The sequence below is a fragment of the Salminus brasiliensis genome, chromosome 8 (genome assembly GCF_030463535.1).
Source record: "Salminus brasiliensis chromosome 8, fSalBra1.hap2, whole genome shotgun sequence".
Taxonomy (NCBI): Eukaryota; Metazoa; Chordata; class Actinopteri; order Characiformes; family Bryconidae; genus Salminus; species Salminus brasiliensis.
In genome coordinates, this window is record NC_132885.1 from 10,356,516 (window position 1) to 10,644,873 (window position 288,358).

The window sequence follows — 288,358 nt, forward strand, 5'->3', positions numbered from 1 at the left end:
GTCTGGCCTAGGCATGTTTATTACTATTTAATTGCATGTTTATTATTTTAACAATTCAATTATTCCCTTTGTAGAGCCATTTTATGTTTAGTTAAAAGGGTTCTATGGTTAGACCAATTTCCGGTTCCCTGAGTGGGCAAGCACACCACCCACACCTATAAGAGTTTTTTATAAACCCAATTGTCTCCCGAAACTTACCTGAGCCAATTAACCCACCCACTCACTAGGACTCCTGTTATCACTTATTCCCAATATTCCCAACACTAGGAGGTGGGGGCAAGCACATGCCTACTCCGTTATATATGAAGTCAGACACTGCGTCTTTTCAAACTGCTGCCGATGCAGCATTACTAGGCAAATTGTGGCCAGTTGTGCTCTCTCAGGCTCCAGCTGCTGATGGCGAAGCAGCATGTCCCAGAACTAGCGATTCGATCTCGCAATCCTCAGGCCATAGTATCAGCAGCCAACTGCTGAGCCACTTTGAGCCCCACCAATAAGAGTTCTTGAGCAACTCACTGCGTTCTAAAACTACATTCTCCTACCTGCGTGACCTGGGTCAAATGTAAGACCTTCAGCCGAATGCTGTAAATATAAATTACTATAAAAATATATTAGAACACCAACTAATTAAGCACACATTTACTTACACTATATGCCCAAATGTTTGTGGACATCCCTTGCTGACACCGATGTGCAAAAGCACGCAGGTACAACTTGTCTAGTCCCTGTAGAGAAGTATTGCCTATAGAATAGGGCTCTCTGGAGCAGATAAACATGAACCTATTGGCACCATGCCTAATAATAAAGTGTCCTTTGCATGGGCTAGAGGGTAAAGGGTGGACATATTATGAAACCTCAGATACGTTCATCATTAAAAGTCCTATTAGATTTTTCCATTCAGATTGGATTTGGCTATCTTGACTGTTCCCATTCATGATTGTGATTTGAAAATCAGATTTGACTCACTTCAGCCTGGTAATGTGAATGTAGCTTTACTGGTGTCAACACAGAATTAAACTTTTAAATACATTCGCAAGGTTTCTGTTGTCAGCAACACTATGTAATGGCATGATGGGGCTGCTTGTGCTCATGACCTGGTGTGTGATTACAGTATTTGGTGTTTTAGCACAAACAGGCTTAAAAAACACATCTTTACAATGTCAGCTTTGCTTAGAAACTTTATAAGTATTCATTTATTAGACTATTTTTTTCAGATTAATTTCCTCATTTATATATATGGAAGTTAAAACTAAGTTAAAACTGTAAAAAAACATAACAATAATAAAAAAGCATAACAAAAATTCTACTGGCAACCAAACTGTCCCAGAGCATGTTGCTACCACCACCATGCTTAACAGTCTGTACAAAGTTCCTGGGGTTGAATGCCACACCTACATGGCCTTAAAACATCTTTGTCTCATCTGACCAAAAAAAGTTTCCGTTAGTTTTTCATTTAAGTCTTTAATATTATAGTGTTAGATTGACACAGGTTTGACAATTAAAATACTGAATTACCTTTTTCCCCAATTATTCTGCAATAATTATGGAACACAGTATATAATGAATATGTATATGAAATCCCGGAGTGGGTTGTTTGTCCTTAGTGCTGTGTACTTTGCTAACGGCAGGGTGTTCCACCCCTTTCTGGAATTATCTGATAAGGTATGTAGCTGAGGGAAAGCTGCCCACAATCCCACCCAACATTCCAGTGTCCTGCTGGCTAGTGGCGGACAGAGTGGTTTCTGTGCAGGGGCTTTTCAGCTACTCCTCCACGACTGACTTCTTCAACACTCCCTCTCTACTGCTACTGAAGTATCAATGTTGAAAGAACTTTATCTGACTCCTGGCAGCTCTCTCTTGGAAAAGATCAGGAGACAGTCCTTACTTGTGTCTGTGCATATTTGATCAGGATAGGTAATCTCTATACACACGTCTGTGTTTATGGTACGTTATGAACACTTTGTGATTACGTAATGTGGCACTGAAAGGGTTTCTGTGATTCAAGCAAATTAAAATGAAGATAAGCTCCAAATTGTCCAGGAAAACCTTAAAAGGTTAATGTTGCATGGGAAACTACGCTTGACTTAGAATGAGATAGACGGCGTCAAAGGTTGGTATTTCATTTAATCTGGAGAAATCTAAGACTAGATTAAGCTGTATTCGATTACATTACTGCAGCCTTGACTTACATTTGATTAAACACACTGTCTGTGGGCACAGTGTCAAAGACACCTTGTGTTTTTCTCAGGAACTTGCGGCATTTTTGTGTGTTTTTGAAACTGTATCATGTGTAATATTTAGTATATCAGTATAATATCATCTCATCAGAGATAAAACTAAAATTACAATAAAATTACTTCAGGATGAGCAAGTTTAGTACTCGAATGTTGGCATTACATGCTCACATGATCACATTCCCTACAGTTGTGTCCAAACCACAGTCTCAAAGCAATTTCATTTTTGTTTTGCACATTGAAAAGTATTTTGCTTCAGAGAGTTTTCAGTCTGGAAAGTTTTCTTTTTCCAATTTGGAAATCTCAGATATGTGTGCCCAAAGAAGAAGTATAGCATTTGCTCCAGAGGACGTGGGACAAAAAAAAAGTTTGGTCGAAATAACGGAAATAAATTCACAATGAAAATGTCCATCCTTCTTCTTATCCAGGGGCAGTGGTGGCTCAGCGGTTAGAGCGCCAGGCTGTCGATAACAACGTTGTGGTTTCGATTTCCAGGCTTGGCAAGCTGCCACTGTTGGGCCCTTGAGCAAGGCCCTTTACCCTCTCTGCTCCCCGGGCACTGGAGTTGGCTGCCTACCGCTCTGGGTGTGTGTGTGTACTCACTGCCCCTAGTTCACTGGGTGTGTGTGTGTGTGTGTGTGTGTGTGTGTGTGTGTTCACTACCACAGATAGGTTAAATGCAGAGGACACATTTCACTGTGCAGTGTACACTGTACCGTGACAAATACATGCACTTTTACCTTTATCCACTTCTTCCTGGTCAGGTTTATGGTAGGTCCAGAGCCTAGCCAGAATACATTTACTTTTACATTTATGGCATTTAGCAGACGCTCTTATCCAGAGCGACTTACAAAGTGCTTTGCTATTTACCCAAGAAAAACCTCAGCTAGTTAAAATAGACTAATAGTTCAAAGATACCTCTAATGGAATACCCCATGGACAGGGCACCAGTCAATCACAGGGTACCATACACAAGCATTCACTCACAAACTGACACCTAGGGGTGAGTATCCAATTCAGTTTAATTTACATGGGGTCCTGTGGGGTCCTGTGGGCCCACAGTGTCAGCACAGGTAGTGCTTGTGTAACACAGCTCCAGGGGCCTGGGGATGTGGGGTCGATCCCTGCTCTGGTAGGTGCTTTAGCTACTCACCAATTCATTGATGTTATGTACTAATATCTTCAAATTGGCAACTTTACAGAAGATGAGGAAAACCCTTCTTAACTTTCAGTGGACGTCAGTGGTACGATTCCAGTTCATTTGTTTACTGTTTTAAAAATAGTTGTGCACATGCATTTGATGACACTGGTAGCTTAGCAGTGTCTACCACCTGACCAGGACAAAAATATCTAGGGCAACCACAAAGCCACAAAGCGAGTATACTTCTAAATCTTTTCTTTTGCCTAGGTGAATGCAGGTTTGTTTGAACTTGTGTTTTTGACCATACCACTGAAGGCATAAAGAGCCCTCTGTGGCTGTTTTATCATTTTATCATTGTTTGGCCTGCATGCCCCTTCACACATAAGCCAGAAAGAAGCTACAACAGCTCTGAACAGCATTCAGAACCTTATTGAATGTATGGATCCTATGAGACAGGAAATGTATTAGAAATGGTCGCTGGCTACTCAAGCTTTTAAAGGAAAGAAAACAAAAGGAATATTGATCTAAGCGTTTTAGGTCCCAGTTTTATTTGAACACAGTTGTAAAAAGGAAATTCGAATCCCAAACGTGTCATTGATTCACCATGCCATTTAGGAATCAAAAACAAGTTAAAGTGTAATAGACATAAGATACTCTTTCATTAAGTCATCTGTAAAATCCTCTAAGCTCTCTGTGCCATTCAGAAAAGAGGCAAGAAAAAAAGCTCTTGCCTACAGTTACATATTACAGTGTGAGGGTTAAGCCTCACTTACAGCGCAGTAAATGGCAAGAATGACAGCACAAAAGAGTGTGCGCATCAGGTTTCTGCGTAAACCGTGAGATAGAAGATCTCATTTTGCCAATTGACCGATGACCGTGTTTGACTTGAGTCAAAGAAAATTACAGGCCAGGCAAATGTCAGCATTCTTCCCTGATCTGAAGTGATGTAATTTACGCTTTGGACGAACATGCTGTGTCGCTTTCTTTTGTAATAAACCCACCATGTTCTGAGCTGATGCAAGTCTTGGGTTGTGGGCGCAGAAGGCTGTCTGGGGCAGTGGTTCCATGAATGGCATTGTCAGAGAGGCTTTGCTAGGGTTTTGCTTTCAGGACATTACTGACTTGCTGATGCAGAACCCCTCTGTCTGTCAACAGAAGATAATGGGGTACAAAAGACATTAATACAGTCACTTAAAGCTACTTTAATTCAGCGGGCTTGCCTTTGAGGATAAAATGACTGTCCGTGAGACAGATTAAGAATGAGGGTCACTGTATTTTTTTCCCAGAGTTACGGTTGCGTGCCCTCTTTTTGTGCAATAACAAGGCCAGGTTGGCTTTAACACCTCTTTCGCTTTTAGTCTGCTGCATGGGATGGACATAATATGCTGTCTTAGGCTGCTTCCGTCCAGCTCTGTGCCTTTGTGCATTGATGAATGTGGCCTTTATGGTGCATTTTTGTTGACACTTTTTCCGCCGGAGGGATTTCCTAATGCTTGGCAAGGGATTTTGTCGCTTGCACTTGGCAACCAGGAACTCCTACAAAGTCTTTGCTCTTCTGCCTTTGTCGGCTCTCAAAGGCCATCGCGGAGATGGACGGGCAGCAGCGGTCTCATAGGGCGCATCCCATTTTGACTGATATGCAGCTTTGTTGCTGTTTGTGATCATCCGTCCCTAGCGGCATTTCCCGGTTGAGGAGAAAACGGTTGAGTAAAGAAGTAATTAGTGCTACAGGGAAGCATGGACAGATAGGGCCGTCCAGGTCGGACTCCAGCATTTTCATTTTGAGAGAATGCTTTTTCTCTGGGGTGGTAATAAATCCCCTCTTTGACATGCTGCATTTACTCTGAATACACACAGGAAGAAAGCCCCCAATCTTTTTTTTCCCTCTTTGTCTTCTTCGTCTTCTTCTTTCATTTAGCAGCAAATGTTGTAACAAGCTGAGACAGATCAGTTTGGTTGGCTTGTTCATGCCGTTTCAGAAAGGATAGGCTTGCACACTTTCACATTCTGTGGAAAAGGAATTTTCTGCTTATTTACAATAGAACAGCAGGTCTCAGAGGCCTGCGAGAAATACCTAGAAAAGGTAATGGAATTTAGACATCGAGTGCCTGTCCTACAGTCCTGGAACCTACTGTATGCTCATATATCTGTCAGTGGGGTACGAGCGTCCAGTGTGTGTCTGACAATGAATGAAGATCCAGGAGAGAAGAGTTTTTATTGAGTTTTCTTTCTTTCTTTTCTTTTTGTTTTGGAATATTCTTATGGCGGTGGAGCTTTTTGCATTTTGAAGCTTTGGTGAAAACCTTAAGCGGTCAGCAAAAGTCAGTTTATTTTTAATGCATTTTATTTAATTGTCAGATCAAAACCTCAGCATATATGAGCCATTTTTCAGTTTTTATGCTTAATATAGAAGATTTTTACATTGCCATTATGGAGATACAATGTTTTGTTCTGATTTCAAACCTGTGCTTATTTAGTAATTCTAACAATTTTTTACATAGAAACTAAAATAGAGGCGCTACAAATGGTTTTGAGTGATACCATAGAAGAACCCCTTTTAGTTCCACGTCTGCATAAAAAAGATATGAGCATGAACCTTTTAAAGGTCTAAAGAATCTTCATTTAATATAAATATTCTTTATCTATTACACTCACACATGTCTATTAACCCTGATTCCTCATGGACGCTAAAGTGGTTCTATATGGCATTGCCCAAAGAACCCTTAGCAGCGCCTTTTGAATAACTCTAAGCCAAAGTGGCAAAGCCCACTCTGGCTCTTCCTTGATCGAACACAGAGTAGAAATGTCTAAGGAAGACGTCTCCCAGGATCCAGTAAGGATGGCCATCTCTGTACTTCTCATGTGATTGCTTGATGCCACTCTTGCAGTCAGATCCCCTGGGATGGTTCTGTTCAGCACAGAAAGACATGGTTAGACTCAGGACACTGTAACTTACCCTTACTTTTTTGAGTGACCTTATATATGCTCACATGTATCAGTGATTAGTGACAACTACATAACTGTAGGTCAGGAGAGCAGTTTATTGCTTCTCTTTCATGCTCTTTCCCACACTCACCTGAAGTACATATGCAGATGGCGGCAGGTGCAGGTGAGCTCCATTCATGACGAACGTCAGCGTGGGAAGGCTGCTCACTTTACTGCATTTAAAGACGTACTGTGTAGCACAGACACGGAATTGAACAACTCGTAAAGTGTATGTTATAGACTTTATGAACTTTTGGTAAGTGAGAAAGTGGACTTACATCACCACTGCCCTCCTTGTGGGCTCCCAGCATTTTATGGAGAGTGTCCACATACTGTGGAGGGCACTCCAGCATGGACGTTCCTGTGTCCACTATGGCAGTACAACCGTGGCTGCACCAGTCTGTAGACTTGTGGTTCACCTCAAATCTGAGGACAGGTGGAGGCATTTCTAGTTAGCCTAATAGTTAAAACCTTGAAACACACTTGTTTAATGTTCTCCAGAAGTTTTCTGGAGACATTGTCAAATTGATAGACTTTGAATGAAAGCTTTTCTTAAATAACTGGAGACTCTTACCCTTCAAAAACAATTTGCCAGTGGCTGTTTCTCTGAGCAGGAATCCAGTTGATCTGGCCCTGGAAGTGGGAAGGGTCAGTTCCTCCAAAAAGAAACCTCACTCCCTCTCTCATCATTCCTGATCAATGAATACAGTACAAATTTAGAGCAAAGTAATGTTTCCATCCATAAACCTCATGCTTTTAGTGATGATATTGAATATACAGGCTTTTTTGTTTACCCGCTCAGATAGAAAGCAAAGACTGGCTCCTCAATGAGACCCTCTTTGATCATGGTGTCCACAATGGTCTCATCACCAGGCATGAAGGCCAGGCCCATGAGTCCGTCATGCAGCGGTTTAGCGAAGTTACTTCCAGGCTCGGTTTTACTCAGGCCAATCTTTTGATTTTTGACTACCAGATTACCCATCTGCAAATTGTAAAGATGGTTAACAAGCAATGACCATAAAGTGAGCTTGGAGGGGAGTGGGACTAAGATGCCTAGCTTCACAACTGAGCCTCAGTGAATCACTGACGAAGGGAGGTGCCTACCTGATAACCTCTGTAAAAAGCTCGCAATGTACTGGGTGATTAGTGTATTGGTGAAGGGATGGTTATGTGTAACCTACACTGATAGCTGTAGGATCTTGTCAATTTTCTTGTCCCAAGCTCGTCTTGTTTAACCCTTAATTGTTAGGTGTAGGATGTTGTCTGCTTTGTGTAGTTAAACATGTAACGACAGGTAAAAGTGTTGCTGATCGGATCATAAATGGCCACAGCAACACAAGACGGGAGGTGCCTACCTGATAGAGCTTGCGGTGTAGACGAAGGGAGGGAATGGGCTGGGCCCTATTTGGGCCCTATATATAACCTCAGTTGTTAGGTACAAGGTGTTACTTGTTCTTTCCACACTGTATAATTTCCTATTATGTTAAATGAATAAGGAAAAACAGGCTCACCGTGATGGTATCATATCCATAGACACCAGCTAGACTCCCAGTTCCATAACTGATGGAGAATGGTTTGTTATTGGTGTGGTATGTGTGGGACTTTCTTGGGTTGAACAGAGGATGTTGGGCTGCAAGACAAATCAGGAGTTACTTGATGGAGCAATGAGATGCAAAGTTAAATTGGGCTGAATGCGGATGGAACGCACAAGTGTTTCACCCATCTGTAATTAAAGCACATGCTCCATATTGTCATCCTAATCCCCGTTTACAGACAGAACGTGCGGCACCATATGTAACATGATCTGGGGATCTTAATCGAATCAGGGCTGGCCTCTTTATGGCTGCCATGTGGCTGAAATACCATTTAACCCTAAGGAATACCTCACATTCACCACATATCCCGGCCTTATTCACATACAGTCTCTCTTACTGTGCTTTTAGTCTCAGTTTGTACAGAAGAACAAAGCAAAGCGATGCATTGTTCAGAAACGTTAATCTGCAGTTAATCTGCCAGTTTGTGGCATCCTTCAAAAGATCCTAGAGCTTTATCTAGGCACAATTGCTTCAATAGCATGGCTTTAGGTGTTTAGTATAGCGCTTAGGGCTGCTGGTCCCCTTGCGTTCGTTTGTTACTTACAGCAGGCGCTGCTCTTGCAGTAGACAGAGTTGACCCACAGGGTGCTGGAGCCTGTGTCAAAGTGGACATAGAAGTACTGTGGAGGGCTTCCCACACCAATCTTTCCAAAATAGGCCAACTGGACATGAAAGAGATAAAAAATCATAGATTGGTCATAGAAATCAGTGGCAAAAATGTAAGTTAGATGCCAAGATTGAGGATCATAGCATGGTTCTGCATTGAAGTATATGGTCTAAATGGCGGATAGACACCAAGGAGACTGTGAGAGCCAAAGAGAGTCATGGACAAAACATACGTTTTGTTGGTTGACCAGGTCTTCTGAATGCACTGCATTTGTGCTATACTGCGAGTACTTCAGCATTTCCTTCAGGAGACCCCGCTCATCCATGATGGCCTCCTTTTTCACTAGAGGGATTCTGGACACAAGTCATGGTCAAAAGGAGTACAGATCTACGATTTCAAAATCCCGATGTCTGAGATTGTTCATGTCCTCATAAGTTATCTGATGCTCATGTTTCTCCATTCCCTCTAGTCTTTTGCATCTCAGTGTCTGAGCTTTGAGATTTGAGAATTCTGGTGCCTGAAAAGACCTTTCATGCTTCATGCTAATCTTTGCAGACCACATCTTGTTTCTCTTACCTGACGAGTCCCTCAGTGAGAGCCAGAAAGAGCAGGCCGAGTACCACGGTCCTCATCATGTCTCCTTTTCTCTCAAACACACATACACACACACACAACAGCTAGCTATACCAGACATATTTATAACCAAACCTTATCCAGTCCCATTAACGTATTTTCGCATTTGCCTTCAATTCTGTAAACACTTCATGGCGACAAGACTGATATCAAACCAATCTAAGTAGATTGTGTCTGATTCCATATTTGCTTAAGCAAAGATTATTGGACTTTTTTTCTTTGCTAATCTGATGACACCATTTGATATGGTTCCACATCAGAGCAAATCTAATGTATTTTCTGGCACATATTAAGGTTTTGTGGTAGGTCTTATCACTACCACAATCATTTGGCACTGTGTTCTTAAAGATTAGCACTATTGAACTTATATATTTTGCACCTCTAGCTGTTTTTGTGGCACAAATATAATTACGTCCTTATATAAGCTTAAAACAACAATGGTATATTCGACGAGCTTTGCACTTTTGCATCTCATGTGCTCGCAGAGCTTACCCTCTGTGGTAATAGAATCCATCAACCGCAGGACAACTGGACATTCATCAGCATTGCAGCTGGAACTCGGCCACAGTATATCAGCTGAACTCATATACACTGGCATTCAAAGTATGGGCACTCATGGTCAAAATGTCTGCTATTGTGAATAGTTAGGTACGTCGATGAACCGATCTAGCAAAAGGCGTAAAGTTAAAGATGCAACATTTGAAGCAAAATTAGTGCATTATTTTTGTTTTTGCCCCATGCAAAAGTTTGAGCACCCCAAGAGACCCGAGCCAGATAAGGTCTCCCTGACTCCTCTAACCTTGTCTCAATAATCATCAGCCATGGGTTCCTCTAAGCAGCCGCCTGACACTGACTGATGCCCACAAAGCAGGGGAAGGGTATATGTAGCCATGTGCAGTAACTAAGAAATGTCAGGTAACAGGAATGCTGAGGTCAAGTTGAGGTCTGGAAGGAGACTTTCCAAGAGAGGTGCTCATAGGGTTGCTAGAAAGACAATTTAAAACCCCTGTTTGACTGTAAGACCTTCAGTCATGGAGGAGTCTTCAGAGAAAAACCTTTCCTGCATCTTTTTTCCTACTGAAAAAGATGCTTTCAAAGGAAACAAGCTGTGGACTGTGGACTGATGAAGTTAAAATAGAGCTTTCAGGCCACAGTAAGGAAAGATAGTAGGTCTGGAGGAAATCATGTGTTACTTTGAAACTGTAAATTCAGAAAGAAAATAGTGTTTCATCTTTACCTTTATGTCTGTTGGTGATCAGCTCATCATTTACTCACTCACACGCTAGACACATTGCTCAGTAGTGACCAAATGTTGGTTACATAATATTTGCTGTAATACACCTACTAAATCTGACAATTAGCTGATGGGTTGAATAAGGTGTGCTTGAACAGGAAAATCACAGACTGTAGCAGAACCCACAGCTTCCAGGTTCCAATACTGATACCGATACATGAACCTTGCATACCCGCCAATACCCAATCCGACACCACTGTTGAATTAATAAACCATATACATTTTACATTTATGGCATTTAGCTGATGCTCTTACCCAGAGCGACTTACAATGGTATTCAGAGGTGGGCCAATGCAGTGTTAGGAGTCTTGCCCTAAGACTCTTATTGGTGTAATGCAGCATAGCCACCCAGACTGGGAATTGAACCCCGGTCTTCCACATAGTGTGGTAGCTCACTGGCAAGTAGTGGTGATATCTGTTGCACCACACCAACCAATACACCTCACCATGTGGAAGAGACTTAAGGCCCCAGGGTTTGGTACTGGTACTGGAGGAAGGTATTGCATAAGAATACCTTACCTAGAATCTGATATGTGCCTTAAACATTACTTCACTAACTTCTTCACTAACTTGTTATTAACAAAGTAACACAGTTATAAATCAACAGAATTGCGGTTTAGTTTTCACTAAATAACAAATGAGTGCTCTCGGCTGGCCGCCGTCACAAAGGCTGTGGCTTTTAAAAACGGTCACGGGAGATTTCAATCTTTCAATCTAAATTCAGACATCAGATCAGTGCATGATAAAAAGTAATGGAGGTAAATAAAGCAAGCTGACCAGCTGTTTTGTGTTTCCATCTGCGAAAAGAAATGTTCCTATTTTGTATTTTGATTATGAACACAGATCACTGCAACCTCCTGTTATGGAGAGCTGTTTCCTTTCACACAGGTGCAGAATTGATATGCATGTTGGCCTCCAGTTCCTAAACAGTGTGTGTTTGCACAGAAGGCAGGAGGCGATGGTGAGGTGAGGTGAGGTGATGGAGACGGTCATCAGTTGGCCTTGGTTGGTGGTACTATGCTAGTCTTCTGTGTCTGTCTGATAGGGCAGGGTCCACTCTTAAGTAATTGCATAACCTGCATATTAGTTTATTCATTGTTTAGAGTCTTTTACAGTAGCTTTAAGACTAATATTGAAACAGTGCGAATACAATGTGTGATGTGTGGTTTTTCTTTGTTGTGTGCTGCATTTTACAGATAATCACAAATGATGCACACATTATTTAGTTAAAACTAAAAAAAAAAGATTTCAAAAAACAAGAATTAAACAAGTAAACAAAATGCAGCAAACAGTAACCAACAGTGATAAACAAAAACTCAAACCTGACAAACGAAATGGCGAACATAACAAAACCTGGGACTGGGAGAATGTTGGGAGCTGAGCCAGAACCAAAGGGGAGGATGACAGGAGAGGAACCAAAAGGGGGCTAGAACTAAACCCCACAGGCAGCACCTGGGCGATACTGGGGAACCAGCCGCTAGACCAAATGGCAAGGCCGACCAAACTGCAGCGCGACGCTGAGAGTGTGTGTCACGTTGCTGGAGCGTAGGTACCTTGAGCATCCAAACATCAAGCGAACGAGCCTCGCTTGATACGTGAGTAGCCGAGAGACCAACTCCTGAGAGTGGGTAAATCCTGAGCCGTCCTAAGCACACCTGAAATCAACGTGGAACCTCAGGGCGTCCTGGAGGCTCCAGTACGTACAAACTTCTTAAGTACCCCCCAGTCCCAGGTGTAACACATGAACCAAATGAACATGAAACGACTCACTGAACCAAACACATGAACGTAAACAAGGCGGAAGTCCTTATTTGGGCCTGTGGGCGGCGGCGCCCCAGGGGAGGGCGCAATACTGAGTGCCTCCATCTTTTACAGTCAGTAACCCTTTGTGAATCTGCCATTAAGTCTGATTTCATTCATTCAGTCTGATCAGCTGGGTGATATGGTAAAAATATTATTACAATATTTTTCCATACACAATATTTATCGTGAGAGATGTCATCACATCAGCAGTGACAGATTTTTAAACACTTTGTGAAATTTTGTATCATAAAAAAAAAAATCACAGTATGTTAAAATATTGTCATATTGCCCAGCCCTACCTTTAACCCTTCAATTTTCTTCCAAATAGTTGTTGATTAATTGATTTTGTATTTTTTTAATTATTTTATGTATGTTTTATTTTATTATGTAAAACGAACTACAAACAAATCTCTGAATCTTGACTATTTTACAGATAGTCTCAGTGTTGACTTGTCAGCTCCAGTGTCAGGTCTAATGCTCTTAACTACAACAGTAATAATAATAATTCGTTCTGTAACAATAGCCTTACGGCGTGACTGTGAAATCCCGGAAGATCACTCTTTGTTCACTTGTTATGAGCAGGGATGCATCTTTCTTTGCACATGTATTTCTGTCCTCCTCAAACATACAGTAGCAAGCGTGAGTTTGTCTGACGTCTGGCTGTGCTGTTGCTGTATGATACAGGACACACAGACCTTCAATGACCTCTCAGGAGTGAGGGAGAATAAATGAAGGGCTAGATTCCATCTCTTTCGTCTTTCCAGCGTGCGACCACAGAACGTCAAAACATCCAAGTGATGTCTCTCCTCTGTCTTTGTCTCTTTTTAGAAGAGCCTTTGAGGAATTTCGGCTATAGTCCTCGCAATAACAACATCTGCCCTAGCTGGCTCTGCCTCTAAAGCAGTTTGTTCCTTAGAAATGTTTGCCTTTGCTCTCAAGCTAAAAACGAATCCAACAAGATATGGTTTAGAAAGATAACCGGATACGAGATACAGCATGCTTTCTTTCTTTCCTCAAAGAAAGCCAAGTACTTTAGAAAAGTTATAAATAAACTTGAACATAACGGTTCTTCAAAAGGTTCTTCGAGCGATGCCATAGAACCATTTTGGTTCCATAAAGAAAAGAACCTTGACTTGACATTTAAATGGTCTTTACACTAAGGTCAAGTCAAGGTTCCTTTCTTTTTGGAACCTTGGACCCAAGACCTTATGGCGTCGCTCAAAGAACGGCTATAAGCAGCTTTATTTTTAAGAGTGTTAGGATCTACATTTTGAGTCTGAGGACTAACTCTCCAACATCTAGCTTGTTTCATGTCTGGATCACAGCTTATGCGAGGGAGCCAGTAGCAGTACTGACTAGTAGGGTTGCAAAGGGGTAGAATTTTTTTTTTAAATGTCCATCTTTCCATGGGAACTTTAGCTTGGGAACTTTTGTAAATATTTTCATGGAAAGGTTGAGAACTTTGGGAAATTACGGGAATTTATTGGAATTAATAGGAAACTATTAATTAGGAAACTAGAGGAACTATATCATACACTATCATCAATGTACTGTTTTTTGTCAACAGCAGACATGAAGGCATAACAATACATTCCCGTAATTACCTGTTAATTTCCCAACTTTAAAAATTCCCAGAATATTGCAACCCTAGTGAGGAGTGACTGAGCAGCAAGTGTTGAAAGCGGAGGAGCAGATGCTGATCACAGCGAGCTGAAGGTACTGATTCACTACTGCTACACACACTCCCCCTAACCGCACTGTCAACAGATCTGTCGTCTCAATCACCCTCCTGTCTCCGCAAGACCTTCTCTCAGCTCAACATTTGACACAGAGCGGAGTGGAGGAAACGCTTTAAAGAGAGTCATTTTGACAAAGCCTTTTTAGATGCGCCCACACAAACAGGTCTTTCTGGATCAGGAGATTAAGGGCTTTCGGCCTTGACGGTTCACTCTTGTCTCTCATTTTGTCTGTGAGCTCATGAATATTCGGTGCGGTGCGGTGTCAGCATAGCTCAAATAACTTAGGTGATGAATACCAATCAGTGAAGTGTGGGAACGACCGCTTGGGGCCTGCATTCTTTTCACAGGTGTCTTTCATTCCACATGGCACTGGTATTGAATGAGGGCAGCTATAATAGCTTGAGGAACAAATTGGATTGCGTTGCCCATCAGATATCATCTGGGGAGGTAAATGGGACAATATTTGGCTAACAGTGGAGCTTCCCACAGAGGTGACACCCATGTGGAAATTAAGCATTTGCTTTAGATTTATTTTCCTGTATCACTGACCTCAGTGACTTAGATATGATATAATAAATAATGACTTTAAGCAGCATTTAAAAATTGGTACTCCCCCTACAGTTGGGGAGTGTATTTCATTATTACACCACTGCTGTGAATACAAATCGTGCTACCTAAAACGTATCCATTTTTCTGTGTTTGGTGCTGGGTGATCGACAGCAAGTTTTGTGACTAAATGCTATGGCCTCCACACCTTCAGAGGGTGGATACAGATGTGCAGGTAGGTGTTGCCTGGATGCAGATTGAAGGGTTTTTAGGTGAAATGGTAAAAAGGCATGGGTCTATGGCCACAACATGTGAATGGTGCAGTACAGCAAAGTTGATAACTGCTTTGATCGAGTCACAACATGTTAATTTGTTAATACTCATGGAATCATGCTTTCATCATATCATTTTATTGATTTCCTTCTTGAGATAGGGACAATATAGAATATAGAATAAAAGGCCAGAATGTTAAAAACTTCAGGTCAAAAAAAAAAAAAAAAAAGTAAATTAATTTTATTTTGCTTTGGTGCCACGAAGGGATTTAAACCTCAACCTTGTGGTCAAACTCTTTCTCAGGATGCCACTGCTAGTGGTACAGCAACTGTTGCAACCTGTTGCAACTTCTCTGCTTCAGAGTGTGTCTGTAACATTAAGCCAGGGTAGCAAATCCCACTCTAGCATTGCCCTGGTCAAACACAGAGTAGAATTGCCTGAGAAATACATCGCCAAGAATCCAGTAGGGAAGGCCATTTCTGTATTGCTCATGGGAATGGCTAATGCCGCTCCTGCAGTTCCCATTGGAATCTTCGTCCTGTTCAACCACAAGTACATGCAAGGTCATGGAAACATTATTATATTATTATTATTATTATTATTATTATTCCTACATAATACAGGTATACCAGAAGGAAATCAGGACTTTTCCCCTTATTTTACCTGAAGCACATATGCAGAGGCTGGCAGGTGCAGGTGAGCTCCGTTCATGATGAATGTCAGTGGGGGAAGGCTGCTCACTTCACTGCAGGCAAACACGTACTGAAGGTGTAACAAACACAGTTGATCTACATGAATATTATGTGCTTGGATTTTTAACAATAAATAAAAAAGCTGCTATTAAAAAATCAACAAAAAATTCTACAAACTGGAAGATCAACTTTTAATACACAACCAATCCACAGATCATGTGTTGCATATTTCATGAAAAAAAACAACACATCTCACTTGTTAAACATTGCTTGGCATAAAATATAGGGACTGTCTTTCATGGTGAGTTCATGGTAAGGGGGAACCAATTACTTTACATATCCCCGCCCACTCAGCTTACCACAGTTTAGCCCCACCCATCCAAAGCAGGACAGCAATTCAGCAACTCTGTCCTATTCAGACAGAATTAGTTAGTATTAAAATTATTATTATTATTAAAATACATTGGTTGTAAGATTGGTTATCATGTCCTAACACTTTATCAGTGGTAACTTTTTTGGAGGTGACAGTGATGTCGAGATTTCTTATCCTATGTACATTTAGCGAACATTTTACAGATGGCTCATAGCAAAATTACATTATTCCACCTCCCTGTGTAAAACGAATCCTGTCTGAATGGGTCTTTAAAGGAACTATTTCAAAAACAGCCAGTTTAATTTTGAAGGATGATAAAAAGGTTGACATTGCAACCATCTTTGGTACATAAAACCACACAAACCCTGGAATACAAGAACAATGTAGGATGTGGGTCCTTTTCATTGTGGATGAGTACTTGTGGACTTACATTGCCATTCTCGTCCTGCTGGGATCCCAGCATTTGATGGAGAGTGTCCACATACTGTGGAGGGCATAACAGGAGAGAAGTGCCTGTGTCAGTAATGGCAGTACATCCAGACTCACACCAGCCGGTGGACTGATGATTCACCTCAAATCTAAGGGAAGAAACAATTTACATCAACAGTTAAACTTCATTGCTGTCTCTGTTTACTGTACATTCTCATATTCAGAGCCAGGCCTACTAATTTTAAAAGAGACTACATGGGGCTGATCACTTTAATGTGCAGAATGATGCACTGAATGTGAAATATGGTCACTTACCCATCAAAGACTAATTGCCAGTGACTGCTTTGCTGTACGGGAACCCAGTTGATCTGACCCTGGTATAGGGAGGGATCGGTACCTCCAAACACAACCTCGCTGCCACTGTCAGAGTTACTGTTTAATAGTTGCATTAGTTGTATTAGTTTCAAAGCCAGATATACTTTCATAGAGGTAGTATGATCAATTATGATAAATATTCGCTTCTGTGAGCTGGAATATATTTATGAAATCAAACAGTTAATGGAAGAGTTCTTGAGCAGTAATCTGTGAGCTTAGACAAGTTTTGAGTAGTTTTGACTAACAGTGTTGGTCAGCTGGGATGGGAACTGGCTGGGAATTCCCAAGACCATTTTCTATTATCACAGATCTGATGTATGATCCATATATGTGGTTCCTCACTTGAAGTGATGTGGAACACTACGTCATTTTCTTTACCTGCTCAGGTAGAAAGCAAAGACTGGCTCCTCAATAACACCTTCTTGAATCATGGTATCCACAATGGTTCCCTTGTTAGGCATGAAGGCCAGACCCATAAGACCATCATGTAAAGGCCTTGCGAAGTGATTGCCAGGCTCTGATGTGCTTAAACCGATCTTCTGGTTTGTGACATTCAGCTCATCCATCTGTGAAAGGAAAGCGTTAGAGCTTTATGAATAATACACTGCTACTCAAAGCCTTGGTCTTTATTTGCATATCTTACATAGTGGTTTCATACTAGTTCCTAGTACTGCTAGCCTATAGGTTAGTTGAATAAGTCATAGAGTTTAGAATACAGAGAGTTAGACCAGGCTTACTGTGACTGTGTCATAGCCAATGATCCCAGAAACGCTTCCTGTTCCATAGGTGATTGAAAACGGCTGGTTATTACTCTCATATGTGGAGGACTCATTTGGGTTGAAGAGAGGATGATAGCCTGGGAAACAAATGGAAAATTATCCCATAGGCAATGACACTGCAGAGCCCAGGGATAATTGTTATTGACAGCCTAATCTCTTGATCATCTAAGGCCATGTTAATGTAATAAGGACTGTTCTTAGACTAACATAGGACCTGACATAGGAGATACCATTTAACGCTGAAGAATGACTTAAATTCAGCACATAGCATCATTCTCACAGTGGCCACAGTTTGTACTGCACTTAACCCTTTAAAACACCTATGCCAGGGCCGAAAGTGTTATTACAAACTAGTGTTGCACCGCCGATACTGGCACTTATACACAGTATCGGTATCGGAAAGGAAAAAGTGGTATCGGTGCATCCCTAATTACATATCTCTATTACCAAAGAACAGCCCCTCCTGTTTGTCCAGAAGTCCCTGTAGTTACTAAATAATGCACCTTGTGTAATAAACCTTTCTGCATTAGCGGGTTAAAGCAGTGTAGAAGACAACAACCATTACTGATATCCTAGCAAGACATTCAGATGATCCCAAGAGGTTCCCCTGTATCTGTGGTACTCACTGCAGGCATTGCTGTTGCAGTAGACAGAGTTGACCCACAGAGTAGAAGAGCCAGTGTCAAAATGGACATAAAAGTATTGGGGAGGGGTTCCTATCCCGATCTTCCCGTAATAGCCCATCTGTGAATGGCAGAGATATGAATCATTCAACTCACTGGCCAATAGTTTTACAGAACCAGACCATGTTTGTTAATTGTTATGAGGTTTCTAGATACACTGTGGAGCTGCAGATGACTCTCATTTTTTTTCTGCTTTCCTTTATTAAAATAAATAAAACTTCAACAAGTAAAATCTCTAGAATTGAGGAGTTCTGTGTAGCGTGTGGGTAGCATGTGTCATATTTTGGAAATGTGGTAAAAAAACTGATGAACTTACGTCATCCTGGTTGACGAGGCCTTCAAAATACCCTTGCTCTGAACTGTACTGTGAGTGTTTCAGAATTTCCTTGAGGAGCCCCCTCTCCTCCATGATGGTCTTCTTTTTCACAAGAGGAACCCTAGACAGAAGATGTTCACAGCAGAAGTGGACAATTTAACAACATGCTATCCCTATGATGATAAATTATGTACATTTTTCTATGTATATCATGGGAACTGTCAGTGCTTGTACAGAACACTGCCTCATGCTACTCGCTACTGCCCACATCTTGTTTCCCTTACCTGATGAGTCCCTCAGTGAGAGCCAGACAGAGCAGGCTGAGAACCAAACACCTCATCATGTCTCTACACACCTCCGGTCCCACACACACACACTCACACACAGACAGAACCACCTGAGCCAGAAGCATTTATAACCAGCTCTTATCCAACTGCAGTGCCCTGCACAGGCCCTTTCTGACCTTAACCTCAAATCTGAGTGTGTTGTGATGAACGTAGTGTTGACTTTATCACAAATAACAGAGGTGAGCTGCATTAGATTGGGCTTATGTAAACCAAGTATATATTTTATGCATATATACATGTTATCTAAGCTGATAATATGGATGTTGGAGCCAGTTGTGAGTGTATCCCTGGCGTAAGCAGTGGCCGGTGTTATCTTAAGATTACGTAGTCATGTGTGAAGTCATTGAATGTCACCTTCAGTTGAAGCACACCTTAGCTGTCTGTTTAATTCACTACATCAAATGCCGAACAGGCTCAGAAATCTTAAATAGACTTGTTTACTTTGTTTCTGATACTATTAAAATGGGTTTTATAGTAAAGCAAATGTATTTTCTTATTTATATTTATTGTCAAAAAGCAGCTTTACAAAATCAGCAATCAGTAAAAAGACAAGAAATCAACAACCTAAGAAGACATGAAAACCTAAGACCCCCAGTGAGCAAATCAAAAGCCACAGTGGCAAGAAAAAACTCTCTCAGAGCTGGAGGAAGAATCCTTGGGAGGAACCAATACTCACAAGAGGGACTCGACCCGTCCTCCTCTGATTAGAACTATTTATAAATTATTGATAAAAGTCACAGGACCACCAAGACTGTTGTACTGCTCAGGTGTGCAACATAATCCTAATAATCATAACATAATAATCATGGTGTAGTATAACTTAATATAATCGTAGCAGTGATGGTCAGAGTAATGAGTGGAATGATAGTTGATGGTAATATTAATAGTGGCAGATAAGAAGAAAGGAAGAAATTTGCAGTGCATTTTACAGTGCATAATTGGTTCTTTGCAGGGTTCAATGGAGAACCTGTTGTGTGTGGTTCTTAATAGAGCATTTAAACTGGTTCTACATAGCACCAAAAAGAGTTGTTCTCTCCAAGACCAGAACTCTGTCAGTATACTATACACTCTCACCCTGTCCGCATTTGAGCACTCCCTACAGCCTATGTAACACCCATTACACTTAACACACCACAAAGAGAGTTAACATAGAGCCTCAGATAAAAAAAAACTGGACTGTGAGAGCTTTTGACTTTTGATGGTCACTTTTGTCTGTCATTTGCTCTGAGGCCTCATGAATATTCAGACTGCAGTGCTGTGTCCACATAGCTCAAACAGTTTGGGTGATGAATACCAATCAGTGCACTGTGGGGACAATGTGTCTTTCACATCTCTTCTTTTACTGGGATCTGATGTGAGTGAGGCCCGTTATGCCACTGAAGAACCAGTCTGTTTTTCAGCAGTTACATAGAAGTACAGTCATAACAAGAACAATTACCTTCCAGTGTATAGAGACCTAGAGTAGGCACTTAATTCCACAGATGTAACACTGATATGCTATCTAATTGTTCCACAAATAATGCCGAATTTACTTACTTAGAAATGTAATATCACGCTGGTTCATTCGTCATGGAATTTTGGTACAATATAAAGAACAGATGAAAAATAAAAAAAACAGCAGTAGTGGCTTGTTTTGATACTGTCTTAAAACGTATTAGTGCTGCGGTTACACACACACACACACACACACACACACACACACACTTTGTGTAGGTGCTGTTTAATGTAGAATTACTCCATGAACTTTGTTTGTTGAACTTTTGGCTCCCCGTGGCCCCAACTTGGGTCAACAGAGCAGTGTTTTGGGGGACTCTGTATGTGTGTGTTGGTGCTGAAAAGCTTTCTTTTTCATACCTGTGGAACAAGACAGCAATGCACCAGATATGCTTTCACCTATTTTCTCTGGAAACCTGAAAAAGTTAGTAAGGAAAATACACTTCTGTCATTTTGGAACATTTTTACTGGCTCATTCATCATGAAAATTTGACACAATATAAAGAACAGATGAAAAAATGTAAAACAGCAGTGGTGGCAAAGCTTGTTTTGATACTGTCATTAACAGACACCTCATTTTGGATGATTTTTTTGGTTTTATATTGGAGTCATATCAGTATCAACAGTTTAAATAGTTATTGGAATTGGATAGATTTAACTAGAGTGTTAATGCTGGTTGACCTAACGACGGTACTCAAATAATTTTTTTGGATTTTGTTTATTGCACTCTGTACAAAATACATGCTATAGTCATTTGCAGTGTTAATCTAAGTAGTCTAAAGTTCTATATTTTATAAATGTTCATGTACCTTTATTGGCAGATATGTACGTGGAAATATATTGGGACGTCAACACCTTTTATGCTTGAATGTCAGTCTTCATAAATTAACAGTCTCCAACATCAATTACAGCAGTACAGGCTGGTCAATTGAAATGTTATCATATTTAAAATAACAAATGTAAAATCCATTAAACCCAGCATCAGAATAACATGCTGTAACACAGAAAAACACATACCACACATTTCTTCCCAGATGAGGATCTCTGAGATGTTTTTTAGATGGTCGTTTTTGACTAATATTCACCTAAATATCTGTTAAATGCAACAGAATTGCAATTCCTTTGAAATGTTGAATTGAATTGATTGAAAATCAATTCTCAATGATCAAATTTAATCCTAGTACAAGATTCTAATTCTAAACCTGATACTAACTATAACCCTTTTGAGAATCAGCAGATAGTTTGTTAATAGTCTGTGCATGAGAAAATAATCTGAAGATATTTTGACCACATTTTCATAACACATGACAGCAGATTTGCTGATAAAACCTTGCAGGCCTAGCTCTACTTGGATGCGCCCACAGCATATGTTGGTGTGTTTGACCAGAAGACTAAAGGACACTGGTCTGTGGCCACAAGATGGAGGTATTGTTGTAATAAGGCATATCAGTGTCTGCTGCTGTGGTAAAACTACATGCTATGTCCAAATGTTTGTAGACACTGTTTCCAATGGATGCCTTCATCTACTTTAAACTGCACCCATTGCCGACACAGATCTGCAAATGCACACACACAGCTAGTCTAGTAGAGAGTAGAGGCCCTGCAGAGAGGCATTGCTAATAGAATAGGACTTCCTAGAGCAGATAAACATGAACCTATTGGCACCATTCCTAATGCCAGGCGTGGGTTTAAGAAGTGCAGTCCACGCTTGACTAAGACAAGGAGGACACCTTGAGAAATTTGGGCTGGAGTTCTGGGGGGCTTTGAGGCTGATGGGACCCAAAGCCAGACCCCCTTTGCTGGGCAGCGGATGGATAGAATTAGACCATCGGGAGGAGAAGGGGTGTGAATTTTCATCATGAGAAGGAGAGGGGAGAGTAGCAGCTATATAGTGCATAGTAATGAAGAGGAGGAGGTGGGGCGTCGTCCTTCTTCCAAACTGTTAGTTATTACATAACTCCATTTAGAGGGGTATAGAGCCCCCCAGCATTGAGCTGTGGAGCAGTGGAATTGCATTCTCTGGAATGATGGATAGTGCTCCATCCAAAACCTTTGAGATGAGTTGGGAAGTTAAGGATCCTGACCTCACTGACACTCTTGTCACCAAATGCAATCAAATCCTCACAGCAATGCTCTAAAGTCTAGTAGAAAACCTTTTTGTCTTGGACAGTAGAGACAGTTACTCCAACAAAAGCAGGAAACACTCTTTTTTAATCTCTTTGATTTTGGAAGAAACAATGAATTAGCAGGTGTCCCAATACTTTTGTCTATATTGTGGATATACAGGATCAGGCTGATGGATAGATGGATGCTAGTGGCCCTGAACCACTGATTTCTGAACATTCTCTGAAATCATTCTGTTCACTTCAGGTTTGCATCTTCTCCTAGTCATCACATCAATGCTTACAGAAAGCAGATGTCTTCATCTAGACGTGTCAGTTCAGATAAACCAGACCAAGCATTACAGTATTAGCCTCCATTCTTCTGGAACGTTCTGGCAGAAATCCCAAAAGCTTTAGAAGAAGTGTTGCTTTGCTTCTTCACAAAACAAACCTTAAAATAGATTAAATTGCATGACTTTCTTTAAGTGGCTCTTCACAAACAACCCCTGGAATGTATTCTTTTCTAGAACTCAGGACCTTCTCGTTTGTGTGCTACAGGCTTGTACTATGTTCTGGCCTGCGGTTTCTCTTCTCGCATGGGATGGTAATTGTACGTGCAGGTCTCTGCAGGAGGGGCAGAAATATCTAATCCTCTAAAGAGTTCACACGCTCCGCGCCCTACCCCTCCCTCCACGGCCCATCTCTCGCCCACCTCAGAGCTAACGAGACACGGCAGCTTCTCACAGGGCCACTTTGGACTCCATCCCCGCTGCAAAAGGGCCCCCGTTTCACCCAAAGAGCACCAACAAAGGAATCAGGGCTAATTCTTTTGGGCAGGTTTTAATGAACGCAAACAAACATTTCTAAGCAGAATTCGGTGGCTTGTTTTGTTTGACATCACTCATGAACTTTACCTTCATTCAGCAGTTTGGCCTGGTCCCTCCAGAACAATTACAGGAAGACAAGAGTCAGTGTAAAACGTATTAGTGCTGCAATTACACACACACTTTGTGTAGCTGTGTAGTGTATAATTACTCCATGAACTTTAGCTGGCTTCTTATAGACACCAATTGGGCCAACGGAGCAGTGTTTTGGGGTCTCTGTATGTGTGTGTTGGATAGCTTGCTTTTTCATACTTAGGGACCAAAAAGCAATACACCAGACAAGCTTTCACCCATTTTCTCTGGAAAACCTGAAGAAAGTTGGTAAGAAAAGGCACTTCTGCATCTCACAGAGCACACTTAAGCTCCCCATGCTTTTGCATTCACAAGAACAGCCCTCATGCTCATCAGATAGGACACTTTACAGACGCATGAGAGGCACACCTCATCAAGGAGCCCCAACACAGCAGGTTTTGGCCATCAGCCCAAAGCTGTCACCCCAGAGCCGGAATTTCAGGGTGACCTGTGTGAGGTGACCGGGTCCCACGAGGGCCCAGGATGGAGGCGTGGTGTGGCTTTTCCTGTAATAGAATGAGGGGGAGTGAAGCGGGCCAGAGGTTACTAAAGTTAGCTCCACCGGTCTGTTTTGTTCTGCAGCTGAGGTGCTTCCTGCTGTGGACAGTGTGTTTCCTGCACGTGTGTGTGCATGTGTGTATGAGTATAGGTGTGTGTCCTCGGTTATGACACTGTCGGTGCTCTCTTTCTCTCTCTCTCTCTCTCTCTCTCTCTCTCTCTCTCGCGCGCAGTGGCAGATCGCTGCAGGGGGAACAGTGTGTTCTGAGAGAGTGTTGCCATTGCTATTTATATGCTATCTTTTCTCCGGACTTTTGAATGTAAGCCTAGTAGCACATGTTGCAACAGTTGGCTTGGTCTATACAGTAGGTGTAATAAAATATGTTGATATATTGAAGTATCGCGATATTATGTTTTGCAGTACTGTGTCGATTTTTAAAAACACAGTATTGATTTTAATGAATAATTTACATTTAAAGATGGGTGTCAGACAGTGGTGCATTTAGTGTTGTGTTTAAACACTGATCACTAGGTCGCCGTGTTGTACTCTGTCCTCAGATTCTGCTGTTCTTATTGATGGATTTTCTTTTACTCAGATTTGATGTCTATGATGGTATATTTTTTAGACTATGACAGTTTCCAAAAATTAATATAAAAAATCGCAAAATATCGAATGGTATTTTTAGATATTTTTAACAACAAAAGGACCAAAAAAAGTTCATTAGGTGGTAAATAATAATGTTTTTAAGTACCGCGGATAATCATTGATCAGTAACCGCAGATTAACTGCCAAAGTTTTACCATGGCAGTGTGGAATACAGGTTTACTACCCCAATTACTTTTTACACTGGTAATTCACTCATTCTCGACACAGAGCTGCAGTGCAAACAAACCTACTGAGACTGAGCAGATGTCTGTCATGTGACCGGAGTTGACGTTGATGTATAAAACTATTACAGTTTTTAAACATTGTCCCACGAGAGCCATAAGACAACACATCAAGCTCGATCACACATTTGAAGCTCCATTACTCTGGTGTGTGAGTGGAGAGCAGAGTTTTGTTAGTGTGAGCTGTGGGAGTTTCATATAGACACAGAGAAGCCAACCTCAGAACGATGGATTCCACTGGTAGTTTTTTATGTGGAACGGGATGAAAGGAATACAAAATGCAGCATGAGAGAAAGTGTCAAGCGTAGCAGTAACACAAATTCAACTTTCAAACTGGAAGCTAAAATGACTGACTGTCTCACATTTGTTTGCCTTTTTCACTTTTTGCTGATCCAAAAACATGATCCGAACTTACTACGAGTTTTGAGATTCGTAGCACAAGTATTAAATAACATACCTTAAGGTTTGATTTCTGTTTCTGAAATTCTGTTTACTTTATTTACAGCTACTTAACATACCACAATCATCTACAACTTAATATATTCTGTACACATAGAAATATTATATAAAACTACAAACTATTAAACACATATGAAGTAATACAATAATATCATCACATTATAACAATTCATATTTGTACCTGCTTGTACTGCTCTTAAATTATTATTTAGAACCAACAACTTTTGAATGATAGTGTATAGACATTGTTGTTGTTTATCAGTGGCTAATGTTGGTAAGCTGATACATTGGACTAGCTCTAATCACTATTTCCCAACCCTGAAGCTGGCAGAGTTGCTAGCCCTGCCCATGGTATTTATGTGATAATCTAAGGCACTGGTATTGAGTGTCAGCTGCCCTGGAGGGAGCTGTGGGGGAGAGAGTGGTTTGTTTGGCAGCGGCTGTGGTTATAACTGTGGTTAGAAGGAGAATGGGAGGGAGGCTGGTGTTGAAGGCCCTGTGGCAACCTCACAGGCTGAATAACACCCAGGGAGACAGGTGCTTAATGCTGTCTTCTCAAAGCTCCGCCTCACACCGCTTTCCCCAAATGAAAACATGCCTCCTCCTCTCAGGGGCAGTAAATCTCCTACCGTGTAATGGGACATGCTCCTGGAGTGTCCTGCGCCTTGTCCTTCCATGGTCTTGTCATTTAATACAGAGTGGTGAATGTCCTCTCCTCCATATCTCTCTCATTCACTTGCTAGAACACTGCCATGTCTCATATCGTTCCCCTTAAAGTGTTGGATTAAAATGTACCTATTTAAGAGTTGGGCTGAGCTCAAAAGGAACCCACTGTAGATGTCCACTCTTCTGTTGGTTAAGAGGTTCTGACCTGTCTGGCCTTTAAGTGCTATCTGGTTTTGCCCGTGACCTTTTCAACCCCAGCCACTAATCTTTGCCTCAACGCTACAGAGGCGGGAGGGCAGGCTTGCGGAACTAATGCAAATAGGTCGGCCCTCTGCTCATTGGTTTTTAAACTTTACAGCCTGTTACTGGTCCACAGAGCATGTGGAGCTACATCTGCAACAACCCTTTAACCCTATCTTGCCTACTTGTGTTTGCCAGTATATTTGGAGACTTTGGCAGAGGCCCTTTAAAACCCATTGAATAGCTCCTCTAAAAACCTTTTGGAGATACTTGTTTTTTCGACATTGATAAAAAACTTTATGGACAAAAGTATTGGGACACCTGGTCTTTTACTCTGTCTTCTAAAATCAAGGGTATTTAAAAATGTGTATCCTGCTTTTGTGGGAGTAACTGTCTCTACTGTCCAGGTGAAAGCTTTCTACTACACTTTGGAGCATTGCTGTGAAGATTTGACCGAACTCAGTGACACAAGCGTCAATATATTAGATGGCCACCACCACACCTCATCCCCGACGTATCCCAAAAGTATTGGATGAAGCACCATCATTCCAGAAAACACCTTTATACCCCTCTAGCCCACGCCTGGCATTAGATATGGTGCCAATAAGTTTATGTTTATCTGCTTCAGAGAGTCCTACATATAGTGTCTCACATACCCATGAACTAAGTGTGCCATAAAACATATTGGCACCATGCCTAATGCCAGATATTTTAGGATGAGTTGGGAAGTTGAGATGAGATGCTATCAGATCTTCACGCTGCTCCAAAATCTAGTAGAAAGTCTGTGCTAAGGTGTGTAAAAGGGCTAAAATGAGATGTTAATTAGCCATTAAGTGAAACTCAGTTAACACTTGGGGTGAGAAGATTAAGCATTGCCATCAGTTTGTAACGCAGTCACAGTATCTCTTTTATAGACCTGGCCACTGCATTGTCGAGCCTGAAATGAAGAGCCGTCCATCATTCACACCTTTATTTCTTGACCTTTCAGAGCGACACCAACTCGTTTTTCTTATGAACAGCTAGTAAATAGCCTAGGCCTCCGGCTCATGTAATAATCCCAGCCAGTGGGATAGACACTGTCTGTCCAGGGTGCTTTAACACTTCTGTCAATGATCAACATGGAAGTTAAGAGTCTAGGTCTAGACTGGAGCCTTTACCAGGCACTGGTTAAACTTTGACCTCTGAAAAACGTGAAGGAAAGAATTACAATGCCTGCTTCCAGTATGCTGCGCATAGCCCAATCGGCTCCCCTAGGAGAATCCCACAGAAGAGTGTGTCTCTGTGTGTGTGTGTGTGTATTTCCTTTCCACTGTTAACAATGCAACTCAGGAAATATGTCAGGACAAAGCCCAGACTGCCAGGCTCTTGTTCTGGCTGTGTGCTGTCGTGGAGAGAGAGCAGGACTATGGCATTGTCCACAAAAGCCTAACCAAGCCAGTGCCGCGCGTGGACCTGACAACAACGACCAGTGCGGCTTCAGAACAAGGTGCCATCTGACGGACCATCTGAACGGGCAGTGCGATGTCCCTTTGGCTGGTGAGTCTTCTGCTAATCGCTGTAGCACTCCTCAGGAACCATGATGATGTGGATGATCTCGACACGAGTGAGTGACTGAAAATGATAAAGGAAAAGATAAGGCAAGGCATACGTAACCTGCTGTCTCAGGTGTCTCAGGCATGACAGATACATCTCAGGAATGGAAAATATGCTGCTGGAAGTTTTGAACTTTCTCCTGGTCGGATGGTTGGACGCAGATATGATGCGTCTTTGTTCCCACTTGTTTCGAGGGGCTTTTTCTTATTTACTCCAACACAGGTAGCAGATGGAGTAATATATGGGAAATTACATTGCGATGGTGATATATCGGCCCACAGAACACGAGTTCAGCCCCCGAGGCAGTGCTTTTAGGTTTACACAGAGCTTTTCTCCCATATGACGGAAGACAAAAGTGCTGTCAAATAGCACCAAGCCCCGACTTGTTGATGAGGTGTTCGGTGGAATGCCTCTTCAATGAAGTGCACACTGGTGGCAGGCTGCCTGTTTACTGAGCCGGCCAATCAAAGGCAGGCAGCCTGCGAGAACTCTCTGGAACTGTTTTGTTTACTTCTTCTTTCTCGGCGGGAATGGGATCTTTTGCCCGGCAGAAAGTCTGGAGGGCTTTGCCTGGGGACAAACTGATGGCCTGGGCTGATGATGTGCTTAGCTTAGTTTGCATGAAGTTGCCAAGGTTCCCAAATTGAGTTGTGTTTTATGCAAGAGAGTTAGAGTGCTTTCTGTGACCAGTTCAATTACTGAATTACTGACTGAAAGACGAGTGTTTGTTGCCTTGCATACCAAAGATAATGCGAGTTCCTTCTAAATTCGCTAATTATGTTTAATAGAAGAAAGAGATTTTGCTTTGGAAGTACATGGGAAATACTTTGGAAGCCTCTTTACACCCAATAGACAGACTTATATAACTAATTCCAGAAGTACAATAGGGTTGGTCAGTTATAAAAGTAAATGGCTCATACTATGACGCTATAAATTCTTGCCATGTTTGTTGTTTCTAATTGGTCTTATGTAAAAGGGGCAATGCTGTTGCTTTACATAGGGAAGAAAACAGTGAAAGCAAATTGAGAAAATGCCCTCGGGATGTCATGCCGTTGATCTTATCATTTTTTAAATTTTTTTAAAATACAGAACATACATTTTTCTCTTGCTTAATACGTGCATGTTTGGTACTGTGGGAATGTTTTAGGCACCTGTGATATTAGACAGCTCCTTAATAACACTTAGGAAGAAAAGGTAATTTGCCCAGTAAAACATTTTAATTACTATTAATAATAAATAAAAATAACAGAAAGTAGAGGCATTACATCACTGTGTTCATTGAAACATCTCCAAAGCTCTCCTCATGGGACTCCAGTATCATTTATAATTCTCACCCAACACCTGGTTTGGTACATCAGTGCTTAATAATGGTAAATCAGGTGAGCTGCTGATGGAATTGTACAAATCCACACTGTTCTGTCTGTGGCGTCCAGGAGAAATCTGGAGCCACAAGATCTCAACTACGTTGTTCAAAACGAGAAATTCTTGTTGCTGTTTACTGCATTTATTTCCCTGCATCTGAACTACTGTGATCTTGAGTTTTTACAAGCTTATTAATGTAATATTTGATTTAAAAGAACATCTTGCTTGTCTGTTGACTGGCTCTGCTGGAGATACCCTTTATTAAATTAAGCTCTTGAGATAATTGTGTTTTTGTGTTGGTTTCAACTAGACTTGACAAGTCAACTTGCATAAGCAAAATGCAGGAGGAAGCCGTTAATAAACTGCTTGATTGAATTTGGAGGTGTATTAGAGTACAAATGCCTGAAGGAAGAACTGATTCTGCTATTCTCAAGCTTTGGGAATTGAAACAGTGTGGTTATTTTATTGCCACTCCTGACAGTAAAGCTGTAATAAGAATACTGCTCATGACGTCTTTTAGCCATAAACATCCCTGAACTTGTCAGAGGTCACAAACAGAAACAGGACTATTCTTTTAAAAAGTATTAAAAAAAGAAAAGCGTTTAGGGTGACAGACCTGGGGCCAGATTAGGGCTGGGCTATATGGTAAAAATACTATATTACAATATTTAAAGACTTTTTTCGGGATACACAATATTTATTAAAATACATGTAATCAAAGACTAAATACATCAGTAGCAACAGATTCTTAAATACTGCTATTCAGATACTCTCCCACACTAAATAAGAGTGATTTTCATTCAATATCTGCTGCACTTTGTCTAATTAAACCAGTCTAATTACACTGTTTGTAATGAAACCTGCAGCTGATCAGTTTTTATTAGGCACTAACAGTATCCGCCATATGCTTGGAAAAGCATAGTGTGTATCACGATAACAAAATTTACCACAATGCGATAACATATTGTCATATTGCCCAGCTCTAGGCCACATTCACAAAAGTGTTTTAAGACAGAAACTGGGCCTAATTCTCCAATATGTTTTTAAGAATATTTTTAAATTTCTTCTTAAGAAAAGGATGACAGGATGACAGACCTGGGACCAGATTCCCAAAAGTGTCTTTAGAAAGAAACCGGGCCTCAAATTTTCTTTTTGAGAAGAGTCCCGACAAAAGGTCTATGTAAGATCTAGGGATGTCAGGATACCAGAAATTTTATATGATTCTTGACACAAAAAAACAAAACAAAAGAAAACAATCAAGGCCTGCTGGCGGCCCAAAAGTGTTATCACAACCTTCACTTACCAAAGAATAGCCCCATCAGTTTGTACAGAAGTCCCTGTAGTTACAGAATAGTATACCTTAGTGTGTAATACACCTTTCTGTGTTTAGGGGTTTTGGGAACTTCTAAGATGTGGCCCCATGACTCTAGAGTCAGATCTCTAAATAGGTAAGAGCTTTGAAAAGCTGCGGTTGGCTTTGGGATGGCTATTTTGAAGCATCTTGATGGTTTTGTGTTAAGAATGCTCTGAATTCTTGGTCACAGTGTCTGCAGGTCATTCAGGGGGTCCATTTAGCTTTTTCCGAGTCATCTTTATGCACTATTCCAGCCATAGGGGCCTGCAAGTGAAGCGTGGCTGTGTAATTGAGGCATGTCTCCACAGCCAAGTTTGGCCCGAGGTTCTGCCACTTAGCACTGAGTTTTGTGGAAACAGATTGCGGATCAAAATAACTAGCACTTCTGCATGGTCACTGAACTCCATTGCAGAGCGGCCGGCCAAAGCAGTGACCTTTGAAATAGCTTTTGGATGAGAGCTAGTGAAAGGGACATTGTCTGTTTTCCTCTGCTGTGAGGGAGCTTCCTGCTTTGTTCTCTTCTAAAAGACAGCTGATGAAAGTCAGATAAATGCTGGGTCCTGTTTTTTTTATTTGGAAGAACAAAATTTCTTTCTTATATAAGAATATTGATATTAAGCTCATCAAAAGGACAGATTCTCTGGCTCCCACCACTGTCTTCTTGTATAATACTGCAATAGTCACATAGTCATAGTGCTACAGTCTGCAGTTCTGTCCCTGTCACACTATTCTGTTCTCATTGCAGGGTAATGGGATTAGCAATCTCTTACATAAAGTGTTCTGCTGGCAGCTATGCAGAGACTGGATCCCTATGGATGATTGAAGACTATGACTATGGAACAATTTAAATGCACATTTGAAGACTAAGCAGCTCTGACAAAGTTGCGGGTTTAATTTAACCATAAGTAGAGGTGCAACTAAATTAAATGTATCACTGCTGATGATGAAAAACCTGTCTCTCCATTTTTACTTTTCTCCAACCTTTAAACCCTTTAGTTGCACCTATACTATACTATATCATATCTTTTCATAGCATTCATACCGTTTCAGTGATGTTGGTAGCTGTAGCTTGAATATGCAGCGTAAATAACTTCAACGCTTCAAACACTTGAAACACTTCTCTGGTTCCCATTGCGAGACCACCCCCCGGCTCAGTTAACAATAGGAGAGGGATACGAGGGCTTTACTGGTCAGGCTCTTTAATGGCTTTTCATCACCTCGGTCCTTTCTCTTGACTGAGAGGACTGAGCACTGAGTGTTCATTAAAAAGTAGATGATTGCAGGAAAGCCTGGTAGTTGAGTATGGCCTGACCCTGTATGGCCCTGTGAACTTTTCCGGGTTTTGCAGCTGGGAAACCCTTATAAACATCCACAGTGTCACAATCCAGAAAGCACAGTATCTGCTGGGAGTGTACTGACTCACCATTTCACCAGTATTACAATATGAGCGTCCTCCCTGCTGTGAACACATTGGAATCGTGTTACACGAGTAGGTGAAAGTACTGTTAGGAGTCTTGCCCAAAAACTTGTCTGGCTATGAAGTTAAATAGTCTGCCACAGGTAGGGCCGTGTTTTTACCTACTACACTGTACTCTTAAAAATAATGGTGTGACAAATGGTTCTTTAAGCCATGCCATAGAAGAACTCCTTTTGGTTTTATATTTGTACCATGTTTGTAAATGTGTGAGTTTGAAGAAGGTCTGCATTTTAATTTTAAATATCCTTTTGCAAGACCTGGTATTTTTGCTTCTTGACTCCCCCTACAGTTGGAAGAGAATAATTCATGTTTACTCCACTGCAGTAAATACAAATTGTGCTCATGGGTAGCTGTACACATGCATTTCTGGACAAGCTGATACAGAGATACAGAACCGGCATCTGAAGTGATGGAAGCATGTGGGCTGATTTTACGCAAATATGACTTGAGTTACGCAGCGTTACGTAGTTCCGGTGAAAGGTCTTGTGCAGCCAAAGTTTCATAGTACAGTAGCAGCGTTCCAGCCCAGAGTGGGAATGAGAGTGTCACCGTTCTGCAGTTAGTGTACCTTCAACATGATTTTGCTTTAAAGGTTCTTCACACTCACACTATTACAAACATGGTTCTTTATTGAAGCAAAAGTGGTTCAATGAGGGTGCTGTCACTTAAAGAACTATTAGTAGCACCTTTATTTTTAAGAGAACACCATCCACCGAACACCAACGGCACATAGTAGTGAATTAGCATTTCCATTCTTTTCAGTTTTCTCAAATTGATATCAAGGTGGATAACACCATCACATGGAGGTTCAGTTATACCAAAAAGAGCCCTTAGTCAAAACTGCTAATGTAAATACATTTAATCATTGTCGAGTCTGATTTAGCGCTCTTTGGGTAGGTTAGATGAATCAGTGATCCATCCTAGAGTATTAATCTGACATTCTATGGATCAGTTATTGGTATCAGCCCAGTAACTCTATCTATCAGTGCATCCCCAAATGTCAGTTGACTGTGGATATCTTCCTGAATGTCTTTTCGTGGGACAATAGTGTTGGTCTGGGCAAGGCTGCTTCCTCAGACTGCATGACTCTGCATAAGCCTGAGCGGTTGAGTTCCTGCAGTCCTTCTTATTAGTCTCTATTCACTGTTCTTAAAGGGGCCCTGTTCAGGTAGTTTGAGGAAGGGTCCTCAGAGAGCCATCCCATTGCTTTGATAAGACTCTGGCACCAGAGATCCTGGGCTAGAGGAGGTGGTGAGGATATTCCACCCCGCTTTTTCATCGCTCTCAGGCTTTGTACGGGCCTCTTAAAGGCCACACAGAAATGTCCAATTTGCGGACAAAGGAGGCCCAATTAAAGCTTCATTCAGTGGCCAGTGCAGTCCAGGCTACTCCGCTTAATCCCTTTTCTCTTCCTGTGCCTCTTCCTTCTCTATACACTCTGCTTCCTCTGCCTCTTCACTTGACTAAGGCCACAAGGCTAGCTTTCTTTCTTTTTTTTCAAAGCTTGGTTTTATTTAAAAGAGCAAGCTCATATTACCATTCATATCACAGTAATAAAGAGCAGTTTATGAAGCTGATGCTTAGCTCAGGTCCTAAGTATGTTGTAAATGTAAATGGACACCATCTGGATCACTTCATATCTCTTGTTTCTTGCCATTGTGAAACACAGAGACTTCCACCGTATGTACAGATTTATTGACGGTTGAATTCTCAAATTGGCTTTAGGGATCAATAGAAGGAGAAAGGCTAACTGCTGCCATTAATCACCTGTGCTGTGTTGAAGATTTCCATAGAGTCTGTATTTGCAGGGAATAAAGACTTTTGACAATTGGGACTTAGCCTTGAAGCACACATGGTTGACTGGCTTGTGCTTAATGTCATCCCCTTCACAACCACCAGTTTTTATTGCTCCGAAAGCTGAGATTTATCTTGTGCGTTTTACAAACCTCAGAGTGAAATATAACAGTTGTGCCGAGGCCCATTCGGGGATACTTAACCAGCTTAAGTGTGCGCATTTATGGTGCAAACGCACCACATGATGTCATCGAGACCCTGCCAGACCCCCACATGCTTGTATTGACAGCTAAATTATGGGAGAAAATAAGATCTCTGTGGGCTGCTTTTTTCACTCTCATGAAAATACAATCCTCTGTGTTGCCGCATGTACAGAAAACGTGCCTGGGAAGGTCAGCGTGCATGCCGTTTTCATTTCTTGTCAGTGGCAGGTTGCTTATCTTACTCTCAGCATAGTGTTGGCTTGTGTCAACACACACATACACACATGCACAAACACACAACACACACACACACGGGAAAAAAATCTAATTTCACTAAGCACAGACACTCCCCCACATTCTCTCTTTGAGTGCACTGCAGTGCTGATGCAGCTCAAGTCTGTATCCCTTACCTCATGTCTAAGTGGATCACATTTTAATTAAAAGAACAATTGTGCCAAGTTGCAGCAGTAATGACACTGTGTCTGTACAGCATTCCTGATGAGTCAGTAGTACTGACCGACTGGCCGCCAGTCACTAACTGCGGCCCATGTTGACTAGTTTGATGTTTACTATGTAACCACTTAGACCATGTCATTTCTATTGATTGTAAGAGCTGGCCTTCAGATGGTGAAAGTGTGACGGTTTTCATGTATTAAAATACATTTCTTTCCCAGTTTGTTTGGGAAAGTTTGTTGTACGTTGTCAGGGGGGTTTCATGCTACCTGCGCCAAGATTAATTGCATGCCATTCTTGCCTGGCATCTGCTAGACTTCACACCCTTGATGTATATATATATATATATATATATATATATATATATATATATATATATATAATGATGAATGATTGTATTATTTGATTATGATTATATCAGTACACCCATGCATAACAATTGACCTATGAGGTAGACTCCTTAGGTGGAGTCTTTCTTTTTGTCTTGTCTCCAGATTTCTCTAAAGCTGCTTTATGACATAAGGTTGCAAAAAGCTCTGTTCAAGAAAACTTGGCTTGATTTGACCTTTTTGATCTGCTTTGGCTGTTTCATTTCGCAGTGGCTAAGCAGCACCAAATTATACCCGTATATGTTTGTCAGTTGGACATTAGCTCGGGATACAAGTGCCTAGGCTGCGTTTACATTACCAGGCTCAAGTGAGTCAAATCTGATTTTTTTTTGCCTGAAGGTCCAGATCTGATTTCTTTCAGGGCTGTGTGGACATATTAAATCTTTTTAGATAAGACATGAGTCACTCTCATATGTAGTCCTTGATTCTCATATGATCCTTGAAATTTTGTGGGCATGCAACATGAATGTGAATGGATTTCATGCATTTTCATGTCTTTTTTCACAGTTTTGACTCCTGCTGTTGGTGGTGGAGGTAATATGCATGAACGTATCATTGTGCTCATGTGTGCCATTTCAGAAACAGATTCGTCTTCCCATTATAGACAGATACACGTGACTTACATCAATGAATGTGAACTCAAGATTGCCAAATGGGCTGTATCAATGATTTGCATTAGTTCTTGATATAACTACATTGCATGGAAGTAGAGAAACCATCTATCTATGTTTACCACATGCAAAGAAATAAAAATGAACTTTACTTGATCTCTGATTTCACAATCTGAAAGGTCACTAATGCTTCACTAAAAATACCCTCTGTGATCCATGTGCCATCAGTTCATCCAACGCATTGCTATTACTTTATTGCTCATCTGCCAAAGCAGCAGCTTGTGCTGCGAGAATATGAGTGACTGCCAAGCTATGTAGACAGGACCCTATGCCGAAGGGTTGAGAGGACCCTCACGGTAAAGATGTGATGGTTTAACTGCTCGTTTTCTCTCAAAGTCATTATATGACATCACTACTCTCATACATGTATATATATATTGCCCAGCTCTTATCCAGCTGATGTGATGACAGCCTCTTCAGAAGAAAGCCCTTTGAGTTGATGGAAGCTTCTCAGCTGTCTCACGGTTCAACTGCAGACTCTTTTCTTGGATGCTTCCCAAAACATCAGCGTCTATTTTCCTCCAATTCTCCTCCAACAATGACCCTGAAACAATGGCTGCACCTTACGTGCTCACATTTCCCAGAAAAGGGCTGTTTCACCTAAACAGAGCTGAAAATGAAACTAGAAAGCTTTATTTGTGCTTCTGCCGAGCAGGAGGCACAAACTTTCCACACCCTGTCTCGGTGTCATGATGAGAAGCGTTGATCGTTTTGTGCTCAGTGTTTCTGAGAGATGTCATGTAGTGTTAACGCTGCCTTTTGTGTCCGCGAGCATGACCCATAAGTCTGGTAACATTCTCCAACCATGTGCTTTTTTTCCCTATCTTTTGGCATAAAGCGTTTCCTGAAAGCCAGTGGAGGCCAGCAAAACAGGATAGAGATCCACCCTGATCTAGACTGTCTCTCCCCAGCTCCCAGAGCTCAATCGTGTGTTTTTACTGCACACTGTCTTTTCATTTCCCTTCACAAAGGAAAGAACCGCAGCCTGTAGGATTTTATGACCAACACATGTAGAGTCTGACCAAAGAGATGGCATTTGATTGATGAGCCACCGCCGATGGAAAATGTATCCATCTTTTTGAGTTTCTCAAAGGATTTTAGATATAGCACGATAACTGACACTGGTGTCTCATCATTCACATACTGGCTGGTGTTTCGGTTATAGTGTCCACCCTTTGTCTTTCTATATCTTCTGTTCGTTGCAGCACATGGATTGTTCATGGCTTTGGTGATGCTGGCACTGCCACTGGCACAGATCCAGAGCTTCTCTATCTCGTCCATCCACTCCCGTCTAAGGCCTACTGCTGAATTAGTCACGCTCCGTCACAAAGCTTTCCAAAAATCTGTCTCTCAGCTATTGTCTGAGGCTCCCCGAAGCTGCAGCATGTTACAGCAGACCCAAAGAAGTCTCAGCTAGACACAAGCATTCCCACCCCCTTCAGCCCAACACCCTAAACCTAATAGCAAAGGCAGCCGATTCCTCGTAGTTTCTAGAAAACAGGCACTCATGCAGAAGATTAATGGTGTTTGATCGCAGGTGCGTGTCATCTCCTCAACCAACTGTGTCATGATAGCTAGAAGAGGTGTTTAACAATCCGGAGACCAGATTAATGAGATGGACTGTGGAGTTTAAGAGGATCACTGCATGTTCTGTAAAAGTGGAGTTTGCACAGTTTTACAGCAGTAAATTAGACCAAGCAAGGGGGAAGTTTGGGAATGACTTTTACAGTCAAAAAATTACTGCTTGTTCCTCTCACATGTATACAGTGGAGGCTTTAGCACCATACACTCTGGCTGTAGATCATTATAAAAGGTAAACATCCACAAATACTGGACAAATCAGTAAATCAGCAAATCAGTAGGAACTTATTACAACTTAATAACTTAATGATTAACCCCCATGCCATCTTTGTATAGTCTCCAGGGCAAAGGACTACCCCATATTAGAACTGGGCGGTATGGTAAAAATTACTATACTATATCAGCCAGTCTATAACCAGTCTAATTACACTGTTAGTAATGAAACCGGCAGCTGATCAGTGTTTATTAAGCACTAACAATATTCTCCATATGCTTAGAAAATCATATTATGTATCTTGATAACAAAATTGATCATGATACAATAAAATAATGCCATATTTCCCAGCTCTACCCCCTAAAATGCATTTACCATACAGATAGAAGACCATGCCTCAAAGGATGCCATGGACAAATTAATAATCACTCTTGACTCATACAGCAGACGGATGCTGTTTTGTGTTTACACTAATTTAGCTAGTTTGCTGTGTTTCCCCTAATTCAGTGCTGAGTTTTTTTATTATTATTATTTATCCTCTGGACTGTTCTTTGGATTTTCCCCCACATTGTTTCCTGTGCATTTGACCTTGGAATGGTTTACTGGTCTTTGATTTCTGGACTGTCGACTTTTCATTAACCTCTTTAACTCCAAGGACCAGTGGCCAATTCAACACTTCCGTTCCTCACACTTAACCCAACTTTATAATCACACAATTTTGCACAGGTTTTCCATGCAGTTACTGAATAATACCGCTGAGGATTTGGACTTATAACGAGGTTACAGCTCTGCTCTGGCATCAAACTGCCTTTGGCCTTTGGTAAGGAGCCTTCTATATGTTTTTAATGCAGATCATTGAAATGATACAAATGATAGAAGAGCTTAGAAGAGTATATAAAACATCTCATACAACATATCATTCAAAATATAAAGTTGATGATAAAGGGCTAAAGCTAGCCAATAGGACATCATTGAGGCAGAAGCAGAATTGTAATCTCTTAACTACAAAGTCTGGCAGTAAATCATACATTTAGGCGAAGAAAGGGAATTCTGCAAACATATAGTGAGCCACACACATCCACTGCACTTTGCATCCTGTCATGCAGCTGTAAACATCATTGTTGGATATTTTGTGCATTTCTCAGTCATTGCACTGGTGTTGCTCTTGTACACTAATTGCACGGTGCACACCTTATGCATGTTCATATGTTTGTTTGTTTTATTGCCTTTGTAGTATTTCAGTTTCTCTTTGCACAAGGATATAACTTTGAGCACAGTAAACAGACAGCATGTTCCAGTGAGATTTAGTATTCCGGTCTGTTCTCTAGCCTGTAATCCACTTCCCCTCCCCAGGCCTGAAGCAGGCATAACGACTACGAGATGGTCAATATCGGCCTACGGGGATTGTGTTGTCTCTTAGTCTTAATAAGAGCTTTTACTCAGACTGACTGAGAGCTCTCCAGGGACCAAGGACAAGCTGCACAAAAAGCTCTTGTCTATCTTAATTACTGCATGTTCCTCTTTTTGCTCTGGATGGCTTTTGAAGGATTGCATTCTGTGGGACTTTGACCTGTTGGTTATTATGGACATGACCGTGATGTAGTAAAGCTTAATGGCTTTAAATGTGAGCTTAGTTTTATACTGTGAATAGAAGATTTATATCTATATACTTCATATATATATATAAAGGTGCACGTATTTGTCAGTGTACGCTGCACAGCAAAATGTGTCCTCCGCATTTAACCCATCTGTGGTAGTGAACACACACACAAGTGAACTAGGGGCAGTGAGTACACACACACCCAGAGCGGTGGGCAGCCAACTCCAGCGCCCGGGGAGCAGAGAGGATAAAGGGCCTTGCTTAAGGGCCCAACAGTGGCCTTGAATCGAACCCACAACCCTGTTATCGATAGCCCAGCGCTCTAATCGCTGAGCCACCACTGCCCCTCATAGATATATATATCTGAAATCAAGGGTCTTTAAAGAAGGGCTTTGCCATCAGCGGCCAGAGTCCGAGAGAGCACAATTGGCTGTGCTTTCTCCAGGTGGCACTCTCTCTCCCCTCATCACTCTTAAGTTGATGTTGGCTGGCAGAGGCGTCTGTTAACTGGTGCAGTGGAGCTGGGGACTCTGTGATTTCCTATGAGCGCATCGGCTGCCCGGCAATGCCACATTGGCGGCATGAAGGAGTGTCTAGTGTCGAGAGCACTGCTAGTGCTAAGGGGAGCTACGAAAGGGTGAGTGAATTGGCATTATCAAACTGGGAGAAAAAGATAATAATCTGACAAACAAATACAATAAAAATGTATTTCAAACATTGTCAGTAATATGTCTAATTAATTTAAAGCTTTCATAAAGTATATGTGGAGATTTGTTGGGTTTTTAATTGACAATCAGGCTTTTCGGTCCACTTCGGACAGCATTACAGGGGACCAAGTCAGTTGCAAAGATGAATTAACCCACCTGTCCCTTTCTGACCAACGACTCACTTCTGACTTCTATTTTAGTCTCCTAGATTGAGACTCCATCTCAGCTCCTCTGCCGTGCTCCTCATATGTCCTCTTCCACTAAAATCTTAGTCCTTCATCGTTTGCTGGTGGTGTCTCTGAGTTCGTTCTTCAGTGCACCCTCTTCATTGTCCCTGCCCCCTTCATTACTCTCTCTCTCCATCTTTCAGTCCCTCTATCCCCTCCCTCCTCCTGGCACTCCTCACACTGCAGTAGCCGGTGGGTCCCTGTGCGGGATGCTCACAACCTCAGCAGGGGTTCAGCGGACCTGAGGATAGTGTCCAGGTTGGCGCGGTTTGATTCACAGATGCTGGACCTTTTTTATTGAACTGAGCTGTATGTGTTGGGATTCTTAGAACGAAAAGGAAAAGCTTGGTGTGTGGCAGGTATGGCACGTTTGAGCTGGTGTTTGGCAGCGCTCTTCAACTGGTGGAAGTTTCTGTTCTTCTGTTTCTTCCCTTTGAGAGTGTCCAGGAACGAGAAGGTAAGCCTGCACCTGTCCTGCATCAGTTACTTGAGAGGATCTGGTTGAGCATCATATACTTCATGCTCCATGTTCTTTTTGTTATTTCCATTTGTAGGTCTTAAATGTATCTTAGGTGACCTCGTCTCCACCCATCTATCCATATGTTGTTTTCCAATAGTGTTTACCATTACCACTACTGTTTCAGGGGTGTCCAAGCTTATCCGCAAAGGGCTGGTGTGGCTGCAGGTTATACACATCTGATCTGATGTGCTTCTGCTGGGCTGGAATAAAAACCTGTGCAGATAACATTGGACACCACAGATCTATTTGAACTGTGACCTAGTGCTAAGCCGGACCATCGTGGAGCTGTATTCTTTGAGAACATCAGTGTTCAGTGGTTTGTGTTGGTCGATTGCCGCCAATTAAATGCACAATCTAAGATGAGAGAAGGAAGATACAGGTAAGAGAGGAAGATAAGCAGATCAGACATATTTATGAATCTTGATACAATAGCCCAGGATATTGCTAGTCATTGCTGTAAGCAAGGAATGGCGACAGACAGTTAAGGTTACTTGTTTAAAGTGGCAGGTCACTACCAACCCGATGTACGCATGAACGGTTGATGAAGATCCAATGCATTTAAGAGTTAAAGGCTTACTAACCTGCCTACTGAGCAGTTATTCCAACTGTATGTTTCTGATCATCAGCAGATTCGTAATACGCCTGGTGAAATTCCACCAAATGTCAAGTTGGGGGCAGGTTGAGAGACACAAGTGTTATCATTTCAGTGATATTCACTTTATTACTCAGTTAGGGTATACAGCTCAGTGTAGCCTAATTGATAGAGCCAATGAGATTAGCCTCAAAGGAGAGTACTCAACAGCATTGTGTAGATCAATTGCAGTAGCTGTAGTCTCAGGTCTCTCTCTAGGGTACATAGCCTTATCTGTGTTTCACAGTGTTGGTTCACCACAATTTCGTCTTTTCAGAGAAGCTTTGTGTCACTGCTCTGGCACTGTATTTGCCTATTGTGCTTTTGGCTCCTTTTAGAAATGACATGCACTGGAGGGGAGTCAATATAAGGACTTTAAATGATGAGCCGGATTCAGAGCTCTCTGTGTGCTTGCCATCTCCTTATAACCTCAAGCCAATGCCTAACTATGAGCTTATCATGGGTGAAACAGAGACACTGGTGAATTTTGGTGGATATGGTGAATAGCACATTGGGCCAATTCACAGTTAAGCCTTTTATTGTTTCCTGCACACTGGTATAATTTAGCACAGAGGCATTCGAAAATCAAAACATTTAACATTATTAAAAAAATATCCAAAGCAAATAAGTAGATTTGTGTTGTGTTGAATGAATAACAGAGCCGACTTTGCTTGTCGTAGTACATTTTAAAAAACAGCCTTGGATCCATGTATTTTCTCCGTCTTATTGAAATGAAACGTCATGGATATCTGCATCTCTATGGAGCATTTCAGTCTCAGAACCCTGTCACTGGTGAATTATGCATACAAATAGTTTTTGTGTGACTAGAATTTGTGTGTTAGGGTCGTGCGGTATGACGTAATACTGTTCGCTGCAGTATTTAAAAATGTTGACGGGATCTCAAAATGAGAAGGATATTTCAAAATTATGACAATTTTTGTTCTGTCTCTTAATAGTACATGGCCAAACAAGCTCATTTGCCCATTTGCAATTAAGAGAGCCACAAAGTGGGGGCACTGTGGGAGCCTATTGATTAGTGCTGTCACGCTCTAAAAACAGGTAGGGGGACAAAAACAAGCCCACCGTAGCTGCACATTTACCAACATGCTGAGTTTAAATAAAAGCCAGAGCAAGCAAACATGGATTAACCAGTCTAATATCTAGATGTGCTTTAAAACTTTCGAAAACACTCCTAAGACCATTCTCTTGACTCTCTCTGCACTCTCAGGTATGAGGCTTTATCCTCTTACATGTGTGATCTGAGCCTCAGTTAGCTGAAACACAGTCTGGCCTGCTAAACTGCTAACGTATTTAAGCCTCAATAGCTGGCAATGAGTCCAAACATGGCAGAACCTCTCTCTCAACTTCGCTCTCTCAGATACAAGCACAACGTTATAAAAGATGTGTATACCGCCCAACCCAGGTATCTGCATGCCTGTGAAGAGGCCATGTCTGTATAGTGGTATTAATTGCCCTGTGCAAAACTGCGTGGGCATTCGTGTGCCTTCATAGCATTAATTTGGTTGCAGCATGTCTGCGTGATTTTGGTCCTATTTAGGCCGACAGGGTGTCATCAGTAAGCTTAATAGGGACATAGGATATGAAGGTAATAGAGGGAGATAAGTATATCAGACAGATTTATGAGTGCTGATGTAATTGGCCAGGATATTGCTACCTACTGCCAAGGAGCAATTTCTAGAATTTGAGGTGGGTTCATAAAGACGGCCACTCAAACAGCCTCCTACCAGCTTTCTATCATATATCATATTTTGCACATTCATGCTAGGTTTAAAGTCATATGTAATTCATGTTTGCTCATACTAACACTGGTTTCTGGGCTGTGCTGTAATTGTCTTCCTTATCGCGCATTTGAATGTATTCATTAGGTCCTGCGAGAAGGATGCACTCGCACAAAATCTCATCATTAAACTTCACCATTAAGTTCATCATAACCAGGAATACTGACAGCATTGTGACAACTTTGCTGGCATACTGCCAAATAAACTTTCATACTGGGCTTGTTTAAGCGGGTTTTTCAGATGTTCTTCATGTATTGATTGAAATGAACTGTATTAGAGGGACAGAAATAATGAAAGATGGTAGGGAAGGAACAGGAAGCATGTGATTGAGAGAGAAAGGGAGGGGGATTGAGAGAAAGAGATGGTGATGAAGAGAGAGAGGGGGGAGGAGGATGGGAGAGAGATATTGCACTTTCTGTAATTAAAATAATTCAGGCTAGGCTGCTCTTCCATCCTGGCTGTCTGTAGATGCGGCAGGGTAGCAGTCAGAGTATAATCTTAGCAAGCACTTTTCTTTCAGCTTTTGATCAGTCTTCAGATATTGGCATTTTGATCGCAGGCTGTGCTGTTCTCCGCTGTGGTTATCGCTGGGGAGGGCGAAGCACTTTTCTTCTCATTTAACTAATGTCATGGCCCATAAATTTACAGCCCCACCCACACTGAGAAGATGAGGACACTGGAGGACAAAGCCATCCTCTGTTCTTATAGGGACACACTGTCCCTATGTCTTTGTACATCCTTCTGAATGTACTGTTTCTTATGCAGTTGCATCAAATGTGCCCTAGAATGGATAGAACTGTATTTACTTATTTACATGGTTGAATAAAAAGAGCTTGGTGCATGGAAGTGACAAACCCATGAACCTGAAACGAGGTGCTATGCACAAGCTAGGCTAAAAGCTAACCCAACTACAATGTGCAAGACTAAAAGCAAACCCAGTTATGATACTGGCTAGCTAACTGGACACTGGACGCAGAGATGACAGCAGTACTATCTGGTAAAAGTATATAGCGCTGCTACAATACTATGCTGTGTTGTGCTCCTGTGAGCCGTTGCAGTGCCGGAAACCAGCCAATAAAAACATGCTACCACAGACTACATAGACTTCATTACTGTATGCATGATTAAACACAGTTATTACAGACACATTAGTGTAATGTGTTATTGTAATTATAGCAAACGTATAAGGTGTTTTGTCATGTTATGTTATTCTTGTGTACCAGTTCAAGTCACATAGGGTTCCCAGTTCACACACTGGGCACCACTCATCAGAAGATCGTGAGCTTGAATCTTGATAAGTCGACAGCAAAAAGAAGAAGTTGCAGATCATTAATGTATTAGACAAATATACACTGATACTTATGAAAAAAAAAAAAAAAACACAGGACATTATCACCAAACTGATGTATCGGTCAGTTCTTGCTTAAATGGCCACTTTAAACTGCATGTGTTTCTGGATTATAAAAGTGCTCTTGGATTTCATTTCATTTTAATTCATTTTATCAACAATATCTGATTTACATACTGTTCATGCCTCATGCTTGATGTTTCAGCTGAAGCCATGCATGAATTCCTACCTTGCCCCAGTCTAAAGATATCTCCTGAAATCTAATGACTTTGGCCAAAGCAGCTCTGATTGACTGTTGGCAGCTAGAGACACATGCTCCTGAGTAATTACCTGGTATTATGAATCAGGTAACAAAGCAGGATTAGACTTATCTTTGTGATTTAATCCCTCTGCTGTGGATCTAGTTCTGTGGATGAGTCATAGGCTTTTACTCTTTTATAAGGCATTTCGACTCACATCTGGTGAGGCTTTTGCTGCTTTGTGGCTTTTTATAACATTCATAAAGCCTAAAGTTGTCATTTAACCCACGGTTAACGCGGGAGGCCTAATGAGAAACAATGCAATGCAATGGCCGCACAACAGTTTACACATCCGAATGTATTTCCTGAGACCATACGATTGTTGATTTTATTGGCTCGACTTGGCGCTCACTGCCGTGGTATGTGATCTCAAACCACCAGGGTATTTTCACCCTCAGCTCCATTGCAGACCCTTGGACCCTTTGACAAGAGAAGTTTATGATTTTTAGTGACATCATTGCTTTGGTTATGAAAGTTCCTGCTTTGGCGGGAGGGGGGGGCAAGGCCACAGGCTGTATTTGTAAATGTTTGTTTGAGGAGCTTTTTGTAGGCCCTTCTCCCTCCCTCACTCTCTCTCTCTCTTTCACACATTCCCTATTTGAGCCAGGCTTCCTATCTTCAAAGAAGCCATTCAAAAAAATACGTGCCCTCACATGTGAGGCCTAGGTCACGGTGGGTGTGTCTGCCTTGTTTTTCACAGATTGGGGAGAGGGACATGTGGTAAGTGGAGGGTGTGTGAGACAGAGAGAGAGAGAGTGAGTGTGTTGAGAAGGTTTTTTGGCTGAATGACAGAGAAAGTAAAGTTTGTCTAAGAAGGTCCATCAAGTGAGCTACCTTCTGAACATATAAGCAGGATATGACTAAATCTGTATAAGGGGACCAAAACAAATTTTGTCATACACAATAGTTTATGCCTTAAAAGGAAAGACTTTTCAATCATTTTGGAAAGGTTTGCTTCGGACAACTCATCCATAAAGGTCATATTTGTGCAGATGCCGCTGCACAGTAGAGCAGTGCACCACAGAATTTAGTGCCTAGAATCTGTAACCAAGAATAGTCTTCCTAAAGGTCTTCACAGTCAAATGAGGGTTTTGCAACTGAAAAATCAGCTACCTAAAGCAGCTACTGCACTAAACAGAGCTATCTCTCTCCACATACACACACGAGCACGCACACACCTGGACTTTCTGATGACACTGCAGTGATCTTCCCGGGGTAGAACAGCACCTAAACAGTGTTCAGTTTTCAGAAACCTTAAAAAATTGTGTTTTAAGAACTAATATATTTGACCCATGCTTCACTTGTAAGTCACTGTTACCTTTATAGTTAGAAGTTGTGTTCTTGCTAATGATGGAGTTGATGGAGTTCAACACAGTAAACACTGTTTTCATTCTGCAGCTGTTCTCTCAGGCTGTTTTAAAAAGTGCTGGATATTTAGAAAATTAAGTTTATTTAATATATTTATTTAAATATATTAAATAAAAGCACTGATGTTGTAATTACCCATGAACTGAAGTGAATTGCAGAGGAAAAATGGGTTAGGCCTACAAGACTAGGCCTAGAAAAATATAGACCACAGCCTCATTAATTCATCCACAGTTTACACTCTCCCTTGCCTCCCTATCCAAACTGTCCTTCCTTTCTTCCTTCCATTGTTTCTTTCCTGAACATGACCTCTATCAGCTGCAGTTACGCTATCCCCTTCAAAAAGCGCCCTGCTGCACATTGACCTTTGCCCCAAACTCTTGCAGTGGATTACCCCATGACTCTATTTCCATAATGGTGGCACGGACTCCTAATGCATTTGGTTTCTCTCGGATGGAAGGTAGCGCTGAAGGTCGAATGATTACTGATGCAGAGCCATGCTGGATTTGATTAGCTCCGTATAAAAATCGGCCTGTTTTTCAGTGTCCATGCCTCTGGCTTTCCGGAATGGGCCGCATCCTTATCCCCTTTTCCTCTTGCTTATGCTTTGGCACTTTGCCTAGAACCTCATTGCTGACTCCGTCACTACAGATTCAATTTTAGCCAAACAGTGATCACTGAAGCTGCTGTAGGCCTCCTTTTTGTTGCTTTTTATGGGATAAAAGCTCAAATCATTTGCATCTCTGTTGGTGCCCTTACTCAGTGTAAGGCTCACTCACTGTTGTGGTAAAGAAAGGAGGAGATAACATTTATAGGGTTCAAAAGTGACTGTGTCACGTTCTAGGGGTGTGTATTTGCCAAATGAGATATTAATAAATTTGTGTCAATGAAGACTTGCCAAGTAAATATTTTTCCTTTGGTGCAGATTTCAGTGAAATAGTCAATGATAAACAGTCAGAAATAAGTACATTTAAGTGCTACTAATTTTATCCACTGTAAATCAGCTTGGTTTTGATTTGGGTCCAGATCTGCTTGATTTGGTGTATCCAGGTCTGCTGTATGGTGGGTGACCACTAGGGGGCTGCCTTTGCAGTGCTCTGCATGTGATGAGGCTCTTCCACTGTACTATATTATTATTTATTTAATAATAATGTGCTTGCTCTGGAAGGTGTTAGATTATGCTCTGGATTTTGGACAGAACTTACTTTGTATTTGTTTTTTTCCAGAAGTCTGCATTTGTATCTGTCTTCCGAAGGCTCCATGTATTGTGTTTTGGAGCTCTTCACTGTGGCTCTGTGTAACAGAGGTTTCAAGCATGTCCATCTCTCACTGTTCTCCACAGCTGGACTCTAAGCAGGGCTAACAATGCAGAGGGGGGTGTAATGTAGTGGCTCAAGGGCAGTGATCTGAGAGTGTGAAGTGTGAAGGCTGCCATTTGCTGAGCTCCAAGTGTCTGAGCAACTTCCTCATGTCCTCACAAACTCCAGTGCTTCCCCACACACATACACACACACACACACACACACACACACACACACACACACACTCACACTCAAAGTGTTTCTGCTTTCTGGTACATGTGCCAGAGTAGCCACGATACCATGACTGATTTTTTATGACACCGAATCTATCAAACTAAACTATGGCACAAACTGAACATCCTGTGTTATATGGTCTATGAAAATATACCTAGTGCTAAATGAAATACCTTGTGCTAATTGGAGTGCCTCTGCCCATCTGCAGCAAATTATTCTGCATTTGAATCCCCTACAGGGAAAACACATCATCAGCATGGTGCGTAATTGTGTGTAAAGAAGTAAAAGTACTGAATACTAGAATGTTGAATTGTTTGACATGTTGAAAAAGCTCTGAACTTCCCCAAAAAAGCAGCAAATATCACACAGTTCAGGCACCAGAACATGCATCGCTGAACTGCAAATGATGAGTAGTTTGATTATTCTTGTGAATTAAAAGACAAATCATTGACTTACCTGCAGAAAATCAAAGACTTTCCTCGTGCATAGCTGCAGATCTTCTGTATTGCCCATCCAAACCTTAATTGATGTGAAAGGAGCAATAACCAAAGAGGAATAAGTCAAACAGGGCTTACAGACCAAGCAGAGTTATGGAGGTGAGCTGCATCTACAGAACATCACAACCCTGTTCAGACCTTTTCTCCTCCAATGATGAAGCAACGATGAAGTAACCTTGGTGATACAGTTGTTATATCTGGTGCTCTCACCACCGGGACCCAGGTTCGATTCCTGCTCAGGGAATGCAGTGTTTGGGCTGTGGTGGCTCAGTGGTGACTCGCAAGGTTATGGGTTTGATGCCCAGGTCCACTAAACTACCACTGTTGAGCAGTAGGGGTGTAAGAAAATATTGAGGTATCATGCGGTTGTGTTTTGCAGTACTGTAACAATTCATAAAAACGGTATTGATTTTTAATTAACTTTTTAATTTACCTGTAAAGCTAGGTGGCAGACCGCATTGTTGTCTAATTCTGATTGGATAAAAAGTTAACTTTCGGTTAGATGTTATGCAAATGAGGGTGTTTTTATACTTAGTTTTCATACAATTCTGAATTTCAATTAGTTAGACCAGTAATCACTTCTATCTTTCAAGCCACCACTAAACTCTAGGCTATACTCGAGTACAGAGAGTCTACTCAGTCAGTCCTCCTGAACCTAGACACTGTGCTTTCTATCCCTTGCATTTAAGACATCCAGAGTTACTTAAATTTGAATGATACAAACCACAGGTAGGTGAATGTAGTGTTGGGAGTCTTGCCCAAGGACTTTTACTGGTGTATCATGGTGAATGTTCCAGGCTGGGGAATTGAACCCGACTCTGCCACAGGGAATGCGGTGTTGTTACCCATACCTCCCTGTATGATGTTTAAATGTACCCTACTTTCTCTAGCTTGAACATAAAGGCAGCTGCTTTCAGAAAGCATTCGGGTGGCCTCAGCATCTCAGATCATTTCAAGATGATGCTTCTGGCTTCACTTAATGTGTGGTGAGTCATCTTGCATGAGAAAAGGTAAACAGTCCAGATTTTCAGTTTACTCTTTGCACCAGTGTTGACCGCAAAAACACTCATTTCCCACAAGAGACTTTCTTCATTAGTTGATTCATTAATTGATTGATTGGGTAATCAATGTTTAGTGTCTCACAAGAAAGATCTGAGACTATAGAGAAAAAGGGTTTGTGGCTTTGGAACATGTTCATACATTTAAAACACATAAAGACATGAATAGCAATGCACAGGGGATGCACATTTACATACTATGAACCATCGGATCATATCAGAGGTGTATAATCTGTTACACTGTATTCTATGAAATCTACAACTAGGCCCTGATTCAAGTACCATTCAAAGTAGGACTGTCCAGTAAAATAATCTGTGTAGTTTTATTTCAGGTATGATTGTTAAGACCATTTATGATTAGATGAAACAAGGAGTTACAGAGGAATACAGTGTAATAGACATGTGCTGATTTTCAGTAATTAGATATGAATTAGATATAGATATTAATAATGTATTCAAACAAGTTGAAAATTTTTAGATACAAAAATCAGCTCTAGTTTCACAAGCTCCAACTGCACCATCACATTCTGATCTCAGGCTTTTTGGTGTTTGTACAGCTGGCTTTGTGGGTTAGTGTTCTAAGCACCTTCATTGCTCATGGTAAAGGTTGCAGTGCTGTCCTTTCACACTCAAAGTGCCGTGCAAAGAACCAAGGGTTGACCACCCAGCCTGAAGAGAAAAAAAATAAAGTGGTATCCAAAGACGTGATGTTCAGTCCTATATACTACTGTATACTACATATGCACAGTGCCATTAGGATTCATTTTTTTGTTATAAAGCAAGATATATTAAAAATATGTAACCACCATCACATTCCTGTTGTTAGAAATGATAAGACACTATATGTATCATTTTACACTTACACTACTCACAGCAGTTGGTATTGTGTTTTGCTCCTGGGCCCCCCTTATAGCTGGGGAGTCAGCTTAAGGTAAAGCTGCACACGTGCATTTGTTGGCAAGCTGAGAGGTACAGAACTCACAGGACTAAGGCACAAGGATTACAAGGGTTTTACACAGATATGACTTGGGTTATGCAGCATTACATGATCCAGTAGCAGCGTTCAGGCCTGGAGAGGCAATGACAGAGACAACATTCTCCCTATCACAGCCAGTGGAGCATTGGCATGATTCTGAAGCTGCTATTCAAAATTCACAATTTCTGTATAATGTTACTTTAAAATACAGTATTAATACAATGATGCTACCAGAACCTGTGATAAAAGGTAAGGTTATTATAATTAAAATGAAATTGAAATATAACATAGACAGTCTTGGGATCTGTTTAATATTTGGTTATTGACAAGGCTGATAAATTGCTAACCTTAGAGGTTACCTTAAAGACAGAAAGCATATGAAAAGCTTGGGTTTGGGTTTACTAGTTTCACAGGCAGTGGGCCTATTTCTTAGATTATAGACACAAACCTATAAGATTAGTAGATAGGTAATAGACTCATGGTTTTCTGAGCTTTCAGTATGATGAGTTCCGATTTTGATCAGTTGGTCGAGCAGTTTAGTCTGCTTCTACATCACAGAAATGCAGTAATGACATCTTTTCACTCCTTTATACAACAAGTTGACTGTAATGCTTGATGAGTGTTGACTGGTCAAGCGAGGAAATCTGTTTTGCTTGAATTAGAACAGATACAGGTAAACATAAATACAGGAAAAAGGAACAAGAATTTCTTATTTTGAAGAAAGTAGTTGAGATCTTCTGGGCTAGCTCAAAGAGCAAAGCTTGGTTCCAGGTTTCTCCTGGACATCCCCAGCCAGCGTGTGGATTTGTTGCGTGTGGATTTCATCACCAGTATTAAATAATACTAGACTCATGAGGAGAGCTTATTAGTGTTTTACTGCTTAAACAAGGACTTACTGCCCAGGTAAGCTGCTTTTTCAGTCTAATTTCAACTGTAAATCCAGCTGTAGACACGTCAGCATCACTACAGTACAGCTCACCCCCCCATTACATCCCATTTCCTCCGGCTTTGACCCAAGTCACCTCTGAGGCGGCGCTGCTGGAGGAGGTCGCCACTGCTATATTGTATTGCCTCTCATCTGATGATGCTACTGAAAATAGCATGTGGTGAAAGTGCATCCGCAGTGCTCTGTTGGTGTTTGTGTGTGTGTGTGTGTGTGTGTGTATATTTAGCAGGTCTGTTGAGTGAAGTGGGACTCACTTCACTCAATCATAAAAGGATTGATTAGGATGGCAGGGCAAAAGCTCATGCCACTGCCGCCACTCTGGTACCCATTGTAGGGAGTAAGACTGGGATGAGACCCAGCTGACCCTTCCTCACGTCAGGGTTGGGATAGAGGAATCGGTCTGCCTTGACACACAGTACATATTATCTGTCATATTGCCCATGCTATCTACTGTTTATCAATATGTACAAGAGGCTGAAACCGTACTGTACTGTATCAACTCAGCCAGCACTTCCATGTCACTGTTCATTTTAGGAAAGGCTACTTATAAATGTATGATTCATGATAGATACCAGATGACACTTGTCATGTGAGCAAATGGATGTTTTATTATTAGAACAGATTTTTATGACTTTTCACTCTGAATATAACTCCCAGACTCATCGTCCCACCCAGGACGATGTGTTGTTTTTAGAGCATTGCTGCTTCTCAGTTCTACAGATAGGCTACTGGGTCAACTAGCAATCTAGAGTTTGTCAGTTTGGAAGCTTTTCTTTTGGCATCAAAGAAAACCACTACTTTTTGAATGAATATTATTAGCATTTGTTTTAATGAGACTGTTTTACAGAGAAAACTTTTACACAGTACTGGAAGAAAACAAAAGTGTTTAGAGTTGTTTGAACTGAAGCTCTACGTTCCACACTATAATAACTATGTAACATACCTTTTAGTTTAATTGCAGTTACTAAATCGTTTACATTATTTACTCACTAATAAGCCTCACACTTAAAAACTGGTTTATAAACCCAGTATAAAAGGGGTTAATATAGGTCAGGCAGGGGTTAATTGCAGCTGGAGACTGTTTTAATAAAGGTTGTCTTTCTGTGGGATGACAGCAGTACCAGTCTAGGTGGCCAAAAGCTGCACAAATCCATTTATTCAGTCGTTCAGATCAGTCATTATTTACTGCCTCTCGGGACAAAAATTGGATTGCATTCATAATGAGTACCAGCTTAAATAAAAACAAAAAAAAAGGAAAGTTAAAGGAAAACGTTGGTGAAAAATGAAATGAACACGTTTTATCACCCAGGTGCAGTCATTTAGTCAAGCAATCTGTAGTTTGCGTCTTTAGTTTAGAATGGGAGATGTTAGCCTATGTGCCATGTACTCATCAAGGCCAATTGTGCTCTCTCAGGCTCCAGCTGCTGATGGCTAGCAGCAGGACATGGTTTTAAACCAGTGATTCTCTGGTCATAGTGACAGCGCCTTGTTTCGATGGACTGCTCAGTGCTCCGTCTTCTGGGATTTTTAGCAATGGGATGTGATCTCCTCTGAATATTTCCCATCCATCTTCTCTGCGTTTAGTGCTGTTTACTGCACAACAACTCCTTGTCATTTTAGCTTTGTAGAGTAAAGAGTGCTGCTTGCCTTTTGGTTGTGCACACATCTTTGTGATGCTGTTGCACAGAAACCTGTCTGTTATTTAACAAGATTCTATGAAATCTGATTGTCTAATAAAACAGCCAATTTAACCTTATTTAAGGCCCCCGTCAGAACTAGTCCTAATAAGGACACTTACTGGCCCTTACCTCTGTCAGCTGTCCATAGCTTTTAACAATGCTATGAAGAAACTTTCTATTCCTGATGGTCAGGTTACCAAACCAGCTGATGATGAAGGCAGTGTATGTTAGAAATGACTCAGTCAAAGAACTTTGCGACACTAAAGTCATGAAAGTTGGGCAGACTGTGAAGTTGCCAAATAGCAACTTCTCATCAATGACTGTCCCCAAGACACTAGTGGATGGTAGCTCACAACCTCTGAAAGTGGATAGCAGTCTGAGGGGGCTCTAAATTATTATGATGGCCCCTGCCAAGCGGAACCCTGATCCTGGGAATTCTGTGCCATGTCCAGAGGAAGAAACTGGGGGCGCAGGGTTGGGTACTAACGTGGTCACTCTGTTTCCTCAGTGGGCCAAATAAATTAAAGGGCACTGCAAGCGGGTCAGCTTCATCAAGATGCAGAGGAGGAAATACTATGGGATTAAAAGGGAGAGAGACGGACCCACAGGGAGTGCACACACCCACCCCGCCACCTCTATCACCAGCTGCCCAATTTAGGGTTGATGGATGGAGGTCCTAATGAAGTCATTCTCCTTTTACAGCCCTTTGCTCTAGTCTGTTTGCTGTTGGGGTCTGGATGTGTCTTTGATGGTTGCCTTACGGCCCTAAAAAGAAAACACACACACACACACACACACACAGCACAGTTGCAGCATGGTTTATATCTGGGACAGAAAAATGAAGCCAGGCCTGTAGAAGACATTTGCAGATGTTTCAGGGGAGAGAGAGCCATTCGGGACTGAGAGATCGGCCATGAGACCGAGCAAAGAGAGAGAGAGGGGTTTGGGTAAGAAAAAGAGAGAGAGATAGAGAGAGAGCGAGAGAAAGAAAGAGAGAAAAGGTTAATGAAAAATTAAAGTGACATTAGCACAAACATGAGTGAGCACACTTAGAGAACAGTGCAGAATGGGGGAGCCTAAAGAGGGAGGCAGGGGGTAGAAGGAGTGAATGAAAGTAAGAATGAAGAGAGAGAGGGAAAGAGAGAGAGACAGACAGAAAGAGGGGCAGAGGAGGGGCTAAGAGGGGAATATGGGGAGGGGAGAGATCGAGATAAATAAAGGGCCTTGCAGTCACCTCCCCCTTTGCTCCTGTGGAGCTGAGTTGCATGACCCCAAAAGCTTTGTGAGTTTCACTGAAGGGAATAAGAGAGAGAGAGAGAGTGAGTGAGGGAAAGAGAGAGAGAGAAGAGGGAGGGAGGGAAGGACCAAGGCAGACTCTCGGATTGAATAAGAGAGTGAGCGAGAAAGGGGAATGAAAGGAGAGAAGGAGAGAGGGAGAAGCAGCAGCAGCAGTTGATCTGAGTTCTCCACGACGTGTCATGGATTTGCGGGCCAGCAGAGCGGTAATGTGCGGATTGGTCTGGGATTCTGCGCTGGGTCCAGTGGAATAGTGAGGAATCCTGAGCTGGGTCAAGCGGAATAATCTGGAATCCTGCTCCTGATCCGGAGCGATCAGCGTGGTCTCATGATGCCATCCGTGTCCCTCAGCCTGCCGGCTGCGCTGGCTGGGCGAGCGCGCACCTGGGTCTGCCTGTCCTGCATGTTCTGGGTAAGCGCTAATAGAGGGGCGTGTAGAGACCCCTTCAGAGGGGCTGCTTTTCTATACCTATGACATTTCTTGTAGAACGACCATTCTAGCGCAATGTCCTATGCTGGTACTATATCCGGTATATTTTAGCCCATGATGATGTTCGTACTGCCAAACTAAAGTTCTGAACTCTGGGTTATTGCAAAAGTTGCACAACTCCCTTGTTTTACTGAGTGACCACATCAGTCACTTTGGCAGGCTCTCTATCCTCTCTATTGCCGACTCTTTCTCTCGCTCTCTGGGCTGATGGGCCATGGTGATCTCCCCTGACCCCTGCTCTTTTAATTAGCATTCTCCTTTTGTTAGTGAAGTGGAGAAAGATCCCAAATCCCATCTAAAAGCCCAGTGTCTTGTCACTGATTGACTGGATAGAGAAGCTGAACGTTTTCACTGCCCCCCTTTGGGGCTGTGATTAAGGGGTTAGCTCCTAAACCTCTGCTTGCTGCCTCCAGCAGAGCGGGAACCTGCCTGGCAGGATGAGCAAGGGATGAGAGGAACAGGGTTCTGCAGCTGTAGATGCAATCATATAGAAAGGAGGAGATGTAGGAAACAGAAACGCTAAATGAAACAGATGTGATTTATATGCTAACAGGGTCTAGAAGGGAAATCCCTGCGCTGAAGACGGCATCTGGCAAGCGCTTGGTTTGATTGCCTGTCGATGAAAGATGATGTCGAGAATGTAAAAAGGCCTCCTTACCTGTGAGGGAAAGCCAGAAGGTATGGAAAGAGAGTTACATAACAGGGAACAAATAGACAGGACAGCGTCCAGTAGGTCGAAGCAAATCTGAGAACGCATTTCCTCAAAACATCCTGAATTATAAATGAGCTATCTGAGGCTCTTAGGCGAGAAAGACAGAAAACGTCTCCCAGGTCACTTAGATGTGTCCATGAAAGGACCAGCAAGTGACACTGTGAAGCCCTGTGAAGGTTATAGGAACACGCAGGTGAAAGAAGAAGATCCTAATGCATTTGATTTGGAGATAAATTTGTGGATTGTGTTTCTGGGTAAACAACAGGGCAGAGGACAGGTTGTGTCATTGCCATTTGTGTGGCCCGTCGATAAAATCTCCAGTCTGCAGAGCGTTGAAGGTAGCTCTTGGATGGAGACCTCTGAGATGAGGTGTTACTTACAGACAGGCTTTTTGCTACTCGGCCAAAACAAATATTGACCTGCTGCTCAATCCCTAAGTTGTCAAAGAGGTCAAAAAGCTTAATGGGATGATCAATGTCCATTAAACCCACGCTAAATCAATCTAGAGTAAACACATAGGCTCGAGGTCGCTGCAGCACTGCTTTGTTTGGGTTTTGGTCTGCAGACCAGGGGCCCTGATGCCAAGGCTATGTGGAAGGTTCATGTTGCGTTTGGCCCAGGGCTCTTGTCTTACCACTTGTGGAGTGATGGGCCGGTTAACAACAACAAGACTCACAAGGGGGACCCATCCATCCTCCTCTGGTCAATTACCTCTTATACATTACTAATGAATGCTGTAAAGGCACCTTAACACCACATAAGTCAGAACGGTATACATTTGGGCTTGCTTTTGAAGCAATGGTATGACCTAACTGTGTGTTCCTGGTATAGTCTTAATGGTTCTTTGAGCAATACCACAGATGAACCACTTTTTCTGTAAGTGGAAGAACCTTTACATCCTGAGAAAATTCTTAAAGCATTCAAAGGGTTTTCTCCACACGTCGTCTCACATCTCTACTCCAAAAATTGTTCTTTATGAAACCCAAAGTGGTTCTTCTATGGCATCTCTCAAACAGCCTTTTGTAGCATATTTACTTTTAAGAGTGTAGATCTCTTTGTTCTTCTATGATTTTCATTGGCTCAGGCCTTTGAAGTCTTTAACAGCATATTATTTGATGTTGTAATACTTTCCACCAGTAGTGTGGACTCACACTCAGTGATTTCTTTAGTCCCTGGACGTCTGGCAGATTCCTAACTGCAACATCTGGCTTTGGATAGCTAATATGTTAACAGCTGTGTATATGTATTTGTTAGCAACTGGGCTTGTGTGCATTGGTCAAGTATGTTTACAACAAGAATGTGTCATGGTTATTGTTCCTTTCATAAAGGGGGGGATGCATAATACAAATACTTACCTGGCAGAGGTGATACCATGATCACAAATGTGGTTTTCCCAGAGCGAGGCTCTGCCATTGCACTTGGGTTGTGCTGACCCTTGCAAATTCCCCACATGTGGGAATCTCGACTGTAAAAGTTCTGGTAGTGCGTTTGCACTCTCCCTGTTTTCTTGTTTGTTTGTTTGTTTATTATATATATATATATATATATATATATATATATATATATATATATATATATATATATATATATATATATTTATTTATGTATTTTTTGTAATGGGCCAGTGGTGACTCAGCTGTTAGAGCTCCAGGCTATTGATGATAGGGTTGTGGGTTTGATACCCGGACTCTGCAAGATGCCACTCTTGGGTCCTTGAGCAATGCCTCTCTGCTCCCCAGGTGCTGGATTTGGCTGCCCACCGCTCTGGGTATGTGTGTGCTCACTGCCTCTAGTTCACTAGTGTGTGTGTGTGTGTGTGTGTGTGTTCACTACCACAGATGGGTTAAATGCGCAGGGCACATTTCGCTGTACATAGTACAGTGACAGATGCTTTAAAAAAAATAGCAAACACATTGTCCCAAATCTTTCCTTGAGAATCTTTGTATCATTAAAGTAAATCCAAGTCAAGTTTAGGGGCATTTTATTGGTCCATGTATAATGTAGTATTTTGACCTAAGAGCCTAAGAAGGACTAATATTAATATACAATAGCAGTATGGATGGAATGCGACAGGTCAGCCATTTACAGCTGTTTGCTTAGTGAAAAGTGAAACTCTTGAATTGTGGCCCTCAAAAGCTCTGTCATCCCTCTGACTACTTAAAAAGCTGCTTAACCCTGACCAGGTGATTTATGACATGAGCCCCTCTCCAGACCCCCCCAGTGAGGTGTGGTCCGCTACACGCTCCAATGGGCACCTGCCCCCCAATGAGTGCAGCACAGCAGCACTGGAGCTTTAATCTGTAGGATCTCCTGTCCCAGCTTGTTTCCTGGCTGGCCTTCTCCTCCACAGGCTTCCATAGGTCCATCGTATTTCACTCCCTGCTCCACGTCTTTTCCTCCCTAACTTTCCCCATTTTTCTCTCACAGTTTCTCCCTTTAAGCTCTCGTAATCTTTATTTCGCTGTCGTGCCAACTTTTCTCTTGTTTTTCTCCCCCAGTCTCGTCCTCTTTATGTGTCTATGTGCTCTAAACACTCAGGGACCCGTATACGGGTCCACAGTTCAGTTTCTCAGCGTTTTCTCTGCAGGATGTACATGTTCGTTTCATAGTAGTAACGATAATATAGTACAAGTTTAAACAGGGTTTGAGGAGTCTATTGTAAATCTGGTAGTAGCTTTTCATTATGTCTGAAATTCACACAGAATAGACCAATAGAATTGCTCCAAAATGACTTGCAATTAAATCTTTTTTTACATTGAATTCCATCAAAAGTTAAGAAGCTATTCCTGCTACCAGCTATTCTACGTCTGGTTCCTCTCAAAGTTCATCTTGATCTGAGGGACTTTTCCTTGCTGTTTCGTCCTTGGCTTGCTCAAAGTTACTGTTTTGGAAATGCAAGGTTTTTGCCTGATGGCGATGATCTCATACATTTCTGGTCCAGCTTCATGCATACACTATATGGACAGAAGTATTGGGACATTAAAATGAGTTTATTCTGCTTTTGTTGGAGCATCTGTCTCTACTGTCCAGGGAAGACTAGATTTTGGAGCATTGATGTGAGGTCAGGATGTTGGATAATCACCACCCCACCTCATCCCCAACTCTCCAGTTCATCCCAGAAGTATTGGATGGCGCACCAACCATCATTCCAGAGAACACAGTTCCACTGCTCCACAGCTCAATGCCGGGGGGCTGTATACCCCTTTTATAGCCCACGGCTGGCGTTAAGCATGGTGCCAATAGGTTGATGTTTATGTTCTCCAGAGAGTCCTATTGTATTGGCAGTCCTCCCCTTCAGGGATTAGACAAGCTGCATGTGTGAATACTAGCACATCTGTGTCAGCAATGGGTGCAACTTACTGTAGTTAATTAGAGTTCATTAGAAGGGGTGTCCACAAACTTTTGGACATGTGGTGTATCTTACCTTCCATTGCGTGATATTGCGTTTTCCCCAGGTCTATGCGAGTACATGTCTGGGAATGTGAGCATTCGCTTGGCTTGTCTCTCCCAGCGTAACACAAGTGAACAGCGCGGCTGTCTCTTTCTCTCCAGCGCCGCTAGCACACTCCATGTTTGTTGGCTGGAGAGCAGAGGCAGTTCAGAGGCTATGAGATGCATCTGATGCTTTCCCTAAGCAGTTCCTGTCACTCATCAGAAGTTCATTAAAGTCTTGGCACTGTTTCCAGGGGCTTATAGGGGATGCTGGGATTGTGCATCATATGGTTTTCATCATTCCTCAACCTAAGATGATTATTCTCTGCTGCGTGCTTGTTTTCCCTCCGTTGGGGGTGTCATTTGCTGGGACTTCAGAACTGCGCTCATGAAAAATAAAGCCTTTTGTGCACCAAGCGGCACATTTCAAATAAACAAAGCATGAAATAGCCTGTGTGAACAGTCTGCTATCACGAAAGGCTATAAAAGTTGCCGTCCTATTGTTTAATGAGACATAAACTTCTTCTAGGACAAAAACGAGAACTGCGTCCTTTCATTTGAATAGATCGTCCAGAATAGAACCACCATGTGCTTGCCTTGAGAGCCCGAAATGGGATGTCCACAGCAATTGGAGACCTACAGCCGGGCCTTAGCTTTGACTGTACAGATTAGAGCTGCAAGATATTGGAAAATACTGGCATTGTGATATTTTGTTGTTATTAAATATTCCAAAAAATCTAAAAATACAGGCATTCTCACCTGATTTCTCTAGAAGTCAATGATCCAATTATATGATATTAATAAATAATTGGGCAGACATAATCTATCTTTGGTAGATATGTCATAAAAAATTACAACAGTGCAAATTTTACTTTTAAATCAAGCAAGCGTGACATTGCACATCTTACAGTATGACTGTTGAGCATGCATACATTGCAGTGGCGATGCTGAAATGCTATAATATGCAAACCTAGGACAGATAATTGGACAGCTAGCTGAGTGGACAGAGAGCTTGGGAAAAAGATGACCCTTACCTATACCTTGCCTATAGAATTAATGAGGTGCTGAAACCTGTTTGTAATTATGCTGAGAGATGATGGGGTACCCGGGGCTCTAAGTGGGACCTTCTAGGTGGTCCATTTGGGCAGAGAGGCCCCCTTCAAGAGCTCTCTTTGATCTTCTGATGCATGCTGATACGGCCCAAGGTGCAGCAACTCAGCGTTAAGAGATATATGCTCTTACCTGTAGGTTAAAAGCTTGAAAGCTGCGTAATGCAACATTTCGTCTGGTACAGGAAACACAGTGTCTAGACTGGAAAGGGAAAGAACGCCTTGTACTTCTCTTGTGTCTGACATTGATCTGATTCCAGCGGTGGAAGGTGTCTTAACAGACATTTTAAGACTTATTTTGGTCAAATTCTTTCACTAACACCACCTTATCAAGGCTGTTTCCTTACAAGGACATGTTGGTGTTGCAGTGTAATATGAAGCACAGACCACGATGTTCTGAACTCGTTCCACGCTGCAGGTTCTCTAAGTGGTGGAGAAGTATATTGAACATGTATTATTGTTTCCCCCCATTTTTTCTGCCAATTAACCCATCCATTTTTAGCTCCCCCTAGCATCGGCAATGCTTTCGACACGAAGAGGTTAAGGACCTCCTATACGAAACATGCATCATTCTATGACTGTAAATGAAATAGTGTGAAATAAAGGTGGGCGATATGGTCAAAATATTATATACCGATATTTAAAAACATTATCATGACACACATATAAGCAGACAAAATGCAGTAGTAGTGACAGGTTCTTAAAAACTACTATTCAGGCATCAAGTGAAGGTTCTTCACATTCACACATCCCTCTAACATCCCTCTAACAACAGCCATGCTCTTAATGGAAGCAGAAATGCTTTAGTAGCACCTTATTTTAAGAGTGTGTGTTCCTGCATGCAGTCCTTTTATCCAAACCATTTAATCAAGGCCTAATCTGTGATGCCCCTTTCAAATGAAGAAATTCACTGACTGTAGATGAATCATGAATCATCAGCCTCTCTCTGATTCTACTACTATGTTTGCCCTCAGCGCTCACTGATAACTGCACTCAGTCCGTGGATTTACTCTCAGGCACCACAGCACTGATCAATAATGTGATTATGTTCACTTCTCAGTCAGCATGAGGTCAAGTAAACTTGGCACTCGTTCCACACTAAAAGTGAATGAGGCTTAGTAAAAAAAAAAAAAGTGCTTTCCTACCAACGGACGCTTCATCCTCGTTTCCCTCTCGAAATTAGAAACAGCTGCTCAGGTACGTTGGACCTGAATTGGATTTTCATTTATTTATGCTTCTACTTTGGTCACAGAATACTGCCTTTGTGGCTGAGGGAGTTTATTTGAACATGTGCAGCGGTCCCCACTTCAAACCCGGATCAAGCTAACCACTTAATTTGGTTCCTCTCCCAGGAACCTTGGGGTATTGCTTTTTCTTCCTCTGTGATAAATGGCTGTTTGTTGTCCAAGCCCTACTTTGGCTCATGTGATATGTGTTCACTGACCTCGGTCGTAACACGGGGCGCCCGTCCCTGATCGCGTTCGCCAGGTTCTCCAGGTGCTGCTTCCGATGCATTAAAAATGTGGCATGTTCCAGAAGCTTAAGCTGAGAAAAATGATGGTACCTGGAGAACGAGAGCTGCTCGGATTCTAGTTTATGACCCCACGTCCAGTGCAGAAGCTGCTCTAAGTTTCTAAAAGTTTCTTTATTGAGGTTCTGAGCCCTCCTCGTGCAGCTGTAATTGTGGTGATGTAGGGTCATGCTGAAAGCAAGCGATGCTTTATCTTGCAACACCTAAATTACTGGCAGTGAGTGCTGTGCGACCATGTATAGAGCTAAAGAAACGGTGGGAAACCTTCTACTTCTTAGACATGTATGTTTTTATAGTCTCACATTAATTTCCCTGCATTGCCCAACCAATGCTATTGCTTTTCATGGGCCTTTGTGTCACCAGGGCTAAGGAAACAGAACCATGTTTGGTTTTGATAAACATCCATTCTGATTGATACTGAAAAACATGCACCTTTAGTCTAGCCAAGATTCGGGGGTCCATAGAGGTAATATGTGTATTTCAACTTTCGTGAACTGCCTTACATGGCTCCGATTAAGCCTTTGGACACGGTTCTTGTAAACTCTGCCATGTGCCATGAAATACCATTATTATAGCATAATAAATTTGGAGCGCTTTTCTTGATCTAATCACGACTGCTTTGTTTCACAAAACACCACTGTTAAGTGTTTTCCTTTTTTCAGGCCTGAGGCTGCTGTTGCAGAGTATGAAATTACTCTGTAGTGAAGATCTACATCTAGACTGAAGAAGTAGGCTCTAGCAGAAGTTCTCCTACAGTGGCGTGAACTGGGTTTTGATGTGTTTTCTTTGAAATCAGGTTGACGTTCTTGCACCAGTCCCTACTTAACTTGTGTTTGGTTGAGTGACTTTTTGGGCTGACCGCTCTGGCCTGGTTTACTGTAGTCAAGGCTTATTTTTTGTTCTCCCTTTAACCCGTTCGCCACTCTCCTGATCCGGTCTGGGGGTGTGTTAACTCTCCGGCTCCAAAGGGATGGACATACCAACCAAATCTCCCCATTACTGCTCCTGATGGACTGTGAAAAGGGCAGGATTTTCCTGCAGACTTCTAGATGACTGAGTAATTTCCTCCCAAGGATCCGCTCCCTCTGAAGGAAAATGCACCTCAAATACACGTGGGATCAGAGGGAGAAAGGAGAAAGGGATAGAGAGAGAAATTGGAATGCCCGGAGAGCACTTCTTTACTAAATGAAAAGCAGGTGACTGTTCCGCATGAGCCCGGTGGATGGAGAGGTCACATTCCATTCTTCCCTCCCCTGCATGGAGGGCAAATGGAGCGATGATGGCCCCAGACCCATCCCCTCTAACAGTTGTGCAGAAAGTTCCTGGGATATTTTATTAGAAGGTTCTTGAGTGTGGCAAAAAGCGATGGTATAGAACAACCGCAATCAGTGCCCTAAAGATCCATTAAGTGGACAAGTGTTTAAAAATCATCAGCTGAAACTCCTTAAATGCTAGATGTAGGCCTACACTTCAGGTATTGCCCAATAACTGCATTGTACTTGTAAATAACATCAGTTTCATAGGCCCTAAAATAGAGCCCTGTGGGACTCCACAAAACAAGATATACTACTACCAAATTATTAATTGCAGTTTTGCATTAAGAAGAGTATTACTAAAAGAAATATTAACATAGGGTTCAAAAGATTGAGGAATCAAACTGTACCATGTGTTTGCCACAAAGAGCATTGTTCATAGCCTTTAGGAGCAATGTATGAAGTTAAATGTTTTTTTATTGACAACTATACTGCTGAGTATGCCTTTGTACAGTGTCTAATCACTAATATAAGTCTTTAAAAATGGTCAGCTGAAAGGTTCTTAAACTCCTTAAACACTAGATGTAGGCCTACACTTCAGGTATTACCCAATAACTGCATTGCACTTGTAATTAACATTAGTTTCATAGGCCCTAAAATAGAGCCCTGTGGGACTCCACAAAACAAGATATACTTCTACCAAATTATTCATCGTTTTGCATTAAGAAGAGTATTACTAAAAGAAATATTAACCTAGGGTTCAAAGGATTGAGGAATCAAACTGTACCATGTGTTTGCCCCAAAGAACATTGTTCATAGCCTTTAGGAGCAATGTATGAAGTTAAATATGTTTTTTTATTGACAGCTATGCTGCTGAGTATGGCTTTGTACAGTGTCTAATCACTAATGTTCTGTGAATGTTGATTGTATAGTAACAAATCTTTAATGTTGACATTGTAGAGCAGTGGTTATACTATACTATTATATTAGAAGTACTTTCATTTTCTACATAATTGAAGCACATCAAGTGTCCAGTACATATCACCGAAGAAACAGAAATACTATTATTAAATACTAATACTACATTTTTTGGAATACAATCTCAAAACATTAACTTATAACACAGGGCCTTGTCCAGAGGGTATTCCTGCCTTGTGCCTAATGATTCTGGCTCTGCTCAGGAAGAAGCAGATAAGAAGATGGATGGAGGCATAATATAAACTTACATTAAACGTTAAGCACAATTGCACAACTCCTCCTAGAAATGTAGCATTTTGTGGTTTTGTAGGGAGAGCTATGCTATACTGTGTAGCCCAGAACACATGAAGCATTGTCACTGAAGCCTAAAGAAACATTTGGGCCAATACTGGACCATTGCACATACTGTATGATTTGACACCACTCTATTACACTTACCCTGGGACTCTCTCTTTACTATATGGTAGGAGGCGATTTGTCTGGGAAGTGGGCCTAATGTCTTTTTTTTTCTATCCAGGGAATAAATTCTACTCTCACCCCAACACATTCGCATGCTTCATGTTCAGTCCCTCTGGTTGTTTCCCTCTTAATGTGTCTGGTCTAGTGAATAACCTATAGCACCGGCACTTAAATGTGGACCAACTGCACCATTCTCAGGGTGGGAAGCAGTGTGCGTAGGGGCTTTATGGGAGACACCAGGCGAGCTGCTCTTCTCTTATTTCTTGGCTGGTTTCTGGAGGATATATGTATGCCTGGCTTGCTGCTGCAGTGTGTGAATGATAGAGTGAGAGCTTTGCCTGACGGAGGATTAAGGAGTGTGCAGGCTGCAGTGTGGTGGAGCCCTGAGTGATGGAAGTTCTTGGAATGAGGATGGAATGAAGAATAACGCAGGGAATGTTGCTGTGGTGTGCTACAAGTGGTCTGGGCAAGTAAAGAGTATTGCAAAGGAAGAATATAGGTGTTAAAACCCAGGCTTATAATAAAACGTATTATAGTAAAAGGTATCTGTAACTCGCTCTTGTTGCTCCTAAAGTAATTTATTTGACTTGTAAATTCAGCTGGGTATCACTGTTGTTGTCTCCGCTGTGTACATATAAATCATTATGACAAGGCATTGTCAGAGTATCATGAAGACCAATGTCTTGGTGTAGTATGGCCAGATGTTGGCAAGTCTTTTGCAACATGACAATATGTCCTGATATCCTGAGTCAGGGTTGCATAAACAATGAGAAAACTAAATATGGCACAATACTACTTCTTATTTTATGCCAATACTGATGTTGAAGTACTGAGTATCGGTCAAATTTAATGTAGTCCTGAAAATGGTTTTAGTCTGTTTAGTTTATACATAGGAATATGAGTCCCTGAGAGACTGTCAATTTATGCATACATGGATTGTATTTTCCAAATGACTACATAAATATTACATTTTCTTAACTTTCTAAACCCATATATATATATATACTTCACCCTCAATGCTGCATTACTCATATCAATAACATCATCTTCATAGGCCCTAAAATAGAACCATGTGGGACTACATGAAATATGCTAACTGTTACCAAATAATTCATTGTAGTTTGCATGAACAGAATTAATTACAGAAAAATAAACCTAGGGTTCATTGCCCATGTCCATGCTCTTCACTCCTCCCTCTTCATAGCCTCACAATAGTAGATTATGCAATGACTGGGCACAGTTTTCATTATTTCTTTATTCCAATTTGCGTCTTTCCAAGTACTGTGAGAATATCGAGAAGTGAACCATGTATTGTGAATGGAATCCAACTGTGTATCATAACACTCTTAAAGTTAACTAATCATAAAGATAAATGTAGAGTTCATTGGGACCATACGGAATGTGGTGTGGGGGGAATATGGTCAGCACCTAGGCTACACTGATGGAGTTGGGGGGGTCATGGGGGAATTTGCGGTGATGTAGCAGTGGGGCAGTAGGTGGTCTATAGAGTGCATGTGTAGAATAAACACATTCATCATAATAAATCTTCTGCTTCACTCTTCTTGCCTGAGTTCCAATATTCTAAATGTTTGGGCTATGTTGAGTCCCTGGACTGTTTGGACTAGGCCAGATAGCAGCTAATTAGATTCAGATGGAGGGTGAGCTATTTTCTTTAGGCTCTTTGTTTTGCTTTTGTCTGAAATACTCATTGTATAGCCTATGTTTGACTGGGGTTATGTGCTGTTTCGTGGAGCAGAAGGTGCCTGTGCATTGGCCTTGGTTTAAAAAACTGAAGCAGTGGCTTGTAGAAGGTGTACAGAATTGCTCTACCTATGTTCCTGCTCAAGTATACATTCCTAGATGTCTGTAGTGTACTGTTACACCCGTCTCACTTTTAGATGAGTCGGCAGAATTGCGGATACCGGCTTCTGTGACAGAAGATATGAATCTGAGCTATACTGGCGAATGGATAGCAGCTTTCCTCTACAGCCTCAGGGTGGGACTGATGTAAATCCACAGAAATGAGCAACAACATATGTATGGCATATGATCATACACATGCACACATGTTTCCTGTTTGGTATTGCTTAATAGAGTTTTTGATCTGTCAGGGTTTTGAAAGCCTTTAGAGCTCTGGTGCACTCTTCAACTTGGAGTTAATTAGTCTGAATAACTGCCTGATGTATTCAATTGTTTTCAGATTGAGTTCACTAAATCTTCTGAATATGTGGATATGTATATTCATACTTGGACCGGGAGTGCAGAAATCTTTTATAGGACAGTCAGCACTACGGTCATGATTACTTTATTAAATTTGATTAATAAATGACCCTAATAAGTGACCCTTTCTCAAAAAGTTGCGAATTATGGTTTTGGACTACAAGAAAAGCCTGATAAACACACCTAAATATTTTCTGGGTTTGACACTTTAAGTCCTTAAAAGAAAAGTATTTTTGACAAGTAAAGTGTGTTTGGCTCTGATTAGCTGAGGGTCCTGAGTGGTGCAGCTGTCCACAGCCTGGTGTCAAGAGACAGGCAGAAATCACATGATTTAAACTGCGAAAGTTACAAAGCAACCAGGTTAATTTAATTACCTCAACCTAAACATGAACTTAACCCACTAAACCTAAACCTCAATCTAACCTAATCACAGGCTAAACGTAACCTAACCCTTACCCTAACCCTTACTGTAACCCTAATCCTAAACTTAATCATAGTCAAATGTGAAGTTCTTACAGTTTCTGCAGGAGTTTCCATCCGTTAATTCCTTTTGTAGGAGCTCCATTAAGCATGTGTTCACACACCCAGTGCTGGTAGCATAATGTGATGGAGGGGACCTGTCTGGTGGGCTGACGATTGGCAATTATGAAATTGGGTAGAATATCTGATCTAAAAATCGGATTATTCGATTAGTTGTGAAAATAGCATCAAAATCTGTAGATCACTTGATTCCTAATTGCTGGTACATATGAGCAAGGAAATACTGCGCTTGTGTTTGAGAGAGAGAGAGAGAGAGCAAAATGAGAGAGAGAGAGAGAGAGAGAATGAGTGACAACCCTGAACAGCGCTCAATGGTGTTCTTAGATTTCTCCCCTTTCACACACTCTCTCACTAGCATCATTTTATTCAGTTCCCTCGCAAATCAATCGATTATCACCCCTGAGTGCTTCCCCAATAGTTTTCCCATCTCCTCTGGAGTGAATTAACCCCCCATGGGTTCAGGGCCCAAGATCCCATTTCAGAAACTTCATGTGGGGGCTTCCTCCTCATTAGAGAAAGAGAGCGAGAGGGAGATGGAGAGAGAGTGAGAAGAAGAGGAACAGAGGAAAAAGAGGAACAGAGCGAAAAAGAACGCAGAGAAGAGGTCAGACGTGGTCAGACTCCTCAATGTGTCCGAGTGGATGAGGGGTCGGAGAGGGTGGAAGGAGAGGGATGGTGGGGCCAAAGGTCAGGTGGCCCTGCTGGGTAACGGTTTGTGTCTGAAAGAATAGTGGTCTTGTGAAAGAAAACAGAGCGTTTGTGAGGGAGGTGGTTGTTTTCTGAGAGAGGCCAGATCTTCTCAGGCCAGACTGAGGTTCAGGTCTGTGGAAAAGGAGGCTATTTGCTGGGGGTCATGGGTGTCTTTGAGACTCTGTGTGTGGATTATGGGTGGTTAATAGGAATTGGGGGCAGATCATTTGAGGGAGTCAAGCCGCACCCCTCCCCTCTTTACTGCCCAGTGCCACACCTCCCTTTTCAGCAGATGGATCAAGGCACAATGTGCCATTACTACCAGACTCCTGCAATATGGAATATGGTGGGACAGCATATGTAGAGCTCGGGGGTCTGCTGGTACAGAAAAGTGTATAAACGCTCTGCTGGTTTGGGAGAGAGAGAGAGAGAGAGAGAGTCCTTAGAACAGGGATCAACCAGTGTGGACCTGGCCTGTGCAACATGTACCCACAAATAATTTACACGACAAACGTGTTGAGGTGTTTTATGCTCAGTTCTCTGGACACCTGTCTGTCTGCAAGTGTCCTTACCTCTGTTGCATTACTAGATGGTGACGGCTGTTTGAGATGTCACACATTACTTGGCTGCAACCGTCACTGCAATTGTCCTGTTTTATTTTATTCCCTGTTATGTTTGATCAGCCAGTGCTTTCTAATGAACTGGGCCAGATTGAGTTTGGCCTTCCTGGCCAGAGTCCAGATTTCTTCATGAGTAACGAGTGTTTCTGCAGCCTGGGCCTGGTTTCCCAAAAGAGAGCCTGAAGGATAGTGGATGATCGGAAGCTGAAACACGAAGCAGATATAGCAGAAGATGCTTTTTATCTGGATCAAATATATATATATATATACCAACACAAACTGAGCAGCAATATATGAGCTTCTGTCTCTTACTTTACATCTACAAGCTGGGTCAACTAGGTATGGGGTGTCTAATAGAGAGTGGACAGTGAGTGGAGACAGTGTTTAAAAACTCCAGCAGCACATGCACAACACAAGCACAACACACACTAACACACTCACCACCACCATGTCAGTCAGTGTCACTGGAGTGCTAAGAATGACCCACCACCCACATAATAGCTGCTCTGTGGTGGTCCTGTGGGGTTCTGGGCATTGAAGAACAGGGTGAAAGGAGACTGACAGATTATGCAGAGAAACAAATGGACTACAGTCTTGAATTATAGAACTACAAAGTCCTCCTCCTATGGTCAGTGGAGCTGATATAATGGGCTTATACTTTTGTATAGGTAATTCTATTCTGCAGTGACCTAAGCCTCACTATATGCATTTTAGTGCATGCACATTTTGACTAGACAAAGTCTATGTAAAGTTGTTTAGGTTTTCATCAAAGCGAGGCGTGAGCTCACTACACACTGGCTTGAGGGCACAAAATAGTCAAAATGCATGTTACTATGTGACCGAACTCTCAGTATTTTGTGGCACTTTGTGACGTGTATGTGTGCATGTGTGCTTTTGAGGCTTCACATTTATCAGGGCTAGCATATTTGTGTGGTGCAAGTTTGTGCGTTTTGGGTGTTTGGGATTTATGAGGGATTCTGTGTGAATGCACACAGAAAAAAGGGGTTTACAGTTTATGAGTACAGATTTGAGTGAGAGTGTTTCTGTGGCCTTTTGGTTTCCCAAAAGTATGAGTGGGGGAAAGTAAACCTGGTAACCTGGTCTATGAAGCAGTGATGCTAAAGCAACCATGCCTCATCTCTATACTGTAACTTATGACAATGCCATTGGGAGCTCTCTCTCTCTCTCTCTCTCTCTCTCTCTGTGTCTCTCTCTGTCTGGGCAGAAGGAAAACAGTTTGACTAGGTGACTGTATGCAGCAGGAATGTGTGTGAGTTGGGGAAATGGCCCTATCATTGCTGGAAGCTGATCTGCTGTTAGGCCCCATCCTGAATGAGGGGCTGCACCTCGATAGCCTTAAAGCAGCCACTCTAGGCTTTTAAATTCTACAGTTTAACTTTGCTCTGGGCAAAGTCTGGTCTCAGCAGCTTGTGAGTTTACAGACTCTGAGCTAAAAGCATTTTTACAACCTTCTCACTGTGTCTTGGCCTACCCTTGTGTCTTTAAGGAGGTTTACAGTACAGACCAAGCTCAAGGGGCGTCCCAATCAAATGTTTGCCCCTAATCTGACTTCTTTAATATTGAACATCTGATGTTTGTATTTTCACATAAAATATGTCTGTAATAAGGAACTTATGGGGACAAGAAGATAAAGGACTCTTAGGGCTGCAGGCTACCTTGCGCCAGATACCACCAGAGCCAGTAATACTCCTTAACATCTTTATTGCATTATTGTACTTTATAAACCCAGACCGCAAACCTGTAATGGTGGCATGTGGCTTAAACCTATGCCAAGAAACATGATAATTGTTTATTTTCAGCTCAACTTTTGTCACTCATGTTGCTAGCCTTGTTAAATTATATATTAGGGATGTCCTCGTCAAGGTTCTTTGCTCCCCAATCCAATACAGATACCCTAATGCAGACAGCCCCACAACTTGGGTAAGACATGATGTTAATCGCTAGCAAATGCTATCAAAACCACTGTGCTTTTAGTGAACAGTTTCTATAATCATACAGTCTAATCTGATTAATTTGGTTTGTAAATAACTGTAAAAGTTTTAACATTTAAATAAATGTTTTAAACTTTATAGTTCCCAAGTTTATATAAGAGTCACTTGATTGGATTGGGACATCCCTATTATATATCACATAGATTTTAGCTAGAACAGATGGACTTTGTGAAGAGTTAGTTAGCTGATGATAAATGATAAATTCACTGTATAATGTTGAGAGTTTTATTACATTAAATCTTTATGATTACAGTGTATCTGTATTACTCACTTTGCTTATCTGCAGTACAGTGCAGGTGTCCCTCTGCTGGTGTGGAGCAGAGCCTCACCTTTTTAGCTGGTCGCAGTAGTCTTTCTATGCTTCCTTTTTGGGACTCTGTCCAGACTCTGTCCAGAACACAGCACGCAGGCTCTAATCTGACATTGATCCCAATATACTTTTCAGTTTTTTAATCAGATTTTCAATTAAACTTTTGAATGTTTGAAAAGTCTCGCTTATCTAGTAGCATTTTCAGTCTGTGTGTAGTGTGCCATACTGTTGTTTTTTTGGACTTTCTAACAATAACCATCCCACAATGGGTAGAATAGCCCTAATAAAGGATCCGAATTTGATCAGGCTTAATATAGCCAATACAGATCCATTAAAATGCCTGAAGCCTCAGATACCGTTCTCCTAGATCAGATCAGGACTTTGTCACCTTCCAGAGAACAGTTCCTGCCTTAAGTCACTGCACCGCTGCTTAAAGGTGTGTTTTTGATAAATCTCACTCGGTCAGGCCCCTAAACACGTGCACGCTCTCAACCCTGCTCCATCCCCTCTGCGTGAGAGACCACTCCCCTCTCCAGCTCTCCTCGTGTACGAGGGATCGCTCTCCTTCCCTCCGTGTGTGAGTGCTGCTCTTGGCTCTGTGCCCAGCCTGTGTCTTGCTGTGCTGCAGGGACAAGATGGATAGAAAAAAGTGTCCCTGAAGAAAACAGCCCCCACTTTATGTGATGTGTGTGAATGAGAGAGAAAGAGAGAGAGAGAGAGAGAGAGAGAGAGAGAGAGAGAGAGAGAGAGAGAGAAAGAGAGGTTTTCATTAGTTAAATAGGGTTAAGGGAAAGGAGCCGGCCCACAGGGCACAAGCTCACTTCACTTCTAAGACGTGCACATCAGACACACATGCGTCAGGGTTGCCTGGTGTGTTGCTCACTAGTTCTACAGTCTTTCCTCTTACACTGCTGACAATAAAAGTACTGTATTTTTATGGGCTTATGACATATACACAGCTAATAAATGAGATCATCATATCAAATAAATTATAATAATTAAAATAGAAAAATGAATTATCATTATTATCATACCTACTTTATATCACCCTCTATGTCTCAGTAGCTCTCCAAAAACAGATTGCTGTCTGTAGGTCCATCAGGAAATTTCTTTGCCCCCGAGTTCAAAGCAAAAGTCATCAAAAGGGTTGCCAGGTGGCCTTACAGCAGCTTCATGTGCTGATACACACACATACACACACACACACCTGCCTGGAATCATTGTTATTCTATGGTTACCACATCTGAGAGCAGCCACGGAGGAATTGGGAAGGGTGATAAAGTGCACTTTGGGGGTTGGCACACTGCTCCGCTACATTACGGAGGTGAGCATGACAGGACAGAGCTGACGGCTCTGACTTTGCCTCTGTACCCCTCAGCCTGTGAGGTGGGAGGCAGCTGGCTTCATCCTGGCCTTTGATAGACAGACATGTTCCAGACATCCTGTGTCTGGACGCTACTGCCCTCCCCTGTGCACACTAATGGCGCTGTTGAATGAAGGGTGTCACATTTTGAGCGAAACATTTTGAAATGCTTGATTTTCACCTTCTTATAGATTAAATCATCAATGATAGGCTCTTCTGATTTGATTCATCTGGTGGATAATGTTGTTAAGTAAGATAAAATAAAGAAGCTAAACTATCTAAAAATAATAAAACAGTGGTACAATAATAATACTAAAATAATAATACAAATAATAACTAAAAAAGTAGTCAAATCAGAGGTCAGTCCAATGAAATCTAAAGAGCTATCCACATTAAATTGAACATTCACACAGAATTGAATCAGAAAATTGAATCATTACATCCCTAGCATGAACACCGCTCCAGTGGAGGTCCGGGGGGTACCTGTTTGTATTCACTCCCCACCCCACGTCATGCTGTTTCTGGGGTGAGGGGCTGCTTTGTGTGGCTGTGTGCACAAGGAAGGCTGAATGGACCACAGCTCTAAGTTCCCAGGGGCTTAGCATCTCAGCGTGTCGCTGTGTATACATTCCACCCGACCATGGGGGCCGTCGGGCACCCTGTTTCGGGGCTCGGCCTTTGTGCCAGTTTTTGGGGTGCGGGACGGGCTGGCTGAATGGCTGGCAGTGTTGGGAGCTGAACTCAGCGTGGGTGAAGCATTTCCCCTTTTGCTCTTAAGCAAAGCTGTGGGTTAGCCGAGCCAGGCCTCCCTGCTGTTCGGCAGCTCTCCTAGAGCCCGGGCTGCTCTGCAACCTCACACACACACACACACACAAACGGGCATAATGCTGGCATTGTCTTAATAACCGGAAACAATTAGAGTAACGGAGGAGCCCGGCTGCATTGTTTGGCTGATATGTTTATGTAGATGTTTGGGGATAAACAAAGAGGCCAGGCTTGTAACAGTCAATGGCTGAGCTTGTTTATGTTTTTGTGGATCTCATACAGATGATTAAAACCTCACAAAAGCAGGTTTTCTACTTGTGTGGCTGCTGCCAGTGTCTCCGGTCACTGGAACTGCTCATTGGAACATTGCATGCCATGTGCAGGTCTGCTCCTCTTTATTGAAAAAAAAAAATGCCTGCACATGCATATGGTATACAATAGGAGAGCAGCCTTTCTGTGGCTGTTCTTTTTTCCCTCTGTCTGTTTCTCTCTGTCTTTCTTTCTGTCTTTCTTTTAGGGCTCAGCCTGTTGTGTCTGCGTGAATGAAAGAACACAAGGGGCCTGTTTTCCAGAGGCCCCGTCTTTCGGACAGGAGATGCAGACACAGATTGAGACATTTTCCTGTCTTTCTCTCTCTCCTTCACTCTCCCGCTCTCTTTTGGAAATCTTTTGGATGTTGTTGTTGTTACTGTTTATTGTATTTCTTTTTTTTCATTCTCCATTTACATATTCACCAATTTGACCAATGTATGGATATGACAATAAAGTAGCTCTGATTCTGCCTTTGTGCAAGGATTGCTTAGGGGAGAGTGAGGTACAACCGAGCTAGGGATGCACTGTGTATATGAGAGTCATACTGGTGTCTACAGAGACGGTCGATCTGATCCAATTCTCTCATTTTAATGATTGTAATCGTCATCAGGTAATACTGTAAAAAGACCACAAAATCAGACCACAATTTCTATATTGCTGCATCCCCAACACCATGAATAAACATTGTAAATGCTTTATTATGAGGATATTCAATCTGTGAACAATTCAGCCAAAAGCAAATGAAGTGCAAAAGTAATCTCAACTTAGAGTTAACTAACAGACTGAGGCCAAACATGATACTGCATATGTTCATTGAATACAGCGACCTTTCCAGCCTCGAAATATAAAACTACGTATCCCTATGGAGGGATATTGACTTCTCACATTGTCTTTATTAGATGACTTGTATGTGACAGTATGATCAAACTAACCCTGTACTGTAAGGCTGTACTTCTGAGTGACTAGCTCTTGGTGCTAGTATAAATATATTAGCTGTCAGGCTAAAACTTTGAATTTGCAAAATGGGAAATTTTTTTATTGCATTTCTATTGGTCCATTCATTATAAAATTTTGAAATAATATGAAGAACAACTGCCAGATTCAAATATGTTAAAAAAGGTGGAAAAAAATGAAGATACATGTTTTTGCAGGACAGTATTGATTGTGCAGGACAATTATAAATGCTTCAAAATTATATTTGGTTGCAGATACCTGTACTGTAATACATATAATGTAGGTGTCTAATTTTCTAACTAAAAACAAACACCTTCTGTACAGGATACAAACGGGTATGTGTCATTTATTTCTTACTTAAATATGGTGTTAGTGTGGCAGAATATGTTAAATTGAGCAAATAATCAATAAATGCAATTTATGCAATTTCTATTGCAATATTAAAAATATAGGAATTTTTACAGAAGGTCATGGGTCTTACATGGTCTACAATGCATTTTGCATATCCACATTTGGAGTAAAATGAATGATATTAGACAGAGAATCTGCCCCTGGTAGATATGTATGGTATATATGAACAATTCAAATGTATGTTTTTGCATCAGATGCTGATATTTCTGTATTGCTGAATCAGAACTATGGCACACACTCCGCTGGGGCACCGGCGATCAGCCTTCCCATTGCAACCACATGAACTGCCTTGCTAGGTGGCCAAGGGGGCGGGCAGAAGCCACTATGCTTTTCATCAGCAGGGTGAGATTAAATGTGTTCCAGACTTGGCCTCCGGGGTGGGGAATTCACCTTTGCCTCAGCAGTTTACGCTACGCATGCCAGCCTTTCCCTCCGGGACATAGGCGAGTTCCCCCTCATTTATTTATGTTTATGCTGTGGAAACAGAATCTTATAATGGCTCATTGTTGTAATCAGACATAGGGTAAAAACAGCACCCAGCCTCCTGGCATAACGTGTGAGGCTGAGGGTGTTTACATGTGTGTGTGTGTGTGTGTGCAGTGGGCTGGTAGGAGACACTCTGAAGTTGTGCTTGGAGGGTGGGTGGGTCAAGCACTGTCTGGCATGCTCTTTTCTCATACTTTAACCCACCGGCTCCCAATCCTGGTTCTGGAGGAGCCCCTGCTCTGCACATTCTAGTGATTTCCCACTAGACTTTGCTTGATTATTAGCAGATTAGCTGGATCAGGTCCTCCAGGTCCTTTAACCTGCAGCTCCAGCATGACACTTGTTACATCTGTGCTCCTGCTTTCTTTAGTCTGATCTTATAAACTGGTCCTAGTGGATGCTGCAAGTCCTGTTCGCTTCCACACATACACATGGCCGCACCCACGCAGAGGCAGGTGACAGGTGCAGATTCATGGAATGTCTAGCAGTGGAATAATAAAAGTGGTATTGATGTCGCCTTGGCTGCATCCTCTGTGGAGTGGGCCATCTCCGGCCACAGGCCCTGCGGAGCTGCATTAATTGTTTTAGGCTGACTAGATCAGGCTAATCACATTAGAGTAGGGTCAAGGCCCAGCCCGGGGACGTGCTGAAAGGGAGACAGTGTTAGTGCTGCCACAAAGCTGTCAGAATCACATATAGTGTATTTAGGTGAGGAGTGGAAATGAGTGAAATCTCTCTTACTATCTGTCTTTATCTTTTATGTCAGTGAATAAAAGAGGGCTTGCAATTTACAGTTAAAGCTACATAATGTAGCAATTTTACCTTTAAATAAAAAGCTTGAAAATCATGTTGATGGTACGCTGACTGACTGTCATTGTCATTCTGGGCCGAAACGCTGCTACTTTAATGTGGATCTTTACTGGTGGAGCTGCACGAGACTCATTAGACACCAGAGGGCTTTGTGCTGGGGTGGATCAGTCTCGGAAGCCCATGAGAACCAGACATTGTCATTTCTTACTCAAACCTGTGTCTCAGACTGTTAATCTGCATGTGTACTTACCATGAGCCATACAGTTAATACTACACACACACACACACACAGTTCATAGAGGTTGAGGTTCTGTTGGAACACTTTAGGCCTGTATGAGGGCAGACGTCTCAGCCTTGCTGCTCTAGGGTTTCCACATGCTGTGATGAGCTGGTAATTGGCTGGAGTGATGCGGCAGGTCTGGGAATTCTCTCAATGTGCGCCAGGGCACTGTCCCCATCTGAGAAAACCCCTGTGATTTTCCACACTGTGTGCAGAGGCCGTCTACGTACTAGCCGCAGGACAAGTTACAGCCTTGGGGAAAACCGTATTAATGTTTTTTTTTTAAAAAACCATTGCGGAGATGTGGAGATGTGATGATGACTGTGGAAATGAGGAAGCTAATAATGAAACGTTTACAAGGAAACTCAAGTATTGGGCATCCTTCATGGTCAGTTCCTAGTAACACCGCTTATGGCAAAGTATCACAGCTTGTTAGCACTTTTTGAGCAGAAAAGAGTCTGGACTTTAAGGCTTTTTGTAAAACCTATTTTTGCCTTCACATTTTTTGCAGATGGTGTGATGTTTGGTACCAGAATTTGCTGGTATTCAATTAAATCCATTCTTACCTTTAACAGTAAACTGTTCCCCATGCCACGGTCTGTCCATAGCAGGATCAGTCTAGTCCTGTGCTTTTGGACAGGATTTTTTTTTCTCCAAACATACTTTTGCTTATTGCAGCTGAATGTTTTAACTTCACCTGTCCACAGAACTTCTTTCCAGATAATCATGCTTATTTAAATGTCTTTTGGAAACAAATGTTGCTTAATTTGTGTATAAAGGACAATTTTGTGTTTTTATTATTTTTCTGATGACTCTTTCATGAAGGTCACAGTTGTTGCTGCACGGTAGAACAGTGCACCACAGCTCCAGGGTCTGATAAATCTTCCTGAACTTCTTTTGCAGTCAAACAGAGCCTTTGGTTTGCCATTCTAGCCAAACTACTAGCAGTTCTTACAGAAAGTATCCAGTTCTTTTGGACCTCAACTTGACCTTCACCATTCCTGTTAGCTACCATTTCCTAATTACGTTATGAACTGTGGAAATGGATACCGGAAAACATTGTGCTATCTTCAGTTAGCCTTATCTTGGGAATCCTGGGATTTGTGGGAATCAATTTCGCTAACCATGACTGCTGATTAACGGGACAAGGTTTGAGGAGTCTGGCCTTTCCTAAGGATTTTTGTGAACAAGCTATAGATCTAACAAGCTAAGCATCATAGACCTTGGTTCAAACTGCTTGGGGTTCCCAAACTTTTGCATGGTGCTCCTTTTTCTTTTTTACTCTAAAATTGTACCAAATACAAAAACTGCTTGTTTAAAATGCTGACAGTGTTATACCTTCTGGAGATCAGCGCATTGTCAGTGTGCTTAATAATTCACAGTAACAGAAATTGTGAGCAGGGGTGCTCAGTGGGCCTAGTGGTGGGCAGTGGTGGGCAGTGGTGGCTCAGCGGTTAGAGCGCCGGGTTATGGATAACAGGGTTGTAGGTTTGATTCCCGGGCTTGGCAAGCTGCCACTGTTGGGCCCTTGAGCAAGGCCCTTTACCCTCTCTACTCCCCGGGTGCTGGAGTTGGCTACCGCTCTGGGTGTGTGTACTCACTGCACCTAGTTCACTAGTGTGTGAGTGTGTGTTCACTACCACAGATGGGTTAAATGCGGAGGACACATTTCGCTGTGCAGTGTACACTATACAGTGACAAATACGGGCACTTTTGCCAGTGTGAGTGTATGACAATAGTGATAGTAATGATGATGATTGATAAGAGTCTGTAATTCAGGTAAATACTGGCAGAATGAAATGTTTTTCTCTCAGTCTTTCTAAAGTCTTTCTTGGCGAGTCTCTGTGTTCAATTTGCTTGTGACTCCTTTCAGAAGAAATCTAGCTTGCTTGTTTACATTTGCTTGGTGTCCTCTCCGTGGTGCCAACGCGACTGTTTACATGACAGCGTTTCACTGTTCTTTGTCTACTCTGTGCGGTGGTGCGGTCGCAGACGTTTACTAGACGAAGCCAAACTCAAAATGGAAAGCAGCTGAGCAAATACTCAGAGGAAGTGATGTCACCAGGTCTGAGTCACCATAGACATTAGTCAGGAGAGCCATGGGACGAGCTGAACACAAAGAGGGGAACATGATCCCTATTTCCTCAATACTGGCACCATCCAGAAAAACATGAATGCAGTTTAGAAGGAGAAACACTAAGATGTGATCTTAGGAGGAGAGGCCTCCTATAGAGGGTTCATTGAGGGAGGCCCAGCAGACTGTCAGATCAAAATCTACTCCCAAGGCTTACATAGCACACCTGCAGACGGGTCCTGAGTCCCGTTCCAGAGCTGTCTCGTTCTTGGATGGCCTTCCTTTCCCCCCTTCATGCCCGCTGAGGGAAAGGAAACAGAGGGAGGGGGGTGTACCTGGATACAGCTGTGCTAGACTCAAATAAAACGTTTTCAGGAACAGTCTGACCTTTGGAGAAAAAAAAAAGCTTGCTGTGGCCATTGCAGACAGTGTTTATATGCCAGAGTTAAGTGCAGTAATTTAAATTCACAAATATTATTAATATAGATATTAATACATGGATATATTAATATTATATATGTATAATTAATTACTAAATATATTCAACATTTTGATTCTTTCATTTGGTATTTGAGTAAACTGTACACTGTGATATACAGTTAAAAAATAGTACACTGAATATAAAAAAAACATTGACCAAACATACGAATACTGTGATGGCTAGACGACTGGGTCTAAGCATCTCCAAAACATCAGGCAGGTCTTGTGTTTTTTTTTTCTGGTACGCAGTGGTCAGTACTTACCAAAAGTTGCCCAAGGAAGGACAGCCAGTGACCTAGCGACAGGGTCATGGACACTTAAGGTTCATTGATGCAATCCATGGAGGCCCCACCTCCATGACTTAAAGGATCTGCTGCTCAGAAGTCCTGTGGAGGCCATGCCTGAATTGGTCAGATCTGTTGTGGTGGCACAATAAGGACAATAACTCATCCCATAGCTATCAGATGGAACCCCATCACCCCAGAGAACACAGGTACACTGCCTTATAGCCTCAAGCTGCAAGACTATACGCTCCTCTAAATGATGCATAGTATTGTGGATAGTGGCAATGGGTGGACCATGACCCCTTAATACAGAAAGGCTTGTTACACACAGCGTGTATTACTCAGTAATTACAGGGACCTCTGCACAAACTGGAGGGGCTAATCTTTGGTAATAGGAGTTTGTAATAACACGCCAGTGGGCCAAAGGCTGTTAAAGGGGTTCATGTAACTAATTTCACCAAAACATGAAAGTTAAGTCACTAAATAATTGTGACTATCAGGCTAATATTCTGACAGACTAATCAGTCAGTCAGAATACATATTCCTAAGGATAATGGCTATTGTACCTACAGTGAAGGAAACTAGTTTGAGGTCTGAGCTGGTGAGTTAGCAGTGGATAGTGCTGACTCATGCTGTGGTCAGTAGACCTAACGAAATCTAAACAGATATGATGATCCAGCGGTGCTCTGCAGCTGCTGCTCAGCGTGTGCTAACTCTGTCCCAATCCTTTCTCAGTCTGGATCATGCCAGACCTGTCAGGACTGTCTCCAGAGATTTCAGTGCTCTTTGGCGTGAGATGGAAATGGCTGGATCTGGCTGAGCTGATTCCAAGAATTGTCTGTAGTTATGTTGTTTGATGAAGGGAAAACCCTTGTGTGGCTCTGACTTCATTTTAGGAACCTTCAATCTGGATTAGCACATAGACTTGGAGCTCTTACTCTTCAAAGAGCCTGAAAACTAAACTCATGTCTGTTTTATTCAATTTTATTTTGGAGGCTTATGTAGTACGTTCTTTGCAAAATCAGCAATATATGATCTCCAGACTACCAAACTATTGTGTGAAACCTGTGTTAAGAGTAGAATTAGAATCGGATTAGGATTAGGGTCATTTTCTCGGTTTAGATTGATGTAGATAAGTGTTGAAGCGAGCATTGTATACCAGTCAGTCAACCACCAATTGAGTAGGTGCTCCTTGTGCTGCCACAACATATCTGACCATTTGAGGCATGGCCTCCACAAGACCTCTTAAGGCGTCCTGTGGTATTTGGCACAGAGATGTTAGCAGCAGCTCCCTTAGCAGCAAGTCCTTTAAGTTGTGTGGTGAGGCCTCAATGGATGGCCTCAGTGAGCCTTAGTTACTCATGACCCTGTCGTCTTTTCACCAGTTGTCTTTTCTTGGATCACTTTAAATAGGTACTCACGACTGCATACCAGAAAAACCCCACAAGACCTGCCTGATGTTTTGGAGATGCTCTGACCCTGGTCCATTTTTCCTGCTTTTAACACATCACCTTCAAGAGCTGCTTAATATATCCACCCCTTCAGTCACTGTAGATGAAGATAATCAGTGTTTTTCACTTCACTTTCAATGGTACTAATGTTATGGCTGGTCAGTGTAAGCTGTGTATGGGAAAAGTCAAGCTAATACATTTTTAGCTGATCATAATTTAAAGACAAGCAGAGCATCTGCATATCTTCTATGTTGGACCAAAAAAACAAATGACCACTTTTCAAATGTATGTATTTTATTTAAATGTAATTAAGACAAAAATCCACTCATTTGGTGAAATAACTCTGCTGTATTGTGTTCTTTTCTGTAGCCCGAAGAGTTCGAGGCCGTCCACTCCCACACCTTCCGGGTGAAGACATTTAAGAAGAGCAAGCACTGTGGTGTGTGCAAGCAGACGGTCAGCAAAGAGGGGCTCATCTGCAGAGGTCAGTCCTGGACAAAAGGCCTGAGGGAGTTGGGGGGGACTACTGCCTGTCTGAATTCTTGATAAGTGGTAATGGAAGAAGGTCATGATCCGGATGAGAAGCTCTGGTCATTAACCTGATTAAAGCCCACAAACGAGAGCTTTGTCTTAAGACGGAGCGCTGAAGGATGGGAGCAGCAGCAGGTCAGAGAGAGCAGCTGGAGAGGAGCTCCATGCAGGTGTGAGCTGAGACACAGGGTACAGAAAACAGAGTCAATTTCAAAAACAGCCAGAGTGGACAATATTGACAAAGTCAGCAGCGCTGGGTCTGAAATAATGTCAGTGTGGATCGCGGATAGAACTGTGAATGATGGAGGATGCAGGAAGTGGAAATATATAGTTACATGAATTGATTATCTGGAATTATATACAGTTTAATTCATTATATAAATCATATTTAATTGCAGTCCACATTAGCCATTTTGCAACTGTCAGGATTCATAACAAATGTCTGCATAAGACGTAACTTGGGCTACAATGGCTGTTTTTTTGCTTGTTAAGCATGCATGGGGAACTGCTCATAGCTCAGAAGTGTGTAAACCCATGAGTGGGTTTTCATGGCTCTCCACAAGTGGTGATTAGCACATATACTGGCATATGCTAAACGTTCCTTCCAGCTTTAGCCTAATTTGGTGGTGCAGATGCCATTGTGATTATATAGCACCTGAAGTACAGCCAAAGCAATGGAAAGGCAGTCATAGGCTTGTGGTTCTGGACTATTTGAGCTCTGACAGTGGAAATGTGACCATTGTGGTTGACTTTGCTACCCTCTAATCTGTCCCTGTGGATTCCTGCTGGGAACTTGAGGCCTGTTTGTCATCATCAAGGCATAAGAGCTCTCAGGGTGAATACAGATATACAGCAATTAGCCATAACGTTAAAATTAATGTGAATTGCTTTTATTATCTCATTAAAGTGGTACCTGCCAAGGGTTGGGATGAACAAGTTAGGCAGCAAGTGAACACTTCTTTGGTAGTGAACTGGGTTGGTACAGGGAAATGGGAAAGTGACAAGATCTGAGTGACTTTGACAAGGTCCAAATTATGATGGCTAGACAGAGGGTCAGAGCATCTACAAAACAGCAGGCTGGTCTTGTGGGGCTTTTCTGGTATGCAGTGATCAGTACCTACCAAAACCGCTCGGTGGATAGACAATCAGTGACCCAGAGACAGGGTTATGGGTGCCCAAGGCTTTTTGATGGGTATAGGGAGTGAAGGCTAGGCTTTAGGCAAGTAGTATTTCAGAAAGAGCTACTGTAACACAAATTTCTATGAGGTTAAGGCTGGCTATGTTTTGTGGAGTCCATGCCTCGGCAGGTCAGAGCCATGTTAGAGAAAGGAAGAGAGAGAGTGGTTAATTTTACAGATTAAGGAAGACAATGCTTCTTCTTACTTTCTTGTATTTGCACAGAAATGTGATTTGTGAACTTTGAGAGCTATCAGAGCTTTCTTGACATTCAACCTAAAGCCAGCCCCCCCTCTCTTGTAAGTGGAGCTAGGAATGAGAAATGATAGAGTTAAAATGGAGGAAACTAGGTGGTGGAGAATTGTGAAGACTTGTCAAAGACATAAGAGCAAGGTAGAGATGGTTTTTATAGAATATTAGATTGGGAGGAGGGGCTTTAAACATGATACTCCTCACAAATTTCCTTATGAACTTAATAAAACAGTAGATATCCTTTAAATACAGTATTTCAGTTACTTTGCTGACATTTGATGATGTTCATAGACAAAAAGCTCAAATTTGCTGGTGTTTGACACAATCTGTGGTATTTGTTTTGATGAATGCAATCCTTTTGTAATTGGATTAGTTATTTGGATTATTCAGTATAGAACTCCATAGACCTTTTAATAAATGCAACACTTCCCTTTAGCATGTGAAAAGTAGCTGCCTTCTTCTTCTGTTCACAAATGGTAACAGATGTAAAGCTTCCCTGAATAAAAACTATTCATTTTGCTTAAATATTTGTCATCGAAAACGTCATTGGAAACGTCTGGTGGGTCTGATATGACCAGTCCGGGTCCCATGTGGGTCTGTGTTTGGCCTGGCAGTAAAGTAAAGGAAAGAGCAGACCCCCCCACACACCCACCATCCCTGTCTGGCATGAGCTGTACACCGTACACACAGCCTGAGCTAACAGCATGTCACCCCTGCCCTCAGCTCTGTTGTCTCAGGAGGCCTGCGTGGAAAAGGCGTCATTACACCCCGTCTTCCTCAGGAAAACAGCCATTCTGCGGCCAGACACACAGAAGGCCAGAGGTTCCTGCAAAATCTGCTTACTCGCATGTCGTAAAACGTGACATGGGTGTCTATACCTGAGCTGTTTTCAGTGTGATCGCTATCTCTGTATCTTTTTGTCATTTCTATTTAATCCGCTGTTGTGAAAGTTCTACAGTGTTCTAAGACAAACAGCACTGTTATGAAATGCTGTCCCCCCAATGCCAAGTGTTAGGAAAGCAGCAGGGCTGCGAGAGACACGAGGTGTATCAAGCACAGTTAGCTTCAAACAGACAGCCTGCACCCTGCGCATCAAAACATCCTGCTGTGCAGCGTGTGTTCGGAGCTATCTCAGTTCACCACCTCTTTATCAACACTCCATGTCTCCGCTGTGTGATGAGGGAGGCACAAGCAGCAGGGCAGAAACCGTTCTCACCTCGTGGCTCTTTTCTCTATGTCTAATACAAATACAAGAGATATAGAAATTGACTCTATTTTCCTCCCAATTTGAAAGGCTAATTACCCAATCCCAGTTCATGTGTACTCCCCCTGTCACTAGCAATGCCCCCATCTCTAGGAGGATGGAGACTAGCAAATGTGCCAGCCATTGCCTCTTTTTGAACAGCCACTGATGCAGTGTTGCTAGGCAGCCAGCGCGCTCTGAGAAAAGCATGTCTCCCCGGCTCCGATACACCAGCTTACATACACCTGTTCTGACCAACTTTACACTAGGAGTGGTGTGAGGAGGAAGTGCCATCAACCTAACCCTGAGAGAGCAAGGCCTGTTGTGCTTTCTCTGACTACGGCTGCTGATGGCAAGCAGCATGATCCTGGATTCCACCGTTTGGAGCCCCAGGAAAAATCTTCTTAACCCTTTAATGGAAGTTAGTGTCGGAGCATTTCTATTGGTCCATTCATCATAAAGTTTGGACACAATGTAAAGAACTACAACCGGATTCATGTTATGTCGAAAAGTTAAAAACAGCAAAAATGGAGATACAAGGCAACAGCAGCGATAAGTCATTTATAGCAGTTTTGAAGAATCTACCGCTAGGGATGCATTTTGTCTGCATGTCACCTAATATTGCAATAAATGGAGTTCGAATGGCTCAGCAGTCAGATGCGCAAACACTATGGACCAGGGACCAGAGTCCAAGAGAGCACAACTGGCTGCTCCAGGTGGGTAGATGGCGCTCTCTCCCCTCTTCACTCTTTAGAAATGTTGAACGGTACAAGCATCTTTTAGCTGGTGTGGTGGAGCTGGAGACCCTGGCTACCTGGCAATGCTGCATCAGTACCAGTTCGACAAGAACTGCTGGGAGCTGGCCTGGGAGCATTGCTAGTGCTAAGGGGAGTTACGAATGTTGTGGGGTACATATGTTGAGTATTGAGAAATTGTCTTTAGATACCATGAAATAATCTATCATATTCCACCGCTAGATTTAATCAGTGTAAGCTACTTGTTACTTCTGGCTCAAAACATTAAAGAAGCTTACTTCTGACACTGAACATTTCTTGGCTGATCAACTACATTTGGGCTAAAGGGAAACCTATGCATTGAACCGATTGTTTAGGCTTACTTATTACATTAGCTAATGATCTGAACTGGATTTGCTGGCTGAGGTTAGCAAAATCCAGCACACAGATCAACAGGGCCTTGCCTTTAAGCATTCTGATTAGCATAATCAGCATTATCTGTCTTAATTGGATCCCATTTAAAAATTGTGTAGAGGAAGGTAATGATTTTCCATCACATCCAGCAAATCTGTTACTGTCACATGTAGGCTACAGCCCATCAGCGTGGCATGGGTCCACTGAGATCCCTGAGTAGAGCTGGTTAGCACTAGCTGTGCATGGCACTCAGAGCTGTCTGCTTTAACTCTGCTTTAAATGGGAAGCAGCTGCTATCCCTGTTCAATATCCTCCAAGGCCTAACCTCAATCAATCACGGCTGTGTGGAGGACAACTGCATCAAGACGTTCTCTAATGAAAGCTCCCCCACAGGGTGACTGCTGCCTGTGCTGTGGGAGATGTAGAGGAAGTAGGGGGTAGTTTAAGGGTCTCTTTGGGACTCCTGGGTGTACTTTTTTCAGGGTGTGCCATTATATAACAATAGCACTCTCTTTAATTAACAGATTAGGCTTCAGCACTGCTGTGAGTACTGTGGAGCTGTTAAGCTTTGCGTGTAGAATTAAAACTATTGACTGCAGACCTGTTTTCTGAATCACCAGTTGGCATTCTGAGTTCTTGGATGTTGGATGTAGTAGGAAGACAATGTCAAGAGCCTAAAAGAAGAAGCCTAATTTGACTACAAAAGACCATCAGGAAGATTTTGGGAATTTCCCCACTGCGGGACTAATAAAGGACTATCTTATCTTATCTTATCTTATTTAGTGGTGGTGCACTGTTCTACTGTGCAGCGAAACCTTCTCAAATATGACCTTCATTGACGACTTATCAGAAGAAAGCCATTCCTGCATCCTGACCACAGAATTTAACATCAGAAATTTTAAAAGAAACGTCTAACCAAGCCTGCGGCATATTCGATTCATAGGTTAGGTTCAGCAAATTAATAGAATTGTGCTCTAACATTGCCACATATTGTCAGAATTGCCATTTTTCAGCTATTTTGATTATTTTCACATCAACTAAACAGGGTTTCTAAACTTTTGCATGTGACTGTAGCCGTGCTGGAAGCTGACCGGTGTGAAAAGCGGCTCCACTTTTGAAAAACATGGCAGTGTTGGGTGTCATTTAAAATTAGCCATGCTGCATTATCCCAGATAAAGCCGTGCCTCGGAAAAATAAAGAGAGGGAAACTGTTACCAACAGAAGGAAGTGAGAAGCACCTGACCCAGGCTGTGCTTAGAGAAAGGAAGGAGAGATAAGGTGTGTGTGTGTGTGTGTATGTGATAGTGAGAGAAGCGTTAAAGCTTGAAGATGTTTGGGTAATTGAGCCACGTCACAGATTTCAAGGCTTGATCCAGCAGCCGTCGTCACTGTCTTTTGTCCCCTATCTGTCATCACCATCATTCTGTAGCCAGTGGAAGCGTCAAGCAGGCAGCGGGTTAAATATGGGCATGGCTGATGTGTGCAAGAAGCTCGAAAGGCCAATCTGTGCCTGCTTTGGAGGGGGGCCGGGGGGGGGGGTGTTGGGGTTGCTCCTCCTACTGAAGAAGACCAGGTCTCTGTGTCAGAACTGTCTTCTGTCTGGATTAACCCGATTTATGAGGCTGGCCTTTTTATGGAGCGCACAAAGTGAACAATAGGGGCTCATTCTACCCTTTGTGTGGGGCAGTATTTGCTAAAGCTGATATTGCGTGTGCCTGAGTAGGAGTGTGAGAATTTCCTCTGCAGACAGACATGAGCAAACCTGAAGAGAATGTTTGGATGTTTGATATATAAATATATCATTGCAGTCAAGCAAAAACATTGTATATTTATGTTTGTCTTTTTTATTTTTGACTTAAAGTGACTCTGGCAGTTGTTCTTTACATTATATGCATTTTTCATGATAAAGGGACCAATAGAAATGCTCCAAAATTACTAATTGTAATGTTGCCCCTGTAAAGGTGCCCTTTTGGTGATACAAGGTTTCTGTGTGACAGCAACAATATGTACATTTGACCCCTTTGATAGGCAGCGTAAACGTATCTAATGCAAGGACTACAGTACAACACCGGTCATTGCCCCCCCCCCTTCTTTAGTCTTCATCAGGCTTTGTTTACAAACATTTCAGGGTCACGTGCGTCCGTGTTCTTTCCATCACCTGCATGCGCCTCCGTGCTGTTGCCAGGATGTGTTGCTGTGTTCCCTCACAATAGCTGGATGACGCAGTTTGGCCTGTGCAGCCCCCGGTCTGTGAGGGCAGTGGGAGAAGGGCTAGTGTGTGTATGGATGCGGAAGAAGGTTTAATGTGTGCTAAGCTGTGGGACACAACTCCCTGTCACACACCCCCCCCCCCCTCGTCCAGCAACATGAGATCATCTGCTTGTTTTCATTCCTAAGAAGGGCCGTGTGCCTGCTTTCCATTGCCTCCAGTTGTTTTGGCATGTAGAACACATGAGCCTGCATGGATATCATATAGGTGCTCTTATTGAGATGAAACACTGCATGTAAAAATACCCTGTTCTGTGGTTTTATTGGTGTTCCAGCTCAGTAAGAAATACAAACAGCCCTTTCGGTCACCTTCAGCATTATGCAATGAGATATGAGCTGCCTCCAGGAAGAGTAACTGCATAATGTACATGTGTACTTGTGTAAGCGTATACCTATATAGGCTTGTGTCGATAAATGTAAGTAAGATAAGTACATTTCCATTCATGTTCTGAATGTCATTTTCAGTAATAATAATTTGCGATATGTGGTTATACATTTCAGAGGTTTTTGTCTTCACTTCACTCTTAACTTCAGCTTCTGTGCTCTGTTCTTTTGTCTTAATGGGCAGATGTCTTAAGGCTCGCCTATTTATGTATTTTAAAAAGGTTGCTCGGTTGTTGACCCTTGGTGCTCGGTTTAGTATGGAGTCTGCAGTAATGTGACCTTTACAGCCTCAATAACACATGTATCTGGATATTTTTGAAAGTATAGGTGCTAATACCTCCACCATCAACTTTGAAGTCAAATTCCTTAGTAGCAAGTGTAAAGGCCAAAGCAGACCTAAATACAGTGCAAAGCTGAAGCACATTTTCTAACCAACAACACAGATTTCCTAATTGTGTTAAAACTGCAGGCCTCCATAACTCAACATCACACAGGGCCTGTTTATCCCTGGCATTAACACGCAATTTCATGTTCAGGTAGTATCTAGATCTACTTTGGCTGTTTACACTTTTCACTAAAATGTGTCTCCAGTGTAACCACATGAGATCTGGTTTTACTTTCCTGGATTTACTTTCTCAACACGTTCAATTTTTTTGTTTTACTGCCTGTAACCAAAGGTTTCAATCAAGGTGGTATGGCTCTGCGAGATAAATTGTGTAACTTTAAAATGTCATATCCCCAATATGCCAACTTTACAGGAGAAAGGAAAAAAAAAACATTTCAACTTTAAAAAAAGATATATATTTACAGTCATTTTGGAGCATTTCTATTGGTTCATTTATCATGAAATTTTCAAATTCAAATTATGTCAGAAAGGAAAAAAACAATAAAAATGGAGATACAAGCGACAGTATACTGTACTTTCATCCATCAAACAAAAACAATCATTACTCAAATTGTGATGCAGTTTGTCAGTTTTTATACACTCATTCTTACACACACACACACACATACAAAAAGACATACACATTACGCAACTCATTTCTCTTTCCCATAGCGTATTAGAGCGGCCCACAGCTGCTGCTGTTCTCCTTGAATTGAATTAGTGAAATGAGTAGAGGAGATTGATGTTGCTGACTGCTGGCTCCCACTGCTGATGGATCGGCTCTATTTTGACTTTAATATCATTACCCTAATCAACTAGACTGTGTTGCTGTCTACCTCACCACACACTCCCCATTTACTTCAACACTAAATACTGAACTACTTTTGCTCATTCTTTTAGGCTTATTATAGAGAGGCAGTGATAAGAATGTATTACGTCTCCATAATTAGGAGGAAGCATATATCTAGTGTTACCCTTCTGTGCCATGTTACCCTACTGTGCCATGTCCAGTTACATGCCTGATGCATTTGATTTTGAATAAACCTCAAAACTACAGAGGTTTCTAGATACCTAATATAACACTGCCATCTTGTGGAGATGTGCTCAGTTGCAATCACAGTTAAATCTCAGTTTTGGGAGCCATTAAATGTGAAAGTAGCTTATTTTAGACTGTAAACAGTTGAGGGGTAATTTCCATTTCTCTTAGTCTCTTTGACATTGATGTACTGGTGTGATTACCCATACAGTATAATTATGAATACAGTATTTCATGCTGTAAACAAAGCGCAAAATATTTTAAATTGAATTCTGGACAATCACAGGGTCCCGATTCCTTCTGTTTTATACCTTCTGCCTTTAATAAAGGTACAAATCTGAATTCTCCAAGCAAATAGCACTTTTGCCTATACACAGGTCAGTGAAGAGCATAAACTGCTATTAAACTACTATTATACCCATCAGCCATAACATTAGTACCACTGTCAAGTGAAGTGAAAAACATTCATTATCATCATTTACAGTGGCATCTTTCAAAAAGCAGTAAAAATGCAGTAAAGCATAAGGACCTGAGTCACTTTGACAAGGGCCAGACTGTGATGGCTATGATTGGGTCAGTGGGGTTTTTCTAGTGGTCATTGAAAGTGGTCCAAGAGAGGATAACTGGTGAAAAGCTAACAGGATTATGGGCACCCAAGGCTAATTGGTGGAGGTGCAATCCGTGGAGGCCTCACCTCACAACTTGCAGGACTTAAAGGATCTGCTGCTGACATCTTGGTGCCAAATACCACAGGACAGAGGTCTTGTGAAGTCCATGCCTTGAATGGTCAGGTCTGTTGTGGTGTCACAAATGGGACCTACTCAATATTATGCTGGTGGTACTAATGTTATCGCTAATGGGCATAAAATCTCTTTAATTGTAATTTATTGAAATGAATCGTGTAACTTTAAAATGCCCCGAAAATTGAAAGTCCCCTCTGTCCCAGTCCCCTCTGTCCCTGCTGCAACACAGTCATACTAGTATACTTTATATCCTTACAGTATTGTTGAACAAAAAAGAGATTATTTGGGCCACTAGGGGGCAGTACAGGAGAGTGAGTTACAACCAGTATGGGAGTAGTGAAAACCTAATGCATAGTTTGGATAATGTTGTGGAAGCAGCCGTCTGCGGTTAAACCTTGAACATGTTCTTTCAGACGACACCAAAGATGCTCGGCATGCTGAGAACAGTGCCCACTGCTTACTCCTCTTCCCATAAACCTTATCTCATGCCATATAAACGTTTTGATATGCCGGGATGTGCTCGCAGCTGTTGCAGCAGATGCAGTTGTGATTTATGCAGCACCCTGCAGGCCTTTTGGAGTGTGGTTTAGTGGAAGCCTCAATATTCATGCATTATTGCCATGGAATTAGAAGGAGACGCAGCGAATGGAGCCGCACGCTGGTAAATCCAGACCAGATGAGCTTCAGAGAAAATGCATTCTTTGGAGAAATATTCACACAGGATATTTTAGCTCGCCTCACGTTTATTGGAAAAACGTTGACCCTGGATGCAGCTTTACACCTGAGTTAACAGTGAAAATGGGAAGCAGGGGCACTGGGGAAAGGGTGCTGTTGATAGTTTTAAACAATGCCTAGAACAGTGTATTGGATTGGGTACTGTGTACTAGATACAGTGAATCATGAACCGTGCAATGTATTGTGGCACTGTTCTGGGTTTCAGCCCTCAGCTTTCTATGGTGAAAGATATGTAGATAGTAGGAGTGTAATAGTACACAATACATTCATGATTTTGTTCACTTGGGAAAATCAACAAAACATTAGCACCGCTGTTAGGTGAAGTGAAAAACGTTGATCTTCATCTAGGCATAAAAAAGCAGTGAAAAGGACAAGCAGAAGGGTCTGAGTCACTTTGACAAGGACCAAATTGTGATAGCTAGATGACTAGGCCAGAGCATCATCAACACATCAGTCAGGTCTGATGGAAAATTAGAACCTGGTATGGAAGTGGCCTTATTTTAGAAGCTGAGAGATACAGAACCGTCACTGAAAGTGAAATAACAGATGTGAACATGTGAACTGAGAGCAATATTAGAGAGTAGAGTAATATTTTAGGATTGTATGTGAGTGTGACTCGGGTTACGCAGCGGTATGCCATTTTCCCGAGCACTTCCCTGCCATAGTTTTTCGCCATTCTCTAGTCTGAGCTACTCTCCCTATTACAGGTCAGTGGAACATCAGCATCCTGTTATTGTAAGGTAAAAATGCTACATAATGCTGCTTTAAATTCTGTAATAATTAGAGACTTATGAGAGATCTAATGAGAGACGTAAGGCCCACGGACTAGGTGGCCCTCCCATGTTCCAGGTTTCATGAGTAGAACGAGACTGAGGCGTTTGTTGATGTCAGGGACTCTTTTGTGTTCTACAAATAGTCATTATACGTATTTGTCCATGCATGCACATTTCTGTGCTTTTTGGGTGCAAGTGTGTCCCTACAAACCTCTTGTTATTCATGTCTGTGCAGAAGCAGATGTGAGGTCAGTGGATTTTGCTGTAATAACTATCATATTCCCATAAGCTGGTGGCTTGTGGCCAGTGTGAGGAAGATCTCTAAAGTTTCCTGTCTATCACAGTACCACGCAGTACTTTATACACTGATCCAAGAACTGTTTAGAAAGACTACCGGAGGAACGTGTTCAGGTCTAACAACACATAGTAAACATTTACTGTAGTGACATACACAGCTGCCTGGCTACACTGTTTGCTGTGGCGTACTTGTGGCTTGGAGCTCCGGTGCTGGTGAATCACACTACAATGTTGTCTGTGCTGAGCTTGCCAAAGCCCTAAAGCCTGGCTTGGCAGTATGGTACTCAAGGGATGTTGTACATGTGTGGGAAAGTGAGTATGTGTTTGCTATGAGTGTGTGTGCAAAAACTGCCCATTAAAAGTCTGGGCACACCAAGTTTTCTCTTTTTGTCATGTAAAAATGCCAGTCCACACATATTGTAGCCCCCTGTTATGATGTCAGGCCTGGTGATGGGCACCTTGGTATACGTTGAGGCAATTGGGGGTTTGGAACCTTGCTCATAGGTGTTTAATACCACTTATTTATTGGGATTGTTCAATAAGCACAACTGATAATCTCAGCTGACTGGTTGAATCCCCAGACCACAGCATCACGTTACAGACATCAGACTTCAGGCCTTGGGAAAATCACATGAGTAAAATCACTCAGATCTCGCACCGGCAAAACATCTTCATGCAAAACACCTTTAGAGAAGAAGCTAAGCTAAGCTAAAAGCGCCATCTGATGAAGTTTGTGCGATAATTGCAGCTCCGTTATGTGTTTACTACAAACAGTACCGTGTTTTCTCAGCTCTGGCCCATCGAGGCATGGACTCTAAAAGACTTAGCCAGCATTAACCTTTTCAGCAATTTGTGCCTCAGTAGCTCATCTGTGGGATCAGACCAGATTGACCTGCCTCTGCATGCACTTCAATGATCCCTGGGCACTCATGACCCTGTCGCCAGTTGTGTTTTCTTGGAGCACTTTTGGAAGGTACTGACCACTGCATAACGGGAACACCCTACATGACCTGCCTGTCATTTTGGAGATGCTCTGACCCAGTCGCTTAGACATCACAATTTGATTCTTGTCAAAGTGGATCAGATTCTAATGCTTGCCCATTTTTTAATCAACTAGATGAACTAACTGTTAATTTGCTGTCTAATGTGTTTATTCCAGCCCTTGACAGGTAATCAGTTATTCACTTCATGTCTGTTTTGGCTGATCAGTGTTGAACCACACACTTAATTAAATTAAGAAAGCTTATTGTAATTCTTTTGTTACAAAATAATTATAGTAGTATTGAAACCTCCATAGGTGCTACACAGCGTTTTAAGGGTATGGGTAGCATGCATGATCTGACTAGAGATATCTAATACTAAGACAAAGAGATACAGTGTTCAGTATTCCTGTATTTTGTAGGTCCTTCTTTGACTTAAGGTTCTAGATATTCCTAAAATGCTCCAAATGAACTGCATCCCACACATTCTTCACTGCTGTCCACAGACCTCCTAGATTGGTTGGGTTTTTCTTCTCCACAGTCTCACAACTTCTCAGTTGGGTTTAAATCCAGTGATTATATTGTCAGTGACATCACATGAACTTCCTTGCTCCATTACTTAAATACGGCAGTATGACATTTGCCATCTTGACATCTTATTGGCATGTCCAGTCATTTCTTGTGGTCATCCACCAAAAAAGGAGGGATGGATCCCTTCAAACACATCCAAAACATCTGTGCATGTCATCTGAAGATCTGAGCATTTATGGAACTGTGGAGAGGCTTGTAAAACGATGAAAAAGACCAGCTGTCAGTCAAACACTGAACCCGGACTGAGGTCAGTGATCTTTACACGCTCAAAACTTTTGATGGCCAGTGTAAGTGGTCAAACCAGTAGAGCGTGGGTGTATGTGTAAGCTCTAAGGGGGTGGCGTAGCGTGTTATGAAGCTGATTTGAGAGGAAATCCCAGTCCGGGTCTCAGAACGTGCTCTCTGTGTAGCCCGTCCCGGCCCAGCCCTCTGGGACCACGCTGGCCGTTCCAAACATACAGCTTGGGAAATGCCTGCCCACCCTTCTTCCCCTTTAGGAACATTCTTCGAAGCCTGAATCAGATACGAAAACCGTCCTCTGTTCTCCAACCCCCTCTCTTCCCCACCCCACCCCCCATTCTTAACTTGTTTCTCACTCTATCCATCCTTCTCTCCCTCCTTTGCTTCCCTGTTCCAGGCCTGCTGTGTTTATACACCAAAGACCTGAACTTCCTAACAAGGCAAAGCCAGGCACAGGCCCTGCAGTGCACTTTCACACCCAATATGGAAGTCCTGCTCCTTCCCCTTGTTGCTCAGGGCTCATGTGCAAGGAAACGTGTTTTGAGCGTGCACGCGGGAGTGTGTATAGATGGACGTGTGTGTGGCTGAGAAGAGACATGTGCCGGAGAAGTTACGGGAAGTGTTTTCACAGAGCAAAACAGCAGAAAATGAGTTGCATATTATGAAGCCAGGGGTTAATTCCCTGATGTAACGTATTGAGCTTTTGCTCTAAGAGCTTAGCCACTCAGGTCCAGAGACCTCCAGGGGTGTTTTAAGTCTCAGCATTACACGCATTACATCATAATGACTGACTGCTAGCAGGGTGAGTGAGGTGTCAAAGCTGTGAAGTCATAGCGCATGCCAAAACCTGTGGATTTCCTTCTAATGCACAGGCAACAGCTGAGCCTTGAGGCTTGTTAAATGGCTGTCATGCTAGAGCAGTCTTTGCTGGCTTGTCTTCTCCAATAAATCCTGAAAAAAATGTAATGGATGAAAACAAATGCTAGTAGATCGGTGTCCTCTTCATATGTCTTTACCTTCAAATAGCAGGTGGCTGTGAAGTTCGCAGTCAGCTTGTTTTCGGCTACAATAGAAAGTCAAATTGAATTTCCTCACAGAAAACAAAAGTAAATACAGAAGAAAAAAGTCTCAAATATCCGCCAGCTCTGTGATGTCGTCATGGAGGAGTAAAAAAGCATTCCAGTGGCAACCTGTGAAGCTCTGGTAAACTCCATGCCCAGGAGAGTTAAGGCAGTTCTGGAAAATAATGGTGGCTACACAAAATATTGACACTTCAGGAACTTTCACTAAGGGGTGTACTCACTTTCGTTGCCGGTGGTTTAGACATTAATGGCTGTATATTGAGTTATTTTGAGGGAAGAATAAATGTACACTGTTATATAAGCTGCACACAGACTACTTTTCATTGTGTCAAAAGGTCATTTTGTCAGTGTTGTCCCATGAATAGATATACTTAAATATCTGCAGAAATGTGAGGGGTGTACTCACTTTTGTGATACACTGTATATACAAGACATTACAAGAGACATTACATGTACACACACACACACACACACACACACACACACACACATATATATATATACACTGGTATAGTATAATGAAACTCATCTTTTAGCAAGTCCCAACTTAGAAAGTCAGGGTCAGTGCGCAGGGTCAGTCATACTAGAGGGTTAAGGGCTTTGCTCAAGGACACACGGTGATAGCTTAGTGTTCTGACCACTTAACGTTCTGACCAGTGAGCCACCACTGCCCCTATTTTGAAAGTATTTGGATTTCTGTTTTCTGATTCTGTTGGTTCTCCACTGACTGTAATAGGGAGAAAGGCGTCTCTGTCATTGCCACTCCAAGCCCAGCTCACCAACAAATGTATATGTATTGCTATCCATGAGAGGCACACAGATCTTGATTTGTATAAAATTATGGCCTGTATAGGGACACAACCTGACATTATCACACCATAATAATCATTGAAAAAAAATCAGTAGTCTAAGAAAATAACTAAATTGTGCAAACTCTTTGGCTTCCGATCTAAACTAGAAAGAAACTTTGCAGTAATCCTTAAAAAAGAGGGTATGCATAAGCTAAGCATCCTAAGTAAAATATCCAAACCGAAGTGAGGCCTATGTTCTCATTTTTGTAGGACATCCGCGGCCCACATGCATAGCAATATCCATAATCTTAATGTGGCTCATGGCTCTGACCGCAAAAAGACACCAATGGTGTAAAAGTGAATTACTAAATACACATTTTTGCATAATGTTGCTTTAAAAAAGTGCAAATATGAAGTTTTTTTACTGACTTAATATAACTGAAACAGTATATGCAATGAAAAGATTCCTGAGATAATGGCATACCATAGGCTTAGTGAATATAGGCCTGTTTCAGACTGATGATAAGTGCTCTCTTAAGTCGTTCCAGTGATTGCTTTTACACTTTTTTTACAGTATAACTGCCACAACTACTATACACTAAAACTGCCAATCACAACCATTTTATCTCATGAGGAGGTCTGCACAACCCCTCGGCCCACACAGTCACACTCACCCTCCCGGAGACTACAGTATGGAAGCCCAACTCAGACAGGCTCTCCAGCTTGTCTCACGTCTGACGCACTCCCATCTCAACAGGAGACTCATATGCTAATGAAAATATCCTGTGCAAAGCCAAGAAGTATGCACACCCCCTGCCAAAACCCCCTTTCTCCTCTGATCTGCTTTTGAAAGCATGGGAATCTCACTCTGAGAGGATATACTCCCATCCTTTCCTCTTCAGACCAATGACTTAAAAATAATCACAATAAATATTACACACACTTTTAAAATATGTGATTCAGGGCAGGAAGGAGAGATGTTACATAAGATACACCAGCAGGGTGAGGAAGCGGGCTGGCAAAATTACATCTGACCCCTCACATCCTGGACACCTCCTCTTCCAGACACTCCCCTCGGGTAGAAGATTGCGATCCATCAAAACCAGCACAACACGTCATGCTAACAGCTTCTTCCCCAGAGCTGTAGCGCTCCTCAACCACAGTGAACACCTCCCACTGTAAACCTCAAAACATACAACTGAACTGTACCAAACCGGACTGAACAGCTATTTGCACTCTGCTATTTGCACTATGCCTATTTGCACACCTGTACAGATGTTCTCTCACTTTCTGTAAATATTCAGGTCATCTGTAACTTTCTATATATAATATTTGATAATATAATATAATGATTCTGATTCTGATGGTGCTCCAGTATAAGCATACATTTTTAAACCCGATTCATGGAAGCCACCTCTGGAGTTCACCAGCGCTCTTTCACTTCGTGATCTTTTAAAAGGGCTCAGTTGAGTGCTGACAATTTATGACCTACTGGGCCAGGTGTTCTCCCCCAGTGACCTCTATTTGTAACCGTGGTGTGAGAAAGGAAATGGAAGAGATAGGAGGAAAGTGAGCGGGGGAAAGGCTGTATATTCCTCGACTGGCGTGTTTTCTAGAGATTCTCAGGTGAGCTTTCTGTAGCAGCCTAACCCCTAAACGCCTTAAGTACTGGATGTAGGCCCAGACTTCATTACTGTTATAAATTACGTCACTTTAATAGACCCTAAAATAGAACCCTGTGGCACTCCACTAAATCTAGTAAACTAAATCGCTATACAATAGTTTTTGCTTTAGGATTAATTACTGAATCATTACTTAGGGTTATGGGGGCTTAAGGGGTTACATCATCATTCAGCTACATTCACACATCCAGATGTGTAAATGGTGAATGTGAATGCTAGGCTAGATTGACACCTAAAATTAATTAGCACAATTTTGTGCTCTAGGAAACTCCCAGTACAAACAGTGGAAAATTTAACTAGTTAATGCCCTGTAATAAATAGGCCTGTTTCACATTTCATTTTGCCACATCTTTGTATCAGAGTGATGGCAAGAGCAATGTGTGGAGGCCTTTGTCAAAAACTTACTGCCCAAGGCCTAAAGTATAGACTCTCCTCTGTTAAACATGGTGGTGGTGTTATTGCCTGGGCCTGTATGGCTGCCACAGATGTTGGCTCACTTCTCTTAACTGATGATGCAACTGCTGATGGCAGTACCAACGTTCAGGAAAAATACCTCCTCACTTATAGGGCAGCGCTTCATCCTACAGAAAGACAATAACAAAATTCTTGACTGCTCAAGCCAGTCACCTGGTCTGAATCCCATTAAGCATGCCTTTAAGTGGCAATTTAAGGGGACTAGACCCCAAAACAAGCAGGAGCTAAAATGTATAACATATAATGTACAGAAGGGAATTAAAAAATATATGCCTTTATCAAACATTATAGAGGGCCCTGTTTTTCCTACAACAGTACCATTTATGACCACTAGGGTATACAGACTAGTGTTTTATAAATATCTTATGACGGATGCTCAGCCACTGTGGCTTAGCTCGTCAGTCATTGCCCCTCCTTTGCTGCCTCTGGATACGCCCATCTAGCAGTTGATTGTGGGAAGCCAGTGGGAGTGCCTCCAGAGGCATTTCACTACCTTGGCAAGGAAATTCTGGGCTCCTGTAAAGATCCTCTGTTTGTAAAGGCCCTCCCCTGCCAAGGGAATGAAGGCTCAGCTATAGGGAACAGTGTGAGCCCTGTGTGTGTGCAAGGCCGTGTGGGCCTGTGATTGCTGGGCTGGATAGTGTAGGGAGGGGAAGAAGAGGGCAAGAGACGAGAGACATGCTGAAGCTCACTGCCTCACTGCCTTGTCCCATATTGGGGTATCAGCTTCCAGTCTAATCCACAGAAGCTTCATTCAGCTGGAGTCAGACCACTGCTAGAGTGTGAAAGAGGTGAAAACTCACCAGACTGTAGATGTGGGGTTTCTACAGAAAATGCTCAAAATGATCATACATTATTTTGATGACCACATGTAACTTTTATTTAGATGTTCTATACGGTCTGTTTAGATTTTCAGTGGAGTTAGGGCTAGGATTTGGATTAGGATTAAGACCAAAGTTAGGGTCAGGTTGATAGTTTGGGCTATAGACAATCACTGACATCACTGTTTTTATCTGATATGTGACAGGATCAGAGAAACCATATTTACTGTAGAATTCCAACAAGTAAACAGAAATGACGGATGCAATGATGTGCTTCGTACATATCCCAGTATCTCCAGATATGCTTTGGCGTAGCACTGAGTGTATGTTCCACACTTGCATATGGACCTTCAACAAAGGGTCTGAACTGGTCTGTTTTTGAGTGGCATTTCAGAAGATCACTTATGTCTACATGTGAGAATCTGTTCAACTCTTCAGAGTATGAGTGCTCCTCCAGGATCAGTTCTCACATTCATATCTCAATGAATTAGTTTTAATAGACTGAGCAAGCTGATCTCAGTTCAGCACTCTTGAGCAAGGATGCCAGGAACATGTAGGATGGACCCTTGGTTCATAAATGGACTCTGACTTGATCCTTGCGGAATGAGCAGGCTGTGAGCCTGACCGCAGTGTTTGATTAAGGGCAGCCAGAGAGCAGAAACATGGCTGTTGGTCTACCGAGCGCTGGGCAGCATCACGCCACTAATGGCAAATCATATCTGACTGTGACCCAAGAGAAAACATACCGGAGCCCTGCGTATGCAAGAATCCTCGTCTTCTTGCATTGCGCGTAACAATGCTTGGATTTATTGTTTCTGAAATGTGAAAGTCAGTTGTTATGAACATGACGTGTAACTGGAAACCTCTTTGTCTCTCTCTTTCTATCGCAGTGTGCCGGTTAACTTGCCACAAGAAATGCGAGGTCAAGGTAAGAGAAACATTCTTCATGGTTTTCACCACACTTTATTTTAATATGTCATGAAAACGCTACAACTTTATCATGAACACATCTTTATAATTCCACATCAGAACAACGGCGAGGCTGAGAGGGGTTACTGGAACGTTCGCCGAGCTGGCTTCTTTGAAATCTTAGCCTTGTAAAACAACCCCTAAAAAGGTTATTGGTTGTCCAGGTTGCATTACTTTGTTAAACCCGAGGCCGTTTTTCTTTCAAAACCAAACATCTCTTATCACAGAGGAAATTTCTGCTTTGATAATGAGGACAAGCCCTTTGGCACAAGCGGGGTTGCTGCCATTCTCCAGCCATCTTAAAAATCACAAAACAACCGCACGCTGTCCAAGCAGTTGTTTGGATTGGCCAGCGCTGTTCTTGTTCAAGATTAGCCTCTCCAAAAATAAGCCCCTGCACCCTCCTATTGGGATGATGGAGCTGGTCTGAAGTCAGGAGTCATGGGACAGAATGAGGAGTACGAGAGAGAAACAGTGAAAGAGAGAGAGCCTATGAGGGATTGGGGGTTAGAAGACTGGCGTTGTTTAATGGGGAGGGTAGGGTGGAGTGAAAACGATGGAGGGAATTTTTAAGGAATGAATGAAGCAAGAGATGGAGTCGGCCCAGCCCTCTACCCCTCCATCACTCAGGCCCATCTGGCACACATTACTGCAATGGTGTGTGTATGTATATGTGTGTGTTGGGCAGTCTGCCCTACCTACTGCTCGGCCACTCTCTGCACCCACAGGAAATTCCAGAGGTGCGAAGGGGTGCGCCCATGAGCTTACCTACTGTTCTGCAGAAAACAACACCCCTTTCCCACGAATGTGCTTTTATTCACTCAAATACACACCGAGGGCATGGACCTTTATCAAGCTGATGAATTCAAGTGAATCACTCTGGAGTACGTTACAGTCATGATTCCACTGTCGAATTACTGAGCACCTTACTTACAGTTCTCACTAGTGCGACTGTATGTGATACACAACAGTACCAGAAATGGACAGCGATAAAGAGTGCACGGTACTCCCAGTGCAATGCTGTACATCAGTGGTCTTCAACGTTGACCCTGGGGGCCCACTTACTTGCACATTTTAGTGTTTTCCCTGACCCCAGCAAGTGATCTAAGCCAACTAATTGAACTGAGCAGCTGAAGACCACCAGTAACCAGTAACACCAGCTGTTTGGTAACACTTTTTATGGAGTCCCACAGGGTTCTGTTTTAGGGTTTTTGAAACTGATGATAGTTGTGGCAGTGCTGTAAGGGAAGAACTGAGCTGGGGGCCTATTAACAGAGTTTAAGGGGTTAACAAAAGCTTATTGAGTTAGGAGGTGAAACACAGAAATGTGCAGGGCATTGGGCCTCAAGTACCAGCGTTGGGGCCACTGTTGTATAGCATACCAACAATATACCAAAATTATTTACGAGTTGTTAAAGTACGGTTTAGAGAAGGGGATCGTGAAACTGACATGGATCTAAACTCTAACCAAGCCTCCCCCAATTAAACCCCGATGTAACCTGTCGCAAAGCACTGACTAATTTGCCACGAATGTTTGCTAGGACAGAGGAAACTGAGGAAAAGTGATGCAGAGAATCCACACTTCATTGTAGACTGGATTATCCTTTTAATGCTGCAAAGGCTCCTAGACGGTCCACATTTTAGCCATATATGCTGTTAGTTGGGCTGGAGCAAATATCTGGACCATCTAAAGGTCTCTGAGGACCAGTTTGACAATCAGTCGGTGTATCAGTGTAGTGGATAACACTACTGCCCTCCACTGCCCTTGCATTTGATATCCCACCCAGGCAAGCACATCACTCTACCCCAATATGAGTCATATGGCAAGACTTCTAACACCACATTCTACTACCTGTGTAACATGTAACATGATTCAGATGACCCATCTTTCAAATTCTGTTAACGTGAACGTACTCTCTTTATTTATGCTAGTGTAACAGAGTGACTTGGGGGCAGGAATCTAAAAACTTATTACACAATGGCTTTTGAACATGCTTGGCTTCTTGAACCTTGTATAATTATTAGCTTTGCTGTATGTGGTTAAAGATATTTGTGTTTATATATAAACATCAACATAAACATATATATTTGGGGGGAAAATCCTCAAGGGCTTTTAATCGGTAAGGCTAGATGGAGTACAGGGAACCTTATTATCACAACACATCTGAACACAACAATAACCGGGGGGAAAGATTAGATATCTCATCAGGTGAGGAAGCCAAGCTATGCTGAGGAATAATACAGAAAAGGGAAGTGCCCTTCCTCCCTCCATGTGGTCCAGACTGCTGGCTGGGAGTGACCTGGGAGTATGAAAAGGGCGGACAGACCTGTCATGCCGAAACCCTCTTGATTAAACTGCAGTTGTGGCCCCAAAACACCCCAGCCCTTTTTTTAGAGACTAGAATTAACTTCCCTTGCCAAAATTCCTCACTAGATTTCCAGCCTAAGATCCAAGGCTGGGCCCAGTTCATTTTTAAGAAAGAAAAAGATGCTGAATGGCTGAGTGACAGTGTGTGTGATAAAGGCAATGGTGCAAAAGCTGTTCATCCTCTCCTCTCCACTGTATGTCCAAATGTTTGTGGACACCCCTTCTAATGAATGCATTCAGCTACTCCTGAAATCCTCCCAAATCCTCACTCCTCCTCCGAAGTGGACATTAGAGACAGTTACTTCAACAAAAACAGGATGAACTCTTTTTAATACCCTTGACTTTGGAAAAAACTACGAATTAGCAGGTGTCCCAATACTTTTGTCCATAAAAAATAAACTCATTTACATATCCCCACCCATTTAGCATACTACTGTTTAGCCACGCCCACTTATGCTATAGTTCTAAGGAGTATTTCAGGAGTATTTTTTTTAATAAGGCACACTACAAGACAGCCAATCAGAACAGAGTCCATTATTGGCATTCTTAAAGGCACGGTAACTGTTTCATTTAAGGATAAAGAGGAATAAAGCAATTACAACCAATATCTGTCTTAAAGGCTCAGTAAAAGCCTGTTTAATTAACATATATATATATATATATATATACACGTACATATATAAGTAAATATGAGTTATGACTAATTTCGGAAAATGAACTCTCACAAACATTAGCGAAAGGAGGATATGGGCCCGACATCTCAGAGATATAAAATGTTCTTGCAAGAATGTCGATGTGCTCTTTCACTTTGGAATTTTAGCATTTTCCATATTTCAGCCGGACTTCACATCTCGCTGCGGTATAAATCCCCACTTCCATATTTAGATAAGTCTTGCACATGGCCCCTGTCTAACCCCTGCCACTAAAAACAAATGCTCAGACCATTTGTGTGAGACAGACTGAGTTGGTGACTGGCGCTGAGCCTCTGGCAGATACAGAGAAAACTGAACAAACAGCACCTGAGCACAGATATGATCTCATCAGACACACACACACACGTCAGTGTCTTACACTGAAAATAGAAGTGAATAATAAAGTTTGTATAACACTAGAAGATAAGAGGTTAAGGTTGACAAATTTGTGAGCTTAATCTTTTCTGTGCTTGTACTTCAGATTGTGCAAACGTCTTTATATCATTTTAACATTGCTGTTTACACATGCTCTCCGTCTCTCAAGCCTTTTTCTTTATTAGAGAGAAGTGTCTGTGCACAGAGAGTCGGGATACAAAGATCTGCAGTCTCACGCGAAGGTGAAAGGCCTGTAGTGGGGTTCCTGTAGGGAAAAGATCAGAGGACATAATTCTGAGGAGGCAAGCAGGAATCTTGAAAAAGTTACAGGTTCACCTGAAAAATAAATCAATCAATAAATAAACAAATATAATAATAATGATAATAATAATAATAATAATAATAATAATAGCTTACAGGTTTTTGGTGTAACTTATATGATTAGCTAGTCTGTATTCTTTCATTTATAGATGCTGAGCACCTGCTCGCCTTATTGGTCTTCCATCTCACACTCTAGATAAACTGCAACTTGTGCAAAGTGCGACTGCAGGGCTACTTACATCTACAGCACCTCTGATAGTCACCATGTTACACCCATACTTTTGCAATGGTTTCATTCATGCATTTATCTAATCAGCCAATCATGTGGCAGCAGCACAGTCCATAATATCATGCAGATACAGTTCAAATATATAAGTTAAATATTTCTAGAACTGCTGATCTCCTGGGATTTCAGCACAACAATCTCTTAAGTTTACCCAGAATGGTGCAAGAAAGAAATGGTCAGACTGCTTGGAGCTGCCAGAAATGCTGCAGCCACTCTATACAACTGTGGTGAGCAGAAAAGCATCTCAGAGTGAACACCAGGTCCAACGTTGAGGCAGACAGGCTACAGCAGCAGAAGACCATGTCAGATTCTAATTCTGTCAGCCAAGAACAGAAAGCTGAGGCTGCAGTGGCTGCACGCATAGCCAGGTCTGATGAATCTTGATTTCTGCAGAGGCACACAGATAGCAGGGTCAGAATTTGGCACGAACAGCTTGTATCTATGGACCCAACCTGCCTTGTGTCAACATTTTAGGCTGGTGGAGGCAGTGTAATGGCGTGAGGAATGTTTTTGTGGCTCTATTTGAGTAATGTTTCTGACATTGTGCAAATCCTTCACAACTGCAATTTACCATCTTAAAGGCTACTTCTGACACAATAATGCACCATGTCACAAAGCAACATCATCTAATCGTCTAAACATTGTTTTAATGAACATGACAATGAATTCTGTGTTTTTCAGTGGCCTTCCCAGTCAGGAGATCTGAATACACCTTTGGGATGAGGTAGAACAGGAGATTAACAATATGAAAGGAGGAATTGCATGACACAATCATGGCAGCATGGACATGGATTTTAAAGGAATGTTTTCAACATCTGGTGGAATCCTTGCCATGAGGAATTGTGGCTGCTTTGAGAGCGAAAGGAGGCCGTAACTATTATTAGTTTGCCTAATAAATTGCTCAGTGAGTGTATATCAGATATCTCTTTGGTTCTCGTTGCTCTGACAGCCAATCAGAACAGAGCTCATTTGTGTTACGGTGGGGTGAGCTTGGAGAAGGACGTAGATGCAGGTTTTTAATTAAATGAAAACTAAACAAAGCAAACAGAAAACAAGGATATACACACAAGAGAACAAACCAAAGACTGAAACTAACAAAAGGAAACAAACAGGGCCGGGCTGGGCCATGATAATGCACACATGCACAAGACCAGACAAAGGAAGGCTGAAACAAAGGGGTACTTGTACAGAGACTAACAAAGGGACTTACAAGAAACACCTAGGACTAACAAGGGGGGTGTGGCTATAGAGGAGACACAGGTGGAAACACTAATGAATAGGAGGGGCTTGGGAGTACATGGCAACAGAAAACAGAAGCAGACCTGACAGAACAGGGGCAGGCATGACAATTCGTCACATCAGTCCTAACAGTGGCAACAAGGCCTTAGTTTAAGTCTAACGTATAAAAAGAAGGAAGCCAGTACCTCAATGCTAAAACACCACCTTTCTCCTCTTATTATCCTGCATACTTTCCTCATTTCTGTCAAAAGCCTAACTTGCCTTCATCAGCAGTGGGGATGGATACGTTTTGCTGCAAGTTCATTGTAGGTTCATTGCCTATTGGCTTGGAATGCTCCGTGTCGAGTCTGCGGGATTGGACTTGAGTTGAATTCCAAAAAGCTGGGAAAACGGAGTGACAGTCTCTGGGTGATCGTAAAGTAAAGGTAAGCTGGGTTAAGTGAGGGACTAAAATATTCATTAGCCTCACAGCCCCTTACTGAGCCAGAGACCAACAGCAAGGGTCTTCTGTGCTAATACGTCACGGATTTTCTGTGGAAAGTGTTGGAATACTGCGCTGTAGGCCGGCACGGTAAGGTCAGATGGAGGCTGTTGAACATGCCAGGAACTCATTTATTTAAATTAAAACAAGGGAGAAAATGGGCGTTTTGAAACGGCAGCAGTAACTGTGGTTTGTGGAAAGTGAAAGATCCTTTGCCGTTCCTCCGAAAGGCTCGTCTCAGAGTTGTCACTCTAATTTGGTGAAATTGTGCAGAGAAAAATGCTTCCAGCGTATGGGAAACGATCCTCCTCCATCTCTCTGTGGAGGAGCGGTCTCCATATGCTCGCCCTGCTTTATGTCAGAGGCACGGCTGTAACTGTCTTACACATAGGAACCGAATATCTGTATTATGGCTGCTATGTTTGGGTTCCCAGCTATAGTGTGTGCTCTTTCAAACTTCTGCAAATGCTATTTATAGACCCTGAACATTCTGTCCTCCTGTCTCTTTCTCTGCTCCAGTCCTTTTCACATGGCTCAAACACATTGCTTAGGCCTTAGACGTTGACTTATTACTGATAAATACTAGTTGCATGTCAATATGCAGCTATTTAAATTATTACAGTTATGTAATGAATAGAATTTGTTTTGATATCAATGATACCAATCAGTATCAACTGGTCCAGGTCTGTGTTCCAACTTTTTAAATTTGTTTTAATGTAAACAAATACCCAAATGCATAGACAATGTATATGCTCTTTTAAAAAATGGTTTTTGAAGGGTCCTTTTGTGAAGACAGTGGTGCTTGACAGCTTATATAGAAGCTTGACCGCTCAAAAGCCTACTTGGTAGGACGGTTATTCGTCCACCAGATTGGTTATAATCCTGTAGGTGTAGGTGGACTATTTTATGGGTCAAAAAGGTTCTTTAAAGCCCCCAAAAAGGTTCCACTGCCATTATTTGTAAAGACAAAAGGTTCCACTGCCATTATGTGGAATAAGATCCCTTGACTAGTAAAAAACCTAGTACTGTATAGAACCTTTTGCTTGTAGCTGTCATGTCTTAGATATTTCAGCTGTGTTAGCCTGTTAAATCTAATTATGGTCATATTGCTTCTTTAACAGCATGAAGAAACCAGCCAATGTGGTCTGTGCTGTGGGTTGTGAGCAAGGCCGACTAGACGATGGATTTTGGCCACTGCTTTTGAAAAGGGAAGGTGACCAAAGCCTGGGCAGACCCTACAACAATACAGACATATGAGAAATACTGCTAATCACCTCCCATGTCCCATACAGAGCCAGAAGGAGGGCTTAACTTGTCATTCTTCTAAATCTCTCTCTTCCAGTATCTATTCTAGCCATAGACATAAATGTGTGGCATTGTTTAGATTGGCATCCTGCTTTGTACACATTTTCACAGCCATGTCTCAGCCCACTTCCCTTAGCGCCATGTTCCCTGCTTTGCAATAAGGATTTTGTGGACTTGCCCACCACTGTTGAAAGACTTACGACCAACCTGTGTTTATTATTTTTGCCTGTTTGAGGAGCTGTGTTTTACCCCCTGTTCTGCCCGCCGTGCTGAACGCTGTGAGGTGCAGTGCCGCTAGCCAGCAGCCTCCTGAATTGGGCCATTTAGAGGTTCTGAGCATATTTTTCCCTGTGAACGCTGTGTTTTCCTGCTCTGCTTTTTCCCTCTGTGCTGACCCCTGCATGGTGGTGGGTATAGCTGAAGGGAGCATGAGAGCAGTACAGCGGGACAATGCTGGCTCTGCATCCAAAGACGCAGCGCTTCAGGCCAAGAGGAACACGGGTCTGCGGGGTGACTCAAAGCCGGGTTAGGTTCTGGAGCCATGGCTGGGGCGAGGGAGTTTGATTCACTTCTGAAAACACCCCTGCCTACCCCACTCTCCCTTTCTCCAACCGTGACGCCCATGCGGGCCCTGAGTGTGTGGACAGCATGCATGTGTGCAGGGATGTGCGTGCCCTGCACAGCTGGCCTCCTCAGCCAGCCATGCATTTTTTCCGGGTGCTGTCCAAAGAAAACAAGCAGAAACGGCCACTGGTGCCAACTTTGTGCCTCATGTTTTCATCTCAAGATGAGATATGGTGTGAAAACCAGTGCAAAACACCATTGTTTGGGTTCACAAGTTAACCCTAAAGTCACTCTATATATATTTTTTATGTATTTGTTTTTTCTTACCTTCTTTTTCTAACCTAAGAGAAACAAAATGAGATATTTGATGTTATATTTTGTTGAAATTTATTAAATTTCATTGTTGGTAATGCAGCCTTGTTTTGGTATGCAAACGTTTGGGCAAGATAACTGAATTTTGTTATGAGGACTCGTTTTCATCTGGTAACTCTTCCATAAGGGTCAGACTTGCATAGGGGTCACTGCCTAGTAGAACAGTGTACCAGCACTCAAAGGTCTTTGCAGCCAGTTGGAAGTTTAGGTTTGCTTTTCTAGAACTCCTCCTGTTTTCCTGTTAATAGCCCTTTTTTGCATTAAAAACCTGGGAAAAAGCTACCTGATCACTTTGTTGTCTTCTTATACAAAGTTATACAAAGTTTATGTATCGGTATCGGAACTGAAAAAGCCAGATCGGTGCATCCCTAGCCTAAACGTTTATAAGGGGACCTTGTTCTGCTGTGAGTGGACTGTTATCGTGCTAACTGAGCTAATGCCAACCAACCTCTCTCTCTTGATTCACAGCAGCTTAACATTTATAATTATCAGATTGAAAGTTCTGCACTGATCACTTTGTTAACCTGTGAGCAAACTGACCATCATATTTTTCGATTTTAAATAAAGCAATTAGCAATATTATTTAGACGCTATAACGGTATTAAAACCCAACAGGTTTTTAAGCCCCAACAAGCTAATGAAGGTCTGAGACTTTGGTAAATGATATCTCTTGGGGTGCCCAGACTTTTGCATGGCACTGTATGCAGTACAGTGAGAACATCTCCATCCCTGATCAGTCCTGTGCCACTGTCTGTGTGTGTATGTGTGTGTGTGTGTGTTGCAAAGCAGGAAGGCAAGAAGGTGCGGTGAAGCTGGAACCAGTGCATGAGCATGGCTGCTGCTCCAAATTTTTACCCTTCTTCGGCTGGAACCAAAAGTCCAGACATATCCTCTCCTTGCCTGGCACGAGAACAGTGCACAGGCGCTATTTCATCTTATTTACAGCCCGCATGTTTTTGACGCCCACAGACAGCTCTTTATGCGGCTGTCAGGCACGCTCTTTCAGCATGCGTTCTGCTTTATTACAGCCAGCCTTGTTCTCACCTGGGGAGCGAGTGGAGCTGATTTATCTGTCTGTGGCTTCGTGGCTGTCTTTCTCCTCTTACTGCAGCCTTCTTGTGTGGGTTCATGTTTTGATGTTGCCAGGAGGCTGCTGCAGATGTGAATGCAATTAGAACAAATCTGGCATTTTCAGGGGGTTTTGGGTAGACAGACCTCGCCAAGGCGCACATTAACCTTCTGAAGAACGGGAATGTGACGGCTTCTTTATTTCAGTGAAATTGCGACATGCCAGTTTTGAGAAGAGTACAATGTTAATCATCTGTTCTTCACTCTGGAGAGCTCTGCATGTTCCTCAGCCTGTGAGCTGGGGAGGGAGTGAACGAGGGAGGGTGTAGACTGTTGTGCTCGTGCAGGGGAATGTGCTCGTGAAGTTTTGGAGGCTGACAGCGGTGTGGGTTTGAATGCTTGGAAGGAAGTGTGTGCGTGTGTGTGTGTGTGTTGTATGTGGGTGTTCTAAGCAACTGGCCCTCCTGTTGTTGGACTCCTTCTTATGGAGTTATTGGGGTGGTCTACTGCTTCCAAAGAGGCTGTCACAGAAACTGGCACTGGATCCAATCCTAACCATCTTTCAGACCAGAAAAGGTATTTCTGCTATCAGAAATATATTTATTCATTTTATCATTATTGTTTAACCCATTTAAAGTCTAGAATTGTTATCCAGTTGTTGTTTTTAAGGCTTATTATCCTGTAATTATTATTGGATCTTATGCACATGCTTAAAGAATAAGGAGTCGACTCTTTGCTGTTCGGGCCGTTTGTCGCAGTGCTTATCAGATGCTCAGAAGTTCCCTTTTATGTTCCCTTTAACGTGGTTTGTATCTTTCCCGGCTGTATGACTTGCTCTGTAAAACTTCTTGTTAATTCCTAACACATGCATGTGCAATTTGTAGCTGCGATTTTATCTGGTTCTGTCAGTGAGTCTGCAGGCCGACTGCTTGTGTGCAACGTAGTGGGTTACGGCTCATTTGGGCACATGTTCCTGCAGAGAGCTTGTCTTTAGAAGTGGCTTTCTGTTCCTACCCCTCGTCTCTGTATGCGAGCCATGTGGGGAGGAAAGTGGCGGGACAAGTGCTCACTCCTCCTGTGAATGCTCCTGTCTTCTGCTCTTGCCCCCCAGCTGTGCTTTTCGGGCTTGTTTGGCATCTGCTGCTCCGTTTCTCTCGTTCTGGGCCTGCACTTTAGTCAGGGAAAGTTAGTCATTAGGAATGATTTATCAGCTGGGCGTAATTGAGAAGTTGTGCTTTGCTGAAACACGAGGCGATCCCCTTGAGCTGCCCAAGAGGTATAGACCCATCCATGGTCGCCGTTAGGGTTTGAACACATCCAGGGCTGAGCCCGAACTTGTGCTCATGTGTAGCTTGCCTGGCTTATTAGTTGCCTTTTGGAGGTAGTAGCACATTTTAGCATCTTAGTTTCATATCAGGCCTACGGCCCAACAAGTGTTTCTGTATTGACATCAAAACAAGATCAGTCTTGTGCCATTGTTCTTCTCAGCCAGATGTTCAAACTTCATAACACACTGACTAACAAACATCTGTTTGTTTGTTCCTTCTTGGCCTATCTGCCGTTGCATCTTTGATGATGTAATCCCTTTGTTTTTCTGTTTTTGGAAGCATTCAATCAGCTCATTTTAAGAGGCTAGAGATAAATAATGGCTGTGGGAATTCAGACCAAATTTGGTGGTTTTAAAATGCCCTGCAGGTCTAATAGTGGAACTGTCTGCAGAAGCAAAAGCTTAGCATGTTGAACCCACACATCAAGCACTAACTATCCTTCTTTATCCACCGAGTTTCCAGGTGTTTCATCTTTTGTCTTTAAAAGAGCTTATAGACATGTTCTGAAGCCGAAGTCCCAGAAGCCCAGTGCTAATGACACCTTTGGACCTTCGCAGGAGGGGTTCTCGAAGGTCTGAGAAGGTATGCTCTGCTGCACATTCACATGAGGGATTGGAAAATGAAGGAGCTGTTGGCAGTGGGCTTCAGCCTTCAGACTCCACTGTCCCCTCTGTCCTCTGGAGTCCCTCCTCTCTGGCCCTGAGCCCAGGCTTTGATTCGCCTCCATGCTGCTCAGGTTCTCTCGTTCTCAGAAATGGCAGCTCGGCCCCAGTCATCTCCTCCTGCGAAACAATGGCTTCACACAGTGTGCCGGCCCTAAGGGCGTGCCCGTGGACTCTAATGGAGCTCCACTCTGAAAGCCATATCCTGTGACTGTAACACAGCCCTTTGTGAGCAGTTCACTCACCAATTATAGAAAGTAAACAGTAGCCGAGCCTAACGAGATTGGCCCCACGCTCCCAGTCAACGGCAGCCAGGGAGTGTTTGTTATCGAAGTGGGACTGCTGAAATAAAATGCTACTGGGGAATAAAGAAAACCTGTGGAATAACAAGGGTAAACTTCCGATGCCGGTGTTCTCTGCTCCAGTCTCATGACTCTAGAAGGGCGGTTAGATTTCCTGCCGCTCAGGAAACGGTGTGAAACTGTTTGGTTGGGAGTTGAAGGCAGGCAGTGGAGAGGGAGATTTGGAGGGAGATGCGGCGGTCTCGTGTAAGGCATTAGGACTCTGCAGAGCGGGATCAACATTTCGTGTCAGTGTATTTGCCCCGCAATGGTTATAAATCTTATTGGATTACAAGTCACAGGATGCGTTCTGTCATCCAGAACATTGTCTGGTCACATAGCTCAGAACAACACAAGAGGCACGTCAGTCACAAGACAGGTCAGATTGGCTTTCCGTGCCAAAAGAAAAACGAGTCCTGCTGAAAATAAGTGAGCAAATACACGAGCAAATCAAACACACTGTCCCTTCGTGTTTCCTCCCCTTTCATTTGTGAACGTTGATTCAGTTAGACTTTTTAAAAGCAAATATAATTGAATTTTTTAATGCGGTCCCATGATCGCTCATATTAAACTTCATGCTGCTGCAGGTTGTTTTATATCCAGCTCTTTCCTTGCTTTGAGTTCATGACCACTCAGTTCACCTCAAGTCCCACCAGGATCATTTTCGGCCTGAGACACATGAGTCAGATGTTTTAAGTGAACGTTTGCGTGGAATAGAATACCTGAATTTGCGTCCTAGCTCAGGGATGCTTTATGTCTTGGCTGGTTCTGAACAGGGCTGTATTAGGCACAGCTGTTTGTACACTCCATCATGGCGCATGTGGATGTTATGTACATATGAGGGGTCCTGCCGTGAGCAGGGCAGCAGGAAGGCTCTGACCCCAGCATCTCCCCTGCTCAGACCAGGATGGATGATGCAGTTAGGAGGGTGAAAGTAAATCTTCGCTGATTACCTGGGTCGCTTGGACGTTATTTGAGTAACGCGAGCTTTGCTCCCCATGTGCTGGAAGGAAGACCCGAGGTTCCACAATGGAAACAAACAGGACCCTGTCATTTATAAACCGGGACAGCCTGGCAGAGATTTCCTCAGAGGGAAGAGAAGATAATAAACATATAAAAATTTACACAAAAAAACATCATTTCTTTGCATAAAGCTACAGAGTATGCCTTCCACGTGTTGAACTCTGGGCTCTGAACTCTGCATTTAGCTTCATGTTCAGCAAAGTGCTAGCTTGTTTGGCCTAGCTAATTATTTGACACTCATCTTCTTCACACTGTTTCCAAAAGCACATATTGAAAGTCTTTTAGTCGAAAGATCATTCAAACACCTGGAAGGATTACCTATCCTCAGATTCCTGACTATAGAGAATGAGCTGTTGACAGGCCTCAAACTTATTGTCTCCTGTCTATGGACAGTCAGGCAGTTAGACAGTTGCACCACTCCAGAGCTGTGTAACCATCTACATATTTGTGTCCAAGAAAGAATTTACTAGGTAAATTTACTCTGAGCTGTATTTTTATGTGGTGTAAGTTCACAGTCTAACTGTCTGCTCATAACGAGTGAGGAGATTATTAGTTTAAATCCCAGGAAGGGCTCAGCACCTTATTGTCACCTTATTGCCTCCCAATCTGGGGATTATCTGGTATAGAGGATTATTAATGGGGAGGGACACAGACTAAGTCACTTCATCTAATTAAACTAGTCTAATCACACTGTTTGTAACGAAACCTGCAGATGAACATTGTTTAATAAGCACTAACAGTATCCTCAATGTGCTTAGTGTATCATATTGCTCAACTGTACCGCTAAATTACATTCGTAATTACGCTTCTTAAGTACTCTGTAATCTGTTGCAGTCAGTAAATTCAGCAACACAGGTAGGCAGTTCCAGTCCTGGAGGGCTGGAGTCCTGCACAGTTTTTTTCTTGATTTAACTTACCTGTTAATTGCCAGGCTTGGTAGGTCTGTTTGCTGGACTCTGGCCCCCATTGCTCAGCCCTGTACTAACACCACCAAATACTCATTTCTGGTTTGAGCCACACTCACTTTTGATTTGTGGTTCAAAAGAAAGGTATTGAAAGTATTGAGTGTGTTTCTAACTGGCAAACATCTGATCTTTCGTCCAGTTATTCTTGTCTCTGTTATTTGTTCTGCTATCTGGTGTTGAGCGGAGGAGGATGGGTCCCCCATTTTGGTTCCTCTCAGGGTTTCTTCCTCTCGTTCTGAGAAGTGCTGTGTAAATAAATTTGAATTGAATTGCATTGATCTAATGTACAATTACGCACTGAGCTCCAGAGTCATGGCTTGCTGGAGCGGGATCTTCTTAGGTCAAGCCTTGGGCCTCTTGCACATCAATCAAATCATCTTAGTTTCTTTTTTTAATGAGAGAGTCCTTCCTGATTCTAACAGCACCATGGCCAGAGAGCTCTTTGGGTACGTATTGTATCAACAAATGGGAAAGAGAGAGAGTGAAGTGAAGCATGTGTTTGTTTGAGAAAGAGATATACGTAAGTAATGGAAGCGAGTTTATGGGTGGAGGCCTTTAAAGCACGTGCACAGCTGATAAGGGGTGTTGCTTGCTGATCAACAGCACTCGCAGCGCTGCAGCCCATTTGTTCGCATCAATTGTTTGCAGATGGCCGTGTGTCCTTGATCTGGGAAACGAACACAGCTGACTCCAGCCCTGTCCCTTCTGTCAGGTGCACCAGAAGGTATTAGTTTAATTCTCTGCTTTTCCGTGCAATGTTTTTCCATCTTCTGACTCTCAGTGCCACAGTCTTAGATACAGTGGGGAAGACAAACAGAAACGCCCAAACCTTTGGCAAGATGGAGTAATCAAGACGCGCTGGAAAGAATGCACCCAGCAGGCCAAGTGAGTAAGAGCAAGGGCCGCTACTCCCAGGAGTAAGCAGGGAGGAGGAAAGGAAGGGGAGAGAATCGCTGGGGCTAAAAAGAGAGAGGGCGAAAAGAGAGGCGATCACCACCAATTATACACTGCCTGATTGGAAGCAGATGGTAGGAAAAGCAATGACATGGCCAGAGAGGTTATGAAGTGTGTACTTGGAGCTTCTGCTTGGTGAAGCATTTGCTATTGCTTATCGTATCTTCTAACGCCTGAGAAGATCATGGTCTGTTTTTCGTGAGAATTTCATGGTCAGCATAAAGAGGCAGGTGATTTAATGTTCACCAGGTCTTTACAGGAACCTTCACTTTTCTGCTTAAAACCATATGTTCTGATGCAAATAGTACAGTACACTGTGCTGAGGTGCTACAGCGAGATGTTGGAGGGGTGCCATAGAAGAACCATTTTTGGTTCTATAAAGAACTGAAGAAGTTTATGTAAAAGCTTTTGCCAAAAGCTTCACCCTCAGTTTTACCGTTATCTTCTCCTGTGGTTCTTCTGTGACATCTCTCAGAGAAGCTGTTGTAGCACCTTCATTTTTAAGAGTGCATACTTGACTAATCTTGCCCAGTATTATTTACATGTATTGAAGGTAACATATGAGTTTGGGGGAGGTTTGCTGAAACTGCAGAGATAGTTGTACCTAAACAAATTATGTTAAGTATGTGTTTATAGATGTACGCTATCCGGCCAAATGTTTGTTGACACCCCCTCTAATGAATGCATTCAGCTCCATTAAGTTGCACCCACTGCTGACACAGATGTGCAAATGCACACACCCGCACACAAATTTGTCCCTGTAGTTCTCTGTAGAAGATAACAGCCAATACAATAGGACAGCCAAATTCAATAGACAGATGCCAGGCATGAGCTAGAGGTTTTAGTATTGAGCTGTGGAGCAGGCGAAATATGTTCTCTGGAATGATGCTGTGCTCCAACCAGTACTTTTGGGATGAGCTGAGGAGTTGGGGATGAGGTGGGGTGGTGATGGTCATCCAACATGCTGACCTCAGTAAAAGTCTTGCTGCTGAATGCAATCAGATCCTTAAAGCAATGCTCCAAAATCTGGTAGAAGGCCTTTTAATAGCCTTGATTTTGGAAGAAATTATGAATTCGCAGGTGTCCAAATACTTTTGTTTATATAGTGTAGATGTATAGTGTAGTGTATGGTCCTGTCCAGGAGATACTGAAAGCAATAGACTAATAAACTAAGTGCAAAGATCTTAAAGTAGCTGTGTCTTTGCATGACATCTTGGCTGCGTGATGTGTTTTGTGGTTCGCTTGGCTGTGCAGACGCTGAGTTTGATGGTAACCTTCGATATTTGCTCATGTACTTGGGCAGTGCCCTTATCAGCTGAGCTCTGTTTGTGCTCGAGTTGAGAGAAAAGAGGTCAAGAATAGAGTGACTTTGCTGGAGTTCTGTACCAGATCTCAACCTCCACTCCTATTTTATAAATGTTCTTGGATGGGACAAGTGGACAGAAGAACCGTCCAGACTGTCCATTCTGCCGACACCCTGGCCTGCTTCATCGTCCAGAAATGAAATCAACTCCCCTGTTGCAGAATGACTGCGATTTTTCCCACCGCTCCCAGCATGTGTCATCAATCCTCATGGCTCCGCTTCACTGCTGGCCTTCCATTTGGATTGGTGGTGAAGAGCGAGAGAGAGAGTAAGAGAGAGGCTAAGTCTCTGACTCAGCTTTTCCTTCCAATATCCTTTAGAGACTTCCCTCTGCATCTGAGGCAGCTGTGTTAGAGCTCCCGCCCTGAGAAGCCTCAGACCAGCCCAGCATACTCACTTGATTAGTGGCTTGCTAATCAGCACAATTTCTGCAGACTCACACAGCTCAACGGTTAATCCAATACTTAGCAGGACATTTCTGCTTTCTCCAGTCTTCGACTGGGGGGGGGTTTGGGAAGTTTTGGAGGGTTTTTCCTTGCGCAAATCTGGAATGTTCTTCCTTACCGTAATTATTTATCCTTTTGATTACTGGATTTCAGTTCCCGCCTCTCCGCAGTGTCTGCAGGAACACGATATGTGTACCTAGGCTTCCCCCCATCAGGCATTGTGGAGGTTGCTTTTGAGGTGGAGGGTGCTTTGGGGTTACACGTATGTGCTCTGTTGTTTCAAGTGGTAAAGGGGTTTCTGCGGTGAGCCTTGACTCGGCTGGCTCTTTCCGACTGATACTGCGTGATCTGGTTGAAAAGGCCTTGTTGGAGGAACCTTTTTGGCCAAGTGTAATAGAACACTGCATGTACTCCATTTGCAATAACACTGAACAGCTGGATTCACCATGAACCTGCACGTTCATTCAAAAGAGTTATGGAGGAACGTCTCCGCATAAAAGAAACACATCCTGTAAATGTGATAGGACTCACGGAACGGCCGTAACACACGACCTCTGCAGCTTCAGCAGAACAGGCTGTGGGATCCATGCCGTGTAGAGTGTGCCAGAGTGAGTGTGTGTCCTCATCATGCAGCGGGTTGGAGTGCTGTGTGGTTCAGAGCTCTGTGGTGGATCGCCTGCTCAAGAAGCCTACTAAATGTTTATGTATTGTCATCAGCAGATAATCAGATGAAATCGGATACTGGCACCGGACCAGAAACCCTGTATGGGAGTATTACTAAAATGATTCCCATATAGTGCCAAACAAACAGAAAAGGCTTGTCCAGAAAGCCTCATGTTTTGCAAGTTAAACAGACTGTTATGGTTGCACATTGCAAAATAACCACTTGGCAGCACCCTAGCAACCACCGGAGACACCGTAGCAACCACCTGAGATGCTATAGTAACTGCTTAGCCACAAAACACCCTAGCAACCATATAGCACCCCTTAAACAACCGCCTGAAATACCATATCTCCACCTTGCAACACTATATTACATATTAAGCAACCACTTACCAACACTACAACAATCATATGGGGTACCAAAGCAACCACCTAGCAACATCATAGCGAACACTAAAGAAATCCATAGCAACTATCTAGCAACACCATTGCAACCAGTTAGCCAGCACCTAACAATGTCATAGTAATCACACAGCAAAAACAGTTTCCCCTAATGACCAAGCAACAAATATGAGAACCACTGAAGCTACTCAACCAGTTTTCTTTACTTTTCAATTTTAAGTATATGTCACATAGCAACACCATAGCAACCACTAAACAGATCCATACAACCACCTAGCAACACCATAGCAACCAGCTAGCATCACTATTCTGAACACTATTCAACTGCCTAGCAACCACATAGCAACACCATAGCAACCATTTGTTAAATTATAGTATCCTCCTAGCAATGCCATAGTAACCACGTTCCAAAACAGTTGCGCCCTAATGACCAAGCAACAAATACACTTTTGTTAATGACCAAGCAACAAATACAGGAACCACTGACTCTGCCCAACCAGTTTTCTTTACATGGCAGCTTTGTACTGTTCCCAAAATACTTGAATTAAACATAATAATATAAAAATCACATAAAATAGTTTCCTTATAATGAAATGCAATGAAAATATTAATATTATAAATGATGCTGAACTTTTGAACAGGACTGTAACTGTTTCAGTGACACTTCCCTGGTGAGAACAGATGAGTGATAACTCTGGTGTCTGGCCTGTCCTTGGCTCTCCATTCCCTGTGCCATGCTAAGCCTGGTATTTGTTTTTCCTTGCACACTTTAACCACCATCCTGAGGCTTAGTTTGGGCCATAGCAGCGCTTATTACAGGCAGCACCTCGGGGATCATAAAAGATAATAAAAGCCAGGACACAGGAAATATGTCAGACCCATAACACGCCAGCACCTTGCAGGAGAACACTTCCTCATGTAGGAGTGCATGCACTGCTCTCACCACCAAATAGGGCTAAATCACTTTCCTAAACAAAAGGTCCAAAACTGCTAAGTTCAACCTCTTTGTTGATGCACTGATGTATCTTTTCCGTTCTTGAAGAGAGGCGATGGATAGCTTTTACGCTTCCCCTTCTCTTAACCACTCCTCCTTTTCCCTGTCCTTTCATCAAGCTTGTCATTAATAATGGATACAACATCTCATACCATCCAAACATCTGGTGAGCACAACTGCAGGGACACTCTCAGCAGACATCTCGCTTTGAAGAGAACGTCCTCCTTATAATTATTTGGATATTGCCAAACAAAGCGGCTCATGTCTTTTCCATTTGCGAAGGTGTTTTCCTTGAGTGCAGCTTTAAGTAGTGCTTTCTCATACCTGCTATTACAATTGATGACTAGATGCTAGTGCATGTAAAGCAACAGAGCTGGTTGAATGGCAAACCAGCTGCCTGTTTAGGGGGAAATTTAAGATCTGCTTGATGGAACAGAATGTTCTTTTTCACGTTGCCGCACTATTGTTATTGTCCTTTGGTTTCCTCAGCCGCATCTCTGATGTGTTTCTTCACTGCTTTGCTGCCAGTCATTGTTCCTGCAACATCAAACTGCATCACTTCGCTACAGGGTCTTGTTGTCCAGCTGTCAAGAGCTCATAATGAATCTTTTGAAATCCAGTCCTGGAGCATGAACAGGCTCGGAGTTACCTTAAGACTGAGCCGGAGAGTTGACGTGTTGAGGGAAGCAGCGAGTTTTAAGCTGGGCTTTGACGGAAGAGATTTGGGTATTCCGTACTTTACTGTGCATTCTCTTGAAAATAAATGAGCTTCAGTGGGTTCTTTAAGCAATTCCATAGAAGAACCAGAGATGTGTGAGTCGAAGGTTCTTGAAGGAAGGAACCAAAAGTGGTTCTCCTATGGCATCGCTGAGGCATGGGCAGAGGATCGGGTAGCGACAGTACCAAGGTCAGGTTGGAGGTGCTGCTACCCCTCGACCTTTCTACTCCTAGGAGGCTAATGGTGAGTTAGCATGTGTAGCCAGTGTAGATATGGCAGCAAATGTGTAACTTTTGAGTAGCCAGCCTCAAATCAAGAGGCTGCAGCATCAACCAGGGTTAATCCTGAGCTTTTTGGCTTAACTTATTTATATATAGTTATAACAGTTAGTGGAGCAGGCGCCTGGCTGGCTAGCTAGTGTAAGATAGTCTACACTGAACCACCTTCCTGCCTATCAGCACACGACTGTCACATTCAAATGCCTAAAATATCTCATTATCTCTGTTTTGTGATCATCTGTGGGCAGCACAGATAGCTACTGGCTACCCCGATCTGCAGCCTTTGCTCAGTTTGCACGAAGCATGTGCACGACTGCTCAGCACCAAATCAGACAGGGGACTCAGGGGACGAATCAGGTAGCAACAGACCCTTCAAAATCTACTGAAACATGCAGTTGGTTACTGGTTCTGTAAGTAAAGAAAGCTTATTCGTAGTCCAGCTTCTGCAATCCTAAGCAATGAGACAGTTAGCCAGTGCTACAGGTGTTTCTTTAAGAAACTAGGCCCAAACCGCCTTCACGGTTCCCCACTCCTTTTTGGAGGTGGGAGCTAGCGTGTCTTAGAAAGCTGGGGATTTACATGGGAGGGAGAAGTGGGTGTAATTTGAACGGACCCCTCAGCAAGAACTCAACAGAAAGCCCATTGTGTTGTGCTGCAAGCCCAGGCTCTTCAAAGAGCCCTCACAACTCAATGAGGACTCTTAACTCCCCTCTAGAAGAACAGATAGTGTACTCGGAGACCTGCAGCAGGGCTACTAATAGCCGTGTTACACCATTCAATAAATATGATGTTATCTGCTGAGATGCTGTCGGGTTATGTAAGCATGGCGTTTGTAGGTTTTAGGGGCTATTATCTGCTCTTTCATGAGAAACTCTACTTTAGAATTTAGTAATTAAAGATAAACCAACCCTCAGTTGTGGTTGTGGTGTGTATGTCATAACTGACAGCCTGATAGTAAAGTCAGATGAATACAGTACGTTGGGCTTTTACAATCTGTGGGCATTAACGCATGAAAGTGAGATCTGTCTTTGCAGTGCTCAAAATGACTTTGTAATTGCTTTTGATATTACTAGACTGGTCTAGACTGGTCATAAACAAAATAATAAATCAACGTCTAACTGAACCACAAGCAGTACAAGTACCTGTCTGTGTTGACTATGGCAGCAATTTACACAGCCTCCTCTGAAACTACTGCTTCAGTTTTGCATGGGCGCTACAGTGGCTTGCAGAAGATTGGGCAACAATGAAAAGAAATACAGTTATAAGAATATGAGTAAAAGATCTTTTATACATTTGTAAAGTTTTAAACAAAAAAAAAATATTTTTTTACTTCTGTTTTAGAGTCAAAAATGAAAATGAAAAAGTATGAGCACCCCAAGGGTTTTAAGCTCCTGGATAACTTCTACCAACATATCAAACCTTGATTAGCTTGTTGATGCTATGGGTTATTCTAGTGCTGGGCAGTTAATCGAAACTGACATTCAGAACCTCAAATCGACATAATCCTGCCCATGTTGGCTATTTTGATTTAAAGATTTTGTGTTAATACATTTTTAAAATTCCCTAATTACTTTACTTTACACTGTGTGTTTTCATGCACTCTCCCTTTATAAACATACTACCACGTGTGTAGTTAGGTGACTCCACCCCGGCTGGAGAATTCAAACACCGAGCCAACAGCTCTAACAGTTTTTATAATCACTCATTGATCATAATCAAAGTAAAATGTTGAATTAATCATGATCCTGATTTCAGGACATATCCCACAGCACTAGCTTGTTAACTCCTCATCCGGAAAGGCCAAGTCAGGCACATTTCTAAGCTTTATAAATACTCTGACTCCTTAAACCTTATCCCAGCAATTGGTAGCCTTGTGCACCTCTAAGCAGCTGTGGAGCCTTCTGAACATGAAGATAATTGATGCCCACATAGCAGGAGAGGGCTGTAGGAAGATAGCAAAGCTTTTTCAGGAAGCCATTTCCTTAGCTTGTGATGTAATCAAAAAACAGGCAGTTAAAAGGAACAGTGGAGGTCAAGTTGAGTTCTTAAGGACCAAGAAAGCTTTCAGAGAGAACTCGTCATATGATTGCTTGAAAGGCAAATCAGACCCCCCCCCCCCAGCAAAAGCACTGTTCTACTGTGCAGCATCACCTGACAACCTTCATGGATGCTTCATGGAGGCATCAGAATAGTACCTTTCCTACCTGAATACACATTTTGCATGCCACAGTATGACCGTTCATTACTATTAGTCATATTAGCCCTGTAGCTCCACTGCAAATCACTAGTCACACTAGTCATGTCTCGGCCGATGGACTACTCACACTGTTTACATTTAAGCTTCGGAGTTGTGCTCTACTCGCCACATTTAAGGGCTTTACCGTGGGTCTGTCAGATCTCAGTGTGGCTCTGGAGGAGCGATAGTTGTGTGTGTGTGTGTATGTGTGTGTCCTCCTCCGATCCACAGAGCCCATGCCGAGTGAGCTGCGAGCTTGTCAACTCATGTTTAACCTGTAAGCTGAGAACTTGATAACAACAAGAGTAGAGGAGGGTGGAGGGCGAGGAGAGAAGGAAGGAGAAGGAGGAGAGTGAGGAAGAAGGGGGGGGGGTAGTGTGGGTGTATGTATAGGGGAGGAAGGGGGTGTTTTTTTTGTCTGTCAAACTCAAGTCCAGCCCACACGCTTGCTCGGGAATTTTAGTTGTATGCTTCTTTTTTTTTGCCCACTCCCCCTGCTCACTTACATGAGGCAGAGAGAGAGAGAGAGCAAAAGAGGGAGTATGTAGAGCGCAGAGTCAGAGCGTGAAAGAGTGCGAGAGGGAGAAAGTGTGTAAGAGCGTGTGTGAGCGAGACAGCAAGAAAGAGAGAGGGAGAGAGAGGGAGGGAGGGTGGAATAAAGAGTGAGGGAAACAGCCTGCAGCCAGACCTTCCAGTTTTCCAGATTTTCAGGCAACTAAATTTTCATCTGGACAATTCTTAGAAGCAGTCAGAGAGCTACACGCTCAGACACACGCAGACACACTTCTCTCCTCTAGCTGGATTACCTTCCTCTGTCTCTGCGAGAGGTGTGTATGTGTGTGTGTGTGTTGCTTCTGGCAGAAGCAGCAAAAGGTTGAGGCTGCTGTTTGCGCTGCCCTGAGGAGAATGTGGCAGTAGAGCAGGATTTGCTAACACACGCTCCTACACACACACATACAGACACACACGCGCTCGCCTGTCGGAGAAGAAGAATGGCCACGGCTGTATTTCAGGTAAGCAGAGTGGTGGTAGTGTGTGTGTGTGTGGGGGGGGGGCGTCGGTCGCCTGCGGTCAGATCTCTCTCTCCTCAGATATGCATGGAATCCTTAACCCTTTTCGCCGCAGCGTGCCGGAGGACAGGAGCAGCTTACACTTTGCTTGTTCTTTGTATAGAAACAGAGAGCTGGTGTGTTAACTGTTCTCAGATGGTGTGTGTGTGTGTGTGTGTGTGTGTGTAATGGAGGGGAGAGGACAGGCTGGATGTGTGTGATGCCGGGGCAGGGAGATCCGAGTGGCTGAAGCTGAAGAACAGAGATGTACAGTGAGAGGAGGCGCTTTTCCCATCGCTCAGTAATGCTAAAATATCTGCAGTGCTTTTGAGGAACTCTAAGAAATGGAGAAGTGCGTTTCAAGGGATTGCTTGATTGCTTTGGTGCTTGTATCCTGGCTTTACACGTGCACCGTAGAAATGAACCAGTAGGAATGTCGTGAAGCAGTTCAATTCAGTTTTATTTATGTATCTACTTTCACAACAGACGTTGTCCCAGAGCGGCTTTCCAGAAATCCAGGTCCAGACCTTTAGTGAGCATGCTGAGGGTGACAGCAGGAGGAAAAACTCTGTGAGAAACTGTAGGAACCAAGACTTGGGAGGAGACCTCCATCATCCACCTTGTGTTGAGACCAGATGGCAGAAATGTGATAAACAGATGACCGTTATAAATAAACAAAGGCATTTAGATTAGGCAGAGAAGAGATCTGAGATAAACCAGTGACCGATGTTGGACGTCTATCGAACACTGCCAGGAAAGGACTGTCAGATAGAGATCTGGTGGACTTGTAAATGTGTTCAGTTGTTAAATTGCTTACATTGTTGTACACTCAGAACAACTAAACCAAATGTTTTCTTGGTCTGGCTCTTTTTGATTGAGTGGACATGTGTGTGGAATTCATTAGAATTCAGCTTCATGCTGCAGTGTATTTTTTTGAGTATATCTTTAACATCTTGGTGCAGTTTAGCCCAGCAAATGATTAGCCATGCTGTGATGGAGGTCCTATTAAAGGAGGTTTGGCTTTGAGCTTAAGTTGTCTGGATAAACCCTGGAAGGAATGCTGCTTTGCGAAATACCACCTTGATGGCTTTAAATAAGACAAATGAGATTCAGATCAGACAGAGGAAAGATCTGAGACAAACAACTCGTCTTCCAACACTGGAAAAGCCTTTCCGACATGGACCTGGAGGACTTATGAATGTGTTCCGTTGTCCAAGGACCGCAAACTGAGCTCTGCAAACTGAAAACACTGTCTACCTTTCTAATTAGGAAGCTATTCCGACTGCAGTTCAGTCCAACAGATAACTACTTATGTCAGCGTATGTCAAATACTCCCCCCCGTGAGGAGTAGCTACTGAGATAGCTGTGTGAAAGTGAGAGCGCTGTCCCGCAGTGAGGTTACTCTGATTTGTGACAGCAGTGTCTGACCGTGGCCTCACACGCTTCCCTTTCTACTGTAACAACTGTGGCTGACAGCATGACAAAGCTGCTGTAAAAGGCTGAACAATAGCCGCCCCCCCTGCGGCACACCGTCTGCCGCTGGTTCTCTCGAAAGTGTGTGTATGTGTGTGCGTGTCTTTCTTTCTGTCGCACAGACGGCTCAGACAGCCCACTGTCTGCATGTCATTCACGTGCAACAGCCTCCAGCCACTCACTCCAGTGGCCAGCAGGTCAAGCCAGACACCATCACAGCCTCTGTAGGTCAAAGTGTCAAATGCCAGGGTTTTCAGTGCTGGATGTTTTTGGACACCTAACAGCTGAAATGTGAAGGAAATGTGAACAGACACACCTAAAAACACAACTTGATGATGGAGACATTTTTATTTCTCTGTCTGTATAAGGTGCTTTAAAGGGTTCTTTGAGTGATCCCAGAGAAGAACCATCTTCACTTGATGGAAAGGTTCCTCACATTCAGATCTTAGGGAACCAAATGTGGTTCTTCTATGAACCTTTTGAAGCACCTTTACTTTTAAGAGTGTACATCTGAAGTCCGTACCTTTCCAAAAGTATCAAGGGTATCTTCTCCAAACTTTTGTTGGCTTCCAAAACCAAACCTGTATTGGAAGACCATGTTATATACCCAGAAAGGTACAATTTGGACCCATATTGTGCCTTAAATTAGCACTTTCTGAAGAAAAAAATAACATATTTCTCATCTATTAATATCTAGAAAGAGCTTATTCTGTATCTCTTTTTCCCATCTTCTGTGTTAGATATGCTTAGTCTGCTTTGTATGAGCTTGGTATCACCAAGCTGCTCTAAGCATATTGGAGTAAGGGGAGCATCTTACTTCCATGACCTGCCACGTCGCTACTGCTACTGCATTTTCTCCCCACCTATCTGCCCTCCTGACCCCAGATACAGCATCTGAATCCCCCCCAAACATAAACACACCCTAGTCCCTGAACCACACCAGTAACCCCCCCCCCACACACACACCCACCCCCTTGCGTTCAACCGTGGGAAACGCTGCATGGTTTGTGTTCTTGGCACGTTTCTCCGATGCAATTTTGACTAATTTGGCTCAAATTGAGGGGAAAGAGGGTTAATGCTGTGCTGAACACGGCGAGCACATTTATCAACAATCTCTGGCCAGAGTGGGGGGGGGGCGCCGTGTCATTTTCTCATGGGAGTGTCAACTGTAACAGTCAGGCTTTCGGTCCTATTCCCTTGGCTCCTTTGGTTTGATTGCTCTGCTACTTATGTTCGTGCTGGTCATTTTTCTCCATTATCAGTCGCCGCTAAATTCTTCGCTGTTTGACTCACCGTATCCAGAGGGCCTTTGGGTAGCCAAGAGAAACGTAAACCAATACATACCGCCCGACTCAACCATTAGCATGCTGTTTGTGTGGGAACAGCGAGCGTTTACTGGCTTACGCCCAAAGATGGAGTTGATTTCAGCTTTGCGGTGTCTGAGAGCGTTGCTCTTCACCAGCTGTATCCATACGTTGCTCGGCTCTGGACACATCGTGATGCATGCCTACATGAAACGCAACACCACAAAACTGCTGGTTTGGAGAGTAGATAAGAGGACCAGGCATTGGCATTCTAGTGGAGACAGCTAACTGCTGTTACTGCTCTTATGTAATGGATTTTTAGATTTGAGATGTGAGCTTGCTGATCTGTAATTGGTATGAATTGCATGACCATGGTGTGGATTTTCATTGAACAGCAACACAAATTCAGTGTTTCTTTCTTCTGAAGATGTTTATAATGTTAGAGGTCAGTAGCGTCAAAGAAGGGGTCTTAAAGGGTCTTAAAGCCAGAGTATTGGATGGATACATCAAATGTGTTCTTGTATAGTGTCCCAACAGTCCATTTATGTCTGTGTGCCTTTGACTAGCAGTCAGCTTCTTAAATAAGCAGCCTCTCTTTATCAGATAGAAGTAAACAGACCGCCTTAAAAATTGAGTTAAGTTCTAATTAGCTGTTCTGTAGTGTGCAGTCCAAGCTGAAATGTACAGAACAAGCTGGTAAGGACTGAATCGGCTGAAAGGCCATAATGAAAGCTGACAACCAGGAGCATCACTATGTTTATTACTTAGCTCCAAATCTTCCAGGATCCAATACCTCCAATACACACCCTATCACCTCAAGTTCGCATGATACTCTTGAAACTGTTGGAGCGGAGATGTAAATAGAAGTAGAAGTAGTGCAGAAGTCATCCAGAGATGTAGATGAGACAGTGCGGTGTGGAGTGTTGCTTAAATGACTACCACACCCTTCTGGCTGTCTCTGATTGTGATTTAGGAGAGTTTGGGTCCTCTTGTAAAGGAGTCTGTATCGTATGCTGCCTCCCAGGCAGAGTGGGAGAGCGAGTAGGCCAAAGGCTCAGGGCTTTGTATTGTACAGTGTGGAATTCCGTTTGATGAATGTATGTTTAAAAATGGCCCATTATGGAAGTTCAAGGATCATTTCATCCCATGGCTGGGAGACGCATTCAGCGTTGCTGTGGAAGCTGCCAAATGAATAAATCTGCATCTCCTTTGCCTTTACTGATCTTGGCCAGCTGCTCAGCTTCTTCTCCTGCTTTTCTTTTACACACTGACTCTCTCGTTCACGTTCTCCTCTGAACACGGTATGAACTTTACTCCATAAACAGTACAGAGGTGGATTCAGTCCCTCAGAAATGTAACCCGGCAGTTTTGATGTTTATCCACTGACACAGCCTATTAAATAAGTTGACAACATGTTCTCTTCACCTGATTCCTGTCGCTACCTGCATCAGATTCAGAATCCGTGGCGGATTAAATATACCACATCCTGTTGGATGGTGATGGTCAAAACTTGTATTAAGAGCAGTTCAGGCTTCAAGTACGGCTCAGGTTGACCCACCATCCTTCAAGACTTATGGAAGACAAGCATCTAGACTTTTCTCTGTCCTCAACAGTGAAGCACTTTTGTAAAATGCTGTGTATAAGAGTCTCGGCTAAATGCCTTAAATGTAAATAATATAGAAGAGTTATGTAATATCTCCTGCTTTGAAACCACAATAATCATCACTTCCTCAGACACAGCAGAGACAGTACAGAGTGCATCAGAGGTCACACAGCCAGAGCAGCAGCGTTATTGGTTCGGGGACACACATTCACTCAGAGTTCACCAAAGTTGAACTTAACGCTGAAGTGCACAAAATGAACGTAATTTGCCTGTCACAGCAAATCTTATTGAAATGCATGGGATTTCACTCATGAGTTTTCATGGGCAAAAAACCCATTGTGGCCGGGGCTTTACGGTGTTAAGGTAGGGTGTTTAAGTTAAGACAGAGCTCAGTTTCTCTAAAACATTGCCTTTCATTTCATTAACAATCTCCTTCTCCACAGTCATGGTGATGTGCCCAGCTCTGTAGCAACAGCAAGCTACCAAGACAACAAAGTACTTTACCAAACTTTATGATTGATACTTGATAAAATGTCAAATTACAGTGGAGTATTAAAGTATTCCAGATAAGCCCCTAAAGGCTAGCATAGCTAGAATAAGCCTAGGATTTCAAGAGTATAAAAAGTGTATATCATCGCTGTCCAATGAAAACCATATACTGTATCTCCAAATTGGTGTCTTTACAGGAGAAGGCAAAAATGTGATTAACTTTGAATGGAAGTAAGAGTTTATTCCATTATTCCAAGTCATTCAGAGCATTTCTATTGGTCCATTTATCCAGAATTATTTACACAGAGTACAGAGCAGCTACAAGGTTCAAACCATGGAGAAAACTAAAAACGGACAAAAAAGGAGATACATGTTTTTCATTGGACGGCAGCGACAGGCAGTTCTGGCTGTGTAACACACCATTGGAAACTTTTGTACAGTTGAATTGATGTTGTAGAAGCAAATTTCCAGCTTACGCAATCGTAAGTTTGATCGTTTGAGTTCTGTGCAGCTTTGCTTACATTCCTATGCCATGTTTTAGCACCAGCAGCTACAAAGCTCTGCAGATCTTTTCTTTCCTCACCACAGATGAACCAGAAGGCATTTTTATGACTCAGGAATTAGGAGAGTTGTACACAAACCTCTCACTTTGGCGTCTGTGGATATATAAAGAGTTTGATAGCAGTACAATGCGATTCTCTGATTCTCAGTGTTCATCCAGTGGTCATCACGGAAATCATGTGGTTGTTCTTTCTAAATTCTTTCTAAGAGGCTTCGTGTGAGGTTTCGTAAGCTGGCACAATGATCTTTTTAACCGCCTATCCATCCCTATTTGACACCTATGCGCACTTATGTCCTTATTACCTCATCTGGCCCTGCACTAGTTATGCCCGCTATGTCACTAATGTTGGTTGCACTATTCAAAGAGACAGCAGCGCGGTGCCGTTTTATTGAGCCACGCTGAGCAAATAACTTCAAGATGTTCACATTCCCCAGTGATAAGTGGTGTGAAGCGAGAAAGCTCTGTGCCAGCTGACAAAATCCAGATAAACCAGCTGAAGAATTTCAGCATCCAGGAGAGAGGGTGAGGCGTATTTTTCACGCTTCCACAAGGTCACGGTGAATTGGTGGCAGATCATCAGGGGTGAGAGGGCTTCACAGGGGTGTCCATATTCCATTTACACATGGCAAGATATAGACATTGCGTTGTCCTGCATCACATGAAAATCTAAGGAAGTCTCTTATGGAATCTCCTGAGCTGATGGGAGGCACCAGCCACAGACTGGTTTTCACGAAACCTACGTGGAAAAAGCTTCTGACTGGTCATCGTTGATTAATTTTCTATATGAGAGGAGTGTGCTTGTAGAGGTGGATGCAGTACATTTACACTTGGTTCATAAGCAACTCCATTGTGTTTCAGACTACCTCCTGAGGTGACCAGATAGCAGTCAGTCCCCCATGCATCTCATTTTTTACAAACGTACATTAATGCCCTGTTTGCCCAAGACACACAATGAGGCTAATTGTATCTGTACCAAGCCTCCTACATCTCATGAAACACTTGCCTAGTTGGATCATGTGTGCTAACACACAAAACACCCGAAATGTACTGATCAGGGGTACTGCAGCACCAGTTTGGGAACCAGGAGGAGGAAAGGCCTCCTCACATGTTAAAAGTTGGAAGGGGCGCTGACAAAGGCAGGAACCTATGCCATGGACATTCCTATGTAGGACCTCAGGCTCCAGAAGGTGTCAGGGGAGTGTGTGATTTAAGATGGTCTTCAGGGCTCTGTTCCCACTCAGCCGTTCCAATGTCTCTGCTGTTTGAAAGCAAACCACGGCCGCCTGGCCTCATTGTTTATGATTGCAGCTTGGCGGATGGCACGGTGCAAAATTTGCCATTGATGAAGTGTCATGCAAACGGCCGAAATACAAAAGTGGGGCATTACAAATGGTAAAACATGCAGAGGGAGAAATTGAAAACAGCTCTAGGAATATAAATGAGAGTTTTATACCCATGGTGCAGACATTGCCTTGGTTACTTCCTTGGAGAGGATTAAGCAACGAATCCAGTGGAAATGCAGCTCTACAACTTAATGCCACGAGAAACCGTAATACAAAAGTGCTGAAGATTAGCGTGAAGTGAATAAGAAGGCCTGTGTTGAATGTACTTGGATAAAAAGTCTGTTTTCAGAGCCATTCCATCAAGTCTGATTGGGTTTTGCTGTGGTTCATGATTTAAATAATGGCGCTTTTGGCTGGTGAACTGAAGCTGTAATATATAGCTGTCAAAGGTTCATAGCCTGCTTAGTTAGTTAATGTATATTCTAATGCCATACTGAAGGGTTCTGCAGTGTTCCAGATAAGACAAAGATCTGGTATTAGGCCAGTGTTTCTATACAGAATATTAACTCCACCCTGTCCATGTACTTATGTTCATTTAGGCAAATGACTCCAGATCCAGACTTGACCTTTAAAAGGTCTCAGAAATATGACCACAGAGCAGCTGTAGAAGCTTGGCTCACTCTAGCATCTTTAAGGGTGCCAGAGGAAGTCATTTAGGGCAGAATTAGTGAAAACATCCTGAATTTAATTTGGGGCCAGTATCACACTCAGGCTGCCAGTTCTGTAAACGAGGGTATGGTGGCCTGGAGTGCATTCCAGTTGAAGGATTTGAAAGGCCTGTACTAAAAAAGATTGCTTGTTTTAAGAAGCACATTAACTATTAGAAATTGGAATAGTCTGTTGTCACATCATGGTGACTGTGGGCTCAGTATAGGGTGAGTCAAGCCAATCTTATGCTAACCATGATTGAAAAACGCAAGAATGCTAAAGGTGCCTGCAATGGAAATACCGTAATGTCTGATAATTCATTCATCAGGTAGTCTTAAACTTGATGGAAGCCCAGTAGAGAAGAATGCAGTTTATTCCAGCAATAGAGCCAGAAGATCTTTGACCCAGTCTTCCACTGTTAGACACAAAAGCATCAACAGGGGAGCTTAATGGGAGCTTATAGTTGGGAGCATGGGAGCATTAGCTTATGTTTTTTAGAATCATGGCATGCAATCAGGCAGAATGGTTTGTCTCACTGAATGGGTTTTATAGAGCAGTGGTTAGAGTTGGAAAAAAGGCATGGAGGAAAAAAAATGCCCCTCTCCGGTCTCCCATATGAATTCTTCATGCCTTTGACGTGGTGTTTCAGCCGGATGAGGGGTTTACATATGAGGCTGAGTGGAGCATTGTCCCCAATAATTACCCAGCAGTGCCAGTCCAGCGGTCAGCCTGTCCTGTCAGGCTCTGTTGTTCTTCAATTCAATATCCTACCACCATGAGCAGCTGATGTCAGAGCAGCCTTAGCTGACCTATTCCACAGCCATGGGCATAGCTAGTGGTCTGCTATTCATAAACACAGGGAAATGGTATGCAAATTGAGCAAATTTATTGTTTGCCACATTTCCTCTGGCATGGTTTGGTGAATGCATACTGCGCTATGTTGACTGAGTTTCGAACTGCATTACATAGCACTTGAAGCATTGCGCCCATCATGTAAACAGCTTGAGACGATCAGTCAATTTGATTCCGACGATCATATCTCCCTCAGCCTGTTGGATATCAAGAGCGTAGATGGGCAGATCGGCTGTTATTCACCCACAGAGCTCAATCCGTCATCTCAGAGTGGTGACCACATCTCTAAATGACTTCCACATGTGCTGTGGGCAGCTCCGATCAGAGCCGGTCAATCAGAGGTGATTGCTCTGTGAGCAGTGTGGCAGCTTGGCCTTTGATTGCTCACCACATAGATGCTTGTTCTTGTTTTTACTTCCCACTGACTGAAAATGAGCCTGTTTTTCTTTTCTACTGGACTGAAAATTAGACTTTTATGACAATCTCCCTCCTCGCTCTGTTGTTTTCCTTTTTTGTGCAGGCAGCTTTGCAGCTGGGTTTCGTCCAGGACTTCCAATAACTGGTGGGCAGGCACCTGTAGTAAATATAGCTTTTCTCAGTCCAGTCTAGTTACTGGTTAAATAGTGCAGCGGGGGGTGAGATCAGGTCATTTAGTGTGGTAGAGAATCAGTCGATTTACTTTTTCTGTCTCAGAGGTTTCAGATTATTTTATTATTATTTAATTATTTATTTCTTTATTTTCATTGGTATCAAATAAGCTTATAATAACTAAGCACTAAACGAGCATCTAAAATATGCTCATTTATGTAGTTTCTGTAGTTTCACAACCATTACCATACTATTGTATAAGTATTATTACATCCTAAACAGATTCCTTCTGAATGTAATTTAGATTACCTAACTCTGCCTCATTTGTATCTCACTGCCTCAGTAAATATACCGGCAGAGCTGAGTAACAGCTGTCTCTACATGACTACCAGATCAGGCAAAATCAAGTACAATAAGACTGTGGGGTTACACTACACCACACTCTGCCACTCTGTATGGCATACACAGGTACTGGGCATCAGACTGCTGCTGGGGGGATCTCAAATACATACCTACATACATACATACCTGCATACATGCATACATACATACATACATACATAAATGAATGAATGAATGAATAAATGGCTATATAGTAGCTACAACTACTGACAACTACTCAGCAACTTGATGCAGTTTTGGGATGTGTGATGACCTTAGTCATTTCACAGTGCTAATTACTGAGGAAAAATGAATTGTGTATTTGCTACCTTAGCTGTTTAATTCTCAAACAAAATTTTTAAGTACTTTGGTTGTGTTATTGTCGCTGTCCAGAAAAATGTATGAGTAAAAGACCAATAAAAATGCTCCAAAATGACCAGAAATTATTGTTTTTTAACATTTTGGAGATATGAGGTTTTTGTTCGATGGCAACGTTATGTAACTTTGCATGGATTCACAGTATGTTGATCTGTTCCTCTGTTTCTGTTTCTTGGTCTGTATCTGTTCTGCATCTCCAGCCTCACAAGTGTGTTCCAGGCTGAGGAGGTTTGCTCAGCTTATAGCTGTGATGGTGTAACACCGCCTCAGGAGGCTCATGGTGTTCTGGATTGATGGATGACGGGCACTCCAGGCCTGAATTCACAAATAATCTCTGTGTAGGACTGCTGATTTACAAAAAGATCCTGCTTGCATCTGCACTCACTTCAGTTCGGCAGACAGATCATCGATCAGCTGTCCGTGATGAACACCAACCCTGGTTGTATCTAGAGGCTCTTTGTTCTTGTGCTCTTATCGTTGCATCTCACTTTTGCTGGGGCTAGAGATCTTTCAGGCAAGGACTTTGTGTTCCTCAGGAGGTTATAGCGATGTTGAATCTTTGAGCACATGAACCCCAGGCCACTCCCAGCTGAACTGCTGAACGCAATGTGAAATATTTCCCTGGGAACAGTGTTTGCACACCAGTGATGGAAGGAGTGAGCAAGGGGGGCAAGGGAAGAGATCTGTACCCCCCCCACCCCAAACAACATACAGCTACCACCCCCACCCCCCACGAACCCCACCCTGTCCTAAACTCTATGAGCTCTTATCAGACCATGTCTCCCTCAGGAATGTTTATAGAATGCAAGCCCATTTCAGAAGTTTCAGCACGGAGCTGTTGTTTCGCTTGTTTGTCTTTGCGCTTGATTTATGGGCCGGGTAGTGAAATAAAGCCAGGAAAAGCAGCCCTGCACTAATATACAGCATCAGGCAGCGTGCTGTTGTTCTAGCCAGATCTGTGAAAAGACCCTTATTGGGTTAGAGTGTGGTTGGCTTTCTGTGTCCTCTCTTGTGGTTAAACCTTTGGAGGACTCCCTTTTCTACCTTCTATTGCTTCTGAAGATCTGAACATTCTGGAGTTCTTCTAACTACAAGGTTTTCATGTCATGCTGTCTTGGCTTAGTTGTACTAATCGGCCCATGTAACACAAGTGGAACTTGAGTTGTGTGTACGTCTGTTCAATTGACCTCAGTTGCTCTTAAGTGAGTGAGAATGAGCAAGAGAGAAAGAGTGAGTGAGAAAGCGGCACATCGTCCGGAGATAACTCCTCTGGATGGCTGGAGACTCCTCTGTAAGTAGAGTGCAAGTCCTCACCAGCCTGTGAGAGGTTTTTCTCCAGCTCATAACTCTTCCACTCCAGTGGGCTAAATGCCACCTGGACTGGTTGACACCACTGGCTTGCCTCAACCTGTCAAGAGTTCCCTGTCTCCACACACACACACACACAAATGCAAGGTGCCTAGAATGGCCAGTAGTTTAGCCTGTCCTGTATATGAAATAAGCTTGAAGTTGGATGCATGGGAATATGCAGAGCAGATAAGTGGGTTGGAGTATATGGAGCAGCTTGGCTGATTGTGTCCTCTCCTATTGTCCACTTGTACTGTTTTTCGAGAGGGATTGGGTTTCAGTAATTGCCCTCAGTTGCTCTTAAGTCTCCCTCGTGATTGGAGATTAACCTTTCTCTTGGCCCACATGCTCTTTCTTTCTTTATGTGGAAAAGTCTGGGAAACGGGCCCTTCTCTCTGCGCAAACGTCACATCCTGTCTCCACGGTTGGTTTGATTTCCAGTCTCTGAGGCCAGCAGGCAAATCATGAATACGTTTACATGTGAAAATGACAATGCTGGCAAAGGCATTCACCCAGCTCTGGAAGAAACTTGCCTCACAAGCTATTTTCAGAACCGAGAAAACAAGATTTCATTTCCAGGAGTCCTGGTTGCAGAACAAATGAGAAAGTGGAGTGGAGAAGCAGTGGAGTGTTTAGCTTCTTTGCATGGATTGTAAACATAGCAGGGGCAGGACGTGGAATTCTGCTGAACTTGCTTTTTTTTTTTTTTTAGGAAAACAAGCCGTATTCTGCAAACCAAGTTCCCCAATAAAATACATGCCAATGCGTTGAATGGGGGCCTTTATTTGCCTGCTGCTTCAAATGGCTGTTAACAATACGAATAGCTATGGCGATAAGCAATACGAGTTGTTGCTATCATAAACACACATGGTATGTTATGTAAATAAACCAAATTGCTACGTGTAATTTTCCTTTAACTACTCCATTAAATGCACGTTGGAAGCATAAGCATGCCTCGGTGCTGGCCAGAAGCCTTTGCAGGCAGCAATTGAGTCATGCCCTTATTTCAAGAGTACTGGAACATGAGTTAAGGGGCCAGAGAGAAAGAGAGAGTGAGTGAGTGAGGGATGTCTCCCTCTGCCCTGTCCCATGGTTATTGTTTATACCCAGTAAGCCCATTCCTGTGTTTACCCTGGCGCGCTCCACCTCACCTACCTTCGGCCGGTGGCTCTGTTTCTGGTTACAGCGAATGGATGTGATCTGAACGCTGGAGGTTGGCAACAACACGCCTCAGCACCGCTGTTCCAGACGCAAGGATTATTTCAGCCTGGATAAACATGAAAGTGGTCACAGAACAAAAAAAAAAAAATCTCCACTATGTTTATGCAAGTGTTCAGATCGAAGATCAGAGTGGCCGGTCTTCCATTTTCTGAGCTGCACGAGAGCTTCGGAGCTTCATTTCCTGACGATCACTTCAGGGGACGAGAAGCTTCGTGAGCACGTGCTCGCAATGGACTTGCCTGAACTGGCTGAGGTTGAGGGGTGAGCGTTTGGAGATAAGAAGCTGTCTTCCCTGGAGAGAGAGATAGAGTGAGAGAGAGAGAATGAGTGCGAGAGTAGCGGAGCAGGCAGCACATGACCTCCTCCGTTCTGCGAGTGCGGCGGGTCTCGGTTTAATTTCGTTAACACAAGCATGTAAGGAATGCAAAAACATAATTACCCCTTATTATACTACACTCATTTGTACACCCTGATAGTATCAACAAATGCTTCCACCCCACTCTCGCTCTCTCTCTCGCCCTCTGTCTCGCTTTCTCTCTCCCTCACAAAAGAGAATACAGAGGCTTTGTATTGCACCACATGCCAGACAAGAGGTTTTGGACTTTTTTTCCTCTGCGCCAAAAGCCTCCTGATCCCACCCAACTGATTAGCCAAGTCGGAGACACGGAAGGAAAAAGGTTCAGATGCAGAGCGAAGTTACCTTACTATCAAAGACTTTTAGCAGGCAGGCGTTTGTATTGGAACAGTCGTCTTATCCTATTTTCTGTTGGAATTTTGAATTTTCCACAATATGCTATTCGTGTATACTTTCTTTCTTGCTGATTGACTTTGCTGTCAGTAGGGCAGGCAGACCGGGGTGTTTTGATTGCTGTGAAGTTGAAACAGGGCTTGATTACTGATTAGGGAACACGGTAGCATGATTTCTTTCATGGTTTCGCGATCAAATCATACAGCAGTTTGGCATTTCCAAGTTCCTGCATTCTGCATGCTTTTAGGCGTCAGGCCAGATGAAGCTGAGCAGAGGCATAAATTAAAGTAGTTAATGTGGCTTGGAAAGCATGTGGATGAGAAGTCCACCATAACACATATAGTGCAGAGTCAGTGTTGGGGGAGACTGGAGGAAGCATTTGGGTGTTTTTTAATGGAAGATAGGACTTCACAATGAAACTCTGATTGGCTCTAAAGCCATAGAGACAAACGTAAGATAAATGGATACTGAGGTCTCAGGGCGGATCTGTTCATCATTCGGAAGCACGTGCTTCAGAGCAGTTACGCCTTGACTGTCAGAGAATTTACTAAATCAGTAAATCCTTCGGGAGCTCCCGTCCTTGCAGGCAGAGGTTCGGTGAATCAGATAAACCACATTAACCATCAACGTGTCTTATGTCTTGTGTTCACGCCACTACAGAATCGTTCTTGGGTGTCTTCATATTCATGGTTCATATTCATGGACGTCTATCAGTAATAGACGTCCGGTTGTCCATTGCTTGGTGGACGCCTCCCATGCTCTGTTTGGGCTGCGATGACCATTTAGCCACAAGAGATGCTCACTCCAACTGCTCACTGAAGCTCTCTGGGGAAGACAGCTTAACAGAGTCCTGAATGTCAGCAATGTGTGTGGGTGCAACTCCGTCTGCTCCCCACAGAATAAATCTAGCTCTGCCATTTAAAGGCCTTGTTGTATTGAAGTGTGAAAGATCAGAAGGGTTAAGGGTTGCAAGCTAATCTCTCAGACTGTAAAATGAGATGGAATCAAAGCATTGCTTTTCTATTGTATGTTTACTTAAGTGGAATTGAGAAGGTAGATGTCTTGACTTCTTGCAACCTGTTGCTTAGATGATATCCCTTCCAAAAAACAGGCATTAAACTGGTATGAAAGAACAACAAAGACGAGCATCGGCCCATTGTAGCATCAGTGCCTGTGCTGAGCTTGACTGTAAGAATGATTGGTGACGATGGGTAAATTTGTCGTAATTCACTTGCTCTTCAAGGTGATCTTTGGGAGAAGAACAGCACAGTAAAGTTTGGTCTCGGACATTCCAGAGTCTTCAGATACGTGAAGGACTCCAGATCCAAGGGCTAAAACAAGGTGCTGGAATGGTTATGGGCTGCAGGTAGAGGAGTTGTCATCAACTCAAACCTGTTGCCAGATCTTGACCAGGTGACGGAATTCTGGTCAACTCTGGTGTTCTGTCAGGCTTTGTAGATCTTGCAGATCAAGATCTTCAGAGCATGGCAGGGGTCTCAGACTGGAAGCTAGTGACACATTGCGTTGAAAGTGGACAAAATTGGAAAAATACAGAAGGTATTCAGTGACTCAGACTGATGAGGAATGGAGGGCTGTGAGCAGGCCTAGCTGATGATAGGAGAAGATGTATGGACCATTATGCACCGTCCCACGCTAGGGCGCACAGTTCTTGCACTTATCTCATCGTATTCTTTATGTTGTGAGGTTCTGTACCTGACATTACATGGGAAGAAATGTTAGCTTCCTTCTTATCAGTGTTCCTGTCTATAGCGCTTGTTGCAGCTGTTGTGTTTACGGTTCATTGAGCTACGCTGATCCTTGTGGTGGGAGAGAGCGAGGGCTTTCGAAGCGTTTATGTGTTTTGCACACCCACATCCTCAGCTGAAACAACATCTTTCAGTAGGAAGTATTTTCAATCAAATCAAACACGAGCGCCAGTCATTCCTGGGCTGTTTCTCGTGGCCCCGGCTAAGTTCAAAACATCCTGTTGATGTTCTAAAATAAAAGAACACCCTAAACAGCATTAATCTTGCTTAATGTAGCCATCAAAGAAGAATCTTGTACAAGTACGGCTATGTTGGATCCGTTTGAAAGAAAGCAGAAAAGCTATTTTTTTCAGTCTTTTCTACCAGACAACACAAGCTTCTGCTCTTACCTTATGCTTTTCATATATAGATTTTTACCAACCTTCTATAATAACTCTCTGTATTGCCACCCTGAGAGCACCAGAGTTAGACATTAGGATTTGGTACCTGTGAAGTGACCTTGGCTTATTACGCCTGCAAGAAAAACACCTGTGACATGGACTCGGCAAAAAACTGCAAATGGTAGTTGAGAGGCACATGTGTATATATTAGCGTGTCAAAGCAGGAGCAGGGAGCTGATCTAATCCAGACTGTGGAGAATCCCTGTGGACGTCTTGTCTGTATCACACTTTCATTACAGATACGGCTACGCTGAGTAGAATTTGTACACTGCCCGTCAAGCTTTTCTAAATGTTTCTATTCAATCTTTTTTTGTCCATTTGCAGCAGCTTAAAAGATTAAGTAGTTTATGTGCTGCCCATTCTCAAGCGGTAGCTGACAGAAGTGCTACCTTGGAAATAATTATTTTTCACCCTGTTTCGATTCCAGTTTTCAGAGCTTTCAAGGGCCTGGATTCACATGAGATTTCCAAAGAACATCTAAAGAATCTTAAGATAAACACTGAGAATGATCTTAGCGAGTTCAGACTGTGCCATCAGCATGTGACGATATGGGAGGAAACTGTAACATAGGATGGAGAATTCAGAGAACTTTGCCATGGAGTTCAGATGCTTTGTAGCAGAAGGCCAGACCCCCCTCTAATAAGCAGAGCTAGGACTGAGAGATATATGATGAGTTAAAGGGATGTGACAGGGTGGTGGTGGGTTGTTCTTGGTCGCAAACACATGAACAAGGTGAGAGAGGGAATGTAGAGGGTGTTAGATTTCGGGGAGGAGGAGGCCTCCGGGTATGTTCCTCCTCACAAATTCTATTATTTCATAACTCTACTTAAATGCAATTCACAAAAAAAAACAAAAAACAAAAAGTAAGATACTTAAATATTCTCTTAAGAAAATCGTAATTATTTTCTTACGTTTTTCTTTGAACACTTTGTTGTTTTCTTCTATAGACCTTTTGAACATAGCCTTTTATTCTGCATTTTACTGCTTATCTTGAATAAACAATGCAAGACACATTTATAATTTTCAGTTATTTATTTAAATCAATGCAAGAATTTCAGTAGACAAGGACTGGAAGTCAAGTCAAGTCAAATTTATTTGTATAGCGTTTTTTTACAACAGTTGTCGCCACAAAGCAGCTTTACATAATTAGCAGTTAGTAAAAGACAGAGGCAAAAAAGAAATAACGTAAGACATGAAGGATTCAAGACCCCCAGTGAGCAGCCAACGGCGACAGCGGCAAGGAAAAACTCCCTCAGAGCTGGAGGAAGAAACCAGATACAGCAGATAGTTAATAGTGGTGATATTAATAGTGGCAGGTAGTTAAGAGTCCATTTAGGTTGTAAATGGTCATTAAACGGGTAGCAGTTTTAGGAGGGTGAGCCGCTGGTCTGGTATGGGTGGTGGTGGGTGGCGGACCTGATGGTCGGACTGGTAGGTGGCAGCTGGTCTGACGCAGGTAGAGGGGACCTCAGTGGGCAATCTTCCAGCAGGTCGGGCTGGGTGACCATTTACTTGGAGAAGGTAAAAAGACTTCTCATGCTAGAGAAACAGGAGAAAGAAAAGGAAACAATTCTCTGATGGGATGTCGAAAAGCCCTTATTTTCCTGATGTGAAAACCTTTGAGGGCAATCAACACCTTTAACTTTGTTAAATAAGACATACATTTTTAATAACTAATAATTTTGAAGGCTTATTGTACAGTTCGAAACCAGTGTGTGGGTATCATAAGGTTAATATTTACATATTTTCTAAGAATAACAGCTTATTTTAACTTGATTTTTAAATATAAAGAGAAAAAACACATCTGAAAGCTAATCTAAGAAGTGGGCTAGAGGAGCATCTCAGGACGTCTAAATCAGTAATCAGTTTGTAAACTATATATTTTCCCTTTGGTTTGGTATGTTTTTGTTTTCACACAGGGAGATAAATCTAGCTCACCAAAAAATGCATCACAACAAACCATGTGAGAACACTCTCTCTGCTTATTGGTCAGACCTGTCTGGGGCAGAAGCAAGAAAGTAAATACAGAAAGGAGGTCCTGTGTTCTGGACTAGTGTGTATTTCTGTGCAGTTTAACATGAAGCAACGGCAGAGATGGCATTTGTTCATAGCAGTAGTAGCTAATGCTCTGGGCAGTATACCGGGTTAACACCTGGTTGAGGAAGCCTTGCAAGGTACATCTGATAGTTGGGTAAGATCGAGGTTCCCCCCGCCACAAATGAACCGATCCAGAGTTTGTTTGGGACCAGACCGAGACCACATCTTCTCAAGGGTCTCTGTGTGGTTGATTTGGTCCACATCTGAGTGCGATTACTGTATTCACACCTGGCCAAACGTATTGCACCAAGGGCGAAAATGAACCACTTTTGTGAATCCGGTTCCGGGTGTTTAAAGCTTTTTGGGACAAAAAAAATCTGTCAGATCATTATTTAAAAGGTAAGTGTTATGCAGTGACATTCAGCACAAGCTGCTTTTGTTTACATCTCAGCCCACAGTCATGACACTGGTAAGAGTGATGTGAATGGAGTGAGTGTGAGTCGGCTCCACTGTCGTGCAGTTTGGGCGTATGCAGAGCGCTCATCTTCATATCCAGATCTGCCATGAAACAGTTCATCTTAATGTTCTAATCATGGCTGGACAAGTGATTATCTTCCTCCATCCTGTTTATGGAGCACAGTGGCCGTTTGTTCGTTGCAGGCGTAGGGATTGGTCACGGCAGCAGCCAGAACACTAATCCTATTAGACTGGCCCTTGGCAGATCATGGGTTCCTGCAGAGCGAATCGTCTTTAAACATCACTGACTTCCCAATGACTTCCCAATCCATGGCTTCCCAATCCTCATTAATAGAGCAGAAGGAATGGCAGATGGTGGCTAAATGTTGCGTATGAGTCAACGGTGCTTCTAGTCTATATACTGCATTGTTTCCAGATTTACCACACATAGATGATTTCACCTCATTTCAACATCTGCTCAATGTGATTGAACCTGTCCTTTGTTCATGTATATCGTGTGTCATGTGAAAATGACTGTAAGCTGTTGGTTCATCTACAGTTTCAGTATTTTTCTTGGCTTCCAGATAAGAGCGCAGCCGCTAGCTTATTGTGTAATGCATTCTGCATAGACATGCGGACTAAAGTGAGCGATCTTAACACATTGTTGTTTGCGTTCCAGGTCTCTTCATCCTGCGTTCCTGCTGCAAACTACGAACTGGTAAGAACATCTCAGCAACGGATTTGTCATTCTCATTTGATTGCTCTTTTTTATATTATTTTTATTATTTGTTACGGAACAGTCCTTAGTAAATCAGTTAGATAGAAGGCACTGCCTGTTTTGGAGATCAGCAGTCCACATTCATATTCATAGAAGGAATTAAAGAGTCAAATCTGAAAGAGGCAGCTCTCAGCAAGGCCAGATAAGCCTGAGGGAATAGCACGAGAATAAACGATACCGTACAGATCTTTCCCTTTTTTGGTTTGAAGTGTGTTTTCGGTCTCAGTGGGATTTCGTTTTCTCCCTGCGTGCTCTTTGGACACATTTGTTTTCACTCCTGGCAATGCAGTGTGTCCTCCGAGAGCATTACCTTTCCTGCCCTTCCAACTTCTGACTTCCACGCTCATGTTCTCTGTGTTCTCAGAATCCGTGTAGTTTTTAGTGTTTGACACAAATCAAACTTAATCGTTTTCCCAATGTCAGAAACCTGCGCCTCTTTTTTTCACTCTTCTGCTATTCGTAGAAGTTGTTTTGAAGATGGTAGGTATGCAGGGCGGCTGTCTACCTGCCCAGAGCAGCTGCAGCAGCCCCCTCAGCAGCAGATGAAGTCATTCAATTTAGAGTCCACTGAAACATTGATAAGGTGAGCTGTAAAACCCATCAGTGGTGTTGATCCAGAGAAGAGGAAAACAAAAAAGCAAAATAGGAAAGAGCTTCTTTCCAAGTTCAACAACTGACAGTTGAACCGTCTATGAGAGTACATGCATTCCTGCACTGTAATTCTTAATTCTAGTGTTGGGATCAGTGGGTGACAATATTATGCTTTTATAGTAAATATACAGCGTCTAAGAAGGTCACATGAATATTGCTGCCTTGCTTCTATTTACTACCAAGAAATAATTACTGGCTAATCACTCAGGAGGGCATAGTATATGTATGATTTGAGTAATTCCCTATTAAGTAAACAGTATATTATTGCATATCTTATATTGCTCCTTGCAATGTATGTACCAACTAACTCAGCAAGCACCAGTTGTAACTTTGACATCAGAAAGACATCAAACAGACATTTGATTGGACATAATTTAGAATCGGGTTGACGTCAAAACACAACGTTGTACAGATGTTGATTTTTGGTTACTGTTACTGTATTACTGTGTTACTGTATCTGTTAGAATTTCACATTGTGTGAATGTTAACATTATCAAGTTGGGTTTTGGTCACCATACCTCACAACGACATGTTGGCATTTTAGGTCAGTATGTTGTTGGCAAGTGACACTTGAAAGACTTAAAACCAACAAAATATCAGTATTCGCTGTCGTCACTATTTAACATTTTTATAGCGCTGGCATTAGACGTTGTCCTGACATTAAATTTGTCCCCTAAGGTCATGACTTTAACCAGATAACAACGTCTGTCGAAGCTAATGTCCACCTGGGAAGCAGTGATTATTTATTGAATGCAGAGACAACCTCTAGTGCATCAATTAGTAGGTCTCCCTGGTGCATCCTGATTTTCTAATGCAGCTCCATTCTCATCATGCATCCACACTCCTCCCACCTCCCATTAGTTATGCAGCAACTGGATACAGTCACATTTCTTCATTGTAAATATTGTAAATTGAGAATATCAAATCATGAACCCGGTATGGTGCATTGATTTGAATCATGGGCTGAGTGAATCGTTACACCCCTGTGAGTTATTACAACAGATTTCCCATTACAGTACAGTACTTCCCATTAATCCCTGCTTTGACCCTGCATGGATACCAACAATGAAGCTGAATAATAAAGTGGTACTGGAGGATCATTGTGTAGCTGGACAAAATGGCTTGTAGATTTTGTCTGTGTGCATAAGGGGGTGTTTCTCCCTCATGATAGATTCATGATAGCTCATCGCCTTGAAGAAGCATTCCCCCAACCCCATCCCCACACCCAACCCTGCTTGATCCATAACAAGCAATACCTCTTTGACCTTAAGCCTCCGTCTAACTACTGAGCATGGGTGACTGTCCCAACTGCTTATCTCTTGTTTTGGCCTGACTTGTTAGTCGGCCTGTCACTAGAGCATTTGAGGGCTTCAGACAGCACTGTTACACTGACCATGACCGTAGTGTACATGTATCAGTAAGAGCGTTTTAAATGCCTGTTGTTGCTAATTTGAGAGTTAGGCCTGGAGCTCCGCTGCCGCAGATTCGGCCCATTCCTGGATCTTGGAACTGTATCTGTGGTTTCTTCTGAACTAACAATGCTTCTGCGAGAGTGTACATCTCAGTAACATTTTCGTCACTGTGTAAAAAAAAGGATTATTGCAGAATGACGTGGTGTTGGTGGAATCAGCAGCAGTGTGAGGCCTGCTTTGCTGGAGACCTGGCTGCTCCTTACTCCTTGTTTGGTGAATTCCTGAGTGCTGAGAGGATGGATGGGTTGGAAGTTGTATGGAGCTGTGATTTACACACACTAAAACATGTAGCTGTTAACCTCCCTCACCTAGCTGTGCACTTGAAGGTTAATGGTGGAAGAATGCACCATTAATGAAAGCCGGATACACTGGTTATAATTGGAGATTGTGGTTTATAAGAATTTGTTGATGGTCTGCACAGGGCCTGAGTGACTTCAGTAAGGAGGTTTATCCTAAGTTAGTCATGTATATTAATCAGCTGATTTAAATTTAGGTTTTTGGAACTGTGTTCTCTGGAGTGATGGAGCACCATACAATACCTTTGGGATGAGGTATAGTAATCATCTGACATCAGTATCTGATCTCATTAAATTCTCAAAGCAATGTTCCAAAGGCTTTAAAATAGAGGCTGTTACTACACCCAAGTTACTGTGGACATCTATACTTTTCTACAGGTTTGTACAGCCCAAAAGTTCTTCTAAACATTTTGCTGGTGGCTCTTTCTCATTTGTCAGTGTTCTAGTACAGTGGTCAGTCAGTGGTCTGGATGCAAACTGCATTGAGTCAGAATGCTCAAAATCTAGATTCACAGCTCCGTGACTGAGCTCCGTGGTGGTAGGGTGGGAATAAAGCTGGGAGTTGCCTTTCAGTGGTATCTGAAGTACTTAAAGTGCTGCTGAAAACCTCAGGTGTCTGTCTCTGATGTAGAGCGGGTGATCAGAACTCCTTGAGGACGTGCAGAGTGTGCTGTGTTGCATGCCAGTATTCTCAGACGATGCCAGACCGCATTCCACAGACATGCCCTCATGTTGGCCAGCCAGGACACTGCGTTGGCCCACACAGAAAGAGAGGGAGTTGCGAATAAGGAAGGGAGGTGGACAGAGTTAGACAGAGAGGAAAAGAGAGACAGACCCTATCTAAGCCTCTCTACTTTAAGCTCATGCTGCAATTATTATTATTATTTTTTGATTATCAAATTAACTTCTGTGTCAGCAATTGATTTTGAGTCACAAAGCTCATACCTTCAGCATCAGCCTCTGGAGCAGTGGAACTTCGCTCTTAAATGTGATGCTTTGCAATGCAATATATTATAAGTCATATATTGGAAATCAGTCCCCAAACTTTTGACCAACTAAGAGAAAATGAGGGAGACGGAGACAGCTGAAAGACTCCTGGCGTGTGTTTTATGCCGTGGCATCCAGGTGTATCTCAGCATCACCCTTGTAAACGTGCATGTTTATGGGCTATACTGTAGGTGCTGCATTAAGGCTTCGGCATCACAGCACATAAAATCCCACTCCTGACGAGAGCCAGCACATTGCTTTCTAATGACTCTTGAGTGCAGGGCAAAGATGGGCAAGATCGTTTCAATTAGGAAGATGTGTATAGCCTCACGTACTTACATGCCGTTCTGTATTCTCTGCATTCTGTATACAAGGCAGAGCCAAGTTCTCTGTTCTGATATGTGATTTTTATCTCGGAGGTATGTCCGTATCCACGTGCATAATGTCTCTTCACGCTGACCATGCCAGAGACCTACTCAGACAGAGACGCCTGTGTTTGACTCCATCGCATGCCCTTCTCTTCCCTGTGTCAACCAGCACAACCAGACCCCGGTTGCAATTTAACTTCTATGCATTACATTTGCATTCAGTTTACATTCTGTATCGAGCAGTCTGAGCATGCACTTCCAAGAATGTATCTTGACAAATTCCACAGATAATTTGAAAATCTGTGTAATTCAGTCATTGAGATATAAACACTGTTATTCACATTGGTTTGATGTGAAATAGTCCCTTTTAGAAAGCTTAGAGTCAGGACTGTTCACAGTGGTGGTGAATAGAAGCAAGAGTCACAAATATGTCATTTACTATATTTACTGTCCAAAATGACCAGTGAACCTGCATGAGTTTTATGATAATAAAATAATGGTAAATCCAAATTATGCCTTACAACACCCTGGGTATGTGTTTCTGATATGAATCAACTTTTAAATATGTCAAAGAATACATTTATAGGGTATCTGAAGCCCATTAAACCCGGGTTTATTTTACCTCAGAGTGAAACACATTGATTTTCCTTTGATGGTGACGTCGATGTCCAGTCGGTCCAGTGTGGTTAGCAAGCTGAAGAGACGTTGTTAGGCTCTGGTCAGCCATTCTTCCTTCTCTCGTGTGGCTAGCGTTAACTTCTAGGCCCCTGTCAGCCATTCTCCATTTTCTGGTGTGGCCAGCATTAGCTTTAAGGCTTTGGCCAGCCATTCTCCCTTCTCTGGTGTGGCTAGCTTTAACTTTTAGGCTCTGGTCAGCCTTTGTCCATTTTGTAGTAATTCTTCCATTAGCTTTTAGGCCCCTGTCAGCCATTCTCCCTTCTCTGGTGTGGCCAGCGTTAGCTTTAAGGCTTTGGCCAGCCATTCTCCCTTCTCTGGTGTGGCTAGCTTTAACTTTTAGGCTCTGGTCAGCCTTTGTCCATTTTGTAGTAATTCTGCCATTAGCTTTTAGGCTCTTGTCAGCCATTCTCCCTTCTCTAGTGTAGCTAGCATTAGCTGTAAGGCTTCAGACAGCCATTCTTGCTTCTCTAGTGTGGCTAGCTTTAGCTTTTAGGCTTCAGTCAACCATTGTCCATTTTGTAGTGAGTTTGTCATTAGCTTTTAGGCTCCTGTCAGCCATTCTCCATTTTCTGGTGTGGCCAGCGTTAGCTTTAAGGCTTTGGCCAGCCATTCTCCATTTTCTGGTGTGGCCAGCATTAGCTTTTAGGCTTTGGCCAGCCATTCTCCCTTTTCTAGTGTAGCTAGCTTTAGCTTTTACATTTACATTTAAGGCATTTAGCAGACGCTCTTATCCAGAGCGACTTACAAGGTATATGTATTACAGACGTGGGCCAATGTAGTGTTAGGAGTCTTGCCCAAGGACTCTTATTGGTGTAGCGCAGCATAGTCACCCAGACCGGGAATCGAACCCCAGTCTCCAACATGATTTGGTAGCTCACTGGCAGGTAGGGGTGTTATCTGTTGCGCCACACCAACCACAAAAAAACCCACACAGCTTTTAGCCTCCTGTCAGCCATTTTCCCTTCTCTGGTTTGCATTTAGTCTTGAAAAAACAAAACTTGGATTTATCTTAATTTTAGAGGCGCATATTAAATGAGCTGAGACTGTTATGTAACAGTTTGGGGGTTTTGAAATTGAGCAGTTTTACCGCTTTTAGTTTTTTACTTTTACTTTTTACATGGGTGTTGCTTTTGAATGAGGAGACATCAGTGTTTAAGGTTTGTCACTACCATGTACTGAACTTGAGTATTATTCATGTATACCAAGATATACACAGTTTTCTATTTTAGGCCAAAGCTTTGTGACTACACTACTGTAAAGCAATATTTTATACATGGGACAGCACATTTATAACAGTTTATTGTAATAATGTTTCGTGGGGGTGCTTTCTTTCAGATTTCATTCTTTGCACATCTGCTTTCCATCACCAGCACTCTGTATGTTTCTCCATAATGGAGCATTTCTAACTGTTCGGAATGACTTCAATTCCATGTTATCAACTGAATTATGCACAAGTATTGAGGAATTGGTGGACCCTCAAATGTGGAACATATTGAACGTTTAGAATTAGCACTCCTAACAATATTTCTTTCCTTATTTCTATGAACAACCAGGGATACATAGTTCAACAATAAATGGAGGCATTACGATGTATGTACAGCGAAGGGGAGCGAAGAGGGCTAGTAAAACGAAGGAATGTAGGTTTTTAAATGTTTTCCCATGTGTGTGTTGAAGTAAGATCTGAGCTCTCTCTCTCACACAGACACACACACACTTGTTTAAACACTGCTGTGTTACTGATTCATTCGAGAGTTACTGTATGTTGGCCATAATAGGCCAAAAGCGATTGAAGCGCATTCCTCTAGCCGGGTGACAGTGAGCAGGCCAGCGTATCTCCATGCAGGTTCACCACAGTTTATGTTTATGCTTCGAGCTCAGAGACCGTAGAGAGACCCTCTCTGTTACACACTCTGCATGCCTTGTTATGTAACAGAGAAGGAGGAGGCGGAGGTCGTATCGGAGGGTCCACTGTGACGTCCAGCTCTAGCCTCTGTCGGGAGAATCAACTCGGGGTCAGAGGCTAGGGTAGTTTGAGATGCTTCTGTCCGCTCGTTCTCACAGCAGCGCATTCTTCAGCTGGAGGCCAGGATTCCTTCAGTGGAGCTCTCCCTTTCCCCCATTAGCTCACTATAAACACTAACCGCCACCCAAAGCCTCGGCTATTTACACTTTTCTGCCACTGCTGCGCTTTATAGGGGGAGACGCAGGAGGCTTGTGAGAACTTGAGAGTGGAGCACCTGTTGCTGACGTATACTTTGTTTTTGTGTGTGTGTGTGTGTGTGTGTGTGTGTGTGTGTGTGTGTGTTTGTTTTTGTACATTTACAGGACAAAATGCTCTACCTTTGCAAGACATACAGCAAAACAAGGCTTATCAGCAATGTTAGAACTAACTAAACAGTCCCATAAAGGACTTTTTTAAATAAGTTACTTGTTTTGTATAAAAATTGAAAGAGCTAAATTGTTAAACCACTCATTTTTTAGCGTTTAGGGTAGGGTTAAGTTTAAGGAAAGGATTGGAAACATCAAATTACTTTTATAAGCATATATAAAAATTACATACATATATTAGTTCAGTTAAATTTATTATCAGTTTATTTAAATAGCGCTTTTCACAGTGAATGTACGCTTTACTCAGCTTACTCAGCTTTACAGAGATCCGGGTCCAAGCCTCTTTTGAGCAAACCAGTGGCAACAGTAGCAAGAAAAAACCTTAAGGGAAACCAAGACTCAAAAAGGGAACCCATTCTCCTCTGATCGACACTGGATAGCACAATAAAAAGCAACTATAATTATTAAATATTACTATACACAGTAACACTACTGAAACACAGTGTTCATAAGCCTACATGGCACCTATATAAGCCTGCCCTGACAACTGACATAAAAACCTACATAAACACTCTTACACATAAAAGTCTTAATCCAACAAACATAACAACCCAAACAGCCTAAGGGTTGCTTTTGTCCATTTTGGGGGCACTACAGCTCGAGAAAACTCATGACAATTGACACTTGCTTGAATAAACCTTTATATAAGTTATGCCAGTTGTCATGAAAGGCCTATGTGAGTATTCACAAATGTTTTACTAAATGAATTACTTTTTATTGAATGTTGTGAACGTAAAGTGAGTAAAATGATATACATATATATAATAATATACTGCATTCATCTGTTTACCTTGAGATTTGATCTCCACTTTTGGAATATGAAGATTTCAGGATAATGCCATCGTCAAGCAAAAACTTTGTATCTTTAAAATGGCAACTTTACAGGAGAAAGAAATAAGCATCTTCAGGCAACCTCCAAGTCAGTTTAGGGCCTTTCTATTGGTCAGTTCTTCACTAAATTTGGACACAGTGTATAGAACATAGTTTTTCATCACAGCGATAATATTCAACTTGTTATAGCTTAATTCTCTCAGTCATTTTGGAGTTTCCCATAACTCCTGTCTGTAGATGTGTTTACAGTCCAATGCATTACTAGAAGCCTGTGAGGTTACTGTGAGGTTGTATTAGAGTAGAATATGCACATACTTATCTTCAACCAAACTGGGTTAATATTATTGGGAACATTGATTCCAAACATTTGAATGCTAGTGTACCTTCATTAATTTAATGTAATTCTTCATAACAGTGTCCTGACCCCTGACCCACTGCTTTGTGGTGCTGAACAGATGGGCTGAATAACATGCCCTTTTTAGGTGTTCAGTGTGGGACACTTTTACAGGAAATACACTCAGTCCAAGCCAAGCAGCTGTGTGCTTTCTCATACAGCCTCTATACACACTTTGTTCATTTTAGATAATCCCCTGTTCTGAATAATTACGGGCCTTTTTAGGGTGATGGCACACCCCACCCCAGCCTGTTATAATAACCTACTTTGTCATTCTGAAAAAGACCAACAGACACTGTGTCTTCTCACCAGTAGGAGGCAGCAGACTGTATGGCGTGTGTGTAGTACGATCTCAGAAGAGGATTTCTCCCTCCTCCTTTCCTGCACAGATCTCATCTACCCATGAAACAAGGTTTTAATCTGGTCAAGGTCTGTGTGAGTAAATGTCTGTTCACTCTGGAAATGAAGCCGCCAATTTTTTTCCAGGCATTAGTCAGCCATGTACTGTAAAGCACATGCTCACATTAGAGGAATGCTGCATTCTGGAGCATAAATCACATGAAGGCCTGTTTCGTACCTGTTTCGTGCACTGCACAGTAGCCTTAGAGGAGTGCTTCAGGATGAATTGCAACATTTTATACTCTTTCTGTATAAGTATAGATGAATACAGGGCATGCTTATCTATATTTAATATATAAGGAATATAAAATAGAGGCCAAGCATACAGCAGCTATACAACAGCTATTGGGGTATAACGAGATTCAGAACCTGATTCAATATAAACTATTAGAAAATAAAATTCTAGAAGTATTACCTAATATGTAATTTTGTAGCACATTTACCTTAAAATAACAGCTTCAGAAAGCTTCACTGACTCTAATAAGGGAAAAGGCCAGTCTGGGCTGGAACGCTGCCAATGCATGTAACTTTGTTGGAGCTGCAGGAGGCCTTTCACCAGAACTGTTCATTTGTAAAATTCTGTAAAATCACTCTACTACCTTAGAACACATGCTTCTTTCACTTTCAGTGCTGGTTCTCTATCTCTCAGCTTATCAACAAATGCATGTGTAAAGCGTGTCTGTACTAGCTCAGTTAGGTATTTGCCTCAGTGACAGTAAAACAGCCAAGACAACAGAACCACAGATATAAACCATGTATATACAGTATATATACTGTATATATATATATATATATATATATATATATATGTGTGTGTGTGTGTGTGTGTGTGTGTGTGTGTGTATACATCACCATGATTAGACTGAATAAATAAAATGGCATATCCAACAATATATAAGACCTCCAGCATGATCTAAATGCTCAGCAGGCCAGAGCACAGACAGGCTGAAGCAAACAAAGACAGTATATTTAGTGCTCCTTGAGAAAAGACTTGAGGCCACGTTGGGAGGGAAGGACGATGGAGGCACGGGACAGCCAGCACACACCCAGAATTTTACTCTGTGTCTAAAACTGAGCTGACCAGTAGAGTTGTGGATATGACCACTATCACAGTACAATAATGTGATATTATACAGTATTCTAAGGTGCCCCTTAAGAAGCGTCCTTAGCTATGTGGCTTATGCAGATATTATTTAGACTGTTTGTGAAGTGTACTGGTGAGCATGCTTCTAAAATTTGCACCCTATGGTCATTTAATCAAGAAGCTGCCTAATACTGTTGTGTAATTCAGTGACTGAAACCCCACATCGTAATATTCCACAGCATGACAGTATGACCACATGAATGTGATGTTATTATGGTAATAATATTTGCATTGCACTATGCCCTGTATTATATATCACGCCACAGGTGTGAACCTAAAATAGCTCTAATCATAAACAGCCAGCTTGCATTAGAAGACCGTCTGTTCTACCAGAAACAGTCTTTGAAACGCAATGGGCTCCGAAACTCTCCCATGGTTTTCAAAATGAGCACTGCTAAGTCTTATTTTTAGCTTTGGGTCATTTTAAAGGAGGCTCTGTACGCTATTTTTGTGCCTTCCGTCAGGGAAACTCCCTGTACCTTTTCTTTTTTCCGCTTCGTGTGCTAAAGCGTGCTAAAGTGGGCATAATTTGGGTTCCTAAATGCAGTTAAAAAGAAGAAGTGGTATGCTCATGTGATGTGCAGTGTGAGAGAATACCCAGTAAGGAACCACATGAGAGGCTTGGCTGGTAATTCTCTCTCTCTCTCTCTCTCTCTCTCTCTCTCTCTCTCTCTCTATCTATCTCTATCGCGCTCTCTCATTTTGTTTGTTTGTTATTTTTCCGTATGGCATTGAGACACTTTAAGCTCCTCCCAGCCTGAACCCCATTGCCTCAGCTGTTGTTTTTGCTGAATTTCTGGAACTGTTGTAAAGGTGAAAATGGAAAAGCATGGAAAAGACACTGAGTTGCAACAACCCGCTAGACATCTGTTGTGCAAAACAGAATGGAAAGGGTTGCTGCAGAGGAACAGGAGTTCAGCCGAACAGTTGACCTGAAGCATCTTTATGAGATTAGTCAATGAGGTAGATGTGGACCAGTTGTAACCAGTTCCCAAACCAGTGACCAAAACTCTTCAGTCCATTAGTATTTCTCATTATGAGGCAGTGGGAAGTCTTTTGGAAGAGGTAATGTTATGAATTATTGAACCAGCCCGTGGGCTTTATCATGAGGGGTGTAGATTTTGTAGTTTTTTGGACAGTTGAATTAAGGGTTGCTGAATAGACCTAATAAGAGATTAGGTCTTTGTGCATTTGGAAGAGGAAAACGAGAGAGCTGTTGAGGGAGAAGGAATGGTGAGGTTTGGGAGATGTTGGCAGTGTGATGTGAGTTTAGCTGTGGAGCACTCAGGCGGTGTGAGAAAAGGGTGGAGGAAGACTCCCAGTGGCATCATCATCATCATCAACGCATGACCTCATACCTCATTCCAGCCAGCCTTTGCTTTAGGCCTCCCCCCGCAGAGCCACGGACTGGCTGCCAGCTTGTTGTTGTTGTTTCAGATGAACAAAGCCTTGAAATCAGGCTTATCTACGAATAGACGCTCCGGTATTGCTGCTGGTTCGACTGTATGTCGGATGTCTCATTTTAGGATTCCAAGAAAATTCGCCTAAGCCTAAGGCTGAGTTCCTATAGCAGCAAAAACCTGGGCTTAAAACAAAGAGTTATAGGAGATAAAATCTAGGATGTAGACCTGCTTATTTGTTTCTGTCCTACGTATTCCCTTTCAACGATTTCCTTGTCCATCCATGATGTGGGTTTGTCTTCAACGGCTGAGTTGCGTTAATGACTAGTGACTATTATAATCATTGTAAGAGCTTTGGTGGTCATACCGAATAGCCATAACGAGAAGATTGGTGGTTCAAATGCGAATCTCGGGGGGGGTAGGGGGCAACGCTGCCAAGCGTTTGTGGTAGCTGACGTTGGGGCGGATGCCGTCTGGTTTGTGGTTGTGCCTGAACTCTGGGAGGCCATTTTCATTTCTAGGGGGGTTAGCGCACTACGGCTAGGCTATAATTTCTCCCCCCCCCCACACAGCTTTTTATGCTCTCTGAAACACGGTCCCAGTGTTTTCAGAGAGAGCAGTTTTCTCAGGAATCGAGACAGACATGTAGGGTCTCTTGTGGAAAAGAAAGATTTGATGATTCACATTACATCAGCGACCGCTCACTCGGCCCCCGGAAGGCTGAGGTTTTGCCTGAACAAAAGCTGTTGGGAATTTTTTTAAAATCATGAAAGTCCTGATAGTTCATCCGTTAATAATTTCCTGGATAAAGTTGACCGCTTTGATATCTTTTCCACTTCATCTTTTCAAGTTCAGCAGTAGTTTACACTGAGTTACCCAACAGAAAAGTATGAGGGTGGGTTAGAAGCTTTAGTTTGCTCAACTTGTCTTGGCATAACGATAACCCTTCGTTCTGGCTATGCCTGTTTTCCTAAACTGGCACAGTTGTCTTCTGCGGGCATCACCCTAATTCAAACGTACAGAGACGAGCCAGAGTCATGCTGGCCCATGACATCATGGATTCCAGGGGGCCCATAAATAAACACTTTGCTCTGGGCTGTCTCCTTTCTGTTGAGTTCTAGGGTGCACTTCTGTATATGGTGCTGTTGGGGTACTGGGCAGACTCTCTTGCTCTTAGACTAATGCTGAAGTTATGTTGCCTTGTCTAAATATTTAACCCAGCCTGTTTATGCACTGGGCCCAGCCCACTGCTGTCTGCTTTTCTCCATAGCACTTTGACAGAGGTCTTACGGGCAGTGCATCAGGCTCTCTGTCCTTTACACACACACACACACACACACACACACACACATACACAAACAAACATACTATCAGCTGCACAGCTTACCAAAATCAAGGACGTTGGCCTTGTGTTATTACTCCACATGTTTCTAGACTCCCCTAGTCCTACCCTGCACACACTTTAGCTTTTTTCTCAAACACTTTGAAGAGTTATGAAAGTCAGTACAGCAAATTCTCTGTAGCGTTAATTCATCACATTGTAAAATATTTGAAGTCAAGCTGAGTTAAAATAATTAAGTGATTTAAGAGCTTTTTAGTTTAGTCAAATGTTCTCCTAACTCACATTTAATTTAGCTCTGCATCAGTTAGATTAGTGCTCTAATCAAAAACATTGGTAAATAAGCTGCAGCTGAACCTGAATAAATGCTGTGTACGATGTTTAGTCTGTGGCTCCTCCCCCTCAAATTATTTACTGTTGATTCTCAAAGGTTAAAGCTGAATTCACACTCCGCTCTTTTAAATGCATTATTTTCAATGGGATATGCGGCCCAGACGCAGATTTGCTGAGCCTGCCGCGGCAGACGTGTGGGGTCATATAAGGTTGAAATGTTTTCAAGTCTCAGCACAGCCAGTAGGAGAGCATGGAGAAAAAGCCTAAGCGGGGGTTTATCTTGTTCTGCAGTCTGAAAACCTAGCATAGAAGCAGATGACGGACCAAGTTGGTCTTACAGGTTTGTAGGTACCCGTGTTTAAACTAGCTAAGAAGAGGCAGCCTCTGAAAATAACTTGCAGCAAGCCAAGCTAGCCAATACACAGATGCAGACCCTCCATCGCTACAGAGAGACTTTTGCGCCCAACCAGCAAGCACTGTGCATATTGCAAATGGTGTGAACAGCAGGTTGCGTGGACATGAGCGGCGAGCGTGAGCGCTTTGCATGTTGAGTACGGAAACAGCTTAAGACTCCCACACCACATGACGTCTCCAGACTCGAAGACGTTTGACAATGGAGCGCTGAGCTCTTGTTGGAGGCAGTTAGACTGTTGTGCCACTCTAGAGGGTGGTGCAGCATGGGGCTGAGAATGTAACCTTTAATCCATGTTATCTTGCCCATGACAATTATTTAGATTTTTTTCATTTTCTGTTAGTACTCTCCCTACTGTGTGTGTTCATGTACTGCCCCCTTAAAAGCATACTACCGCGGGTGCAGTCACATGACTCCACCCTGTCCAGTCTGCATCATGGAAGCAACATGGAGGAGGACTTAAACACTGAGCAGTCTGCAACATGGAGGAGGACTTAAACACCTATTAAACCTATTAGAACAGAAATGCAGGTATTAGCCAAATCTAATTTACATAATCTACATTATTTACATAATTTGTTAAATTGGTAAAGAATGATCTTGCATTCTCTATTGACAATTGATTGAAGGTAATTAATCAATCCAGTATCTGATCTTAGCAACCAAAATGTATCATCAATTTAAGGATAAGCCTCATTGTTTCAATTAGCATTCATTAGGAGGGGTGTCCACAAACATTTGGACATATAGTGTATTTGCAGCCCTGTTATTTCTGTACCTTAGAATGAAACTGAGGCTGATTTCCTTTTATGATGTGCTCTGCTCTGATGGGCTGGTTTACGCCACCGTGACGACTCTCAATAGTATAGCATGGCTTGGTTTGTTAGCACTGCATGTGATTTATTTTCGCAGTTATAAAATAGATAATCAAGTTTAAGTTCATTAATCAATCCAATATTCAAATGGCATTTAATAAAGGATGAGCCCTGTTGTTTCCATGAGCTGTGAGTGAAAAGTAAGGCTATAACTGCAAGGTCTTCTTACTGATCCTCTAATAGTACTGATGGCTGATTCCCTGTATCCGTGTGGGTCAGCCTCCTGCTGTCCGTTGAAAGTGTTCTGCTTTTAGAGGCCGACCTTTACGATTTCTCTTCAAGGGTAATGAACTGAAGCAGTGCTAGAGCAAGGTGCTCAGACATGGAACCACCTGCAGGCTTTTTCCACTATTCGCCTGTTGCTTCCCTCAATCACCTGACCATCTCTCTCTCTCTCTTTGTCTCTGTGTTTCAGGCTCCCAGTAATGACATCCCACTGAAACATGTAGAGACAACGGTAAGTGTTTTCCCATTCTTCCAGCATTATTGACGTGTGGTTGTGTGGTAGGTTTTTGGTATTTTATTTAAAATAAGGTACATGACATTTCCATGACACAAGTTAAAATGACTCCAAATAATACTGATTCACAGTAGGCAAATATTTAGCCCTGATGCTGACACTGTTGCTATGTAGCCACTGCGTTTGAAACCTCAGCAGTCTAAACCTCACTCAGAACTGCGGCCCAAATTATTGGTTACATTAGCTAAACTCAGCCTCACAGAGAGCACGATGGACGCAGCGAGGGCTGGGGCCGGCCAGTGAAAACACATCCTTCTATTAAAGCAAGCAGAGGGGAAAGCACTCGCGATAATGTCGTGCTATAGCTGGCACATGCAAGCGAGGGGCCTATAAGCCCTCCCCGTCCGGCCTGCTCGGTCCCCTGTGTGTTCGCCCAACCACAGCTGTGGATGACTAACCATGCAGATTTTGCATTAATCCAAATGAACCTCAGACTTTATAGTGTAGCGTGGTGGAGCGTAGTGGAGCGCACACTCTCAAAGTACAGAGCATGTGAGCTCCGTATCGGAGCGCTGCTGTCAATGCGAATGAAATCAGGTGCTGTATGTTCCTTTGCAAAAAGCAAACATCCAGAGTTTGTGTCTCCGGTCTAAAAATAGCATGGCTAGCTTAGATTACAACCCTCACTTTCGTAGAAATGACTTTAAAGAGGCATATTGCTGTGATTGAACGTGAAAAGGTAACATTCCTCAAGGTTAAAAAAGCACAAAGCCGATATTACGCAATATTAATCACATGGAAAAACAGTGTTTCATAATCCGATGGTTATCATAACCAAAACCTTGTGTTATGTCATACCGAGTCATGTCCAACATGTGTGTATTTTCTGCAATAGCTTTTATATGTGAGGTAAATGAATTCTCTTAATGCAAGTGCAGTACCAGAGTACTACCATCTGTGCGAGCTGAATCACAGCCACCATAGCCCCTATATGGACTGTTTGGCAGACAATTCCAGCTGCTCTAGGGACTGGGAAGCAGGAGATATTAGCTGTTCACTATGGGACTTTAGGGTCTGTGCCTTAAGAAGCATTGTTTGTTGTAGGTACTCAGAGACAGGCAATCCTTGCTGCTCCAGATGCAGTCATAATCTTTAAGAGACAGAAAAGTGACCCTAATTGCTCTAGGAAATATGGCTCAGGCAGTGCTCTGCTCAAGGGGTGTTTCACGGCCTCAGTTGACTGTAGGGTAGATATGCGTAGATGTCTACATTATGAATGCAAATATGGTGTCCATAGTTCAAAATCCCACTGCAAACCTTTCCATCATTTCATCCTAAACAGATGTACTACTAAATAGACATACAATAGTATTGGGACACCTGCTCATTCATTGTTTCTTACCAATATCAGGGGTATTCAAAAAGAAGCTTATTCTGCTGTAATTGAAGTAACTGTCTCTACTGCCCAGGGAAGACTTTCTCTACAGGGACTAGACAAGATATGTATGTGTGTGTGTGTGCATTTTCACAGCTCTGTCAGCAATGGGTGCAACTTAAATTAGCCAAATGCATTCATTAGAAGGGGTGTCCACAAACATTTGGACATAGAACCTATTTGCCACCTAGCTTTTTGCATCAGAATAAAACATGCAGATTTCCTTCCATTTCCTTTGGAAAAAAAAATGATGAGCTCTGCTCTTATTGGCTGGTTTACGTCACCCAGACGACTCCCAATAGCATAGCTTGGTTTTCAGCACTGTAACAAAAACATGTGGTCATTTTTCATAATTACTGGATAGTGCTGCACCCACCCTACACCTGCTTTTGAGCTCCTCTTCTGTGGACACTGGCACAGAGAAAGCCACAGGCCTGGTTCACATAGCAACCCATATTACTATAACTACCAGAGTCTGGAGTGTGAACAATCCCAAATTCTCCATAGCGTTTTACTATAAGGATTTAACACTATAAGGAATTTCACTAGTGGGCTGGGTTAATGGAAACTTTGACGCCGTAAATAAAATGAGCCAAAACTGTGATGTAACAGTTTGGGGGTTGTAGAATTGCACCATTTTACAGCTCTTTTACTTATGAGTTTTGCTTTTAAAGGAGGACACAAAAGTGTTTGAGGTTCACAGTGTGTCACGTCTATGTACCAGACTCTCATTATTCAACTCTGCCAAGCTAAATACAGTATTCCATTCTAGGGCACCTTAAAAATGGCATCATGGTTCCATAATGTTAGCTGCTTAGTCAGGTGTTTCCCTTCTCTTACTTACTTTCTGACTTACTGACTGACACAAGTGACCAGAACTAGTCTATGGGGTTTATAGAACTAGTCTATGAAGTGTCCAGTATCAGACATCTTATCCTTCCTCCTTTTAACGAAAATCAAAAGGAACCTTAAGCCTTGTTTCTTATAAAAACATTTATTATTAGTGCTAAATGTATTAAGCCTGCTTCAGAGTTGCAGCAGATGAACTAAGGAACAAGCTGCACATAGTGAAGACTCTTATTTTTCTCTTTATGGATGGATTTAATGCTTAGCATCTGTGTTTTGTGTGCATGCAGTGTGGCATCACTTTTTTATGTTTCTATATGCTGTGTGAACATGGTTTCTGTTTTTCGCTTCAAAGTGGAATGCACTAAGAGCACTACAGCATAGTTTCTATATAACAAAGCCTCTGGTTTAGGGCTGGCTCATAGTGCGTTTGAGAAAGGAAGTATCACGTTACAAATTGGGTCTTATAGCCGAGAGGCTTTAAGGCTGCCCAAATTTAAGGGGGAAAAAAAGCATTGGCCATTTTTACGAACACAAGACTGAGTCTATGGTTTATCCGTGACACATTCGTAAAGGAGAGCCATCATTTATCATAAATTCAATTATGCTCTCCATTAGTATGTTATCTTTGTACAGAATGCATACAGACAAATGTGTGTGCATCTTTCAGTCTTACATCTGTAAGTCATGTGCTGTTTGATAATCTTGTAAGAGGAGGCGTCATTTCCCAGCTCGACATCCTGTTGGTGTAATAAAGAAAAATGAACCTCCGCCTGACCCCCCCCCACGTCACAAACCTTATGGCGCATGCTTCTATGGACGAGATCTTACGTCCATAGATCTTGTGAAGCCTTCCAGATCAGCAGGGTTTAGCCAAGCAACACTGAGCATGGCATGCCAGTGGTTGAACTCTGCCTCTCAGGTTGAACTGTTCCACACTGACTACTCCAGACTTTCTTCACTTTTCTTCTTCCAAAGCCAAAGCGTTTCGAAACCCGGGCCTCGTCGAGAATCGAAATATCTTGAGCTTGTCGTTCATCATCTTGCATTATTCTTGGCGTAGTGCAGCCACCAAAATGGGAGAGTATAGGCTTTAAGTTGGCCTGGAAAGTGCATATGGGTAGTTCTGCTGGTGTTAAGACATATCTGGGATTAAGAGTGGCTTCAGCGAGCGGAATCAGACCTGCAGCTGGAACTTTCTGGCACATTTGCCCCAGAAGCTGCTCTAGGCTCTGTCATGGACGTTACAGTGTGGTTCTGCTGACGTCTTTCCCTGCTTTTTCTATGCTTAGTTTCTTAAGGTCTTAGGAATCATCATATGACCCCAGTGTGTGGTTTTTATCCTGTTCTCTGTGTCTCCTGGCTTCGGAGGCAGGGCTGATCATGTTTAGCGGCTTGTATTGGGAGTTTGAGGACTTTCGGTTTGATAGAGAAAGGGGTATTAGGGGAATTATGGTGAAACAATATACAAATGTATGTTCGTAGGTATACTATTAGTTAATAAACTACATTACAATGTACACTAAATGGACACAAGTATTAGGACACCTGTTTCTTCTGAAATTAATGGTATTAAAAAGAGTTTATCCTGCTTTTGTTAGAGTAACTGTCTAAGCACTGACGATGTTAGGAAGTTAGGAAGGTCAGGATGTTGGATAATTACAATGCCACCTCATCCCCTCCGCAACTCCACAACTCATCCCAAAAGTATTGGATGGAGCACCATCCATCTTTCCGGAGAACACAGTTCCACTGCTCCACAGCTCAATGCTGGGGGGCTTTATACCCCCAAGCCCACATCTGGCAGTAGCAATGGTGCCAATAGGTTCAAGTTGATCTGCTTCAGACATTCCTATTCTATTGTCAGGACTTATCTACAAGGACTAGACAAGCTCTTTGTGTGCATTTGCAATGGGTGAAACCTAAACTAGCTGAATGAATGCATTAGAAGGGGTGTCCACAAACCGGTATAATATCTGAACGGTATAATACCTGAACGGTTTGGGGGATTGGTGAGTGAAGTGCTCCAGTGTGGTGAATTGTGACTTGCTTCATGGAGAAAACCTCCATACTTTCGGCTTAGCTTATTCTAAGCCTTGAACCGCACCAAACAGAATATATGGAAAGCATGAAAAACTCCTTCCACTGACCTCCACTGTTCTTTGATTGTTTAAAGATGAAGATTCAGTAATGATTTCCTTCAAGCTGTAACACAGAGTCAGCTGCTGTGTGTGTGACCCAGCCAGTGAGGGAGCATGCAGGGTGGAGAGCTGAGCAGACCCAAACACACGTGGGTGGCAACCAAACACACAGTGCAGGAAAGAGGGAGGAGAGAGAGGGTAAGAGAGAGAGAGAGAGAGAGAGGTAGGAGCAGAAGGCAGGGGTTGGAGGGAGAGATACAGTGCAAAGTGAGAGAGAGGGAGGAGGTTGGAAAGGCGGGAGAGAGAGAGAGAGCAAAGGAAGGAGGGAGAAAACAAGGGCGAGAGAGAGAGTGAGAGTAGAAGAAAGAAGTGAAAGAAGGCTTGCTGTGGTCTGGTGTAGCTCTTGGCCAGGCATGTGGCATCCTGTGAAAGGCTCCGAACCAAAATAGAGGCTTTTTTTCCCCGTCCTGGGACCACGAAGAAGAGGAGAATGGAGAAGGATAGAAAGCGTTCTTTCACAGCCATGAGTTCTGGTGGATCTTTGAGGAGGCGCCTCTCTTCGTTTCGTAGTGCCTGGCGCTGGAGCACGGGCTACCTGCTTAAGGTAGGCTTCCAGGACCTCCAACCTCCCAGTGGCTTCTCCTTTCCCTCAGTCTCTTTCTCAATGTTCTCCTCCCTTAATCTCAGCTAGCTCCTTGCTACTTGCATAGTGCACTATATAGATACATAAACACGTACTTAAAAAGGTGCCCTTTGGAGCAGATCCACAGAAGAGCATCTCAATGTGTGCATCTGGCATCTTTATTGAGCCACTTTAGTAAAGGACATTTGTGCATGTGTGAAGTGCAAAGTCTCAAGAACTCCTATTAAAGGGTTTCTCCTAGAACTGAACCTTCAAACCATTGGATCTTTATTTTTAAGACTGTAGATTAAGAAATAATGGCTTTCCCACTCAAATTGTGCACTCTGAGTCCAAGAGGGAGCTCCTTAAGGATTCGGCTGCTGTCTGCGGCGTTCTTGACTTCTTTGTGTAACTGTGCAACTTTCTCCCGCTTTTCTCAACACCCCCCACCCCTCAATTCTCTCTCTGATGGTTAATTTGTCAGGCCTGCTCGTAAGCAGTCTCTCCAGCTGGTTTTGATCAGGATCGGCTGGGACCCCCCCTCCACTCTCTCTTGGCTCTCCCTTCTGGGGGTCGTAATTGTGGGCTGATTAAGGGGGGGAGGCCGGGCATTTTTTGGAGCCTGGCGCTGTGTGGCTCGGGGTGCTGCAGAGGCCTTCACTCCAGCCATGAAGGGAAGTGGGGGTTTGCGAAGGTAGTGGGGGGTCGTTTTGCTACGATGTGTTTTAATGTCCTGCGTTGGTGTTGAGTGAGCCTTACGATCTCGTTCTGTGAAATGATGATGTGTTCTTCCGCAGTTTATGTGTTTTCCCCTGGGCTTTGGTGACCTTAACGATTTAGCTTGTTGTATCTTGGCCTAAGGAATCTCCATCCGTAGAAACATCACTGGAGACGTTGTGAAAACCATGGTGGATTGTGTTATTTGGGTCTGCTTGACTTCAAATTAAGGTGCTTCCAATGATTCTTTAAGTGAGGCCTTTTTTGGTTGTAAGAAGTCATTTCTCCCTAGGAATGGTTGGGGAATAAGGCCCATGGAACCAAAAATGGTTCTTCAGGCTTCAGGGACTCTCAGCAGTCTAATGCACTATGGCCCAGGGGTCACAAATTCAAATGCCGAGCCATGCTGCATGATAGATGGTGCTCTCTCCCCTCATCATTCTTAAAGAGATGTTGGTCAGCACAGGCATCTGGTGTGGTGGAGCTGGGGACCTGGCATTTTCCTCAGAACATGACGGCTGCCTGGTGATGCTGCACTGGTAGCAGTTGGAAAAAAGATGATGGCTGGTGTTGCATGTATCAGAGGGGTCATGTGTTGAGCTAGTGCTAGGGGCAGTTACGAATGGGTGGGTTCATTGGCAGTACCAAATTAGGAGACTAAATAAAAAATAATAATAATCCTTCAATGGCAACTTTCTACGGTATGACTTTAAAACTAGCCTAATGACCTCTTTCACTTCTGCTGACAGGTCTTAAAGGTGTAATATTGTTGCTGGGATTTAAAGATAATCCGCAACATTTTCTGACCTGGAAAGAAAGAAAAATCACACATGGAAAATGGTGTCTCATAATCAGATGTTTATCATAACCAGAACTTATCTTATGACATGCGGAGTCATACCCACCCTGTGTGTAGTTTCTAGAATAGGCCTGAGTGCTGTATGCAATTATACCGCTGGGTTCTGGCTTTTCTTTGTAAGCATTGTTCCCATTTAGTCTTGTTGGTCATACCCTAGCATGTCATTTAGATGCTGAATGGAGGCCACTCTACTTTCAGGGCTTCATCTGCTTATGAGTCACACAAAGTGCTTCTCCAGCTCTCCCGTTTTAAATTGGCGACTTGTGAGACACCTTAGATCCGTGCCGTTCGACTCGTTGTCTGATTGGACGGACTTCAACCGGCTGGGTTATTCCCCTTAATTCTAAAAGCATTCTGAAAGAAATGTGGATTTTACAGCTTTTTCAGTTACTGCGCATTTCTACTTATGGTGAAATGCAATGCGAAGAGCATTGAGAGGGTCAGAGGAACTGCCAAAACAAGTGGTCTTTGAGGGCCTTAATGAAAGTAAGTGTGACGCTGCAGCAGGCAGCACTGTTGTGGTTATTCAAGGCTCTTGGTGGAGGAATAAGGAAATGCAGGAAAGATGACTGGTGAGTGATTACCAATCACAGATCAGCCTCTATGCATACACTCTTTGAAAAAAAAATGCTTCAAATGGTTCTTTAAGCGAATCCATTGAAGAACCACATTTGGTTCCATAAAGAACCATGTGTAAGAGCATAGCTCGTAGACTTTTTATTAGGACTTTTCTCAGGAACACATTTTTAAATTGTAAGAAATCTTTTGGAAGATTTTGGTAAATGAAACCCCATTTGCAATAGAGATGTGTGAGTGTGATGACCTTCAAATTGCTAAAGAAGTGAATGTTCCTTAGATCTTAAAAAGGTTCTTCACCACACATCATTGTTACAAACTTAGTGTGGAACCGTAGTCCTAACACAGTATGTTTTAATAGAGATGTAAGAATAAAGTCTGAAGAACCTTTAAATCGGAAAAGAAGGTTGTACACCCATCTGCTTCTTCTTCTCAGTTAGGATCTTGGATGGGGCTGTAACCTACCCAGAGTCATTTGGCTCAGGGCAGAAAATCACACTGCCATTTCTTTATTCAGAACTGTTTGAATTGTTTGCAGGATATTTGTTCAAACCAGGATATTTGGCCAAACGTGGCAGTAACAAGAATATGATTGATTGACCCTCTGGAGTCTACATGCATCAAATTCCATGTTTCTCGATGTTTCTGTTAATATCTTTGCAGTAATACAGCCCAGAGATACGGTCCAGACATTTCCCGAATCTGAAGAGCCCGGTCTTTTCATGGCATTGCTAGATCGTAGGTGACTCACATCTGGAATTATGATGCCATGTAAATGGGTTGACATGCTCATCTCTGGCTCTAGCCGTGTTTAGGTGGTGAATTTGTGTGTCCGTCATCTGCATCTCATCTGAAATTGTTGGATTTGTTTGTCCATTTGCATTTTGTTGCATTTTGTTCATTGATGAATGAACACTGAGTAACACATCTTCTGCCTCTCACTTTGTGTAACTGGTGAATGTGTCTATGTTTTGTTTTTTTTTTGTGTGAAACTGACCAGTGGACGCATTCAGAAAGTCGTATCCAGCCTCTTGCGGTTTATATACTTTTTTATAAACTTTTTACTTAGACATTACACTGCTTTTGTAAAGCTAAGACTCTGGTAAAACAATTTGTCCACATGAGTAAATGTGTGCTTTTACAGGAAATATGAAGAATTTCTGAATTCTAACTTCACCTTTTCTGGTGTTTTGGTTTGGGGTTGAAGTTTCTCTTTACACAGTGCTAAAGGTCACATGGGTCTCATTAGAGAGGGTACGGAGATTGTTTTGAACATTGTCATGTATAATTTGAGTATTGTTTTATATGCAAGTGCAAATTTAAGAAAATATGCAAGAATCCCCTGGGGATTAGGCAAATATTACTAACTAAAATAAATAAATAAAATAAAAGCAGTTAGCAACTGAACTGATGGCATTTTTCTTTTCCCTGGTGTAACTTTTAAAATTGGAACCTCTGGGAATAAAGTGGACTCTGCAGGATGTCATTTCTGTCCTTATCTGGGTCTGAATTTGAGTGCAACATCACAGGAAGGGACATGCTTAGGCTAAATGTCGCCTGCGAGCTGAAGTTTGGTTTAGAGTACAGCTTGTACAGACCAACTCTAGCCCTGGTTACAGTGTGATTGTGATAAACATATTCCGCTGAAAGGATTCGAAAAACTTCTTCAGTAAATATTTCTGGCAGTGTTTATGTTTGTGTTTGTGTGAGCGTGGGAAAGACGGACAAAACAAGAGCGAGTAAGAAAGAGAGAGAGTTTGCTTGTCCTTCAGACTAGGGTTAGCTGTAACACGTAATTCTGAGTCTGGAGCTTTGAGGAGTTTTGTATTATGCTTTGTACTTCATCAACATGTTCATTGCATTGCATTTGTTTTCTTGTGTATTTTCAGGGCTCAACGAAATCGTCCAAGAGTATGGAGTCGCGCCGGAGACCATCCAGGTAGGAGCTGCTCAGCTGTCCACCCCTGTCCATCAGTCTCTTATTAGCCACTCGCAGCCCTGCCCATGTCGGGCTATTCATAGTGGCAGTTATACGAAAGCGGATCGCTTGATTGTGCATGCTTTGCATAATGATGACGTACAGAAGATTTTGTCAACAACGTCACCTTGCCATAACATTTAACCGTATATACACAGACTTTAAGCTTGTTAGCCCATGCCCCGCCTCTCAGATAAATATTTAATTTTTACTGTTTCAAGAGGAATTAAGTGTCAGCCCTGTGTTCGTCAGAGTTTCTCCTCTAGTGTGAAAAGCAGATTAAGCCTAAATGATGATTTGACAGTTTGTTATTAACTGCTTTTGGCCCAAAAGTACCGTTTTGGTACCGTTACTGTAGTTTTCACATTTACAACCAAATGTATGTATATATTAGTGCGCATGATTAATCTGCAAACTTTAATGTGTTTACCTTTTGTTTATGCAAATTAATCATCTTACCAAGTTTTATTTAGCGATGTAAATCCAGCGTCGCTACTGTTGAGCTCAGAGGGTAGATTACATTTTATTTATGATAAAATATAGATTCAGTCTCTTAACTCTTAATTTATCTCTCTTGCTCTCTCTCTCTCTCTCTCTCTCTCTCTCTCTCTCACACACACTCACACACACACACACACAGCTGCTGCTGTCTAAGCTCGCTTAATCCAGCCCAATGACTGATTGTCCATTTATCTTTTAAAAATCCACACATTTATTTGTTCTCCCACCCAAAAATTCAAGGCATATAAACTTATTAACTAATTTGAACTCATTTAAAATATTGTTGTGATTAATGCGATTGCACTTTTTAATCAATTGACTCCACTAATAAATCTTAAGATATATATATATATATATATATATATATATATATATATATATATACACAACCAGAATTTAGTTTTAGGAGTTGGTTAAGGGGCCTGGCTTGGAAGCATTATGCCTCACAAACATCACTACAGTCAGCCTGGCAACCATCAACTAGGAAACTAGAAAGGTTTCACTGTAACTTCTATAATCAGAGGAAAATAAATAAATAAATAAACACAGCAGATGACTGCTAACACTCTGTAAATGCATGATTACTTTGATCACCAGCTACAGTACAACACCATAGTCCTGGATTTCACAGGCAAAGGCGGTGATACATGAAAGGTCAGGTCACCTACTTTCAGAGCTAGCCTATGCTAGAAACTAGCATTACTCATAACAAGTTCCCAAAATCTGCTGCTACAGTGGAGCGTTTACGTGTTGGCGAAGACTAGAATGCCCTCTTCTGTATTTATTGTAGAATCAATGTAGAACAGAGACAGGAAAAGGGGAGAAAGAAGCAAGAGCTCAGTGCCTTTCTGGTTCCCTCTGTTTTACAAGACAGCATTTTCATTTCTTTTGAACAGTCAGAAATCTGGGTGGAGGTCTGGCTTTCAGGTGAGGGAGCCTAGGCCCCCCATGTAGCTCCAATTCTGATATACATGTGTTTGATGTAGTGTAGTGGGTACACCACACCACCTTACCTGGACAGACTAGAGTTTGATTCTCCTACTGGACAAGAACACCACACTACACCATTGCTGTCACGCCAAAACCTTGTCCGCTTCAAAAGAGCGCAGAAAGTCTTAACTTTCAGTGGAAGTGATTGTTTATTCCAAGTCATTTTGGAGCATTACTATTGGTTCATTCATCATGAAAGGCAACGGCAATTTTGTATCAGTGTTTTTTTTATGTAGGTGAAATATTTTAATATGTCAAACTACCTCCAAAGTGTTACAAGAGTTAAGAGTGTAAATATTGTTTTCCTCATTATAAACCTACTTAATGTATTTAATGCATTGTAAGCCAACCTAAATATTGGCACTGTACCCAAAGTTGTACCCAAACTTTTGACAGGCGGTGTAATTCACTTCCATGTTTTGAATCTTGGGAAAGACAGTCCCAAACCTTTGGTACCTAAAGTCTCTGCGGTACTTCACTTTGGACATTTCGGCCTGTTTGTGAAGTGCACCCAGCTGGTGTCAAGTGTGCCCAGTAAACCAGAGGAGGACAACATTCCTTCCTCCAAGTTACGGCGCATAAAATAAACAGAGTGGGAAACTCTACAGTTCCATGAGTAAAGTGTGCGTGTCTGAATTATGAAGAGAACTCACATTCGCCAGACAGTTTTTGAAGTGGGCTGCTCCTCTGCCTGAGTATGTTGTATCTAAACAACTCAGATGTTTAACATGGCTGCCCAGTTTCCCAAATGAGAAGCTTTTGTTCCTGCCTTTCAACCCTGCTTTGCAACTTTGTCTCTCCTTGGAGGGAAAAGAGAAAAGAGATGCTATGATCTTTATTGTCCTCCTCAGGGGAGCGGCATCCTTCGTGTAATTCTAAGCACGGTACGGCAAAGCTCGGTTTTCATCAACTTATCCTCAATGAGGAAACCATCTTGCCGGCCTTGTGAGTCTATGAAAATTGCCTATATAAAATAAAATGTCCAGCCCACAAAGGAGACCAGGATTAAAAGATGAAAGCTGGCTTTTATACTCCCATTTCCTGGGTTTTTTTCCTGGGGTCGTGTTGCGGCAGGGCACAGTAGGACGCCAGGCTGGGAAGATGCTTGTTGCCATGGCACCTGTCAGTGGTGGTTGTTCAACAGTTGGGGATCAGCCACAGTTTCTGGAAGGTTGTTGGTGCAGATCTCATAAAATATCTACTTAAAGTGACAGTTTAGCAAAAAAAGAGCATTGCCCTTTAGCATGGATACAGTCAGTCAGATGATGTGTGATGTCGGACGTTGGCTTTAGAATGACTGTTAAAAAAATAATAGGCAGGCCAACTTTAATACAGAGCGTTTCTGAGCTAACTCACCTTAGTTTAGTCAGAAGTTCTCCTAACTCACATTTCTTAGTTTTGCACCTCAGTGTGGTCAACAATACGTATTGAGTTGTGTTCCTAAGTCTGTTTACTGTTTATTCCAATCTGCAGGGTAGATACCCCCCCTATCACATGACATCCCCAGACTGGGAGGCCTTTAACAGTATAGTGCTAAAATCTTGCTAGGATTTGAACTTGTGACCTCCTCACACTTGATGAGCGCTGAGAGTTGAGTGTCAGACCTCTGTGCCACAATGGAGCTGTGAAATTACACCACATACAAACACAGTTCTAAGCTAAGTTACCATTGTGATATTTCTTGGACACAGAAATAAACAGCATCACAGTTCTAGAGTGGCGCAATTATCTAACTGTCTGCTTGTCAAGAAACAGGAGAGTATAAGTTTGAATTAAGATCAGGAGTCTGAAGATAGGACGACCTCCCTTGTGATAAATGTGATAGAAGTCCAAACCAACCGGGAATAACAGACTCAACCATACCAGGCTCAACTCAAAATGTATTGTTGAACAAACTGAGATGCAGAACTAAAAAGTAAAGTGAGTTAAAAGAGTATTTGTAGCTTTTGTTCTTTTGAAACGGTAACAGGGTGTTTTTGACATTGTCAAAAAACCACATACCGTTGCTGTCCAGTAAAAAAATTAATCTTTAAAATGGTAATTTTACATAAGAAGGCAAAAATGTTCTTTGAATGGAAGTTAATGTAAAATAAGTGTTTATTCCAAGTAATTTAGAGCATTTCTATTGGCCCATTCATTTAGAATTATTATTTACACAGTGTAGAGAGCAGCTACAGGGTATAACACTGGAGAAAACTCAAAACGGACAAAAATGGAGATACATGTTTTTCATTGGACAGCAGTCTGTTTGTGTGTACTTAACCCCTCTAAAAAGCCGATGGCCTGCTGGTGGGCTGGAAGTGTTATTACAATCTTCTGTTTCCAAAGAATAGCCCCACCTATGTCTTAGGGCATATCTTACACCCTGTGCAAGGCGCATCGCGATGCTCATTGCTATCTTACACCCCGCAACAGTCAATAGCAACGGTGCATGTGAATATATCTATGCTGATAGATGGGTTGGTCTCGAAATGAGGTGTGTTCAGGTCAATTTCTGATGTAATGGAAAACACAGGTGCTCCACTGACTGAAAACAACCTAGGCAGACGTCACCAGTCATGTTCATTGCTATCTTAGCAGTGAATTGTCAACACAGGCGCGTGCAGCCCAACGCTCGTACATCCCCACTTTGCAATTGAAATAGCAATCCGCCAAAGTCAGACCACACCTGTCTCTTAAAGGGAATGGCAAGTGACATGCTGATTGGATTATTGCATGTTACGCCCAAAACACACCCATGAATAACTAAGAAGTAACTTAGTACAAGCCTTTTCTGTGTTTTAAGCAGGAAAACACGCCAAAAGATAGCTAAAATAGGGCCCTTAATGTGTAATAAGCCTTGCAGTATTACAGGGTTCATAACAGTTTGTGTTAGTTTGAAGTGTGTGATGATCATAATGCTAATGTAACCTGTAAACTACATTACCACTGCACAGGCCAGAGTACAGAGTACAGTAAGTGTTTGTATTAGTCACACAGTACGTGCGTCGTCACATTTACCCACAAGTCTGATTCTCTGATACATCCTACCTCCTCGTGATGGTGTTTACTGTACAGAGAGATTCGTATTGTTTCATTTCCAAAAAGGAATTACACTGCAAATCTACTGTTTATTGTTGAAGTCAAAAGCATGTGCTTTCTGCATGTGTTTGTTTAAAAGACGCTTAATGTGATCAGTGTTGTAATGCAATTGCCTTCAGAGATGTACAGAGTTTTTTGGGGCTCGTGGGCAAAGCAGGGCTATCGAGAGACACTGTGATGAGAAGCAGATTTTTCTGAGCACGGCATTTCTCCGTGAGGATGCCCAAACATCTCTGATGTGCTCTTTGCACGGAGCTTCAGTAGGACATGTGTGAGAGCATAACCACATGTAACATGAGTGGTGTAGTTAGTTTCGGCACTCAGTTGATCTCCAACTCTGGTCATGGAGTGTCTCAGCCAGCACACAGAAGGGTCCGGTGTTGGGTCCACTGTTGTTTTGCCAAACACAAAGACAGACATACTTCCATAGTTTCAATAGAAAAGCTTCATAATGGTTGAAGGTCATTCCACTGTTCAGATTGTGTTCGGAGTGAGTTTCAGAATTTGGTGTTCTTAAAGTTGATAATATATATATAAACATATAGGTAATATTAGTAGATAGGAAAATCACTAAATCACTAATCACTATAGCTGTATCACTATAGCTGACTCACATTACGCACAAGAATAACACGTCTTTTGCATTGCATTTTAAATGTGTTCTGACCAATATCAGCATTTTAGCACATTTGATTATATAGACTATAAAATAAAATAATCTATAAAAATGCACATCTTAATTTTACTTTATGATAACTGTATAAGTCTGTACATCTCATAAAATATATCCTTAAAGCGATAGTTTAGAAAAAAAAGCATTGCCCCGTAACATGGAGACGTCAATTAGATGATGTGTGATGTCTGACATTTGTCTGATATAATAAATAAAATGTTTTCTAAAATCTAATTTAATATTTCTAGATTAGTGCATAATTTTCTGTTGTTTTTCAGTGGTTTGATGTGCATGTATCTATAGCTATATCTATCTATCTATCTATCTATCTCTCTCTCTCTCTCTATATATATATATATATATATTTATATATATTTATAATATAATAATTATAATATTTATATATATATATATATATAGAGAGAGAGAGAGAGAGAGTGAGAGAGAGAGAGAGAGAGAGAGAGAGCTCAGTGTTCCCATTTAAAACTTGTTGTAACTCGTAACGTGTAAAGTAATAGTTCAATTCTCACAGAAAAAAAACAGGCATTAGCTAATGGCATTTGCCATTTCAGCACAAAACCAACACTGTCACATTCAACCCCATAACATTTTTGAAAGTGACTGTTTTAAATGGTTGAATGATTGTCACTTTGAGCACCCGTTCCTGAGAAGGACTTTCAGACTAGGCCTGAAATACAATGGAAGTACTTCTGCTGTGCATAATAAACTCTAAGTAAAGTGTGGTAAGTGACAAATGCTCAACAAGTCAAACAGTCTGCTGTGTGACTAGATTCACAGCAGGATGTTTTCTGAATGCTGCCAGTCCTGAATGAGCTGCTCGTAAATATTCAATAAACATCATCATTATGTGTGCTGCCTTAAATTAGGTGTGCAGTGCACAGACCACAAACACGTTGTTTTGGCTTCTTATTTAATGTGCATTGTGACTTTAGTGGTCTTTGCAAAAGTGTTGATGCCCTCTTGGTAGAAGAGCTAAATTGTCTTGGGAAAGCCTTAATGGAGAAGGTATAAAATTAGATCATATGAAGATTTAAAGACATTTTATTCGGTGGTGGGTGTGCACTCTCATGCCCAGAAACACCATCTGGCTCTGTATTTCCCTTTACCCTGAATGTATTTGAGAGGACACTAAACCAGACCAGTTTAGAATCTTACATTTGCTTCTTTAAAGCTACCAGACCAATATAGCATTTTATCATTAACCACCAGGTTATCAAACGGCCCCATTTTACAGTGTCTTTAATATCTGTGTAGTTACATCTTAATAATCATGTAACAACAGGGTAACTAGAGCAACTGTGTATTCCAGTACAGTGATGCAGCTTGTAATTACTCATCGTGCATCAACGTCCTCGACTTTAGTCTCAGGCATTTACACAAGTCACTGTAACAAGAAAAGTAGCAGTTCATACAAGCATAATAACCCATGTCTTATTACACATGTATAAACACATATGAGTGACAGCTGAGTTGAGATACACTTGTGTTATAGTAGTCTGATCTACTATAACAGCAGCTGTAACAGCAAATACATCACTAGTATTTACTTTGTTGTTGCAAAGATTATTAATATGTAACAATACATTAATAACCAGGTTAGCAAACTGCATGCTTAGGTCATCACATACATGCCTCAAATCATGTAGAGATGTTAGATGATGTCTAAAAGGGTTTCTGGCTCAGTGTGAAATGGTTAAAATGGTTAAAATCATGGTAGTATCCATGTAACCCTGAAGCATGGAATATTGCCTGTAATTTTTTGTCCATTTGGTTTCCGGCTGAACCACTGCTCCAGCAGTCATGCTGTCACAGTTGAGGTCAGGTCATAAAAGACCCCCCCCCTCGTCCCCACAGGTCATGGCTGTGTAGCGTGGCCTCATCTATTCTCAACTGTTTTCATGGAGAGAGGAGGTTGGTTACTGATGGGGGGCTAGATTGCGGTTCCATCTTTAACCGCCTCATTCCTCACAAGTGACCAAGTTGTTTTGCTTGGTCCGCTCAGTCGCATGCATGGAATGTGGGACATTTTCATATCTAGCTTGTTTATCTCCCTGATCAATCTCTCTGCGCTTTCTTATTTTCTTTCTTTTTTTTCGGTTCAAACCAAACAGAGCTCCAAATATGGGTTTAATGCTCTGTGTCACGCTGACGTTTCAGAGGCAAAGAAAGCAGGCAGCTTGATTTAGTGATGTCATGCAGGCCTGGCGAGAAATACAAGAATCCGCTTGATTTTAATCAGCGCAGTGGTGAAAAATCGGCAGCCACCGTTACAAACAAGGGATACCTAGCCAGAATGCGGAAAGAAAACCCACGTTGATGGTTTGGAAGGAGGCACGCGAGTCCAGTAGCTTTGACAAAGAGTCTGATTTCTCCATATATGGTTATTTAAAGCTGGGTTGATATGAATGAATCAGACGTTTTGATTGGACATGAGAATCAATCTCTCTCTTTCTCTCTTTCTTCTTCCCTCACCCTTTACTTCTCCATTCATGCTCTGCAGAAGTGTCAGCCTGATTCAGTCTATGGAGGAGAACTATGAGGTGGACCTGGTCTACATCACAGAGAGGATCATCTCTGTGTCTTTCCCCAGCAGTGTGGAGGAACAGAGTTACAGCTCCAACCTCAAAGAGGTGGCCAGCATGCTCCGCTCCAAACACGGAGACAACTATCTGGTGAGGGCTGTCCTCTTACTGATTCACTCAATTACGTACTCCAAGCACTGCACTTTTAAATGGTGTACAATCCTATTATAGACTTGTTATGAGACCAGATTCCAGCCAGAGACCAAGTGTAGCATCATAATACTCCAAACCCAGCAATACTACCTTTTCATCCATGGGTCAGCGTCCTGGACACTGTTTAAGCAGGCAATAGATCTGAATAAAGCCAACCACCTTAAGGTCTGTCCAGATGCTTAAATAGTTCTTAGCTTTCTGGACATTGATTAAACATAAAAGTGTTATTTACTTAAGGCAATTGATCTGTTTAATACTATGATAGCCCTAATAACTCTCCAAATGGTCAGATCTGTTGTAGATGGCTCTTAAAAGTATATTTTGGGTCAGCTTCCTGGACACTAATGAAGCATACAGGAGTTCTTCAGTAAACACAGCAAATCTGTAGAACCATGACATCCCTAAGGACTATCCAAATGCCCAAACAGTTATTTGCCTAGTTAAATCGTTCATTATCATAATGACGGATCTGTTGTAAATGGTTCCTTAAAGTACCTTCTGAAAAGTTATCCACCATAGGCCAGCTTCCTGGACACTGATTAAGCATACAGGAGTTCTTTAGTAAAGGCAGTGGATCTGTATAGAACCATGACATGCCTAAGGACTATCCACATGCCCAAGCAGTTCTTTACCTGTTTAATTGGTTCTTCGTCCTGATTAAATGGTTCTTAATCACGATTACGGATCTGTTGTAGATGATTCTTTAAAGTACCCTTTAAAAGATGGTTCCGTTTAGCATCATGTGGAAGTATTTTTGCTAAGAATGCAGTCTCGAACTGCACTGCAGTGTCCGTGGTAAAACAATTAATTGTTTTAGGCTAGGCTTTGTCTTAACCTGGGTCTGGGAATCTGTCTGCTTTAAATATTGAATGGTTGGTCAAAGCACCATATTGAAAATATATATATATTGACATTTTGATTCTTTGTGCAAGTCTATTATATTCTAAAGCTTAATAAGTACTATGTTCTTTCAGCTCTTCAACCTGAGTGAAAAACGATATGACATCTGCAGACTGAATCCCAAAGTAAGTTTTAATATGCCTTCTATATATCCACTCGACAGCAGTCAGAAACATGTGCCCTGTAGATCCACCTCACTGATGTACAGTGGAAACTACAGCCTGTTTGATTTTGCACAGTTTGTTTAAGCTGTCCTCTAACCCTCCATCAATGGTCAGTTTCTAACCACGCAACCACTGGCTGGATATTTTTGTGTGGTGGACCATTCCCAGCCTAGCAGTGACACTGACATTGGTAAAAACTGCAGTGACCCTGCTGTGCCTGATGCACATATATCAGCCCCCCACACACTACCATGTCATCCCAAATAATCCCATATTATCTGTCAACATGCAAATATCTGTCCAGCGGTGGTTGAAACTGAGGTTGGATGAATGGAGTATATGACAAAGACAAGTTGTGCATGATCAGATGAGTTATAATCTGTAATCTGTCACTGTATGTAATTTATATATGATGTAAATATAAATATATATATTATAATGTAAATATAATGTAATCTGTACAGTGATATAATGGAGAAGGACCAGTGACGTAAGGTGAAAGATGTTTTAATGAAGGTTGGTGTGTTGTGTGTGTTTTAGGTGTTGGACTTCGGCTGGCCAGATCATCATGCTCCAGCTCTGGATAAGATATGCAGCATATGCAAAGCCATGGACACCTGGATGAGTGCCGACAACCATAATGTTGTGGTCCTGCACAACAAGGTAATATGGCTTTGGGGATGTTTTGCTACCTATTGCTACAATTTTGCTACAATCAGGTCAAAATGTCAGACACCTCATCACTGCGATCTGATGAAGCCATTCGAAGTGTAAGAGAGTGTCTTCTTCAATATTGTACCACATGCCCATTCACCTGATTCTGAGACAATCAAATTTCCTGGATGACAGAAGAACCACCTGAGATATTTACCAGTGTATCTGCACCAAGTATGGCTCGGCTCGACCCGCCATTCGTTAAAATCCATGGAAGACAAGCATCCTGCCTTTTTTTCTGTCCTCGCACCAAAGTGGTGGAACGAGCTTCCCCTGGGTGTCCGAACAGCAGAGTCGCTCGCTGTCTTCAAACCCAGACTGAAGACCCACCTCTTCCGAGAGTACTTGGGCAAATAGTAGAGTGGTCACCTTATTGACTTGTGTTTAGTAATGTGTAAAGCTTAATGGTATCTTTGAACTATTAGTGTATTCTAACTAGCTGAGATTATTCTTTAGTAAATAGCCAAGCACTTTTGTAAGTCGCTCTGGATAAGAGCGTCTGCTAAATGCCTTAAATGTAAATGTAAATGTACTTGTTCCTTTCAGCATCGCTGTGGAAATCAGTGCCCTAAGTGTACTGTCAGTAGATGGCGTTCTCATGCTGTTCTCCCCGGTTCTACACACTGCTGGTGCATATCTGCAGTGCTGGGCGTGGAGGCAGGAATTAAGCAGATGCAGCTGCGCCTCAGTAGCTCTACGCTTGCCACTCTGCTTGTCCTGTGTTGAGAAAGTCATCTGAAAGGGTGTTATGAAAGGAAATATTCTTGGTGCTCCCTGTAGTTTTGACAACCTTCACTTGACCTCTCGGGGTCAAACTGAACCGGGATGGTTTTCTCGAACAATGCTTTGAGCTCTTTCCTCAGCGCTCCTCTGAGATGGGTTAATTACACCGTTCCTCACCACAGATAAACGATCTAGGATGAAGAAACAGTGTGAACCCAGGCTCTAAAGTCTCCTTCCTTTGTTTTTGGGGTAGGGTTTAGTGTCGGTTGCCGTCGCTGATTGCAGAAATTGCAGTTGGGGAGATGAATGGTAGAAAAACAGGCCCGTGTGGAGCAAGGGGCTTATCTGCCCTCACCATGGCTCATCCTTCTTCCTGCCAGTGTGTGAGATGTCAGCATGGTCATGACCGCGAGCACCACTCCCAGTGCAGCAAAAAACATGGACTTGAGCAGTTCAGGGCAGGTCCATAATATCACTGGGAAGACTGATGTTGACATTGTTTGGACTAAGGTCATTGTAGTTTTTTATAGGAGCTGCTTAAAGGAATATATGATGTCTGGTTTCAAATGAAAGGTTTGAAGGTATGAAGGTAATGAAGTTTTGATGGTTAATTAACCTAAACATTTGCTTAATTTTCTTAACATTTAAAAAGAAGTTTCCTTCTAGAGTAGCCAGTGAGCATTTATGCGCTATATGGACAAAAGTATTGGGACACCTGCTTATTCTTGTGTCTTACGAAATCAAGCGTATCAAAAAGGGTTAATCCTGCCTTTGTTGGAGTAACCTCTACTGTCCAGGGAAGGCTTTCTATTAGATTTAGGACCATTGCTGTGCAGACTTGATTGCATTCAGCGATAAGAGGATATTGGATGATCACCAGCCCAACTTCATTCCAGAGAACACAGTTTCACTTCTCCACAGCTCAGTGCAGTGGGGCTTAATAACCCTCTATCCCGCACCTGGCATTGGGCATGGTGCCAATAGGTTAGGGTTGGATTGAGGTGTAGGGTTACAGTCAATAGACAGTCATTTATAATCAACTTAGAGTTTACTTGCATTTAATACATATTCAGTGGAATGTTAGTTGAATGTCAGGAGATCATCTACAAGGCATCTGCAATGGACCAGATGCAATGGACCAGTAAAGTGTTCCCCATACTTGTTATATAGAGTATATATATATATATATATATATATATATATATATATATATATATATATATATATAATTTTTTTTTTTTTTTTTTTTGCATACATGGCCATATATCACATTTCCGTATGGGGATTATCCATCCCAGAGCTTCACTTCCTTTCAGAGCTATTCTGCACTGAATGTCATCTGAGACCAGGAGAGTGAGGGCGAGAGCTGGGATTAGCGCTAGCCCGTTTGTATTCCTTCAACAAAAACACACCAGCATTTTTAACAGCAGGCCATAAACACAGTTGCCATGGCGAACCGTGTTGCTCTGTACAGCAGTGGAAACTTGAGCAGATGACTGGCCGGTGGAACTATGCAGTCACTGAGAAATCTGCTGCAGCCTACATGCTGCCCGACTATACACTGCGTTCACACATGGTGACTCCATGCACCACAGCACTGAGAGTCTAACTGGTGCTCAAAGCCCTCAGCAAAATCCTGTTCAGCGGCGAGCGGTCCCTGAGCACTGAGCTATAGCATCATACAGGCTCTTGCATGTCATTTCATTTAATGGCTCCATACCTCTCAACTGGTATAACCCCTCTGTTTCTCTCCCTCTCTCTTTCTTTCTTTCTGCAGGGAAATCGAGGGAGGACAGGGGTTGTTGTGGCTGCATACATGCATTACAGTAACATTTCAGCAAGGTGAGACATGCCAATAAGTGTGATGAAGTGTACTGAATATTGATATAGTATTCAAAAGTTGAACTACCTTTCTGTTACCAATATTAGAACCAATATCAATCGATGCTTTTTCAGTTAAAGTCTTTTTTTAAGTTGATATTTTGACTCAGAAACACACAGTTTCTTCTTTTACAGGGTGCTCGCCTTATCAGATAGTACTGCTGTCCTCTAAGCAGGATGTGCTGTTAGCAAGCTGAAGAGATTGTAGACAGTTAGCTTTTAGTCTTGCCCTGGGTTTGGCTTCCCCTGGTATTTGAGACCTACTGGTAAAATGATTATTCAGTGCTTTCTTTTCTTAAGTGTGTTTAGCTTCCAGTTTGTTCTCAAGGGAGCAACCGTTGCAGATGGCACTAGCTTTTAGCCTAGTGCAGATTCCCATTTTCTACCCAGGCTTTGCTTTGTCACGTGCCAAGTTTGAACTCCCCCTCTGCGGACACTGGCACAGGTAAAGCCGAGGTCACAGGGCCTGGTTCACGTAGTAACCTGTATTCCCATAACTTGCAGAGTCTAGATGTGATGTGCAGCTCTCCAGTAACAGCCATATTTCACCATATTTTCCCAGCATCTAGAGCTCGGACCGGGGCATTCGCTAGTAAGCTGAGTGTATGTACGTTTGGAAGAATACAAAACTTTTTTTTCAGCCCTGTTTTGGTAATGCCAGATTGTCATCTTTAGTGATACATAATTATAATATAAGTAATTCAATAATTAATTAATGTAAACCTGGCCACAAAACAAGTACTCATAACTTTTCATTGTGTTTCAAATAATGTCAAAGTCTCGTAAAATTTGCAATAAAAAGTTACACCATGCTTTTGTGATTGTATTGTGACTTCTTAGCTGTAAAGACTGAAGTTCTGAAGGAGAAAATCTGTAATCCCTAATCACAAGACACATACCGGTCAACATAAGAGCACAGGGAGGTCATCAGGGAATGATTTGTCTCAAGACTTGAATTAAGCACTGATTAAATTCCACCTTGTTACAACAACTGTAGTCGTTATTTTTACTGTCTGACCACTGAAAGCACGGAGCTCAAGAGCTTGTACGGCAAACAGCAATTCACACAGAAGAAATGATGGATGTTGGATATTGAAAAGTGTTGATCATTTTGAACACATAAACATGTGGAGACTAAAATGTGTGTCCGTGAGTAATAATACAGCGTGTGTTTGGCCAGCAGCGCGGACCAGGCTCTGGACAGGTTTGCCATGAAGAGGTTTTATGAAGATAAAGTGCTTCCTGTGGGTCAGCCGTCCCAGAAAAGGTCAGTTTCACCCCATTTCCTGCCTGGCCTCTGCATACTTCTCCTCCCATGGCATGTAAGGGTTTGACCTGTGCTGGGGTACTTCTGCTGCTGTGGTCATCACATCTGTACCATTCTTCTTTCTGGATTCTTAGGGGATGTTTTATAATTGTAATACTGAAAGTTTTTTGAACCCCAGTGATCCGACTGCATATTACTGTGAGACTCAGAGGTCATCTTTGAAAAACAGCAATTTGTGGATTTTAAACCCTTTATGCTTAATTAAGTATATCATGAATATTTCAAACATGGTCTGCTGTTGCACCCCTAACTGCTTTACATTGTGGATTGTCATTGTTTAGTGCAGTTTAGTTTAGTTTAAGCTTAATCCCAACTGCCTTTTTTGGCAGTTGGGTTTGGTCTGTTGCTGTGTATCATCATCAATTACTGTTTCAAATCTTACTAGACTAACCTAAATCATTTGAATAGCTCAGTGTTATCTTTTTTCTGTTCAGTACTATTTGTAATAGCAATAGAAACTATAGCTACATTCAATTTCCTGAGGAAGAGTCTTTAGATGCTAAATAAACTGAAATCAGCCCTTATATATAGTCACTGTCAGACACAAACCTTTCCATTTCCATTCACTCTTTGGCATAATTTAAATCTGGAAGTTGTTCCTTTTATTGAGTCAGAATTTATTGGTAAATGGACCAATAGAAATGCTCCAAAATACTCATTTACTTCCATTCAAAATTAGGATGATTTTTACCTTGTACCTTGTAAAGTTGTTCTTTAAAAAAAAAAAAAGTTTGTAAGGTTTATACTCAGCATCAACACCATCTAGCCTTTCTGCACTGAAGCTAAACAGAAAACATATCTAACACATCACCAATCTGGAAGACATCATGCTAGGCCTGATTGCATCAGACAGAAAACTAATGGCTGATTTCAGTTCATTTGCGCTATCCCTCCTATATACTGTTAATGCAATATAACCACCTTACTCATCTTACTCATCTAGCCTGTAAAATGTTGTTCAGGCCGGTGCTAAATTGAACTCAATATATCCTAACTTCAGTGGTAGTTTAGTAAGTCACACTTGCACGGCACCATTGAGACATTGTTCTTTCAGCACAAAAAACTAAGCTTAGCCTCTGTTGCTAAAACACTCAAATCCTCGTAACTGCATGCCAGATGGCTTCAGTTGTTATAGGTTTGTTGAATTTAACTGATACCATTCCCTGAATGTGTACCGTACCATGTTTAACTGAAAAATTCTTTCAAAGATGTTATCCTTAAGGGGTTTTTGAGATCTGGACTCTTTATGCTGTTATTTGCGGACTGGCCTATAATTAGCCACAAGTGGTTGTCCACCAGTCTGCAGTTATTATGGGAGGCATGTGTAAAGCTAATGTGCCAAATGTCTGTATCTCAAGTATACATATGAGCGTGCACACACACACACACACACACACACACACACACACACACACACTCACACATACACATAAACTCCTTGGCACAAGGAGCCACATTTTCCATTATGTAGAATTGAATGTCTGCTGTACCAAAATACCCCAAAGCAGCCACACACAGCCACACAAGCCCACACATTCATTGGGCCGTCCTGTAAGTGGACGTTGAGTAATGAATGTGGAGTTGCCATGCCAATTGAAGTTTTTATTTTTCCCTTGCTTTTTTAAAGGAGTTGGCACTTCAGGTTTCATTCAAGCGATTGTCTGGGGAAAAGTGTACGGATTTCCCCTTTACTCCAAATATGGTCAATAGACCAAAATGTGTTTGGAGCTCATGTAGCTAACAATTACAGTTGTGTAAACTGCATGCCAAAGTCATACGCCTTACTGAAACTGCTTACTGAGTTGCTGAGTTTAAATCTCAAATAGATTTTTTGGTGGTTTCTGAGGTTAACACTGTGGTAGATGTCAGAGGCTGATGTTGATACAGCCATCCAGAGTCATTTAAACCAAACAATCCCAGAAAATCCCAGAATGTCAACAAAACTGACACTGCAAAGAATGGAAACCCATATTCGGGCACTATATAACATACTGTTACACCTACAAACAGTAGTGGCACAGAAGCTTTAATTTTTGCCATTTTTGTTTTATCATCCATTTTATAGATACAGCATTTAAGTGTCGGGTGATTTTATGCATGCAGTTTGCACATTGCTAATTGGAGAAATGGTGAATTGGTAAAAATTACTTACTAATTATCTTGAAACCAAATTTAGATGCAAACTTTTTGCCAAACTATCTTTTTAAACCTGCCTCTCCTGGCCTGGGTCTCACAGCTCTCCCAAACAGTAGCAATAGTCTCCCACTTAATGAAAAGAAGCTCTAGGGTTGGAGGGTTTTCCAGGCTTGTCCACTATCTGTGAGCATATACCCCATGGAGCTGCCCTTGCTGCTGTCCTGCATGGGAAAGCAATCCTCCAGCCCCCAGCCAAAAACCCACTCAAAGTTCTTCCCTGAGAAAGAGAGTACTTTTTCCTGTTTATGCAAACTGAAGTGCTCAAAACTCTTCTAAGAGTTTGTGGAAGCAAAGCAAAGAACTTTAAGTGGCCTCAAATGAAACAATCCCATGACCATATACATATACACCAAGCACTGTATTAGGAAGACTACTCCAGTACTGGTTAGATCCTCCCTTTGCTTTAAACACAGCCTCAAGTTTTCATCACATGGATTCTATGAGATGTTGGAAACATTCGTTTTATATGATTTTGTCATATCAGTTCTTGCAGATTTTATCAGCTGCAAATCTTCCATTCTTCTTATTGTCCAAAGTTGGCATGGCAGCATGAATGTATCCTGTTGGGACAAATTCTGACCCATCCATCAGGCCAGGCTACATTTTTACAGTCTTCAACTATCCAACTTTACAGTCTTCACCTCTCCGATTGACACTGCAGCCTCAGCTTTCTATTCTTGGTTGAGAGAACTGGAACCTGACCTTATCTTCTGCTGGTGTAGTCCAGCCGCCTCAATATATCAGAATGTTGTGCATTCTGATATATTTTTGAGTATCTGAGTTAGTATATAATTTTTGTCAGCTCCAACCAGTCTGACCTCTCTCATCAGCAAGGCGCTTGAGTTCGCAGAACTGCTGCTTTTGGCTGGATGTTTGTTATTTTTTTCTTTATTACACCATTCCTAGTGACCATTCCTAGAGACGGTTGTGCTGAAAATCCCAGAAGATAAACTGTATAGAAACACTCATACTGGGTCTTCTGGCACCAACAATCATGCCACGCTGAAAATCACTGTGATCACATTTTGATTTTATTTGCTAGCACACCCACTAAAATGCATGTTAAGCTCTGCTTTACTAAACATGCAGTTACTTTAGTCCAGGAGAAGCTGTATTCCTATCTTTAGAACTGTCTGGTCTGGGTTCATACATTTACTGTGCCTCTGAAAGGTATTTAGAGAGGAGGTTTCTTAGTTTGATTATTTTGCCTGTGTCTGTTCTAGGTATGTGCAGTATTTCAGCGGGCTGCTTTCGGGCCACATTAAGATTAACAACAAGCCCCTCTTCCTGCATCACGTCATAATGCACGGCATCCCCAACTTCGAGGCTAAAGGAGGTAAGCACCACTAGGCCAGTGGCCAATGCTGGTTGCTTAGCTGTTTGGTATCATTCATGATTCTGTGTTTTAGGCCTATTTCCATTGTACTAATGAGAGCATTCATACAAATGTGCATGTTTTATGAGATTTCACAACAATTTCAGTTTCTAAAAACATACCTGCATTTGTGAAATTGAACATTTATGAGGCATGTTTATTCCTGACTACATTCTGGAGGATATTACAGAAAGATGATTTCGTAATATATTTCTATTGGCTAAATTTATGTTTGGTTTTATACTATTAAGCGGACAGAAAATGCTTTATAATAACTGGAATCAAGATTTTATTTGATTAAACAAGAAAACAGTGGCATCTGAACAATATTTGCTTTCTGTGGAGTGTCTTCATAATGAAATCTGAAGCATTTTATTTCCAATATCATCCGAAATCGAAGTTTGTTAAGGTCATTTTTGTAAAACATCCAATACAAAAATTTCATTAGATGAGAACTGGGATATTTATTGTTCCAAAAAATGAACTATTCACCAAGTATGCAAATACTGTGACTGACAGCTTCAGCCCTTCCCCTGCTCTGACCCAGGGTTGTTGCAGGTTCTGGAAGCAGGTTTCTGGGTCTCCACTCAGGCTTATCTCAAGCACGCAGCTCCAGGCACCCGCTGTGCAACTGTGCAAGCCTGGGGCAGGTCTCAGATAGTTACGCCCTTTATTTGAAAGACCACAAATAAAAAAAAAAATCTGTGTTCTATAAAGTCATGACTTTAGCAAGCTTGTGATGGATGAGTTTAGCTCAAAAGATGTGATGATTGGAGTTTATGTGAATGTGTATGAGTTCAGATGAAGAAAGCGTCTGCAGAACAGCACAACACCATTCTCCAGCCAGGTGCTTTGCTTTTAGCGTACAGCAGTCATGCATGTAGACCACCCCTCCTTCTATTCCTCCAGCTACACTAAAGGCCTTGTCTCCCCCGCTCCCTCCCAACTCACTCACTCCTGTGCCTTTCAGGTTGCCGCCCTTTTCTGAAGATCTACCAGGCCATGCAGCCAGTCTACACATCTGGGATCTAGTAAGAACCAGCCTTTGTTTTTAGTGCTTTCTGTCAATCATTCTGAGTTGGCATTGTGCCCAGCCTCTACAAGCACCAATCACAAGCAATTTTGTGCTCTCTGGTCCCTCCCATATGCTGTTGTAGAGCTGGTGAACCTTATACATACACACACACACACACAGAGAAAGAGGGGCCAAGATGTGTATAGCCCACATGTGCATGTCTGCAGATGTGTAATGTGTCATACTACTGCTAGTGTTGCAGTAAGGTGATATACCGTCAGCTGAACCATATAGTGCTAGTGTAAGCCCCTAGAATCGGCCATAGAGCGGAAGCGAAGTTCCGGATCAAGGAGATGATGGTCATGTTTGGAGTTACATGAGAAGGAGTGTTTCAGTGCGCATGACAGCTGCGGGGCGTTTGGGTGCCACTGCTGTAGGCCACAGAACCCATTACAGCCTTACGGGCTTAATGGCAAACAACATAATGCCTTGCTTTACTGCCCTGAGGGTGGCTCAGATTTAAGAATGGCTTCATGAAGTGGCATATCAGGTGCAACTTAAAAAGGCCTGCTTAAATTACATGTCCAGATCTAGTGGGTATGGGTGTGGGTGGGTGAAATGCGTGTTACTGTTAACTGTTGCCAAGCTCTCACTGTGAGGGAATTCATACCTTCATGCATTCAGACCCAAATACACACACAGCATTGTTTGAATAGTCATACATACTCTATACCTCATGAATTAGAAGCTTAGCAGACAAAGCTCACCAGCATTTCTTTCTTAATACGTTGTTATGCACGCCCTTGCCTTAATATCAGCACCTGTACAGTTAGGTAAGGATGACACCTTGCACTTCTCCTGAAATCCTGTCTATTTAGGCCACTTCTCCTTAAACTGGGTTCACTTTTCAGCTGGAGATGAGAAGATGAAGATTTTGCTGGTCAGTCAAAGTGTCCCAGTATACTATAAAAGTATACACAGTATATACAAACACCAAATGTTTGTGGACACCCCTTCTAATAAATGCATTCAGCTACTTTAATTCACATGTATCGCTGACACAGATGTGTAAATGCACGCACATGCGGCTTGTCTAGTCCCCGACTGGAGCAGACAAACATGGACTTATTGGCACCATGCCTAGTGCTTAATACTTTTGGGATGAGTTGGGAAGGAGGTGGGGTGGCGACCATCCAAAATCCTGACCTCACTAATGCACTTGTCCTTGTATGCAATCAAACCCTTACACCAGTTCTCCAAAATCTAGTAGAAAGCCTTCCCTGGACAACAACACAGACATTGGCTTCAGCAAAAGCAGAAGGAACTCTTTTTAATACACTTGATTTAGGAAGAAACAGTAAATGAGCAAGTGTCCACATACTTTTCTATTTCTATTGGTCCATTCATTGTAAAAGATTGATGTGCAAAGATTAAACAGTATTACAACATTAGATCCAACATCCTAGCATCCTCTGCTCCAATACCATATGCTCAGAAAGCTCTGAAAAGCCATTCTTGCATCTCATCCATCAATATTGAAGAGCATAAAGAATATTTCTCAGTTATCCAGTGAAGTATTATACTAGTCATAACATGTCCTATAGACTTGTGATGGATGCTGTGCATAATGCATGTTTCTCTATCTGCGATTCATAGTAACGTCCAGGGAGACAGTCAGACCAGCATCTGCATCACCATTGAGCCTGGCCTGCTTCTGAAAGGAGACATTCTGGTAAGGATATACTGCATAATGTGTTCTTCACTTGCAGCAAACTCTGCTGTTATTGTCAGGTATGCGTTAAATATGTATTTTATCAATTTAGAAGTGCCTTTCTTTCAGCCCTGTTGAGAATCTAATTGCCACTACAGAGTGATGTATTATGCCTTATTCTGCTTTAGTTAATCACATAGTCCTCAGGTGAATTGCAATTTACCCTCAAGAGCTTGGATTTAGACTACTGCTCATATTTAAAATATGGTCATTAAAGGTAAAGCAAAGAATTCTTGGCTCGAATCCTACAAAGGCTGTAAAACAGAATGTCATAGAGGGCGTCAGTCAGACTCCTCTTCAAAAACACCTCGGAAGAAATGAGGGTTCACTCAGATCAGCTCTGCATTCGTAGTCCGCCAGCCTGGATTTATTTGCGCCCCACCCCTGAACGTTTTTGAGAAGGACGCCAGAAAAGTGAGTGCTTTGTCAAGAGCGCTAATGTTTTGCTCTTAAGGGTCGTCCATCTACTCGATGAGCTCATCTTGGTCTGCCCTTAGCAAGCTGAAAAGGAGCAACTGTGATTTAGAAAGAGCTCTAAGCTGAAAGTGTGCCAGAGATGTAGCGTACTGGTATTACTTTTACAGAAAGCTGTAAATCAATATGGACAGGGAGCTGAGTCCTGAGAAACCTAGACATGAGCTTCCTTTGAGAAAGAGTATGCAGACCAAACATTGGAGGAACGTAGAGAAAATCAGGGAATTCGCAAGTGGGAGATTGACTGATGGATGTTTCTTCCATTAAACACAGTCTAGACTCCTATTGTTCTAATCATTTCAACAATCTCACTTCTGGCATCGTGAACTTTTAGCTATGGTTTTGAGGAGTTTCATTCCAAAACCCAGGTCCAGGTGCTCAACCCAGCAACCTTCCGGTCCCAGGCCCCATTCTCTAACCTGCCTCCTTCTTTATCTGCATGTCTGCATGATATTTGCATTTGTTTTAATGTTGAGAAAGATCTTCTCAAGATCTTCTCATACTTGACTCCAGCTCTCACTCAGCGTTTAGCTCATTGCATGTGGAGGATATTGCTGTTCTGCGGAGGAGGCCCTCCGCTTTCTGTGGTAGCCCTACACCAGACTGGAATACACCAATGTAGCAGCCCAAAGCCACAGGATGTTTGGCCCCTTTCCCCTTCTCCTCAAGCTTGTTTTGTTTATTTTGCTTCTGTTTCTATGAGTAGAAAACGTGTGCATTTTCGATCCGTCGGACCCCAAGCAAAATAGCTTAATTACAGCTATCCCGGACAAGAGAGCACAGGATACAGTTTCTCCAGTGGCCAGCGAGGACATTTTTATTTCTTTCGTCTGGGGTTTGGAGAGGCCGTGCAGTCTCATATACTACACCAGACAGCCATATCTGGCGTTGTTTCCCCACGGGAAGGCTAACAAGGCACTGGTGATCCAACAGCCTTCAAATAATCTAATCTAGGCTGATTAGTAGGGCTTGATGTGAAGAATGGCTCTTGAATGTGAGCGCTGACGTAAGCCTAAGAGGCTGATGATGTGCCATGCTCCCGGATCAGGTACGTCGTTGTAATGGGCGAGACAGCAGCTGCAGTCTCCTGCACATCATTTCAGTAAATCACTGAGCTGGATAAAGCTTTAGTACCTGTTTGATGGAAGAAGGAGTGAACGTGAGCCGGCAGATTTCACAAACTTGCCTCAAATGGTGGTTTATGTGGATTTTGACATGGTGTACAGTTGTCTATAACAATAGACCAACACAGTAGGTTTGATGCCTGCTGTTACTGTCCTTAATGATGCCACCAACTACTTTACTGTGAAATTCTGTAGATGACAGTATGTCATGTTAGAAAGTGGTTAATTACACTGTATATATAAGCATAAGATAAGATAAGATAAGATAACATAATCCTTTATTAGTCCCGCAGTGGGGAAATTCTCAGTGTCACAGCAGAAAGGGATAGCAAGACACTCAGTTACAAAAATGTAGATAAATAAATAATAAATAATAAAGCATAGAATCATTGTCTCAGAAGCATATAAGCAATGAAATTTCATATTACTGTAAATTTCAATAATACAGGCATGCTGGTTGCATGATGCTAATCCATCAAATGCATCAAACACTAAAGAAGCTAATTTCAGCCACCAACCTTGTTTGGGACTGCATTTGGGATAAGGGGGAAACCATATGAATTATGTAAAATGAGCACTCTCAAGGATTTTACATGGATGAGCTATAATTATACTTGTGTAGTTGTGTACTTGCCCACTTATATACAAGTCTATTTATTATGTATGTGTTCATATATCTTTATTTTTCAACCCTACAATGTTTTAACAATTACCACTGACTGGGCTTGTGTGTGAATTATGTACTGCTATTAATGGACATTTACTGTTATTTGTCTTCCTCTGTAGCTCAAGTGTTATCACAAGCGCTTCCGCAGCCCCTCCAGAGACGTCATCTTCAGAGTGCAGTTTCACACCTGTGCTGTTCATGACCTAGGCCTCGTCTTTGGCAAGGATGAGCTGGACGAGACATTTAAAGGTGAGAAGTCTTCTGCTATTTATCTTTAATTAATTATAGCTCCTTATTTGATCTTCTAAGGCAGTGCTTAAAGTTCTAAGCAAATGTTTGCATTGTTTCCATGTGCTTTTCCCTCACCAACAGATGACCGATTCCCTGAATATGGAAAAGTGGAGTTTGTCTTCTCATTCGGCCCAGAGAAAATCAATGGTAAAAGCTATGTGTTTTTTTTTCCTTTACTATTTTAGACACTAAAGGTGTGGGATTAAATGGAAATTGGTAGTTGTGGTAGTTGTTTGGTAGTTGTTTTTCTGGCACTGAGCTTAAACACTTTCCTGCTTCCACTAAAGGTATGGGTCATCTGGAGAATGGACCTAGTGTCTCTGTTGACTACAATACCCAGGATCCTCTTATCCGCTGGGACTCCTATGAAAATTTTAATCAGCGCTGTGAAGACTCCATGGATGGTGAGTACTGAAGATAATTAGGTCAGAATGTAGTAGGTCAATGGGATGTATATTGTAATATCATTAATATTGTTTTTAAATGTGGGAAATGTGGTTTCTGCTGTTCCTGTCTGCTATTGAAAACAGGAAACAGGAAGAACATTGTAAAACATTGTTAGTACCTGCTAAACCCATAAACATGAAGAAATAAAGAATAACATTGAGAAGTCCAGAAGTTAACTGCTATATGTAGTTTACTGTACATGGTACATACTGTATGCATGGTGTACTGTATATCATATCATAAATCTCAAATGATGATTTAGCTGGTCTCCCAGCTTGACCAAACTGTTTAACAGGTATGACCAGCTTAATTACCAGCTTGATGATGAAAGTTGGCCATATTTATAGCTAATCCATCATACTCAGATGAAAATGTCAAGAAATAAACTGGTTTACCAGTTTAACCAGCTGGCTTTCCAACATAGCGTAAATATTTACCTGGATGTCCGGCTGTTAAACCGCCTTAATCATCAAAGACCAGCTTAGACCATCTGAAACCAGCTGACCTTGATCTGGACTTTTCCTTTGGTTCATCTTAAAACTGAGCATAATCCAATTTCCATATTAATTTAAGAAGAGAAGGCAGTTGATTAGCATTACACAATCTAATCTCTAGCATTATGTGTTCTAATTGAACTATTCCAGCAATGTACTACAACAGGGGTGGTTTCTCCTGGCGCCAGATTATGTTATGTTATGTCTCTAAATCTTGAGCTATAATTTGGAGCATAAAAGCATGCAGAGCTATTACTAAACAGACACTATCATGCTCTTCCTCCTGCTGGTTGTATGTGTGTAATTGTGGAAATGGTGTGTGCTGAGGAATCTGTGGGTTGAGGAGTAAATACCTTAGTGAGCATTCTCTTGAGGACACCTGACCACAGCGTGGCCAAGCCACCCAGCTCTCCCAGCCTCTACCCCAGCTCTGTCGATTACACAAGCCGCATTTGAAACATTGGAGGTTTTGGCCACCTCTGTAATTCATACTGTCATGAGATGGTCATTGTCTGACCAACACTATATATTGTCATCGTCCAAAACAATTGTGCATTGTACAGAACTCTGTGTTATGTTGTTATTTAAGAAAACATCCATGTGGAATGCTTTTTGAAATCCTTTTTAGGAATTGACTTCTACTATCTTTATGGGCCGTGACATGCTTTCTGGAAAGCAGAAGACTTGTCAAGATATGTACATCAGGAATTATACATGTCGTCTGTACTTATCTCTCTCGCTCTCCATGTTTAAAAGCTCTTTTCAGACCCCACATTCCCACTCCTCTGTTCTCACTCCAAGCCATCTGAGATGTGTAGCGATAAAGCATCCGTCCCCCTTAAACAGTCTTCACTCTAAATAGGTCGGGCAGAAATAGGGGGCTGCTGATCTTTTGGCTGCCGCCTTTCAAACAGGGACGTAAACCAATCTCTCCGGTTGGCTAAAGCTGTTGGTCAAGAGGCCAAGTACCCTGGTCTTTTACTAACACCCCCCCCCCCTGCAAGCCTCTGACACTGAGCCAGCTGGAGGAGAACATGTGAGAACATTCTGCATCTTATGGTCCACATCCAGCCCGTGATGTAGAACAGAAAGAGCACATTTGCACGTGAATTCAGATGGCTGTTGCAGATGGACAAAGTCCCATTGAGCAGCAGGAGCCAGGGAACGGAATCTGCAGTGCAGATAAGTAGCGGGACGTCATGCTTTTGTACTCAAGCGCATGACTTCATTTTGCCAGGACTGCAAAAAAAAGAGTCTGTTGTTGAAGCACAGTCAGCAAAGCTCAAGTAACGCTCGTCATGTAGTGTCTTCTCTGTCTGTAACATCATTACTAAGCACCAAGGAAACAGTTAACAGCCCAGCTGAATCAAAGTCTATTCCACTGAGGAAAAGAGAGGTGGCTGGCTGGTGTAGAAGAGTAGGCCAAAGTTCATCACGCGCTAGAATCTAAATGCCTACAGACATTAGACTGATGTGTACACTGACTATCTAAAGCATTTACAACAGCTCTCGCAACCAGGGGTCCCCAGCTCCACCGCTGCACCAGCTACTGGCCACCAACGCTTAAGAGTGATGAGGTGAGGGAGCGCCATCTATCAGAGAGAGCATGACTAGTTGTGCTGTCTCTGACTCCGGCCGCTGATGGCAAAGCGGCATTGCTCGGGATGCGAACTTGCGAGTCCAGGGTCTAGCACATTAGACTGCTGAGTTTTTAACATAAACTGAAAGTTGTTTTTTACACTGTGTCAAAATATCATGACAAATTGACCAATAGAAATGCTCCAGAATGACTTGGGACATAATCTTTTTACATTGACTTTCATTGAAATGCAATAGTACATACGTGGAGGTGTGTTATTCGAGATTGGACATGAGATTGGATCTATACCAGTACAGAATCAAACGTTTTACTTCCTTCATTTATTTATTCCCCTTATTTACAAAAGAAAGGCCATCTCAGAATTGAGTTTTCTCTGTGCCACTTTAAACCTCTTCACTGTTTCACTAAAAGGACACGCAAGCTCTTTCTGTTACCACTCTCAGCACCCTACAGAAGGCCAGTCTACAAATAAGCAGGCTTTAACTTAATCTAACTCAAGATAAAACAGGTTAATACTTTATCTCCACTGACATGTTAATGGCAGAATAATAGATGTCTTATCTTCTCCGTGTCTTGACCTCAGACGTAGGCGATGTGCTGGGCAGCTGTTGGCAGGGTTAGCCTGCGCTGAGCCTACACAGACACTGTGTTTTCAGATACACGTACATGGAGTGATGCTGTGCTTTAGCGAGTGTGACCTTCAGTTAAAATGCGTTACCCTGGCCTTCTGTGCAGTAATGACACAGACTGAACAAGCCTCACTGGGGTAGTAATAAGCCTGCAGTCCAATGTTGTTGTTGTTTTCTTTTTTTACTGTTTTCATGGTCAGGAAATGCAGTTTTTTAAATCAGGGCAAATCAATCCAGTATAAATAATTCTGTTGTTTATCAAAACAATCAAATTTTTTACTAATATTAATCAGAATGAGGATAGCAATAATAATAATAAACTTAAACTATAAATAATTTTTTTTTTATTAAAATGCAGCTTAAAGTGCTTTTCATTTTAAACATATAAACTACGGTATAAGTACAGTATTTAGATATTTCCACATTCAACAGACATTATCTAATAGTATAAACAAGTAAATAATGAATTAATAGTAATACTAATAGTAAGTAATCAATAGTAACGATTTACTTTACAGAAGACAAAAATCTGTTATTTCCAGGGCAGATCCATGTTGGGATGGGACAGTGGCTGGAGAAGAACAGCGAAGACTGTGAAGCAGCCATTGCCTTCATCTGAGTGCTAGGGAAATTGGATTTTTCCTGGAAATAAAAGCATTTTAATGTTTAGGTATGATATAAAAGAGTAGCTTCATGTGAACTAAATTGTTAAGCGTGATGAATTCCGCCTTGTTATTAAAGTGCAGCTAAGAGACTCTACCTACCTGGTTCCTACCTGGTAGAATCATCTGAGCATGCTGACAGTTCTGTTTTCTGCACGGTTTTGGTGTTGCTGGTGATATCAGGTACGTTTTAGGGTTTAGCATAGGCTGCATTATCTCTGAATATTCCAAACCTTGTATTTCCGGAAATGCAGAAGTTCCTCAAGTAATTGTGCACCACTTGTATCCTTTCATTCATCATACATTGTTCATGTTATCTAAAGAACACCTGGCATTAACAAATTGTGTGCAAAAACAGCAAATCATTTTGATATGACAAGGGCAGAAGCAAGCATTCGCTGGAGCTACTAACTGCTTGTTTGTTCCACTAAGGCAGGGATGTAGCCTCCAGTCCAGCCCTAAATCTCACGGCCTCGTTTAGTGGAAAGACCACTGGGGTCTTGTTTACTGTGGCTCTCTTCATATTTGGCCAGGGCTCAGGGCCAGGCCGTGGCATTTTCCAAATACTTGGGTGAGAAAAGTGCGGTGGCAGGGAGATGGGGACAGGACAGGCGCTGACAGAGGCGGTGGGACAGCCACAGGCAACTCCTCCAGCCTCTCCAGACACCAAGGCCCTTTCTGTTGTCTGTCACTAGAGGGGGAGTGACGCAGAGCATAGCTTCTGTTCACTACTCACTCACTCTCTCTCTCTCTCTCACACACACACAAATACACTTAGGGTTCAGCTGCTTAGATCAGAACAGGAGAACTGTAAGTTTCCTTAGGAAGCAACGAAAGCTGTGTTCTGAAGGGTAACACTGGAGAGTGCTTAAACCAGTGGATGCTGTCTGGACTCAGGTAGGACTTGAACTTTGCTAAACTTTCTTTGGACTTTTTTCAATCGCAGCTGCAAGACATTGCCTGCTCTTTGCCTCCGGTAGACAATTACACTTAGATGCTGCCCACTGGAGTACGTAATTGATGCGTTTATGTATTCGTGAGGTCTCGCAGGCAGGGGCTTTTTAATTTCTGTCGATTCACAGCTTTTCACAGCGTTACCCAATCTGACTTAATGACTCTGTGCCAATTAGTGGCAATTTGACAGTTTTTAGGTGCTGTATTTAGTCCTGTGTGTTTATGCAGGATTTCTTCAGCTGCAGTTTTCGGGCGTGTAATTACGCAATCATCGTCTCATTTCTGTGCTAACTGCATCATGCCACAGCAGAGAAGCCACACCGCAGTAAATATTTTCCAAGCTCTCACAGGCAAAACTGATTTTCAGATGGTTAGATTGAGTGCGGTTTGACACGTCTTTAAACGCAGCTTTCCTCAGCCTCCGCTCTGCTTTTGGACAACTGGGCACCGCAGTGTTTGTGCTGCATGTTGAATTGCAGCTGCGCCTCTGCGCGGAGAGCCATCATGCCGTATTCTGTGTGGTTAGCTGTGCGAAAGAGCACTTCTTACATAAATAAATATGTCCACACCATAACTGGCTCCAATTAACCCCTCTTATAGCTGGCAGCAGGAGCTCTCCATCATCCGTCCAGTTTCAGTCCTTCTGAACGGTACACTAAACAATATGTAATGGCCAAGGCCGTAAAAGGCTTGTTAACCATTTCAACACACTGGTTTGTTGAGTTTGAGGGGCCTTGTGTGGTGCAGACAGGCTCCGAGCCCACGTTTAACGGGCATTCCCGCAAAGAGACGGGCCTGTCAGCAGAGTACCAAATTTTTACTGTCTCCACCTGTTAACACACAACACCAGAGGGGCACATTTTGCATTTTCCTCCAGTGGACGTGACCTCTTAAAGGCTGTTTGTTGACGTGTGTGGTCTGTCCAGTTTTATGGAGGCACAGGGTTTGCCGTGCAGTAGGTTTTTTAAGACACGTGTGCAGAGCCTGGATTAGGACTGTGACTGAGATCCATTGACAGCGCCCTTGTCACATTTTTCCTAAAACCTCACGCAAAGCTCTGTGGTGTTGTTTCTAATAATGGAATAGATGTTAGATGCAGGAAGTTCCTACACAACATATTTTTGCAATTTTAGCGTTTTCTCCACACAAGCTGAGAAATTGTGCCTGGCTGTCATTGCGTGTAAAGTGACCACAAATGACCCCAGTGATGCCACACTCATTCATGGTCAGGAGTCCAAAAGAGCATAATTAAGGTGGCCCTCCCTCTCCCCTCATTACTCAGCCCCCCTTAGCCCCCCTCATTATGATAGCCTAGCCATTGCGGCATCTGTTGGCTGATGTAAAAGTCTTTCGGTCAGCTGTTTGTTAGCAACAGTTCAGGACTTTCCTATTAGTGGACCTGTGTTCACGGTCTAACATGGCTCGGTTAATGTACCGCAGTCATTGCAACAACAGATTTAAGCAGCAAGATTGAACACTGGAGCTCAATTTTAAACGAAACATACAGTAAATGTTAATAAAAAAAATAATAATGTTAAATGTCGTCAGCCTGCCAGCTTATAAACGTTCAGACGAGAAGGACACAGAAGGACCCTTTGCTTAGCTAGCTTGGCTAGAGATACATAAAGTATCAGGCAGCTCAGTGGTGCTGCTATTGGCTAACTGCTCAGCTAGCAACACAAGTGTAGATGATTTTAACTCGTGCCTGAGAGCAAAGTCACAGGACTGGGGTTGGGAGAAAGAGAAAGGCGAAATGAGACCGGTTCTGCTGTGTTTGGACTCATAGCTGGCTATCTAGGCTTAGATAGCACAGCACAGACCGTGATCCTGCTAACTGAGGCTCAAATCCCACAGGTTTACAGTGTAAGGCCTCATGTCTGAGAGCACAAAGTTGTGTGACGAGTTTTAGGAGTGTTTTTGACTGTTTTCAAGCATATTTAGTTGACTGGTGTATCCATGTTTGCTTGCTCTGGCTTTTATTAGAACTCAGCATTTCGTCAAACCCGTATCTACAATGGATCTTGACATCATTAGTCAGTGAACTCTCACAGCGCCCCATCCTGTGGCTTGCTTAAATGCACATGGAGGAAAGAGCTTATTTAGCCATGTACGAGATAGACACAGACCAGAAATCTGAGACATCAGACAGATCATTTTGAAATATCATCTTCATTTTGAGATACCGTCAGAATTTCTAAATACCACGGTAAATACCCAGTGTTACCGTTTTACCGCCCAACATTCACAATATGAGCCTTGGTGTACATTTTATTATGATCTATTTGTTGGATCTATTTGTTCTGTTCAGATGAACAGAAGTGAGTGCCTGTATTAGCTGGATTGGTTTCTCCACATGTCTAAGCCTAGTGTTGAATTACTCCACCTATTGCATGCAAAACCACCCTTCTGAGGGTTTGCTTTGTGTAGCATCCAGCAGTGTGCACAATCACAAAGATGACATGTACTGTAGAACAAACTGGATTGCACTGCTGTGTACACTCAAATGAAGATTACGTTCTTATTCTGTGAAATCAAGTCATCTGCTGTTGTCTGTCTGGGCTTTAGGGATTAAACTGCTATGAGTCCAAACTCAGGCAGCAAGAGTTGTATAACTCTCTGCCTGTGCTGATCTTATGAAAGGCCTCTGACTTGAGGCATGGCTTCTCCAAAGTTGCCTCCTTTCTATGAAACAGAGGCTTATTTATGAAGTCTTCATGCTCTATGGGGCTGGACATGGAGTTTCTGGGCAGGGGCTTTGTTGTTAGCCAGTACACACACAGTACACAAAAACAGGTTCTTTCTAGCACTTGTAAATGCGCTTTGGCTTATCCTGCTGGGAGAACCCCTGAAGGTTCTATGCTTGCCTGACCTCACTCTTTTCTTCCAGCTGCTGTCCATACGTTTCTCTTTAGCCTGGGCTGTATATCAGAAACGTGTGAGCGTGGGTGGAGAACAGGAGGTTTCGTTCCTCTGCTTGCTTCTGCTCAGGACACTCCCCTCTGACTTTATAAGACACGATTGTCTCATTTCCTTTACATTCTCCAGGCCTGAACGCATGCCTCAGTACGGGTCAGATAGTCACACTAAATAGCTCTCACTGACCTGTGACAGATGGCGGCGGTGTTGATATTTACGAGACCAAGCCACTGACTCTGTCCACTGCTCTCCCATTAGCTCTGATAGAGTAGACCGCAGGGGCATTCCTTAACTAATCAATTCTCCGAACACAGACAAGTGGCTAGCGTTATCTTCTTCTTTTCTTCCTATAACACAAGCCACTGGTTTCTGGTGTTGAATGTGGACCCTAGAGACGTGGAACATTTTGTGTCTGGAATAAACTTTGTTACACTTTGTTTTGTTTTGACAAAAGTATTGGGACGCCTGCTCATTCACTGTTTCTTTCAAAATCATTATATTGCTTTTGCTGGAGTAACTGTCTCTACAGTCCTGGGAAGGCTTTCTACAAGATTTTTGAGCTTTACCGTGAGGATTTGAATGCATTCAGTGACCGGTCAGGATCCCCAATCCCCATTCCAGAGAACACAGTTCCACTGGTCCACAGCTCAATTCTGGGGGACTTTATACCTCTCTAGCCCACACCTGGCATTAGGCCTACATTTATTTACATTTATGGCATTTTTAGCAGACACTTATGCAGAGCGACTTACAAGGTTACTCGTATTACAGAGGCAGGCCAACGTAATGTTAGGAGTCTTGCCCAAGGACTCTTATTGGTGTAGCACAGCATAGTCACCCAGACCAGGAATCGAACCCTGGTCTCCCACATGGTGTTGTAACTCAGTGGCAGGTAGTGGTGTTATCTGTTGTGCCACACCAACCACACCAACCAGGCTTGGTTTATTTGGTTTATTTGCTCCAGAGAGCCCTAGTCTATTGGCAGGAAAAACAGTCAACCTCTATTAACCTTGTCTATTAACCTAATAATTAATCGACAAGCTGTGTTTAAAATCTTAAAGTAGCTGAACACATTCATTAGAAGGGGTGTCCACAAACATTTGGACATAAAGTGTGTGTTGAAGTCAGAAAGTCTTCACCTTTTCAGAACTTACTAGTTTTGGTATTAAAGAAATGTTGCGTTTGAGAGTTTTCATTCAACCAAGGTAATGGATTTCGTCCTTGGACAGAATAAAACAATTGCTGAATCACTCACCAGTCTGCTGTCCCGGTCATTTTGGTAGTGACCCAGTAATCGCTGATTCCATTATTGTCCGCCAGCTTCACATTTTTTTTGTTTTAATTGCTTCCCTTAATTGCCCTCTGTTGCTTGAAAGAATGTGACATTTCAGTGGAGACAGTGGACATTTAGTTGCATAAGCAAATGAGGTAATAACCACCTCAAGTCTACTGCAGTGTTTTTCAACCCTGTCCTCTGGACCCACCAGACATTCCATGTTTTGGTGCTCTCTGAGCTGCCAACACATCTGAACCAACCATAATGAATAAGTAGGTGTGCTAGGAGCCAGGTTAAAGCAAAAGTAAGTACTGTGTGGTGGTCTCTCAGGACTCAGAAACAGCACTGTAGAACACATAGTGCTTTGGCTATGTCTGAACCTGGCTGTTCCAAACACATCTTTTTAGTCGTTAGCGATTTCCTTTAGCTGTGTACTCAAAGCCACTGAGATGATGTGTAAAGCCATGTTTCAGTACAGGAAAGAGGACAACAAAGTGTTGTTCCCCTAAAGGAATATATTTCTTTTCCCTGCCTTAATACACTTGATCCAACTAATCATAAAGGCTAATTTACCAGCCTTTCAGAGTTGAACTCTATATTTGGAAAGCAGGCAGCACTAAAATGTGCAGTGCAGGGCAGCTCTGCTGCATCAGAAAGACATTGGTTTGAACGTCAAGACAGATGTGGACTTGTGGGTGGAAATCAAAGGCATATATCTGTCAAAGACCATCAAGCTTTGATTACTTAACCCCATAACATAGACTATCAACATCTAACAAAGTTAGAATCTCACATTGTGTGGACGTTAACTTTACGAACATTACCTCACAACTACATTTTACATCAGTATGACGTTGGCATGTGTGACGTCTGGAAGATGATGGATTTTAGTCACTTAACATCACAACTCGAAACCAAGAAAACACTAGTCAGCTGTTCTACATCAAATTGACATTGACATTAGACGTCGTCCTGACTTTGGATTTTGGTCACCCGACGTCACAATCTACACAATCCAGATAACAATGTCTATCAATGTTGGAGACCAGCTGAGGAGGTTCAAAACCACTGCCCTAACCCACTAAGCCAGTACCAACTTAAGCTGAAGCTAGAACCAACCTCTGTCTTCAGTTGAGTCATGACGTGCAGTGTGACGACTGGCTGATGGAGTGTTGTGCTCAGATGTGTGTGCATGTACTTTGTGAGACGAGCGAACATGCCGGGTCTGCTCCCAGACCGCATCCAGTCACTCTGTTGCGATCAAAGAGCTGCTCCCAGCAGATCCCGTCCTTTCCCAGCCCAGAGTGGAGGTTGATTGCTTTTCCTGAGACACTACGTCAGTGCTAATGAAACGTTAGCCATGAATGGCCTCGTGCTTAAGTCACGTGGACCTCTGCGTGCAAAGCGTTGAGTCTCTGCTAGACTCAACAAGGATATTTGATTGGCACGACAGAGTCATCAATGGGCTATTAATGTGGCATTTAGCGTGGGCCAGCTTTGGAAAGACGGAATGTTCTCCGAAATATTCTCCGACAGCAGTGCAGAAACAAGAAAGTAGAAAACTGAAGATTGCAAACATGTAGAAAAGCCATCACGGCTAATTAGTATGAGTTATGAACAATATTTCTTGTTAGTGGACATTGCAGAGATCTCCACCAGCTTGTCATCACATGGTCAGCCTCTCTGAAGTGCTACTCCTTAAAGTGGCAATTGACCTCTGGCAAAGTGAATAATGGGAATGCAAAACTGGGCAGATTTACTGATACCCATTTGCATTTTTTTCATCCTGTCCTATAAACACAAAGAGCCACATTCAGCATTCAGTCCCACTGGAGGAATGAGGCTTACCATGTTTGGCGCAGCCAAATTTTTCTCATATCCCAGCAGCCTTCAACGCCTTCGCTCCCTTCTGTAAAAGTGGACGCTCAGAAACATCTTCAATGCATGTTTAATGTGCTTAAGAGCTGCTATTACGGCAGGTGGAGCCGATTGAAGTGGCAGCATGTGCGTGGACAGCAGTTTGCCCCCTTTTGGAAGTGCTTACTGTGAGGTAAGCACTGTGTAAGTGCACAGCTGGGCCAGGTCCAGAGTCATATCAGGACTTCATGGTTGCTCCTCGGGTTTTTTCACTGCATGAAAAGCATCAGTGTTGTACAGCTCTGCACCCTTCTGTTGCACTCCCTTTATCACTTTCTATGGTTTTTTCTAAGGTTTTCTTTACATTATACAACAGTCTGATTGGTTGAGAAGTGTACCAACTGTGCTGATATATGTGATTACAGTGTGTCTTTTTCACAATAAAACTGTATTACTCTGCTGATGTGTTCACAACTACTGAACTACATGCTTTACAACCATCTTTGCAAGGCCTCCGTACAGTAAGAGACCAGGCTCTTATACATATTAATGGGGAGATATCAAGATACTTGAAACTGAAGGTTACTGTTTTACACCACTGATCAAATCTGACAAAACCCTCATGAAGAGGCTTTACATTTTTCAGCTTGTTCTGGATACTGCGCTTCTGCAGATCTCCACATCAAGGGAGGCTTTCCCTGTTTCCGACTAGCACATTGACCCTCCTCCACTCTCGGATTTGCTCTTTTTGTTGAAGGACTGGACGTCATGTTGAGCATTGCGACAGCTCCCATCCATATTTCAATCAGTCCCTGGCCTCCTCACTTCTAACGTCTCTGGCTGAACTTGATACGTTGACAGTTCTTTGGTTCTTCTAGTTATGTGGTTTCTCTGGCCCCCCATAGCTCTGAATATGAATTGTGTAATCTAATATTTCTTATGTAATCTGTGTTGGTGTCAACATGAGTAACTGTAATGGTAATAACAGCCAAGAGTATCAACTGAAGGAACGAGTTGCCTAGGCTGTCTGTGCTTGTTTTTTATGGCAGGTGACAGATGGTAAGGTGATGATCGCATAGTATTTGTGGCTTCTCAATGAACACTGTTTTTAATGCTTGAGTATCCATACATTTCTCATGTATCACATCATGGTCCCTGTTTACAGAGTAGTAGGCTTATTCAGATGAACGTACACACACACATACACACACGTGGACTTTTCTCAATGCTTATGAGCAATGTGTATCTTTTTAATCTTGTTACTCTGTGATTTCATTCTGAACTTAGTCTTATGTCTTACGTCTTAAGTTCAGGTTTATGCTACATTCATCCTTTGAGCACAAAGTTTCTCATGACCATTCAAGACCCCCAATCTAAACTGCCATATAAATGCATTCACTGTGTATTTTAAATGGTTCTTTAACGAATAAATGCTAAGTGGTACAGTTTTCTAATCTATTAACACCCCTGTCTTTTTGCCTCAGAATGAAACTTGCTGATTTTCCTTTTATGAAGAGATTGGAGGGGGTTTTAGCCTGGCGTAATTATTCCGGAGTCTTACCGGATTGTGTTGCTGTCCTCTTCATTGCCTTCACAGCAATAGACAATGCACCTCTGAGCAGTGCTTTCTCTGGTCAGCTAGCATTAGCTTTTAGCTTTTAGATCTTACCTCTTACCTTTAGCTTTTAGATCTTAAGTCTTGCTTCTCGCAGGTATTCTCCCAAAGTAGCCTTTGCCTTCAGACTTTAGCCTGCAAGGTGTCTGGGTGAGCATAGATTTTGGGGGGTGTTTATATAATTAGTCAAGACTGTTACATAACAGTTTTGGAGAATTGGTCCGTTTTGCAGCCCTGTTTTACTTACAATGACTTTACTTTGAAAGTGGACGTAACAGTGTGTGAGTTACAATATATCACTTTCATGTACTGAATGCTCACACTCAACCAGGCCAAGCTAAATACAGTTTGACATTCTATTGCCTGTAATATTTCATTTGAGCCTGATGAATTCATTTTTTAGAACAGTTAGCAGGCATCTAAACACAGATGGAAAAAGCTCTGGAGTATTTAACTTCACAGATGTATAAACACCATGATTTTTATGGCAGTAGTGTGCAGTGCATTGGTATAAGAGCCGGTATAACCTCATCTCACACATCTGTCACTCTCATTGGCATTCCTAATGTCTTGCGCACAGCTGACCCAGTAATAATAATAATTACCCATTTAAACAGAGGGCATCCTGCTTTTCACTTTCAATGCCCCTGCAGTCCTTCGTATGTTTCTGCGTACGTGTGTGCTTGTGTATTTTTGCGTGTGTGTGAAGTAAAGTGATGTCATACCATAAGGAAAACGTGCAGGGCACTCAGATTTCCCCACTCTTTAAATGTGTGTATGTGTGTAAGGACCTGGATTCATTACACTGAGGTGATGTTCAAACTGTTTAGCTCTAAGCTTGTCAATGTGCACTGGGAATGGTCCGCCCTCTCAAAATATCCATCCAAGAGCATTTCTTGGGTCAAAAGCTATTGACCTACCACTGATGCAAGAACCATTGATGAAGAACATAAATTATGCATGCCAAACACCAACCTACATCAGCAAGGTAGACATACAAGGTACGTGTTTCTACTAGCAGAACCACTGAATGTATATTGACAGGCTGGAGATTTCTTTTACACCTTCTGACAGGTTTCTAAATTGCATTATGCAAAACAGTACACACTCAGTGGGGCGAACACAAGGCCAGTGTGCTGATCTAGTTTGGTTGAGAGCCAGCACTGGGTCCTTAAGAGCTACCTGAGCCTTGGCATCTGGGATCAAGGGTGCTTTAATGGTTCAGCCATTGACTCGCCACGAGTGGACATCAATGAAATGTGAAAGCAGATACTGTTCCGCCTGCTGGCTATTAAGAGGTTCAGATAAGGAACAAACAACATAAATCTCACACACCCCACATCCACGCACAGCCAGCTCCCCTACTGTGCTTGTAAATCATTGTTATGACTGGAGCCAGGGTTTCTTATACCATGTTAAAAATAACACATCTTTTCCACTCTTAAACCAACATTGAGCTTAATGCCATGGAACTCCCCTGGAAATCATTACCTTCAAACCATGGCTTCATTCTTACATAAAGCAGTCATAAGGCACTTTACCCACGACCAGGCTCCTACAACTTTATCCTCTACCTTTATCCTCATAAGCTCCTGTTATGAAATCAAATTTAGTCAGGCACACGGTTTCTCAACCTCTAACTCTACCTGTTTTTGTTGTGGGCAAACAAAAGAGCATCTGACTTAACTACATGCTCATCCATCAAGCTTTGGATTAGATGAATAGCTTTGCATTTTGCTTTGTGCAGGGATACGGCGAGAAAGTAGGGCTGCAGTTGAGAGACTGGATCTGGTCTTCACTGTTCTTTTATTTGGTAAAAATTAAGGTTCTGTTCTGTATGTTCGGTCAAATATGAAAGCCGTTTTTGAGGGAACAGCCCAGAGAGCCGATCTCTGGTCTTCCTGAAGTTGGTGGTCTGGTGTTTGCTTCAGGCAGACTCTGGCGTGGTCTGATGTGGTCTGGTGGGTGTATGAAAGCTAGCCACTCCTGGCGCCGCGCGTGGGCTTGTCTGATTGGTTCAATTTGTCACTTGACTGCCTCGACTTATCACCCGCATACCTAAAAAAACGTTTTTGCAAGGGCTCCTGCACGATGAAATGAGTCCTGAAAACGCTGTTCTTCACTGCTTGCATCCATGGAAAATCAGGGAAAGCATTACACACATGAATCTTGGCCCTTTTAGGATTTGGCAGAAGTGACATTCAAAACTGCGCAATCGCAATTGTGATTCACGGTTCGTATGAAATTCTTCTGTATGAAACCAAACCAGAAGTGACGCCCCCCCAACAGGCCCAGAATCAGTCCTGGGTGCAGACTTGTGTATTCGAGGCAAGTGAGGAAACACCCTTAGACACCAACTGTTCTTAAGAAGAAATCTCTTCTTAAAACCCACTTACATGCTTTTCACAAATATTCCATCATTCACCAGTGTTTCCATATTTAGGATTTGGTCAATTTATAAGGACAGTGGGATCCATCATTTTAAGAGCACCTCAGGGGATGCATTTGAGCCTTGTTATAGCAGTGTTAACACATAGGTTTCTACAAGACACATTCGATCACCAAAACTCCTCCCAGTACAACTAATCACCAGTAATAATTGGCATGCAATTAATCAATTTGCATATTGCGCATATTGATGCATTTGACTACCCAGTGTAAATTCTAATATGTGGCTAAAATCTAATCAGGATGCAATGACATGTCACATGAAAAGATCAGGGGTTAATGGGGTCTTTGTAAGGACAAATGTAAGAAAAATGAGGTGAATGAGGCCCATGGTTCTTTATGGAACCAAAAGCAGTTCTTCTGTGGCATCGTTCAGAGAACCATTTCAAGCACTTTTGGTTCTTAAGAGTGTAAGCCTGAGTTTGACTGGACATTCCCATGGTGGCTGTTCCCATACCCGTACCTTGAATCAATCAGCTGTTTATATAGCAGCACTCTAAGGCATGTGATGGTGTGCCAGTGCAATGTGCTTTACCTCTGCTCAAATCAGATAGTACACGCACTTAGACAGCGGCCTCAGCGTAAACGACCTCTGGTTGCTTTCAGTCATTTGTGATTGTGAATTGTTTGATTTCATGGAAAACTTCTGTTCGTTTTTACAACATGGCTGGACAGGATGAACTTTTCCATACTGGGCTGGGCGGAGGGTCCTGTAAACATCCAAGCGAATCTAATATATTTTATACTGCAGCTCGATTGCCTCTGCACCCTGCAGATTCATGTCTTTCCAACTACTGTTTGATCCAAACAATACAGAGATACTCATCTACTCATATACAAAACATTGTTTCTTGACAGAGCAGTATTTTCACTGTTGCCCCTTCCAGCGCTTGGTCCTTTCCCCCCCCCTCCACATTCCCCCTCTGTCTGGCTATCCTCACCTTGTTGAGAGCGGGGTGGAAAGCATCCCAGGGTTTATCCCATTTGTTTTGATTATTCTAATTAGAATAGCTTGTGAAAAGTTGGCTATTAGAGCTCTTGATACCTTCCATGAGACGACATTTAAAGCTTTCTATGCTCCTTCCACTTCCCAGCACTCATAAAAGTTGCTAACCCCCCAATTCCAGTGCCATTCCATATTTTTAACCAGTTACATCGTGTTTGTGTGGTGAGTGCCATTGAGGAAAGTATGCGTTTATATATGCCTGCAATTTAATTCGAGCCCATGAGTCCACATATGATTATGTGTCCAAGAGAGGTCCAGAGCCTGGGAGCGTGAGAGAGGAGTGTGGACAGGCACTGAAAAGTCCTATGATGTCACTGTGTTCATCATAGTCGATCAGCAGGGAGAAGATAAATTGAAGCCCAAAGGATGTGGAGTAAGACAGTGAGAAAGAGAGAGAGAGAGAGAGAGAGAGAGAGAGAGAGGCTGAGAGTGATAGAGAGACAGGCCATCCTTCAGGCAACCTTTTGGTCGGAGTGTGTCAGAATTAGTCCAGTGGCAGAAGGAGGAGGAGTATGAGCCAAGCCTACTCCCCCTCCACAGCTTGCTAATGTTCATCTAGTGGAGCACAGGAGCAGCAGAAAAACGTTGACTCTTCAACCCAGAGAAGCCTGTGGACCGGCAACGCTAACGGCAGGTAGGGAGGGTCAACTCAGCTGTGTTTTTTCCCTCGGTTTTTCAACTTTAAATAATAACACCCTCTCAGAACGCTTTACCATGTGTTAGCTATTTATACGAGTGATGACTGGAGAAGGGAGGATGTTGGTGCGTAATGTGGGAGCCGTGGCAGATCACTGGCACTCGTAAGCAGGTGATAAAAACACAAGCTGAAATAGAAGGCGTTTCCTTTTTCAACAGAGAGGTGTGTCCCCTTCCATTCGTGAAAGCTGGCTGTCATGAAGAGTCTGGACGCTAATGACCACATCAGGTCTTCACATGACACTATCGAGTCATTAGGGTGTTTTTAGGTGGAAAATAAAACATGAGAACTGATTAGACCATCTGATCCCACTGAGGCAAATGTCACAGTTTAACTTTTAATTAGGACGGAGTTGTGAGTGAAGTTTCGTTGAGTGTTACCTCTGAGCTGGTGCGTCTCTGTTTCTCTGCTGCTCCAGAAAGCCTCATCAAAGCTGGGGACTTTCTGGCGAAACAGCAGCCAGTGTTGGATGAGGAAAAAGCTCACTTTTTCCAGGTCTGGCTTTTAAAGGGAAGTGCTGGCGTTAAGCCTAGGCTGATGGAGACAAAGCTAACTCGCGCCTCTCAGCCAGAGGATTTGGCCTGTCCCGTTTAAACACATCTGAAATGCTCTTAAGTGATACACTGGTAAGAAAACGGTGCACCATGTGGTGTGTCTTAGGCAGAATTGTACTGTTTGGGGCAATGCCATATAAGAACCACTTTGGTTAAAGAACCAGTGACCAGAGAGATGTGTAATTGTAAAGAACCTGAGGTTTATTATTCAGTTGGGAATCCTAATGCAGAAACTATATTGTGAATTGTTTGGTAGCTGTTTGTATTGGCATATCTTGTGGAGTCCCACAGGGGTCTGTTTTAGGACCAATGCAACTGATGTTAATTATGTTACAGTAAAGTAGCTATGAAGGTGACAAGAGTGTAGGCTTACATATATGATGTAAGGGCTAATGGTCTGATATGTATGTACCATTGATGTAAAGGTACGTCACACTTACACAACCTTATGGTAGCATGGCCCTTTATGGAACCACAAATATCATATAATGTACCTTTATTTTGGAGAGTGTTTTATGAAAGGTATAGAGCCTTGTAGAGAACAGATGTTCATGCAAAGTAAGTTGTATTTCGTTGACATTGGAGGCAGCGGATGTCCCGTGTTTTGTCCTTGTTCATTAAGTATACAGCGTCTTTCGCAGTAACTTGACAGACATCAACGCATGTAATGAGATCAGATATCTGACCCTCAGTGACTCAAACCAGGGGTCATGGCTCTGTATGCCACTGTGGGCCAAGTACAACCAAGAGGCCACTAGGTCGGCCAGGTCAGCAAATGTCTATTCTGAAGAAGAGAAGAGAATACTTTAAAGCAAAGCTACGTCTTTTTGGAGTTCTTCCAGTGCAATGTGCACCAACCTCTTATCAGAACTCCTAACTATTGCATTGTTTGTTCTGTGAGCTCCCCCTGACTGCAGTTGGTTTTAATCCCTATGTATTTATTTTGAGACCTTCCTCCAACTACAATTAGTGCATGCCACATGGTTGACTGCGGCACTGCACCGAGCAGTAAGTGAGAAAAGCCCTGTCCCAAAGAGTGCACTCATAGTCTACGTATGCTGGTGCATGTGAGGACTTCAAGGCTTTGGGGTGTCCCATTTCTTATGTTGTCAATCAAAGGGGTTCTCTCAAGCGCCCTCTTTACACCCTTACTATAGGCGGTATCATTGCAGACCTAACAGCAGCATTTTATCCAACATTTGTTAAAATAAAAGTGAGGAACAATCAGAGTGTTGGGGTTTGTTTACAGATGTCGGGCCAATATGGCAGAGAGAAGGATAATCAGATCATTATGCTTCATTATGCCAATCCAGATTAAATTAGTAAATTAGCTAATTAAAATAAACTATATGTCAGGTTACTTGCCCCAATGATCTGCATGTTGTTTATAAGTGAGGACCGCAAGTTCCTTATGGGGCTTAAAATATTGTTGCTGTCCAGTGAAAAACATGTTTCTCTTTTTTTTTGTCCGTTTCTAGTTTTCTCCATCTTCTTGATGAATGGACCAATAGAAATGCTCTGAATTGATTTGGAATAAGCTCTTATTTTGCATTGACTTCCATTCAAAGATAAGACAATTTTTGCCGTCTCCTGTAAAGTCATCATTATGGAGATTTTTCATGTTTTTTTATTGGACAGTGACTATATAAGAACTTCTGAAGCATATTTAGGATAGTGTATTTGACAGTAGGTCAATTTCTGCTTAGTTCTTTAGATAATTTAGATCAGTTTGATCATTTGAAGTATTTTAACAGCTTTAGTAAAAGGGGCAGTTACATTTCCTGAATTTAATGAAGCTTTAAAACAGAATTTGGGAAAAAGAAACAGTGAAACTGTGGCTAAGCTATTTGTGATTGGCGTTACAGATCCTGTATTTGTGGTCATATTTTTTTGTTATTTTTGGTTGATCCTGTATTATGATTCTAGGACTGGAAATCACAACTGAACAAATAAACAGCACCTATCTTTTCAGATATCCTTTTATAATACTTTGGTTGAGTTGCATGATGCAAGCCATGAATCAGGCAGTCAATCAACATTTGTTTATCATGCACACAATCAAACATGGTACTGCTAGCAGTGAAATGCTTTGACAACTGTCCCGTCAGATGAAACGCTGAGATAAAAAGATTGAATGACTAAAATATAAAAATAAATAAGACAACAGTAAAAAGAAACAAACAACAACAAACAATATAATAAACAAACAAATATATATCTGCAACATGGAGACTGACGAACTTGGAGGCAGGGGGTGGAGCCTACCCCCGGCTAGCTGTTGGGATCAAACAGGTGGCGGTGGGGAGAGAGGAAGGAGGGAGAAACATGACATCACTTCTGAAAGCAGCAAAAATGTGTGAAATTAGAAGTCTTTTAGGCAGGGGGAGGCTGGTGATTGGTTGAAGAAAGGTGACGCTGCATTAGAGTCTCTTGGTAGAACTTTTGCTAAAGCTTGTGTGTATATATATATATACAGCTGGTGTGCAATGTAAGAGTGAGAGAGTACAGTGTTTAAAATATGCATGTAGTGACACTGTGTCCTGTAATGGTATAAGAACTGAAACTGTCCTGAACCAAACATCCTATTAAGTTATTAACATATTGCTTATTATTCTTATTGTAACTTTACTGTAGATCTGCACAGCCTTCACTCCACCTCCTACTGCACTGGGCTAAGGTTTTCTGAAGCGTGTTATCAGATTTGAGTCTCACATACCCTGCATTAAAGCATCATGGGAAATCTAGCGTGAGTGATCCATGCTGGTTCTAACTAAATCAGTGACCGTTTGTCACAGTTTGAGGGAACTGTGTCTCGTTCACACGCACACACACACATTCTTCACACATTCAGATCTCCGGGGTCAAATTGGTGTCTACCTACAGTGAGTTACCTACAGACTTGCGGGACAGAAAGCGGCGAGCTGAGTTCCTAGGGCCACAAATGAGCAAAAGTGATGATGCTGATTTGAATTTTGTCTTGGCGCAGTGGGAAACTGTGGGTGGCCTTGTAAAGGAGAAGCAATTCTCAATAGGCCCACTAAATGAAGCAAAGCGAGAGTTGATACTACAGAGCAAGCAGTGGCTCAGTGGTTTGGGAAGGTCAGTGTCCAACATAATGTGTTGTGACAAAGCTCGACCACATGAAAACAAAAGCAACATTGTCAGAGCTGCAGACAAATAGACTTCCCAGCTGTCCAAGCCAGTGTGTGTGTCGATATATGTGTGTGTGTGAGGGTGTAGGCAGTGATGCCTTAGTTCCAAGAAGGCAGGAAATGCCTCCAACCTTTACTTGTGAGGCTATTTTTCCACGGGTGAGTCAGAGCTTTGGATAAGGAGCCTTGTGGCTCTCTGGGGAAGCTGTCGTTGAATCTTCCTAAGGGGAGGCGTATGTGTGTGTTCATGTGTGTGGGTGTGTTTATGGAGGGAGGGGTTTCCTACTAGCGCAGACAATTGATCAAAACATTCAACAGCACTAATTGGTCTCTGGTTCCAGTTTCGTTTAACATTCAGTAGATAAACATATGAGTAATTCAGCAGATCTTAGTCTGTAGCGGTACTCAGTGACTCAGCATCACTTTTATCTATTCTGTTTCCTCTTCTAGATGATGTAATACACTTGCACCAGCACAGAGTCATTCAGCATTAGTTGGATACAGGTGTTTTCTTGCGTAAACACACACGAAACCCTGTGCATGTTTGTGATTAGTGCTTAAACATTCAAAGGCTTAGAAAACAAGCTTCTCTAATTTTACTGTGTGCCGTTGCCTTACTTTCTTTTCCCTTGTTGGGAAGCAAATGAAAAACAGCCAAATAGACACTTCAGCTGTTAGTCGTTGAACAAAACCCATATCTGGAAACACTGATAGCACCTTGTTTCTGTTTTTCCTGCAGACGTCATTCACACACAGGGTCCTCTGGACGGCAGCCTGTACGCCAAGGTCCGTAAGAAGGAGTCTCTGGACGGCACAGCCAACGGCCTTCCCGCTGCAGTAGAGCACGCCTTGCCCCCTGTTGACCACGCTCTCTCTGTGAGTAGTGACTCGGGCAACTCAACTGCCTCCATCAAGACCGACCGCACGGATGAAGCCAGTCAGCAGCCGGCACCAGTGAGCCAGCCGCCAGCCACCCAGCCCCTCAGCCCAGAGGAAAAGCAGGAGCTGGAGCAGTTGCTTAGTGGCCTGGAGGCACCCATGCATCGACCGGGATATCCAAGTGGACCTGGGGGAGGCGGAGGTGGGGGAGGAGGGGGAGGTGGAGGAGGTGGAGTTCTTCACCTGGTCCCAGCTCAGGTTCATGTGAATGGACATAGCAACATGGATCGGGAGACAGACATCTTGGATGATGAATTGCCCAACAGCCAAGAAGGCAACAGTGTGGATAGCCTGGGGACACTGTCCTCTTCATTCGAAGGCCGGGCCACACCCGCTGACCTCTATTACCAACCTGAAACTGTCATAAATGGTCAGGATGCACCCTACCTGGAGAAGGGCATCCAGGAGAAAATCTCAGAACCCGTGACATTCCTTTCTGGCTCCACTTCCAATCAGGATCGTGTGGGTGACTCTGGCCCCCCCTCCAGTGGCTATGCTAGCCAGAATGGCAGCATCTACCGCTCGCAGTCATTCGGCGCCACACCCAGCACAGACTTTGGGCAGAAGCCCATGCCCAAAGCCCCGACTCGCACCACCAGCAGCAGGGATGCTGTCCAGAGGGGGCTGAATGTGTGGCAGCAGTACGGCGTCCCAGAAGAGCCTGTCACAGATGGCATTCAATTCGGCCCAGCGTTGCAGACCCACAGCCTGCCTGAGTTCCCCCAGGCCGCTTCGCAGCGAGAAATCGAGCAGTCAATCGAGACTCTAAACCTACTGATGATGGACCTGGACCCGGCCCTCACTAATAACACTCAGGTGCCGAAGTCCTACAGCGCCCCATCCGGCGATGGGGTAGTGGTTACCACCCAGCCATCATTTGCACAGACTCAGGCTCGGCCCTCATATCAAGGTGATTCTGCTATTCATGCCTATTCTGGAAGCTACCCGGCTGGATACAGCCAGCTCCAGCAACGGGACGTCCCAGTTCAGCAAACGCCATCTCCAGTGCAGCCCCAGCTCACAGAAGCCTCGCAGCAGGTGGTCAGCCCTCAGAGGTCCCATGTGTACCCTCTCTCAGTCACTGAACATGACGGCCCTGTCCCGGCCCTCTCGTCTGGGACCTCTCCTGTGGGTGGTGGTCTGCAGCTAAAGCCCCTCAACATATATCCCCCCAGCACAGGCTCTCAGTCTCCTGATCCTCTGGAGCCTGGTTCACATGCTTTCCCATCCCGGAGCTACTCTGAGTCATCCTCCCCACTGCCCAGAGAGAATGAACACGAGGACAGCAGCTACAACCTGGATGGACTGGTGGCTCACCGCGTGGCAGGTAAGCAGACACCCCTGATCCTGTTGCTCTGTTATTCATTATCATCATCAAATTCAAATCTTGGAGACATCATCCTTTCTACTTAGCAAACCCAGATGCGATGCAGAATTTATACTTCATCCAGTTAACTTTTACACTCTAAAATACAGAGCTCCATGAATGGGAGTTTGTCAGACCCCATTCTAAAAAGTGAAACTAAAGGTAGAGTCCAGGAAAACAAATCAAAGACAAACACTCCCATTCTTTTCTTAGCTTCCCAGCTTTATTTAGGGAGTATACATAGATTGGATAACTGGACTTCAGAGGTGTACACAGGCGTGTCTTTCTTCTGCGTTTGTGCGTCGGTGCTGACATGAGCTGAGTGAGATCACAAAGAGGGCATTGTGTGAAGTGTCGCTGGCTCTGGCTCTCCTATCAGGCCTTGTTTCTGCACTGCGGCCGCACTCACTCGCTCTGCTCTGCCAGAACACAGCAATCGTACAATGCATCTGGAGAAGTGCTTAAAAGATCGGCTCGGGAAGCCCTGAACAGGGCCTTGTGTTCCTCCAAAATACACAGCAGCATAGAGATCAGCTGGAGATGGTAGAGTAAAAATCACGCCGATTACTCATGGCCAAGATTTTTACTGTGATGCTTAAAGGAATAATAAAGGAAAATCATGTTGACAACGTTTTTCTTATGACTCAACATGTAATCTATCAGCTGAGGCATGTTATGTCCAGAGTTTAGTTCTTGAGCTTTGCACTTGAGCAGCAAGGCTAAGGTGGCTAACAATTAATGGAAAGTAATACTCCACTAATTTAGCATGCCGCACACTACTATCCAGGGAAGCTTAGAGTTTGGAGCATCGCTGTGAAGACTTGATTGCATTCAGTGACAAGAGCGTTGGTGAGGTCAAGATGTTGGACGATAACTACCCCCCCCCCCCCCACACACACACACACACACCTTTCCCCTAACTCCCCAGCTCATCCCAAAAGTATTGGATGGAGCACCAACCATTGTTCCAGAAAACACTGTTCCACTGCTCCACAGTTGAGGGGGTTTTACACCCCTCTAACCATAGGCATTAGGCATAGTGTCAGCAGGTTCATGTTTGTCTGCTCCAGAGAGACCTTCTATTGCCCTAACTAGATAAGCTGTGTGTGTACATTTGCGCATTTGTGTCAGCAATGGGATCAACTTAAAGTAGTTAAATGCATTAATTAGAAGGGGTGTCCACAAACATTTGTTTTTTCTGGATAACATTATAGCTTAAAGCCAGCGTTTACGAGTCTTCTTCGGTTCTAAGGAGCGGTTTGCTTAGTGTCAACAGAAGTCAAAGAATTCACTAGTTATCACAAGTGCGATTGACTGGGGCTTATTGACACTTGCAGACTTGTTGCACTGTTGTTATGTAGAGCTATAATTTAATACGATAATGCTTTAAAGTAGAGCAGTCACAAGCTGTGTACTGAGTGAGGGAATTAAGGAACGTCTTGTGGCTGCAGCTTGGAACACAGTTGCCCTCCAGTGGTGTTTTCAGCAAAGAACATAAGCCATCAGACTGCTTCTGCTCTGCAAATATTGACTCTAGCCCGTTCGCATATGCTGAAACCTGTGCTGAGGAACATCATGGAGGTTGCTAGTGATTGCCAATGCTGTTTTCTCTACATCTGTAATGGCTGGTAGTGTGAGAAAGCTCTTCTCATCATTGCAGATGCTCCATTTCAGCCACCCGAGAGAGGAAACAATCTAGATAAGCCACACATAGACCATAATATTTCTCATCTATTAGCGTGCTTTGACTTGTGTTGACATGGAGAAGCAATCGACACTGGGAGAGACAGATGATAGACTTCTGGGGCTTCTTTTCCTATCACCGCTCTTGTTGCAAGCACTTAGCATGTTCACCTTATCAGATCAGTGCCAATTGGGGATTATGGGAACACTTGCATTTGTCGTCCTGAGGCAAGCTCACACAGATAGAGCTTATTTATCTGAAAGGCACACGCAGGGCAAGCACGCACCAGTGCTCATATTTGATTTATGCAGCTGGGATCATTTCTTCAGCACTTCGCCATGACTAAAAGGTTTGTGCTTCACCTTCAGAAGTATCAGTATACAAGACATACAATGCCTCATGCTGTTTTGCTGCTTTCCAAACAGAGATTAGTCCTGCTCTTAGATTTCACCCCAGTAAAGAGTCCCAGAAAAATCCCTGTTTATTTAGGATTAGAAGTATTCTTCGTCTTGAAAGTAGGCTGAATAACTACCATTGGCTTTCTCATGCACGTTAAAAGGCCCCTATCATGGAAAAACAATTTTTTTAAGTTTAAGTCGTAGTTTCAATACATACCATTCCCTTAATCAGTCTTCTTAGGTACCCTGCCTACATCAGCTAAGCTGACTTCTTGTTGAAGTTAAAAGGTGTGTTTTAACCTGGACTGCTCTTTGAACGAGGCACAATACAGGGCAGCCAATCACATTATAGAATTAAAAAAAAAATGCTAAAAATGCTCTTTTGTTTTTGTTTTTTCAAAAAATTGATTTTTTCTTTCTCTTTTTCTCCTTTTTTGTATTAACTCATCCTGTATGTGGATCACTCATCTTGTCATCACCTCCTCTCCACCCTCCTCTCCACCTTCCTCTCTCCTCCTGCTGCCCTCCATCATCCCTGTGCTCCTCCCCTCCCTGCTGGTGTAGAGTACACCGCCCGCATCCGCCAACTCACTGACCCAACTGACCGAACTTCTGAACCTGACCACCGCCGCCGCTCTCTCTCCTTCTCTGGTTGGTCTCTCTCTCCCTCCCTCTCTCTCTCTCTCTCTCTCTCTCTCTCTCTCTCTCTTTCTCTTCCTTTTTTATCCTTTGTCTCTCTCTATTTACCTTCACATCTCTCTCATGCTCTCTCTCTCTCTTTTAATCCCAATGTCTTTGTGTCCCTCTCTTTCCCTATCTTTCTTTCTCTTACTCTCTCACTGTTTCCCACTTTCCACTCTTTCTTTATCGTTCTCTCTCTTTGCACCTCTCTCCTATCCTTTCACTGTCTGTATACAATCGTATTACATCCATAACGCCTCCCTTGTGGGAAGTATTAGTTGTACCTCTCTCTCTCACTCCCTCTTTATATCTTCCATATTTCACTTCAACCTTTTCACTTACCTCTCTCTCCCCACCCTCGAATGACTGCTCCCGGTTTAAGCCATTATTTGGCCCAATGGAGAGTCTGTGCACCAGTACGAGAGTGAGGAAGTGTTTGCACTCGCTTGGACTCTCGGTTAGCCGACGACCCCAACAAACAAATTGCATTTGTATTAGCGGCCGAGTGAAGGTTTCACAAGAGCGAGACGTGCACAGACAAAGGCCACTCTGTCTGCGTCTGCTGAGTGCATGTCACAAGATACAGTTTGCCAAAGTGGGGGGGGGGGTACGGAGGCGCAGAGACACAAGCCTCTTTCAGGGCTGCTCCTCCACGTCTGCTGTAGCATTTAGGAGCCGGACAAAGCGTAATAAATCCTCCTCAGTCCCTGAACCACTGTTCAGTTCTTATCTGCCATTAGAGAATAAATGTCTAGGACATGGACTGCGCTTTGTCCTCCCTGTACAGTAGCCAGATGCCAGCTTCCATCCCGCTTTTCCGACTCACATCAACTCCACTGGAGGCCTCACAATAGTCTAGAACTAGGCTACGGACCTCTCAGACCTCACCTTAGATAATGTATCTCTAGCAGGGAAAGAGCGAGCGCTTTCATGCGTCGAGAAGTGAATGAACAGGAAAAAAGGGAACTTTGTCCATTCCCCTCCTGAGGCTCATGCTCAGATCCACTGGAGATGAGAGGGGAAAAAAGGCATTGGGATTTCTCTGCAGCCCCAGCTTGAGTCCTTATCTAGCTTGAACCAACAACTTTGCGGAAACAAGCCTGACCTTTAGGCTCTCTGCTCCAACATCTGCCATTATAGAATAAATGTCTAGAAGTTAGACTCAGCTATGTTCTCACTGTGCTTTAGCCAGAAGCCAGCTGTCATCCAGCTCTTCGGACTCAACTCCACTAGAGGCCCCACAATAGTCTAGAACTAGGCCACAGACCTCACAGACCTCACCTTAGATAATGTATCTCTAGAAGGGAATGAGTGAGCTCTTTCATGCTTAGAGAGGTGAATGAACACGGAAAATAGGAACTTTGTCCAAACCCCTTCTGAGGCTCAGATCAATTGGATATGAGATCTTCTTGAGGTCTTGAGGTTTCTCTGCAGCTCCAACTAGAGTCCATCTCCAGCTTGAGCCAACAATCTTGCAGAACCAGGCCTGCTTCTCTGACCTTTAGGCCAGACTCTGTCTAGGAGCTCTGTCCTCACTGTACAGTAGCCAGATGCCAGATGCAAGTTGCCATCCAGCTCTTCCGACTCACATCAAGTCTACAGTAGTCCAGAACGAGGCTCAGACCTTTTCCCAGATAATGTATCTCTAGCAGGAAAAGAGTGAATGAAAAGGGGGACAGGGAACTTTGTCCATTCATCTCCTGTGGCTCATGCTCAGAACCGTTGGAGATGAGAGGGAAAAAAAAGTCCTTGGGATTTCTCAGCAGCTCCAGCTTGAGTCCATTATGCCTGCACGGTTGCCAAGGAAACGGTAACAGTGTTTGACACGCACAGCTGTGTAGCAGTGCTGTGTCATTCCGTCTGTTTTGCGTGTTTCTGGTCCTGGCTTAAAGGGAGATTACTCTTCCAGGGCCCATTGACGGGCCAGGCTCCAGAACTGTCCCCGGCATCGGCCTCTCCTCCCAGATCAATAAATCCAGGGTCTTTGTGTTTGACATTGCTCTTGGATACGGACCCCGAACTGCGGACAGACTGCAGATGGATGGTGCTCCATGTACAAGTTTGTTTTGAGTGTTACAAGATTTGCACAGCTTGCTTCTTACACCAAACATCATCAAGCAGAAAAAGCATTAGCAGGGTTTCAAATTCAGTGACTTGCTATTCATGCATGTCCCTTCCCTCAAGGGCACCTCAGCCATTAATGTTGAGGGAGGAGAAAGTGCAGTTCCTCCACTCCCTCCACTGCTTTCCCATTGGTTCAGGGGAATGAACCAACAACCTTCCGGTCCCAAACCTACTCCTCTAGGGCTGTCTGTAGCCCTACCAGTTCAGAAGCACTGGGAGGAGCAGGCACTGGCCCATTTAATGAGGGTCGAAGTTACTGTCCCACTTCACTGCCGCCCACCAAGGCCCTGGAAACACTTTCACGGCAGACCGTTCGGGAAGATGCTTTTTTTTTTTTTTTTTTTTACAGATTTGATTAGATCTGACTTTCGAATTGAGAGAGCTATGATTGAGTAGCCTTGGGCCGTAATGTAGGCCCATTTGGTTCTAGCCTCTTGCTGTAGCATTGATGATTTTCTGCCAGTATGCTTCTTATCACAGTGGGAACATGTGACTTGTGTCCCCACTATCTTGCCACTTTGCTTTAAAGGAAGCAAAGGAAGGAACATGCCTCCACTGACTCCCTTGATGCTAAGGAGAAAATTGCGTAACCTCGTTGCTTTATTGAGCATGCCCTCTAAACAGCTTTGTGGCTTTGGGCCTGGCACTAAACAGCAACAGTGCCCACTATTCTCAGAGGAGGCATTGATGACACTAGAGGCTTGGAAGCACCAATATTAGCCACCAGCGGATCTTCATACTGTGGCTTGGAGTTGTGGACGCACTACGAGGCTAACTTGCTCCATGACTGGGAGAGAGAGCTGGTAAATATTTTGATCTGACTGTTGCTTGGTTTCCGAAAACACTGTTGTCTCACACCAGGGTGTGTTTCTGCACGCCCCCGTCTGGGGTGTACTGCAGTGGAATGGGAACAGGGCTGTGTGTGACTGTGCAGGCTGATTCAGAGCCAGCTGGGGTGGATTTAGGACCCATCCCATGTGGATCGTAGTGAGAGTGCTCTGAACTAGGATCAGCTGATCCCTCCTTATGTAATGCAATTCTTTGGAATATGAAGCACAGCACTGAACGTAGATCTGCATGTTTGCATACTTTTGGTTTTACCCATGTTGATGTACTACGGTTTTTCCATGTTGGTGGATAAGGAGGAGGACTTTTCTGAACTTAAGTAGAACCATTCCAGCACTGTGAAGTGGGCTAAATGGGCTCAACAAGCAGTACTTGTGTGATGCTGCAATCAAATGAAATGCTGTAAGAGATCAGAAAGTTAATGACGTTTTTCATTCTGGAAAGAGTTAGAGAGTCATTATTAAAACTCTCGAACGACAGTGACATCCATTATTTCCAAATGGAGAAAACTTGCAGAAACAGCGGGGAATCTCCCTAGGAGCGGAAGAGCGTAGCAGCGACTCCTCACAATGACAAAGTCATAAAGGAAGCAAGACATATGTCTAAGGAACAACAGACCTCAGTTGCCTCAGATAAGGTCAGAGTTCTACCATTACCAAGAGACTGGGAGAAAATGGTATCTATTGGCAAGCTGAAATGCAAAATCCAAGAGGCGAGAAGTACATAAGGGCTTGTCTCACACTTACCAAAAAAATGCAGGTACAAATTGATGAACTCCAACATATCTTGTCCTCTTGGTATTTCAGTACATTAAGGACATAAAGGTACGAGCTAAAATCCATATTTGCAAAGATTAGAGCTGCCCAAGGTATCCTTTTCACCTCTACCTCCACAGGCCGCAAATCGTGTTTGCTTTACAGAGACTGCTTTTGGTATCAAAAACGTCTCAACTCAAAGAGCTTACGGGGTGCTTTGAGGTTGATCCAGAGTGTTAGCGGCCAAAAGCACAATACCCAGATGTGGGGAATAAATTCACAGCATTTCTCTGATGTGCTACTGAATTCCAGAAAATCAGGGCTATTTGAAAGAGTGCATTGTTTGTGGTGAGCACTTCCAAACAAGCTTCAATTGTGGTGAGGTTTTAAAGGCCTTTGCGTCTTTGAAAGGAACAGTACGCTCTTTAAAGGTCATTGGCAGTTTCACGTAGGTTCGTGTAGAACACTTTGTGAACACTTTAAAGGGATCCTGGGATATTTCATATGGATAACGATGGTGCTTTGGGGTCTATTTTCTGCACTGACTAAAGGTCACTGTGTGATTATTTGGGGGTGTTTCTGCAGGTGTCCAGTCTCGAGAGATTTCACCAGATGACGGCTCAGCGCCAGGACGACGTCGGACCACCAGTGAAGGACAGTCCAATGATGAGAGCCCCACACATGTCCGTTCCCCCATTCGTTGTATTTCACCAGAGTTGGCCAATACCATTGCTCTGAACCCAGGGGGGCGGCCTAAGGAGGTAGACTCGAGGACCACTCGCCTAATCGTGTATTTGTAATATACCTGTGGACTTGATATCTAGAACCATGTCTTCTTTATGTCTTCATATTTGTATATTTCATGTGCTTGCATGCACATGCATGACTTTTTATGTGTGTTAATCTGTCATCTGTTCTTCTAGGGACACATGCACAGTTACAGGGAGGCCTTTGAAGAGATGGAGGGGGGTCCCATAAGCCCCCCACCGGCCATGGGTGGTGAGGTCTTCCCCCAAACCCCTGCCTTCCCAGTCTCGCCACAAACCCCTTACTTCAACCTGTGTAAGTTCCCCAACTGGAGGAGGAGGGAGCCGTAGAGCTCAGGGAATGTCCTCTGTCTCTGTTAGCTCGCCACTCGAGAGGACAGACTTTAGAAAAAGGAGTGAGCATCTGTTATATATAGTTCAATAGATCAGTTCCAGTGTGGAGAAGAGTTTTACCTGTCAAGCTTTGCTGAGGACTGAATGTAGTCATTTAGGCTGTACAGTCCAGTATTGTCCATATTATACAAGGAGCATTGTGTATTCACAATGTACTTTTCAATAACCGAGATTTAACCTAGAAATGGTATAGGTTGTAAGTATTGCTTTTGTAATAGTAGTGAGACACTTGGGTGTGGTGGTGGTGGATCTCTTTGCCTTTTAAAAAATAATCTCTTTATTCCTCTTTCTCCACAAGAGTCATTAAGGATAAACCAAAATTAACACACTGTCTATAAGCCAACACTAGGCAGTGCTATGTATAACAGTCAAATTGCAGTCATCTCTCTGAAGCATTATGTAAGGCACAGATTATCACTCACAGATGAGTCCAAGCTGTGGAAGTTAGAAGTGAGGCTTGGGTCACGTGGAGGATGATGCTCTTCAGCAAGGGTTGTTCTCTGTGTTGCCGCTTACTGGCAAATACTGGCATGCGTTTTGTTGGCTCATAGACATGCGTAAAGACTCGGATAAGAAAGATTCCCCCTCGTGGTCTCTCCTGTTCCCCAACAATCCCTCTGTCTGCACAAAACCTTTTTGGATTTTGTGGATGCTTGCTTGAGTCCCTGCAACCGACTGCCAACTGGGTTGTCTGATTGTCAAAACCTTATTGACACTTAACAATTCAAAATGTTATATATGGAAACAAGCTTATTTTTTTAATCAAAACATGATTGAATGAATGGTTGTTTGAGTGAACATTGGGAATAAGGCAAAAGTCCACTCTATACATTCTATACTTGTGAAGTAATCAGTTACCTTTGGCACAACACACATTTTTCAGTATGTGATTGTCAGATTACTCTGTTAGCAAAACTCCTTCTTCATACGTATTTGATGAACATAAAGGCCATAAATGTTCACATCCACACACTCTCACACACACACACACACACACACACATTCAGGAAATGCCCCTTTCAGAGCAAGCAGGATAGCTCAGTTTTAATCACCTCTTACCTCATCTTACCCCCTGCACCCCCATTCCCCCACTGGGGCTTTACAGATCCCTCATAAAAGGCTCTTTACAAGGTCACAACACGTAGACCCCCTCCAAAAAATCCAGTGTCCGACCCGCGCTCTCGACCTGCTCTGTTTTCTTTGGCCCTCTGCTGCATTTCTTCTCACCAGACATGCCGCCTGAAACCCATCCAAGCCCTGCTGCTTTGGTTGAAATTTTACCCCCAAGCTGCTTTACGCTCAGCACAAATCTGATCGTTCTCTAGAGCGCCGCTGTCATGAGTACCTAAATGAGGCTTGACAAGACTTATTGTAATATCAGTCTATGAAAATAGAAAAATATGATTCTTCAGGCATATTCCTTTTATGAGGCTCTGGCCAGGGATATTTGGTGTACATTTTACTTTTCAGCACTTCATAAAGCGCTTTGCGGTGTTTTCTGGTGGAATCGTCTTAATGGCAAAAGCATTCCTGGGGTGCACGTGGACTCTCCAGAGCTTTTACGGGTTGGGGGGCTTCGGATTTGTGGGGAGCAGGAGACGGTGTGGGTTTTTTCTTTCTGGTCGACGTAGAGAAGCCCACATGCTCCGAGAGCCGCTTTAAAACAGCAGCGTCACTGCGGCCCCCTTCTCCTGCAGTGAACCGGAGGACCCTTGAGTCTTCCATTAAACCCTCAACCCTTTCCCCCTCTACCTCTCTGGTGTTGGGCCATTTAGGCTGTCACACAAAGAATTGTATGGGATTCTTTGGTAAGTGGAGGATGCACGCACTGTCCTAGTCCCCACTGTGTCCCAATGTCAGACCTGCCCCAGGCACTGCAGCCACACTCACTGCTTCAGCAGGCATGCATGAGGAGAGCAACTCTCATGATCTCACACACAGACACTGAGGATGAAATGATGGCATAAAACCCAGTAATAATCACAATTTATTTGAATTATAATTATAATTCATTTTACTGCAATTGTCCTGCAATGCATATAGCAGGATATGCACACTAACTCAATAACTTTGATTTGAGAGATGGGAGTTATTTGCAGTTGTTTTTGATGTTGTAGAGAAATATAAAACATAAAAACTTTATTAATATTATATATATAATATAACTAATTTAATTATAAACATTTTCAGTATAATATAGAATAATATAGAATATAGAATAATATAGAAATCTGTGACATCTAATAGAAAACCTGCATATAGTGGGGTCCAAATGTCTGACAGCACTAGTGAAAATGCTTCTTTCTTGCATTTTATGTTCATTTAAAACAAATGTTTTTGAGTATGATCAACGCATTTAGGTTTATCATGAATTAAACATTTATTTGGTATTAACAGTACTACAATAGAATCTTCAGTATTGTATCTTCACTATACATTAGTTTCAAAAAGTATAAATACTAAAAACAACATCATACCAATAATGTCAAGTATAAATGAATAAGAACATCACGTTTAAATAAAGCAAAAACCCCAATTTCCAGTGTACACTCTTAAATATAAAGGTGCTTCAGATGGTTCACTTTTGATTCCATAAACAACCATGTTTGTAATAGAGATGTGAGGACAGTTGATGTAAAGATTTATTTGCAATTTAAAGCAGCATTATGCAAGAATAGCTGATCCTGGAGTGACAATGAAAAACACACAGTTTTCCATATCTTAAGTCAGAGGAGCGTCACAATGATTTTGAAGCTATTGTTATAAGGTAAAACACTACATAACGCTGCTTTAAAGCTTCTTCACACTCACATATCTATATTACAAAACTTTCCTCTATGACATAACTCCAAGAACCACCTTTTTTTAAGTAGTCTCAGACTTTTGGACCCAACTGTACAAAAACAAGTACACATGAGCATCACATGAGTGGGCAGGATTTTAGTCCAGCCTAGAGTGAAGGCTCTGTCTGCATGAGTGCTGCTCTCTGCTTTACTCTTCTCATCGTCTGAGCTTTTCTACGTTTCTATTTTATTTTTTTTCTTTACTCCATCATCACAGCCTTGTTCTGCTGGGCACCACTGTTCACCGCTGTTATTGCTGAGTCATTTTGTTGTGTGCAAAACCTGTGAAAGTTGACTCCTCAGATTTAGCTGTTTGTACGCCTGAGTGTGTGTTGTGTTGTGTAATGTGTTTTGTTAAGGCGTGGTTGTCTGCATGACGTGACACGCTGTGTTATGTTCCCTCTCTCTGTCAGTGAGCAGACTGACAGCGAGTGTGGAACCCAGCGTGTTTACACTTGGAAAGAGGCATTTGCATGGCCTAGCCAGTGAGCATGAGGCATTCCCATAATCCCAGGATGGGTCACTGTATTGTAAATAGTCATGTGACTTTCTTTACTTTCGTCTTAACAGCTTCGGATCTGTCTCTCAGCGGAATTGTTAGGAATAGCCAAAGACAGTGGTCTTTGGAAAGATGACTTGTAATGTCCTTTTAATTCTCCTCCACACACTGTGGCCGTTTGGAGAGTATGTTCAGATTGGGGCTGTTAAGTCGAATGACCTGTCCACTCCTGAGCTGTATATCTAACTTGATGTTTTTCTCTCTTTCTCTCTCTCTTAGGCCGCTCTCCACCAGGTTTAGCTAAAACACCCCTGTCCTTCCTGGGCCTGAAGCCGCACAACCCAGCAGAGATCCTTCTCAACCAGACAGGATCAGGTGAGCAGACTTTCAGCTTCAACGTAACAGAGGCCCTCTTAGCATAGCAGTAGCCCATCGGGGCATGCAACCCTATGTCCTGCCGTTAAAACCGTGAAACAGTGAAATCCAGTGCAGTGTATGATTGTATGAACTTGACCTTTTATTTCTGTGTGCACTTCTGCTCTGTGTATGGGGGTGTGCATGTGAGACAGGGAGCGTCTGTGACTCTCCTTCATGGGAAAATGTGGATAAACAGTTTTCAAAGGCTTGGAAAGTTTTTGAGCTTGATAGCTTTGAGATATGAAGGCAGCCAACATCAGCCACATCAGAACACGAGGAGAGTCCTAAAATTAACTCTGATAGATGACCTTTTAGAGCGCAAAGTTCTTTTTTGATGGTGTTTTGAGAAGCTAGTGTGGTTATAACAGGAGTGTGCGGGGAGCAGAAGCAGAGGGGGAGTACAGGAGCTGTTTGATTTGGCTGACCAGCTGAAGAAACTGTACCTTCTGCCTCTAATAGCCTTATGCTGTGCTAGGTTTAGCACTGTTCCTAAGCAAGATGAAGATAATTTAAAGCTGAGACCTCTTGTGGCATGCTTTCTTTTTCTCTTTATATGTCTTTCTCTCTCTTCTTCCTCTAGCTCTCTCTCTTTACTTTGTTTTTCTGAAGTAGATGAATAGTTGTGAAATCTCCTAACCAGTATACTCATATTGTCTTATTTATGGAAAAATGTCCCTCTGTATTCTCACTGAACCTCTTTCTATTTATCTCGTTAATGTCCTCACTATCGTTCTCATTCTCTGCAACGCCCTCTTTTCAATGCTTAATTTCTGCTTTGATCCAAATCCCCCTCCCTGTTGCTTCGTGCAGAGAGTGAGGGAGAGGAAGGTAAGAGCTTAACGCTGAAGCCGTGTCATTGTTCCACTGTCCAGCTCACCCCCATAACTGTACGCTTCAGTTTCACCTTAAATCTCAATCCATCCTCGTGTCTCTATCTATCTATCCATTAACCCAATGAATCCTCACGCTAGATTAGAAACAATCCCCACAGATTGTCCGTTTTCTTTGTGTCTTTTATAATAGAGAAGTCAAGGATGTGAAGTGAGTATGTATTCTTAATGCTCAAATGATCAAGAGGTCAAGACCCTTTCTTTCTCGTAATAACAACATGGCTCTTTAGCAGACCTATGTGTCACTTTGAGAGTCAACAGACTGGCCCATGGAGGTTCTCTGTAAACTCAATTTTCAGCTCAGGGTCCAGTAAAGCAGATGTCTCTCATCAGGAACAGATTCCATTAGCTTTTAACAGACAGGTTAGCCAGGGGCCTTCAGAAGAGAAAGCCTCAACTGTTTACGCCACATGGAGAGACCTTAACCTTACCTATTGAGAGTAGCCAGGATCTGTAGCCAAAGTGCTTATCAACCACACCACATACATTCCTCATCTTTCAAATGTCTTTTGTGCCTGTCCTGACCCATTACTGTAATCATAGGAGCTGGAAAACAGACTACATTATTATAGAAAGTACACATCAACCAAGGCTACATGATGTAGAGAGCTTCTCAGCATGAAACATGACATTTTACTTCTTTTGTTGTGAAAAGATCATGATTGAACATCTGAAAAATGTTTCAGCCATCAGTTTCTCCACGTCCGATCAGGATCAGGATGTGTGTTTGCGTCATTCAGCACCATCAGTCATGTAGTTCGAGCCGTGAAATGTTGGAGTACAGTACCCTGTCAGGTCTCCAGTGAGTGATGAAATCTGATGTGTGTGTGCAGAGCCTCGGAGCTACGTAGAGTCCGTTGCCCGGTCAGCAGCAGTGGCTGGAGGGCAGCCATCCTCACCCGTATCTCCCACATTTGACAGCAGCAGCTTGGCCAGAGGAACCACCCCATCTCACTCTTTCAACACCCCGCTGTCCTCCAGCAGCCCTGTGCAAAGCCCTGAACTGTGAGTACTGCTGGATGATGACTTTGATTGCTTGGCTATTTTTTCCCTTTCCCCTTCCTGTGCCAGCACTGGACAAGCAATTCAGCAGTTTCTCACTTACCTGTAATACACCAGATTCAACTCTCATAACCATGCAGTAGAGAAGGGCATTTCAGGCAAAATAGTTATTACTACCACAACTGTACCGTTTTTGAAGTTTTTAATTAATTCTGTACTATTATTTATTAATGTACACAATTTAAATCCATGTAATCAAATGATACATAATGTACATGTCTGCCCCACTTTATATTAAGTGTTTATAATAACAGTGTACTTACACATTAACAATTAATGTAATAATAAAGATATAACTACTGGTAATGGACTTGCTGTGGGACAGATGCATTACAGCCTGTGCACATACATATGTTACAATTACACAGTGTTACAAGTATTAATAGCCGCAAAAGCAGAATAGAAATACAATTACCCTCATATTATTGACCCTGTATAATCACAGAAGAAAAAATATGAAGTCACAGCTATAGAGATACACTTGTGTTATTGCATGAGTCAAAACTAGGGATAATTCACACGTATTTACACAAGTGGTAGTACTGTAAAGCATCTGTAACAGTGAATAAATCAGCAGTTGTTACATTGCTTTTGCATTATTACAGATTTACATTACATTACTTATATATATATATATATATATATATATATATATATATATATATATATATATACTATATTTACATTATTAATCTGTAACTACATAGGTATTAGAGACACAATTTAAAGTGGGACCAAAATATATATATACTTTGATTTTGTGCCAAGTTATTATGTGTCAAGATTATGGATCATTATTGATGTTTGAGAATGTCAGCTTTTTATATTTTTATCTTTAGCTCTGTTTATTATTCTGTACACATGTAGAATTATTATATTTTATTTATTTATTTTAGTATTATTAATACTGCACATTATTTTAAACCTAAAACGTATTATTACATTACTAAAACATATTACCAAAACCTATTCTTATGTATCAAAGCAAATTTAGAGTTTAGATCATAGAAAAAAATCATACTCAAAATACTCAACAAATATTATGTTATTCATAGAGCTGTTTTCCCTCCTCCAGAGAGCATCCAGTGGCTGATAGTGGGATGGGTCTAAGCAAAACACCCCATGGAGCTGTGGACTCTGGTTTCCGTTCTCTGCCCTCACAGAGCACATCCTGCCTCCCTATGCCCTCCTATCCCTCTTACTCCACCCCTGGCAGCCTTGCAGTCAGCTATATTAGCCCTGATATCAGCCCCTCCTCACCGGAGCCCATGCAGGTCAATGCCATGGCTGCCCAGCCTGCCCTTCATCACACCATATCCACCAATACCTCAACCAGCCCCTCCCTCCAGAACCGACTGGCCAATCAGGACAGTCCCATTCTTGATCTGCAGCCATCTCCGCCCAACGGCTATCAGCCCGGGGTGTCCAGTAGCCCCATAATGGCTAGACATGGTATGGTTTCGCAGGCAACCCAGAGCAGCCCGATGCTGAGCAGACAGATGCCCATTAGCCAGGGGACACAGAGCAGCCCCACTTTAAGCAGGCAAGCCCTCCAAAACAGCCCATCAATGGGATATCAGCCGTCCCTCGTACTGTCCATTGTCCAACCCAACCAAAGCAGCCCTGTGCTAAGCAGACAACCGTCCACCTCCCAGCCCACTCAGAGCAGCCCTGTACTCAGCAGACAGGCTTCTCTTACTCACCCCGGTCAGGGCAGCCCTGTCCTGGGCCGCCACCCCTCCATGTCCCAGGTGAGCCATGGGAGCCCAAGCCTTGACCGACATCCCATGTACAGTGGGTACACTACCCCGGACGAGCGGCATGGGGCTCTGTCCCGCCAGAGCAGCAGCTCAGGGTATCACCCACCCTCTACCCCATCCTTCCCTGTGTCCCCTGGTGGATATCCTGACGGCCTGGCCTTTAGACAGGGTAGTCCTGGGCTGCAACCGCAGTTGCCTGAGAAGAGGTGTATGTCGAGTGGGGAGCGGCCTAACGGTAGCCTGTCCTACGGCACTCTCAATGGGAAAGTGTCCTCACCCATGTCCAGCGGAGGGAGTACTCCAAGTGTCCACTTCTTCCACACACTTCCTGATTTCTCCAAACTGAACATGTGTGGTAAGTAGTCGTGTAAAATACATAGTGGCAGTTCAGCTGCATAAGTTTACACCATATTTGATGTCACTAATTACAGTATTACTTTTAAAGGTATGCACTCGGAGTTGAGCTATTATCAATTGCAGAAATCCCCCAAAAGCTTTGTTTATTGTCTAAATGTCACTACTGTGTAAATATGTGGAATTTTTATTTTTCATTGAATCATTAACTAAAGAACTGTTAGCAACTGGTTTTGTCAGAGATATCCAGTACTATGCAGAGATCAGTGACCTTCATTCATTTATTTAATTTCCATTCAAAATACTTCTGTTTACATTGTCAGGATAAACATAGCCCCAAAGAAAATCACACAGAAGCCTCAGCAATTAAATATCACGTCACATTTTCAGTATTTATTATGTCCAGCTTCTGTTCTTTCCATGACACTCACTTTCAGTTCTTCCATAAAATCTTCAGGGAGATTCTTCCACACCTCCAAAGTTCAGCCTTAAAATTTGGAGCTTTTTCTGCTTCTGGCCTTCCAAGTCATCCCAAATGCTTTAAATTATTTTGAGGTCTGGACTTTGGGTTGGTCAGTCCATTGTTCTGAGAACAGCAGCAGCTTCTTTCAGATTGATTTCCCCCTTATTTCTCAAAGATGAAAGCTTTACGTACTGTTTATCTGAGAGGGGCAGCTTTGGTGGTCTACAATGTTTTGGACATTTGGACAACTTCAGTTCTGAACACTTTTTTCACTTCTTTTATATTTCCTTTTTTATGCAAGCGGATTATCTTATTTACAATACTTACTTAATCTATTTAGCAGTATCTCCTGAGAAGTGATTAATGTGTACCTAATGGGTTTGACTGGAAATTGAATAGCCAAATGGCCACAGAGTTTTGCACAGTACTGAACAACCCCAAGTACTAAAAATGATACCTTATGTAAACAAATTGGAACATAAAAAATATTTCTAAAATATTGAAAACAAGAGTTTTATTTGCACGCCAAACCAAAGCAATCCTAATAAGTGTTGAGATGTAGGACGGCCCTTCTTGAATTGCTGACTTTAACGGCTTCATATTAACCACAAGCTCTCTGCAGTGGAAGTGTTAATTCTGTCAGTTGGATATCCAGCTGAGTCGGCTGTTCTAGACACTACCATATAATAAATGCTGTGTGCTGTATTTCTGTCATTATGATAGAATGTGACCTCTGGCTGTCTGATAGCAATTCTGTGGTTAAATCTGGAACTGCTTCTAGAATACTGGAAATACTGTCTGCCTTATTTGGAGAGCAGTGGGCCTGTGGTTAGTATGAAGCTGTTAAACTCAATAATTCAAGCATGCGGATGAGGCTATATAACTAACTTTAGATGGAGAGTAAGATTGTACCACCATACCCCAGGTTTGCGTGTCTGTTTACATGTTTACTTCCAGCTTGTTATTGCAAACAGGAATAATTTAGGAACAGGAATCTAATTTAATATCATTCCCCAAATGTCGTCCAGACTGACTTTATGTCCTCTTTCTAGATGGAAGCCCAGAGACCAGACTGAATGTAAAGTTTGTCCAAGACACTTCCAAGTTCTGGTATAAACCAGACATCTCCAGAGAGCAAGGTAAGATTTTGGCATGTGCGCTGAAATGGGGTCTTCTTGACCTATATTTAGTTTGAGAGATGAGGCATATAACTCCTATAAACAGTCCTACCGTGTCCTGACTGGCCCTGTTTTGTGTATTCGTTAGAAGGTCAGTGGCTGTTGGCCTCCACATCTGGTTCTCCTGTGAGATGCACTCTTATTGGATTAGGCAATCTGCACATAAGATAGCACTAAACACAAGCATATGCACAGCGCCATATGCATTTTGTTAAGCTTAGCAAACATCTGCATCTGCTGTGTGTAACTCAAATACATGCTCTAAGGAGGCCCCAGAAACCTACAGTGCTATAGACTCTCACTCTGTCATTCTGCACCATGTTTAAACTCAGTGGACCACAGTGGAGATGTATATAGCTCTGACCATAACCACAACACATATGGCTGTGATTTTCACATTCTGGATCAGGTGTGATAAAGACTTGAAATGAATGATCTGACTGATTGTCCAGAAGCAGAATTAGTCATGCCTAGTTAAACTTTTTCAAAACAGAATGGCATTTGCTTACCCTCTGGGTGGAACATCAACTTAAGATGGTTAGACAAGCATCCAGAATAATGAACTAAGCTCATGATTAGATGTTAAAAGGCTGTGATCAGGGCTGTATGTCTAGGCTGAATTTTTGCCTCTTCCTAAGATGAAATATGTAAAGGTTTGAAATATCTGTAATACTATGTGGTGTCTAGTTTATAATACTGAAATATTTACACATGCTATAATGCAGTTAGTTCCAACCTTACAATGTAATTATTTGAGAGTGCCAATAACCAGATAACCGTATTCATTAACCATCAGCTGTTAAAACCTACATTTACAATTATTACAGTTATTACAATTATTATTAGGCCTGCTGAAAAAAATAATTATATTATAAAAAGTCACATTATAAATTTGATATGCAGAACTGACTACACCAGCCACAAGTAGTGGTTAAGCCAGCTGACTTTCACCAAAACCCAGTTTAACTCTCCAAAAGCAAATGAGGAAAGGTGGATTAGGTGAAGAAATGAGAGCTGTATGACCCTTCCTCAGCATTTAAATGCAGCAATGCTTGCATATAGATTGGATCTGTTGTATTGTTAGGTTTAGGTGCAAGTATCGGTCACTGTACTATGTACAGCAAAATGTGTCCTCCTCATTTTATCCATCTGTGGTAGTGCACACACGCTAGTGAACTAGGAGCAGTAAGCACACACACTAGTGAACTAGGAGCAGTAAGCACACACACCCAGAGTGCTGGGCAGCCAACTCCAGCACCCAGGGAGCAGGGCCTTGCGTAAGGACCCAACAGTGGCAGCTTGCCGAGCCCAGGTATCAAACCCACAACCCTGTCATCAATAGCCCAGAGCTCTAACAGCTGAGCCACCACTGCCCCATTGTGAGGTTGCAATCGCAGACTGGTTTTAGCGCTTAGCGCTAAGCCAATACTCATTATTAAAAAAAGCAAAGGTCAGAACGCTACCAGGCAGGGTAATGAACAGGCAAATCCATAATCAGATGCCAAACAACAAAGCAAATGTCAGAAGACCAGTAAATCTACATAGTTTACTCAAACTCAAGTTACCACACAGATACTTTCGCAACCTCCTGAAATCTATTATGTATATGAGTGTTCTAATAACTAGCCTGATAATATGATCTAGCCTGCATTGTACAAGTCAGCAGATGTTGACTAGATGTTGATTATATCTTCTGTCTTTTGTTCTTGCTCCTCCTGACAGCTATTAACATCCTGAAAGAGAGGGAGCCAGGAGCATTCATCATTCGGGACAGTCACTCCTTCCGAGGCGCCTACGGCCTGGCCATGAAAGTGGCCTCCCCGCCACCCACAGTGCAGCAGGCCAAGAAAGGTATTGAGAAAGGTATTGCACCCTTAGGCCATGCACAGCACTCCACTCCACTTACAGATTCTTGTTCTCTATCAGCACACTCCAGATCGTCCTCTTTTTCACACACCTGTAAAGGACACACTGCTCAACACACTACTGCCAGGAAGCTTCTCCACTAACCCACAGCCTACCCTCTGCATCCAAAAACGATTCCAGACAGGCAGTCCGACTCTGCCTTAACCCATAATCCATCTCTCAGCATCTGATTAACAGCTTCTATCCACACATGCTTACATGTAATGCAAGTGTTTTTCATAAGTCCTTGATCAAAATGTATCGTTAAGGAGAGCAGATGAGGACGACTCTCAGCACAGATGCTCTCGGGTCTCTGCCTGCCTCATGTTCAGAGAGAATTAACTGCACACCCGTCAGGTTGTTGTGGTAGAATTGACCAGGCCATCACTTGCCACTGGGGTAATACCCTTTAGTTAAAGAATAGTCTGTAACTGTTACAGAAAACCAACAGAAAACTGTAATAATTGATTTTATTTGTTTTCATATTATATGTTTTATATAATATAAATATAATTGATGTATGTAGAAATTGTAATTGTGCATTACAAATACAAATACAATTTTATCTATGTTTAAACGTGCAAAAATATGGGAAGTGAATATAGAATATGGGAAGTGAATGTAGTTTACCTTTTAAATTTAAATTACGAATTTCATACAATTTAACCTAACTACTACTAGACTCTAACTCGTTTTTAAGAAACTTTTACATCACCTTCCTATTCACCTGTGCTTGGTTTAATCAAATATTATAAATGTACTAACTCACAACCTATAATTAATATAATGTTGCAGGTGACATCACCAATGAGCTGGTTCGCCACTTCCTGATTGAGACGAGTCCAAAGGGGGTGAAGCTAAAGGGCTGTCCCAACGAGCCCTACTTCGGTAAGTTCGTTCACACACTTCCTTCTCATCCACACAGAATGTGCCCTGTGCTTTGTAGTGCTGAATTACAGTGCCCTGTGCTCTGGAAATGCTGGACCTCAGCTCTGGAAAGACCCATTGAAATAAAAGGTTTAGTTCATGTTCAGAAAACTCCCCAGACTCACCAGATATAGACAGTACACTTTAGCTCCCTATAGATTATCTACTGATGATAATGTAGTAAGAGTAAGTTGTCTCTCAGCAGTGTTAGTTTTTGAGTTAGGTTTTGAGTTTGATTTGAGGTTAGGGTTGGGATTTAGGTTAAATTGAAGTGAAGTAAAGAATATATTACACAGATATTTAGTAAAATGTAATGGAAAGGTAAATGAGACTAAAGTGTCCTCTCTAAATAAAGTGCAACTTCTAGTCTGATGGGTTTAAAGTTGAGAACCCTATAAAGAGTTTTAATTATAGTATCATGATCAGTTCAAGTCACTCAGTGCTGCCCTCCCAGAGGCCCTCTCTCTAATTTAGTGTACTTCATTTATTACAAGCTAGGCTTGGCTGCTCACTAAAAAAGCACTGTCTCTTCTACCTTTCCTGCACTGTATTGAAAACACGACGAGCTAGATGGCTTATGTAAGCTCTAAAACACCTTCGTATGTTGACCATTGCATAAGCGTTTGTTTATCAGGATAGAGTAAGAGAAGAAAGCTGGATCTGTGAGAATGAGAGCAGGTGTGGGTGAAAGCTGGCAGAGCCGATCGCAGAGGTGTCTGATATCAGTGCTTCCCTCACCCTCCCGCTCCCTGAGGTGCTCACTTTGTGGCGATGCTCTGCCAAGTCTCATACAGGGAAAGATGGGCTTTGCTCCAAATACAGACATGGAGAGAAAGGGCTTATATTGCCTATAATGATTAAAAATGTTACTTATTTAGTTGTTGCTTATTTATTTGAGGCCTTTTTAAGACTAAAGACAGATAGAAATGGTGGTGCTACTTCTAGAATGGAGTGATGGTGTAGAAGAATCACATTTAGTCCCCTAAAAAACCTTTGTGAATGATCCTTTAAAGGAATACAGCAGCAGTTTTCAAACAGGCCAGTCTTATTTTCTTGCATTTTTGGTGCAAACATTCTTATACTACAGACATTTTTACCGGTACTTTGTATAATGTAAAGAATGGGTTCTATAATGGGCAAATATTACATTTGTGAGTATATTATTATATTATATCCACTTCAAATAAGTGTTGTTATTGTGATACAATATACTTTTTCTGAGCATATCATGAATATTGTTACTGCTTAAAGATTCATTTGTATGAATATTGTGTCATGTAAAAATTTATTTAAATAATGTGGTATAATATTTCCACCATATCACCCAGCTCTAAGTTCCAGCTAACTACAAGTCTTTTTAATGTAAAGCACCTGACCTAGCACATAATAAAAACTAAAGTATGTTCATCAAAATCACTTTATTTCAACATGTTACAACATTTCCTCTCTACTTCATGTCTCTACTTTGCTTTTCTCCCACTGTAGATAGTTCTGGTCAGTACACAGGGGTAATAAGTAATGTTGTAGCGCCCCCTAGAGTTTTCTTATCCACAAACTGAGTCAGAGCCATTGGGAAAATGCTTGTACAAGGCTTGGCATTGTGGGCTTTCACCCATGTGTTATTTTCCTAGCCTTGTAACTGAGGAGGATATGCAGGCTAGTGCTATCATCAGATTCTCTCTGCATCTAACAAGCTTAGATTGATACTGTTCAAATGATGTATTGCATGGCAAGGCTTCAGTGCATGACCTCATTAGGAAGTCGAACATGTAAAGCATGTCCTTCTCTGATTTCTGACCTTGTAAATCTAATTCAAGTCTCTCTCTCTCTCTCTCTCTCTCTCTCTCTCTCTCTCTCTCTCTCTCTCTCTCTCTCTCCACCAGGTTGCCTTTCCGCATTAGTGTACCAACACTCCATAACTCCACTGGCTCTACCATGCAAACTGGTCATTCCCACAAAAGGTATGAAATGCATTATCGTGTGTTATGTGCTCATGTTTGTGTTGTATGTGTGTGTGTGGGTGTGTGTTTGTGTTCATGTGGCCTTTCAAACATGACCCCACTCTGGCTGGTCTGTCAGGGTGATTTACGACTTCTTCGTTGGTGTGAATACTTCCTAAAGTGAGCACAGTGCCAGGGCAGCTTTTACTCTTCCTCAGACAGCTGTTAGGTGTCGTGCAGGTGTGAGAGGAGCAAGGAACGCAGGGCTCATCCCTGCTCTCTCAAACAATGTGTGACAGGGTGTTAGATCGGCATGGAGAGCCCCAGCGGGGTGAGAATTCCCTTCAGGAGAGTGAGAGGTCATAGCCAGTGTTGGACAACCAGCAAACTTTCTCCCCCTTTGCTACCTTGTCATTTCTGGTGATGTAGGGTTTTCACATTTTCAGGAACACACAGTGGGACCTCCTTTAAACCTTAACCCTTACAGGACTTTGGTGGAATGTAATAGTAGTAATTTCTCAATCTTGCAGAGACTAGATTTTTACTGTGAGATACTGAAACTGATGTGCTGCATCATTGAAGGCCATCAAAGACTATTGCGATTGAGTTGTTGGACAGTAAAGACACAAATCCCTCAAAATAATAAGAATCAGACAGATGTTCTGACTGATACTTTATACTTGACAATGTACTTTATTTGTTGAACTGCAGAAGAGCAGACTGGGCTTTCCATTCATTAATTTCCTGCATTTGTAATGATAGATCTTGTCCCAAACTTCACGAATCAGCACATTCATGTTAATCATATTAAGAAAAAAAGAGCATATAAAGTAAATGTATAACTAAATGTCAATATACTTATAATAGTCAAAATATGCTGTATGATCTGTTAATAGTTACTTTAGTATTGTAATTCAATTTAATGTGTGCAATAACTTAAAAAAAAAAAATCCAGATTTATCACAGTTATTACCACTATGTCACTTTATTAAATTCATATAATGTATATATATATATATATACATTTCAAGTTTTTCTCTTTTTCTTCTATTTGTTTTTAATTTATTTTATTTATTTTATAGAATGTTTATTTATTATTATAGTTATAGTTTATTTTATACTGTGTTTATTCTTACACAAACGGCTGCAGCTGTAACAACTGTAAATTCCCTCTGGGGATCAATAAAGTATTTCTGATTCTGATTAATGCTTGTCAGCAATTCGTAGGTAAACTGGGTTTAGGCTGTCAGTCACATTACGTCTTAATGTGGGTCTGATTTGTGTTTTTGCAGACCCCCATGAAGAGATCCCAGAGGTTGCCACGCCAGTCAATCCAGCTACAGAGCTGCTGAAACAGGGTGCAGGTAAAAAGGCATTAATGTAGTTCATATTGTCACAAATTAGTTTTTCTAAAGGATATTTTTTTGAAGGATGTTTTCCTGAGTACTTGTTTTAGTGTTCTTACTAATTCTGCCTTCATTACAAGATCATAAGAGAAACTGGACCACATATTCCATGTTGTACTTGTGTGCCCCATAAAAACCTATGGCTCACCAGCAGGAAACTGAAACTGTTATTACAAACATCTGTTACCAGAAAATTGCCCCACCAGTTTGTTCCTGTAGTTACTGAGCAATACCTCAGTGTGTAGTAAGCCTTGGAGTGTCATGGGGTTAAAGTTATTTTTTCAATTGTCCAGAAAAAAAAATATTTATCCTGTGGTTAGGATGATCAGTTCTTCATAAAAATGACATTCAGATGGTTGTATTTGGAACCAGCGTTTCTCAATCCAGTTATTGGGGCCTATTATCCCAGATCCAGACACTTTAGCTTAGAACAAGTTAGAGGTAAATGTGTAATGTCTGGTGGTACCAAGAACTAGGACACATTTGAACATTGAAACATTTGAGAACCACCATAAACAAGGAAGCTTATTAAATAAGCTTATTAAAGCTTATTCTGTATATAGAAGTGGGCAGATTTTTAAGTTTTGAGCTTTACAAATTGCCCACAAATAAAATAGGGATGAAAAGTGTTAGCTTAAACCTATTGGCTACTTTTGTTCTGATATCACTTCTAAAGCGATGCCATGTTCTCCTTCATTGTGCGGTCACCCCTGTGTGACCATAGGCCTGAAGAGTCCAGTTGATTCCCATGGTAAACTCAGTGTTACTTTATTTGTTCTGTGTTTTTCTGTTTTGTCGCATTAATAATCAACTTTGATTGATGCATCCTGAACAGACATACTCTCCTGTGTCTCGAGACTATGCATGAGGGAGTGTAACAGTATGCTGGAGACTGTATATGTATCTATCTCTGTCCGTCCACTAAAACTACATGGCTGCTCTTTAATATACTGTCATTTTGCAATGCTGGTTTTATAAAGGCTGTTTTTTGAATCCTCAGATTGATGCTAGACAGCATGTTTTATTTTAGATGAGTGATGTTGGATTGCCTTGCATGGATGCAGAAGTGCTGAAGATATGAAAAGAAAATGTGAAATCTAATGCAGAGATACTAACAATCCGGTCCTGTGTGTGTGATTAAAGGTTAAAGAGTGGTGACCGTTCTCCAGCTCTTCCAGTGTTATCCCAGATGGATTATAGTTCTGATTATACAGTAGTTTGAAATAGTAAATATGAAGTAAATGAATAGAATTGGATGTACTGGTTTGTGCACAATGTGTAATTCAGACCTGGATCTGTCACTGTACAGTTTGTAACCCATCATATCTGTTTTGATTCCCAGCATGCAACGTCCTGTACATAAACTCAGTGGATATGGAGTCTCTGACTGGGCCACAGGCTGTCGCCAAGGCGATTTCAGAAACCATGGCAGCCAGTCCCATACCCACCGCCACCATAGTTCACTTTAAGGTGTCGTCACAGGGCATCACCTTAACGGACAACCAGAGAAAGTGGGTGGATCTTAAAATACACACAATAGAATATGAGAAAATGAGGCAACACTACTAAATCACTTGCCATATCAACATGTTTATTTTATATTATTTATCAAATATTTTTTACATTGTTTTATGCCTTTTTAAGGGATGTTTTAAGAATTCAATGATCAACTTATAATAAATAATATACTGTAATTATCTATTTACATTCATGTGTTTGCTAATTTATCTGCCTTTTGATTGAGACATTAAGACACATTTTATTATAACATATTTATTTTTATGCTGTAGTTGTTTTAAAAATGTCTACAGCTTTGTTTATCATTCTATACAGATCTTAAACTGTATCATTTGTATTTAAATCCTAATATCCTACTAATTGTCAGAAACCAAAAAAAAGTGTCAGCAGCCAGATTTTATAGGTTTTATATTATTGCAAAAAAATCTTTAATATCATTCTTTATTATTGTTAAACATTGTATACATAACAAACTGGTTAATATTGGTTAACTAGTATATGTCATATAAATATCATATGTAATATGTATTCTATAGTGTATACATACAATTGTTTTGTGCATTGATATAATGTATATTAACCTATAACAAACAATATTAATGTCATATTTCATATTTTCTAAAAAAGATTATCTTGTTAACCAACAGGATTTTTTTCCGACGTCACTACCCCATCAGCACAGTTACGTTCTGTGACATTGACCCGCAGGACAGGAAGTATGTGTCCCATTCTTTACTTTTTCGAACTGACCATACACCTAACAAACGCAGCACAGTTTTAGCTGACTATGTAACATCAGACACTCCTTTAATCGTTACATGAAACTTATATGTTACAGCAGCTCCTATATCTATCTATCTATATCTATATCTATTATATATATATATATATATATATATATATATATATATATATATATATATATATATATATATATACACAGACTGTGGCTTGACTCTGCCTGTTTTAATGTTTCCATAGGTGGAGTAAAGCAGAAGGTGGCACTGCAAAGTAAGTATCGTTCAGGCCTATGATGATGATGAGGATGATGATGACTGTAGTCCTTCTTAATTATCTGTACTGAGCACTTTTGAACATCAAGAGATATAAATGCTTCAGTCCAGCCTAGTGTGTAAGCTGTGTCTGGACTACATCTCTCATACTCGACCATGAGCTTTGACATAATCATCTCGTATTTCATTTAATTGACTGTAATTATCCACTGTCACAACTATGCCCCTGTACCCACCCGCACACATACATATACACATACACTTTGTGCCCTGCGTTGCTCTCTGTCCTAAAGCCTGTCACACTATCAGAGCACTGAAGCATGTGAGTGCTTTCATGGCTCCTCTGGGCTGTGTATTAAAGAGATGAGTCTGTAAAAGGCCACTCATAAAAAACTCTGCAGTGCTGATGTACTGGGCAGATAGCTGAGGCTGGAAGAACAGATTAATAAACTGGGCAAAGGATGAAAGCGCATGATGTCAGGGCCAAAGTGGGTTATGCTGGGGTATGATGCTGTGTGGTTTATAGGCCGAATAGAGAGAGCTAGTCAAGTACAATAAAGTATTATGAAGCTGTGCTAATTATAGCACCAGTTTAAACATGTGCAGAGTGTGTAACTGTGTGTTGAACTTTTAAACAGCTCATAGAAAACCAAACTGAAACATATCGTCGCTGCCAGCCTCAAGCGTCTCAGCAGCTGAGATTGGAAGTAGGGGTAGGCAGGCTCGAGGCAGGCTGTGGACCAAGAAGGTTAGAGGCACTTACAGGCAGGGGGAAATTGGTTGCTATATTATCTTCTGATCTTCTGAGGCTTGACCTTTCGTTTTAGGATGAGCTAGACTAGACAGAAGTATGATCTTCTGTGGGTAGTTCTGCAAGAACGTTTCTCAGGACACGGAAAGGGATTTGTAAATTGGTTGTAAGTGGTTGGTGTGGAGCAACAGATAATACCACTACCTGCTAGTGAGCTACCTCGCCACATGGGAGACTGGGGTTCAATTCCCAGTCTGGGTGACTATGCTGTGTTACACCAATAAGAGTCTCTGGGCTCCTAACACTACATTGGCCCACCTTTGTAATACGAGTAACCTTGTAAGTTGCTCTGGATAAGAGCGTCAGCTAAATGCCATAAATGTAAATTATAAATTGATCATACTTAGTTTTGTCTAGGAGAACTTTTCCTTTCCTGTGTGTGGCCTTAAAGGTGCCATAAAGTGCATTTATTAAGTGTTTTAAGTTGTTCCTGAAATAGTAAGTCCATGTGTATGTGACTTTGGTTGGAGTGAAAAATGCCCAGATTCAGTTTTACAAGCCTGTTTACCACCCTGTTATTTTGCCTCAGAATAAAACACACGGATCTTTTCTTCCATTTTTGGTGGGTTCATAAAGAACAATTAGGAGCTCTGGTTGGCTGGCTTACATCAGCCTTGTAGTTTAGCATATCATAGAATAGCATAACTTTGCTTTAAGCTCTGTAACAAGAACATTGTAATTCTTATTTTTTGCAATTTGTCTGCGTCATACTAGATAGTATGGCTGTCCTCTCTGGGTGACCTGAATGTTCAGTCGACATAGTGTGCGCTCAGCTAGCTGAGGAGATTGGAGCAGGGCCTGGTATGGTTAGCTTTTAGCCAGCACTCGCTCATTGAATTGACTTGACTTCTTTCACATTCATATCCTCCAGAGGAAGCCATTGTGTTTAGCGGCGAAAGACTTGGGTTATTGTTGGGGTTTTGGAATTGGCCTCTTTTAAAGTTCAGTTCTACGTAAGATGATTTGATAGATAACAGTTCGCTCCCCTTCTTTTTGTTTACACAATATTATCATTGAGATGAACTAGTATTACATTTTGAATGTTTTTTGGTATATCTCAAACCCCACCTCCACCCCTCCCCGCTTCCCTGCTTTAACTGCCTTTAGGTTAAAACTGCTTAGGTTAAAACAGTGTATATAATAAACAAATGTTGTGTATATATATATATATATATATATATATATATATATATATATATATATATATATACACACATACATACACACATATACATATACCAAACAAGGAAAAAAACAACAAACAAACGAGAAAAAAAATCAGACATGGAGGGGAAACACTGTGGATATTATTGATTAGCCATTCCACATGTATTAAGATAATGTTGGAGCTTATCTCACCATCTAAGGTGATGGTCTGCATATTTTCAAAGTGGGTTAACACTGGGTTCCCAGTTTTATAAATTGTTTTGGTTGATCCTCAAAATGTAATGTATGTAAAATGTTTTCTACTTTCAGAAATAGTAAGATGGCATTAAGCCAGTGTGTAAATTTAGGTTGGTGTGTTGATTTCCAATCTTGCTAAATTCTTCTTCGTGCTAAATGTGTGGCAAAGGCCAAGGCGTCACTCTTTTTTATTATTTACTGATGCACCGCTTTCCAGAACCCCAAAGGCTTCACAACAACATCAAATGCTTCAGATAAAAATTTAAATATGGCCGTCCAGAACTCAGACAATCTGGGACATGCCCAGAAACTATGTGTCAGATCACTCCCCTTCTATTAAAACGATTGCATATTATGAATAACCATGCAATACAAATGTAGCAAAGCTTATGGAGACTGTGTTGAAAAATGCTTGAGTATTCCATTCAGGCGCCCTAAAGATCCAGTTAGCACCTGCTAATCATGGTAGGCAAACAGTCCATGCAGCCTGTGCTAAAATAATACCGTTCTTCTGTTTAAATCAAGGTGGAAGTATCTGGAAAGACCTGATCAGAAGCTGTTCTTCTGTTTCAGGTTCTTTGGATTTGTGGCCAGAAAGCAGGGAAGCACAACAGATAACGTCAGTCACCTGTTCGCTGAGATGGACCCTGACCAACCCGCCACAGCCATCGTCAACTTCGTCTCCAAAGTGATGATCGGCTCCCAGAAACGATGAGCTGCTCCGGGCTCTCACACCCCCCACCCCACCTTCTCAACCCCCCCCCCCCTGGAGGACTGCTTTCCCTTCTTTTCTGTTCTGATGCATTCTCTATTCTTTCGTTTCTGTATGTGTGTGTGTGTGTGTGTGTGTGTGTGTGTTAACGTTCAGCCAAGTGGTGGAATGCTCGCACACTTGAGTGTGTGTGTGTCAGGAGACGTGTTTAGATGGCCTAGGGAGTCGAGCTCGGATGGGGACAGAGGAAGTGCTGTGAAGGGGAGGAGTGGTGTGGTGAGGAAGAGGAGAGAGGTGATATTCATCTCTGTGTGGGGTTAGACCTCAGATAGGAGGGACTGACGTCAGTGAGAGTGTTGTTTTTGTTTTGGATTTTTTTTTTGTAAAAAAAAAAAAAAGGAAACGAAAAAGTTTAAAAAGAGGGATGAAGGAGATGATGAGACTGATACCAGGCTTTTGGATTGATATACCAAAGATCAGACAGCTGTCAGGATCTATTTGTAATTATTTGAAGGTCTTTTTTTTGTTTGTTTTTTGTTTGTAAAGTAAGACTGCTTATTTTGGAGAATGTTGAAATTTTCTCTCAACTTAAACAGTAAAATATCTTGTCTTCTCTGGAAATGCGTCTATATTTTCGTGCTAAAAGTACTTAAGAGCATTTTGCATGTTATCATGTGTGTCCAGGCAAGTGCTGTGTAGCACGAAGCCTATTTCACTATAACACTTCACATATGCAGACCAAACCTTTCACTGGCTATAAACTATGCGGGCCAGATTCCACCGTTAGCTCTATTTTTTCTGTTATTGTCTTCTTTGAAATTTTATGAAGTCCTGTCCACTCAGTCTTTAAATGTGTACTGTCCAGAAGTGTAGGTGGTGGACTGCAAAATGGCCCTCAGGTTGAAAAAAGTAATGCATTGAATTTACTACAGAATTTACACACAGATAAGATAGTGTGGCTGTCCAAACAAATAAACAAGCTACATAAAATACTCTCAAAAGTAAAAATGCTCTGTTAAGGTAAGTTCACCATACAAGCAATATTGTGTAGCAACCTTACCTTAAACAGATTCAGAATCATCAAATCAAATGAAATGTATTTGTATAGCGCTTCTTACAACTGGCGTTATCACAAAGCAGCTTTACAGAATCAGTAAGAGGACAAGAGACCAACAAATCATAAAAACCTAAACCTAAAAAGCCTACATTCAATGCACTACTGTGTTTTAATCAATTTGGATAGGCCTAGCTATCTAGCTAAATAAGCAATCCTGCTTTGAAAAAAACATCCTCCAGATCCTGTCCTGTCCATGCTGTAGTCCAGCCACAACCTTCTGGAAAAAAGCATCTGTGTGTGCACTGCCATCCCCAGCTCCTGCCCAGGGAAGGGAATGTATTTGTCCAGCAGGGAATGTTTTTTCTCCTCTCTCGCTACTCTTTCTGGTCATTATCGTGGCTATCCAGCCTCTGACCTCTGTCCTCCTTGTTCTGGCTGTGTCCCTTACTTTCGGAGGCTTCCTACCAATAAGGGCTGGCCATTTCTTTCCACTACTGCTATGTTATCTTCAATTCAGGTCAGAACAGTCAGTGTGTTGCACTTGGTGCAGAGTTTTGGGTGTTCCAGTGCATACTGTATTATACAGGCCTTATTCAAACACACACACACATTCATCATACCCCAAAGTAAGCTAAATATATATAAATATATATATGAAAACACTTCAAAAAGTGACTTTACTGAATATATTTATTATTTTGCTATGTTGCTCTATGTTAACTCCTATACTTGTGCATATATTGTATAGTCTACCTAAAGATTGCGAAAGCTTTGGGAAAAAGCAAAAAAAAAAAAAAAACTATTTTGGCTAAGATTTCAAAATCGAGAGGTTTTGAGGAGCATTTAGTTATATATGGTGTAAAGTGTATGTATTTGAAAGCTTGTTGTTGTGGTTTTTTTTTTTTTTTTTTTTTTTTTTTTATTACTGCCTTGACTTCTTATGACTTGTACTGTTTTACGCTTTAAGGTAGGCGCTGACACTGCTTTGGCAGAGGAGAGAATGATCCCAAGATTTTATCATGTCTTTACATGGAATGGTCTGGGAATAGTGTGCAGGGGTGTTCAGCATACAGAACGTTGCTCCACTAACACTTCAGACATGTCATATTACCACGTCCTCAACTCGCCTTCCCACCGTGGAAGACACTTCAGAGATACAGGGGAAATCCTGTTCTCCCCCAGAAGACAATATCAGTGGTGCCACCTAGAGGCAAAGTCAGGCCTTACATACTCCCCATTTTCCTTATTCTCATCATATCAGGTCCACTGAATCCCTCCTGATGATTCGGGCAATTACTGCAGTGTTTTAACTGTAATTTGCGAAACGTTGCCACTGTCTGATTGGATAAAAAACCAGGTGTTCTTTTCTACATTGTGTCCATAATGTCACACCTATACACATAGACAACACGTCATGGCCATTACCACAGAGGTGTTTAAGGCCACTGTATTGAGGGCAAAATGAAACTTTCCTTTTTGTTGTTTGTACATACTTTCGTTTTGTTGCCAAAGATTTTATTTGACTTTTCTATGCTACACGTTGTTTGAGTATCGATCACCCTGCAGTTGGTCAGCAGGTCAACGTCTTTGGTGAGGAGAGTGTGGAGACCGGCTTTGGTGTGAAACTGCATAGGGCTGCTCCTTTCCCCCGTTTAGCCTTAAAAGAAACTTCTCTAATAAGGTTTCAAAGCACTTAACTTTCAAGAGCTGCAAGAATAGCAAAAGCAAAAAATGTAACAGATGTCTCTCAACGTCTTTTATCAGCGCCAGAAACCGTATGAGTAGTGATGTGTACATTAGAAAGCTTTCCTCATTAGACACTTCACTCAGCCTGTACACTTAGATCAGCTCACGTCTTATTTATTATATAACTCGCCAGCAAGAATATTGTTACATCGGTTGGTAATGTGTGTGTTTTTTTTTTTTAATATGATGTCCTCAAGAGAGAGAGAGAGTCTCTCTGCTCTAACGAAGCTCTCACTTTTCCGTATGTAAGTTGACAGTGTTGTGCACACTAATTGACAATAGCTCTTGGCCTAGAATGTGTGAATGTGCTACTATTGCTGTACAGAACTATGTGTTATTTGCTTTTTGAATGTATGGCTTCCTTCGTTTTACCGTTTTTTTGTTTTTTTGAAAATACATATTAAAGAGCAATCCAAATCAGATACATTAAAGTACACTGTTCCTTGAAAGCCTTTGTTTCTTGAGTGCATTTACTGCTCCTTGTATTCTTCCACACTTGGCCATTCATTGTATTACAGTATATCATCACTGCCATGTAAAAACCTTGCATCTTCAAAAAGGCAACTTTATTTGCCATCAACAGCCGGAGTCAGAGAGAGCACAATCACACCCTTTACTGGGGTGGGTTGATGGCACTTCCTCCCCACATCATTCTCAGTGTGACATTGGTCAGCACAGGCGTCTGTTAGCTGTTGTATCCGAGCTGGGAAGCTGTGCTTTCCTCTGAGCGTGATGGCTACCTAGCAGCAGCCCAAAAAAGAGGCAATGACTGGCTTCACATGTGTTGAAGGAGACATGTGCTAGTCTTCACTCTACAGTTTTCAGTGTTGGGGGCACTGCCAGTGATAGGAGGAGTTCACATGAATAGGATTGGGTATGGGGCCTTCCAAATTGGGTAGGAAATGGGGTACAATTAGAAATGAATTAAGGCAACTTTACAGGAGAGGCAAAAAAACTTTTTCTAGTGGAAGTCAATGTCAAAAAAAACATTTCTATTGGTCCATTTGACATGGAATTTGGACACAATTGTACTACCAGATTCAAATAATTTTAATAAATGCACACATTCACACTCACACTGATAACACTGCTGATAAATTTTGAAACACATTAGAAACTCAACAGAGGTCCTGTGGTCAAGCCTGGAGTGTGGTCAAGTGTGGGATGAAACCACTAGGGGTCAGTGAGAGAAGGAGTGTCTGGGTAATTCCCTTGCCCACAGTGACTGTTTTGGCTATGTTCACATTACAATCCTCATGAATCAGGTTCTGTTTTTTGCTCAGATTAGATTTATGACATACATAAATGTAAGTGACCTGTTTCTGACCTAAACTGGTTGCTTCACTCTCCAGCAATAATTTTTTATTGAAACTGGCAAAATAGACATCTCAGTAGCTCATGTGTGTGAAAGCTTTTTGCTCAGGAGGACAGTAAACAGTTTGTCACCTTTTGCTGTTTTGCTGCTAGCTGGTACAACACAAAGCGCACCACATGAAATTCAGATCCAAGCCACATTTGGAGGTGGTTTGAAATATTCCTTTTTTTAGTCCCACAGTGGGGAAATTCACAGTGTTACAGCAGACTCTTAATTGCACTTATGGGGGGGTATTGAATTGTATTTTTACACTGAGGGATTTCTATGTGATTAAAATCGGATTTGTACAGATACGTCTCAGTCAGGATGCTCTGGATTGACTGTTCAGACTGCAGGCAGGGTTCAAATCGGATTTGTTTCTCTAATCAGATCTAGTGAGATGACTGTCTGCACTGTTACTTACAAGTGATCAGATCAGATTTGTGTCTCTGGACATCACTTATCACCTATCTGTAACAATGTAAGTGCTAATGAGCTCCTTATACGCAGATACAGGAGAGATGGAGGTCAATGAGGTCATTGTCTGACGCATTTTAAGTGATGCAAAAGACACTTTGGAATCCGTCCAGAGCATCCAGACTGAGACGCATCTGTACAAATCTGATTACAAATGCATTTCAAACCAAACGTGGTTTGGATCTGATTTGCAAAAATCAGATTTCATGTGGTAATTATCAGATATCAATCTGGATACGAACTAGATATGGCAAGAATTGGATTTGGGCTGGCAATAGCCAAAAATAGCTAAAGTGTCACTTGTGTCACTCACACAGTGCGGGTAACCAAAAAAGAGCCACACGGGCTAGTTACTTAGCACCTACATTGTATCCACAGCAACCCATGTGTGGGGTTTGTGATGTCCTAACACGCAAATCTAATCTGATCACTTGCAAATTACAGTGTGGACAGTCTTTACAGATCAGATTTGAGAAACATGTCTAAACATAGCCAAAGTGACTCAAATCTGATTGGAAAAGATAGGAAAAAATCAGATCCGTGTCACATTAAAGGCCAAAAACTGATTGGAGTCTCTTTGGCCTGGTGGCCTTTGAGACCAGGGATGAGAACCCATGTTCCTCAGCAAGTAAGAAAGTTCTCAAAAGACACAAAAGGAAGTATCAAACAATGAAGTTCTACCCAAACAAATCAGACTAGTTTGAGCAGATGCTTTGAATTGATTGATGCTTAGCTGGTCTACCAGCATGACCAACATGACCACGCCAATATGACCAAGCTGGATGACCACCATGACCAGCATGACCAAGCTTGGTCACGGTAGTCATGTCTTTTGAGAAATGTTCTTCAAAACTGGTTCTGGACTAAGCTGGTTCACCAGTATGACCAGCTTGACAGTCTGCTTTTCAACCACCAAATTCAACCATCTGGTAAAGCAGCTACCAGTAAAAGCAGATCTTGAACAGTGATTGAACAAAAGCAACACCCTCAAAATGAGCTGTGTTTTTCACAGATGAGTAAAACATGTCATATAAGCCCTGAAATAAAGGTGATGTTGGTTCTACACTCCTCACAGCTGTCTTTCAAAGAGCACAGGGAACCATAATAAGTTGGGAATAGATATGTTGCACTTACAGTAGATGACCACTTGGTGTCAGCGTTCATCCTTCAGACAGTATGCTGACTTTGACATGTTTGGGCATTAGAGGAGATGAAGGCCAAGCTAAGGTTATCTACTGTTTACAGCAAAGACCTTGTTTTATTGATGCTGGTCGTGAGATAGATAAGGCGTCAGAAGAATTTCAGGCGCTGTCTGTTGATATAAGTCCCCCTTTGCTGAGCGCACTGATGTGTGACTCAAAGAGTCGTCCACCCCCAACACCCAAACACTGGAGCCGGTCTAGTCTCACAGTTTACACATACTGTATCGCTCCAGGAAAACATCCCTGTTTGACGTTACGGACAATGGAAAAATACAACACAGCTAGTGATGCTGAGGGGGTGTGTGGGCTGCCTCCTCTGTAGATGAACATTTTCCTGTAAATATCATTGTGACTCTGGAAAATGGCAATTTGCACTCAGCAGGGGGTCCAAATGACAAGATGGGCAGCATTAGGCAGTCCGTTTGAGACCAAGGAGGGGGATAACCCTCTAATCCAAGCAGGCTTTGAGTACCAGGGAAGAAAATCTGAAAATCAATATTTCGTCTGGTTGCTGAGTGGAGTAATCTTTCACGAGAACAGGTGTCCTGTCACCCAGAAAAGCCTATTGTCCTTGCGTCACACCCCGTCATGGCGGCATTTGGAGGGAAACCCTCTTGCATGCTGAGGGCCAACAGTGTCTGCAGCAGAGAATTGCATTCCATCTAAGTACTTTGGCATCTGATTGATGACAGAAGCCAAGTGTATTTTTCATGAGAGTTCAAACAGACGGAAGCAGCTTGACAATGAACGGCCATGGAGGGAACTGCTGACGAGAGATGCTTCCCATGATGCGCAAAGTCATGTATAATTGCTTGGGATTGTTGTATTGTGACAGTGGCATGGTAACTGGTAAATATGACTCAAATGGCCTTCGGATTTTTTTTTCCCCATTTAAGCTCCAGAGGCCAAAGCTCCACTGACTCAGTAAAGTCTCGGCACTTCCTCCAAACACACACTTCCGGATGTTATTGCAAAGCTGTGCATGCGTGCTTGCCTTTCATTTTTCAGTCGTTAGGATGTTGTTTTTTATTCCTTTCTCACTTCCTTCCACAAATAAGAGAGGTAACTTTCTTCGGCAGCATAACACTGTGACGGGCAAAATCCCCAAAATTGATGTCAGTTTCCCGGTAAAAGACTGCGCTAAATGTGTTTATGGCTGCATGTCAGCAAGCGGCGTCCAGGGATCTGCATTTGGCTCACTCATTGGCAAAGCGTGCCCAGTTCAGAGAAGGGCTGCAGTAGCTTTCGGGCTTTCGCTGTGATTCACTGTGAATGGGCATACACTTCAGCGCTTCCTTTTAAAGGCTTGGCCTGGCCTGGGTATCGGCACTTGCCCTGCTCTTGTAACTATCCCAGGTGCCCTTATTAACAGTGGTCAGAGTGCATGGAGCTCACTGAAGGCCTCTCATTTGCGGACAGCTTAGCCTACCCCCATCTCCCTGATCCGCGCTTTTCTCTTTTCAGCAGGCAGGTCAAGTACGCTCTTGTATAAATAGCCTGCAAAACAGAGGTCAGGGGTCAGGGCCAAGCTGCGCCATGGGGGGGGGAGTTGAGTATTGAAGCCCAGGAGGGATCAGGTGGCTCCTCCTTATGGAACAGGAGGGGCACTGTGAACACCTGAGTGATTCGCAAGGGGGTGGGAATAGTCTAGATGGAAATAACACAACCATCACGCTGCCTTCCCCCTTGGAGAATTCGCAAAGAAGGGGCAACCATCCGGCTTCATTTTCCCTAAACAGGTCAGGTGCTTTTCCAGTTTCAGTTTACGAGCTGCTCTGCTGAGGCTGTTAGCTGAGGCCATGCTCAGCAGACACACATCCCCATACAAAACACTTAACCTACTGTGCAAGGCCCAGTGTAAGCAAGTCTTTTAGGAGGTTGCACTCTCTCCAGGGCTCCAGAGCTTTGTTGCCTTGGTGGAGGAGAGCAGAGGAGGCCTCTTGTGTTAAGCACTAATTGCCTCTGGGCTCCCAGCATGCCGTAACAGATGGCTGAATGGTCAGCTCAGGTCAGGAAGGGTCAGAGCTGTTTGTGGTAGTTGTGACATGGCTGATGCTTTGCAGCATGCAGGTGGATGGCTGGATAGTGACCTCTGACCCTTTCTCACCTTCCCCCCTACCGCTTTCCACAAGACCTGTGTTTCCAGGCCTTCTCTGGAAAGATATGAGTTACTAGGCTTACAAGAACATCTGTATCATAAACCATGACCTTTTTTATGACATTTTTGAAGTTCTGCTGAGACAGCTAAGTACTTTCTGTATCATTGTTAGAGACGAGTGTTGAGGTTAACCCGAGTCCGAGCCTGTTTGTCCATATCATGCACACCCTGCACAGATGTAAAAATGGCATTGCCTGCAGATCATTATGCCTGTAACAGGACTCTTGACCTGTCCTGAGGGCCACATGTAGGCAAAGGTTTGAATCCTTTTGCCCTAAGGGCGACAGCATAAACATCTAGGCCTAGTACAGTAAACAAGCCCACGTGCTTGTGAAACCACATGAGTCTCTTGTCAATCATAGCTTGGAGCAGTTTCACAGGTGTTGGGTGTCCCTTTGGCTGGTGAACGGGACAGGGTTCCTCTTCATAAATCATCATGATAGCTGGCAGGATCAGCTGTCTGTCTTGGTTGATGATGGATTTGTGGCGTGGGGTAATGGATGTTGCATGAAATAATTTGGCCTAGAGTAGTGCTCAGAAAAGAACCACAGAGCACTGCTGTTTTTGGGTCAGTCTTGTTCTTTGGAGCATTTGACCAGGCAGAAGAACATCCGATCCCAGATCAGTACTGCTTCCATGTGATTCTATATGAATACAGCGATGACCCCGGCTGACTGTTTATGCATGTGACTGTAACCTACTCCAATATGAGGGTGGTACTTGAGATGCGTAAGAGCTTGACATGATATTGCCATGTTATAAAACTGCAAAGTTTCCATTTGGCCAGCATTAGGACCGCTCTAAAGTTGCAGTGGGGCGTAATGTCAGAACACGGTATACTCTAAGGGTGCCTCGCCACGGCCATGTTTAGCAGCTGTTAATGCCCATTCCTAGATTACACATACCTGTGACGAATCTCGGAGTAGGATTTCAGATCTGGGATCTGATTCCTCTACTTTGCATTGCAATCTTAATCACAAAAACAGGTTACGGATCGGCACCCTTCTCTGAGATGCTGCCCGAATACCGCAGGCAGAACAGGACAGTCTGTGCTTACAGGCCCCATGTAGCATCCGAATCGGCCACATATCTCCCACATCTCCCACTCCGCCTTCCTGTTCCTATCTTCTCCTGTTCCTTGCTCCTCCAGCTCTGTCTGTCTGTCTCCCCCTCCACCCCTCCCTCGCTCCCTCCCCCGCCCCCCCACAGAAAGGCCATTCATCCCGCCTGTACCTATCACAACTTTCATCGCCACATTCTTTCCAGCGTGTGCGTCGCCTGGAATGGAACGGGCCACTGACTCTTTTTCACAATGCAGGGTCCTGAGAGGGAACTCCCTTAGAGCAGAACTGACTCGGTGAGCAGAGGCACCACTGGGGTCACATTTATTCATTTGCTTCTAGGAAAGGTGCAGATCTAGGATCAGCTTGTACATTTACTTGTTATTACTTGAAAGGCGGTCATGTACAGCTCATCCTAAATCTACTTAGGGTCAAAGGCAGTTTGCAAGAGTTAGGGCCTTCTCTAAGAGCTATCAAATGGAACTGTATGACACTTTCAGTAGCTTTTTCATATTTAATGACTTTTAAAATGCAGCATAGGATTTGTCACAGTAAAATGTATGACTAGAGCTTTCACCAGTGCTGCTCTCAAAAGAGAAATTAGTTCTAGCGTGGATCGTTGATCATCCAACGTGGAAGCGGAAAGTGGAAGTCAATAGCGACTTAAATCTTCTGAACTGGGAACAGACCTCCCTTCGAGCCACAATATAAATTTGGGCCTTTTCTCTGTTTAACCAGCTGTTAGAGAACAGGAAGAACAGCAGAAAAAGTCCAGCATTGTTGTTGTTGTTGTCGATGGGTTTATAAGTTAGTGGTTCCAATACCTAACCATACATCCACTTATGTCTTATGTCTGTCCCTGCTGATCCAGGCTGTGTATGTCTATGAACTGGACATGTCTAATTGAATGTGTGTGTGTGTGTGCCGCATGTGTGTAAATCTAAATGTCACTGATATCTCTGGGAAAGCATTCTGGCCCTGATCGGATCACTGCTCACAGATGCAACTGCCTCACGGGACGCCAGGATAGAGGGGATTCGTCGTAATTGTGGCAATTATTGTAAACAGGCACACTGGTATTGAGTTCTTCCTCTCTCCAAGCCCACTTCCTTCCCTGTCCGGACCCTTTGCACGTCAGACTTCCCTGCCGGCTTCTGCTGGAAGTGCCAGTGCGTCTGTGCATGCATCTGGCTGTCCGGCTTCGCTCGCACTTGAGCCACTTCACCTTCTGCGCAGTTGGCATCTTTTCAGGGTCTTGTGACCCACACTTCAGTCTGGTGAATTAGAGTGATGATTGGTAGAATCTCCCCTTGCAATTAAAGAGTAAAAGGAGAAGTGCGTTAATGGGTAAGCTTGTTAAATACTTAGGCGTTACGTGATGTTTTCTGAACACTGGGAAATTTGCCTAGATCAGTTTCATCATGCTAGGGGATATGTAGGTGTCTGTCTCAGAATTACTGGTCAGCTATGAAAAAAACAATATGTGCTTTCCAATGCTGACAAGCCAATGCCAGACTCTTCTAGAAAGCAAAAGCTGCATCAAGGCAGCTAGTTTGGTGGCTATATTAGAGAACCTTAAATATAGGATTGGAATGGGAGTTTTAAGGCATTGCTTATTGTTTGGAATGCTGTTTCTGAAGGAGCTCAAATGGTGTAGCAAATGGTGTACAGCATTCTGTGTCAGCTGTAGCATGAATTAGCTCAAAATAGCCAATACAAGGTTCTTCAAATGGTTCATTCAATGATGCCATAGAAGAAGCATTTTTGGTTCCTTAAGGAACCAGGTTTGTAATAGAGATCCTTTTAAAGTGAAAAAGAACCTTCAATGGATGTAAAGGTACTTTACCACATTAAAGGGTTATTCACAGTATTATGTAAATGGCTCTTTATGGAAGCAAAGAACCATGGCATCACTCAAAGAACCATTTGAAGCACCATTTTTTGGAGAGTGTAGACAGAAGGGTTGTGAGGGCTGAACTGGTCCTGATCGGCCATGCTGGCTTACACTGCACAGTACTATAAAATATGCACTGATCACTGAGTGTTTCATTAATTTAACGAGTTCCCTCTGCGCATAGCGAGCCTGTTCCAAACCTCCAAATCTCCAACATGGACTATCAGATGACAAAGGCCACTGTACTGTCAAGGTTGAGTTTTGTGGGTAATCGCTTTCCCATGCTGCTGTGCCATATGAGTCGAGTGGTCTTACTGAAAAACAAGCAGGCTAGGAGGCTAGAAGAGTACAAATCCAGGAGGGGAGCCCCACTCAAAACGCAGTGGGGGGTGAGATGGGTGGGGGTGATAGGTTATGATTGTGAAGTTGGGATCATCTTTCCTAATAGGAAGGGAGTATTTAATATTTGACATAGCGAGGAGAGGAAACTGTGGTTAGGGTGACGGCGCTAGAATGTGCAGCATGCGCCTGTACATGGGGCCTCCCTGGCCAGATGATGGGCACAACCAGGTGGGGCAGAGAGACAGGCACCACCTGCCCCCTATTGCCTCATCAATGCAAATTAGCTCAGTGCTCCTGGAACAGTATCCTCTGGTCCCCTGCTAACCCTCTGGCGCAAATGTATGATTCTCTAGCACAGTGGATGGACTGTCCAGAATACCATGGCCATGGCTAGTGGTACAAGGCATGGCAAAGTACCTTCTTCACTGCCAAGAAACATCCAGGGACAAAGCATTAGCACATAGATGGTAATGACGTGGAGTAAAGCTTAGAACTCAGTGACATTTGAATGTTTATGTTGGGGTTTGATCAAGTTTCAACTTACACTATATGTCCAAATGTTTATGGACACTGCTTCTGATAAATGCATTCAGTCACTGGATGTCACACAGATGTGCAAATGCATGCACACACAGCTTATCTAGCCCCGGTAGAGAAGTATTGCCAATATAATAGATGTTTATGTTTATTTACATAAACCTGTTGGCACCATGCTTAATGCCAGGTGTGGACTAGAGAGGTAGAAGGCCCCTAGTATTGAGCTGTGGAGCAGCGGAACTGTGTTCTCTGGAATGATGTTGAACCATCCATTGCTTTTGGGATGAGTTGGGAGTTGAGAACATTCTGGCCTCACTAATGCTCTTGTTGCTGAATACAATCAAATCCCTACAGCCGTTCTCCAAAATGGAGTAGAATGCCTTTGCTGGACAGTAGAGTTACTCCAACACCCTTAATAATTGATTTTGGAAGAAACAATGAATGAGTAGGTGTCCCAATATTTTTGTCCATATAGTGTATTTTCTTTATTTTTTTAAATAAATAAAATGGGCTTTAGTTTACCCCACTTTTAACACTCACCATTTACCCAGCTTTAGCTTTTCCCCTCATTTTCTTCCTCCAACTACCCAAAAAGGGATTTTTGGAGCAGTGCTCCAGTGCTCAAGTTCCTAAAAAACTTTCAAAGGCCGAATCCAATTTGTAAATGAGGTATAAAGGTTCTATGCCAAAAAAAAATTACCATTCATCCATGGCAAGAACCAAGACCTCCATTTTTCATAGTGTGCATTTATACTTTAAATCCTGCATATTGGCGTCCAAAAGACCAGCATGTGTGCAAAAACGGATATGGATGCAAGTAAAACAGTGGGTTCAGCTTTGGCTAAATGTTTGATGGACTACAGTTGAGTTTGGATTCATTGCCCGGTGTTAAGGTTTGGGTCAGGTCGGATTCAGGCAGAGAATGTTCTCGAGCTAAATCAGAGTTCGGTTTAACTTCAGGCCCGATTACAGCTCTAGTGTGGAACATCCAGTCACTGCCAAAAAGTCCATCAACAAAGTAGAAGCTACTCCAGTGCCGCAGCAAGCCAGAGTGGGGATGTGCTGGAAGGAAGTGGATGATTGTGGTACAGTCAGCGGTCTGGACGCTGGATGTCACTGACGGCCTGCGTTTCCTCTCAGCTCTCATCTGGCCCAGACACATGCTAGCTGGGGCTGACGAATCAAATGGTCAGCGCTGGGGAGACTTACAGAGGCTTACAGAAAGCTTCGGGTGTATGTGTGTGTTTGTAGGTTATAGGGGTGTGTAGGGGGAGTGTAATTGCTTCTCTAAGGACTAAAGTTCTGTTGTTCGTGGGGATTCGGGGCCCACCTGCTGCCTGACCTTGACCCAGGCCATTTCAGCTTCAGCTGGCCAAGGGGAGGTGAGGTGACCCAGGCCTTGTTGCACCCAACAAGCCCTCGGGGCTCAGGGGAGATGGATGGTGACCCGATGACCTCCTCCATTCCTGTCGACTCAGTAGCGCAAGGCCAGCTGGCTGCAGCAGGTGGCCGGACTCATTTTCCCAGAGGTGCGACCATAATGGCAGATCTTAGGGGATGGACTTCCTCACAGAAAACAAAAAGCAGCCCCCTAAATGACATCCAAAATCTGATACAGGACCTGTTCATTGAACAGATATGGAACAGAGGGAGTCCTGGGCAGAACTGTTCATTCCAATACATGATGAGCTAAGTGAGTCCCTTCTAGTTTTCTTCTCGGGAGAGAGTGTAGTGCTTATTCTTGAAGCAATTAGGTCCCTCTGTTTGCATTTTACAGACCTAAGACGTCATCTGCCACCCTGGAGTTTAGAAGTAATATATTTTGATAGGAAATAACATTTAAACGCTTATAAATGACAAGGGAATCGCAGTGCTTTTGAATATCGTCCCATTGTGACAATCCACACAGCTGGTGTGTTGCACTTCAGAGAGTGTTGATTTGTTTAACTTAATGTCATATAGGTTTAATGACTTATTAAATAAACACAACTTTTAGAAAGAAGTGTGGCCGTTTCCATCCTCAGGGAATTTAAATTGTGAACAGATTTTCCCTTCTGCACAGTAAGAATGACCCAATGTGAGGAACTGGCTCCAGGAAACAAACTAGATATAATCGCAACACCCATAATTAAAAGTATTACTCACATTGATGTGTGCTCTGAGGCATCTCCACACCAGCTCTCGCCTTTCTCAGAGAAACGTGCCCGGTTCCCTGCCATGTGGGTATTGTCACAAGTGTTCCAGGGATAATTTGGACGTGTCTGTCTGAGTGTGTGTGTGTGTGTGTGTGTGTGTGTGTGTGTGTGTGTGTGTGTGTGTGTTTGGATTCACATATATATGAAATGACTATACCAGGGTGTCTAGGCTTATCTACAAAGAGCCAGTGGTTACAGGTTGTTGTTTTTTATCTCAGCAAACATGAGGCACACCTGACCAACTGTTTAAAGCTGACACCAACTGAACTGAACTGACCTTCAGATGCTTCAGATGGTTCCTTGAGCGATGCCATAGAAGAAACACTTTTGGTTCAATAAAGAGTTTTGCATGGAATAGAGATAATCTAATGAATCTTCACTTAAAGGTTCTTTACAAAGTTATAGGTTCTTCACACTCAAAAAGGCACAATTTCCTGTCATAGTACAATGGAACTCAACCTCCACATTTAACCTATCCATGGCAGTCAAAACACACACACCCTCAGGCTAGTGATTACAGCACTGAGAACACACACGCCCAGAACAGTGGGCAGCCAGCTCAATGCCCAGGGAGCAACTGGAGCTTTGAAGTCTTGCTCAAAGGTACCTCAGCCACAGGTACCGGTTCTGGTGTTTAAATTTCATGGGTTTAAACCTGCTTCTCTATCCTTTAGGCCACAGCTGCCACATAGAAGTGGTTCTACTGAGGCATATATGGCCTCTATATTAGTTTCATAGCAGTTACTAACTGATTTGGTGGTTGGTTTTTGGTGGTTGGTGTGGCACAACAGATAACACCACTACCTACCACTGAGCTACCACACCGCATAGAAGACTGGGGTTCGATTCCTGGTCTGGGTGACTGTGCTGTGCTACACCAATAAGGGTCCTTGGGCAAGACTCCTAACACTACATTATCCCACCTCTGTAATACTAGTAACCTTGTAAGTTGCTCTGGATAAGAGTGTCAGCTAAATGCCGTAAATGTAAATGATTTATGAGAGAACACATTTGGCCTTGCTCTCTCCCCTCTTCACACTTCAGTGTGATGCTGGCCAGCACGGATGTCTCCTAGGCGATTTATCAGAGCTGGGTGCCCGGGGCTTTCCTCCAAGCATGTGGGTTGCCTGTTGACATTGCATCTCCTGCAGTTTGATAAGAAGTGCTGGTTAGTTGCACAGTCCTCACCCTCCCAGTGATGGGAGCTTCACATGTGGTAGGGGGAGAGTACTAAAGAGTGGGTTGGGTAATTGAGTAATTGGGGAAAAAATCTAAAATTGGGGAGGATTATTGAAATTAAATTAAAATTCTTCTCTAAATTTTTTATTCCCTTATTGTGGGTCATCACTCATCAATACTCATGTGTTTTTAATGCAAGTGTTTGATTCAATAATGTGACTTGTGAACAGCTGTTTACAAAAAAAAAAACTAAATAACTAAATAGTTGCAAAAATAAAGTAAAATATTAAAATAAAAAAAAACTTTCCAAACTTTGTAAGGTCACTGCATGTCTGTAAGCAATGTAATATACTATAAGTGCATCCATTAGATATGCATGCAATGGATTTCATCCAGCGGGGTACAGTCGAGGTACTACCCTGCTCCGTCTTGGCTGCCCCCATCAGGAATACTCATAATCACTTTATTAATCTGACAGAAGCCAACAAACACATTGAAGGCTGAGAAAAACACTCATATATACACACACACACATAAACTGGAGTGCTGTGCAGTAACACATTTGCCTCCCTCATAAACATATCCATTCTCACTTCACTGGAGACAGGGTGATCTCATACCTTGTTTTGAATGCAGGCCTCCATGTTTAGTTTGCAGTTTTTTTTTTTACCTCCAAAGAGATCTTTGAGCAAACTTTAGAGACATGTACTCTATGTATTTTAAACATTGTCCTACAGTGTTAAACGTGCAGAAGGCAGAGCCATTCATCCAGGTTATATAAAATAATAAGGTCAAATTCCAAGATGAAGTAATGATTTGATTCTAATGAAAGATATATACACTACTGTGCAGATATTGTAGGCAGCTAAGCACATTATATTATATTATTATATAAGCCATTTCTCTTGGGAATAAGAGAGTATTTGCTTGTAAAATAAACTCCAGATCGCATTAGAACAGATGCTGGTAAACACAAATACAGTAGAAAGCAACAAGAATGTCTCATTCTGAAAAAAGTAGCTGAGATCTTGTGAGCTAGTTTGTGATTTCTCAAGGATTCCCCAGCCATTAAACACTGATTTCTCGAACCAGGTGTTGGGTGATAACTATAAATAATACTCCTGCGACTCTGTGATGGACTGGCGCCTTGTGCATGGGGGTATTTCTACATTGCCTACCAGAGATAGTAGGCCCTGGTCCCACTACGACCCTGACCAGGGAGACGCAGATAAGAAGATGGATGGATGAATGGATGGATGGATGAATGGATGGGTGAATACTAGCCTCCCATGAGGAGAGCTTTGGATATTTTTGAGTGAACACAATGCTGTACAACCATTACTTAATTCCACGTTTCACACACAAACCTTTTACACAGTACCGGAGCTTTGGTTCTTGCCTTTCCAAACATGGAACAGTGTGTCTGACCGCACATCCAGCTGTAGTCATGGCTACCGTGTACTGACAGTGAGAGACTCAAGGAGCCTAATAGAGTCATGAATCATTGCATCACCACTTGCATCTCCAGAGACCCTGTTAATTATATCTGCTTGATATATATCCAGAAACAAAACCACAGCTCTGTAGTGTAACATCTCTGACTGGCTTCCAAAGGCTTAGTGCACTCAATTTTCTCATCAGGTGTGTGTTAAAAGCAATTAGGAATGATATTTATAAAGGAGCTAAGCTTCTACCGCTTTCCAAACAGTAGACATTTGCTTGCAATTATGATGAGAAAAACTAATCTCATTATTTCTTCCAGAATACATAATTTCTCATTTGTATGAAAGAGTAATTACCTCAACTAAATGGGAAGCCGAACACAGATGATCTCAAACGCAAGCTGTCTATGGAAACAGTGAATCATCTTCACTATAGATACGTGCACTCTCTAAATAAAGGATCTCTCATGCAGAGATGAGTGCATGGCCGTGGGCCCTAACCGGACCCTCCTCTGTTCCTGTCCCAAACATCCCAAACAAACCAGCCTCCTCCAGCTCCACCTCAGCCTAATCCCCAGATGAGTGTAAAACAAGACGTATGAGGATACGTGATAGTCGATGACTGATATGACGGATGGGGTCCTCTGGAAGGAAACTGTAAGCCATGTGCGTTGGGAGATGTGATGCTGATTATGACACACAGCCTGCATCTCAATTTGGCACTGTGCACTACATTCATAAATCACACACACAATACACTACTTCATTTACTGCTTGATTTTAAGTAGTGTAGTATCAGTATTTTGCATGATAAGCTGTCACGGAAGTTCACCCTCTATTTAGATCTGCAGCTTGCCGAACACACGTCCGAGATATGGTAGGCTCTGTGGTTTTGCTTGGTGCATTGACCAGTTTGAACGTTTTAAACTCATCTAAGTTTTGGCCCAATCAGTGGGAGATCGCTGGTTCGATATTTGGTGATGACACAGCCATCTGTGGCTGGGAGTCCCAGAGAGCATATCTGGCCTCGTTCTCCCATCACTCAGCACCATGCTAGCCAGCGCAGGAGTCTGTAAGCTGATGTAACAGAATTGGACAGTTAGCATTCCCCTCCAACCAAGTTCAGCTGTCCAATGACACTGCATCAGTGGCAGTTCGAAAAGAAGTGGCTGGCTGGCTTCATGTGACTTGCTAGTCTTTAACTTCCCAGCTTTGGTAGTACTGTGTGATGGGAGAATCCTTGCTAGTGGATGGGAATTGGAAATGAACTGGGGGAAAAATTAGAAAACCAAAATGAATTGCAGCTGTATGTGATGGATATGGCAAATATTTAATTCTCCAGAAGTTCCAATACATCATCTGGGTAGAGTAGAGATGGGGACTCGAGTTGGTTGCTGTGATGCCATTCTCTCACATCTTACATCAATGTCAACTCTGGCATGACTTACCTCAACTTACCACCTAGCATCGGACTGCAAAGGTTTAATTTCGAGGGGAAATGTGCAAGGAGGAAACCCTTCAAGGCAAAACTTTGTCCTGGTCTCTGACTTTGTCCAGGTGTTCTGTAAAAAACTTTAGTCTTTTTTCACAGCAAGGTTTTCATCCTTGCACACCTTTCATGACAAATCAAACTTGTGACATGTCTTTCTGATGATAGATGCTGTACTTTGGCAACCACTTTGGCAAGAACTACCTGTAGGTCCCGTGATGATGTTTTAGGATTGTGGAGATGACTTAGAGACACATCATGTGGTCTGCTCCTGGAATGAACGTGCAAGGAGGGCCTGATCTGGCTATGCTGGCAGTTGTTGTACTAATAAATTATTTTCCAGACAGTGGAACGGCTGATTTGTAATTGTTCTGAGATCCCTTTCCAGACTCATCTGCTGCTTTCTGAAGGTCACAGAAAGCTCTTTAGATCTCTCCTAATACTAACACTCACTCCACCAATCAAGAGCAAACCAACAAAAATGCCTGAGGCTTAAATAAGACAGGCTCCTCCAAAATCCTCTCTAATGAAGTTCTAATCATCTGCAGCTAATGTGCTGCACCTGATTCTGATTTTAGACATTTTAAGTAGTGATAGATGTGGGGGTGTCTTAACTTTTTTCTTACAAGATAGTGATTAACACTATTTTCTGTTAATTGCCAGACATGTCTTCATTATTTCATTGTTTTTACTGTTTATTACCTCCATCTCACAAAGGGTTCGGTAACTATGTCAGTTCCACTGTGCAAACTTTTAAAAAGAATAAACAGGGCCATTAAGTCAATGTCACTTTTTACCTTTTTTTTTGTTTTACCATTCCAGCACCCCATCACAGGCTGCTGTTGCAAACATATCTGCCTTAATGAACTCTGGAAAACAAACAAATCATTGCTGCCCAGTGAAAAACATGTATTTCCAAAATAATGTCTTAACTTTGAATGGAAGTCAATGTAAAACAAGTGCTTATTCCAAGTAATTTAGAGCATCTCTACTGGTCTATTCATCCAGAATTATTTACACAGCGTACAGAGCAGCAATAGGGTTGAAACACTGGCAAAAACTAAAAATGAACACAGATTATAATATGTTTTATTGGACAGCAGCAATACACAATACACAATTAATTGTCTTGCATTGTCCAGTGTGACTAATTAAATCTGTAGCTAAGGTAAATGTTATGTTCATTGTTCAGTGTGACCAATTAAATCTGTAGCTAAGGTAAATGTTATGTTCATTGTTCAGTGTGACCAATTAAATCTGTAGCTAAGGTAAATATTATGTTCATTGTTCAGTGTGACCAATTAAATCTATAGCTAAGGTAAATGTTATGTTCATTGTTCAGTGTGACCAATTAAATCTGTAGCTAAGGTAAATGTTATGTTCATTGTTCAGTGTGACCAGTGTGGATTGTCCTTAGTGTTTCCACCGGTTGTGTAGGCAGTGAACTATGAGTCAAAGGACTTGAACCATAGGGACTCATGGGAAAAGTAGTTTTCTTTCCTGGACAATTTTGGAACCCGGAAAGTGTGATTTGAGGGGTGGAGAGTCTTTGTGAATGCTATTGATGTGCTGTTTATGTACTTGGGTAATGGTTTTTAAATGGCTAGTATTTTGTACATAACTGAAAACAAATTCGTAAATCCTTTACCTCAGCAGTAGTGTGTATTTAAATGTGAAGAATATGGAGATCGTTGACGGCTTGGGTTTAGATGTTACCTGTGAATGGTATAGCCTTAACTCATGGCAGGTTATTTAAGAGTTGACGCCAGCCATTTTTGGGTTGGTTTGTGATGTGTTCAAAAAGACTGCACTTGGGTGCTGTGATTGAGAGGTATCAAGTTTTCTTTAGTTTTGTTTAGGCTTGCTTTTCTCACTGACTTGGAAAAGTAAAACACTGTCACAGTGTTCCAGTCTTCTTGTCCTGAATCAGTTTTTTAATTGCCTCTCAGATATCCTGTAACAGTTTAACTTTAATGGGGGTATCTAAGTTTTTTCACATGACTCAAAGGAGCCTGCAAAATGTATATTTAACATAATTCTTGTATGTTGTGGGGTGAATGTAACTTACTAGTTAGCTAGTTAATGAATGGGCTACCTTAGTTTGTTTAGAGCAAATTCAGCGAAAACAAAGACTGCACATTTAAACCAAGCAATGATTGATGATATTTAAAATGTGGACAGCACTAAATTAATTTAGGCTTTCTCTGTGGTGATTTAGACTGATGGTCATCCTGTAGCTTGTTTAATCTGCTAGCTAGTGGCCCCAGGAGGAGATGCAAAGGATTATCAGATGTTAAATTCAAAATCTGGAGCTGTGCTTCTCTATTTGCATTACTTTAGACAGAGAAAAATGACAGACTAAGGTGTAAATGTAACCTTTGTTTAACAGCATGGCCAGCTAGCTATCAGATTATCTAGATGTCTAACCTAAATATATGTACCTTTTTTTAGTTTAGCTTGGTGATTTAAGTTAGTAGTTTTGTAGTTTAAGTAGTTTTGGCCTATGTAGTTATGTTCTACATGTCCTCCTTAGCTTGCCAGCTAACAGTTAGCAAAGGTTAGTTGGCTGTGTTGTAGCTGACTAGCTAACACAGTGAACTAAGATGCTCAGATAAATATGATAAGTAGGATGAACTAAGTAAAAGTGGCCCCTCATAAAACTATAGTGTCTTTTGCCTTTTGTAACATTAACACACAAGCCTCTGTGTTAAAACTGATTGCCAACAAAAACTACAATGATGGAGCTCAGTTTGAGTGGTGCTGTGCAAAATGAAGTCAAATCCTAAAGCAGATTTCTTAACTTTGGCAGTTCATCTTCAGGAATTGATTTCTTAATATGCAATAACAGTAAGTATAGCTAAGAAAGATTAACTAAGCATTAATAGTAAAATGTATATTTTAAAAAAAAAAAGCACTGGTATTTTCATCTCCAGGATAAAGATGGCTAAACTGACTAGGTGACATTAGTGAATACATCTAGCATTGTGAGTAGTACTGGGTAACATGTACGGAGTTCAAACGCAGAATGAAGACCCACCCCTTCCAAGAGAGGTCTCCTTATTGACTTGTATTTAGTCAATTCTCTGGTCATTGTCAGTTTCACCCACCACACCACAACTGATGATTATTTATTTCAACAGTTCTGCAATTGCCTAAACCTAAACTCAACCATAAAAAAGTAAGAGATCTAGGGCAACTATGATGTCATACCACCTTTTTGGTGGGATGGCCTTGAGGTTTGGAACAGTGGGTTCACTACAAAGAGGACACTACACTCACAAAGTAAGTTCCCAGACAATATTATAATAAATAACAAAAGTGAAATATTTACAGTCCTGAGTTGTGATTAAAAGCAGTAAAAGCTTCAGTGATTCCACTAGCCCTGCGGCTAATATCCAGATATCACTTCTCGCCAGCTCTTGGCAGCATGGTAAATCAAAATGTCTGAGAGTTACAAACTACATCTGGTCAAACATAAAAAAAGCCCTTATAGCCTCAGCTGCTGGTGCCTTTTTATACCAGTTGCCACTCCGTCTCTCCAGATCAGGGTCAAAGCAGCAGGAAAACATTTGATTACAATTTGCACAATGAAGATGGTAGACATGCAGACATGTCTTCAACAATGCCAAGGTCTCGAACACTGTATACAGGTTTATTTAGATAAAATCAGTCCTAACTCTTTTCTCTATTTGTAGGTTTTATACTACCCCCACACAGGAAGACCCCCCATCCTTCCAGCCCCCTAAAGATGGTGCATCCACCTGCACTTGTTGTAGGAGTCGGGTAAGTAGCACATCTCTTTATCTTACTATTAACACATGCATTCTGAAGTCTTCTGGAATTCAACTAATTAAACAAGTCTTGATGATGAAGCAGCTTTCTGGCCTCAAAATGTGACCAGGCTTTTGTAACCATTGTGTGGCTGAGAACAATGCCTTTGTGTAATGCCCCCACCCGTTTTTGGGTGAAAACAGTGGCTCTAATTTGACTGTCGGTAAATACAAATGATCTAGCCTTTGACTATTAAATTGCATAAAGTAAGCACTCCCTGCTGGTTTATAGCTGCTTGCAGTCCAAAAACTATGGTAAGCCAGCCAGACAGTCACATCATGTTTTGCCAGTCAACGATCGGCGTCGTTACACAGAAAAAATTAAAGCTGATGGGGTTGGAGTGTCCTTATAGTATGCCTTTGTCAAATTGGACAAATGACCCTATGCAGTATGTTGTACTGAACAGTTACAATTATTGATTCATTACATCAATGACTTGTCAATGATTTAATTCCCTATTATCATCAGGTATTAATACAGCCTTTACACCCACTTTGATGTTTGCAACAATAATCATGACACAAATTACTTCTGGGAACAGGCAGGTGACATTGTTCTAGGCCTGAGTTTAATTTGGCGAAATTCATCTGGCTGCAGCTCATGCAAAGGTGTCAAAAGTATTTGCATTCATTACTCGGGTAGAAGTGTAGATACTAGGGTTTAAAAAGACTTCTATTGAAGTTGAAGTATCAACTTAAGCTCAACTTAAGTTACTCAAATAAAAGTGTAAAGGTACTGGTTTCAAAACTACTTAAAGTATAAAAGTAAAAGTAATGCAAGAAAATCAAAGGCCAAAAGCTAATGCTGCGCCATAGGGGCCTATAGTGCACTACCCAACCTCCCCAAAACAACATATTTTTCTAAAAGCCATAATGACTGTAATGTTATATTAAAATGTTAGTTTAATATTTTTGGGATGCCTCAGGCCACCTGTTTCAGCTGCATATATTTCACTCGCGCTCTCTTGAGTCTCTGCCACAGACGTCTTCATACTAGGCTACATACGTCAGCTGTGTCCTTGCTGGAGTGTGCCGTGACATGTGCAGGTGCAATTGATTGATTACAAACCGAAATTAAAATAGAGAAATAAGATTAACGAGACTATTTTTAAAATGTAAGGAGTAGACAGTACAGATAATTGTCTGAAAATGTAAGGAGTAGGAGTAATAAGTCGTCTGATAAATAATTACTCCAGTAAAGTATAGATAAGCAAAATTTGGCTTAAGAACGGTAACAAAGTATTTGTACTTTGCTGCTTGACACCTCTGGCCATTAGCTAGCTGCTACAGGCTGACAGTTAATCTGGGATTTCCTTGGCTTTCCACTGCGTTCCATGTTCTCTCTCAGTGCTCTGACTTAACGTTACAACTGTTGACTTGAGCGTCATTAACTGACCTGTGATGAAGTGTTTGCCAGAGATGTACTCACATTGACTGGCCAGATCCCACAGTTTACCATTTTCATCCTCTCTGCGGATGGCCTGATGCCACAGATCTGTCCTGTTGGACAAACAAAATGCCATGCAGCAGCTTTTAGGCATGCTAAGACCATCATTTCTTATTTGGCAGCAGCAATATGATTGGGTTTCTTTTCACCCAAAGGGGGCATGAAAGTGACAAGTGGTTGCTCTCATCCATAGCAGGGCTATGAAACACAGTTCTTGTGCCAAATATGGGACTCTGTCCTAAACTCTGGCCGCTTTGTATCCTGATTGAAACAGATTCACCATGTTTTGCTAGTGCAACCATAGCCCTTGCAAAATGAGTCATACTGACATTGTCTTCAGTAAAACATGCCCTTTACTGTGGCTGTGGCATCACTTCAGCACTAGTGGCTACGTTGTTTTACTGTTTTTTACTATCAAAATGATCTTTGGACTCTTTGGTGAACCCTGTCCTCCTTCATTAGACTGTCACATGTTTGTTCGATGAAAACATATCAAAAGCAACTAAACATGATTAAGGAGCATGACATATGTTGAGGATATCAATTTCCAGGAGATCCCGATCCATGCATTTCACTTCAGTGCATGCGATGGGCACATTGTGGCCTGGCTGTTGTGCAGTAATGTATTTATAGCTTGACAGCGTGCGGTTGCTTAAACGAGGGAGTTCTAACCATCTTCCTGATAAAGACAGATGAAGTATGATGTGTCTCTAATGTGAAACATACCATGAACTGTCATAGCCTCTATTTTTGGAGGGCAAAAAGACATTTTCAATTTAAAGATGCACCTCTAGCCATGCCTTGAACTTCGATCACAAGTGAACTGTGTAAAATAAAAAGTAAGTCCAGGACAGCAGCCGCAGAGAATTTATTAATCCACATCTGCTGCTGTCATCACAGCAGTGTTTTCAGATTTTTCCAGAAAATGAATGGACATTACTGATGATTGTGTGTGTGTGGGCAATATGGCAAAAAAAAACAGGATTACAATACTTGGATATATAATATGCATTACAATATTTATTTGAGTTAGTTTTCAGTTTTTGAGTAGTAAGTTTAATAAAACAAAGTATGAATAAAGTGATTTATTTATATATATGCTATATATAATAGCTAGCACATCCTTAAATTCTAGGCCAGGACAACTAATAAATGTCTAATAAACTGTCTAAAGGAATCAGGTTTTTTTTTTTTTTTTACATATATATATATAATATCTGTGTAGTTTTGAGAACTTTGGCCTTGAACACGATGAAGCTTGCACACAGAAGCTTTAAAGAAGAAACTGCTCCTGCTAGCAACACATTAGTGCTAAGCATTCGGGCTGACTGTGGTGTGTCTAAATTATGCAGCACTTAAAGACTTTCTGCACTTGTTTTTGTAAACTGCTTTATTATGGTATGTAAGAAACACAGACCATAGTACACATTTTAAATGGTGTGTTTCGTAATATCAACCAAAATGGTAGTCTAATATTAGAGATGCTTATCTAGACTTTTTCCTTTGGCAGAAACTGTAAATTTGACCGTAAACCAAGAAAAGATAATTGTTACTTTAAAAAGTCAAATATTGTGGTGTTTTTGCTGCTGTTATGTACAAAATTCTTCTGTTTCACTAAATCATCAGAAACTGTCCACTTTACTGACTGTACACATTTAAGATTATCTTTGAGGTTCTTCAGTTTAAAATTGTGGAGGAACAACCAACTTTTTAGAAAGAAAAGAGGTTCCAAGAAGCACCATAAGTTCCTCCACAGTTTCAAACTGATGAACCTCCAACAGCTCCTCAAGGATCTTATACTTTTAACAGTGTACACACTGTATTTCCTCGTACTCTGCTTGACTTGACCCAGCTATTGTACTTGGTGTTGGCTTGAATTCACACACAATGCCTTCCCAGCTAATTGCCAGTAATTACCCGGTACCGGACATGTATGAAAGGGGTATTTTGAGCAATTCTTTTTTTTTACTGAAATTGTATGTCTGATAGCTTATTGCATTGTCCAGGTTTAATAAATGAGAATACATTTTTGTTGATTAATTTCTGCAGGAAATCATTCAACTGTGGGTGCTTCTGTGTTCAGTAATACCCGCAGTCATGTGAGAGCTGGACACAATGGAATCCTCAGCTTTTGGACTCAGTTCAAGGTGCATTCGGAAAAGGAACATGGAGGAAAGGTCTTAGTCGCAAAGAGAACAAAGAAACCTGCTGCCTCTGGGCATGTGCTTTTAATCCAGCATGCTCAGGCCACAACAATACCATCTATTCATCCATCTATTTATGCAAACGGCACATCTCTGTAGCACCACTGATAGAAAAATCCCCTGATTAAAGGAGGAGAAGTATGGATTCGTGGTGGCTTGGATGACTGTGGACTGTTAAGCTTAATCAAGCTGTGCCTACATAGATGTCGACTTACACAGTGGCCGTGCAAATCCAAAGGCAAACCTGAGAGTGTGTACCAGTGTTTAAGCTCGCTTGCTCAACCGCTTGTGTGCACGCATTTAAACAGATTCACTGTGCCGCCAACTTTAATACTGTAATTACCAGAGTTAGCATAGCGTTGAGCAATAATCCTTCGTGACACACAGTATGTGGTCCATCCAAATATTTTTTTTATTATAAATTGCTTCCTCCTCTGTGGTGCATTTACTTGCATAATAATCTGAGGAGCTATGGGCACTGCATTTTTATAAAATAGACCAAAGTCAGCTTTGTCATACGGTCTATAGTTGATCATTTTTCATGTCAGTCAAATTGTCCTTTCCTGTAAAGGTGCATGGTTTTTGGCCACATTTCAGAGACAAAATGCACCAGACTGACAATAGGCTGAACCCAATGCTCAAATAATGTCCTTGGCCCCTTCAGAATTGGCAGCCTGTTAAGGATAGGGCTGCACAATACCTTGTTTCAGCATCATCTTTGCAATGTGGGCATGTGCAATAGTCACATCGTATGACATGCAATGTTATGTAAGGCTAATTAAATTGGGTTGCAACTTTTTTGTTGACTTATCTGCCAGAGACAAATGTATATCTGTCCAATGTCACTTATTTTACTCCAATCGTGTGTGTATGTGGAGTGCAATTTTAATATTGCAATGTTGTGGATTCTGACTTCTTTGCTGTACTCATCAAAATCACAATATATTGCAGATGAAAACACAATTTTGCAAAAAAATGCAATATCACTTTTGTCCAATATCGTTTAAAAAAAAAAGTAGTTGGTGACCTTTTAATAACTTCCTTGTAAGACAAACATCTGTAAAAGTCAATTCACCAGGAACTGGTTTCCAACCTGTCTATTCTGGGAACTTGCTTTTTATAGTGATGCCTTTTAACCCTTTTGGAAGTGTGGTCCCACCACTGAGACTTACTCACTGAGGTTGCTGGTCCCTGGTTAATTTGGATTTATGGCTTTGTAAACAAACTCAGTTGTGCCAACATGGCTTCTTATTTGCCAGCTTCTGACTGGACTTTTCTGTGCCACTTTAAATAGTACAGAAGTTACAGGTGCCAGAAAGTAACTCAGCATTTGGCTCTTCAATATGAATCGAGTTCAAATTCGAATATTTGTTCCATATATTTTTGACAATCCATTATGAATTTCAGTAATTTTGACTACAATAACATAGCTATGAATGTGACTCTATTGCATTTGACAAAGGTGACCTTGGACAAGGCACCAAGGCCCCATTTGCTCCCTGGGTGCTGAGGTGACTGCCCACTACTCCAGGAGTGTGTTCACAGCCACGGATGGTTTCAGTGAGAATAATTTTCATGCTCATTTATTAACAAGCATAGACTAAACAATGGCAGCATTTATTCAAAATATGAATCTTCACTGGTAAGTCTGGCTTGCACTATTCTTCACAGAAGTATTTAGATGTCAGCAGAAATGAATATCATTCAGCTAAGCATGCATGCAGTCCTTAGCTGGAGTTCAAACCCCAATTCCAGTGGTAGGGCTTAACTCTGCTGTGCTAAGCATACTTTAACTGGATATGTCATGCTTGAGCTCCCCTCCTTTTAGTTGTAGTGCACAGACATGCAAAAGTTACGATTATGTGAAATGTCACAAGCGGCTCACGCCAGGGATGTGAATTGGGAACAGTGAGCTCAGACAGACAGCATTTCCTCGAATAAAGGTGTAGCCCTTAGCCTGTTAACGAGAGTTCTGTGCTCTGCGGACTCCACTGTGACCTGTCCTGATCAGATCCAGCAGCGAGGATCCACTGCCAACTTCCTTTCAGCAGCCCAAGCACTACACAAGCCGGAGCTTGGCCTCAGGGTCATCTCCTCCATCTCACTGCAGTCCCCCGAGCGGCTTCCAGAGCCTCTACGTTTTGAAGAGGCTGAGGGTGAGCAACAGTTTGGCTAAAAGTGAGGGAGCAATTCAGGCAGTGAGTGAACTGATGAATCTTGGCCACTCTAAGTTCACGGCAATGCATGAGATGTTAAGCGTCATGGGGCCTTGCACACTGACCACTTTGAGTGAGTCAGTACATGAGGATGCTGTTGATTTGACAATTCTCCTCCCTCACAAAACCACAAAACTCAAACAGAGAACAGACTTTGCTATAGCTGCTCAATTGAGCTCTAATGTAGATGATATCCAAGGCCTTTGGAAGTATCAGAGAAAATTATATGCCTGAATAGTGATGATATAAGAGAGAACCTAAAGAATTATACAGTGACCAAAGTGTATTTGCCTTGATGCAGCTTTGCTCACTCTTAGTATGCTCTTAGGCAGCTTTATTAGTAGCCATTTGCAGTGCTTTTCCAGCAGTCTTGAAGAAATTCCACACAAGTCGAGGACTACTTGGTTGATGAAAATACTTGATGCATCACTTTAATTTCCAAGGAACTCCAAAGAACTGAAAGTATTTAAACATTGGCTTAGCACAGTCCAATAGCATCTGATAAACCCAGAGATTCAGCTTCCCCTGAAACCCATTTGCTACGGTATTACAAACTACCTTCTGCTCTCAGGATTGGGCTCATGCTCTACAGCATTTCTGTAGAGATCATAATATTTACTTATGGCACTAAAATGAATTTGTTAGAGAAAAACACTCTTAAGTTAAAGACTTGGGGCATGTGCAGAATATTCTGGCATGAATATAAAATAGAATGAGTCTACAGTCACCATGCTTAATGTCAGGCATCAATTAGAGAGATGAAAATTCCTTAAGAATTTGGAACAGTTTCTTTAGAGTGATGGAGCTCCATTAAATTCCAATTGAAAAGTTGGTGTTTTTATGGCTATGTTCTGCCCAAATAAGATTGCATCCAGTGTGTTTTTTGATGGACTGAACAGCACAAAAACAGAAAACCTGATTTTTCCTAATCTGACCTGAACTACTAATTTGTACACAAATCAATCAAATCAGATTTAAAAGTATCTTTGCCGTCACTCACAATGCAACAAATAAAGACCACATCAAATCCAGAGTGACGGAAGAGCAGGGATCCAAAAAGAGCGCAGACCGTTACCAAAGCAACCCATGCAGATTGGGTTTCTGATATCCTGACACACATCTGATCTGATCACTTGTGAATAACAGTGTGCAGTCATCTCAACAGATGTGATTTGAGAAACAAATCCAATCTGCCTGCAGTCTGAACATAGCTTCTGTGATCCAGAACTGAACATCTAATAACCGTACTGTGAACCTGGTACTGCAGCAAAGGGGGACAAACGCCCCATAATCACCCTTGCGTTTTGACAAAATGCTGGATGAGTCCATGTCTACAAACTTTTGGACAGAAAGAGGTTAAGTGTTCTCATATTGGTGTAGATTGAGACCTCTAGCTATCCCTTTTTAATTTAAAGACTGAATTGATTTAAAGCCTTAAGTGCAGAATGGAGGCACCAGCATTCACCCAAGGACTGTACATTAAATGCATGGCCTGCTGGAGGCTGCAGCGTACTTTATGGTTTTACAAGAGGATTACTGTTTAGGGTGGCTGCTCCTCGTCTGGCACAGAGGGGCTTGCAGTAACTTGCTTTAACATGTGAAAGCAGAACTTAATACTCTTTGTATCACATCTGAGTGTTTTTAAAGCATCTTTCAGCTGAAAGAAAGGCACTCTTCTCAAGTGTCTAGCCATGCATCTGTCTATAATGCCAATTGAATCCAAATGTTTTATCTGAAAGACAAGCATCAGGGGTGTGAATCTGTGAGTGTGTGGCAAGTTCATATGTGATGGCGTGTAAGTGTGTGGTGAGTTGATGTGGTATGGTTTTAGTTTTTTCCCTGTGAGTTGAAATGAATGATCAGTGAGGGAGATAGCAGGCGATGAGCGGATCTCAGGGCTGTAAACTTGCTCATAAAACGAGCAGACTTTAATGTTATTCACACTGTGGGCCTTTTTGGTCATTCATTTTCAGAACAGACAATTAGTTTTCAGTAAGGCCTGATTTTGTGACTGATACAAATAATTGGGGGTAAAAATTCCAGCAACCATGACATCAGCCAATATAAATGCACATTTTAGATGTTAATATTAGATAATTATAATTATATTTATAATATATATATTTGTATGTGTGTATATATATATATATATATATATATATGTATGTATATATTTGTATGTGTGTATATATATATATATATATATATATATATGTATGTATATGTATATATATGTATATGTATGTATATATGTATATGTATATATATATATATGTATATATGTATGTATTTGTATATGTGTGTATATGTGTGTGTATGTATATATATATATATATATATATGTATGTATATGTATATATATGTATATGTATGTATATATGTATATGTATATATATATATATGTATATATGTATATATTTGTATATGTATGTATATATGTATACGTGTGTGTGTGTGTGTGTGTGTGTGTGTGTGTATGTGTGTGTGTGTAAAATCTGTTAATAAATATGTATGCCTGAACTAAAGACCTGGGTCCCTGGGCCTAATTTCACTGAAACGTGTGGCAGTTAATATTGGTCAATACCCTTTTTGGTTAGTCTCAGAGTATTATGGTCTCCTTATTGACTTGTTGTGTTTAGTGGCGTCTAAGCTGAGAGGTATCCTTAAATTTTAGTTGATTCAAACTAGCTAACGTTATTCTTGAGTAAATAGCGTAGCACTTTTGTGCTCTGGAAAAGAGCGTCTGATAAATGCCAGAAATGTATGTGATTGAAATGTAACATTCCTGAGAACAAAGACATGTGAGAGCAATTTGAGCTCCCTCACATACATTTCTACACATAGTTCAATCAGCATTCAGACTGTGTTGAGGGAAAAAAATGATTCTGTGTTTTTCCTCGTGTGATTTCCTTCTGTTGCATTTGCTCCTCCATTACACAAAGTTTATTTCTCTTTCTCTTAGTGTAGCAGAGATGGGAAATATTGGACCAAGTTGCAAGGATCTGCATCTTTTGGCCCAGTGACATTTAACAAATGATACACTGTGTTTTGCAATATTAGCAGATGATAGAAGGCTGCGTTTGTTTACTCTGGCTTGGTAGCCATGTTTGCAAGGCTGATCAGAGACCACACTGCACTCAACTATTCTCCAGCCAGAGCCACCACACGTTAAAATGTAATTACAGCCGTTTTTATTTCGACCGAAACTGATCTTTTGACCTTTCCCAAATTTTGGGGCGGAAACTTTGTGCGTAAAACTTATCAAGCCAAGCCCCAAAGTTGTAGGATATGCGTTGATGTACGCAAATAAGAGGTGGCGCTTTGTGATTTTATTACAACCACAAAATTACTATAATACAGAGTCATACAGGATTTTATGAATCATAAAATGTCCTTAACCCTTTGGTCTCTGGTTGGTGAGACCCGTGGGATTTGAACATTCTGTGTTTAACAGTCATTAGTTTATTTTCCTTCCCTGATGTTTCCCTGGGAGTTGGGATACCAGCGAGAGAGATATGAGTGATGGCCTGATGCTGTAAGTGATAGGCTCGTGCCACCCCACAAACAATGAATGCTTTGTGTAGCATGCCAGGCCAAGAGTGCCTTTCCAATGCACCTGAAAGGACAGGGCACGTGTGACGTAATACCCGTAACACCCATAATACCCGACACTACACTTCACCCAAGTGCTCTCTGAAGAGATGGGTCTCCAGTCTGTGTTTGAAGACAGCAAGCGACTCTGCCGTTTGGACACCCAGGGGAAGTTCGTTCCACCACTTTGGTGCCAGGACAGGAAAAAAGTCCTGGATGCTTGTCTTCTGTTGATCTTGAGGGGTGGTGGGTCAAGCCGAGCCATACTGATCAGGCAATACATACCTATTTACTGATTTAATTTGGAACTGTAAGATGCAGTAATGTGCAAAAGTCAGAGACCAGCCTTCATTTGTTTAAGTACCGCTAAAAGCTGCCATTGAAAACGAGAAATTAGAAATATCTCTCATGGGAGAAGACATAGACACTGTTAAACACCACAAGCCCACGCTTTTGCTTCATTCCAAATTTCATTAATTTCAGAAGCTTCACCAGAAATGTTTCCATACCTCCACAGTTCAGTCTTAGATATATTGGTCAACAGTAATTCCCAACTCATTTAATGATATTAAGGTCTGGATTCTGGGTTAGGTCACTTAATCACAGTGGAAGGATGGACACAAACCCCTCCTGAAGTTTTTCAAGATCTGAAGCATGAGTACAGCTTTGTCTTTCTGTTTCTCTGATGGAGACCATGTTGGTGGTCTAGATTACTAGGCCTTGCATGGTGTTTTTTTCCAAGATCTTATCATTTTTGGACGCCAGTTTTATAAACTCTACTTTTTCACTTATTTGCCTTTGACTTTACCCTTCTATATTCAAGTGGGCATCTCTCCTGAAATATCTCATGACAATGGACAAACTTTATTTAATATTTAAAAGGGGGAGGGAGGTATCTCACTTTGGTACAGTCAAATAATTGGTACAGCTGACAAATAAATGATAATAAAAAATACCCAGAGGTTTGGCAAGGTGTTAACTGTGTGCTTGAGTCATCACATGCTGGTCTTGTTGGTTTCTCACACTTCATGGCCTGTTTACTGTATTTAAGTATGTTGCATAACTAAAAATGGTAATGCTGACCAGCTACACATCTCCTCTGCCCATTTGACAAAGCTTGGTCACTGACTAAGACCTGGACTACACTTGAGAAGTGGGCAGTGTGGGTAAATTCTACTTTTGTTCACATTAGAAATGGCATAATTTCTGCAAGTTTTCTCTTCTTTACCTCAAAGGCCCTCTGTGCTTGTCAGATGTGTGTCCAGTGAAGGTTTATTCCAACTCGAACTCTCATCTGAAACACCCCATGAAGCTATAAACCAGACCTCTTCCCAACATCAGATTGCTGCAGGGGCTCAGACTTGATTCATGCGTTAGTGGCCAACATCCTGAAGTCTCCCATGTATCCTGATTATTGTCAGTGTAACTGGGATCTCTTTTTCCTCTGCCATTACAAGCCACAGAGGCTCAGGCTGTGTTTACTTGGCACAGCAATGACCCCACTTGGGAGCAACTCCATCTAATGCATCAATCATGCTCGCCAGAGCTACTTAAAATCCTTTTTCGGTGCGTTATACTTTTTCCCTTTTCCCCTGACAATATTGAAAATACCGATATGACTCTTGCAGTTTGAGCATTTATTTGACATTTCCGAGTCTTTCCATTTATTACCTCCTTAATAACATGCTGTATGGTTAAAGGAAGAGAGTTTAATGGAACGCTTCTAAAACACAGAATATATTGGGTTTCACAGAGTCAGTAAATCTGAATGTATTCCAGTCTCCATACGAACAGTTTGAGGCAAGTAATCGGATCCTTCGTCCGTGTGCTGTAAGCTGCGTCTATCTCCTGCTTCAGTTCTTTGAAAAAAGAGCCATTTTTCAGATCTGAGTAACTGAGGCTGACTGCTATTGGTATACAGGAGTGGCCAAATATTAAAGGGAAGGGTCCAGCTCAGTGGTCCAAAGAACACCATGTAAAATGTCTTACATTTATTGCTGTTTGGCACAGTGACTCGCTCTGTCTAATACTAGCTGTGTGAGAACTGCTGCACAGCACTTAGATTCACATCTTAATGTTTTCATGTCTATAAAATCTGAAATTGCATGGTTGCACTCCTGGTGCCTTTTGTCCTCCCCCTGAGCACTTACTGGGAGCTTTGCCTGGATAGGCCAGTTTTTAATATAAGCCACATCCCTTGGCATGCCAGCCTGGCCTCAGTTGCCAGGGCAGCTTATGTTGATAGAGATTGTAGATTTTTACTTCTGTAAATATGCTTGTAAACATGTATTTGCATAGATTGCAGCACATTTCCAAGATCTCAGCTATATGTTAAGGACCTAAATGACAGGCCACCCGTCGTCTTTCAGAAGAATGCAAGCATAGGCTCGCTGATGAAGAGCGAAAAGGCCTTATTGTTAATGGCCAGAGTTAGGGTAAACCGTGTCTTTATAGGCAAGTCTGTTTAATCAGTGGCTATCTTGGCAATTATTTCCAGTCATACGAGATCAGGCTTCTGTCTCTACAAATGAGGAAAGACCGAAATGCTGAAAAAATGAAGGTCAAATTACAATTTCCAAAATATTTAAAATCTGATAAATCTGAGAAACCTAATGAACAGTTTGCAGCATTTTTGCTCAGTATTTTTTTGCTGTGCTTTGGCACATCTCCACATCAAGGTGGAGTTCCTCGGCTTGCGACGTAACCAGCAATTTGATTGGCCCATTTTGTTGAAAGGCGGGATTTTAATCCATCAACCGATGTCATGTTGAGTGCTACGAGAACTCACATTCATACTTCCACCAGTGGCTGGCCCCCTCATTTATAATGTCTCTGGGGGTAAATCACAGAGAAGAAACCCAATCAGCCTCTAATACACCAATTTGTTTGTCTCTTGTAACACCACTATGTCTGATACGCTACTACCAGTGCCGCTCTATGATGCTACTACCATGTCAGTGCTCTGCAGTAAAGCACCCAAATAACATGGTCAGAAACTGACCAATGATGAATAGGCGAGAGGGAGGCTGGTTAATTGTGCAGCAATCATACGAGTTACAGTGTGTTATTGTACATCTGTATAGTCACCTGTAATTTAGATGGAGCTCATAAGATGGCATGGAAGTAAATGCAGCTCCAGCTCCATGTGCGAGTTGTCACAGGTTCGTGAGCAAACTGCCATTCCTAAATTTCTAAGTACACCTTCTGTACATTCTGGTTTAGTGGCCCCTAACCCACAAACGAATGTTTTGTGCAAGTGTGTGAATGTTTTTACCCAATGTGCACACATGTTCACAGTTTCGCAGACAGGAATATAATGGCTTTTAGCAGTGGGCCTCACCCAAGACCTGGGAAACCTGGGCCGCTCTGTCGGACTGGGCCAGTCTTCCTGTGTCTGGCTGCCTGTCTGCGGTAGCCGAGTGCCTCTGTGGGAGACTGTGTGTGTCTTTGACTTTAGTACCGAACACGCCCAGTTGCATGATTTACAGCTCTGGCTCGTGAGGCGGGCAGCCCCATGAGGGACTCGCTCCATCTGAACTTATTACCAGTTTGGTTTTGGTTTCCTCCCTCCTGCCACCCGTGCCACACCTATTGCATGTTTCAGTCAATGAAAGCAGTGTGGCTGCTGGGGGAAAAGACCGGCCAGCCTTCCTAGCACGTTTGCCCTCTTTTGCTTTTCATCTTCTGTTTTCCCCCCACACACACCATTCTGCGTTAAGTCTTCTGAACAGAGGTGAGCTTACGATGAACTTTACCCTCTTCCGTTGGGCAGATGAGCTAAAGGAATAGGTGTGTGCACATCTTCCTCTCTTGCATTCATAGATAAGGCCAAAAGTGCAGTGCACCCCTCCCATGCCGTCACCCCCAGGCTAGCAGCGAATGCTTTGTTCTTTCTCTTGTTTTTTTTTTTTTCTTCTTTCTTTCTTCATTTGCACTCCTGACTCTCCTCTCTCCAAACCCCCTCTGAATGCAGACAGCAGCTTCGACTACAATAACTCTCTCCCGATGTGAGCAGGAACTAAACGGAGACACTAATTAAGATGAAGCATGTGGTAAAGCTCACCAGTCCCTGTCTGTTTTCAGGGAGGAACACCCTCCACCCCATAATTACCCAGCTGGCGATGGGACGACCCCCTTTATCTCTCACCTGGGGCGGGATGCTTGAAGAACTAATCAGCGCTACAGAAATTATCTGTATTTTTGGAACTCCTTCATGTCTGTGGCTTTCCCTAGGCATTGCTAATTTAGTGCTAAATGCATATTTCCCCCGTATTTAACATGTAAATGTCTTGCTGTTGAGCCCTCGATCACATTCCTGGAATGGAAGTTGGCATTGCGCAATATTGTGGTGCACTCTGGATAACCTTGTTTACAATTGCTGTTGCATTTTCAGTCTGCTATTGGATGCTAATGGATTCTGTGGTACTCTGGAAGCATTTCCAATGGAACACTAGCGAAATCTGCCAGAGATTTATTGATATGCGGAATCTGGTTAATATTCACGGCCTTCAAATAATGATGCCTATTCATACCGCTCCATGTCATGTGCAAGAGCCGTGAAATTCACTACGGAAGGTAGACTGAACTTAAATGAACTGCGCTGATGAAGATTAGGAAGGGGGGGGGGAGCTTGCTCAAGTCCTTGTCTTTCTAGTGATTAATGGACAGAGGCCTGTCACTGAAGCAGATGTTTGCCAAAAGATCTCATTCTAAATGTGCCTTGCTAGCAACAGCACATCCAGAGAGCGAAGCCTAATCCTATTTAAGGCCTTTGGGGCAGTGTCTTGAGTTTGAGAAAGCAGAGTATTTAGCTGTGTAACAGACACATGAGGCTTAATTCTAATGATGTGCTTGGGTAGCTGAAGAGCCCGGAGTGACCGCTTTGTGCGGCTGTACCTGTTGCTGAACTTTTTGCGCCCAAATTCGTGTGGCTCGTTTTCTGTAGGGGAAAGAAGGAAAGGAAGAAAAAGAAGGGAAAACCTGCCTGGCTACTCGAACGGCGCTGATTGCGTTTTAATCGTGAGTTGCCAGTTTTGTCTCTAGAATTTTTCGCCTGACTTGTCAGAGGATTGAGGAGCTCAGAAGGTGCTTATTTGCACTAATTAGTCTTCAGTGGTAGCAGCCTCTCATCTGCCTGCCAGCGAGGCCCCAGCGTGGCCTGTCCAGGCGGATTTGCCTGACAGATGGTAAAATCTTCCCCAGCTTCCAAGATATTAACTCATTTTGGCTGGGTATCCCTATGAACGTAGAGTGGCTAAAACAAAGCGCGGTTCGCTGGCCTTCTCCTCAGGAGCTGCGGTGATTTACTTAATCCCCATAGGAAGCCAGTCAGACTGTATCAAAGCCTGCTGCAGGGTGTCTCCACACCAGACTCCCTGTCTCAGAATGGCAAAGACCCATTAATGTAACAGCATACCAACATTCCCTCACCATTCAGAGCAGTGAGCAGCGCTCAGTTCTGACGAGTCAGCTTCTTTCTAAAGCGTCTCATTTACTAAGCACAAATGACTCACGCTGATGCTTGAATAATATAAAGAAATTTGGCTTTATGTGCTGGTCCATGAAGGAATGAATGGAGGGGGGCTGCTATTTTCCTGTTTTGAGACACTACATGTACCTTATCCAGACTGGTTAGCATGATGCTATTTATGCAGTCATTCAATTGGAACACATGATGAGTAACTTTTGCTGTGTACAGTTATACAAAATAACCGAGTGCAGGTGTGGATGGAGCAGGTATGTGGCAGTGTAGTGTTGCAATAGGCCATTATTTCGAGGGGCAACTCTGTGCCTGGGGGTGGTAACAGCACATGCTGCTTTCATGACAATTCACAGTTAATCTTGAAACTGACAGTTCCTGTCATCCTGGAGCTGCCATCGCTCCTGCACCTCAGAGACTGGTTCACCAGCGCTCCCGGCTAGACGGGAAGGCAGCCCTACAGTACGGGATTAAAGGATAGCTTCAGTATTTGTAGAGCAAATCTCTATTTATCACAGCAGTGGCATGCTGTCCTTTGTCCCTGACACTCATTTTAATGACTGGGTCTGGGCTTATTCATAGTAACTGCTGTGTGGCTTACTCATGAAGTTGGAAATTTCAACAATGCAGCAAGCTTTAAAAGCTCTAAATGTTGTCAGAGTAAAAATAATGATAGTATGTACAACAAGCAGGTCACATGTTCATGCTTTACTCATTATTATGCTTTTAATGATGCTCTATTAATGTGGACGGCATGTCCTCACTGTCAGAACAAAACTTTGAATCTCTAACTCCAATCATAATTTTCAGTGGAAGCTAACATGACGAGAACAGTTTTCAAGAGGGACCATGTCTATTGCTACACTATTGCATTAAAGTAAACAACAAAAATGGAGATACAAGCTTTGGTTCCCAGCTGTGCCACGTGTTTTTTTTTTAAGACCACCGTTTTATAGTCGTATTATGCGAAAATTGGTATTTCTTGCTTCTGGGCTCCCCCTATAGTCGGGAAGTGTAATTCGCTCTTGGAGATGCCCCCCAAAGGACACGCCCCCCCAAAGGACACGCCCCCAAAGGACACGCTTAACACCAGCATTTGTGGACAAACGGAGAGATACAGAACAGTCACTGAAAGTGTCGTCCTGCCCTCTTCAGCAACATAACAGTGGTGTTGCCAGCGTGCTGAGCTCACTGTGAGTCAAAGGAGCATTAAAATTATTTTGGGTAAAAATGCTACAACAAAAACATCATTTTCATTGGGCAGCCATGATATGCTAGCAATATGCTGCATTTTCATGGTAATGTATAAAGTGTGAATTGGGTCCTCTTACTTGCACACAGAGAAGATCGTTGAGACGTTTTTTGAGAAGTCAATGCTCTTTTTATATGTTGGTAGAGGCCTGTTGTCAACCTAATGGCAATGGTTATTAAGAATATGATTATTATGTATATTAAGAATGTGATTAATGAAGTATATCCGCATCGTTGTACATTGTGCAATAAATATCTTATCTTTATTAAAACTTAGAATATGTTGAAATTGCTTAATTACCATTAGTCACAATATAGGAGGCCAAAAAATCACACTGAATGTTTGTGTCTTTTTTAAAAAAAAAAGAGCCAGGCTTTACATGAAATATTACACAAGCTGCTCTGTATAAATGTTACTTTAAGGGAAATGGATTTAAATTTTGCTTTACTTTTAAGAGCCTTGAAGGTTTGAAATGTACATGGATTTATTACCCGTTTTCATTTAGCTTCTAAAGCCCGGAAAAAGCACTGCACTACTTTGAGTCTGGCACGGTAGCTCCATTTGACAGAGTGCACTAGATGCCCAGCTCTGGTGAATCATTTGAACTAGCTACGCTGCAAAATACATTCTCGTGACCCTTGGGGAAGTCAGCAACTTGGCCTCCCTCCAGCCTCCAAAAAAGACATGAAAATACTTAAACCGAGGAGGAAAGAGCAACAGTGGAGGTAAATTGTGCTAGCATATTGTGCCAATGGAACCAAAAAAGTCTGATTCTAAAAATATATGGTACCCAATGCACTTCAGTTCACAGGACACAAGTGCCCCGCTCAAAACCTGACCGCAATTACACAAAATTGCTTGTTTTCTCTTCATCTTCATAATTTCCAGTGAAGTTGTAATTCCCTGTTCAGTAAGTGTCAGCATCAGGAAGGCTGAGGAAATGGGCAACGCCTCACACTATTTAAAGACCAAAGTATTCCAGGTATACTTCCAAAATGTGCCTTCTCTACCATGCCAAACATTTCCCAAAAGTCATAGAAGTGGCCACCTGATTGTAAGCCATGCCAGCTCTTCCGCTAAAAGCCGAACAAACTGTTCAGCTCAAATAAATAAGAGTGATTGAGGATCAGTGCCATGGATAAAATCATCTATCCTTCAAGTCTTACAGATGCTGTTGTGAAGTTGTTGCTGGGGGAAAAACACAGGCAACCTGTTAGTCATGTGTCAGGCTCTCAATTACTATGTCGCTGTGTTAGCCATCCCTCAACGAGCTGGATCTGTTATGAAAGTGTGCCCTCTTTCTGGATTGTTCCACTGGCAGTTTTTCATATTTGCCTTGAAACTGTCAGAGTAGTTTACACATTTTGTACTTGTACTACTGTGTTGCTAATCAACACACATGCTCAAGCATGAATTTATTAAATTATTTAACGATTAGGTGTCCAAGTAACTCTCTCTACTTAAAAAGTCCCAAACATGAGCTTCAAATCTGCCTAAAATGGTGTGCTTGTCAACTGCTTGCACAACCACTGCTATATTTATTCTCTAGGTATAAAAAATGGATTTCTGAAGGAAGATTTTTACTGAATACAACAGAAACACAGTTGCTACTAGAGGTATAGGGATACATAAGTCACGGTTTGGCATGAGTGCAGTATAACGAAAAATGCAAAACCCTAAAACTTAAGACTAACTCAGGTGCCTTTCTTTTAATTTGAATAGACAGTTGTGCCGTATAGCCATGATAGTAGCTATACCATAGTTAATGCAGCCTGTATTGTGTTAATTAAGCAGTAACATATTAGCAAGTGTTAGCATGTTCAATGTGTTTCCACACCCCCAAAATCGCAACACATCGTCAAACCCCCTATGATTTCATAAGTTGCAATAAGATGCTAAGGCTGGCCTTTTTATGAAATACCAGCTCATTTTCAGTCGTTTCAAATCTTAGGGCGAGAACAGTAGGAGATAAAGAATAGAGCATCAAAGTCTCTCCATCTACACATGGCAGTGACTGGGAGAGAGACAAAAGACAGGAGGAGGGGTGTAGGGGACAAACAAGAGTTACCATGGCAGTACTCCTAAACCACAATCCACAAATCCAATAGCTTTCAGCATAAGGTTTCCGGGTGGAATGTGTTTTTGTGAAACAACCATACTCAACCCTCTGTGCGACTGCATGCACCTGTGACCCTCGTACTGATACCCTTCGGTGGTCATACACTGTACCATTACATCCCTAGTTGTTACTAGATGAATTAATCCATTAAGTTTTATAATGGTCATAAATACAGGCATGCATTCAATTCAGACCGTGCCATGAACACTCAGCAAGTTCTTTGACTTAAAGAACCATTACCACCAGGTAAAGAACCAGGGATGAGCTTCCCAAAAACGCTCAATCTTGGTGAATAATGAACCAACTAATGGAAGGATTTGAGAATAGAACCAGTATCAAATGAATGAGCTCAAAGAACCTTTTTCTCCTGATTATACTCCTGACTCCTCCCCTGAAACCGTGCGCTCACTTACACCTCATTGATTTAACTCTCATATACTTGGAATGTATTTCTTATCGGGTGAGGGATGTTCTCAGCTGTTGGTGTGAGCTGTTTGAGTGAGTAAAGTAAGAGCGTTTCAGAGTTTTTAGCAAACTCTTCTTTATGAACGAACAGTTTCAAGCACTAGTTAACGAAGTACAAAGTGTTGCGCAGCTTTTAGGAATTTCAGTTAAGTGTTTAAGCGATTCTTTGAATTGTCCTGTGTCTGTATAGAACCATTGCTTTTACTAAACAACCCTTGAAGAGGGTGTGGTTGTAACTTTCCTTTGAAAGTGTTTGTTAATTGTCTAATTTCACCTTGTACCTGTCCTGTATGTGGGTCAGTACTTCAGCTCCTTACTCTCGCAACTCCACAGCTTTCACATGGGTTTTCTTAGCATTTGCTGCATAATCCATGCTGGTTTCTGAATATGTTGTAAGATTAATAACTGAACATTAAAGCCTAAGCTCATGTGCTTGTGTGCACGGATTCTACATTCGGCCCAAAATTCTGTCCCAGACTGGCAGACGAAATGATCCGTGCTGTTTTGCCCAGCAGTGCTGCGGAGAGTTCACTAACGGCTGCCTCTCAGTTTGACTCCACAGGGCACCCAGTGCCAGCATTCCGCATGAGCGCTGGCCAGCGCTGCCGCCGCCGCCTCCTCCCTGGGCCATGTTTGGGATGTTTCACCCTGCTCCAGCACAGGTGGTTCACATTTAGAGGTGAGCGCTATATATAGCCTGTGAAAACACAATCCAGGTGCTTTTTTACAGTGAACAAAGAGGCTAACACAGAGCCAGGCTGCAGCCCCCTTGCTGGGTTTGTTTTATGAACAAGATCTCTGAAGTATGCAGGAAAGATAGGGCCTGGCCAGCTGGGACAGACAGGCGCTAACTCTATCAGAGGGGGTGGCACAGTGAGCTGTAAATGACACCAAACAAGTTCTCTGGTTTCATGGGGTTTTAGCATGACTGTAGGAGAGTGGGTGGTGGACGTTTGCCAGGTTGTGTGTTAACGGCTATTGTTCCTGATGATGGGACACTCGTGTATGAAAATTCTATACACAAATACATACGCTGCTATGCTAATGTTAAGTATACTATAAATGGTCATACTACTACAACTAAGAACAGGTCTTAGTTGTTACTTACTTACTTGTTACCCTATATCTTGAAACCGACTGCATTCGGTGTCACGGCTCCCTTTTTTGTAATTGTACTTTGCGACGGTCTTTTAAAAGATCTGGTTCTCAGACCCATAAAAAGCCTCAGGAATGCATGAGCTTCTCCAGTTTTACAGGTCAGGTGCTGCGGACATTGCCGCTGCATGTACATACTTTTTAAAATATCTTTTTCAAATATTTAGAAAGACGTATTATTCCTGGGAACCGCGGCAACGGACGAGGCACTCAGTGAAACATGTTTTGGAGAATTCCGTCGGCCACTTTTGGTCAGGGGAGACATTTCGGCAATGCCACGCTGGCCGCAGAGGCCGTTCCGCTGGCCGTCTCTGGAAGATGAGTCCCAGAGGTTATTTGCACTGCCAGGCCGCACTGCTTTGCCCACTTCCACCCTCTACCTCTATGGGTTCAGCTTATGCTGCAGTTTGACAGTGACAGACGGATCTGCCTATGTGTGTGTGTGTGTGTGTGTGTGTTCCCAGTGCCCATCAGTCAGAAGTGAACCCTCTCCACTTAACACAGGACTCTAAACGAGACATGGCTCTGTTAGAGCTACAGAGAAACTTTTCAGGAATCTATTCGGTCTGTCTCGCTCTCACACCCACAACAGAGGCCCTCTCTCTCTCCATCTCTCCATCTCTCTCTCTCTCTCTCTCTGTTCCTAGAGAATAGATGTCAAGGTTTGATTTTATTGCAGGGTGCAGCCTTCACCAAGCTGGCGTCTGGATCTCATGTCAGCCACATGCCTGATCCTCATCCAGAAAGCTGAAAATAAGCATGGTTATTCCCCGGCAGCACTCCCTGCTCCAGCTCAATGGATGGGAGATTTTGATAGGCAATTCCTTCATAATTGTCACTTCCCCTTGGTCTGTATGTACCTTTCCACTGCCTTTTTCAATATGACCCCAAACTATTTTTTTTTTCTGTTTTCTCTAGCTCCATGTTAACACTCTCCAGGTGCAAAAGGCACGTTCTGAGCATAGAAAATGGAGACCCTTTTTTCCCCACATTTGGGACGATATCGAGGGAACGCTGTTGATGGACAGGTTTTCCACTTTGTCTGAAAGGCCCGGTTACTGAGAGGGCTGCCTGCAGTATTAAGTGGTGCTTGTGACAGCTCTGCTGATTGCTGGCTGACATGGCTGCAGTCAGAGTGCTGCTATCATCCGCGCTCAGCCGCTCTAAACCACTCTGTCTAATTCAGCGCAGTGAACCTTTCATATTTGTGCTTGAAAGGAGCAGCATTAGATTACTGGGCCCTTAGAAGGCCTGCAGTGTTTTCACCATTACTGTGTCATCCTATGGCTCATTGAATTACACTGACTATCTTTTATAGAGTGGTACAGAGGAGTATCCCGTTTTTCTGCTCAGTTATTGCCCATTAGCTGCACAGTACCGTGTAGAGATCTCGTTTAGTGGAGTTTTAATTGGCATATCGGTCCATATTGCAAGCCATCACAATTATGAGCCTGTTAATGATAGTAGAAGGATACAAAAGGTTGCTAAAGCAACTGTTGTGTTTATATGAACCAGAAAACAGCAAATTAACGTGTGTGTGTGTGTGTGTGTGTGTGTGTGTGTGTGTGTGTGTGTGTGTGTGTGTGTCTGCGCACACATATGTTTGTATGTATTGGCAAAGTGATTTGAGCCTTTGGGGTGAAAGCATTATTTGTCCATATTCTCCTTTTTTTTTGGCTGTAATTCTTCTAGAGGAGCCAGATGTTGCTGGTCGTGGGGCTACAATCGCCAGGCCAGCTTGGGATGAAAAATGTGGTTAATGAAAAGCAGGTGAACACCTTTAGCACTGTTAGTCATGCACATCAAGCTTGTTAACCACTTATTTCTTTGAGCCATGTTGCTTTTTGAACCAAGGACCTAATCAGCCAGGTGACCAACGCCCTGGCTCTTTTAAAAAGCTGCCCAGTCTGTCACATAATAGCTTTTTCAGTAGGATATGGATGTGGGCTCGAGCACACATGGCCATTCATATATACTGCCAGAAGTCAGCTTGAAATTTGGCTACATTTATGTAGGTACAAATACTTCGATTCCCACTCAGTCACAGCACCAGTTTCAACACATTCTGTTTCAATAGTGCCAAATTCAAACAGCATGTGCATCTGTCTTTCGTGTGTTTAGTTGTCTTTTGGTTCAGCCTTTATTGCAAGAGTTTAATGAACTGCCAAACTGGATGCACATTTCCATCCCCGAACTTTCACTCCCATTCACTCTGGTGTGACAGGCGTTATAAAGCTTGGCCAAATAACAATATCCAATTCAATTTCAAACACATGGAGTCAGTTACTTTGGTTCCTCAACAAGTTTGACCCTCTGTGGCCAAACTACACAGGACACCAATATAATTCTGAAGCAATTGAGTTGTATGAAGTGACTGCGGAATGAACTAAGTGGATGCACACCAAAATGATCCTACTGTTGAATTATTTAACTATCGATCAGTAAGAATAGTACAAAATCTGAAAGTTTGCTTCGTCAACAGGTTTGATCAGGTGTACAACTTATTGTAGATTTCTGAAATAATATGAGTTGCCATGAAGGCTAAACAGTGCCTGTTGGGTTTTTTTTCTATTATAAAATGACCAAGCGGTGACCTGTGACTGCATTTTACATTTATTTTCCCATTGCAAGCACAGTCAGATTTCTATGGAGTCATTTAATATTAATCAGCATTTAATGGATAAATTTGCAGTTGACCGGTTTGTTGTTATGCTGTGTATCTTGTCCCATTATTTGAGCAGGACTAATGAAGGTCACACTGTCCCTTTTCCTCTCAAATAAAAAAAACACTGAGTTTTCTCTTTCAATGTGTAAAGTGGTACATTCTCTGTAACACTCAATGTTTTAATGAGCAATGATCAGTGATTTAAGACTGGCAAATTTGGTTTGGCATTATGCATTAAATGAAAATGAATACATAGTTTTGGCCGAGATTTAATTGCAAGTAATTTTCTGCAGATGAGCACTTTGGAACAATGGCGATGGCTTTGCTTGGGAGATGGAAGCTTTGTGAAGTGAATCGAGGAGTGGCCCAAGGACGCAAGGTGTTGTTTCACATGATTGGAACAAAAGATATTGCATCTATTTGGCAAGCAGATGCTTCAATTATTCTTTTTTTCTGCTTTCTGCAGTTCTGCCTGACCTAGATTTGCTTATTATTAAAACAAGGAGATCGGAAACGGTGTCAAAAGCTATAGAAATCACTGTCTTTACTGCAACTGCATGGAAAAAGTTAACTACTGAAGTAAAGCGGCACTTGTTCCAGAGAGCATCTTTCTTGGTTCTGTAACAACTTTCTTGTCACATTCCTGTCACAGTCTGTTTGTTCTCTAATGAGACCCAGTGAAGCTCTTGAAGTGTAAGGTCTGAAATGATGCTCATGATAAATATGGGGATGCACTGAGTGTTATGCAGTCAGCCATCTGGAAATTGTATTCAGTTTTGGTATTTTGCATAGGACATGTGTTCAAACCCATTCTGCCTAGAACTCCCTTTTTCCATTTCTCGTTCTGTTTCCTTCTTTTGACAGTTAAAATGTCGCTCATTAACACTGTGGGCTGGTGCCATGTTGTGAGCACATGCATGCGCCATGGACCAAACAGTTTCAGCAGTGCAGAGATCATCAGTAACTCCTTTATCCACATGGTTTAGGCTGAAAGTCACGTTAGTCAGACCATTTGAATGTGTCCGAGCATAAGGTTTGGTGAAGGACAGGGAAGTGTGTTTTAGGGTAGAGGTCTTTAGTCCCTGGAATCCAGTTTCCAATCCTGGACTTTGTAATCCTTGGTAGGTGTGACACTATGTGGCCAATCAGTTCTTTTGGGGCAGTGGTTAGAGCACATTGATCTTTATATTGACCTTTAACCCTCTTGGCCCTTAACTCTTGTTGCAGCGAAGGCTGCTGTTTAGAGCGCCAGGCTATTTATGACACAGAATATAGTTGTCTTGTCTTATGTGATCACTGTATCACTGTGTATGTTCACTTAATGGATGACTTCAAGGTGGACTTCAAGGTCCAACACAAATCGTAAATGTGGTTCATTGTCATTAACTGTTTTCTTAGTTTCCAGTGAGAAATCTAAATCTAGTCCAATCTAGTTCTGGAAACTGGAAGCAAGTTCCAGATTTGAAGACTTGGGCTCTAGGGGAATCCCTGGCACAAGGAAACTGTAACATGCAACCTTATTTTGATTGGTTTCTACCAGTTTGTTATTTTAAACTGTCTGGGCAAATGGGTGTAGCCTATGTATCTTCTGTGAAATGCGTCCCATGGTTGGATGAGCCATTGTTGTTTTTTGTTAATTCCACACTAAGCTTTGGTAAAATCTTGTTGTCATTATCAGCTTTAATACCTTCATACCTGAACTGGACCGGTACGGCTAAAAATGTGATGTGGAATATGTCTGTTAAAGACTACACTGGCAGGCCAGGAAGGACACTTTTGATACTGAATGTCTGCACCAGGAAGTCTTCAACTACAGACAAGTACTAAATAAAGACATTTTCTTTTTATTTCTTCAGTGGGGGACTATCGCAGAGAGCACAGGCCTTTTAGAGACCCGAGTAAGGTGATTAAGACTGGTCATTTCAGCAAGCTTTTAGAAAGTTAAGAGCTATTTTTGGATATCTTTGCTGGAAAAGAATTTAGGCTAACTTTAACTACCATTAAAAGGCTACAGTGGATGCAAAGATACCTTTCATTGGCTAAGTTTACCAAAGCTTTAGGGTTAAGTTGATCTAGGCTGGTAGAGTGTGATGCTAAATTGACCCTTTAAAAATCATTGTTGTGCTATGATGCTTTTGGGAAACCCAGGTCTGAGCAGTATTTTGGCCAGAAATATAAATAGCATAGAACTTCATCTTATGGGCCAATTTAAGCTGGCCCAAAACTGAGAGCCAGTAGCCATCCCGTTTAATGATGGTTACTGTAATATTCCATAGTGGCAAGTATCTTCAAATTAAAGTTTACATTCTGCACTTTAACCTCATGGTTATTATTCCAATCTAAATCTCATGTAATGGAGCATAGAGCAAAACCACAAAAAAGGTCATGGTTAAGCTTACTACTATGTCTTGTTAGGCCTGCTTATAGACTGAGCTGTTCTTTACTGTCACAATGAATTATGCTTCAGCGTGCAGTGTGAAGCAGTCGGCTTGGCTTCGGACCCCAACGTCTGATGGAGTGGCTGGACGCCGAGCCGCTACCTCCTGCTTATGTGTCATGAAACGTCAGGCCGCCGGCCACCCTGCATCTCCTTCTGCAGGCTTCCAGAGGACAGGATGTTTATGGGGTACGGTGCACTGTTTGCCTCTGTGCTCTGTTTACAAAAGAAGGATGTCGTAGCAACGTCGGCCGTGACCTTTTGTTTATTACAACCGCTGGGTCTGTGTTCCCACGGTGAGCCTGAGCGAGAGCCGCCATGTTACAGGAGAGAGAGTGAGAGACAGGGGGAGAGCGGTTCAGCGGGTGGTGGCAGGACGACTTGTAAAAGGCCTGGCTCTTTATTGCAGCTGACAGTAATGATGTTGACACTGTCAGTGGCTGGTGGCATGGCACCAGCGGGAGCCAGCATGCTTGGGGTGGTTTGGCCAGTCACCTTGTGAGCAGGTCCAAAGCCCTCTCCCATGTTAAAAAGCTTTTCACTGCGCTGCATGTGTGGCCTTTGCCAGGCTCCGACCCTACCTCAGTAAGCCGCAGCAGCGCCGCTGGAAATTACAGCGTCACTCTGAAAACACCCAGCCTTGCTCACTTGGCCTTTGTACCAGGCTCCTACTGCTGCAAGCAACCGTGTCTAACCTAGCTTTGCACTCTGACTGTAGCCACTGCCCTTGCACCGTCGTGCCAATGTAGGGCATAGAGTCATACTACTGTTAAGTTTCTTTGGGTTTCTGCACATGGAATGAACCCAGACCTGGACTAACCTACATTAACAATACTAATTCAGGATTGAAAATTCTTTGTAGTCAGACTTTGAGCAGAAATTGAGCTTTGTTCTGGTTATTGGTCAATTTGCTCTGAGAGTTCGGTGCATTTGGCAAAGAGCGAAAGCTGTTTTTGAGCCTAAGAAGTGGTCCAGTGGATTTTGGGCCTGTTTGAAAATGGTGGTCTGGAGATTGTTTAAAGCAAACTCTTACATTTGAATAACGTTACAGAGTTAGGAGACGGTAGTGTCAGGAGTCTTGCCGAAGGACTCCCATTGGTGGAGCGTGGTGTGCTTGCCAGGCCAGAGAATCGGGGAATGGAACACTAGTCTGCCACGGGGAAGGTGGACGAAGACGCATAGAATTATACAGCTGGTTTGGAAGAATGTCTCCCATGCAAAAACAAACCTACCATAATGAGCATGCTCCCCCAAACAAGAACAGAAACAGTCCTATTTGTGGGACAAGAGTGAAGACGCCTTTAATTGGTGCCTGTGCAACAGGTCCTTGATTTCTCAACATCTTTTTGTGCTGGGTAAAGCACACCTTCAAGTGCACACCCTAAAGTAGCTTATTAAAATGTATATAGCAACATGCCTTAACTCTTTACTTTTTTTAAGCAAAAATGATGCATTAAAGCATGCAGGTTTTAAAACTTGTGAAAAAACGGAGTTAATTAATGCGTCTGCTTTTGAAGCTAATTGTTGGAGAACATTTCTGCTGACTCGTATGAATCTAAATTATGCTTTAAAAGCTGACATCATTCACACTCTCCCTCAGGCCATAACACTCTATATTTAACATGTGTCACTAAGGCCAAGGAAGAGCGAGAGAAACTTTGGAACATGTTTCACCTTCTCCACCTTCACCCCTTTTTACCACGTTACAGACGTATTCTACACTAGACTACACACGTTCATTTTTGGCCTCGAGCATCTACACACACGCTAATAATTACAAAATGAAAACAGATTTTTTTTTAAATGTTCATTTATATCTGTGACAAATATAGGTTATTTAGGGGTTACATACCTGTACACACCCATAGCCTAGTACTTGGTTGATGCACCTTTGACAGCAATTACAGCTTCGAGGCATCTTGGGAAAGAAGGTACAAGCTTGGCACACTTGTTTCTTTTTTGTGTATTTTTGACAAATTATTTTTGGCGTATCCATGCAAGCTCCGTCAAGTTAGATAGGGAGCGTTGGTGCACAGCCATTTTGAGGTCCTTCCATAGACGCTCAATTGGCTCCAGGTCTGGGCTCTGGCTGGGTCACTCAAGGATGTTCATGGACTTTCTCTGAAGCCACTTCTTTGTTCTCTTGGCTGTGTGCTTCGGGTCGTTGCCGTGTTGAAAGATAAACCTCTATCCCAGTCAGAGGTCCAGAGCTCTCTGGAGCTGAGAGTTGGTGTGATCTCTGCTGCAGTCATCTTTCTCTTTATCAGGACTGGTTGACTTGCTGCTGACAAACATCCCCACATAATGCCACAGTCATGCTTCACTGTAAGGACGGCATTAGCCTGGTTTCCTCCAGACCTGATTTGTGGTATTCAGGCCAAATTGTTTTGGTTTCATCAGTGCAAAGAATCTTGTTTCTCATGGTTTGGGAGTCCTCCATGTGCCTTTTTTGAAGGAGTGGCCTTAGTCTGGCCACTCTACAATAAAGGTGTGATTTGTGACATGCTACCTGGAAGGTTGATCTTTCTCAAAGGTTCTTCACAGGAATATGCTGGAGCTCTGTCCGAGTGACCCTTGGGTTCCTGCTCACCTTCCCCAATCACTCAGTTTGGCCGGGCACACACACACACCCAGAGCGGTGGGCAGCCAAGCGGGTAAAGGGCCTTGCTCAAGGGCCCAACAGTGGCAGCTTGCCAAGCCCGGGAATCGAACCCACAACCCTGTTATTGATAGCCCAGTGCCCTAACCGCTGAGCCACTGCATATATATATATATATATATATATATATATATATATATATATATAGTTAGTCAGGTGTTTAATACAAATAATACAGGCCTAAATAGTAAACACTAGAGATTTCAAACATGATGGCACAAATTTTAGTGCGTCATGGTAAATTCTACACAAAATAGAAAATTATTTATTGTAGAACAAGTCTTTAACGTAAGAAAATGTGGAGAAGGTGCATACCACATTGCGAACATCTGTGTATGTTTATGATGTTAGTGTCAGCAACAATTACTAACGTACTCACAAGCTGCTGTTGTATTTTTGAATGGAAAAAGGAGTGTGCTCTCAAATCTGTTATGAATGGGAAATGCTACTTTACAGCACAGAATCCATCTAAACCTAAAAGACTCGTATTTTTTATGTTCCTGGTATGTCAGCTTCTTTGCATGCTGTTGGGTGATGTAATAAACCAGAGACAATAATAGGTGCTATTCCTGGTTGTTCTGACGCACGTCTCTTCGTAACTTGGTTTCTCATTGCCTCAAAGGTACTGACTGACTTCATTGGCTAAGTGTCAGTTCCTCTGGGAGAGGCAGTTTAACTCTTAAGTGTAACAGTGATCAACGTAATTAGTCCCCAGTGACCTTCCCAGCTGAAGTGAAAAAAGACGTGCCACACCAGGTGCTACTATTCACTGAACTGCCATGCATTTTGTATGCAGGGAGGGGAAACATTTGCATAATGAATGAGATGAGGTTACATGAATGTACGTGATACATTCCCACCGTCTGTTTCCTGCTGTGAGTGGAACAGAGTGATGTAAAGGCATTGTCACCATGTGACACTCAGTCACCTCTGTCCACCTCCAGTTTGCTCCTTCAGCTCCAGGCTCTTCTTTTACTCTTTACGCTTCTAAAAATGGCAAGAAATACCTCCACACTCTAGACTATAGGTTTTCTGAGGTTCTCTGGACAATCTTTGCCATTTTAAAATTCTCACTATAACCATGAACAGTACATCACCAAGCACCATTTACAGACCTTTATTAAAAGGCATGTTTTGTGCTTGATTTTGATTTGACCCTCAAAGAGAAATGACTCCACCCTTATCCAATCATGAGCTATGTAGCCAGTGTGGGTTTTTTTTGTAGGAATGTCTATCAGGTATTTTTGCCCCTTATCCATTAAAACGGTTAATAAACACTAGTAAACACTAATAAAACCACTGCGTTTTTGGATGTATTCTGTTTGGTAGCAACTTTGTAAATAATTTCTGTTTTAGATTTTAGTGTTTATTTTATAATCCAGTCTGACTGACCTACCAGACCATCCAGCCCCCAGTTTCTTTAAAAATGCAGCAGACAAATCAGTGTGCAGTGGTACACACTTAGAACAGGCAGCTGTTGATAGTTGTTTATTGATTACTCGTATGTAAAACTGTGATTTGCATTTCATGTGCGCATTACATAGCGTCAAAAATACAAAGTCATACAAAATTCAGATCATCCTTTTCTTACATGCTTAAACTAAAGCATTAGCCAAACTTTGCATTTCACATTGCTGGCCAAAGCTCTTTTTTTTAAAACTACCTAAGCACATGTGATGATCTTTCAGTAAACTAAACAAAAATGACAAAATAAGGCTTCTAATTCTATCTCTACATTCCACCTTAAATAGTGCAGAAGTTATTATGTACATTTCCACAGCAGAATGTGACTGCTGCATCATTTAAGGTGGAACTGAGTTTGAGTAAGACGACTCCTCTGGCATTGTTTTGGCTGCTAAGTGGTA

At 42.3% G+C, this 288,358-nt stretch overlaps 2 protein-coding genes and 2 pseudogenes across 15 annotated transcripts; 2 read left to right on the plus strand and 2 right to left on the minus strand.

Moving 5' to 3' along the window:
* Positions 1-6,121: 6,121 nt before the first annotated feature.
* Positions 6,122-9,197, minus strand: LOC140560558 (gastricsin-like; annotated as a pseudogene).
* Positions 9,198-15,226: 6,029 nt separating this feature from the next.
* LOC140560557 (gastricsin-like) lies at positions 15,227-18,840 on the minus strand. The gene is made up of 9 exons (XM_072685039.1): positions 18,782-18,840; positions 18,498-18,618; positions 18,125-18,242; positions 17,457-17,575; positions 17,098-17,285; positions 16,660-16,776; positions 16,346-16,493; positions 15,514-15,612; positions 15,227-15,388 (listed from the first exon to the last, which is right to left on the minus strand). Exons 1-9 carry the CDS (start codon positions 18,838-18,840, stop codon positions 15,227-15,229), a joined length of 1,131 nt encoding a protein of 376 aa, XP_072541140.1.
* An 8,676-nt stretch (positions 18,841-27,516) lies between these two features.
* Positions 27,517-240,093, plus strand: tns1b (tensin 1b). 14 transcript variants are annotated; one of them, XM_072685580.1, is made up of 34 exons: positions 27,517-27,683; positions 80,117-80,231; positions 98,270-98,307; positions 139,157-139,195; positions 153,638-153,679; positions 162,768-162,817; positions 170,623-170,794; positions 171,832-171,882; positions 172,462-172,584; positions 175,136-175,200; positions 176,423-176,506; positions 179,986-180,098; positions 181,108-181,168; positions 182,809-182,884; positions 185,308-185,437; positions 185,561-185,626; positions 185,767-185,883; positions 206,526-208,052; positions 210,738-210,824; positions 215,165-215,340; positions 215,503-215,641; positions 219,361-219,456; positions 221,222-221,393; positions 222,526-223,565; positions 225,080-225,166; positions 226,928-227,068; positions 227,906-227,998; positions 229,921-229,998; positions 231,270-231,341; positions 232,108-232,134; positions 232,726-232,894; positions 233,549-233,617; positions 233,883-233,912; positions 236,703-240,093. In XM_072685580.1, exons 1-34 carry the CDS (start codon positions 27,669-27,671, stop codon positions 236,842-236,844), a joined length of 5,502 nt encoding a protein of 1,833 aa, XP_072541681.1. In that variant the 5' UTR covers positions 27,517-27,668; the 3' UTR covers positions 236,845-240,093. The 14 variants fall into 14 exon arrangements, with proteins under 14 accessions (XP_072541681.1, XP_072541680.1, XP_072541677.1 ...); XM_072685579.1 differs by lacking the exon at positions 27,517-27,683 and adding an exon at positions 40,075-40,229 and having other exon boundaries at positions 215,503-215,578; XM_072685576.1 differs by lacking the exon at positions 27,517-27,683 and adding an exon at positions 40,077-40,229 and having other exon boundaries at positions 226,928-227,056.
* Positions 56,271-56,420, plus strand: LOC140561519 (U1 spliceosomal RNA; annotated as a pseudogene).
* Positions 240,094-288,358: the final 48,265 nt, after the last annotated feature.

Bases quoted from the DNA above. Each gene is read 5' to 3' on its own strand.
- LOC140560557 (XM_072685039.1), bottom strand. From the start codon at position 18,840: ATGATGAGGTGTTTGGTTCTCAGCCTGCTCTGTCTGGCTCTCACTGAG. The intron at 18,619-18,781 runs GTAAGGGAAACA...TCTTCTGTCTAG, and splicing joins CTCACTGAGGGACTCATCAG to GGTTCCTCTTGTGAAAAAGA. The intron at 16,777-17,097 runs GTAAAGAAAATG...ACTATTAAACAG, and splicing joins TTTGCTTTCTACCTGAGCAG to TAACTCTGACAGTGGCAGCG.
- tns1b (XM_072685574.1), top strand. From the start codon at position 40,134: ATGGCACGTTTGAGCTGGTGTTTGGCAGCGCTCTTCAACTGGTGGAAG. The intron at 171,883-172,461 runs GTAAGTTTTAAT...TGTGTGTTTTAG, and splicing joins TCTGCAGACTGAATCCCAAA to GTGTTGGACTTCGGCTGGCC. The intron at 172,585-175,135 runs GTAATATGGCTT...TTCTTTCTGCAG, and splicing joins TTGTGGTCCTGCACAACAAG to GGAAATCGAGGGAGGACAGG.